A 288,358-nucleotide genomic window follows, 5' to 3' on the forward strand; every position below is an offset into this window, starting at 1 on the left:
TTCAACCAACAGAGGTAAAACCCTCTCAAAGCCGAACGGTAAAGCCCGTTCCCTAGGAAGCACTCCTAGGTCGAAGACCGAGCGGTAAATCCCCCTCGGGAGAGAGGTAAAGCCCTCTCAACGACGAACGGTAAATTCCGTTCACTAGGAAGCACTCCTAGCTCAAAGCAGAGGTAAAACCCTCTCCAAGCCGAACGGTAAAGCCCGTTCCCTAGGAAGCACTCCTAGGTCGAAGACCGAGCGGTAAATCCCCCTCGGGAGAGAGGTAAAACCCTCTCAACGACGAACGGTAAATCCCGTTCACTAGGAAACAATCCTAGCTCAAAACAGAGGTAAAACCCTCTCAAAGCCGAACGGTAAAGCCCGTTCCCTAGGAAGCACTCCTAGGTCGAAGACCGAGCGGTAAATCCCCCTCGGAAGAGAGGTAAAGTCCTCTCAAAGACGAACGGTAAATCCCGTTCACTAGGAAACAATCCTAGCTCAAAACAGAGGTAAAACCCTCTCAAAGCCGAACGGTAAAGCCCGTTCCCTAGGAAGCACTCCTAGGTCGAAGACCGAGCGGTAAATCCCCCTCGGAAGAGAGGTAAAGTCCTCTCAAAGACGAACGGTAAATCCCGTTCACTAGGAAACAATCCTAGCTCAAAACAGAGGTAAAACCCTCTCAAAGCCGAACGGTAAAGCCCGTTCCCTAGGAAGCACTCCTAGGTCGAAGACCGAGCGGTAAATCCCCCTCGGGAGAGAGGTAAAACCCTCTCAACGACGAACGGTAAATCCCGTTCACTAGGAAACAATCCTAGCTCAAAACAGAGGTAAAACCCTCTCAAAGCCGAACGGTAAAGCCCGTTCCCTAGGAAGCACTCCTAGGTCGAAGACCGAGCGGTAAATCCCCCTCGGAAGAGAGGTAAAGTCCTCTCAAAGACGAACGGTAAATCCCGTTCACTAGGAAACAATCCTAGCTCAAAACAGAGGTAAACCCCTCTCGGTTAAAGTCGAAGGTCGAGAGGTAAACCCCTCTCGGTTAAAGTGGAAGGTCGAGAGGTAAATCCCTCTCGGTGAATGTCGAAGGTCGAGAGGTAAACCCCTCTCGGTAAATGTGGAAGGTCGAGAGGTAAATCCCTCTCGGTTAATGTTGAAGGTCGAGAGGTAAACCCCTCTCGGTTAAAGTCGAAGGTCGAGAGGTAAACCCCTCTCGGTTAAAGTCGAAGGTCGAGAGGTAAACCCCTCTCGGTTCATGTTGAAGGTCGAGAGGTAAACCCCTCTCGGTAAATGTGGAAGGTCGAGAGGTAAATCCCTCTCGGTGAATGTCGAAGGTCGAGAGGTAAACCCCTCTCGGTAAATGTGGAAGGTCGAGAGGTAAATCCCTCTCGGTTAATGTCGAAGGTCGAGAGGTAAACCCCTCTCGGTTAAAGTCGAAGGTCGAGAGGTAAACCCCTCTCGGTTAAAGTGGAAGGTCGAGAGGTAAATCCCTCTCGGTGAATGTCGAAGGTCGAGAGGTAAACCCCTCTCGGTAAATGTGGAAGGTCGAGAGGTAAATCCCTCTCAGTTAATGTGGAAGGTCGAGAGGTAAATCCCTCTCGGTTAATGTCGAAGGTCGAGAGGTAAATCCCTCTCGGTTAAAGTAGAAGGTCGAGAGGTAAAGCCCTCTCGGTTAATGTCGAAGACCGAGAGGTAAACTCCTCTCGGTTCCTGTTGAAGGACGAGCTGTAAATCCAGCTCGGTTAATGTCGATCGTCGAGCGTCGATCGTCGAGCGGTAAAATCCGCTCGCTTATTGTCGAAGACCGAGAGGTAAAATTCCTCTCGATTCCTGTTGAAGGACGAGCGGTAAAACGCCATCGGTCTGTCTTTACATGGAAAAAGTTCTAAAAAGAACTCTCTTCAACCACCGACAAGAGCGGCAGAAGCTCACCAATACAACAAACACACCCTCCCTCAAACTCATAAGTCCTATAGTTAACCACGGCTAAAGCCAAACGCTTAACTCGGACTTGGGGGGCATAATGTATAGTATGAAATATTAACCGAGCGGTTACAAACAACCAACCGGATATTTAGGTAATCTGTTTATATCTTATTCTGTTTATATTTTATTGGGCTTATATCAGCTCAGGATCCATGAGGTAAATTATAAATACAAAGCCAGGGCCAAAAGCCAGGTACGTTTCACTTACGCATCATTCACTAAATATTCAACCAAGAGCCGAGGCTCTTCAAATCACACGCCTAACTTGAGCGTCGGAGTACCTTTTGCAGGTACATCCACCCCCGTCCAAAAGGAGACCGATCGGCTTGCGCCAACACCGATCGACCAGCAGCTGGAGTTTGGAGGCGAGCGAGCAGCCCCGACACATCAACAGGTTAGTTTCTTGGTGTTGTATTTTTTATTTTGATAGTAGTATATCAACATGTATATATTACTTGTGTTTATTTTTATACAGGTTGTTATTTGATCAAAATTATTATCTCCAACTATAACTTTTAATAGAGAGATTATATAATACATGTTTGACATTTTTAGTGTTAAACTAAATTTTTTATTTTATTTGTTTATTTTGAATTTTGTAACTTTCATATATCACGTAAACATCTTTTAACTGTTTTTTTTTTTTTACTATTAAAAGTAGTCGATTAGAGATAAGACCAAATTATAATATATAAATAGATACAGGATATAAAATGATTTTGTAAAATTGAATTAGATTTAAAATCCACTTCTTATGTTTTTCACCTTTTCTCTGTTCCAAAAAAATACTTATTTAATTATTTTTTTTTCCACTAATTCTAAACTTAAAAATATTTAAGTTTTAAAAATCATTTAAGACATAAAAGAAATTAATATAAACTAGAAAGACTATATTTATTAATTTTAAAAAATTTGAAATATAAAATCCATCAAAATTGATACGTGAACGGATTTTAATTTCCTGTGAAAATTTAAAAATTATAATCATATATTAATCCTTTTTAAAATAAAACACGTATGAGAGGAGCGGATCTACAAAACTTGGCTGAAACAAGGAACCCGATAGGGTCTGAAATTTGAAACAATATTTTGAACTGGACAATTTTAACAACTAATTAGTGATAATTGAACAGGTCCTAATAACAATCTTAACTGCTACTAATTATTAAAATTTTGTTATAATTAACTACTAATTAGTAATAAAGGATCAGTTTCGGGGTCTAACTTATCATCTGACACTACATTGACGTGGTCTGTTTTCAGTCCATCTTTACGCGCCACGTGTCCGTTAAACACGTAATTAGAAAACATATATATACATAATAAATTAAAACTATTCTTAATTTCTGGTTGCTTCGTCCGGGTTCAAAGAAAACTGCGCAAACCTTCTATTATTATTAAAATTCCTTATAGTATTATTTCAAGCATTATACAATTATTGTTGTTAAGTTATTAATTATTATTATTATTATTACCTAACAGAATAAAAACACACATCGTAAGAACTAAGAGGCTTCGGTACAATCTATGGTTCCTTCGTAACCAAACTATTTCCCCCTTCAAATTCTTCCAAAATCACATTATTCAGGTTCGTTCATTCCTGTACTACACTTTTCTCTATTTTTATCAATTTTTTTTTTACTGATTTGGGAGTTTTAGGGTTTTGGGTTTCGGTGTGTCTTCATGTTCTTCAGGTTGCTCCGATTTTTGTTTTGTTTAACTAATTCATTTGATCATGATTTTCTGATTTTGTTTTTGATCAATCGAACGAATCGTTATTTCAATTTCCAGCTTAAATTGTCGAATTTAACGCAATTGTTTTTGCTTTGTTATTTTATCTAATTTGCGTTGCATGGTTGATGATGATCCCAATAAAATAACTTTTGATCATATAGAATAGAAAATTAAGGATTTGAAGTTGCCTTATATTGGGAAATTTTATCACAGTTTTCTGTTGTGAATCCGTTTGTAATGATATTTTTTTCTCCCTCTGCGATTTGTGTTGTTACAGGGATAGTAAAATCATGGCAACTGCAACCATGGCTACTGCAGCTGGTGCAGCTGCCCTTCTGTATTACACATTGAATCGGAAATTGCAGACTCAGGATGCGATAGATGATGATGTTGAAGAAAATGGAAGTGAAACGACCACTGATACGCCATTAGGTAGTGCTCGTGTTTCTCATCCGTTAATCCAAGCCCCTGGAACATGGTTAGAGACAATTTCAACGTTATCTGAGACTCTCAGGTTCACGTATTCGGAGACGCTTGGGAAATGGCCAATTGGGGACTTGGCGTTTGGTATCAGCTTTCTGCTCAAGAGGCAGGTAATGGCAATGCGTACATTTTTTATTCTTTATTGGTGTCCTAATTTGAAGCAGCTGAAAAGGCAAAAATTGTGGCGTTTTCTTTATCTATATGTAACGTTGGATGCATTTAATCAGTAAGTGGAATATAGTATATAGTTTGAATTCCAGGTGCATATTATTTAGGTAAAACTATACTTGATCAGAAATGGTATTTGCAACCTGCACTTAACATGCGACAGACATATTTCTCTTAATGGATTGCAAATCACTGTAATTGATGAATGAAATGTGAACAGGGATAAAGGGAAAGAAAATGGCACCGGTGAAGAAAGTTATGTGATTTAGTTGAACTTTTTCATGTATAAATAAAGTTATTGATGATTGAATAGTTAATTCCTTTTTCATGTATAAAGAAAATCATTGATGATTGAATAGTTAATGCCTTTTTCATGTATAAATAAAGTTATTGATGATTGAATAGTTAATGCCTCCCATCTCAATAAAAAAAAATTATGGTCTCTAAGGAAGTAATCCTAAATTTTGATAACAGTTATAGTTTATATTATCTCTGAAGTGTTCCTTACACTTTTTATAAGTTTTGTTTTATTTTACTTTTTGACCCTTCTCAACGTCACAGCAGGGGATTGGTATCATGACTTGCAGCATTTGAACTTCTGTTACTTGTTAATCATTGCCCCTTTGAAATTGACAAATTAGATTATTCTTCAGTTTTATGATTTTCATATAATTTCTGTTTATACTTACTATGCAAGTAATATGGCTAAGGTAGCTTAGAGGTCAGACTATTTTCTGAAAAAATGAATCTTCAGAAGACCGTTCACGACCTCTTCTACCTTATATGACAATCCTTGGAAGACGTGATAATGATTGATTGAACAGAAGTCCTGGACTACTGAATTTCTTCATCTCACCTCTACATAAGCTGTAGTTTGTGTAATAATCACGCATTATTGTATTCCAATCCTTAAATTTGGACATAAAGGCCATGTTTATTTTGAGTTTTTGGCCCTTTAAAATCAATCTGGTTAGTATAAAATAAATGCTTACAGTATCTGTTGTTCGGCTAAGATGTTCTGAATTGATTCATATTAGGAATGAATTCTGTGGATGTACCCAGGAAGGAATAGATATTGTGTCCAAGAAAATCGATTTTTATCAAGAAGTAAGACCTACTAGTTTTCCAAACAAGGTCACCAAACCTCAAAAAAAAATTTGGCTGGTTGGACCCTGTAGTTTTCAAAAGTTGCTATACATTATAATATCTGGGCTAACTCATTTCTAAAAGTTAATTGTTTTATTGTCTAATCCAAATGGACCCCTAGATGCTAGACTGTTGATACTCAGAACATTATCTGTATTTTAACATGAAAAATATAGTTTCTGGTTTTGTTGCTTCCTTTTTATTTTCTTTTTATTTAAGTTTGATCCTTTGATTTAGTTTCTCAAATATATCTTGCAGGGGAACTATCAAGTTGACAGTGAATTCTGTGGTAAGGATAGTGTACAGCTGAAAGGATCTGAGATTACTGCCGAACTGAAGTATCTCTTGAACTTGTTGACCCTGTGCTGGCATTTTTCAAAGAAGCCCTTTCCCTTGTTTTTAGAAGAAACTGGCTACACTGAAGAAAATGTCCTCCTTCGGGAAGCCAAAGCAGGAGTAAGTCTTGTTTGAATTTTCAGAAAAAACTATAGCAGTTCAGTATCTGTACCCTATGTTGACTATGCTGTTGATAGTTGTTAATATACATTTTCTTTTGAGAAAGGATGGAAGGCTGCAGCAACAGAGGGTGTTGTTTTAGACCAGTCAAATGTGGAATGGGATACAAATTTGATAATAGATTTTTTTTTTTTTGTTTCATTTTGGAACTTTTTTTGACTTTTTTTTCTTATTTTGGGGTGAGGAGGCTTCGCACAATTGAATCTGATGAATAAGTAATACTTGCTACCATTTCAGTGATCTGTATTCATTTGGTAAAGACAACGTAAGTTTAAACCTGCTGTTGATTTGTCATGCAGATTTTGAAACCAGCTTTTACGATTATCGTTGATCATGACATGAGATGCCTTTTGCTGTTGATTCGTGGCACACATAGTATCAAAGATACTCTAACAGCTGTTACAGGAAATGTAGTACCATTCCATCACACTGTTGTTCACCAAGGGGGGGTTAGAGATTTGGTTTTAGGTTATGCCCACTGTGGAATGGTTGCTGCTGCTAGATGGATTTCAAAGCTTGCAACTCCTTGTCTCCTTGAAGCACTTGGCCACTACCCTCATTATAAAGTCAAGGTAAAGATATTAATTTTTTTTTGTAATATTCCCTGCTCTTTGACTAAATAATCCTTCTAACATGCTTCCCTGTTAGACCATAATATCATTTAAAATTTCAATATATCATTTTGTTAATAGTGTGTTCAAACATGCATGGCTAGCAGATTGTACTCATCACGTCATGGTTTTTCTTCCTTGTCTTCATTAATCTTGAATTTACAACAAATTTTTTTATTAAATCATGAAATCATTTAGGTAGCTTTAAATAGTTAGTAGACGTTTCTATTGTTTACTGTATAAGTTTTCAAATTCTTATTATGTAGATTGTTGGGCACTCTTTGGGTGGAGGTACTGCAGCAATTCTAACTTATGTGTTGAGAGAGAGAAAGGAACTGTCTGTCGCTACATGTGTTACATTTGCTCCAGGTCAGTGTATCACGTTCTGTGTCAATATGATTCTTCAATTTATTTTATAAGCTAAAGGGTAGTAGTATCCTAGAGCACTTTGGAACTGATATTGGTTTACGCAGCAAGTCTCTTGAACCTGACATCTTGTTACCCTTGCAGCTGCTTGTATGACATGGGAGTTGGCAGAGTCGGGTGATAGTTTTATCACTTCTATTATAAATGGAGCTGATTTGGTGCCTACATTCTCAGCTGCTTCTGTAGATGACTTGCGTTCTGAGGTTGTGATCATTAGCATCTTGTGTTGGAAAATGTTTTTGTCCTGATTTATTGACCAATATTTGATCATATCTGTGGGTTTAAGTAATTAGGACTTGTAGTTCAGGTGTTGATAAGACATGCATGGCCCTGGGAAAGTGTAGAGGACTTCATTTGGTGGGTTTAACTCTCATTTATGGTTATGAACTATTTTAGGTTCTCTCAAAACTGCATATCAAAAAAATTGTGGGATATTATAGAAAGCAGTGTTATAAATCTTCCCAGTCCCACAAGAAGTTATACAGATTCTAAGATGTTTTGCATTGGCTGTCCTGTTACTCCACATGAAGTTTAATTCCTTCTCTGAAATTCATAATGCTCCTGGTTTGGTTTGGTTGCCTTAATGGAACTTCGATAATTCGATGAACTTGCTACAATGTTGCATGATGAATGTTTGCAGTTCAAAAATTTCATTTTGCCATTCTACATCATTTGGGTATTAAAATTAATTTTCCCATTTTCAGGTGACAGCATCAGCATGGATAAATGACTTGAGGAATCAAATTGAACAAACAAGAATACTTAGTACTGTCTATCGCTCTGCTTCAGCATTAGGTTCTCGCCTCCCATCGATTGCCACTGCTAGAGCAAAAGTTGCTGGGGCTGGGGCCATTTTGCAGCCAGTTTCTAATGGTACCCAGGTACTTTTACCTTCTGTTATAAATCTATTCAATTTTCGTTCATCATGCAACTATGTATTGTCTATGAAAGCAGGATGGAATAAACTATCCATTGTTGGAAATTAAAACAAAAAGGTCTTTTTATTTGGTTGTCTTTCTTTCTTGTGTTGAATAAGATTTATTGGTGTTGCAATCCTGTTGTCAGAAGAGTACACAATTTTTATGCTTTGGATCATAAGCCTAACCAGGACGAGTTTCTACTTGTTAGTTGTCTTCTATATATGGTTGGGGGTTGACGTGTTCAATCTTATCATGCAAGAAGCGCCAGTGCTATTGCTTCTATTCCATGTCTGACTTTTGAAAAACTGCAGGTTGTGATGAAGAGAGCCAAGAGTATGGCAGCATGGGCACGTCCAAACCTTAATTTGTCCTCTTGGTCATGCATGGGACCCCGTCGCAGAGCCTTGAGTGCTTATTCAAACTCCAAAGACGGCGATAGTCCTCCTACATCTTCCTCTATCAACATTGACAGTTCCGATTCACTTCTTCGTTCTCCCAAGAAGGCGATTAATGCAAAGAATATGAACCTTCCTGTATCTTCATCTATAGAAGAGTGGTCTTCTGAGATTGAATGTGGAAATGAAAGTAGTTCTGATACTGAGGTGGATGTTGATCATGGTGACCGTCAGATGGACCATGACAGATATGATGATCAGATGAGTGAAGTGGAGTTGTGGCATCAACTGGAGAATGAGCTGTATGACGGTCCTGAAGTTGAGGAGACTGATGTTGTAAAGGAGATAAGGGAAGAGGAAGCAACCCACGAAGTAGAGGAAGCCCAGAGTTCAGTACCAGAAACGAAAGAAGTCTACAGATTTTTCCCTCCTGGAAAGATAATGCATATTGTTACACTCCAGTCTGACACGGACCATGAAAATGATGATAGCCCAACCTATGCAAGTTCAGACAGTAGCGAGCTAGATGAGACTAAGATTGGGATTTTTCTAACTTCCAGGTCTCTGTATAGTAAACTTAGACTCTCACAGAGAATGATCAGTGATCACTTCATGCCAGTTTATAGAAGGCAGATTGAAAGGCTAATAAAAGAACTTGAGCAGGAAGCTACTCAGGACCATGATACACAAGAGGTGGTGTTATAGTTAAAGACAGTTACAATTAGATTTATGTTTGTACCATATGACGTGTCATTGGGTGTTTTTCGTCCCATTGATTTCGGAACGAGTCTCATAGGAACTGCAGTTTTTGTGCTATACTGCAATAAGGAACCCCAACGAAGGTGATTACAACAGCCTAATATACTGATTCTCACTCTGATGATCAAATGGAACCGACTCATAACTGGATACCTTAACATTGATGCTGGCCGGGGAAAAGTAATTGTAAATGCTTCCCCAGATCCAAGTTATATGTACATAGTAATAACGTGGCAAACTGTCCAATAAAGGTTGAAATAATTCGTGGTAATTTGAATGAAGAAGTGTTTGCTGAGTCAATGTCTTTATGAATTGAATGTTTGGTGTGCTCTGTATCATACATTCAATTATTTTAATTTGTTAAACATGCTAGTTTCCCCATAATCATTATCAGTTTGGTGGGAATGGTTGGAGTATGTAACAAAAGTGGGAGTTGGACCAGGTGAGTGAACAAGAGCATTTTATTCAGTCTTGAAAGTTTATTTCCAACAAAGTGTCTTGAAAGATTTGGACAGATTACTTGCCAAGATTCCCAAAACCTGACCCCTAACAAAGCACATCATTCACTTTGGTACATTGAAACTAAAATGGGCGTTTAAGCAACGCAATTCATTGCTTGATAAAACGACAAAATGATGCATGCAACTCAACAAAGTAATGCTACAATGAGCTTCGTAATGGCTGCAGATGCAGTTCACACCTATCAATATTTGACCAAGTGGACCTCATAAATTAGTTGCAATTTCATGTCAGAAACTACGGAACTATTGATTTAGGTATCAGAAATTGCACCAGTCATTTATTTAAACAATAAATAAGGAAAATTATTGTGTTCAAAATATGTTTCTTTTTAAGAATTTTATCAAAACTAGAAAATCCAACGAGACTAAACATTTTTGTCAAGACAACAATAAAATATCAGTGGGTGTTTTGGTAAAAAAACATATAAATGGATAAAATATATATTCATACTTAAAAACTATAAAAATATGTTACTCATTTGATAAAATTTTCCATCTTGAACGTTAAAATACTCTCTTTATATATATATATATATATATATATATATATATATATATATATATATATATATATATTAGTAAAGAGGTGAATGACTTAGTTTTTTTTCTGCATATCTCGTCCTCATTTTTTAAGTAACCTTTTCCACTGTTTTTCTGATACAATTCTTAACTTTTTTTCAATATTTTGCATTTATATAACAAGGAAAATAATTGATTCTAATGTGAAACAACTTTAGGTTTATTGTTGAGATTGAAAATGTAAAAATATAAGGTTAGATTGATTTTGCTTTTGAGTTTGTGAAAATAATAAATTGAAAATTAAGTTGACTTTAACAACAGGGACATAGAGGATATGTTAACGTTAAAAGCAGAGGCACGTGTTAAAGGTTTTGTTAATAAGTCTTAGATAATTTCTTTATCTCCATAACCTGATCTAATGGTGTCAATTTAATCACTTTATTTACTAATCCATCCAGATAACAAATAATGTATGTGTTTAGAATCTTTATATGTCACTTCTGTATTTAAGCTAAGCACATTCATGTAGACTTTATTTGAAATGTTTGTGTGCATCGGAATAATTCAACAAAATGTCTTCCGACTTCAAAATTTTGCTTACTTTAAGTCAATTTTTCCATTTAATAATTTTTGCTTAGTTTAATGCAATTTTTTTGTTTAATATTTTTTTCTAAATTAAATCTAATTTTTTTGTTCTCTATAATAGACTCTCTATCTCTTCTACCACAGTTTAATCTTTATAAATTATTGACATGATTAGTTATTATTTGTTAAGATTTATATTATCATTTAATTTAATAATTAAGTAAACATGTACTATTTTGTTGCTTTAGGAAGCCGACTGAACAAATTTATACTCCCAAGGAAAATGAAGGAATAAGTGAAAAAATGTCTCAAATTGGTGAATTAAATATAGGAAAATCAAATAACATTTTTATGAATGTAGGTATTATTCAACCCAAGTAGAAACTTAAGCCTCACTCGCACATTTTATGGAAAATTTTCCAGGAGGTCACCCATCCTTAAATTACTCCAGGCTAAAGCACACTTAACCATGGAGTTCTTATAGGTTAGACTACCGAAAAGCAAATGCATTTGGTGATATGAGTAGTCAAATCAATCCCTTTAAGCTATTTTCAACTGTATAGTTCCATATCTATACAGTCTCTAGATCCCTCTCATTCCGGTGTATGTTCGATTCATCCATGTGTCCCTTCCACTGGAAGCCTGCCAGGAGCCGCTCCTTATTAATGTTCCTTGTACTTCGTGCCTCTTGCACCGACGATCACTCCCTTCCTTCGTCAGTGTCCGGATGTCACATTCGTGGATACATAAAATATCCGTAAATATTAAAGAAATATATAAATATTCATATGAAGATGGGTACAAGTAAGATATTTATCTAATGAGGAGTTACTATTCATGTCCGTCTCGTTTTATTGACATTCTAGTGTTAAGATGAGATAAATAAGAAACTTTGATTTAATAAATATTTTCAACATTTTCTCAATATTTTATACTTATAAAAAATATATCTATTAAGAGAAATCATATCAAATTTAACAAATTCTCAAAACTAATGATACTCTTAATATCGCATTTTCTCTATAACTATTTGTAGTTTTGTTAGTTCACTATTCTTTTAAAAAAAATTCTTAGAAATATTAAATGTAAACTATGCATATTTTTTAATTTTCTATAAATATTAAACTCTTGATCATAGTACTTCTATTAATACCATCCATCAAAAAATCATTCTTATGTGTTGAAACATAGATAAATCTAGTTGTAGTTTCTAAATTTGAAAAAAAAAATTGTTTTAATTTCTCAATTTGAAATACGGAAATTTGCAAAAAAAATAATAATAATTTAAGTATTGCAAACTATTTTTAAAAAATCACATTAACCTTTTAAATTTAATGTTTTGGAGAATAGTGTTTTTTTTTTCAAATTTAGAAAATCAAAATGATTTATTATCTAAATTTGAATGATAGGAATCATATTCATCGTAAATTTCAATAATTGAAAGCTAATTAAATATAAAATAAATCCTCAATATATAAAAAATTTAACTATAATTTTGATATAAAGGATTCGTATGACATTTTCAGAATATAAACAATCATTTTCCAATATAATTTATTTGAAGTCCAAATATCTAAAACCATTGATATATGAATGAACCATGTTCATGGTTTCAAATGGCACATATTAGAGGTAGAAGGTGTGGTTATCAAATCAAAGCAAAGTTTGTGGCATTAATTAAACGTGTCACATTCTCACATAAAAACTTTAAAGAATTTTCTAACTACTATCGTTTGATTAAACACACTGAGAAAAGGTCCACTTTGAGCCAAATTCCGACAAAATTTTCTGTATCTAAGTTTTGACATCAAGATTAAGAAAGCATGATAAACTTTTAACGAGTAATTAATTTTGATTGAGAGGCACTAATGAAAAATAATCAATGATGAAAAAAATAAAAATTAAGTAAAATGATGAATCATGGAAGTGACCACTAATGAAATACGAATTTTATTCATAAAAAGAATAATTTTCAACCTCAAAACCACTTATAAATCTTTCAAACCATAATCACAAATGAAAAAAATAATAATCCGAATATGGGATTGATATCATCTTAACACAATAAAACTTTCATGTAATAAATTTATGATATTTTATACTTATATAATTTTTATTTTTAGACTTAAATTTACACTTTCATTTATAATTATAAAAATATTGTTTTAGAACTGATATTAAAACCGTGAAAAAGAAATAGTGGAAAATTTTCATTTTTTTTTATCAAAGTAAACTCAACCCCTCTAATTTTTAAAGTGAATAATAAATAAGTTTAATTTGAGAGTTAGAATGGAAATGAGTCTATTTAGATAATTTTATGAAATAAAATTATTTTGAAAAAATAAAATAAAATAGGAGGAATGATGGGTGTATATAGTATTGCAGAAATTCAAAGGAAGTAGAAGATGTTAACATCGGATTCTTAAACTGATTTTACATATAGAAAACAATGTCTCAACTACGTAGTTTTTTGTATGTACGTACACATACTAAACTCTTTCATAATTAATGCGAAGTTATCATAGTATTTAAAAGAAAAGAAAAATGAAGTACGTTCCATATATTACTATAGATATGTATAGCATTAAGTAATGATGTACCGTCCATTTAATGCTTTCAAATTTTGGAAGGAGAAAATGAAAAAAGAAAATAAAAAGACAAAATCAAGAAATTGTTCTTATTATATATGTTTTGGTGAAGTGGAGATAATTTTATGAGAAACATGAAGGAAAGAGTAGCTTTCACTCGTACTGTCACCATTGTTAACATCTTCCATGTGATTCATTTCTTCTTCATCACAATTAATACAAAAATCACCCACTTGACAATCACTTAGGTCCCATTTTGCAATTCTTACGTCAAATCATTCATATAGATTAGATATTATCATTAAAATAATTTTAAACTTCATCCTCTTCCTTCTTATACTTCTTTCTTAAATCAAAATTTATACTAGGAGGGATAGATTTTCTCAGAATATTTTGAGAAGGTTAAAATAAGATGTAAAAAAAAATTTAGTTCAAAGAGTTAACTTTAGTGCAAAATTATTCTGTGTAGAGCGAGATTTTTGTAAATAATTGAAGTTTATTTATATTGGATTTTAAGCATCTAATGGAAAATTGTTTAAATTAGAATTCACAATTTCTTTTTTATTATTTAATTTCTTCTTTTTTTTTTTTTTTATTATCATGCATAACGTGTTTTAAAGAGTATTTTTGTGGTCTATATTAGTGACTGTGGATGTTTTATGATGTGAACTCTTTTTTTTATTATTAAAATTTTTGTCTGTCTATGTTCATTATTGATTTATGTATTCTATATCTTTGTTTCACTATTAAATTTCAAAATTATTTTTATGAATTTATTATCAAGATAAACAGAATCAATTGTGCAGAGAACATTCAATAGATTGATGATACAGACCATGAGGAGAAGAAGAAGGGTGAAGATCGTACCTTGTAGAGAAGTAGCAGTAAAACACACCACTCTTGAAGAGAGGAAGCAACCAAAGATCCTTCGAAGGGAAGACGCAGCGAGAGAAAAGCACAACACAGTGACAGAAATAACAAAGAAAAAGATAGAGAGAAGAGAGGTGCGTCCAGAGAGGAAGAATCTAGAAAAGAGTAAAGTATATTGAAAAGTTAGTTAATAGAGTTCCGATACAATCAATAAAAAGGAGAAGGAAAAATGGGCTGGGCTGCAAAGTGCAGGCCCAATATATTATCATCCCCCCTCAAGCTGAGAGTATATGTTAGTCATTCCCAGCTTGGAATACAAATACATAAAAATAGCATGAGCAAGAGGTTTAGGTAGTAGAAATGGGAAGCAGCTTGAGAAGACCCTTGTTGAGCTTGTCCCTGACAACATGGAAGTCTATTTCAATGTGTTTCGTGCGCTCATGGAAGACTTCCTTGAGAAAATCGGTTCTTTAGGTCATTCCAGATCTTCGAGGCTTTATTCATTTGTCTGATGGAGATGGAAACAGAATAAACGATCCATGAGACAACCATGTTGTTTTCGCGAGTCCAGGTGGCATGCTCCGGCTTGTCCTTTTCAGGTGGACGAACGTTGCCAAGAACGAATTCGATCTTGCTTTTTTGCGCTGAGTGCAGTTAACATGGAGCGGCTCCAAGAGTGATAATTGGTATCGTCGAGAACCGGTGAAACAAGGGTAGTGGCCGGATTCTCGCCGGGGTGAAGGTACAGATAACTGTGTGCGAAGCTGTCTTCGACCATGACTGAGGCAAGAACAAGAAAAGACGGGGAAAACAAGAAGGGGAGAAAAGAAGCAGAGTTACGCAGCAGAGCTCTTCAAAAGAAGAGCTTTGATACCATATCAAGATAATGAACAAAATCAATGGTGCAGAGAACATTCAATAGATTAATGATACAAACCATGAGGAGAAGAAGGGTGAAGATCTACCTTGTATAGAAGTAGCAGTAAAGCGCGCTACTCTTGAAGAGAGGAAGCAACCAAAGAACCTTCGAAGGGAAGACGCAGCGAGAGAAAAGCACAACACAGTGACAGAGATAACAAAGAAAAAGATAGAGAGAAGAGAGGTGCGTCCAGAGAGGAAGAATCCAAAAAAGAATAAAGTATATTGAAAAGTTAGTGAATAGAGTTACGATACAATCAATAAAAAGGAGAAGGAAAAATAGGTTGGGCTGCAAAGTGCAGGCCCAATATATTATCATTTATATTTTCACATAAAGTTTATGGATCAATTTATTTTAATAAGTTATTCCAAATAACTTGTTAAATTAAGTTATTTTAAGCTTTTTAAAATCAAAATAAATAAACATTAAAGTAATATAATAAGTGTATCATATGATCGTTTGGTCAATTTTGGATTGGAAAAGGCTAACCGTGTCAGAAATTTGACCAAACATTATTTCTAGAACGAATGCGATCAACTAATCAAACAATCAATTTATAGAGATATTACCATTAACACAGATCAATTTAAGACAAAGTATGATTACTATCAATTGGATCTTAATTAGATCGTCATTAATCCAAAAATCATGCTGAAATTTATAAATACATATTTGAGATAAAGAGATAGTGATGACATTTAATACACATTACTAACTTTGACATCATAATACTTTATGCAAGTAACATTCAAATAAAATGGAATGTCGTGAAAGTCAACATTTGAACCACCAATAACCATTGACCTCGATTCCTACACTCAAAAATGATAAATATATTTATGTTAAAAATGTACTTTTGTATATATATATATATATATATATATATATATATATATATATATATATATATATATATATATATATAAATAAAAGAAATTCAAACAAATGTGTCCAAAGTACAATTTTTTTAAAATAATAATAATTTAAGTATTTAGGTAATATATAGTTTTAAGCTTATAGTTTAAACTCTATCCATAATTGGAGTTTTTAGACATTATAGTTATACAAAGTCCCACATTTCTTATATTAAAAAGCTCAATCAACTTTATTAAAACACACGATACTAAAATGATACGATTATGATACATGAAAGATAAAAGTACAATAATGTCTCAAAAATCCAATAACTTTTAAGGGTACCCTTCTTTTTCATGCAATTATATGAATGTTTTTTGAGTTTATATATGAAATGAAATTGAAATTTATTTTTTTGTCTATGAATTATTTAATCAAAATAAACACAAATATTCGAATTTCATAAATTATTGTTGGATATGGCGGTATTTTATATTAATGAGAATGGAAAAGCAGAAATAATAAGTTTTGGCTTTTTTTGTCCAAATAGAGAAGAGATGGAAGACAAAAGTGAAAAGAACAAAGAAATATAGAGAGACAATTGCATTGCTTAAAGAATGAGTCTGTCAGTTTGTGTAACGCAACGCATACATAGCTTCCATAACAAGCTTTCTGGACCATACCATCTCACCATGTCACCAATCAATCACTAATATATATATTTATATATTTATGAAAACAAATATCATATTTATTATACACTGTATATAAATTATATATCACTTTAAATATTACTTTCAAAATAATAATTAAACATGTTTTTTAATCTAAATTATTATAAAAATTTATCTTTTATTTTTAATTAAATTATAAAATATTTAGTCATTGTAAAATATGATTTCATGTGGAGTGCATAATTAACTAAAATGTAATATTCATACGTAATTCATCCAAAAGATACTCCGCATTGATTTTGTGGTAGAAGATTCACAAGCTCAAATTAATAAAATAAAAATATAAAAAAAATAAATATTGAGTAAGTATTTCGTTTGATATTAATAAACTTTCTTAATAAATTCAAGTAAATAAAAATATGCAATTATAAATCAGAACTTGATTATTATTAGCTTTCACATTACGATATAATATATTATAGTTATATTCGATTTTGATATAATTAAGAAAAGTGGGTAGATCTAAGGGTAAAATAAGATTTGATTCGAATTAAATGGATACCAATCGTATTTATATATGGGAAAATAATCAATGTTATATTTTGGTCTGCCCTCATGTATTACTTTTCATTATTTTTACAAAGGGTTTTAATAATTTTGATAAAGAAAAACACTATTATTTAGTTACGAGTTGGATAGCGAAAAGAACCGATTCTCTTTCATCTCTTATCTTCTGTGACGTAACACCATTGTTCCTTCCTATCACTTACACCACTTGAATTATTATTATTACTACTATTACTATTATTATCTCAACAAAATCATTGTTATAAAAATGATTGACCAAAACCCTTTTCTACAATCTTCATATGTGTTGTTGATAAATGGCAAAAGAATAAAATATTGGATACTTTTGGTTTATTCACTTTCATTTTGATGCGATGAATAAACTAAGCATACTCATGATAAGTGTGTAGCGTAAGGCATGATGTTATCAATAATAAATTACTTTCCATTCCTCAATTTCACCATTAATTAACTACACATATTTCCCATTTGCCATGCTCATTCTCTGAGCAAAATCATCCCAGAAGGTCATACATTCCTAAATTACTTTAGGTTAAGCACACTTAACTATGGAGTTCTTATGGGTTAGGCTACCGAAAAACAAATGCATTTTGGTGATATGAGTAGCCAAATCAATCCCTTTAAGCTATCCTTCAACTGTATAGTCTCATACCTATACATTCTCTAGATCCCTCTCATTCCGGTGATGTTCGATTCATCCATGTGTCCCTTCCACTGGAAGCCTACCAGGAGTCGCTCCTTGTTTGTGTCCCTTGCACTTCGTGCCTTTTGCACCGGCGATCACTCCCTGCCTTGGTCAGTGCCCGGGACCAACTTCCGCATGGTTCGTCCTCGAACCACACCGTACTAGAAGAGGCTAGGCTCTGATACCACTTATTCTGAATGAAAAAGAACGATAACATCTACGACCTTACGTAGTATATAACACATTAACTAAATTGTTTAGGAAGTCTAAAGAAGAACTACACTTAGACCAAACACTCATTCATACATTTCTAATATTATAACACAATCATTATTACCGCAATTCCTTATATAAGAGAACCTAATATAGACGGACGCTCGACCATATTACCACCTTTACTCAGAATACTACAGTTGACGATCAATCCCTATCTCAACTCAATTCACCACATGCATCATTCATCCATCCACACGTCCAACACATATCTCATACTCATCAAATAATCAAACAACGTATCATGCAAACATACCAACGTTCAAACAAGACTTTAATCAAATTATATAAGCTTCCCTTACCTCTATACGTAACCAAACGCTCAATGAGGCAGAATGTAGCTCCCCACTACCAAAGACCTAACGTTCGACAATCCCGTTTTAGGAGTACTGGACCAAACAGAGAAATCAGGACACTCAGAATTATACTATCCCATCAGGCGACTATAAATAAAGAGTTGCATGTGAGAATGAACGAACGTGCTTAAAGAGAAAGAAACTCACCAGCTCATAATCACAAACCGATCGGTTTAAATGGAAGCTCTTGACGCCGGGAGTGTTCTAGCGGTGCCTGAGAGGTGATCGGAAGAAGAAATGGTGAGGTTTTCTTAGAGAGAAGGTGGAGATTTTAGAGAGAAGGAGGAGGAAATTGTTTCAGCAGTTTGGAGAAGAAGGAAGACATGCAGAGAAGTGGCACAACATTTGAAATTTGTCCTTAAATATTGTCGTCACCCAAAACGAACGATCACTCTCCTGCAACCACCTTTTTTCCACTAACTGAGACGCTCACTCCCTTCTTGGCACATGGATCCCGTTACTTGGGGTTTTTGGGTGCATTTTTAATGGGTTCTGACAAAAAAAGCTTTCACATTTAAGAATTAAGATCATATTCAATTCTTATTAATTTTATTATTTTTATTTAATATAAGAATTTTAATTGATCTATGAGTGTTTGTGAATGTGTATGAATCTAAGAGGTGTGAGTCTGAAAATTATGCAAAGAAGGACGCATGGGTTCACATGCCCTATAAGGGTATGAAATGGGATGTTGCCCTGAGCATGTGAAGTTGTGAAAAATGTTAAAAAATTGAATGCAATGTTGAGGAGAATGGGAAGTATATTTGGGGAAAGAGTGTAGTGGAAAAGGAGAGGTCCATAATAGGAAGATGGGTTTGTCCCTCAATAGGAACACAGTGTGGGAGAAGGGGCAAAGAGGGGTCACACTGTCCAAGTGCAAGGCATTGTCACAAGAGGTGTCAGTGCAATTCTAATTATATCTCACATTGCCATCTCAATCTTTGCTCCACTCATTTATTGCTCTTTCTCACCACGGATTTTCTACCTACCATTACAAACACATATGTTAACAAACTACAAAAACTTGACATTAAAAATAAGTTAAACAAACAAATTTTTTTACTATAATAAATTTTAACGTAAAAATGTGATAGTTTGTTAAGAAATTAATTTTAAATTTAATTTACAAAAATTACATTCAAATATATATTTTAGAAAAGTTTTATTTCTAATTCACCTAAAATTTTCAATATTTCTCATCAGAAGCACATTTTCTGTGAAATACAGAGTTTTGTTTCGTTTGTTTTTGTTAGGTTTTGATATCTTTAATAATGAGAAACGAAAGTGGGGTCGATGAAAGAAGTGGTTGCGTAGGAGGCACTGCGTTTGCAAACAAACCCAACCCAACGAATTATTAAAGGCATCGAAATTTGACCTCTCCAATATTGACCCCACTCTCATACCCCGTTATTACCATAATCATCTCAAACAACAACAAACCAAACTCTTCTGGGATTACAAAAAGCCAACATCACTTAGGGTTTTGTTCCGCATCAGTGTGCATGGATATGTTCTTATTGGACTTTATAGTTGTCACGCTTTGGAATCAGAATACCTCACTAGATACGCTATATATGGAGAACCTTGACATAATGAGCCACAAGAATAATTCCCCATCTCTTTCCCTTTTTTTCTTCTTTTTTTCTTCATCAAATTTAAATTCCTTTTCTCCTCTCCTTCACATTATTGTACCTTATATTTTGTTAAAGCAACATATTCATTTTATTTAATTTCTTAAAATATGTTAAATATTTTTTTAAAAATAACACATTAGAATTAATTTTTAATTTTTTTCATATAATCTTCTCCAATAATATTATCAAGATATGCCAACTCATCATTAAAGTAATTAGTATGAGAAACATAAATTGAGTAACTTGGGAAGATGAATGATGAAGGTTGAGAAAAATACAAAATGATACACTTCATGGTTGTGCCTATTATTGAATTAAAAATTAGTCGTATCGATTGCTATTATTATCTCCTAAAAAGGTCATAAAATAACGAAAAAGAATTCATATTATTTGATCCAATGAGGATTTGTTTTGGTGATCTCCAAGGTATTCGCTCACATCTACCCACCAATACAAAATAGACTTCACAAATAAAAAACATCAAAACACGACAATTAAATTATTTCTTTTCTTCTCTATGTGCCTTTAATTAATTGGATTAGAATATTTTCTTTACGTTTCAACGTAGATTATTAACCATTTATCTTTATTCATAAATTAATACATATATATATATATATATATATATATATATATATATATATATATATATATATATATATATATATATATTAATATGAAGTTTATATATTTATATAATGGAATTGTTAATATTATAGATTTAATATATGGTGTGTTGACCTAATCAGTACGAGTCGGCAGGTAATGGTACATATAATATAATACAAGCTGTAATTCAAATTAAGAAGCTACTTTATGAGGTAATCGTGCAAGCTGTACCTTCATAACATCATTTACATTTCACGTGTCACTTAGGTGTTGCTTCACAAATTAGGAAAAAAATATTATGACATACGAAAATTTTGCAATTCTATTATTTAATCCTTAAATAATTAAAATCGATTCAATAATATTATGTGTCTAAATTTATCTTTTATTTATTTTTAAATGGATTCGTATTAAAATAGTTTCTATTTTCTTAATAAATATAAGAAATGATAAATTATTAATATACCTTGAATTGCCACGGAACCTTTTGAGTTTGTCCAAATATGTAATTGAAGAACATTTCACCCATGAGAAAAACATGCCTTCAAAAAAAGAAATTTAATTCTCTTTGACTTTTTTTCTCTTTTGCATACAAACTTTTTTTTTCTATTATTTTTTCTCAAATTAAGATTGATATATAATATTCTTTAAATATAAATCGTATAATTAGTTTCATTTGGATTTGGCTTGAAGCTTTACCATTTTTTTTATAAATGTTTAATTTTGATTTTATTCCGTTGAATCTTTCATTTTAATCCATTTTGCAAACATTTTATTAGTGTTTTAAACCAAATTACCAATTAACCAGAATTATAACCATTTGTTTAGCTTTAATATCGGTTGCTTGTTATTTTATTTTTAAAATTTTCCTTTTCAGACTAAAATAAAACAATAAACAAATTTTATTTAGTTCTTAACAAAGAAATATGCCACATTTTTATACATTTAAAAAATGAATTATAGGAAAATTATTGATTGATTGAAATTTATAATAAATAAGTAGTTCAATTTTTTCCCAAATTAACTATCTAACCTGTTGTGATAAATAATAAGTAAAATATTTTTAAAGAAATTAATGAATTTCATTTTGTCATAAAAATTTATTGTTTCCTTTAACAAGATATTATTTGTATTCATGAAATCCAAATATTATAACAATAATATTTACATAAAATATTAATCAATTTTAAATAAAATGAATGGATATGGAAAATATTTGTTGAATATTAATCACGGTTTGTGCGTAAATAATTGGTTTTGTGAAAATAGAGAGCAACACAAATTGGGGAAGAAGAGAGCCACGATATCATAATGCTTAGCTGGCAATCCAATCATCAATGGCTAAACATTCACACATTCAATAAAAAATTTGTCGACGTGGATTAAACCATAGTCCACAACCTTAAAGCCTCAATCATTGATGTTTTTTCTCTCACCTCTTTTCTTTCTCTCTCTACAAAGTGCCTTTCTCTTTCTCTCTCTCCCAACTTCCCCACTATTCATATATAGTTTAGGACTGCAGATCCCGTGCAGAAGCCAAATATAATCCCTTTGTTTCCTCACATAAGATTTGGGTTTCTTCAAAGTTTTGTTTTTTTTTTTAAAAAAAAACTTTTTTTTTAATTTCTTGGAGGTAGAAGAAAGCAAAAGGGGTTTTAAAGTTTTCTCTGAAATGGTTTTCATGTCTGAGTTATTGTTCCCTGAAGAAAATATTGAGGAAGGTGAGTGGGAGAAAGAGAGATAAGAAGAGGAGGAGAAGAATACCTACCCAGCAAGCAGAAGTACAGAAAAGATATACAAAAAATTGATTGCATTCATTTTGATCTGCTTCTGCTGGTAATAATCCCTGTCAAATTGCTTCTTCGATTTGGTTGCTTATACAATTTTATCGTGTTTTTCTGTTTAGTTTCCCTTGTTTTGTTCTATAATTTTCCTTGATTTTTTTACATTCAGCACAATAGTAAACTCTGTCATAAGCCCAAAAGGGAAAAGAGTTTGGTTTGGTTGGATTTTTTTCTCTCTTCTTGATTTCTTCATTGGCTGAAAGCTCTTCGGTGTTTGTTGAACGAAAAACCAATAGATTTATTGGTCTTGTGAAATGTGAAAACCGTTTGTATTTATGGCTCTTGAAGCATGTCCTTGAATATTTTTTTATCTTGTGTCAAATATGATAAAAATGATGTTATATTAACCTGTTTGGTGCTGATTGTTTGTTCGCAGGGTGATTGGCAATGTCTGCATCGATGATCATTGACCCTGTGGTGATATCGGCACCAGAAACTCAATCAGCAGCTAGCATACTAGTTGCACAAAGTGAAGTTGAATTTGCTGTGTGTGACTGTTGTGGACTAACAGAAGAGTGCACCCCAGCCTATATAGAAAGAATCAGGGAGAGGTACCATGGAAAATGGGTCTGTGGGTTGTGTGCTGAGGCTGTTAAGGATGAAATTGTAAGGTCTGAGAGGCTTGTCTGCACAGAAGAAGCAATGGCAAAGCATATGAACTTCTGCAAAAAGTTCAAGGCATCAGGGCCTCCTCCAAATCCAACAGTGCATTTGATATCTGCTATGAGACAAATTCTTAGAAGGAGTTTGGATTCTCCTAGAGTAAGGTCCACACCTAATAGTCCAACTAAGACTATCACAGAAATCCATGGTTCTGTGCTTGCAAGGTCTGAGAGCTGCTTCCCTACCCTCACTGAAGGATTGGGATGAAGGAAATGCTGTGTGCTTTGTTGGATAAAAATGGAAGGAGACATCAGAAATAAGGGCAGAAAAATATAAGCTGAAAAATTAGAAGTTTAATTGTAGTTTTGTCCAGTACAGAACTTTCAATCTGTTTGTTAGAAATTTGAACATAATTTGGTCAAGAATTTTGCTTCACTAATACCAATTACCTTGTTTTCCATTCCTCTTAATTGTTTGAAATAACAAAATTATGTTCATAACTGAAGTCAAAATTTCAAATTTCGCAATTGCTGCAGCTGAAGAGAAAATGGGACAATGTTGTCTGTACTCAAATTGATGCTCTGCAAAATATCAAAATTTGATCCAGGAGTTCAACTAATCTTGTCTGTACTCAAATTGATTAAGCTAGGTTGATATCAGGACTGGTTATTTAAAGCGAAAACAAAAATAAGGACACCAATAATTGAGTTATACTTCTCCAAACCGGCTTAAAAACTAATCATTGGTGAAATATAAAATTGACTGGTCTACTTTTAGTGCTAGCACAAATGCACCTTCTGACATTCATTATAATTTCAAGTCAATTACACAGGAAAAACCTTGGGTGGTTGGAAGTTGAAACAGTCATGAATATCTGTAGTGTTTATAAACCTGAGGTTTGTGCTACGTCTTTTGCATAAAATAGTTACTCCTACAATGCTCTATGCATTCTTAAAATTCAAGAGCAAATCACGGGTATAAAAATTACTAATATACTTTCGTTTCATTGACCAAGTCCATGGTCCCTCCCTGCCTTATATGTCAAACTTAACCAAAATTTATTCTAGGCTTTATACCCTTTTATGGCACATCAGCATTGAATATACTATTCACTATAAAAAGATGGTAACAAGCTGCAAGGAAATACATCCATGACACTAGAACAAAAGTAGAAGGGTGGATAGTATCGTATAAAGAGGGACCAACAGCCGTGGAATGATTATGATTATGCCTTAGGAATGCAAAGTGGTTGGATGGTCTCATCTATTTGTGATTTTCTTTTCTGTGCACCTTTAGATCTTTCTGGTGGCAACGCATGACAACTAAGCTTTGTTTCTTGTATATTTGAGTCAAATTCGTTTTGAACTATAACTAGTGATTAAAAAAATAAAACATACATTTTCAAACAAAGTTTACTAGTAGATTTCATATTAAAATTACAGTATATATGAAACTGTTTGAGCATAATAAAATGGTAAACAGTAAGTTTGTCTATGGAATTGCTGTTCTATGATTATCCTAGATAAAACAGAACATTCTTGAACACAAGACTGACGTGTCAGGTGAAACTTGGTCTGTTTTGTTTCTATTATTATGATCTGCCACAGCCCCCACTTAGCTCCAAACGACTAAATTTTCAATGAACATATCATCATGTGAACAACGCTACTTCTGTGTCCTCTGCTAAACTTTATCATGCAAAGTAAATAGAAGCAGAAAGCAGTAATAATCTCTAGCTGTTTAACAGGTTTCTATGAATCATCAGATTACTCCTGGCACCTTGTTTGGCTCTACAAAGAATGAGTTTCTCTTTGTGGAGATATTTGTACTGACGACCATGCAAACTGAACTAAATAAAACTGTCTTCAGTTTTCCTTTCAAAAACCAAAGAATTAAACTTTTCTAATTTTGGACAAAAAGTGAAGCAAAATGGTTACTACCCAGTTGAGAAATGAGACCAAAGGTTGCATAACTCATGTCAATATTGGTGTACTTGAGGAAGATACGAATGGAAGTTCTTGCCAGTTAGGATGATAGTTAATATAATATCAAAAAATTGACTGTCTTATTCTTTGAAAAGGGTTGGTGGTTTCCTCCAACAAGCGTCCAAAATTTCCCATCAATTGTGTGTTTTTCCACCCTTTCCGGGAAAGTGGTTTATCTAATTCTTGAATAAGTTAAAAGGGTTCTTCTTCACTTTGCTCTAAGCTCACCAATCAGCTATGATTAGCTCAACAGATTAATTTAATGGTGTGATTAACATTATCAAAATAGCGTCATGAACCATCCATCATTTTAGTCATATTGTCAGAATTGTTTATGTGCTGTTCAAAAGCAATTGGGCAATTATTGGGTGGCAAAATTAGGTCATCATCATAATGGTTCCCGTGATTGTAGGTTGTCATCGAATGTGTTAGTTTCCAGAATTGTGCGGTAGATTCTACGGGAACAGTTACCACAAAGTGCATATAAAGAATCAATTTTGACTCCGTCTACTGTGGGATTCTAGAGAATTCTTGAGATAGAAACTAAGTCTTTGTTAACTTAATGAATTTGGCAGAAAGTGATGAACGAGATTTAAAGGAATTTGAAAGTAAATTTTTGTTGTTGTTGATTTGAGTGAATTTGGGAGTAATTGAGAGTGAATTTGGAAGTAAATTTTTTTATTCTGTCCTATCAGTAGAATTCTAAACTAATTCTTATAAACTTTACTTCCAAATTCACTCTCACTTACCTCTAAATTCATTCAAATAAACAAAAAAAAATTATCTTCAAATTCTCTTAATCATTTTTTTCAAATCTATTCAAGTTAACAAAGCCTAAAAAACATGAATGCACACAAAAATAGAGATACATTATAATATTAATGAATTTTGAGTCTAATGAAATTAACACTACTTTCTATTTAAAATTTTAAAAACAATAAATAAATCTTTCATTTTTATATTCCTATGTTCTTTTTCAATTTTATAATTTAGACTAGCGTAAATTTCCCATAACAAAACCAAAACAATATAATCTATTTGTTTTAACATGTAATGTCACAATCTTACTTTAATTTCTCGTGTCTATTACTTACAACCATCAATTCGGAAATTTATACAGCTAATAAAGCTACAAAAGTTGCGTACTCTTATTCGTGATGTGTCAACTTTATATGAGTATACTTATAAAACAGCTTTTCTTAATTATTTTGCTTATTTTTACTAAAAATATCTCAAGGAACAACAATAGTAAGATGAAAAATTATTGTTTTGGTATTTTCGTTGTCTTTTTCATAACTTATGATCAAGTTCCTTGTTTGACTTTTTTTATGAAGCGTGTTGTTTTTTCATTTGTAGTTGTCTTTTAACATAGTTGTTAATAGTATTTCAACCTTTGTACTATTATTTTGCTTATTTTAGGCTCTTGCTATTTACACGTTCTTTTATTCACAAAATACATTTCTCTTTGTTTCTTTTTTTAAATGACACGTTTAGGAAATTAAGTCTTACTTTATGGGATGTAAGTGTATTTAAAAAATAAATTTTAGAACGTAAAAAGATTAGACTTTGTTGTAAGGGGAATTTTTCAAAACACATGTTTATGTATAATATTATTTTAAAATAAAAAGGAAAAAAATGAGAGATAGAGTGGAAAGTTTGAGAAAGTAAAACTTGAAGATGAAGAACTTCTTGAAACTAATCATTGATGATTATTTTTTCTTTTATGTTGACAAGTGACTAAATCTTTCTTTGTTAAGATCAAATATAATAAAACTATAATTCCTATGCATTCTTATCGATGAATAAAGTTTATATGGCCTTTTTCAGTGATAATTATCTTTTATGATTAATAAGGAAGCGATAATTATTAAATAAAGTCGCATATATAATTATTCAGGAAGTGATAATTAGTGATATTAATCAATTTCAATAACATATAAAATGAGAGCAATATTGCGTATTATTAAAAAGATTATAGAAACTTTTTGGTTAAGTTTGATTCTAATAACATTCTGGTAAAAAAAAATTATATTATGCAATTTTACGTAATAATATCTCTTTTTGTTGATTTGCAACATTCATATAATTAATTAGGAATGTAAAAAAAAAGTTTGTATTTGCAGATAAAATATATATTATAAATAGATCCAGGCAAGTAACAAATACAAATATTTTTTATATCTGTATGTTAATGAGACATGTATAGAGTATTATAATCTTTCTATCCGTATATATCATATATGTTAATATTTAATTTACCAAAATACTTATATATATATATATATATATATGATGCTTTCTAATATTTCATATATACTTTTGGAAACACTTTTTATGAAGTACTTTACAAAATTATTTTTTTTAACATTTTAAAGAGTGATTTGCAAAATACATTTTATATTATCAACATTTAAATACAAAAAAAAATGTTATGAGACGTATTTTTTAAAATACTAAAATAATAATAAAATGTTTCTTAACCACACTTTTTAACATTATAAAATGTGCACTTTGAGATATATTTGTTTTTCTTACATATGTAAAAGTACTTTTAGAGCATGAAAATCAACCCTATTGCATAAAATAAATTTTCCACAAGTTAAATAAAAAAATATTTGTTGAAGAGATATATCCTATCAAAATTTTACTACAATATTTGAAAGTAATAACTATTTTTAATTTAATTGGATTTATGGTATTAAAATCATTTTCACAAAATTGAGTGACTCAAAACATGAAAGAACATATAGTAAGCAAAAGAATGGTGAGTGAAAAGGAAATAAGATTTTTTTTTAAAACAAAAAAGGAAACTAAAGTGTAAAGGGAACTACAAATAGCAGGAGACCAATTCTACGAATACTTTTGGGTTTAGTAGCATGACCCTTCACTCTGTTGGGAGTGACCCTCCACCACCCCCCATCTTCTCCCTCCACCTCCCCAATTTTTTCTTAAATTCTAAATTTATCCTTTTTATTTTTACTTTTATCAACTTTACTTTTTATTTTCTAAAATCCTAATTCTAATTCCCTCTCACTTTCATTTTCTCTTTAACTCTCAAGCAAGTCCCTACCCTCGTTGTCACTTTCTCTCTTTCTCTTAATTTCCATTCCCGTTAACACAAAATTTGACAAAAAAACAAATTCTGCATGATACAAATTTAAAACATTTATAACTTCTTATGAGTGATGAAGTATCATGATTCCATAATATAATCTGCTAAAAAATTATTCCCCATTTTCTTGTCTTTAAATAACCAAACTTGAAAATCTATGTTTAAAATTATATTTGTGCTTACAATGGTGCTATGAAAGAGAAGTATGTTTGTTGAGTATAAAATAAAAAGTGAATAAAAGAAAAAATAGTTAGTTCAATTTATCTTCTTCTCTTTTTTGTCAAATTTCGTGTTAACCGAAGTGGAAATTAAGAGAAAGTGAAAGTGACAGTGGGAGATGGGAGCTTGCTGCTGAGAGTGAAAGAAAAAATGAAAGTGATAAGGGATTGAAATTAGGGGTTTAGAAAATAAAAAGTAAAATTGGTAAAAGTAAAAAATAAAAAAGGTAAATTTAGAATTTAAAAACAATTGAGGAGGAGTAGGGAGAATATGGGGTGGTGGATGGGTCCGAGAAAAATTTGAGTCACCTTTTAACATTGGGTTTGAGTTTGTGCTAGTTTGGGTTAAAATGGAATTATCTTTTATTTTATTTAAAAATATGATTAGGCAACTTTGTAAAATTGAATTTTTGCTCATTTACATAATTAGGATGACTGGATGAATATAATTATTTAATATTCACGTATCTAATAGGCATATAGTTTTTGTGAAAGATATATTTTCACTAATTTTCTTCTTCTATGCTTTGATAAATTTATGTCTTATATTCATTTTCATATTTATGCAAGATATATGTTATATTTCTATTTACATATTCTTTTTAATATTTGCATATAGTTGCGAATATTTACAAAAGAAAAATTCTAAAAATATTAAACAAAATGTTTTAATAAAAATTAAAAAAGAAATTGTATAAAAATATACAAAAATTGTATAAAAGTTCCCACCACGATCATCTCATTGATCACAACCCAATACTTATCATATTTAGTTATTATGATTGCAATCATTGGATGAATAATAGAATTAGGATGAATAATAGAACTATGACAGAATTCACTAAATTAAAATTAATTTAATTTCACATGTTTTTGGGAAAACGACATTCAAGGTGGATACAAGTATCATAAATTAAGAGTGTCACATTATAAAACAATCAAATTTCTCACTTAAATTTGATTATGTTAGAACTTATTTTTTATTAATGTTATTCACATATTGAAAAATAACTTTGTCTCACCGAGAGATCGCCAAGCAACCTAATTTCAAAATAGTGAAAAATATTTAGTTGTGTACCTAATTATAGGACAAACAACCTAAATTTTCAAATAATGAAGAATACGTAGTTTTTTACCTAAATATATGATTTTGTATGTAACATATAATTTCATACATAATATATGAGTTTTTACGTAATATATGATTTTGTACAAGACCAATAATAAAATGGTTAGGAATTTTCATGTTAATTTCCCTTTCATCATTTTCACAAATACAAAAGCAAAATCAAGCTCAACAACTAACTCATATTTTGACATTTTCAATCTCAAAAATAAACCAAAAACTTATTTACTTCATAGCATAGAAGAATCAATTGTTTCCTAACACACACGTCTCTCTCTCTCTCTAGCTCTCTCTTCTCCCTCTCTCTCTCTCTCTCTCTCTCTATATATATATATATATATATATATATATATATATATATATATATATTATATACTAGTGGGTATGCATATACATAGGTACAAATATTATGATACATGTACCCGCTTCATTAGCATGAGGATATAAAATAATACTCCTACCTGTTACCCGTTAGTATTCATTTATAATATCAATTTCCTACCAATTGCATATTTTATATGCATATATGAGCTATTTTTTTACATCCCTCGTATATGAGTTTGATATTAATTCGTAAGTTGTCACCATTATGAACTTCAACAAAGTTTTGTCTTTTGCATGAGGATTCTCTTAAGTTAATGAGATCATAACATATGCTCCATATATGATTCGAAAAATTGTTTCTTTTATCAATAACTAAGGAGTGTAATGATGTCTCCATAATATGATTGGAATTTCATCAATCCAATGGACTTTGACTTGCTCAATTTTTTGTTCAACTTGTTTAATATAATTTTTCGTTGCTTTGGTTTGATTGTTGATCTTTGATGTTTTATGGAACTTTAGAATTTTTTCAAAGCCTTTGTTAATTAAATGTCAACCATTAAGGATGACAAAAGAGTGGAGTAAAGCAAGCTTGCATAAAACAGTCTCCCAAAAGGAATTTTACACTTGTTATGGAATGATACTTGAAAAAGGTTTTACCTTTATCTATTTAGTAAAATAATCAATTTCGTTATTAACCTTTAGTGAGTGGGAATGATTCGAGTATATCCATTCTTCATGTTGTAAAATGTCAAAGCATAATAATTATATGTAACTCCTCTCCTTTGTTGAATAGAACACCACTTTCAGAACATTTTTGAATGAATGCATGAACTTTTTTTCTTGTCATATATCATATTTATCATTTCTTACCAATGCGTTGTTGATGGTTTATTTTCAAATAATCTCATACTCAAACATTTTGTACATTATTGTTTCATTTTATTCCATTACTCAATTTTGAATGATTTTAGACTTGACATTTATAAGATAGTTTCAAAAACTTTTGGATAAAATAACACATAAAATAATAAAGTGACAGGGAGAACTAATATCAATTATTTTTCCAATATTTTTTATATCGGATTTTACCCTTAACTACAATTCATAACTATTACTCTTTGAAGAAGAGTGAGACAAATGTCACATGACAAGTCTTAGAAAGTTAGGCAAAAAGTTTAAAAACTCACTTTATTCTTTTCTCACAAAGAAACTAATAAGCTTTAATATAGTCTTTGGTACTTAGTATGTCTCGTTTTAGGTACTTTTTTAAGATTGGGTAATGTGTTTTTTTTAAGAGTGGTCAGATGATGATTGTAACCATTAACAATAACAATAAGGTATTAAACCCTAGTACACATTAAATCTATATAGCTATGAAATATGAAATGAAAGAGTTTTAATAGGGAAAAGGGCAAATAGAACAAATAAAATTTACAATATAACAATTAAATTAAATTAAACAGAATGTCTTATATTATAACAATTAAAATTTACAATTTTTTAAGAATAAAATAAAACATAATTAGGATTGTAATCCCAAGATAAAAAATTTACGTAAATCATAAAATAAAAAATCATCGAATCTGTGTGGGTAGCTAGCTAACAAGGTTTTCCTCTGGCGGAAGGCGAAGGAACATCGAAAACCCCAAAGCAGTACCTTTCTGAACCCTGACTACTCTGTTTCTTCAATTCATCGGGTAAGTCCCATTATTCTTTAATTCTCACTTCACTTCTCTGTAATGCCATCTTTTCCCTCTCCGTTTTCCCTTAAGTTCTCTCCTTTGCGTGTCGTTCCGCCTTTTCGAGATCGAAACCCTAGACTATTTTCCGTCTCTGGGATTTCATAATTAGAATTCCAAACTCCTTTCTTCGATATTAATATTGGAAATGAAAGCGCCAAATACCTTTTTTGGTGCACAACATAGAAGTTTTCGTGGGGTTTTCAACTTTTTGTGTGTCGGGGTTTTGTTTTTCTTCTTTTACAATCGCGACGATATCATTCGCAACCCGATTCTTAGGCAATCCTCGTATTTTGTTAGCCACAAGTTGCCTCAAAATGCGATTTTGGGAGATGGGTCTTCTGTGATTCATCGTCGAATGGTTGAAATCGGTGCCAATACTTCAAGTGTTGCCGGTGAGGATGATTTAGGTGTGAGAGATTCTGAATTCTGTTCTGGGTTGGTCCACCATGATGGTTATGCTAGTCCCTGTGAATTCTTAGAGGTTCATCCACAGTGCTCTTCTGATGGATATCTTGATTACTTGAAATTTTTCTATTGTACATGTCAGGGTTTTAGAGTTTTTGGTTATCTAGGGTTGGGTGTATGGATTGCTGCTTTGTTTTATCTCTTGGGGAACACTGCTGCAGACTACTTTTGCCCTTCACTTGAGAGATTGTCAAGGCTCTTGAAATTGCCTCCAACCGTAGCTGGGGTTGTGTTGCTTCCACTTGGGAATGGAGCACCTGACGTGTTTGCTAGTATAGCTGCCTTTGTGGGTGCTGAAAGTGGTGAGGTTGGTCTTAATAGTGTGTTGGGTGGTGCTCTTTTTGTTACCACTATTGTTGTTGGAACAGTGTCGCTATGCGTTGCGGAGAAGGAGGTTGGAATTGATCGAAGATGCTTTATAAGGGATGTGAGTTTCTTTCTTCTTACTCTGTTTTCGCTGCTTATGATTTTGGTTGTTGGTAAGGTGGGTGTTGGGGCGGCCATTGCTTTTGTATCCATTTATTTTGTGTATGCGTTCATTGTTGCTGCCAATGAGATATTGAGGAAACATGCACAGAGATTGAAATTAGATGTTGTCACACCAATGCTTCCTGTCCAGGGAAGTGTGTTCTCTCTAGGCGTGGAAGATGATATTCCGATGTATAGCTCTTTGCTTGAAGACACTGAAAGCGATCCTCCCCGCCTTCCTCCATCGTTGCCCCAGTGGATGTGGTCTTCAAATGTGGCAATATATTCAAATCAAACAAGCAAAATGAGCTTTTTGGATGATGAAAGTCCTCCCTGGGGATGGACTGATGATGGGTCTGGGGAGAACACCAGGGTGTCCTTCTCAGTTTCAAAACTTTTTCTGCTGATGGAGATTCCACTGGCTATTCCTAGGCGATTCACAATTCCAATGGTCAACGAAGAAGTATGGTCAAAACCTTATGCTGTCATCAGTGCTTCATTGTCTCCCATTCTCCTGGGCCTTTTGTTTAGCACCAGAGACAATGTGAGTAATCAGGGTGTTATTCTTTCTTATTGTGTCGGTGTTGCTCTTGGATGTGCATTTGGTGTTCTCGCTTATAAATACACTGTATCTGATCATCCACCACGTCAATTTTTGCTTGCTTGGGTACTTGGAGGATTCATCATGAGCATAGTTTGGTTCTACATAATAGCGAACGAGCTTGTGGCTCTATTGGTAGCATTTGGTGTAATTTTCGGAATTAACCCATCCATCTTGGGGTTAACTGTATTAGCATGGGGAAATTCAATGGGAGATTTGATGTCAAATATTGCATTGGCATTGGACGGAGAAGATGGAGTTCAGATTGCTTTATCTGGATGCTATGCAGGTCCTATGTTCAACACACTTGTTGGTTTGGGAATCTCGCTGCTGCTTGGGGCCTGGTCTAAGAAACCCTCTTTTTACGTGGTACCTAAAGATAGTAGCTTATTTTACACCATGGGATTTTTGATCGCAGGACTGCTATATGCACTTGTTTTGCTACCTACAAAGAACATGCATCCTAACAGAACATTAGGAATGGGTCTCATCACCCTTTATGTGATATTTCTTTCTTTCAGGATATGCACTGCAATGGGATTTCTAACAGTTGCTGGTTGAAGTTGATTTTATCGCAATGGATCTAAATGAGCATGCTTTCTACATCTCTCTTTGTATTTCTGCAATGGGATATCCAAATTACACGTCAATGGAATTGACACTTTCCTTATAGGGCCCTTGGTATTTCTGTAGTCTAACAGTCTGTTTGTGAATCAGATCATCTTCGTTTCTTGCACATATATATATACATTTTACAGGTCCCATATCTACGAACAATATCAATATAAATACTAAATAGGAATAACTCTATTATATATACATAATCATTTAACTGGAAGAAAATAAAATTAAGTACATAGATTGTGTAAAGAATACTGCAATCTTTATGCTCTTAATTTTTCATCAATATGAAGATAAACTCCAGAGCAATTATTACATCAACCTATAATCATATCTCAACATAGTTTTTTTCCTCCCAAAATAATCTGCCTTAAATAAAGTGATTAACGCATAATTTAGAATCTCTTTATTCTTGTTATCTCTCACTCTTCTCATTGGATTTCTTAGGGTGTGTTCTTTTGGGTGTATTTGGGGGAGATGATTTGAATGGATTTGAGTGGATTTGAGTGGATTTGAGTGGATTTAAGGGTAATTTTTTAGTTGTTTTTTTGAGTGGATTTGTGGTTAATTGAGTGTGGAATTGGAAGTAAAGTTTGTGAGAATTAGTGTAGGATTTGATTGATGTGATAGATTTTAAAAATTAGTTTAATTAATAGAAATGAAAGATTACCAAAATGTTTCTAGCTATATATTAATATAAAATGTTATTTTTTAATGTAAAAAAGTTTATAAAGAGACCAAAACTATTAATAATTATTAAAATTAATTTTTAAATATTATAAAAATTATAATGTGATAAAATGAATTTATTTTTAAATAGGGAGTATGAAAATGAAACAAGAGTTGCAAGGAGGTAATCAAAAAGAGAAAAAAAAAGAAAACAAGAAAAAAAACAAATAAAAAGACAAAAATGGCCCTTGACCTAGGCCAAACCCTTTTTTTTGCTTCCAATTCAGAAAACCCTAGGGTTAAGTTACATCCCCTCCATTTCACCCAAAGAGGCTACGAGACCCAGGGTCTCTTCTCTAATCTGAAGAGCCTTAGGAAGATCACACACATAACCGCCTCTGCCACTCATGCCCCACTCCGCCACTCACTTCTCCATGACAGACATCTTCCTGTTGTCCCTCCTCCCTTCCTCCACTGCACGTGTCTATGCTGTCATTCTCCTCAACCCGAACCCACCATTGCTTCCATGGGGATCTACGTTTGACAGTGAGGCGAGGAAGATGATGACCGCATCACCCATGCACTAAGGTTAAGACAGTTCTGGTAACCCATTTTTGTTGCGACGGAGCAAGGAATCAAGGTATGGCGTCCCTGCAACCGGAAAAAAGACACACCGGCCATCCAAAGAAAGCAAATACGTGTGGTGGATCCGGATACAAGAAGCCTGTATCCGAATACGCTTCCTTCGAAAAAAATGAAAAACGTGTATCCGGATACGCTGTTTATTGGAATCAGATACGTCTTCTGCTTTAATATTAACGTTAATATTATGATTTTTTAATATTATAAAGGGTTGCAGATGGAGTCGGAGTTTTTAACAATCGTATAGGGCATGTAAGTCTTTTACTTATAAATCAGCGCAAATCCTTCCAATTTGGCGAGATGGTGTAAACAGTGCAATCCACGCTAAATCTACGTAAATCATCGCTTTTCCATCGTCTCAAATCAGCAAATGAGAACATGATTTCGAAATCATTCTACGCTCACAAATTCGCTTGAACAGTACAATCTGTTCAAGCGAACACAGCCTTAATCTTTATATAATCCTTCATGTCATCATAAATAAATCAAATTTGTCAGTAAAAGGTTGTAATGTATAAAAATAAAAGGTTGTAATGTAAAAAAATTTATGTAATACAACTCTTTCACATTTTCCTATACCATTTCATTTTTTTTATTATAATTATTACACAACTCTTGCTTTATTCTTTTTTTGTTTTGTACTTTCCAAGTCACTAAACATGGATGAATCTTCAGCATCGTTCTAGTATATTAGTAAAACTTGCAACTACCATGGGTGGCAAAAAAATTCAGTGAATGACTCTTCCATAGAGAAATATCATTTATTCTGATAACTGAATAAAAAATGAAATATGTAGATCCTGAACATTGTTATCTGAGTTATTATGAGTGCAGATGAGTTGGCCATTCATAAGAAGGTGATGCTGCTTTCTGTACATTCATCTTAAATACCCAACAAAAATATCTCCAAAGAGATTTAATGCAACCTTGGGTTGTTTTTATCTTTTTATCAGGTTAGAACATGCTTTAAAAACATGTTAATAAAAAGTTTTGAAAAATGATAACCCTAAATCTCCTAAATTTCCAAGTAGAGTATATTTATTATATATTTTTATTTGATATTAATTTATTTATTAGACTATAACACTTTAGTTGAATTACTGTAATTTTTTTTATTATTAAATTGGTGTAGTTGTTGATTAAATTTATGTCTAAGTAAATATATCAATTATAATACATTTAAATATTATATAATTATTAAAAGACCTTTTGAAATTCTCATAATCGTAATTATTCTTGTTATAACATCAACAATCAATTATTAATATATTTATGATTATAGACTAAACTTGATTAGTAGTTAAACAAGTTGAAATAATTTTTTAAATAATTTAAATTTTTCCTTAAAGGTCTCAACTGAGTAATTGTATTAATTGATCACATGAAAGTAGTGTGTAAAAATTTGTAAGCCTGGGCTAACGTTGCATAAATATGATGGAGACAAATGATAAAACTGGTACGACATTTTGGTTAAATTCATACCATATTCTGGTAAAATTCACATAAATTAAATGTATGTCTATTTTTTTACCAACTACTATAAATTAAATGTTATAATTTTTAATTATTTCTTTTGGAGGAACTTCTTCCGTAGTCATTAATCTCACATATATCAAAAGCGTCATTGTACTTCAGTTTATAAGAAAGCAAAGCATTAGAAAGAGATTTTGGTCTACTTTAATAACAAGTTCCATTAAGACTATTTTAATGATTATATTTTTTAAAATTAACTCAATCATACATGTGGTTTTATTAAATTTAAAATATTATCTCTTTTTTAATAGATCTCTTTTCGAAGTTCGTGAAATGATTTTTGTGTTTTAATTTATTTGTCCACAGTACTGTTAGGTGGAGAGCATTTGACTATTTTCTTTTTTATTTGCATTTTCTCATTAATATTATAGTTAAAATATTTGCACATGCTTTGCTCACATGCTTCAACCGTGTATTATATTATAATATTTCGTAATAATTACCAATCTTGATACTTTATTTTATATCTTATAAGAGGATCTTAATATATTAAAAGAACATGTAATAAAAATTCTGCACGATCTGATGTAACATGTTTTAATATCTTCAAATAAAACTCGTGGTATTAAAAGAGGTGGATCAGAACGAATTATAAAACGCCAAATGGTCCACTAATGCAGCAGACAGTACATTATTGCATCATAGTATAAAACTAATAAAGAAACACTTAAAAAGAACTAATAAATGTTGAAGACTAAGGAACCAAGACATTGATATTTATTTTACACATCAACAACAAGGTAAAATAATTTTAAAAGAGATAATTTTTATAATTTAAAAAAAAAGTAAAAAGTAATAAAAAATAATATCAAATAAATATAAAAAAATTATGTGTATCAAAGTGTTGAAATTTCTGACTAAAGTTTAATAATTTATTAAAATTTTAAAGGATACCAAAGTTACTTTTTATGAAACTATTTCTATCAAATTTGTTTTGGGCGTGAGTCAAGTTAACGGTTCATCAAACTTTCATTTTTTATTATCATTTGTTTTTACATTTCGTATGATATATTATAAGCTTACGTATTTTATTAGAAAGTGAGTTTTATTAGTTTTTACTCTTGCATTTATATATTATAATTTATAATACATTTTTTTCACATCGAGATATAAATATCTCAGAGCGTGAAAGTAAAATTAATGGAAGATCTGATAGTGGTTACACAACGGATGGAACAGAAATGTCCACATAGATCTCGCTAGAGGGTGTTGCTTCCTCTACCACCGCACCTTTCTCCCTCCACCTCCCCTTTACTATTTTGGCCCTCAGTAAAATTTTAGTTTTAGGATTATTATTTTTTAATTTTACCCATTCACAACCTATTTCACTAATAACCTATTCTAGTCCCGTACATGAGTAAAATATTTTTCTTTCATTTTAACATTATATTTCTTCTTCTCTTTTTTTCGTCGTTGTGAGATACTACAAGTTGCACAGGTTGGTGGTGGTGGAAAGAATTATCAAGCAGTCTCCCTCTCGTGGTGCAGTATCGCTCTCGTGGTGCAGTGCGTGGAGTGGTGCAGTGCGTGGAGTGGTGCAGTGCGTGGAGTGCTTCCTGGTATTCGAATAAACCTTGAAATAAAACCCTAAAATAAAAAACGTAACCTTTAAATGGAGGTAACATCCTTCAACGGATGTCAACATCCGTTTAAAGGAAAAAAGATGTCGACATCCGTTTTACCTTAAACGGATGTTGACATCCGTTGAAGATGTGACCTCCGTTTAAAGATTACTTTTTTTATTTTAGAGTTTATTTTATTAGGGGACATCCGTTGAAGGATGTCACCTCCGTTAATGTATACTTCCTCACGCTGGTTGATGCTCTAGACGCTCCTCGATGTTCCTTCACACCACGGCGGCGACGCTCCTTCACACCATGGCGGCAATGGAAGCTTTCAAACCAAAAACAAAAACTATGGGTGATTAGCGTAATTTAAGATTGAATTGGAGGTAATTCGTAGTTATGTTTATGACGTATTTGACTGTTTAGATCAATCGCTCCATAGATAACATACACTATAATATTTAATCAACATTTAAAAGATTTAATTAAATCAAGATTTGTTTTTAAAAAAGAGCAACAAAATCAAGTAATGTGAATAGGTATGTATTTCTTGTTTTCACTTTTAGAAAATATTAACTTTAGTGATAAAAATTTGAGTTTGAGATTGATTTGATTTTGTTATTTATTCTAATATTTAAGAAATAACTACTTGATGATATCTTTCATGTCTATAAGAATAAAAAGTTACAATTTATGTTGAAAGTTACACTAAAAAATATTAAGTTAGTTTTCAAAATTGCTGAAAATGAAATATTATTAGGGTTTAGTAAATCAATTTTTAATTAAGTTTGTGGTATAAAAGATTATATTTTTAAAGTTAAAAAGTACAAAAGATTGATGCTCACTCTAATAGTATTGATTTAATCAACTTTATTAAATAGAAATATTTATGTTTGTGTCAGATTAATATCAACTCAACTGACATTGATAAATTTTGCTTGGTTAGTGTTAGTTTTTAATAAATTTGTTTACTTCGATACTGAGTAATTTTAACTTTTTTATATTTATTTCATAATGTTTTTCTTTATTTTTTATAGAGTGTAAACGTATGCCATCCTGTTATTTCTCTTATTCTTCCATTTCTAGAAAATATAGTTTGAAAATGCAGTGAAAACCACATACGATGCGTGAAAAAAGAAACAAAACTAAAAGGCCGTAAAATGTTACGAGACTGGTTATGTCCACGCAATGAATTGGTATCTACTTCCTTATTCGATGGGGCCTTTCTTGTCAATATTAGTTATCCAAATCATTTTTTTCTTATAATTTTTCATTATCTTTTATAATTTTAAATATATTCTAAAACCCATAAATTATTTTCATCTTATAACTCTATACAGCTTTTCAAAGTATTTTACATACTTATCACATAAATGTACTAAAATTCAAAATACAAAAAGCTTAATTGTAAAAAATAAAACTTTAAATTTCATAACGTTAAAATAATATTGTAAAATTAATCCAATATCGTATCCATTAAAAAAGTTTAATTTTTTTTTTAGAAAATAGAAAGAAATTAACATAATATCATATTAAGGGACAACGTTCTTGTCAACTACTACCAAATTGCTACGCAAGTCCAATCTTTAATATCTCTCACAAACACACAAGATGGAGATGGAACCCTAGCCAAAATAATTTGTGTGGAATCTTTTGGGGTAAAAAACAAAATAGCATTGTTTTACACAGACAGCAAAAAATCTAAATGAGCAAACCTTGAAGGGCCATGCGTCCTTCAATTATGGGGTATCTTCTTTGGTGGGCCCCACGTTCTCCCATACCTTTTAATTATCCAATTATTATTATTATTTCAGGAACGACTCTTCACCTTCCCCTGTTTTTAGTTTAAATACGTACCGTAGTGATCTATCTTCATCAACGGAAACCCAACCAATAAAACCGAACCCAAACCCATGCGACACAACAACCTTATTAAACCAAACTTGCTCCAATTCTGAAGGAACACTACACACTCTCACTGCTCATGGCTTCTTCTCATCTATCTTTCCTCTTTCTTATACTTCTCTCTGTTCTTCTTTCTGTCTCATCCTCATCGGACGCTCCACAAACCTACATAGTCCACGTGGCGCAATCGCAGAAGCCCACGCTTTTCTCCACACACCACCACTGGTACACTTCCATCGTCCGCTCCCTCCCTACCTCCCCCCACACAGCCACCCTCCTCTACACCTACTCCGCCGCCGCCGCCGGCTTCTCCGTCCGTATCACGCCCTCACAGCTCTCTCACCTCCGCAGCCACCCCGCCGTCCTCGCGGTCGAGCCTGACCAGGTCCGCCACCCCCACACCACCCACACCCCGCGGTTCCTCGGCCTCGCCGACTCCTTCGGCCTCTGGCCCAACTCTGACTACGCGGATGACGTCGTCATCGGCGTCCTGGACACCGGGATATGGCCGGAGCTGAGGAGCTTCAACGACGACAACCTCTCTCCTGTTCCCTCCACATGGAAAGGATCTTGCGAAGCCTCGCGCGACTTCCCCGCTTCCTCCTGCAATAGAAAAATAATCGGCGCCAAAGCCTTTTACAAAGGCTACGAAGCGTACCTCGATGGACCGATCGATGAAACCGAGGAATCGAAGTCTCCGCGAGACACCGAAGGCCACGGCACGCACACCTCTTCCACAGCAGCAGGCGCCGTCGTTTCCAACGCGAGTTTGTTTCATTACGCTCAAGGCGAAGCCAGAGGAATGGCCACAAAAGCCAGAATCGCCGCTTACAAGATCTGCTGGAAATACGGTTGCTTTGATTCCGATATCCTTGCCGCCATGGACGAGGCTGTCGCCGACGGAGTTCACGTGATTTCGCTCTCCGTCGGCGCGTCAGGTTACTCGCCGCAGTATTTCCGTGATTCGATCGCTTTGGGAGCTTTTGGCGCTGCTCGTCACAATGTTCTGGTTTCGTGTTCCGCCGGGAACTCAGGGCCTGGTCCCTCCACTGCTGTGAACATTGCACCGTGGATTTTAACCGTTGGAGCCTCCACAATAGATCGAGAATTTCCTGCTAATGTTGTCCTCGGAGATGGAAGGGTTTTCGGTGGGGTGTCTCTGTATTACGGTGAAAGTTTGCCTGATTTTAAGCTTCGATTAATATATGCTAAAGATGCTGGGAACAGGTACTGTTACCTGGGGTCTCTGATACCTTCTAAAGTGCAGGGGAAGATTGTTGTTTGCGACAGGGGTGGGAATGCTAGGGTTGAGAAGGGGAGTGCAGTGAAGCTTGCCGGTGGGTTGGGAATGATTTTGACTAACCCTGCCGAGAATGGTGAAGAGCTTCTTGCTGATGCACATCTTTTGCCAGCTACCATGGTGGGTCAAATTGCAGGGGATGAGATCAAGGAGTATGTAAGGTTGAGTCAGTACCCAACTGCGACTATTGAGTTTAAAGGAACTGTGATTGGGGATTCTCCTTCTGCTCCTCAGGTTGCTTCATTTTCTAGCCGTGGACCCAACCGTCTCACGCCGGAGATTCTCAAACCTGATGTCATTGCTCCTGGTGTTAACATTTTGGCAGGGTGGACTGGGAGAGTGGGGCCTACGGATTTGGACCTTGATCCTAGGAGGGTTGAGTTTAACATTATTTCGGGAACTTCTATGTCTTGTCCTCATGCCAGTGGCATCGCTGCATTGCTTAGGAAAGCCTATCCCGAGTGGTCACCTGCGGCTGTCAAGTCTGCTTTGATCACAACTGCTTATAATGTGGATAATTCTGGAGAGAATATTAAGGATCTTGGAACTGGGAAGGACTCAAATCCGTTTACACATGGAGCTGGTCATGTTGATCCCAACAGGGCTCTTAACCCCGGCTTGGTTTATGATTCTGATACTAATGACTATTTGGCGTTTTTGTGCTCAATTGGGTACGATGCTAATCAGATTGCGGTTTTCACTAGAGAGCCTGCTGCTGCAAACGTTTGTGAAGGGAAAGTGGGTAGGACTGGGAGGTTGGCTAGTCCCGGTGATTTGAATTACCCTTCTTTCTCTGTGCAGTTGGGTGGGGGAAATGATTTGGTCAAGTATAAAAGGGTTGTTACTAATGTGGGAAGTGTTGTTGATGCTGTTTACACCGTGAAAGTAAATGCTCCACCTGGTGTTGCTGTTACAGTGTCCCCCAGCACACTTGTTTTCAGTGATGAAAACAAGACACAGGCATTTGAGGTTGCTTTTGGCAGAGTCACGTCCGATAATTCTGACAGTTTTGGGTCAATTGAATGGACTGATGGAAGTCACGTTGTGAGGAGTCCAATTGCTGTTACATGGAGAAGGAGTGGTGATTACTCATCATCCCTTTGAATGGCTATGGAGACACATCATTCCCAGGTTAAGGATTTAGTATCGTTCTATTTTTTTCTCCTTTTTTAGTGTACAAGCTACAAATAACAACTTTGAAGTGGTTGGTGAAGGTATGTATTCCAATAATTTGCGGGGATGAAGTAAGAACTGGGGATGAAATGTGATTTGTAAGATGGTTTGTTCAGTTCAGAATGTTGTAAATGGCGTCATGCTGAAAGATATATATATATAATATATATGGAAGCACTGCATCTCTGGCTTTGCTGAAAAACCTAGGACAACATTTGAATTTTTCATGCCTTTTATGGCTTGTCTGAAGGAGCCATGGCCTCTCATTATCATTTATTTCAATTGCTGTATGGTGTTGCTGTGGAAACACATGATTCACAGGTTATGGATTTATTAGAAGTCCCAGGTTATTGTAATTTTCTGTAAGCTTACTATTGCCTTGTTGTAAAAAGTACAAAAACACTTCTACAGTATGCTGTTTCATGTGGTGGGGACAACATTGATGAATGGCTTCGAAAAACTATGGGACTAAATTATGATCTTTGCCATGAAATGTGATTTGGATGATTGTTGGTCAAATTGTTGTGCTTCTGTTATGATGATACCTTTGCGGCTTTGAGGACGCTGTGATTTGTGTTCTATGATATCCTTTCAAAATCAACAGAAACCTAGCTATATAAACTGAATCCAAAATCTGATTGTTTGTTCTCGATTTATCAATGTATAATGTACTGTTTTATGATTTTACAAATTGTATAGTGATCAGTGACACAGAGAACTTACAAAAGGAGGGCCTAATGAGTTCACAAGTTATGCTAAAACTCGTGAAAGAGACGTTAAGATGTTATCATCGCTGGGGAAGACATATCCAAGTATCCAGCGCAATGTGTAAAATTATTTTTAATGAGAAGTAAAAATATATGGATACAAACCAGTTAATTAAGGCTCACCAAAATCAAATACAAATATTAGTTAAATTCAATATATTAAAACAATGATGTTTTTAAATTTGAAAAATAAAGAAAAAAAAACTTAAAATAGAGTTAAATTGATTCTTTCAACAACATATTTATAATTGACTATACACATTTATGTAACAAATGGGTAAGAAAGAGAAAGAGAAAAAAAAAAGATGAAAATTGTGACACAACAAACAATGGTAAATGGGATAAATATTCTTCATATTTATCCTTAAGTTATTTATTTATAGAGATAGTTATGATGTGAGATAGTAAATGGATGTCTATAATTAAGCATATATGTACCATTTTCATATTCATACGCAGTTTTCATATATATATATATATATATCGGGTTTGCTAACGTGCTGTTTTTTCAGTTGGTACATTTTAGCAATGTATACCAAACACCCTTACATATCATGGATTCTAAGTTTTATGGTTAAGGGTATTTTAATAATTTTCATTATCAAAACTAAAAAAAAGAAAAAGAAACCCCTCAAACCCTTACTCATCTCTCTCATTCGTCTTAACTCTTTCTCTTTCATCTCTCTCACTCCAACATTTTCTCTGTCATCCTACCGTGACTTAATCTAAAAATGAAATTTAATAATAATAAGAAGGGAAAATATATAACACAATCCTCCAATCAAAAATCAACATCAACATCATCAATTATTTTGTTATTAAAGTGGAAAACAAATGAACGAACAGAGCAATAACAACAAATTGCGGTGTCGCGGGTTATTGTGTGTGGGTGAGGGAGAGTATGGAGATGAGAGAAAAAAATTGGATAATTGAGGAAGGTGAAATAGGGTTAGGCAAGCGTTTCTGATTTTTTCAATTAGGGCTACTGTAGGGATGACAGAGAAAAGGTTGGAGTAAGAGAGATGAAAGAGAAATGGTTGAGAGGAACGAGAGAGGTGAGTAAGGGTTTGAGGATTTTTTTTTTTAGTTTTGATAATGAAAATTATTAAAATACCCTTAACCTTAAAACTTAGAATCCATGATATATAAGGGTATTTTTGTCTACTAAAACCCGGTACACATTGTTAAAATGTACCAATTGAAAAACACGCGTACGCGCGTTAGCTCTTTTTTCAGTTGGTACGTTTTAGCAATGTGTATCGGGTTTTAGTAGACAAAAATACCCTCATATATTATGGATTCTAAGCTTTGGACAATGACTTACCTCTTCTAGAATTTCCTTTCCACATAACGGTTTTTCTCTTCTGAAAAATATTTCCACACAGCTTAATAGTCAAAATATCAAACCTCCCTGAACATAAACTATTAATTCTAAAATTTAAAAACGAAAATTTAATAACAATAAGAAGGACAGAGATATAACACAATCCTCCAATAAAAAATTAATATCAACATCATCAATTATTTTGTTATTAAAGTGGAAAACAAATGAACGAACAAATCAAAAGCAACAAATTGCGGTGTCGCGAGTTATTGTGTCTGGGTGAGAGAAAGGATGGAGATGAAGAGAAACAAATTGGATAAGTGAGGAAGGTGAATTAGGGTTAGGCGAGTGTTTCTGATTTTTTTAGTTAGGGCTACAATAGGGATGATAGAGAAAAGATTGGAGTGAGAGAGATGAAAGAAAAGTGTTGAGAAGAATGTGAGAGTTGGTAAGGGTTTGGGGTTTTTTGTTTTTTTTAGAATGAAAATTATTCAAATAGTCTTGACCTTAAAACTTATAATGCATAATATATGAGAGTATTTTTGTCTACTAAAACTCAGTACACATTTGAGCGTACACAAATTAGCAAACTCCGTATATATATATATATATATATATATATATATATATATATATATATATATATATATATATATATTGTAAAGTTAAATTAAGTTTAAAATTTATTTTTTAATATAATATTTGAATCATTCAAAATCTATTGTAATAAAATAAAAATTTATTGTTTGTTGGTATATGGTGTGATCACTAGCTATTCATCATTATTTCTAATCTCACTTGAAATAGATGCTTTTCTACGTGAGAAAAAATGTCTTAAAAATGAATATATAAAGATAAAATAAATTTATAACCAATTAATACATACCTCACCTTTAAAGTAATAAATATGGACAAGTTTTTGAAAAATATTTTATATAAATATAAATTGGTCTGTAATAAATATTTATTATTTGCAATTTAATTGGAAGGTTAGGGTTGAACCTAATTTGTTTAACTAAGTCTATCCAACCTATAAATGATTTGGTCTAATCAGATACTATTCGACTTGGATTTGATCTTGTCTCAACTAAAATTAACATGGACAAATTTAAATTTGGCTTGACACGTACCCAACTCGATTCAATTATGCAGTTATGACTCTATTTGAACTTGACATGAGTTTGATTTAACTTGGTTTGATGTGAATTTGACTCGACTCAACAACACAAAGACCTAATCCAACTTAGCTTAAGGTGGGTCCAATTCAAATAAGCCCAATGTAAGTTTGACTCGCTTTCACTCCACTCAAATTGACCTAAGGTGGAGTTGATTCTATTTGACACAAGTAGACTTCACTTTACTTAACTTGAGGTGAACTTGATTGGACTTTACCTGATATGAGTTTGACTCTATTTAGTCTAAAGTGAGACTACAAAATTTGAGCTAAATCTTATTAATAGTCAAGTATTTGAATCCATGCTTAATTTTTGGTAGTTGTTACATTTGTCTATTAGAGAAAAAATTAATGCTAATATGCAATTAATGTTAAATTATGTTATGTAAATTTAAATAGTTAATCACTTTTTATATTTTAATTATATCTTAAAGTTAATTATTTTTTTAATAACCACGCGTGACAATTAATAAAAACGAAATACGTATTTAATTGTTACAACCATTAACAGAAATTCAAAAAAACTAATAAAATTAAAATTATTAAAATAAAATTAAAATACTTATAAGAATCCACTATTTATCCAAATTTAATCAAGATATAAAACACTTTATAATATAATTATGAAAATTAATAAAAATAATTAATTGAGTTTATATTGGTGATATTAACTTAAAAAATCAGACTTTTAATATAAGAATGAACATAAATAAAAAATAAATCTTTTTTATATTTTTAATTTATTTTATATCTGAATGTTTGTGTGATCCACTTTTTATAAACTTATTTTCCCTTTTTATCCTTCTTTTTTTTATAATTTTGATTAAGGAGTTCAGCCTTCACAATTCACTAAGAACAGGAACAATAAGAGTTTTGCCATAAAGATTTATAAAAAAAAAAATTAAATTCATTTATAAGTTAAAAATATTTTATACTTAACTTAAAAATACACGATCTGAAATGTATTTGAAGGGAGAGGTGCGTCATCGAAGAGATATCTGGATGCAGGATAGAAAAGAGAAAGTAAAATTATCATTTGAGAGTTGTTCCTTCCACCACCACTAATCGCTCCCTGCACCACCCCATACTTAATTTGTCTTTGCTATAAAACGAATGTCAATATCTGTTTCACCTTCAACGGATGTTGTTATCCGTGAACGGAAGTTGACATCTGTTTACATATTATATATTTTAGTTTATTATTTTTATTTTAAAAAAAACTTCAACGGATGTGACGGATATGACCACATTCGTTTAATAGATTTTGAAAAAATATTTTATTTATTATTTAAATAATAATATATAAATTAAATTAATAATAATAATTTTATTGAATAAAATAAAATTAATTTATAAATAATTAAGTAATAATTTAAAAAATATTAAATAATATTTATATATTAATTCAAAATATAAAAAATTAAAAAACTAAAAACTAAAAAAAAAAACTAATTCAACGAATGTCGCCGGATATGACACATCCGTTTAGTAGATTATAACAAAAATTTTAATTATTATTTAAATAATAATACATAAATTAGAATTAATAATTATTATTTTATTAAATAAAATAAAATTAATTTATAAATAATTAAATAATAATTTTAAAATAATTAAATAATATTTAATATTAATTTAAAATACAAAAAATTAAAAAATTAAAAACTAAAAAAAAAAATTCAACAGATGTCGCCACATCCGTTTTAATATATTTAAAAAAATATTTTAATTATTATTTAAATAATAATACATAAATTAAATTAATAATAATTATTTTATGAAATAAAATTAATTTATAAATAATTAAGTAATAATTTTAAAACAATTAAATAATATTTATATATTAATTTAAAATACAATAAATTAAAAAACTCAAAAAAAAAACTCAACAAATGTGGCACATTCGTTGAAGAATTTTTTCTTCAACTGTTGACATCCGTTGAAGAATTTTTTCTTCAACGAATGTTGACATCCGTTGAAGAAAAAAAGTTTGTGGGAGTGTAGAATATTTTAAAATATATAGAATAGTTTTGAAATTTAAAAAAAAAATGTGATGGTGCAGGGAGCAAAGTGGAGTGGTGTAGGGAGTAACCCTATTACCATTTCATGATACATAACGGGGTGCAGGAAGAAACAACAATTGCAATTTGGCCCAACTCAACTGCCAGAAGATTATTTTTATTTCATGGTTCACTCTAATGTATTTAAAAAAAGAAAATAATATTTGGTATATAAATTAAAATAAAAAAATTGAAATTAGAAAGAAAATGTATGGATTTGTTTTTGGAAATCAAAATAATAATATAAATATATTTACATGAACCAATTATTTAAGTCTATGTTAGATACGACGAATTATAGTAAAGTTTGAGTTTAATTTCACGTAACCTCAATAATGAAAATTCATTAGCATCACAAACATCAAATTGAAAAAAAAATGAAAAATTTTTAAAGAGTGAGATACAAAATAATTATGGAGAATAGAAGCATGATATCTTTGAAAATATTTTTTTGACAATATTTTAATATCATTTACGTGTCATTATATAATTGATCCAAAATTACTTCACAATCAATAATAATAATCATAAACAAAAACATAAACCTATCATAGAATAACACATAAATAATGTTTAAATGTCATAAAAGAGATGTCAAAATATCATTATCTTTTATTTTATGAAGATCCGACAATCACTTAATTTTTGCTGTTATAAAAGAAGACAATCTATCTATAGTGCAGTTATAAAATAAGTTGTTCCAGTGAGAACCCTAGTAAAAGACAATCTCTAGTACAGTTATAAGCATTTCTTTTTTCTTATTATTTTGTATAGACCTGCAACAACTTTGTTCTGTTCTTTATAATAGACCATCTTTGATACATTAACCAAATAAGCAAGAGTTATTATATGTAGGAACAAAACAAAATACATGATGTTTTTTTTATCAATAAACATTTATATATACATAAACACTGTAGTTGTGTTAACCCTATTACAAAATTATTGTTTTTAATAAATATAACCATTATACTTAACAAAATTACATTTTTTTATCTTTGTTAAAAAACACAAACTATTCATAAAACAGGCAATTAAAGTTGAAATAAAAATATATTATGTAATTAAGCGCCAAATGCATTAAACATATTATAAATAATATAATTGAGTTAAGGACATAGTAATTTATGTTTTCCTTTTATATACTTATCTAAAAATTTTGTCTCTTATTTCTCTCACTCAATTTTCTATAATTTACAATTTTAGTCTAATTTATATATATATATATATATATATATATATATATATATATATATATATTATATATATTATATATATATATATATATATATATTATTATATATATATATATATATATATATATATTATTTTGATTTAACAGAATCTTACATCTAACATATTCATTTAGAGTATAAAGATGAAATAATGTAATTATTTAAGATGTAAATAAAATATTACATGATTTTGTTAAATAACGCTACAGGTTTAATTTTGTGCAAACTTCTTTTTATACATTAAAAGGAATTAAGGATTTTCTTTTGTTGAATTACATGAGGATTTATATTTAATACTTGAGAAAGTAAAACGAAAATCTTACTAACTACTTGAATTTCACTAATTATATGTTTCTGTTATCTCAAAAATGTAGTTGGATATATTTTTAAAATTTATTTGCTTGTTTTTGTTAAATGTATCACTTTCTTTAAAAAAATGTAAAACTCTTTTTATTTAGGTTAAGGAAAAATATTTTAAACAAAAATGAAGTCAAGTATCTTTTAAAAAATATTTATAAATATATTCAGAAAAGTTTATTCTTTACTTATTCTAAATTTTACCTCTTCAAGCTTATAAATGTGACATGTACTTAAGATTTTCTTTATGGTTTGATCATATATTTTTTTTCAATAGTATTTTTTTCTTCTTCTAAAGAGACAACCTAGATCAACTTATTAAATTAATTAGGATTTATCTTTTATTTTTTCTAAAAGTTCTCATTTATTTTTTTTTCTTTCTTTCAATATGAATATGGGAAAGCTTTATATTTGAGTCGTCTTCATCAATTGAAGAAGAGGAAAGTGTAGTAATAATAATGTAGATAAATAGAGAAGTTGATTCTGAAGGCTCAGACTTTCTAATTTTTAACAACTTCGAAGTTTTTTATTAATTCTTCTAATATTTCTTCAAAGTAATTATAATTCCACAACAACTTTTCTTTTTATTTAATTTCTTACCGATATCATTTTCACAAAAATCATTTTTCATATATCTAAAGAAAAACAATTAAATTATTTTTTTAACATGTTTAATGAAAATTTATCCCTCAAATGTTTAGGATACATTTTAAGAAATAAAATCCAATTGATCACATGACATAATATTAATAAATGAAGGGTTAAATATGTTTTTAGTCCCTAAACTATTGGTCGTTTCTCATTTTCGTCCCTTTCAAAATAAGGTACAATTTGGTCCTCATTCTTTTCAAAATTTTGGGTTTTAGTCCTCGAAAACTAACACTGTTAAAAATGTGGTAGTTTTCAAGGACTAAAACCAAAGTTTGGAGAATTAAAACTAGAGTTTCGAAAAGAATGAGAACCAAATTGTACCTTATTTTGAGAGAGGACGAAAACCAAAAAACGACCAATAGTTTAGGGACTAAAAATATATTTAAACCATAAATGAATAATAACTTTAATTATATTTTATTATAATAAAAATTAATATATTTTATTTTGATATTGATATTATTTAAAAAACCAGTTTTAGTTAAACTTCAAGAAGTATCTTTAATTAAGTGTTTATTCCAAAAAATTATTTTATTAAGTGTTAAAAAATATTTTCTATTTTATTCTAAACATTCTGTCTTTTAATTTTACTGCTAACACGTGATTGATATTCTTCTCTAAAAACAAGTTGATAAAAAAACAATAGTTAAAAAAAATTGGTAAGTTAGAGATAAAAAAAATGACATCATCTCATCAATAACAAAATATAAAATAAGAATAAACAGACAAAAAAAAAATGTTTTTAAGATTTAATAGAATAAATGTTTTCAACAGAATTAAGATGAAAAAAGAAAAAATGTTGTGCGTGGGAAGCCACATCCATTGATATGTGAGAAGGGCATGCACGCCACCTGCTTGTGTTTATGCAAACTGTTACACGCAAGAAAAACAGTGGCCATGTGGACTGTACTCCAAATTCCAAACCCAGAAGGCCAACACCTTTCTCTGCTGCTGCCATGCCTACCCTCCAAAATCAGTAATACTACCTTCACAAGCAAATCCCTTTTAAGATCATCTTCCTTCAAATCATACTCAAACATCACAGCCGATTGCTTAAACATGCACCTCTTTAATGCCTTTGGTTCCTCATTATCACTCATTTTTTCACCTTTGTTTTATTTCCAGTTAAGTTTTTAATAGCATTTGTTAAAAATAATAATCACTTCATAAAACATGCTCATCTTATATTTATTTTTAAACAGTTACGTAAGTAAAGCTGTGTTTGATGTAATTAATAATATCTATTGGCTTATGTATGATTAAAAAAAAATATCAATTATGGGATCTTTGAAAATGACTTCTACCAGCCCATGCAATACCAAGGTATATTTATAACTATATTATTATAAATTATCATCTTATGTCCTAATCTTAAAATACCACAAATTAATTAATTTTTGATCATTTTTTGTTTATAGCAACATGGCGATTCCTGCTGGCCATTATTATTCGCTGATGCCACACTTAATATTATAATTCCTTATATTAAAGACCTCCATTACTTTATTTCATTATTAAACTTACAATCAATCATCAACCTCGATCTTCTCCCAAAACGTACACTAAAATAACTAAACTAAGAAAATGTTACAACAGAAAATGATAATGCTGTTTTGAAGGAAAATGCATGCATACTGATTTAAAATTTTGTGATTAATATTCTTTTTACTGAGATATTTCCATTTTTCTTACAAGCAAAATGCGTTATTTTTATATATATTTTATTTATTTTTTAATTGTTTTCTTTATTTTACTCCAAAACCATAACCTATTGAACTAACAAAAGCAGCAGTTTGATGAAAAACTCGCGTTTCCCCAAATATGCGTTGCTATTATTTTAAGTCAACTCTCGTGTCTATCAATGTCACTCACATCACAACTTATTACAAATTTTATGCTTTCCATCCCATTCCATTTATAAGCAACAAACAAACACCATTCTAAAAAACTCAAACGTAGCCCTTTTGTGTTTTCTCAAGCTCTCTTCTTCATGCTGGCTCTTACCATTCCCATGGCCGTCGATCACCACCCTTCCTCGTTGCCGTGGCAGCCCCGCCGCAGGCTCTCCCGGCTCCGCCGGCGGAAGGTGCAGACGGTGCGGCTGGGCGCTAAGAAGCCGCGCCGCCGAATTTTCGGGCTCCTTAAGATGTTTCGAAAGATACGTTTAAGGTGGCTCAAGTTACAATACGTTCGCATGTTGAAGAGGCTGAAGGAACACTACCGAAACCTTGTTAAGGATCTTGTCGAAGCTGGGTCCACCATTGAAATCTTTCAGCAACGTCTTTTCATCGAAAGCACTTTTGCGATTCCCGTTGGGCTTAACTTGTCTACCTACCCTTCTCGTCTTGGACCAGATCGCTCTCGAATCTTCTTCATGTAAAGTTTTTTTCTTTTTTCTTTTTATTTTCCTTTTAAACTTTCTCTCTAATTTCTTTTATCATATGTGTATGTATATTGGAAGATAAACTATAAGGAAACCCAAGTTCCTTGTATTTGTATCCTTCCATTTGTATTATTCTTGAAAAAAAAAATTCTCCTTTCTTCTTCTTCTTCTTTCCCCTTTTCACCTTTTCAGTTATTGGTTTAATTTTTGAGAAATTGTGAAAAAAATTACATAAAGAGAATAAAAACAATTGGGTTCCCTCATGTGATCATGTTCACCTTCGTTTACATGATCTTGGTGTGGATATGTCTCTTTGGCTTGATATTTATCTCTCAGAGATGATTACGGAGTTCAGGTTTTGGAGCTTTATTCCTTACAGTTTCTAAGATCTGAAGAACACTAATGCTGATTGAAGAATGTTACTACCGTGAAAAAATGTAAGAAATGAAAAAGATGAGTTCCATTCCAATGAGTTATGTTGGTAATTAATAATAATAAATGCATCTGTTTCTGCAAGTAATACGTCTAAAATTTAATCTTATTTTCAGTTCTTATTTAATATTAAGGTTTTAATTCATTTGTTGCTTCCTCTACACGTATTGACATTTTACTTCCATTTGCTACAATTACGAAAAATCCATCACATATTTTTATATACATATATAATGGGATTTTAAGATATTCTTATTTACTTGCATGAACCAAGGGAAATATATGTATGAAATGTTTAAATAAAAAATGAAATGAAAAAACTGTTTTGTATTTAAATATTCAATTTTTGTTAGTATTGGTATGCAATGTGGTTAAAAACCTTATTTTGCACGGATTAAAGGAGATTGACTTCCACAACCTGGGATATTACCAAAACTAAACTATGATTGTTTTAAAACATTTTTGTAGCACCTTAATTATAATTACCACTTTAATTTCTCTGTGGTGTTTATTTTATATACACAAAATTACAAAAGACAATAACTGCATTCCAATTTTGGAAATTTTGATGTGAATGAATATTGCCTCCAGATCATCATTGTTGCAACAATCAATGTTTCACAACTGGTGTCGTTAAGGTGTATATTATTATTCTTCAAAAAATAAATAAATGGTGGAATGTGATATGTGATATGTGTTGTTCAAGTTATTATTCTCTTTGACCATGGAGAATAACATATTGGAAGAAACATGGCTCTTAATTTTAAAATTGCAATAAAGCCAAATGCTGTCTTCTTATGCCCTCTGTCACATTGAACACATAAGTAAAACAATAACCTATTTTTATTAATATTTTTAGTTAAAATCAACTCATGATTTTGATAATTACTGTCAGATATTAAAAGGAAATGCGGTGACTATGCTATAATAGACAAATGTCAGATATTAAAAAAAATGTGGTGACTATGCTATAATAGACAAATGGCAGATATTAAAAAGAAACGTGGTGACTATATGCTATAATAGACAAATAGTAAAAATACACAACATTTGATAAGAATCAAGGGTGATAAAAAGGCTAATCCGGTTGTTTAAGTCATGCTTAATATTGATCAGTTAAAAATAAGTTCCATGAGTTTGCGTTATTAGTTTAAAATGGATTTTCTGTTTGACCTATTGTAACACTTGCAAGTTGGTGGAATGATCTTTCTATTATTTTTTTTCTATTATCAAAAGTTTTAATATCACATTTTTTAATTTTTTATCTTTTACATTAAACGGATTGATGACGGACTTTCGAATTGATTCTAGACTAAAAGGTTGTCTTTCGAACAATTTTAAATATTGACCTTTCGAACAGTTTTAAATATTCACTGATTTTATTAAAGAAAAATAAAATACATATTTTTATTTTTATTGATAAAATTTGGAAAAAAAATCTTTTATACTCTGCATTGAATGATATTAAGTAAGCAAATATTAATAATTTGATATAAATATTATTTGTACAGTGCTTTTTAATCTTTATAACAGGAGTTTTCTTTTTTTTTTTGCTATTTTTTCGTATTTTTTCATGTTATTTATTTTAATTTCCTCGAGTTCAGTTTCGGTGACGACATTTGTTAGTTCAATTCAACCAATCAATGATCAATAATATTTATCTTATTTTATATTTTTGTAGGTTTCTTTTGTATCTTGCAATGGTAAATTATATAGGAATAACACAATTCTTTCATTTAGAAAAATAATACCAAGGTTATTCCATAATATCTATATAGATGAGATGATTCAAGTGAAAAATCAACATTCCATTAACTTATTTTCTCAGAGTAAATTTCTTGGAAAAATAGGAGATTTCAAATAATTGCATTAAATTCAATGAAATATTTGGTATATATCTTCTAAGAAAATATGTTTTATATGCATGTTTTGAATTTAAGCTATAAAATTAAGTCAAGTCAAATCTAATTAATGTTTTAAAAAATATTATAAATTTCAAGTTAACTAATAAAATTTAAAATAAATTTTATTAACTAAATTAATTCAGGCTAAGCACGTTTAACCATGGAGTTTTTATGGGTTAGACTACCGAAAAACAAATGCATTTTGGTGATATGAGTAGTCAAATCAATCCCTTTAAGTTATCCTTCAACTGTATAGTCTCATACCTATACCGTCTCTAGATCCTCTCATTCCGATGTATGTTCGATTCATTCATGTATTCCTTCTACTGAAAGCCTGCCAGAAATCGCTCTTTGTTTGTGCCCCTTGCACTTCGTGTCTCTTGTACCGGAGATCATTCTCCGCCCTTATCAGTGTCCATATGTCACAAAATAAAAAAAAATGAAACTTATTGAGAGGTAGTGTTCAATACACACTAAATATGAGTTTGTATGTTACAAACACAGCCTACCTCCATAATTATTTCTCAAAGACGCTGCCAGAAACGAATTTATTAATTTTTGTAATACAATCCAATGATCTGAGTATATTATTATTTACACAATACAATAGTACAATACTGTAAGCAGAGATTAAAAAATATGGAAAATGAAAAAAATTATCGTCAGCACATGCGTCACTGCTTTATGACTATTTTGCAACAATTAATCAGAATAATGTTTTCACCTCAAACCAACATTACTCCCTTTGTTCTTAATTATAAATTTTTTTCCTTATATTTAAAAATTTGATGCCAGTATAAGCATTTTTAGGTACGTGTTAAAATTTGTAGTTAGCGTGACTCTCTTCTTTTACATTAGGATGGAAAATATCCAGTGGTTTAATCATGCATTGATGATTTTAATTTTCATTTGCATATAATCAATGGTAACTTTTGACGATGGTATGATGCTATTTTTATGATTCATACAAAAGTGTTATGATTAACTCTACAGTGTTTATCATTTGTCATTACCATCGCGTGTGTTTAGAGAAAAAGAAAATTACCCATAATCTTAACAAATTGCGTGTTAGAATTAGTTTAAGAAGGGAAATAGTTTATGTGGATATGAGTGTTGAATTTTTGTGTCATTAATATTAATGTTCAAATAATAAATGTTTGAAGGTATTTTAGATTTTTCAATACTAAATATATCAATAAATTTTAGGATGACTAATATAAAAAATTGTTTATTAAATATAACTTTTATTGAGAAGAATGGTAAATTTGTGTTAATTCTCTCGTTAATTAGAAATATTGTAATTATACTTTTCACACTTGAAATAGACATGTCTCTTTAATATGACAATCTTTAGTATAATGTTTTTGTCTGTACTTAAAGCATATGATATGATTATTCACAGGTCTTCTAAATCTTAACGCGAGTTTGCTTGCTATTTATCCAATGGACTGATTCTTAATGATAAAACTTAGGCTCTTCACCTAAGGGATTAGAGTTTGAGTGTTTTAGTGGGTTGATTTTAGTATTAGATGGAGAAGAGATGTTTTAGTGAATATATGACAGTGAAGCCAGTGAATTTTGCCTTTAGCATGTCATTCCATTCCATTTTTTACCTTTCCCCTTTTCTAAGTGTCTCAAACTATCAAAGTCTGCCTTTAATTCTTTGTTCTTTTATTTTGTTGCACATAATTTTACATTCTTTAGTCTATATGAGTTACTAATTGTACAATTCTATAGTATTACACGACTTTCCTGAGAATCAATACTTGGTCTTACAATGTTTTATTACTTGAACATTTGGGTGCGCTTGCCCAGGAGTTAATAACCGACATGTATTTGGCCAAGCCATTATGATGTTGGATCAGACTATTCGTGCTAAGTATATTTATGTATGGGTGGTTGAGATGTGTTCGGACGTGTGAAGAAATATTTTTGGTTAGTCGATATGTAGTTGGCTAAGCTATTACATTTCATGTTCATATCATAAGGTTCAAGTACATATAGACCTAGGTAGTCGGGATGTCCTCATACATATATGGTACACTAGCCCCTTAGGCTCGATGTGTCTATACTCGAGTCTTCAAACTGCATCGATGGTATAGGTCTTTGTGTTGCGTAGTTATGGAAAAAAATTGTATTTCTTTGCTTACCTGACCCTATGGATATAATAGGCACCCTAGCCTTGAGAAATGTAGCGACAAAGAAGTTGTAATGACAAAGTGTCAACCTAATTTGATGTGGGCGATGAAGGGTCGTCAAGGTGCACATGAATTGAAGCGACATTGAAAAGGTGAAGAGTCATGATCCTTGGCCCATAGGTCTGAAGAGATCTAGGGGTTGAGATGAGGGGGTAGGAAAACAAAAGGGTGTGAAGCTTTGCTATAAAAAGGGGGCTCATTTGCCTTAGTTGAGCACTAAAATCTTTAGAGTTGACTTTATTGTCGATATCTTTGAGAGTAATTTAGCACTTAAAAGTCGACTAGTAACAAGTATTTCACATAGTGAGTCAAATACGAGTTTTGTGGAAGAGACGAGTAATGGTAGTAGTCAGGCTTGTAACCCTCTAGTGCATCATCGTTAAGCGCCCTCATGTGTGATTTAGGAAGTGACTATAAAGAATAGAAAGGATGATTCTGAGGAGCATGTCGAGGACAAGTTAAATCGGAGGGAAGGTTATGAATAGGTGGATCCATTATTGATGAAACATTTATCCAAATTCACATGGTCATGAATACTAAACTCATGGTTGAAATAGTATATATTTGTTCGTGAGAGAAAAGGTAGATAATATAATATCCTTCAAGAGGATAAATGCCATAAATAATGTTTGTCATTATCAAGACGGGTACGGGGAGGACTTCTTCTATATGTTCATAGCCTTTTTTATTCAGCTTCATGTCTGGTTACCTTTTGACGAGTTCACTATGGGTGTTCTGCATTCTCTTAACGCTACGCCAACAAAACTTCATCAAAATAGTTGAGGTTCTCTACATGCATTTAGGTTAATGTGTCGAACACTATACTTGTCACCTTCAAGTAAATGCTTTCTCTACTTTTACCTAACTTGGCCTACGTGTACATGTTTACTTAGTGCATACTTGTAATCGTTCAAAAAATTTAAGAATGGGTTTTTCAAGCTAATCTGAAGATTTTCTGGTGTTCGTTGGTTACTTTGGCAAATGCATTTTGTTTTTTATAATTTGTGGAAAGTAATCACTTTTTTCCATAAAAAACTTTGAATAAGCTATTGATTTAAGTTGTTCCAACTACAAAATAATCTAATTGAAATGTATACTACAATAAAATGATAACATTTCTTACCTTTAATGCCTTAAAGAATGCTCGAAATAGGAATAAGGCTCCAAAAACTCGTGGCACTGTGAGCACTGGTAGACGATGGACTACAAACACTAGCTGACGAGTATTAAGAGACAAGCAATGGTCGACTAGCGATAGGAGCACCTATAGCTCCAAGATTCATGACGATTATTGTTGGATCTTTGGAGCAATAGGAGCACCTACTGTGTGTAATGTTTGATTATCTGAGTGATAATATCACGCTTAGGCATCACACTTAGGTTTTTGAATTTGAGAAAAAAGTTATAGTAAGTGTATAATTTTGAGAGGGAACGATCGAAAAAAGTGAGAAAAAAAAAGGTAAATGTGAGAAATGTGTAAGATTCATGAAAAAAAAAAAAAAAATATATATATATATATATATATTTATAGTATAGTAGTAAATTTTAGTATTTTATTAGTAATAATAATTTTAATGGATAGAAAAATGTAAATTTTGGATATAAAATTATAGTAATTTTAGAAGGAGAGGTTCAGATTTTTGGTAACTTATTTAGTAAAATTTTTAAATTGAATAGTAAAAAGTAAATAGTAAATAGTAAAAAGTAAATAGTAAAAAAAATAAATTTTCAGCATTTAGATTCCTTAGCATGGAAGAAAGTAGTAGGTAGAAATTAGGATCAGATTTGGTGAGAAAATGATTGAAATATTATTTTTAAATAATATTAAAATAATAAATAATATTAAAATATTAATGAATAGTAATTTTTTTTTTACTATAAATAGCCATGGGAGGGAAGGGTATTCTGCACCAAGAGAAGAGAAATCAAGTGAGAGCTTGAGAAATAGAAAAAAAAAAGAGTTAGGGAGAAATTTTTTAGTTGCAAGAAGAGTAGAAGTTGTGAAGGGTTCCGGGGAAACAAATTCGGAGCAGGAGATTAAGTCTGGAATAGAGGTAGGGGAGCTAATCCTTCTTGCATATGATTTTTATTCATGTTATGATAATGAATATGAGTTATGAGTATGTTAAAATTTTGGTAATGGTAGTTATCTATTCACTTATATAAATTTAGTTTTCATTATTATAATTTTCTTATTTTCGAGTTAGTATGGTAAAACTTTTCTTTTAATTATTTTGACCGTTGGATTTAGCTAAAATTTTAATATATGAATCCTAAGACCTATTTCTTCACCTTGACCGTTTGGATTTGTAATTTGATGTCTGTACTTAGAGAAATAAATCCTGCATGTTTGAGTAAATTAATTACCCCTGTAGATCTGTTACTGAGTCATCTCGGTAAAATATATATTATGACTTATTTGACCGTTAGATCAAATTGAAAATTTTATACATGATTCCTAAGATATATTAATACACTTTGACCGATCGGATTTTTAATTGAAAGTCTATGTTTGGAGAAAATAATTTTTAAGTTTTGAAAAATCTGATGAACACTATATTTCTGTTCTTAAGTTATCATGGTAAATATTTCATATATATTTCATTTACCGTTAGATTGAGCCCAAAATTTAGTATGTAATTCATAAGACATATTAAGTCATTTTGACCGTTCAGATTTGTAATTAAATGTCTGTGATTAGGGAAATTAGTTCCGCATTTTGAGTATAACCGAAAACCACTTAAAATTCTGCACCTGAGTTACCTCGGTAAAAACCTCAATATCTATCTAGTTAACCGTTGGATCAACCTGAAATTTTAATATGTAGTTTATAACAAAAAGTGAATTTTTGTGACCATTCAGATTTGAAATCGGAGTTACCGATTTAGAGATATTAATTTCGTATCTTCTCAGGGATCTCAATATTGCTAAATTTCTATTTTTTTGATATCTATATTAAATTTCGGTGTTAATATTATATGCTGTTGTTTAAAATCTGTAAATAAGAAATTTGTTAAAAACTAGTTGAGGAACACTTTGGCTAAGGAAAGACTTGGTACTTAAGTTGTCCATTGTGACGCACCTCTCTTTCCTGGAAGTCTACTCGACAAGTTTTTGACTTAAATCCTATTGAACAGATTTTGTACTGTTAAATTATTATGCAATATATGTTGTTGGAATGGAAATGTATGATTAATTCATGTTATTGTGGTAGATATGAAATTATGAATTATAATTGTGATTATTGCATTTTATTATATTGCAATTGAGTTTATGCGTCTGAACATGATATGAGTATTATGGGGAGATTTTGTAAGGATATAATGTGAGTTGAGGAATATGAGTATGGTATGAGTCTTGTGGAGAGATTCAATAATGTTATGGTATTTGTGTATATGTTGATGTTGAGAGTCCCGTAGTTGGGGGTTATCCTGATACTCTAATAATTATCTAGTCTCAAGTAGAGAGGGATGAATTATGTGGTGAGAGGAGCAGGAGGTCCTGGTCTATGTGCCTGTTTTGGACATAGTGAGGGGACTATCCTTGTGGGTGGTATGGAGGGCAGGATGTCCTGGTCTATGTGCCGGTTTTGGACATAGTGAGGGGACTAACATTGTGGATGGTATGAAGGGCAGGATGTCCTGGTCTATGTGCCGGTTTTGGACATAGTGAGGGGACTAAGAATGGCATCACAAGTGGGGAAGCTTTCGTTGAATTACTCAACAACATATCGTCGGGGATAAGTGTATATTGGGTATTGTGAAATGAGTGTCTATTGGGTACTGTGGTGTTTATTGGGTATTATGGGACGAGTGTGCAATAGGAATTGTGGTACGATGGTATGAGGGTGTATGACATAATTATTATATGATACTTATATCAAAGTAATTATGCATGTTTTATAAATGATTTGTTGCATGTTAGCTCACCCTACTTGTTTGTGTTTTCTTTTGTGTTTGGGTATGTGCGATGATCGTATAATTCGTTATACGGGAGCAGATGAAGGAATGTCGTCTGAAACAATACCAAGGAAGAAAGAGATCGAAGAATAAGTTAGAAGAATTCAAGTTATATTTAGGAGTTTATAGTTGAAATCTGAGTTTAAAATATATCAACTGTGAATTTTTAAGTGTGAGATTACGGGATGTTACCGTAAATGTAATGTTACAATATATAAATTATGAATTATCCAATGTGGGATATTGGGATGTTACATTAATGGTATCAGAGCAGTTCGTCCTTAGGATGACCTCTGTGTTGTGGGTCTTCCGTGTCTTCTCTGTGAAGAATTGAGTCTAAATGGTATAATTTACCATTTCGTCCAAATCTAGATAGTAGAGTATTGTGTCTAACTACCATGACTTTTACCATAGATGATTTTCCTTTCTTAATTCTGAGGGTTTGAGGAAAGATATTAGAATTAGTTAAAGCCTTGATAGGGAGATATAATACCAGAGTTTAAGTTTCAAAGGATGAGTGAAGATGTTGGTGTTTAGAAGTAAAATTTTTTAGAAGTTTCTAGAACAAAATTAATAGATGAGATATCTTACGTTTCACAGAAAGGAGTTGAGTTCGAAGGCTAGATTAAGAGAAGCTTTGGATAAGCATGAATGTAGCAAGATTTGAGAAATCAGTTTGGTTTAGTATATCAGTAACGTTAGAAGTCAGAAGAAGGAAGTGTTGATAAGAAACAGAGTGGCATTGTATGAGATTGGTAACATGGATTGATGTATCGGTGATGATTGGAATCTGAAGAAAGAAAATGGTGGAAGATTTGAACATAAAGTTTAAAATAAAAAGGGATAGGAATACTGAAGTAGATTAAGAATAAATCAAATATTAGACGAAGAAGAGTATATGAGAAGTGGTATAAGGCATAAAGAGGATTGAGAGAAAGTTTAATAGGAGGAGAAATTTGTAAGTTAAGAGAACACGAGGTCTTTAGAGAAGAATGAAGTATTGAAAGGATTTTAAGCTAAATGGATGATTAAAAGAGATGGTTAGATTTTTTTTTTTAGTAAAATGTATTAGAGATAAGATTTGAGAGTATGTGATTTTGGTATGAGGAGTAGTGGAGAAAATCCAAGTACGAAAATTTTGGCTTTCGGCTTATGCAAATATTCGGTATTTTATGATAGGATTAAAATGTCATGATTTACGGTTGTAAATTTTATTGATTTTGGAATGTTAAAGTTAGTAGAGGTGTAGTGTGGTTGAATTGATATTATTATGAACATGGCAATATAAGGAAGAAGAAGAGTTTGGAAATAGATAAAAAGGAGGGTTGCAATACTAATGTGATTAGGGAATTAGGAATAATTAAGAAGTTGTAGGTTGTGATTGGAGCAATTTCATCAGGCATAGTTATATGGTAGTATTCAAACCTCAATGGTGATATAAAGGATGGGTAAAGATTTATATGTCGCACCTTGATCTCTATCCAGTGATGTGTGTGAGTGAACTTGTTGATACTTACTTTTAGTTCGCATAAGATAAAAATTTTAGATTTAGTTAACACTAAATATCCTGGGGATATGGTTTTGATCTAGGGAAGCACGTTATAATTGAGGTTGGTTGTGGTTGATTGCCTTGATAATCTCTCTAGATCATTTAACTTATGTGGCATAAGTGGTTTATTTAAATGAGGGTGCAGTACTGATAAGGAATCTAGTTAGTTTTAAATTCGGCCTTATTGAGATTAAAATAAGTGGTTTCGGAATTTATAACATTGTTGATTGAGTGATCTGTTGAGTCCTATCAGAGATACACAATTATTAGGTACTGGATTAGAGACAACATTAAGTTTGTGAATTCATATTAGCTTAGGATGTGGGAAGGTATTTTGAGGACAAGGTTTATATTCCTAAGATTTAGAGTTTATAAGTTAATTCTTGAAGAATGTTTTAACTTAGGCTAGTAATGTTTGCTAGGAAAATAATTACATGAAGGTTGAGGTAATTTGGAGTATAATCTTGAAAGAAGTTTGATTATTCTAGTTTTGTTAAATACTTCAGAAGTGTTTATCAGGGAAAGAAAATAGTGATTCAACATTTAGTATGGGTTAAATAAAAGATGAGGATCAATATTTTAGGGATATCTGACCAATGCAAGTGAAGGATAGACATTATAGTCTAGGGTATGATCGAAAGGATGGTTTGATTATGTTCAAATATGTTTTTAGAAGTTTATGGTCTTCAAGAATTGTGAGTTGACTGTTGTAGTTAAGGGTGAAGGCAGTATTACCGAGAATCAGATAAGTTCATCAAGGACGAGTGAAGGAAATGATGCATGATCTTAAGTGTGGAAGGGTTTCTATGGATGTTATAAAGCATACTCAATATAGGTATTACTTTTGGACAAGTTCTTGATAAATGGGTATAGAAAAGAAAACATAAGGATGAATTATTTAGTAATAGTGTTTTGGACTCCGTGTAATCATCAGAGAAATTAGAAATTTTACGGAAAATAGAAGTATAGGGTAAGGTGGAGCAATCTAGTATAAAATTTTGGTAAACATAAGTGGCTTTTGGAGGCGTACGATTTCTAGGAGTGGAAACTGTGTTGAGAAATTTCTAGGCGTGCAGATGAGTATTAAATTAAAATTTTTATGTCGAATTTTCGAGGACGAAAATTTTAGTTGTTGGGGAGAATGTAAGATTCATGAAAAAAATAAAAAAAATAATATATATATATATATATATATATTTATAGTAGTAAATTTTAGTATTTTATTAGTAATAATAATTTTAATGGATAGAAAAATGTAAATTTTGGATATAAAATTATAGTAATTTTAGAAGGAGAGGTTCAGATTTTTGGTAACTTATTTAGTAAAATTTTTAAATTGAATAGTAAAAAGTAAATAGTAAATAGTAAAAAGTAAATAGTAAAAAAATAAATTTTCAGCATTTAGATTCCTTAGCATGGAAGAAAGTAGTAGGTAGAAATTAGGATCAGATTTGGTGAGAAAATGATTGAAATATTATTTTTAAATAATATTAAAATAATAAATAATATTAAAATATTAATGAATAGTAATTTTTTTTTTACTATAAATAGCCATGGGAGGGAAGGGTATTCTGCACCAAGAGAAGAGAAATCAAGTGAGAGCTTGAGAAATAGAAAAAAAAAAGAGTTAGGGAGAAATTTTTTAGTTGCAAGAAGAGTAGAAGTTGTGAAGGGTTCCGGGGAAACAAATTCGGAGCAGGAGATTAAGTCTGGAATAGAGGTAGGGGAGCTAATCCTTCTTGCATATGATTTTTATTCATGTTATGATAATGAATATGAGTTATGAGTATGTTAAAATTTTGGTAATGGTAGTTATCTATTCACTTATATAAATTTAGTTTTCATTATTATAATTTTCTTATTTTCGAGTTAGTATGGTAAAACTTTTCTTTTAATTATTTTGACCGTTGGATTTAGCTAAAATTTTAATATATGAATCCTAAGACCTATTTCTTCACCTTGACCGTTTGGATTTGTAATTTGATGTCTGTACTTAGAGAAATAAATCCTGCATGTTTGAGTAAATTAATTACCCCTGTAGATCTGTTACTGAGTCATCTCGGTAAAATATATATTATGACTTATTTGACCGTTAGATCAAATTGAAAATTTTATACATGATTCCTAAGATATATTAATACACTTTGACCGATCGGATTTTTAATTGAAAGTCTATGTTTGGAGAAAATAATTTTTAAGTTTTGAAAAATCTGATGAACACTATATTTCTGTTCTTAAGTTATCATGGTAAATATTTCATATATATTTCATTTACCGTTAGATTGAGCCCAAAATTTAGTATGTAATTCATAAGACATATTAAGTCATTTTGACCGTTCAGATTTGTAATTAAATGTCTGTGATTAGGGAAATTAGTTCCGCATTTTGAGTATAACCGAAAACCACTTAAAATTCTGCACCTGAGTTACCTCGGTAAAAACCTCAATATCTATCTAGTTAACCGTTGGATCAACCTGAAATTTTAATATGTAGTTTATAACAAAAAGTGAATTTTTGTGACCATTCAGATTTGAAATCGGAGTTACCGATTTAGAGATATTAATTTCGTATCTTCTCAGGGATCTCAATATTGCTAAATTTCTATTTTTTTGATATCTATATTAAATTTCGGTGTTAATATTATATGCTGTTGTTTAAAATCTGTAAATAAGAAATTTGTTAAAAACTAGTTGAGGAACACTTTGGCTAAGGAAAGACTTGGTACTTAAGTTGTCCATTGTGACGCACCTCTCTTTCCTGGAAGTCTACTCGACAAGTTTTTGACTTAAATCCTATTGAACAGATTTTGTACTGTTAAATTATTATGCAATATATGTTGTTGGAATGGAAATGTATGATTAATTCATGTTATTGTGGTAGATATGAAATTATGAATTATAATTGTGATTATTGCATTTTATTATATTGCAATTGAGTTTATGCGTCTGAACATGATATGAGTATTATGGGGAGATTTTGTAAGGATATAATGTGAGTTGAGGAATATGAGTATGGTATGAGTCTTGTGGAGAGATTCAATAATGTTATGGTATTTGTGTATATGTTGATGTTGAGAGTCCCGTAGTTGGGGGTTATCCTGATACTCTAATAATTATCTAGTCTCAAGTAGAGAGGGATGAATTATGTGGTGAGAGGAGCAGGAGGTCCTGGTCTATGTGCCTGTTTTGGACATAGTGAGGGGACTATCCTTGTGGGTGGTATGGAGGGCAGGATGTCCTGGTCTATGTGCCGGTTTTGGACATAGTGAGGGGACTAACATTGTGGATGGTATGAAGGGCAGGATGTCCTGGTCTATGTGCCGGTTTTGGACATAGTGAGGGGACTAAGAATGGCATCACAAGTGGGGAAGCTTTCGTTGAATTACTCAACAACATATCGTCGGGGATAAGTGTATATTGGGTATTGTGAAATGAGTGTCTATTGGGTACTGTGGTGTTTATTGGGTATTATGGGACGAGTGTGCAATAGGAATTGTGGTACGATGGTATGAGGGTGTATGACATAATTATTATATGATACTTATATCAAAGTAATTATGCATGTTTTATAAATGATTTGTTGCATGTTAGCTCACCCTACTTGTTTGTGTTTTCTTTTGTGTTTGGGTATGTGCGATGATCGTATAATTCGTTATACGGGAGCAGATGAAGGAATGTCGTCTGAAACAATACCAAGGAAGAAAGAGATCGAAGAATAAGTTAGAAGAATTCAAGTTATATTTAGGAGTTTATAGTTGAAATCTGAGTTTAAAATATATCAACTGTGAATTTTTAAGTGTGAGATTACGGGATGTTACCGTAAATGTAATGTTACAATATATAAATTATGAATTATCCAATGTGGGATATTGGGATGTTACATTAATGGTATCAGAGCAGTTCGTCCTTAGGATGACCTCTGTGTTGTGGGTCTTCCGTGTCTTCTCTGTGAAGAATTGAGTCTAAATGGTATAATTTACCATTTCGTCCAAATCTAGATAGTAGAGTATTGTGTCTAACTACCATGACTTTTACCATAGATGATTTTCCTTTCTTAATTCTGAGGGTTTGAGGAAAGATATTAGAATTAGTTAAAGCCTTGATAGGGAGATATAATACCAGAGTTTAAGTTTCAAAGGATGAGTGAAGATGTTGGTGTTTAGAAGTAAAATTTTTTAGAAGTTTCTAGAACAAAATTAATAGATGAGATATCTTACGTTTCACAGAAAGGAGTTGAGTTCGAAGGCTAGATTAAGAGAAGCTTTGGATAAGCATGAATGTAGCAAGATTTGAGAAATCAGTTTGGTTTAGTATATCAGTAACGTTAGAAGTCAGAAGAAGGAAGTGTTGATAAGAAACAGATGAGATTGGTAACATGGATTGATGTATCGGTGATGATTGGAATCTGAAGAAAGAAAATGGTGGAAGATTTGAACATAAAGTTTAAAATAAAAAGGGATAGGAATACTGAAGTAGATTAAGAATAAATCAAATATTAGACGAAGAAGAGTATATGAGAAGTGGTATAAGGCATAAAGAGGATTGAGAGAAAGTTTAATAGGAGGAGAAATTTGTAAGTTAAGAGAACACGAGGTCTTTAGAGAAGAATGAAGTATTGAAAGGATTTTAAGCTAAATGGATGATTAAAAAGAGATGGTTAGATTTTTTTTTTTAGTAAAATGTATTAGAGATAAGATTTGAGAGTATGTGATTTTGGTATGAGGAGTAGTGGAGAAAATCCAAGTACGAAAATTTTGGCTTTCGGCTTATGCAAATATTCGGTATTTTATGATAGGATTAAAATGTCATGATTTACGGTTGTAAATTTTATTGATTTTGGAATGTTAAAGTTAGTAGAGGTAGTGTAGGTTGAATTGATATTATTATGAACATGGCAATATAAGGAAGAAGAAGAGTTTGGAAATAGATAAAAAGGAGGGTTGCAATACTAATGTGATTAGGGAATTAGGAATAATTAAGAAGTTGTAGGTTGTGATTGGAGCAATTTCATCAGGCATAGTTATATGGTAGTATTCAAACCTCAATGGTGATATAAAGGATGGGTAAAGATTTATATGTCGCACCTTGATCTCTATCCAGTGATGTGTGTGAGTGAACTTGTTGATACTTACTTTTAGTTCGCATAAGATAAAAATTTTAGATTTAGTTAACACTAAATATCCTGGGGATATGGTTTTGATCTAGGGAAGCACGTTATAATTGAGGTTGGTTGTGGTTGATTGCCTTGATAATCTCTCTAGATCATTTAACTTATGTGGCATAAGTGGTTTATTTAAATGAGTGGGTGCAGTACTGATAAGGAATCTAGTTAGTTTTAAATTCGGCCTTATTGAGATTAAAATAAGTGGTTTCGGAATTTATAACATTGTTGATTGAGTGATCTGTTGAGTCCTATCAGAGATACACAATTATTAGGTACTGGATTAGAGACAACATTAAGTTTGTGAATTCATATTAGCTTAGGATGTGGGAAGGTATTTTGAGGACAAGGTTTATATTCCTAAGATTTAGAGTTTATAAGTTAATTCTTGAAGAATGTTTTAACTTAGGCTAGTAATGTTTGCTAGGAAAATAATTACATGAAGGTTGAGGTAATTTGGAGTATAATCTTGAAAGAAGTTTGATTATTCTAGTTTTGTTAAATACTTCAGAAGTGTTTATCAGGGAAAGAAAATAGTGATTCAACATTTAGTATGGGTTAAATAAAAGATGAGGATCAATATTTTAGGGATATCTGACCAATGCAAGTGAAGGATAGACATTATAGTCTAGGGTATGATCGAAAGGATGGTTTGATTATGTTCAAATATGTTTTTAGAAGTTTATGGTCTTCAAGAATTGTGAGTTGACTGTTGTAGTTAAGGGTGAAGGCAGTATTACCGAGAATCAGATAAGTTCATCAAGGACGAGTGAAGGAAATGATGCATGATCTTAAGTGTGGAAGGGTTTCTATGGATGTTATAAAGCATACTCAATATAGGTATTACTTTTGGACAAGTTCTTGATAAATGGGTATAGAAAAGAAAACATAAGGATGAATTATTTAGTAATAGTGTTTTGGACTCCGTGTAATCATCAGAGAAATTAGAAATTTTACGGAAAATAGAAGTATAGGGTAAGGTGGAGCAATCTAGTATAAAATTTTGGTAAACATAAGTGGCTTTTGGAGGCGTACGATTTCTAGGAGTGGAAACTGTGTTGAGAAATTTCTAGGCGTGCAGATGAGTATTAAATTAAAATTTTTATGTCGAATTTTCGAGGACGAAAATTTTAGTTGTTGGGGAGAATGTAAGATTCATGAAAAAAATAAAAAAAAATATATATATATATATATATATATTTATAGTAGTAAATTTTAGTATTTTATTAGTAATAATAATTTTAATGGATAGAAAAATGTAAATTTTGGATATAAAATTATAGTAATTTTAGAAGGAGAGGTTCAGATTTTTGGTAACTTATTTAGTAAAATTTTTAAATTGAATAGTAAAAAGTAAATAGTAAATAGTAAAAAGTAAATAGTAAAAAAAATAAATTTTCAGCATTTAGATTCCTTAGCATGGAAGAAAGTAGTAGGTAGAAATTAGGATCAGATTTGGTGAGAAAATGATTGAAATATTATTTTTAAATAATATTAAAATAATAAATAATATTAAAATATTAATGAATAGTAAATTTTTTTTTACTATAAATAGCCATGGGAGGGAAGGGTATTCTGCACCAAGAGAAGAGAAATCAAGTGAGAGCTTGAGAAATAGAAAAAAAAAAGAGTTAGGGAGAAATTTTTTAGTTGCAAGAAGAGTAGAAGTTGTGAAGGGTTCCGGGGAAACAAATTCGGAGCAGGAGATTAAGTCTGGAATAGAGGTAGGGGAGCTAATCCTTCTTGCATATGATTTTTATTCATGTTATGATAATGAATATGAGTTATGAGTATGTTAAAATTTTGGTAATGGTAGTTATCTATTCACTTATATAAATTTAGTTTTCATTATTATAATTTTCTTATTTTCGAGTTAGTATGGTAAAACTTTTCTTTTAATTATTTTGACCGTTGGATTTAGCTAAAATTTTAATATATGAATCCTAAGACCTATTTCTTCACCTTGACCGTTTGGATTTGTAATTTGATGTCTGTACTTAGAGAAATAAATCCTGCATGTTTGAGTAAATTAATTACCCCTGTAGATCTGTTACTGAGTCATCTCGGTAAAATATATATTATGACTTATTTGACCGTTAGATCAAATTGAAAATTTTATACATGATTCCTAAGATATATTAATACACTTTGACCGATCGGATTTTTAATTGAAAGTCTATGTTTGGAGAAAATAATTTTTAAGTTTTGAAAAATCTGATGAACACTATATTTCTGTTCTTAAGTTATCATGGTAAATATTTCATATATATTTCATTTACCGTTAGATTGAGCCCAAAATTTAGTATGTAATTCATAAGACATATTAAGTCATTTTGACCGTTCAGATTTGTAATTAAATGTCTGTGATTAGGGAAATTAGTTCCGCATTTTGAGTATAACCGAAAACCACTTAAAATTCTGCACCTGAGTTACCTCGGTAAAAACCTCAATATCTATCTAGTTAACCGTTGGATCAACCTGAAATTTTAATATGTAGTTTATAACAAAAAGTGAATTTTTGTGACCATTCAGATTTGAAATCGGAGTTACCGATTTAGAGATATTAATTTCGTATCTTCTCAGGGATCTCAATATTGCTAAATTTCTATTTTTTTGATATCTATATTAAATTTCGGTGTTAATATTATATGCTGTTGTTTAAAATCTGTAAATAAGAAATTTGTTAAAAACTAGTTGAGGAACACTTTGGCTAAGGAAAGACTTGGTACTTAAGTTGTCCATTGTGACGCACCTCTCTTTCCTGGAAGTCTACTCGACAAGTTTTTGACTTAAATCCTATTGAACAGATTTTGTACTGTTAAATTATTATGCAATATATGTTGTTGGAATGGAAATGTATGATTAATTCATGTTATTGTGGTAGATATGAAATTATGAATTATAATTGTGATTATTGCATTTTATTATATTGCAATTGAGTTTATGCGTCTGAACATGATATGAGTATTATGGGGAGATTTTGTAAGGATATAATGTGAGTTGAGGAATATGAGTATGGTATGAGTCTTGTGGAGAGATTCAATAATGTTATGGTATTTGTGTATATGTTGATGTTGAGAGTCCCGTAGTTGGGGGTTATCCTGATACTCTAATAATTATCTAGTCTCAAGTAGAGAGGGATGAATTATGTGGTGAGAGGAGCAGGAGGTCCTGGTCTATGTGCCTGTTTTGGACATAGTGAGGGGACTATCCTTGTGGGTGGTATGGAGGGCAGGATGTCCTGGTCTATGTGCCGGTTTTGGACATAGTGAGGGGACTAACATTGTGGATGGTATGAAGGGCAGGATGTCCTGGTCTATGTGCCGGTTTTGGACATAGTGAGGGGACTAAGAATGGCATCACAAGTGGGGAAGCTTTCGTTGAATTACTCAACAACATATCGTCGGGGATAAGTGTATATTGGGTATTGTGAAATGAGTGTCTATTGGGTACTGTGGTGTTTATTGGGTATTATGGGACGAGTGTGCAATAGGAATTGTGGTACGATGGTATGAGGGTGTATGACATAATTATTATATGATACTTATATCAAAGTAATTATGCATGTTTTATAAATGATTTGTTGCATGTTAGCTCACCCTACTTGTTTGTGTTTTCTTTTGTGTTTGGGTATGTGCGATGATCGTATAATTCGTTATACGGGAGCAGATGAAGGAATGTCGTCTGAAACAATACCAAGGAAGAAAGAGATCGAAGAATAAGTTAGAAGAATTCAAGTTATATTTAGGAGTTTATAGTTGAAATCTGAGTTTAAAATATATCAACTGTGAATTTTTAAGTGTGAGATTACGGGATGTTACCGTAAATGTAATGTTACAATATATAAATTATGAATTATCCAATGTGGGATATTGGGATGTTACAAAATGTATTATAATTTGTGTAGGTCATAAACATCTTAATCAATTTTGATTTTGTTTATCACATCATTTAGGTTACATCATTCATAAATAATTAAGGTGTAAAATCTTTTTGATTTAAGTGAATAATTAAGTATCGCGATATAACTAATATGATCTTTATGATGAAACAATTGATACAATAAGAAACAAAGTAATGTTTGCTTGTGTTGGAGTTGTCCAACGCCCATTACCCCTTGTTATGATTGGTCTGAATAAAACGTGAAAAAGGTTGGTTCAACAATAATTGAATAATAAACCAAATACACCATTACCTCTTCCCTTTTAAGGGTTACCATGTCCCAAAAGCCGGTGCATGACTTTGGAGGTATGGCCAATGACACATAAATTGCGCATCATCTTTGGACCATTTAAGAACACTCAATTTTATTCTAAATATTTTAATTCTGTGGTGCATCTTCCTCATCTTTAATTTCAAAATTTAAGTACTACTCATATTTATATTCTTTATTTAATTAATTTTTTTTTCTGTGTAAAATTAGGACGAATTCAAATAATATTCATGACTAACATTCCTAATTACTGTCAAGCCAATATTGGATAAAAAAAACATTTGAGAAAAATCACTGATACGTAGATATCGCCATTTTCACTTTCGATGAACAATTAAATTTGATAAACAATCATCACTAACTATAGTGGGTGACTTAAGTATTAAATAATATGTAATTAGTGAAACCGCAACTATTGGATTTGATTTTTTAAATTAATACTGCTTATGTTCACTAATTTTCCATTAATAATATTGGAATGAAACTATCTATTTTTCTTTTGTGATTTTGTTTTGATATGAGTGAATAAGAAAATAAGATAGAAAGTGGTAGGGTAGGGTATTATAACCCTATCAACCCACTAAAATTTGTTTAATATTTGAGAGCATTTTTCACATGTGAAACTCTTGAGGGATTTTTCTGGTTATCATTCTCTCAAAGTGGCTTATAACTATGCCACATACTTAAGTGCCGTAGGAAATATATCCTATATACGACAATATCTTTGATATGTGATTTTATATTCACCTAACATTAATGCATTAATGTAGTTTCATATATCTTCCTTTTGGGGAAATTTTAGTTATCTGTTTCACACAACATATTATTTAGAACTATGAAAATTCTTAAATTTATATATAAAGGAAAAATATTATTACATTTAGTGTATTATATTTTTTCTATTAGACTAATTTCATTAAATGCCACAACATTTATTGCTATAAAAAAAGGTAATTAATTATCCTTTTTATTATATAAAAAGCAATATGCATTTTAATAATTCTTTTATAAAAGACTTAATTGATTAGGTCCTCTTAAAAAAAAATTTAAGTTAGTTCAATTTGATTTTTTTTATATTTTTTAGTTTAATTTGGTCATTGTATTTTTAAAAAGATTTAATTCGGTTCTCAATGTTTACGATGTTAAAATTATTAATATCAAAATTAGGTGGTTATGTGTCATATATATATATATATATATATATATATATATATAATATATATTATATATATATATATATATATATATATATGAAATATGACTTTGTACTGATTGTGTATTTATAGGTATCGTTTGACTTTGTACTGATTGTGTATTTATAGGTATCGTTTGACTTTGTACATATTGTGTATTTATAGATATCGTTTTGGGGTTTAATATTGTTTAATGTAGGTGAGAAAATAAATTGGTGTTATTGCGTTTGCATTTGATTTCGAAGGTGTGTTTTTTTATTACATTTGTTTAGTGGATAAGTTTGAATTTGTACTATGTTGATATTCTAAAGGTAGTGTGATGCTTGTGTATGTGGTGGGTGGATTATGGTCCCTTTAAAAGAGATTATGTTTTAGTGTTTGTTTTGGGTTTTGGAGTGTAATTTGTTTTCCTTGTGTGGACATTGCTATTTGACATGGTAAGTTGTTATATTATATAGGTTGGGATGTATCATGATTTTTTTGAAGTTATATTCCAACATGGTGGACACTTTCTAGACAATGAGACCTTCAAATATAGTAATGAGGAAAACAATAGATGGTTTTACGACCCAGATTGGTGAAGTTATTTTTAAAATATTGAGAAAAATTAAAGAGATGAATTATAATGTCGCAAAGGGTTATGGTATAATTTTGGTACTGATTTTGTGGTGGAGAAAAAGTTGCAGCTCTTGTGTGATGATTTTGGTATAATTTCTTCATCTTTCTTTAATAATCATCTCACTTAAACATTTCACACAAAGATCCGTTCGGGTACAATTTACCGAATGTTCAACCCTGACTCAGAACGAGACTGAACAATTGTAACGAGACTGAGAGGCCTCCAATTCCAGAATGAATTTGGACCCAGAGGTTTACTATCGGTTTGGAAAAGAAACCAAGTACAATCTAATATCACTAACAACGAATAGAACGAACGTAACTTACAAAATGAGTCAATTAGATGAACTGACTCTTAAGAGCTTTAACCGAACATCTAAAAGACCATACTCAGCACTAAAGCTCCAGGCCGAAGCCAATGGACACAGTCACTCCAAGAGATTCAAAGAATAATACGTAGAGGAATTCCCATGAATAAACCGAGCGTTTATGAGAACTTAGATTATTTAGATTTAGTATCAAGAAATACGAATGTCAATTAAAGACTGAACACTATAATGAGCGAACCCTAGTGACTTGAACGAACGCTCATATTAGAAAATTTAGTTTAAGGAGATAGAACGAGTGCCTGGTGTAAAACCAAACACTTGCTTAGGACGAACACTTGGTATAAGACCAGGTGCTACTAAACTTATATAAATGAGGCTTGATAAATATACTAAGATACTATTGGATTAGAATTTAGGAATAACTAAAATATACAATTTCACACACATATATATATATATATATATATATATATATATATATATATATATATATATACTTAAGTTCATAACAGGATATTAAGAAAGAACTATGCCTGACCGAACGCTCAAGCATAGTGTTTCAAAATGCAACGCTCGTACACTATTAGGATTCTTCCCAAATGAAAGAATCCAATTCTAACCAAGTTCACTCAGAAAATCGAACGGTCGAAGACTGTTCAGTAATGAACATACACTATCTTAGGGGAATTTCATATTCAGAATTCATATATATTCAAATTCATTTCTTAACGTGTAACTTCATAACTTTACACATTCATAGCATAACCAATTTTTCATACTTCATATAGTTCAAACATATCAACCATCATACAACATATTCATTCATTCATCCCAACGAACGCGCATACATCACATAATCATACAAATTAAATTAAATAAGCTTCCCTTACCTCTGAGCGTGAACGAACGTACAAGATATAGGATGCGGTTTGTCCAACTAAAATTCTTCTACCCTCAACGTTCGATCAACTCTTCAAACCAAAACAAACAGTAGATAAATTGGTTCAGAAAGATACTATGAACTCATGCAACCAGGAGTTGGTTTGCATGTGCCAAGGAACGAACGACTAAAGGAGAAAAAGACTTACCATATCAGAACTCGAAACTGTTCAGTTCAGAATGAAGATTAGGACGCCAGAAACGCTTCTACGGTGCCTGAACGGAGATCGGAGAAGAGAAAGGGTAAGATTTCTTAGAGAGAAGAGTGAGAAGGAGGAGAAAATGAGAAGTTCAGAGTTTTGAGGAAGAAGGGTGCATGCAGAGAGAGTGGAACGGGGTTTTCAGAAAAATCAGTTTTGCTTCCCACATTAAAACGAACGTCCTCTCATCTGATGACACTTGTCTTCCACTATCTGTTTTCCAAATCTTTGCTGCTTGACACCTAGCGTCCGTTCAGAGAAATCTTGAGTGCGTTTTTAATAGTTCTAACAATTATCAATCAAAAAAATTTATTATATATATATATATACATATACATATACATACATATACATATATATATATATAATACATATACATACACACATATATACATATATATATATATATATATATATATATATATATATACATATGTACATGTGTATACACATGTACATATGTATATGTGTATATATATATACATATACATATGTATATACATATATATACATATACATATGTATACATATATAATATATATATGTATATACATATGTATATATATATACATATGTATGTATATATATGTATATACATATGTATGTATGTATATATATATATATATATATATATATATAACAGGTTATGTTTGCGTATGATAATAAAAGATATTATATATTATATGTTGAAATAATAATAATAATAATAATATTATTATTTAAACATAAAAACACCAATGCAATAACATTTAATGTTTGCGTGAAAAAGAATAAAGCTGCATTGCAAATAAAGCTGCGAGAGGTCATTAAAATGACCTATAAAATAATAATAACAAAAATTGGGAATGATTTAATTCTCATGTGCGTGGTAGAGGCTTAATTCTCATGTGGATGGTTAGTGATGGCAACGAGTCGGGTCAGGTACGGGTAGTGCCTACCTGCAACTTGACTTACTGGATAAAATCGTACCCGTTATCCGACTCGCTATCCGTGGGGTACCCGTTTAGAAAACACCCACCCGTGGATATTTTAAAACAATAAAAAAAGAATATTTAATACATTTTAAAAATAAAATTTAAATAAAAATACAAATATATATATATATATATATAATATAAATTAAATTAAATGTAAATTAAAATTTAATTTTAATTAAATTTAAACTAATAAAATATAAGTTTATTTTAAATTAAATTTAACTGAAAAATATATAAATTATTTCTTTTTAATTTTTTGCGGGTAACGGCCGACCCGTTTAGAAACGGGTATTAAAATACCCGCTACCCGTTACCCGCGGGTAGTAAATATCCGCGGATAGTTACTATCCACCGTGGATTTTACCCGCAGATACCCGTGCCCGCGGGTAAAATTGCCATCCCTATGTGTGGCAGTGCAACACGCAAAAACGAGAGAAAAAGAAAATATAGGGTTCAAAGACAAAGTTGTAGTTACGACGCACATAAACCCTTTCTCTATCTTTAAAGACTCAATTCTCCACCACGAAAAATCAAAATACCCTTCTTAATTCCCTTCATCAAGCAACAACACAGTTCAAGAATGGCTAAAGCCGAAAGGATCCAAACAGAGGGACGAGTCGCTGCAGAAATTGGCGAAGAAGCACAGGCAGAAAAAGGTCGCTCACCAACATGTTAACAAAAGGGTTCATCATCAATCCGAGAATCCTAATGACGATTTGGCTAATTTTATTGGCTTTTAAAGATAAAAGCTCCGTTTAAGATTACAAGAAATTATTACAAGAAATTGTAATCAAATTTTACGTTAATTTGGGAATTTTGTTGGATTAAATGAATCAAAATAATAAAACCCGTAAATCTAAAAATCCAAATCAACAAAACCATGCAAGGCAGAGGAATAAACTTGCTCTTATACCAAATGATAAATAGCAGAGTATAAAATTGACCTAAACATGTTATATTAACATCACAGTAACACATTCATATCAAAAACAACGGAAGCAAAATGAAAGAATAATGTGCATACCTCCTGCCATTGCAATTTTGTAAATCCAAACACACACAGCTTTATTTTTTAAATCTTAACTCACTCAAACTCGATGGTGTTTTTCTGAATAAAGGAGTAGGCTTAGTGATCAAAACTGAGAGTAACACATTTTCTTATATAAAGTCTGGCCATCACAGTTTCAAAATAAATGGGCTTTACGTTTAAAAATTAGTAACTACTCCATAACCTTGCAGTTAAAAGATAAAATAATGGCTTAATGGACCACTTTATGTTCCTTAAGGAACTGAAAATGCTATAATATTTATTTTATATTTAAAATAATGCTAACAGTAAAAACAAGGAGCTTTATGCAATTTCTATACAAAGACATCACACAAAATCTAATAAATATATAAAAATAAAAGAGATGGGTGGATTAGAAAGAAATAAAGACGATTTTTTTTTACTCTTTATATAAGGATGTTTTTATATTTTATTTCTATCAATAGTTTTCGGGTTAAATATGTTTTTGATCCCTTAACTTTCAGTGAAAATTGGAATTAGTCCCTCTTCAAAACTTTGGACTAATTTAGTCTCCAAACTTTAGAAATGTATGAATTTAGTCCTTTTAACCAAATTTTGTTAACTTTATTTGATGTTTCGAACGCATTTCTCAGTTAACATTGAAGCAAAAATATGTCAAACGGTATAAACAACTCAAATACTATCATGAAACGCACTTGAAACATCAAATAAACCTAACAAAATTTAGTTAAAAGGACTAAATTCACACATTTCTAAAGTTTGGGGACTAAATTAGGCCAAAGTTTTGAAGAGGGACTAATTCCAATTTTCACTAAAAGTTAAGGGACCAAAAACATATTTAACCCATAGTTTTCTAGTAATGTACAACCAAAAACGAAATACAAGTGATAAAACATAACAAATTTTCATAGCTTGTAAGTTTTAAATATAAAGATAAAATAATTAATTAGATTTATAACGGGTATATATATTTTCTAGCCATTCCTCTTTTTTTCTCTTTATTTTGGAGATTCTGAGGAACAATGATACACAGCAAAAAAATGGTCTAAGATGGTGGCAAAAATTGATGAAATCATTTATACAGTTTAATGCTTTATGTTGTTCCTGTGAGCGGAAAAATGATTTCTTTATTATTTGTTGAACTATTTTGCTTTATTGATTGTACAAAATGCATATCAATATAGTTACTATTTGAGAGGGAAAATGAGTTCAGGACCCTGCCATAAGAAAAAAATGATTTTATTTTTAAAATATAAGATGACAATAAACTTTGAAAGGTTAAAGTGTATATAAACTATTTGATATCTAGAATAAAAATACAACAAAACAATAAAAAATAAAATTTTGTGCTTGTGAAAGCGACTGAAGAGAGTGTTAACTTTTCATATCTTTTAATAATAAAAGGAAAATATATCTTACTTATGAAATCCTATTCCACTGTCTCATACACTTCATTTACATTTTTTAAACATTCTAAAAAAATATCATTTTTCCTTTACACTTACACATCGACCTCAACTTTCCTTTCACCAACATATATTATTTACATTCTTGCTAGTAAAGAGTATAATAATATTTCACTTAAAAAAATCAACTAATCAATTTCCAAATTAAATTCTTTAATTTAATTAGTAAATATTAATTTTGTTAATATACACTAAAATTGTAAAAACTTGTTTTTACGAATATTAGAAGGTAATGTTAATGTTGATGAAAAATAATAATTATATTCTAAGTTAAAAAGATATTAGGTAAAAATTAAAACAATTGTATTGTTTATTTATGTTAAACCACCTCTCATTCAAAAGTTTAAATCGTCTAATTTCTATATATTTTCTTTTTAGAGTCTTGAAAATATTGTTTTCCTTTTTTTCTNTATAATAAATAAAACTTATAAATCAATTTTTATATTTATGTTGAATTCATATCTTATTATTAGTATTATTTTTTTTTTTAGAAAAAACATTTGATGATTGGTATTTAGATTGAATTCCCTATGTATATTTATTGTTTAATAAACTAAATAATTTATTATACCAGAGGGGCAATGTCTGATCTCTATTTGTAATTAAATCAGATCTGAGTCATGCAATATATATCTGTGCACCCACATACAGAAGTCAACTAAAGTTACACTGTCTTTATAATTGCAACCCAAAGATCACTATCTAACATATCAAGTTGGATTCATGTTTAAAGCCATAGGATCCGACACCAGTTAGTAAATAGACAAGAGCTTAAAACATACTAAGTTTACACTCTATTTTATTTCTAACATCATGGATTATACTTTTGTTATTTTATAGTATAAATGACAGTCTATGTTGTCATTTTACTATTAAAAATATATAACCTAAATTGTATTGAGTGTATGAAAATGAGTGAACCCAGATGGACCGCTCTAACCTAAATTGACAGGCCTAACTTATGTGACAGAGGTTTTGGTGGTGACATGTTACTATTTTGAATCCCATGTCCAAGATTGGTGAGAGAATGCGGCAATATGATAGGGACAATATTATTGGTAGGTTTTTGGCACCAATAAGCAAGAGTTATAGCTCAGTGCTGGTTGCTTGGAGGTAAAGAGAGGATAATTAGGCCATTTACTTTTTACTCTTACTCATCCATGCTTCGTGCTGTTGTTATTAGTTGAGTAACTGTGATTAATAATTGCTTATCATACTTGTAATGGTGTTTAGGAATTTTTAATGACAGTGGCCGACATTGGTGATCACAGAAACTTAGGTTTCTGTTTCTTCACTCCTATACTTATGAAGCTATAATGCATTAATTAGTATCTTAAACCATATTTCTAGTTGTATTAATCCCGTTTCTAATCAACTCAGTGCAACCATTGGTTATTATTGGATGCTGTCATGCAAGTATACCTCATTGATTTACATTATGTCAATTTTTTCATTGTTTGTCAGTTTGTTTTTCATTTAAAAAATTTAAGTACGAAGGTTAATAGAATTGAAAAAAAAATTAAATATTATATGTAAAATAAATTATAAATATATTACTTTGAAATTTTGAAACAAAAATAATAATTTCTTATATAAATTAAATTTATGTTTGATATATTTTACGAATATGTCCCAAATAACTTACACATTCACCAATATGTTTTAAATAACTCACATATTCATAAATATTTCTCAAATAATTAACGCGAATATTTATCAAATAACTCACCTATTCATAAATATTTCTTAAACAACTCACATATTCACGAATATTTCTCAAATAACTTACATACTCACGAATATTTCTCAAATAATTCACATACTCACGAGTATTTCTCAAATAACTCATTTATTTATGAATATTTTCTCAAATATTCATTAACACTTCTCAAATAACTTATATATTCACAAATATTTCTCAAATAATTGATATGTTATAAATAAAGAAATTTGAAACATAGTGTAAATTTGATAAAATATTTCAACCACTTTTCACCAAGCTATGACCAATTTCCAAACTTAAAAAAAAAGTGGGAAAGTAAAATGAGATTTGTGGATGGAAAAAAACAAAAAGAAAAGTGGAATATATGAATGAATATGTACTGGGGTGCTTTAGCTACACTCACGTTTTCATTATACCAAAATTGACTATTTCTTAATTAGCTCAAACATTAATGGATGTCCTCAAGATCTCAACATCTAATTGGATCAACCAAAAATAAGTGATGTTTGACTCTCTCTCTTTTTTTGTCATTGAGTGTATTTGACCATACATTAAGAATAAGATTGAAAGGGTTGAAAAAAGTCTTGGACATTGAGGACTTGTCTTGAATTCAATTACACATAATCAAAATCCAATACTATAAGAACATGGGGATCAGTAATGAACAGAAAAACTAACTATTACAGTAACACACGCAAACATAAGTGCTTTTGATGTTGTTACAAACAAAAAGTGTGTTAGAAGCGACACTAACTATGATCTCTACCGAAATTACAGGATCTAGTCTTCCTAGTTGGATAGGAATTGATGCTGGAATGAAAGTGTCTCTTTTACAAATCTTTTGCTTATGAAATACATATTTTATGTTTTATATATAGGCTTGCTTGGTTAAGACTCTAAATTTTTTGGTCCCATTTGATTCCTTATAAAGAGGGTAATAAGCAAGCTCAAAATTCTCACCCCTTTTAAATAAATGCTAATTTTCTTGAGTTTGGCTAAATTTTTTGCCCAAATCCATTAATCTAAATGGATGTTATAAAAAGTTGTGGAAAAAAAAATATCTAATTTATCTTTGATTATAATCATAGTTAAAATTAATTAATAAACAAGTACTCTTTTTTTCAGTATTTTTCTAGAATATTAAACATGACTCCAGTGTGTAACAATATCAAATCAGTCTCTCAATACTAATAAAATAAGATTTTCTTTTGAAAAATATTTATGTTTTTCTATATGCATACCTAATTTTATTTCATATATCAGAATTAAAATAAAATTTTATTTTCCTAATTCATTAAAATATGATTTAGTTTCTCAATGTTGTATACCCTTAAAATACAATCCAATTTTTATACGAAGAAACATAGTCATATATATATATATATATATTTTTAAAATATGCAGAGGCTTATCCCAAAAGAAAGAGAAATTTAAAAGATGAAAGTTATTTTCATGTTTTGTTTTTCAATTTATTAATATGTACAAATTAATTAGAAATGGTGTACATTTGATGCTAACTTAACTAATTTACTGAAAAATATTCTCTGAAATTCTAGCTGGAGTTGGTTGAATTTAATATTATAGTTTATTTTACTTTAGGTGTATGTATGATTCTGAACATCTATTGTTCTTCACTTGTGTGCTGCAGAATTCTGTTAACAACTGTAAATGCTGTCGTACTAGCCTGTCGTATTCATTGACAGATAAGGCTGTAACAGAGTTTCAATTTCCTTCTTATTTTATTTTTTTTACGTATTAATTGACAGATAAGGCTACGACAGAATTTTAATTTCCTTTTTATTTTATTTTTTTTACATCTCATCAATCGCCCACTGTTTTCACATATATAAAAGTTTATATTTATTCAAGCAGTATTGATATTTCTAAACCTAGATATGTTTAAAATTGTAATTTTTTTTTCAGAAAAATTCAACAACGAACAAATATTTCATTCAGCCGCACAGGAAGTGTAAAGTATATCACAATTTTATGAAACTAACTTTATATATTATAATTTTTATGTACTAAAAAGTAAGTTAATATTATTATAAGTATTGAATAATAAGGTTTAATATTGAATTTAATAGTTGAAATATCAGTTAATTAGGTTAAAAAAAGTATTTATAAATTATATTGTGTGGTGGGTTGAATGAGAGTTAAGGCCCACAGAAAGACATAGGTTGAGTGATACAAATTTTGGTGAGATTTAGTTTAATATTTGAAGTTTGTAGTGGTGAATGAATTGATATGTGTAGGGCATGTGCATCAAACTTGCACACCATCATTGTCACAAATTGATATGCCATAGATATGCATGGCTTGATTATGCAGCAAAAACAATGGGCATTGCATGGTTTAAAATGGTTTGTTTATGCACATCATGTGTTCAATCACGTAATCTTTTGTTTGTACATCACCTTAGAAGAATCATCAAGCATGAAGCATGACGAAATGCTTACAAGAACATGTTGAGTACCAATAATTTAAGTGGAATATGCAAGCTGTTTAAAGGTCCAGAAACCAATCATCATGCTCCAAAATAGCAACTATCACTTTCTTTTTAGGATAATATACTTTGACAACATTTTATTGACAATATTTTAACACCATCTTCGTGTAATTATGTAATTTATCCATGTTGGTGTTTATGTTTATTATTATTGATTGTAGAGTAATTTTGGACCAATCACAGAATGACACGTAGATGATGTTAAAATGTTGTTAAAAAAATGTTGTCAAAGTATCATTATCTTTCTTCTTATTATCTACATTTTTATTAATAATTTCATTTTTTCTTTTTTTTATTCTTTATGTAAAAGATGACGAGGCTTTTAATTGGATAAGTTTTTTGTCATATTAGTGTACATCAAATTGGAAGAGGCATATGAAAAAAGTAGTATGCACTTTCAATCCAATGATCTTATTTTCAGCTTCATTATCACATTTTTTTTATGGAGTGAGTTTGTATAACAATGAGGACCACAACAGATAAAGAAATTAAGTTGGGTTGGATATTTAAATTTTTCACCCCAACATTATATCGGATTAACAAGTAGTTATTATAAATTTAATATTTTCAATTACATGTGATAGATAACTATTAGATACTAGCAACAATATGTACACGGTTATGCATATTTTTTGTTATGATAGAAAAAAATAATAAAATTGTTGTTGTTGTTGTTGTTATTCTTGTTGTTGTTCTTGTTCTTGTTGTTTTTGTTGTTGTTGTTCTTGTTCTTGTTCTTGTTGTTCTTGTTCTTGTTGCTGCTGTTGTTGTTGTTCTTGTTCTTGTTGTTCTTGTTCTTGTTGTTCTTGTTCTTGTTCTTGTTGTTCTTGTTCTTGTTCTTGTTCTTGTTGTTGTTGCTCTTGTTGTTGTTGTTCTTGTTGTTGTTCTTCTTGTTGTTTTTGTTCTTGTTGTTCTTCTGTTGTTGTTTTCTTGTTCTTGTTGTTCTTGTTCTTGTTCTAGTTGTTCTGGTTGTTCTTGTTGTTATTGTTGTTCTTGTTGTTGTTCTTGTTCTTGTTGTTTTTGTTGTTCTTCTTCTTGTTGTTGTTTTTGTTGTTCTTCTTCTTGTTGTTGTTCTTGTTGTAAAACTAAATTAAATAAATTATATAACTTTATTATAATTTTTTTTATTTACTTTCTAAGTAGTTTTATAATTAAAAATCAATCAAAATAAGAAATGATTAAATTTAAAAAATAGTCAGATAAAATTGATAAACTAATTATTTTAATTTTAAAAAATTATATAAAATGTAAAATTGAAAAGCAAATATGCATATCCTTAAAAGATTTCCCATTATATATAGATAAATAGAGTAATAACGATATAGACGAGAGTGAAATTTTATTCTTATATTTAATATGTACACACATAAAAAAAACATGCTTTTCTATTTGTTCATGATTCAAATATTGACTAAAATAAATTACTAAAAAAACTACAACAAAAAAGTTTAAGCATTTAGTATTAAATATATATATATATATATATATATATATATATATATATATATTTCAATTTCAAATATTAAAAAAAATTAGATAAGTATCAAATAAAAGTTAGATAGATATCAAATAATAGTAAAAAAAAATTAAAATATTAAATATATGTTTTAAATATAAATTTAAGTATTTTAATAATATCAAATAAAAATAAATATAATGAGGAAAGATATTAAGACAAGTATGGAATAGAAGTACATGTATATGCGCATTTCCTTCCAATACTTAATTTAAAAAATCATATATAACACACATTTAATTATCTACATTTAATATATTATCGACGTGAAGAAGTAATTTATTATTAATTTTATATATTAATATAGAAAATATTTTTTGTAATATATATATATATATATATATATATTAATATATTTCTTTTTAATTTTAAAAAAAATTATAATGTATGGGTTATGTGTCAGTGTTAGTGTGTTTTGTATTTAATCGAATTTCAATTTTATTTTTTATTCAAGTTAGTTTCAAATTTTGTTTATTTTATTTTATTAGTCTCAATCTTCAATTTTAGAAAAGAAAATCTTTATAATTTTTAAAATTAGATGAAAAATTCTTCATTATTTTTAAAATTAATGTTTTTTTCATTATTTTAAAACTAAAAGATTTATTCTTCATTATATTTAAAATTTGAAGGAAAATTTTTTATTATTTTTAAAATTAGAAAAAAATTTCATCTATTATTTTTAAATTAGAATAAAAATTCTAATTTATTTATAAAATTAGAAGGTAAATTCTTATTTATTTTTAAAATTAGAATGAAATTTTTTTATTGTTTTTTGTTTATTATTTTTAAACCAATTCTAACCCTATTTTTCACATGTGAAAAAAATAAAACATAAATTTAATTATTTTATTCAAATAATATAGTTAGAGTTGGTTTTAAAAATAATAAAAGATATATTTAATAAAAATTTAATTTAATCTCAATTTAAAGAAAAACAAAATTGGAATTGAATTGAACAAAGTTAATAAAAATTAGAACTAAATTAATAAAGATTAACAAAATGAATACTTACTTGACCCGTGACTTGACACATGGTACTGATATTGTCATGTGATATAATATTAACTTGACACGTGAACAATTTTTTTAATTAAAAAAATTAAAAAAAATATTATAATTTTTTTTAAAAAAATATTATAATTCTTTTTAAAAAAATATTATAATTCTTTTTAAAAAAATAAAAATAATCACGAATTGACGTGTGATTTAGATAACGTTATAAAAAAAATGACCGAATTGAACATAAATTACAAAAATTAAGATTAAATTTAACACTCACATTACTATTTAAAAATAAAATTAAAAGATTTCTCCAAATATTAAAACTGAATGTCTTATCATTCATTATTATTTTTTATATAATAATAATAATTATTATTATTATTATTTTCCTTAAAATATATAGAACAGGATAGGTTACTCATAATTGTGTGTTGTACACAGAATATCATTTACATTTATAAAGTATTTTATTCTTTTATATATTAATAATAATATTATTATCAATTCATTTATTTATTCAAAGGCTAAAAATATGTGATGATAAGATTAATCACATATTAATTACCGCTGAAAACGTGTCTAACATCGTTTGTGTATGGTAACTTTCAAACCATGAGCCATTGATAATATTGTCATCATCCTATATTTCACTGTATGACCTGGCACCAACTTGAACTTGTAAAATCTGCACAAAATAGCTAGCACCATCCTCATCTGCAGATATGCAGAGTCCTTGCCAAGGCATATCCTAGGACCTGCCTATAATAGGTGCAAAGGAAAATAAGAAACACCAACTTTGGATTGTAATCACATCATATTACAGAGTTCTAAGGAGATCAAAGTACCTGAAAAGCAGTGAATTTGAATGGAGACTCGTTTTTTAGAACACCATCTTTGAACCATCTCTCAGGGACAAACGAAGCTGCATCAGAACCCCAATTATACTCCATCCTTCCCATAGAGTATGGAACATATGTTACCATTCCCCCTGCCTTTACTTTCGTTCCATCTGGCAATACATCATCCTCTAATATGCCCTTAGGATCCTACAATTCAACACTCATGTTCACAAAACTTGTTCATAAAACAAAAAGTAGTACATTAAAGCAACAACCTTAGTGAAGTGAACCTCTCTTTAAAAGTACATGAAAGTGCTTTGCTTATGATAAAACCAAGAAAATGTGTCTTGTTAATACATTTTCAGGAATTCAAATATAAGTATAAGTCTCACTTTAGATAGAAAATTCATAAACTTATTATCTTAATATTTTAGATCGAAAAGGGTGTCAATCACTTTTTGGGTTGGCTTCAGAAAATTGAGAAAAAACACATTTTAAGTGTGAGGTATTATCTTAAACCAACTAACATGCTTAAAACCAACTTGTTTTCTGAGCAATAGTTCAAAAGTTGCCTCACATTTTATGGAATTTTCATAACTAGAACTAAATCAATGTAGGAAAATGCACACCTGAGGAACTGCTGGATACAATCTTAAGGTCTCTGTTATCACAGCATGCAGATAGTGCAATCTCTCTAGTGAATCTTTATTCAAAAGCCTTGAAAATTGTTCTACTCTTTGATTGAATGATTCTGAGTCCTCTTTGTCAAATTGAGGCAAGGAAATGTTCTCTTCTTTTGCATGATTCTCCTCAAAAAGTTTCAGCTCAAGGTAAAGTTTGTCAGCAACATGAGCATGTGTCATTACCATGTATATGGCCCATGACAGGGTTGTTGCAGTTGTGTCTCGACCAGCAATGACAAAGTTCAACACAATATCTCTCAAACTCTTGTCCGTTGCATTGCTTTCTCCTAGTTCTATGAATCTTGACAATATATCATGCTTCATCTGTTTTTTTAACATAGGTCATGAATCAATGTATGTTTGATGTTTACTATGTGGTTAGGATATAAAGCTACCTGATTTTGTTGCCCGCTTTTTCTGACATCTTCTATCTCTGCCTTCCTTTTCCGAATTACTGAGTAGGTGAAATCATCAACAACTTTGATACTCTTCTCAAGTTGTGCTTCAGAGCCTATACTTAGAATTTTCTTAATCTTCCAAAGTGGATCAATGAAACGAAGTGTTACTATGATATTTGCAGTGTCAAATGCATCGGCAAAACTGTTCTTTGGTAAATTGGAAGACAGTGTTCCAATTTCCACTCCAAATCCAACCTTACATATGGAGTCCAAAGTCATTCTCATCAACAGTTCCTGGTAATTAACATTTCAACCATCATCAACTGCAAAATCTCCTACTTTGAAAACAAAATTAAGAACATGGAGAATGGTAGCAGAACCTGCATGTCTATTTCTTGGTTAAGAATAGATGCTTGACTGAGAATAGCAGAAAGTTTCAAGGCATATTCCCTGAAAACTTTTGTGCTAAATTCCCTTAAATTTCTGGATGCAAACTCTAAGCTTGCAGTTTTCCTTTGCTTCTTCCAAGTCTCACCATCAACATTAAATATCCCATCTCCAAGAAGCACTTCCATATATGAATGGTACACTTCACCCTGCAATCAAAACCACAAACTTTTCCATCAAAAACTTTCATTATGCAGATAAAGAGTAAAATCCTTTTATACAGTTGAACAATAAAAGAACATTCTTAATATGGTTTTTAAGACAATTATTGTAAGAGTTAAGAGATTTACCATGTATGCATGCATGCACTATTTAGTAAAAGTAGTATGACTGAAACATTTGATGTAGATTACCTTAGGATAATTATTGAAGTTGGTCTTGAGTACATGTTCTACATTATTAGGGTCAGCAATGTAAGTATAAGTTGTGAAAGGCATAGGAACAACAACAGTTTTTGATTTGGTCAAATAATTGACAAGCCAATCATGCATTCTGTCATAGTTCATCAATTGTTCAATAGCAGCTCCAAAAAAGGGCCAAGTTTTTGGACCTTTCTTGTTTCTTTGACTCCATCTATGTATGAACATCCATGAAACAACCATGCATATCAGTACTACTAACCCTCCCATGTTTCATAGGTCCCTAAAGGTAGCAACTAATGCCAGGTTCCTCTCAAAACCTTATTTTTAAGACATGAAAAATAACTGCATACGATAATATACATGTCACAAAAGATGCATGTTTTTTTGTTTTTGACAAGCACAAAAGGTGCATGCTTTGAGTGATTGGTTGATGTTTCTCTTTACAACAATTAAGAGGGAACAGAGGTAGTTAAAATGTAGGTATCTAACTGGTTTATTTATTTGTTTTTAGTTATGTGTTAGCATCTCTGTCACATTCTTTTAGTGCTTGTGGTTTTAGAACTGTAAAGATAAAGAAAATATTCATTTCTTTCGTGCCATTGACCTAAACAGAACATAACAACCGATATGGAGGTGATCTTCTTTAATTCTTCTCTTATATAATTTAATCATTTAATATTGATACTATTTTAATAAAAAAATTACTTATATAAATTAAGGCTGTTTCAATCATTTCCGTCTGCATCTCTAATTTTCGAAAATAACCTTAGAAATTAATTTTTCTTTGTTGAATAATTTTGAAATTTCTTTTTATTAGATTTTAAATTTTAATAAAGAAAAAATCATTTACCGAATCTTAAAATATGATGAAACTATGAAATTTAGAATTTTTTGAATTATAAATGACAGTTTTGAAATTTTAAAAAGTTTTGAAGATACAAAATGAAATGATAGGAGGTGTCGATTGAAACAATCATAAATTAAAGTGTGAGTTGTGCTTTTGAAATTTTAGCCACTTGACTGATAATTTTAACATTTCAGCTACTTAATTTCTTATTAGTTAAATTAACATAATTTCTTGTTATTAAATTAGCATAAGTTATCTATTGTCAATATAAATTTATTTCACGCCTTCATTCAATTAAAAATCATTACATAAATGTTAAATAAATATTTGACAATTTATGCTAATATTAACTTTTACACTTTCTTTGGTTGATGAAAATACCTTAAGAAAAAATAAAAGTAAAGTAAAGAACTTAATTTATAATTCTTCATTTTAGAAAGTAAAGAAATTAGGATATCGTTTTATATCAAACACAAAATTTTACATTTCTTAGGTAAGCAAAATAATAAAACATAATAACAATCTCGTCACATGTCAATGAAAAAAAATTAAATGATAAAGATTTAATTGTAAAATACAAAAATCTTGAATACTTAATATTCAAATTTTTTTTATATAAAGTCAATTAAAAATAATCAAATTTAACATGAACTTAAATTTAATTAAAATCAATTTCAAATAATCATGTTTATTTTATTTTTTTTCATCCATTTAAACTATATATCTAACTTTTTTTCATTTTGGGTACCATCAAGAAATTATTTAGTCAATCAAATATAAAATAAAAACACCTAACTAGAACGAAACTGAAATTACTTATTTTTTTACTATGTCTGAACTAAAATCTTAAGAAAAAGATAGAGACAAATGGAACAAAATTATAATCTGTCCTAAAACTACACTTACAGACACAATATTTTAGGCTGTAAAGTTGGGCCTAAAGATGAAGAAGCCCAAAAAAGAAGGCCCATTTACTGATAAGCCTGGTGGTTGGAGCTGTCGCCACTGTTGGTGGTGGCCGTAGTGACAAACAGAGGGAGAGATGTCGAGATTGCGAAGACTGATACAAGCTTCGGTTGATGCTACCAAGAGAGGTTCTTTTTCTTCTCAATCTTTAATTTGTTCTCTTTCATTCAAAATATTTTCTCTCTCTAACTCTTTTTCTGCATTGGAACAAAAGCTTTATCCGGTAATCTTGATGATTTGATGCCACCACCGGAGAGACCCATCTTCAGCTTCAATTCCAAGAAAGAGTTAAGCAAGTGGCATTTGTATTCTGATTCCGAATTTGGAGGTGGGGTGCCTCGTTTCGTGCCACTACTCAATTGATTATTGTGAAGTTTGCATTTTTTTTTATTCTTTCATCGTTTCAGTTTTTGGGGTTTTAAATGTTTTTGTTACCCAGGTTTGTCCTCTGCGTCTCTGCAGATAACTGAGTCGGAGAATGGAGTAACTTCTGGAATCTTCTCCGGGAACCTCTCTCTGGATGTCTCTGAGGGCTCTAAATGGAAAATTACTCGGGGTGGCTTCTGTGGAATGCGCTCTAAAAAGGTTAATTTCTTCAAAAACAACCATATTGGATTCTGTTAATGTGATTATTGGTGCTGATTTTTTTTTTCTGTACCAAAAAAATTAATTAGAATGCACTTGCAAAGTAACTTGTAAAGGGTTTTTGGCAACCATTATATCGTCGAGATTGTCATCTTTGAAGTGTAATAAGATTGTTCAGTTTTATACTATTTTAAAAATCGTATCCAAAGAGTATTTCTGATCAGTTGATTGTGGAAGAATCTTTACGCTGACAGTGTGTGGAAGAGAAATTCTATATTAAATGTTATTCTTACACAAGTCTTTGTGTCTGCAGTTTGATGGTTTTATTGATTTGGATTCATATGATACCATTGCGATGAAACTTAAAGGAGATGGAAGATGTTATATATCTACTGTGAGTGCACTTTTTCGTTGCCATTTATATTATGCAAGGAAATCTAGAGGTTGAGGGGCTTAAAAATTTCATTTCTCGGGTGATGTTATGAGTATTCTACCTTTGGTGATTTTTGTGCAGATCTACACGGAGAATTGGGTCAATTCACCTGGACAGATGGAAGATAACTCATGGCAAGCTTTTGTTTATGTGCCTGAAGGCAACTGGTACATTACAAAGGTAAGTTCTATTTGCTTCTCACTGCTTACAACATACTTATGATTGACCAGGTTTTCATTGTGTTGTTAAAGCCTTCGCTTTTGTAGGACGTCTGCTCAGATAACTTATCTTTGAGTGATGTGTATTCTGTTGCTTACAAGTTATGACCATTTTTCCTTCTATACATTATTTTACTAGTTGTGCCAAATTAAGTGGCGAAAATTATAGGTTTCTCTTTGGGAAAATAAGGACTTGAACTACTCAAATCAGATGCAACGAAAGATTTTGCACATCAGCACATTACCTTTGTAGCGTTCCATCTACTTCCTTAGAAGCCTTACTACTACAATGTTTATAAAAGGTCTAGGTGTAATTAGGAATACAATTCCTGGAATCAAAGCATAACAGTACACTAATTATTTTGCTTTGATTATAAATCTCTAGAGCATTAACACTGGATCATGGAATTTATAAGTTCGAAAGCTTCTTATATATTACTGGAGGCTGCCAAGGAAGTGTAAACACTTCAAAACAATAGTTGTTTGTGTCATAACTGCATCAGACTCGTGTAAATGTTGGAGAGTTCACAGGATTTCAACTTTTAACTAACACAAGTTATTTTTTCTTTTCTATTCTTTTTTAACTCAATACCAATAAAGATGTTAATATCACAATAATTAAATAAAGTATGGATTTTTTATTCATGTGTGATTTTCAAAATTTTCTATACAATTTTCTAGTGGTACCATATTTGTAGTTTTCAGGAAGGAACTTTTTTGCATAAGAAATGTTGATTGTTTCTATAGATCTTATGCTTAACATTATAATTTCTGTGCTGCTCATTTTTGGAACAACTCATGTCTTCAACTGTCATGGTTGCTATTCATATAAGTATCAAATATCAACATTGTTATTTGTTAGTGAGCAAAATAGGTCTTGTTGTGCACCGATCTTATTTTTGAAGTTGGGTGGACAATATGTCAACATATAATAGAATTTTGCTAGGTTTTGTACATGGTTAAGCTCTGTCTATGGCTTCATAATCAAGTCTCATGCCCCGATAAAGGAGGGTTGTGTAGATCCTCTGCATCCCACATAATTTGTCAATATACTAAACACGGATCACTCATGCTCTTTATCCAAGTGCAATGACATCGTGTAATCTACTTAGTGGGCATTGCCTATTGACATAAGAGTTTCTTTGTGTTGTTTGTACCTGGTTGATTTTCTAAATCAACACAAGTGATGGGTATCACATGCATGTTACATTCATTGATTGCCAGATTCCTCTAGCTCGGTATTTACCTACTTGGAGAGGGAATGTTATAGATGCAGATTTGGAAATGAATCCATCGCGTATTTTGGGCATGTCTTTGTCTGTCAATGCTGAGGGTGGTGTCCCAGGTGCTAGATCTGGACCAGGTGATTTCAGAGTTGATCTTGATTGGATCAAAGCCTTGAGGACAGAATGAAGTGAATAGTTTACACATAAAAATCAAGAATTTTCCTCTTCTTCTAGAGTGCCCTTTTTTGTAATAACAATGTATCATTTGATGGCTCCTAATGGAAAAATATATTTGGTAGTTATTAAAGTACCGATACAAAGACTGTATTATTGAGTGCTATAGTAGATCCAATAATGTAAGCACTTTCGAAGAACAAAATTCATTGTTTTCATCATGTTCACAGCAGAAGAATCAAGACTTATTGTCACCTTGACAATACTGCTGACATAATTGGATTGTCGGTCATCAATTAACTGTGGTGAATGAATTTGATAGAAATGTGCAATGCTACTAACCTAGTCATAGGGGGCAAATATCATTATCAGTTAGTCTTGTACCCATACACAAATTAAAGCTGATTCCTGCAATTATAATCTTCTCATGCTATAGAATATTAGTAGATTACTATAGTTTTCCCAACTAAATGATGCCTTCTGCTAAGAAAGGGTTACTAAATGTGAAATGCTGGCAATCTATATCCTAGGTTGTTGAAAATCAATTATCCCGCTTTTCAATCGAAAAGCAAATTTCAGCTGTTTATTAATTCAAAATCATTTCACTATTTTAAGTTATGCATAACTTTAAAACAAATTGGCCAAGTCTCAATTTTAATTTTGTGTTTTGTAATAAATTTAAGCTAAAAATAGATAATTGAGAATGTTTAGAAGAGAGGGATGTATTCGTGACATATTGCTTCGAATCAAACTTAATTGATTTATTTATCAATAACATGAATGGAACTGGATTATTTATTTTTTTCAAACGAAATCTCATTTTTTTAATTCCGCGGATGAAAGAATATGTTAAGTGGTCAACTTGGTATTTCAACAGAGATCAGTCGTTAGTAAAGATAATAGATCTTTTTGGACTAATGTCAAGATAAAGAAAATATCATAGTTTTATTTTGATTTATTATGGAATCTATAATTGGGCCAGAAGACTTCTATATTCCTTTTGAAGTATATGCCACTACCCACTCCTCGTTATCTTGACGAAACTTTAAGTTGAACAGTTGATAAACCAGTGGGATATAGATATCTTTTATGACTTTTCTGCTGCTTTTTTTCAGCAGAAGATATCTTATCTCATCAGTGCTATCAGTCATAATGACTGAAGATCCTAATAAGATAAACTTAGAAATTACAAGGTTGATACTGTTTGATCTTATTATGTTAAATGTACTCTTTGGATATAAATATTTTTAGTATACCTCACTTAACTTATTCACTTAATTATGTATATGAATGGATTAGAATGAATATCTTTCATGTAAGTACTTTCTGGTATTAGTTTTCTATGACAGGGCAGTGCCTGTGTAAATCGTTTTTGGTTGAATTGTAACTAGAACAAGAATACACATAGACGATCCACTTGAATTGGCTAGTTGTAGGGGGTTTAGATGCTTTGCATGCAGTCATGTATTCAAATATAGTTCTATCATAATACCAATAACACATGCATAGATTTCATCTCAATAAAAATTTGGCCCAATGCATGAAGGAAGAACTAATCTTGAATCTTTGAGGAGAGAAGTGCTGAAGTTTAGTGTTTGATCTTGACATGAAGAAGGATACCTGTGAAAAAAGAAAGAATAGTCAATACTGATGTGCCACTAACTTTTATACAAAATATAAGTTTTACTAATTTAATCCTTAAATTATAAATATTTATTTGTAAAAGTTCAAACAATAATAAGAAATGTTTGGTGTTTTGTATGTAATAAACCTTAATGTATATTAATAAAGTAATAAACAATTTCAAATTAATGTGTGATTTTATAGATAAACTTACTATATGACACTTTTCTTAATGCAGTGATGAATTTTCAAATAAAGTTATTCAGTGATGCAACAATATCTGCAACTTAGGATCAACCCTTCTCTCTTTGTACATAAGAGCAAAACTAGGAGCAAGTTGTGTTTAGCTTTGGACTTTGCAATTGAAAGGGACTTGGTGAATTGATTCTTATAATAATAAAATGTCCTTCTGTGTCACGGTAAAGCCACTTGACAGTTAATTACTATTCTTGCTGCAACAACTTGCTATATTCTGTCTTGTTCTCTTTTTTCCTTTTTTTGCATTATTGTTACTAAAATTGGAGTGTGATTAGAATCTATGGGGCCACATAAGTAACTAAACAAAAAGGGATGCATTTTGGCTGCATTGAACTGGAAATTGATGTCTCTCAATGTGCAAGTTGTGAAAACAAGTTGCAAATTGCCATAAGAAGTCAATGCCATGAGCCTTGTTTGTTGAGTATTTGGTCAAGTTTACCCAGCTGAAATAAAATAGTTTTTAAAAAGTATAGAACAAAATAGAGTGCCCCCACAAACTTTTTGGTGATTAAGACGATGAGATGGGAATTTTTTTGAACTTGTGGTTGCATTCCAACAACACAACCAAAGAAAGGATATGGTTTTCCTTTTCCTATGTCCTATTTTAGAAAAATATATATATATTAAATTGATGGATCTTCTTCTTTATATTTTATTGAACATTTTTTATCTTTACTTAATGAGAATTAAATTCATATTTAAATTTTTCAACATGAATGAACAGTTTAGTCTATAAAAAATGGTATTTTTATTCTAATATTAGTGTTTAAAGTTAAGAAAAACTAAATTAGGTTTCCAAAATTTATAAATATATTATTGAAATAAATGAAATTCACTTCTTTTTCCATTTTGTTTCTAAACATGTTATTATCACTCTAGTTCTAAAAGTTTGGACTAAAATGAAGATGAACAAAATGGTACTTTTAGGAAGTTCATAGGAAACCCTAGAAAAAGCCTAGGGACTCGCCTATTTTTCTTAGCTTGATGAACTAATATGACGGTGAGATAAAGCTTTAGAACTTAATGTCTTTTTCTTTAATAAAATATAAATTGTTAGTGCATTACCTTACAACTTATATAAGAGTTAAGAAAATAAATAAATTTACATTAAGAAAAAATAAACTTACATATTCTTATTAATAAGGGGTTGAGCCAATAATCTTGACTGAAATGATCGCCAAATACGCTCTGTTTTCATAAAGAATCATGTGGACAGAAATGTTTGTTGCCCACTTCAATCTTAATGCTATATTTTTTTTTTCAAATAGAAAATTCTGGTTTAGTCTACAAAGTGGTTTCATCTATGTACAATAACTTTCTGAAAATAATAATAATTGAATTGTATTTGATCTTAATACATTGAAATTGAAAAAAAAAAGTTTGTGATATGATGTGTACGGGCAAATACATCGCTTTTCCAAAAATTCTCAGAATCCTAACATTACAATCAATTCACTAGTTCGAGATAAGTGGATGCACTTTCATTTTAATATTTTTATTTAAACTTGAGATTAACACTAGAAAAATAATTAAACTTACATCTTTTTAAAAGTAAAAGTAAATAAAAACAAATTTAACTAAATTCATCTTATATAGTATGATTATTTAATCACTTTAAATTTGGACAGTTTAACTAGAGAATCCGTAAAGATGATTATGTTAAATCTAAATATTATTATAAAATTTATAAATATAAGATGAAAGTACTATGATAAGTTAGTTATATTTAATATAAAGTTATTATTATATTGTTGAATTTTTATTGACTTTGACATTAAATACTGCTAGTAACTCTTCAATTTTGATCAATATAGTAAATGTAAAATAAAAAGAAGAACTTTAACATAAGTTTAGAATTAGAAAAGAATTTATTTTTTTATTATTCATAGAATTAATAGAAGAAAAAAACATCCAAATACTAACAAAGAACAACAACAATGACACCCAATTAAAACCAGTCTAATCAAACTCAAACAACAGTGACATAATGGGGAATTTAGATATAAAAATAAAAGATTAACTAGTGATAAAAATGGTAAAAAAAAAAGGGTTATATATAGGTGGTAGAGTCTTGAAGCAAGCTAAGGCCAGGATTAGTCCACGATCTTCACATATGAACCTTTTCCTTCTACTTGCAAGACAATGTCTCCTATCACCTTTAAGTGCATGCTTGTGATGAAGAATTGAAGATGGTCGTATCTTGTACAGAATCATACATAGTGTGGTATTGTGTCACGTTCTGGCACGTGATTTCGAGGAACTTCTACTCCTACATGGCCATAGGGACCACCACCACCAAGAGACATATATATACACACACATATTTATATATATACACATATCAAAGGACTATTTGTCTTTGTCACTGCCATAACTCTTGTGGTTCAACACTTTCTGGGCCCACGGGATCATACATCATGTCTACTTCATTACATCACATGAGATGAAAGAATAGTTCCAAAACTTCAAAATATCACTCTTCTGGTTTGCTGCAAGAAATTATCTGATAAACTTACCAAAATGTATCTGTCAAAGTCTGTGTTTGAGCAATTCTTTTTACCGTAAAAATATTAAAATGGCATAATTTTCTTTTTTCAAAATCATTGAAATGGACAGTTTAAGAAAAAATTACAAATGGGCTAGTCGTGTTAAATATGATTTCATTTGTGAAGAAATCGTGTAAGGTGATACAACTTTAGTATATATTATTAAGCAGAAGTAATGTAAAGAATTATCACTTTGGGTGTAGGTTTTTCATACTTTATTTCAAGTCAGTTAAAGGTATTTTTAAATGTTTTCAGTTAAAGTTTTTTCGTTCCAAAATCGTTTGAGTGTACTCAAACAAAAATACTCTGATGTTCAAAGTAAGTGGTTAATTCGAGCGGAGGAGATTATAATAAAAATTTAAATTCGTAAAATTTTAATCATGATTTATTATCTAGTAAACAATTTTTACTAGTAATCTTGATTAGAAATAATTTTTAAAGATTTTTACTGTTAGAGGCAGTCCATTTGATCTGTTTGTCCGCATGATTGATTAATAAGTAATACTTATCTTGATTGGATAGTATGTGTCAGTGATAACGATCTACTAGAACCGATCGGAACTCGGTCAAAGGACCATTCACAACGGCTTAGAATGTGTAGAAATATTATATAACTTTTGTTCAATTTCAAAAATTTTGTTACTTTAACATTATTTAAATTTATAAAATTATATTGAAATCGTGACAGATTTGGAACATGGTGGGTTAGTTAAATAAACAGCATAAGTTTTGGTGAGAAAATTACACAGAAGAGGTAGTATTCTGTTCTTTTCACCTTGCATGCAAACATACAATGAATGCTGACGACATGCCATGATGTCCCAACTTTGGGTGCTTATTGGCCTCATCTTCCAAAGTTCCATAGTGTCACTTTATTTTTCTTTTTGTCAAAATTGAAATAGTATATTTCTGGATCGTGACCATTAAGGATCTGAACGTGGGAGACAATGCAAGAGTGAAACTATTCTTGATTTATAGTGTGAAGTTGATCTTTAAAATTATAGGTTCATAATAACATAGGTCTGTAATCAAAGTATCTATATTTTGCACAAACATAACCTGTTTTCGAAAAGTGAGTTCAGTTCTTAACCTTTTTCTCTTTCTGTGCTATAAGACAGTGACAATGCAATCAATTCTCCAAGCTGTTAAACAGCTTGATAAACCAGTGGGACCCACAATTAGATCCAACTTTCTTCTCTCTTTCCTCTTAAAACTCACAAACTCATTAAGAAAAGGACTTTCACATCCACAGAAAAAAAAAACACTTTCACATTCACAGAGAAAGAACCTTCTGGACACACTCTCCCATGAAATATCTAAGCTACCACAGAATCTCAGCCTTACGTTATTACCACCCTCAATCCTCATACATAGTCCAAACCAACTACCTTGCTTTTTATCAATTATTTGTTTATTTTTATCCATTTTATTAAAGAAAAGTTTTCATTTTTATACATCTTTCTAAAAAAAGTTGAATAATATATATATTACACACACACACGATCAAAGTTGTTGAATTTTGAAGATTTTTCTACAAAGAATAGGCGAAACTAGATATTACTAAAAGGGGATTTTATCATACTTTAAAATTTTCTTTAAAGAGTAAGAAAATCAAAAAAAAAAAAAAAAAACTATATAAGGTGCAAGGCAGGGTTAGAGGTTCTGGAGTGTTCATGAGATCCTCTTTTGCTCTTCACCTTTCACTCCACGGAATCAAAAGCAAGTGCTGAGTTCCGTGTTCCTATTCACAAAAACATGTAGAGCACCAAACCCAACTTGCCATCAAAGTTTAATAATATATTTTATATATATTATACCATTTGCTTGACAGTAGTATTAATATTGCTGTTGTGGTGTGATTTTGGTGTCTCTTTTTTAATGTTATGGTTGTACGGAGTTCGTGTGTTAGTTCAATTCGTCGACAAGAAACCTTGGTTTGATAATTGATTGGTTCTGTGGAGAGTTTTCCTTTGGTGTGGTTGGTTTGTAGGAAGTTTGGTTTGTTGGTGGCGGTGGGAATAGCAATGGCTAATGAAGGAAACAAAAGCAATGACTTCTATACGATCTTGGGGTTGAACAAGGAGTGCACTGAATTGGAGCTAAAGAAGGCATATAAGAAACTTGCAAAGGTTTGAATTGAACCCAAATGGTTCTTTTTCTGTTCTTCTTTCTCTTCTCTGAACCATGTTTCTTAAATATTAGCCGTTGTGAATGATGTTTTGTTTTTTTTATGGGATAGAAGTGGCACCCGGATCGTTGTGCTGCATCTGGGAATTCAGAGTTAGTGGAACAAGCTAAGAAGAAATTCCAGGAAATTGGGGAAGCCTATTCTGGTAATGCCCTTTAGATGTTTCCACGATTGAACATTGACCCATGATTGACTTGTTCATTTTCTCCTAAAAATTAAAGAAAAGTTTGAATTTTGCTCTTGTTTGAAATCTCATTCCTGTGCTGTTTATTTGGTGTAAATGGTGTTTTTCCTCTGTGACAGTTTTATCTGACGCCAACAAAAGGCTAATGTACGACGTTGGTGTCTACGATAGTGATGACGACGAAAACGTAAGTCATTCACCTCATCTCATGCCATCTTCTACAGTAACCATGCCCTGAGGTCCGCTCATCCCTATGTTTTATTGCCTCGAATAGAAGCAATTTCAGTTTGACCCTCTTTTTCTCGAAGTAACCAATTTGGTTCTATCTTTTTGCAATTTTGTTATTTTATGTGTTTAAGGGTAAATCTTGTTTTTCCATGCATTTATATTTTTTCAGTGGGGGTTCTAAATTGAAATAAGGAAGGAGAGCAAATAGTGTAGATTTGTGATTCAATCATCGTATACCGTTGAATTGTTAAGGTTGTTTTAACTTTTACAGAAATAGTATAGAAGTGACGTATTTTTTTATTAATTTGTATACTGTTCTGTTTTTCTAATCAGCATAAGTGAATGAAGATAATATGCATGAGATTTGAAGGGTCTGATTTTCACTCAACGGTGATGATTAGATTGTGTGAATGCATGAGTGTTATTGTTGTCCTGCAGTCTTGTCACGTTTCTGTTTTTTGCACCGTCCATGTTTTTATTTTCCTGTTAAAAGGGGCATCTTCTCGGGGAGTAATAAGAATCCGATAAGTCCTACAAAAACTTGGCTGTACTCATTGGGATTGTCACAAACAAAGGCACAAGCTTTGTTACAAGTCAATTTGTGTGTCACAGATCACATGGGCATGTTGCTTATAGAATTCAGTGAGAGGGGAATAATTCATCGAATCGAGTTTGGTTTTGGTGGAGGGGACTGAATCTTGTTCGTGATCCCATAATTTTGTTGATCTGATCAAACAATTAATTTCTTTTTTGCAGGGCATGGGGGACTTTTTGGACGAAATGTTAACAATGATGAGTCAGACCAAATCAAATGTGAGTCATCATCTACTTGGTGGGGTGTTGGGTCAGAAAGCTATGCAGTTTCAATGTTGTTTGTTTTATATGTACTTTTGGTTTGGTGGATAAAGCTAGACATACACATAGTGTTTGTTTTTGTCAAATACTATGTAGTTTATAGTTTTTCTATTGTCATGAATGGACCAATCCATTGTCACCAAGCCACCTTTTTCTTTTCCTTTTTGGACTGGCGACCTAACCAAATGCTATTGAAATCAGAAGGCTATTATTGAAGTTTCTTGTTGGACCTAAAAAACTTAATAATGAAGTTTCTTGCAGCATGCCAAAACAGCAAGTAGTTGAAGGCCAGTTAGCCAACACGCCTTTTATCATTCTTGGCTAAATTAGAATCATCAAAGTTTTCAATAACGTGTTTTCCATACATGTAAAACTAAATTAACTCTTGTTGTATATTTTAAACTGTGACTATCGGTCTGAGAACTCCATTGAGTTTTTGCTAGTTTTGAAAGAATGATCCTTGGTATGATAATCTAGTAGAAGTTTGAAAAAATTGAAAGCATCTAAAGGTTGGTGCTAGAAGCGTATTTGAGCATAGACTATTGATGAATTTATATGTGAAATAACAGGAAAATGGAGAGGAGAGCTTTGAGGAGTTGCAGCAGTTGTTTGAAGACATGTTTCAAGCTGATATTGGATTGGATGGAAGCCCCTCTCTTTCTTCTGCCGATTGCTCTAATTCATCTGCTTACATGACTTACAGTGAAAGTTCTAGTTCAAATAAACGCAATTCCACTGAGATGAAATTTGGGAAGGCAGAGGACTCCTCTGTCTTTGACACCAGTTACCAGAATTTCTGTTTTGGGGTTAGTATATACTGCATTTTGCTTATATTTCATTTGATACATCATATATCATCAATGGCATACACATGAAAAATGAAGTGTTAGACTCAAAGTATATGGAAATTAAACTCAACAAGAATCTGCATTATCTGTTTGGAGTATTGGTTAAGGGAAAAGATAGTTTATTCAAGCTGAATCTTTCATCGAGTCTTTTAATCAGAGGTGTCTTTTATGTTGTTCGTGTCCACAAGGTCGGTCATGTAAACTATCATTACCAATGAGTGAGGATACAAAACAATGAAGTATGTGAGGTATGTGAAGATGGTAAGTGATTCCCTTTAGTCTTCTGCTTAATTTATCTCAGATTTTTGGCTGGTATTTGTGAAAGTTCCAATTCATGTGCATCATACATTACATGGCATAATATCTCTCATGCATTATTATGAGACTTAATTGAGTTTGTATTTTCTTGAACATGGTGTGAAGACAGGTGAACCTACTCCAAGATATAGAGGAAGAAAAGGAGAGAATTCCAGAAGGAGGAGGTAGAAATGGCAGAAAGCAAAAAATATCCTATGAACATGATGTTTAATCTGATGATAGCTACCAATGAAGTTGTAGAATTCAAAATTTATGAGAGAAAAGGATTAAGGAAGAGCATAGTTTATACAGAATTAGTTCAAGTACTAGGCCATTGTGACTTCCTGCCATGCCATGCAAAGAGCATGGTAGTGGAATCTTCAATCTCTTGCAAGTGTTTGATTTTCAGATATTTAGTTCAAAAGTGCAGTAATAACCATTGTTGATGCTCACTTTGATCTGAAAGGAATATTCTTCTTGTGTAGCCTAAAGTAGACAGGGAAAAGAAAGGATAAGGAGAGTAACACTAACACAACAGAAACTTATTCACTGTGATATTTGACCAATTGTCCAATTCACAAATGTGGAATGCAACATTCTGCCTTAAAAGATATTTTCATCACATCACGAAAACATGTGGAACTAATGAAAGGATGAATTCAAGGAAAGAACAATGGCAGGTGGTGAACATTAATTCTATAAATGGATTGGTCCTACAGCACGTGGAGAGAGACCCCACATGCTATGGAAATTAAATTGAGTTAAAAAATAAAGCAGATATTCAGATAGACACTTCTAGTTCACTTTTGGGTTTGAAAGCATTCTGGGACCAAGAGCTTGCAAGTAGCCAAATATTTTAAGGAAAAAATTTTAAATAATTTTTTTTGATAATTTTTTATAATAATATTGTGATGGTTATGTTTTAAATATAAGTGTAATTTGTGGGTCCTTGAGGCACAATAATGGGATTTGTTGGTTTTTGTAGCACAAGTTGTGTAAGTTGTGCTTTTAACATTGAATATGGATGGGTGTGCATAGTTTCCAAATGTTTGAGCAAAAAGCGTAAACCATGGCGGCACCACAACTTGTAGTCTTGTCATTCTCGATCATTGCTATTCGGTAGTTGTTACTCGATGCAACGTTCTCGATGTGTCCAATCAGAGCTTTTATCTCAAGAATCACTTTCAAAAAGGAAAATTCAAGTTTCGGTGAAGTTTCAATTTAAGATAAAATGCTCTTTTATTTATTAGATTTAAACCCTCGCTTCATCTCAATTTTTTATGGTAATCTTAATCGGGTTTTCATTTTTACATCAGTCTCAATTGGATCATATTTTTTGTAAAAATGAGTTAATTTTATTCTAATCATTAAGTACTCTTAGATAACATTAAATTTAGCTGAGTTATATTTTATGTTTTGATGACGTGGCATTGTGCATTAAATTGAATATGTGATGTATTTTATAATCATCAAATCCATGTGTGGTGCTTCTTATTTTCTCCAATCACTTATTACCTTTCACCTCTTCCGCTCCTCCACCTAAACTACTTCCTTCCAACTTCAACCCTCAAACCCTCATTCTCCAGACACGCACCCTTTCTCCCTCAACTGAAGGTAAAATTCTTCAGATTAAAACATTTTTACTGAAATAAGATTAGAGAAAGAGAATTAATGATTTGGTTACTGGGAGAAGAGGAATTAATCCTAGAGAAGACGGGCATTCTACCAATCAGAAACCCATTAGGCTTTTCGCCTCTCCCACCAGACCAATTGGTCTCTACATCCTCCACTTTAAACCAAAAGGGAACCAAAGGAACCCCAGAAGCGCTCATCTCCTCCGCTCATGCGCGTCCGCCTCAGCCTCCACCCAATCGGTTGTCGCGAGTCGCGGTCCAAGGCATCGCCAGCACCGCTGTTCACCATCGGAGGCATCGCCGGCCATGGCGTTAGGTCCTCCCTTCTCTTTCTTCTCTTCGCGCGTGAGAGAGAAGCTCTCTTGTTCCTCCGTCAATCGCCTCTTGTGCGAGCTCGGCCGCCGGTCACCGCGTCAACGTCAACAACGCTAACTCCTCCTATTCACTCGCAAGCAGGGAAACCCTTTCCCTCTTCTTCGAGTTTGAGACTACCGTCACCAAGATTACGAGTTCGACACTTGGGTGATGCACAGTTTGTTGATTGGGGAAAGCCCTAATAAAGAAAGAGTTTGGCGTGGACAACAGAACTGTATCGTTTTGTAGCAATCTGAGAAGAGGTTCGAAAGGAGAGACAGAACGAGATTTTTGGGATTTTCCTTTCCTTTTTTTGTTTATGCCACCTCTAATGGTGTCTCAAATTAAAAGCAATTTGCTCTAAAGTACAAGATTGGCCTATGACTTCCATGGGATATGTTTTTTTCTAATGCAACTAGCCATATTTGATGTGGTGCCCGCGAAACCGAAAGAGATATTGTCATTCTTCTGATATGTCTACGATGAATGATATACCACTAACATTTGTTAGTTTGATTTTGTCTTACTTTCTTATATACTATTGCATCTGCTATATTTGAATTTGGGTTTTGGAAATCTTCAAAATAACTCATTGACTCCTTTCTTTTACCATTTTTGTGATAGTATTTTGGTTTGAGAATTATGTTTTACTCCAATATTTTAACTTGGTCAGTGATTGAAAGGTCAATTAATGACATTTTAAATACTAACAGAACAAAACTGCCTTTGAAAGAAATCTGCTCAACTTTAGACATGAAAGTATATCATTGATGTTATTTCGAATGAATTCCTTGGTTCATTAAAATCTGAAGTTAAGATTATTTGACTATGGCAAATTCTATTTGGTTTTAATGGATTATACATTATCATTTGACTGGTAATGATGATTTTGGTGATGTGTGAGGTGTGGGAACAGCGGTAGGGCATACCCATCACTCAAAATACCAACAACGATGGGAGAGACTCAATTCCAACCCAGAGCGAAAGAGAGAATCTGAACTTCAGAGAGAGAAAGAGAGAGATAGAGAGACAGAGAGAGATTGCCGCCGACGAAGCTCCGACCATGACCGGCGGCCGGCAGGGAGGCCCATGGCCTGACTTGATGAAGAACGTTCGGTGGTTAATGTCCAGATCTCTAATTCCCTTTTCAATTCACTCTTTCCTTTTCTTACCCTTTTCAATCCCTAACATATTATTCTAATATAAACCAATTCATTTTTGTCACGTCATAATTTTTTAATTTAAATAAAAATTTCATCTAATCAAACAATGCACATCAGCATAAACAATTTTTAAAGAAAATATGATCCAATTGAGACAGTTGCAAAAATAAAGACTCAACTATAAAAATGAGGACCAGTCGAGAGTTTAAACCTATTTCTTAATTAACCACTTTAAAATAAAATATCTATAAATTTATTATATTAAAGTTTTTATATTGATAATATGATTCGTCTTGATAATAAATCTAAACAAACAAGTATTTGTGTATTTATAAGGTCTTTATATTATTTAAATAATAAATATAATTGTTAGAAGTATGTTATTAAAAGATATTTAATAATTATTTAAATGATATAATAAAATTGTTGAAACTTTAGTAAAGAATTTTTGTTAGTCACGCTGTGACATATCTGTGTTGGGTATGTTAGTTATTATTAAAAAAAAATACTTTTTTATTTATTAATTGATCACTTTAAATTAGAAGATCTATAAATTTACTGTTTTCATAATTATATTATGTAATGTTTTTTTTCCTTAACTTTTAATAAAATTATAATTATTTTTTTTTAAATTTTGACCCAATTTAGTCAATCAATTTTAAAGATATGTAGATTTAGTCTTTTAAACCAAATTTTGTTAAGTTTATTTAATATTTTAAACACATCATAACAAAATTTGAGTTGTTTATATTTTTTGACACATTTTTTCTTCAATATTAGTTAAAAAACGCATTTGAAATCTTAAATAAACTTAACAAAATTTGGTAAAAAAAATTAAATTCACACATTTTAAAAATAGAAACTAAATTAATCCAAAATTTTAAAAATAAACTAATTTTAATTTTTAATGAAAGTTAAGAGAAAAAATATATCTAACCCTTATATTATTAAACAACTGATTTGTCTTAATAACCAACCCAAATAACAATATAAAAAGGTTATTGAGAAATTTGTGATTGAATGATGATATTAAGATAATAAATCTGTTTTTTTTTATAAGATGTTTAATTTTTTTTTATCTCTACCTGCATTGAAGTACTACAGAGTGTGTTTTCTTTTAGGCATCTATTAATATAAAAGAATTCGAATGTTGAATATATAATTGGGATACCCATATAGTGGTAGGTAGTTTTAGGGTTTCATCTGAAACAAGATTATTTCATAAAAAACAGCAAAAAAATGGCCAAAAGTTATGACAGTGAAACACAGATTTAAGACCAGTTGCATACAAAAGAAAAACATATGTACGGACAGAGACCCAGAAAGAGTGGTTGATATTGTCATGGTCCCTTTGTGCATTCAGAAATAGACCCTTCACAACACATTGCTCTAAATGTTTTTTTCTTTTCAATTACAACTTGTGTGCACTGCTCACTCACATTCAGACTAAGATATCATAATGAAGCATTTGATGATTCAGTTCTGATATAAAAATATTATTGTGTGATTAATTACTCACTTGTCTCATGTTTATCTATCATTAAGTAATCTCTTCAGATTTGATTAAAAAAAACAATAGTATGAAAATTATTTTTTTACATTAATTATTTTCGTTTCTTCAGGCTTTTGAATTGTATAATTATAGTTTTAGATATTGCATATTGTCATTTGATTAGAAAGTTTTCTGTCATTAAATATCTACTTTTGTTCATTTTTTGTTATCTTCAATCATAAATATTTTTTATAATTACACTTACATGTTACATCGACATATTAGCATGTTTATTAATTACTTGTTTTTTATTAGGGTTAAATATGTTTTTAGTCCCTAAACTATTGACCGTTTCTGGTTTTCGTCCCTCTTCCAAACTAAGGTACAATTTGGTCCTCAATCTTTAAAAAACGTTCGTTTTAGTCGAAAAAACGAACGTTTTGAGGACTAAAACAAGGACTAAAAGCAAAATTTTGAGGACTAAAACGAACGTTTTTCTAAAGAATGAGGACCAAATTGTACCTTAGTTTGGAAGAGGGACGAAAACCAGAAACGGCCAATAGTTTAGGGACTAAAAACATATTTAACTTTTTTTATTATTAAAATTAGGACCGTTGGTGTTTCTACTCTATAAGAAATTGTTTAATTACTTTTTTCATTGATTGAGTTTATTTTTGTACTTTTTTATAAAAGATAATAAATTATCAACAATATCATATTGAAATTAATTTCATCTGATCGTGATGAAATAAATATTGTCACTTTTCTCTTATCTTTTTTAGTTTAGCCCTCGGATTAGCATGTGTATCGTATCTAGTGGAGGTCGAACGGTTAACATTCAGCATCGTTTGATCCATCCATTCAGGTCAAAGATTGGGCTGCAATTGGACCAACGCTTAAGTTATTATTGGATCAATAATCCAGCAGATAATAAAATAATCAAAGAATATCTAATTAAAGATATTGATAGGGCAGATTATAAATAACCAACCGGATTTTCAGGTAATCTGTTTATACTTTATTCTATTTATATTTTATTGGACTTATATAAACTCAGGATCCATGAGGTAAATTATAAATAGAAAGCCAAGACTGAAAGCCAGGTACGTTCCACTTACACATTATTCACTCTACGCTACTCTCAAATACTCAATAGTGATAACAATTCACTAAATATTCAACCAAGAGCCGAGGCTCTTCAAATCACACGCCTAACTTGAGCGTCAGAGTGTCTTTTGCAGGTACATCCCCCTCGTCAAGAAAGAGACTGATCGATCAGCGGCAGGAGATTGAAGGTGACCGAGCGGTCCACACGAAAGGCAGGCGATCCAAGCGTTCGGAGGCAAGGAAGACACGTCGGAACAGGTTAGTCTCTCGGTCCCGTAAAAATCTACCGAAACATTTTGGCGCCCACCGTGGGACCGAGCGGCAAACCCAATGGTGACCACGAGGAGCATGGAGGAACAGCATAACACCAGAGATTTGATAGCGCAGATGCAAGCACAAATACAAGCATAGGCAAGAACCATACAGGCGCAAGTGCAAGCACAACAAGAGATGCAGCGAAAGCACCTAGAAGAGGCTATGGCGCTAAGGGCGGAACAGGTCCATACCGAGCGGTCTGACTCAAACCACGAGAATGGAAATGAGGGAAGTAGTAATCGGCAGCCATCCCAGCACACAACCCGAACGGTCGAAGAAGGAGAGGACCTCCGCCCATCAAAATGGTTCGGCCAACCAGCTTACTCCCTTTTACGGCGACCATCATGCAAACTCTAATGCCAGAGACAAATCCTCCGGTATTAGAGAGGTATGATGGCTCAACGGATCCCGACAATCATCTTAGGATCTTCACTAATGTAATGGCGTTCTACACGGACAGTGATCTGGTCATATACAGAGTCTTCTCCTTATCGCTCAAGGACGAAGCATTGGAATGGTATAACACTCTTCCTCCAAACACAGTGGATTGCTTCGCCACTTTAGAAACCCTCTTTAGAAGGCAATACGCCTCCAATCAGAAGCATGAGATAACACCAGTGAAATTTGTAAATACTAAACAGGAGAAAGGGGAAACTTTGAAAGCCTTTATGAAAAGGTATAATGAAATCGCACGGCGAGTTAAAGATGTTAACCACACTTTTACCATCAACAACCTGCCTTCATGTCTAAGGCCAGGATATATTGATGAAAAACTATATGCGCAACCACCAAAAACAATGGATGAACTTCAGGAAAGGATAGCTGAGTTTGTTCGTATGGAGGACATGAGGAGCTCAAGGAAGAAACAACATCAGGAAGCTTCTGCAGGCAGTAGCGAGAAGGGAAAGGTTCTTCATTCGAAGGATTTTTCCCGAACGCCCAAGTTTACTCACTATACAACGCTTAATGCGCCGAGAGCATAAATTCTGAATGAAGCCCTTAATTCTGACCTCCTCTCGGTCAAAAATGCTGGTACACCCAGAAACGTGGACGGAAGGAAGCACTTTAAATATCATCAGAACCAAGGACATACTACTCAAGAGTGTGTAACACTAAAAGATGACCTCGAGAAGCTCATCCGAGAGGGTCATCTTCATAAGTATGTAAAGACGGATCGATCGCGGATAAGAAGCTTATCAAGGTCTCCACAAAGAAATAGCGAACGACCACATAGGAAGGAGGCGTGGTCGCAGCCGCAGCCATAGCTCTGACCGCACAATCTTGAGGCGTATCGACTAGAAGATATGATGAAAAGTTCCTCCTAACACTAGGAATGTGACTCATCTCAAGTTTACATTAGTTGAATTTTGATGTCATGTTTTATTTCAATTAAACTATTTTGGCAAGACTTACTGTATGAATAAAGCCAGAAAATTCCTTTCAATCACATATGTTAAGTCGTTCGACTTCACAGTATAGGTGGCAGGACCATGCAGACCACTCGTCCAAGTGGAGGGCAAAACCCGAGCGGTGATACAAGTTCTAAACGAATTGTCACTCTCGTAAATAAAACCTAGGGACGTTATGTGAAGAACACGTGGTCCAAACCGAGCGGTGATAAAAGTTATAAACGAACTGTCACTCTCGTAAACAAAACCCAGGGGCGGTGTGTGAAAAACACATGGTCCAAATCGAGCGGTGATAAAAGTTCTAAACGAATTGTCACTCTCGTAAACAAAACTCAGGGGCGTTATGTGAAAAACACCTGGTCCAAACCGAGCGGTGATAAAAGTTCTAAATGAACTGTCACTCTCGTAAACAAAACCCAGTGGCATTATGTGAAAAACACCTGGTCCAAATCGAGCGGTGATAAAAGTTCTAAACGAACTGTCACTCTCGTAAACAAAACCCAGGGGCGTTATGTGAAAAACACCTGGTCCAAATCGAGCGGTGATAAAAGTTCTAAACGACTGTCACTCTCGTAAACAAAACCCAGGGGAGCGTTATGTGAAAAAGATCTGGTCCAAACCGAGCGGTGATAAAAGTTCTAAATGAACTATCACTCTCGTAAACAAAACCCAGGGGTGTTATGTGAAAAACACCTGGTCCAAACCGAGCGGTGATAAAAGTTCTAAACGAACAGTCACTCTCGTATACAAAACCCAGGGACGTTATCTGAAAAACACCTGGTCCAAACCGAGCAGTGGGGAACGTTCTAGGTGAACGCTCATTCACGTACGCAAAACCCAAGGACATTATCTGAAAAACACCTGGTCCAAATCGAGCAGTGGAGAACGTTCTAGGTGAACGCTCGCTCTTGTGCACAAAACCCAGGGACGTTATGTGAAAAATACCTAGTCCAAGCCGAACGGTAAAGCCCGTTCCCTAGGAAGAACTCTTAGGTCAAAGTCAAAGCAGGGAGGTAAAAGCCCTCTCAAAGCCGAACGATAAAACCCGTTCCCTAGGAATTCGTCCTCACATGCATTCGACCATTCGGCCTCATATACTTTCAATTCGGTCGTTCGGCCTTACAGATATTCGGCCTACACTTCTTGGCCTTCCATGGCCTCATGTACTAAGTTCATTTGACATCCACTACTTAAATTGTCCGGTCCAAAGAAGAAGCAACGATGTAAAGCACATGGAAAGTAAGCTCCTCACTACAGGAAAAACACTCTCCCTCAAACTCATAAGTCTTATAGTTAACCACGGCTAAAGCAGAACACTTAACTCGGACTTGGGGCGCATAATGTATCGTACCTAGTGGAGGCCGAACGATTAACATTCAGCACCGTTTGGTCCACCCATTCAGGTCAAAGATTGGGCCACAATTGGGTCAGCGCTTAAGCTATTGTTGGGCCAACAGTCCAGCAGATGATAAAATGATCAAAAATATCTAATTAAAGATATTGATAGAGCAAGTTATAAATAACCAACCGGATTTTCAAGTAATCTGTTTATATCTTATTCTGTTTATATTTTATTGGACTTATATCAGCTCAGGATCCATGAGGTAAATTATAAATACAAAGCCAAGACCGAAAGTCAGGTACGTTCCACTTACACATTATTCACTCTGCGCTACTCTCGAATACTCAATAGTTATAACCATTCACTAAATATTCAACCAAGAGCCGATGCTCTTCAAATCACACGCCTAACTTGAGCATCGGAGTGCCTTTTGCAGGTACATCCCCCTCGTCAAGAAAGAGACCGATCGATCAGTGACAGGAGATTGAAAGTGATCGAGCGATCCACATGAAAGGCAGGCGATCCAAGCGTTCCAAGGTAAGGAAGACACGTTGGAACAGGTTAGTCTCGCGGTTCCGTAAAAATCTACCGAAACAGCATGTAACATCACAAATTAACATGTTAAAAATAATTTGAAGTACAAATTGTACTATTGCTTTATTTTTCAAATGCAAGAAATCCAAAAGTTACCTTTGTTACATTTTATATGACAATTTTTTAGACAATTACATTTCTTTGAAAATTTTATAAGATATATTTTATTATTACCAAAATTTCTTAAAAATTATATATTTATAAAAGGTTGATACGAATCAGTTAATAGCATTATATTCTACTGCTATAAAAACAAAAATCGGAAATATTTTGTTTAATATATTCAATGTTTATTCAAGAATTGCGCTTCTAATCTTTAAGAAATCCAAAAACTTGGAGCTGTGATTCAATTGGGCCCAAAAGTTGAGCTTTTTTCCAGCACTCCCATTATTACTAATTGTATACTAACAGAAAGAAAAACTAAAATACCTTCTCGTACTGCTATCGTCGCCCCGCTGCAAAGAAGAAGAAAGAAATAATGCTTGGTGGAAAAAAAATCTTCTTCAGAAAATTTCATTTTAAAATGTCTTTTTTATGTATTCTAGAAAGGTTATGTACGTATTCCCATACGATCAACCAGGCGATCGTTGGGTTAGAGGAATAAGACGGCTGAACAATTTAAACAAACAACCTTAAACATAATTTCTAATCAAGTTTAAAAGTAAATTTTACTTGTATTAGATTGTGATTACAATTTTGTTAATTATAAGTTCATCTTGAAACTTATAAATTGAAGTAGATAAAAAGATAAATGTATCGTACCTAGTGGAGACCAAACAGTTAACATTTGACATCGTTCGGTCCATCCACTCAGGACCGTTCAGTTCATCCGCTACAATTAACTAGGTCAAAGATTGACCACAATTGGGTCAGTGTTTAAGTTATTGGGCCAATAGTCCAGCAGATGATAAAATAATCAAGAATATCTAATTAAAGATATTGATAAGTTGTTTATCAATAACCAACCGAATCTTGAGGTAAGTTTGGTTATTATTTCGTCTATGAAGCACTTATAAATATAATGACAGGACCAAGAGGCAGGTACGTTCCACTTACATTCCATTTAGGGTCTACTCACACTCAACTCATGTTCTCAAATATTCAAACAGTGATAATCATTCACTAAATACTCAACCAAGAGCCGATGCTCTTCAAATCACATGCATAACTTGAGCGTCCGAGTATCTTTTGCAGGTACCTCCCCCCGTCAAGAAGGAGACCAATCGGTTCACGCCAATACCGAACGGTCGACAACAGGATATTGCAGGAGTGCGAGCGACCAATCGGAGGACGAACGTTCGGTCTATAGTGCAGGAGAGCGAGTGTACGGTCTATAGTGCAGGAGAGCGAGCGGCAAAGTTATCCAGGAACGGTAAAGTCACGTGTCTCGGTCCCACAAAAAATATCTACCGAAAAATTTTGGCGCCCACCGTGGGGCCGAGGGGCGTCCCTTATAACCACAAGGAACCGGACAGGGATGCAGTCTCACCATTAACGTCAACAAGCTTCTACGGCTCTACAGATAATTATTTTGATATAAATTCATTTTATTATTTAATTTATATGATTTAATTTAAATATCATAATTCAATATTATAATATTGTTCAAGATTTATTAATGTACTCACCACTTAGCCAAAATTGGCATCAAGTGTTCAACCATGCAACAGCTCGGCCATTCGGCCTCACTAGTTTTCAGCCGTCCGGCTTCGCAGTGTAGGTGGTAAGACCATGCAAACCACTCGGGCAAGAAGAGTGCAACAACCGAGATGTAAATCCCTCTCGTCCATTAGGAAATTCTTCAGGAATTCCTAGGTTGAAGACCAAGAGGTAAATCCCTCTCTTTAGAAAGATGAAGTTGAAGATCGAGAGGTAAATCCCTCTCGTTGAAGAAAAGACCGAGAGGTAAATCCCTCTCAGCCGAGAGGTAAATCCCTCTCGCCAGAAAGATGAAGTCGAAGACCGAGAGGTAAATCCCTCTCAGCCGAGAGGTAAATCTCTCTCGCCAGAAAGATGAAGTCAAAGACCGAGAGGTAAATCCCTTTCGGTCGAGAGGTAAATCCCTCTTGTCAGAAAGTTGAAGTCAAAGACCGAGAGGTAAATCCCTCTCGCCAGAAAGTTGAAGTCAAAGACCGAGAGGTAAATCTCACTCGGTCGAGAGGTAAATCCCTCTCGCCAACAAACTGAAGTTAAAAACCGAACGGTAAAGCTCGTTCCCTAGGAAGAACTCCTAGGTCAAAGTCATAAAGCCAAGAGGTAAAGCCCTCTCGCTAGGAAGTTCTCCAGGAACTCCTAGTGCAAAGCCGAACGGTAAAGCTCGTTCCCTAGAAAGAACTCCTAGGTCAAAGTCAAAGCAAAGAGGTAAAACCCTCGCTAGGAAGTTCTCCAGGAACTCCTAGTGCAAAGTCAAACGGTAAAGCCCGTTTCCTAGGATGAAATCCTAGGTCAAAGTCAAAGCAAAGAGGTAAAACACTCTCACTAGGAAGTTCTCCAATAACTCCTAATGTAAAGCCGAACGGTAAAGTCTGTTCCCTAAGAAGAAATCCTACATCAAAGCCGAACGGTTACAAACGTTCTTTGTGGAATCTAATCCGGCCTTATAAAATGGTCGCTCAGCCTATTGAAATTCAAAAGAGAAGTTATAAAGTCCACCGTTTCGCCAGCAGCGAGCAATGACTAAAAACAGCCTCCTCAAACTCATAAGTCCTATAGTTATCCACGGCTAAAGTCAAACACTTAACTCAGACTTGGGGGGCATAATGTATCGTACCTAGTGGAGACCGAACGGTTAACATTCGACACCGTTCGGTCCATCCACTTAAGACCGTTCAGTTCATCCACTACAGTCAACCAGGTCAAAGATTGGGCCGCAATTGGGTCAGTGTTTAAGTTATTGGGCCAATAGTCCAGCAGATGATAAAATAATCAAGACTATCTAATTAAAGATATTGATAAGCTGTTTATCAATAACCAACCGAATCTTCAGGTAAGTTTGTTGTTATTTCGTCTATGAAGCACTTATAAAAACAATGACAAGGCCAAAAGTCAGGTATGTTCCACTTACGTTCCATTTAGGGTCTACTCACACTCAACTCATATTCTTAAATATTCAAATAGTGATAATCATTCACTAAATACTCAACCAAGAGCCGAGGCTCTTCAAATCACACGTCTAACTTGACCGTCAGAGTATCTTTTGCAGGTACTTCCCCCCCTCCCCCCGTCAAGAAGGAGACCGATCGGTTCACGCCAATACCGAACAATCGACAGCAAGATATTACAAGAGCGCGAGCGACCAATCGAAGGACGAGCGTTTGGTCTATAGTGCAGGAGCGGTAAAGTCACGTGTCTCGGTCCCACAAAAAATATCTACCGAAAGAGTAAATAATTACATTTATTGATCAATTGATTAAATTACTGATTTGAGCGCCGGAGTGTTTTTCACATATATCTGTGGTTAGAATTGAGACATATAACATAAAAAATTTTGACTAAGTATACCAAGATAAAATAAACTTATTTATTAAAAACCAATCCGAAAAGTACCACATGTTTTTGAAAGTTTGTTTTAAAATTTGTCACATAAAATTCATTTTGAAATACCCTTTATATGATCCCAAAAAATTGTTTAAGAAATTTCTACGAGAAATCCTATCCCAAAAATAATGTTTTACAAACTCTGGAAAACTGATTTTGGAAGATTTCCATAACAGATAATCCATAAGTCACCTCACAAAAGTAAAATGGTCATTTTAAATTATATGGAGTGCATATAGGATTTATGCGGGTGCAGTAGGAAAAGATGCACATTGAACGTCTAAAAGCCCACATTAACCTTACTATAACCCATTCAAAATGAAAAAGGGAATTCTTATTTGTACCCCTTTTTAATTTTTCACCATGATGTTTTTGAAAGTTCATATAATCCCATAAATTCATCTTAGCCTGACACCCCTCTCTCTTGACTGGACTTACTCTTTACCAAATAAAAAATATTGTTGGGCCTAAATAGAAAACACAATATGTTATAAGAAACGGTTTCTATCTGCACCCTGTGTTACTTTTACACTGCATGGTTTTTCCTTTTGACTTGTTACATATAAGATGTTTTTTACATCAATTAAAAGTTTAAAAAAATATTGAAATAAATTTTAGATAACTTTAAATAAATTGAAATAAAGTAAAATACACACACACATATATATATAACTTTATTATGTATATGTGTAATTAGTAAACGATGACTTCGGTTTCCATTGATGTCAATTTTATAATTAGAATTCAATAGAAAGTGTTTAGAGTTGAACTTTAGTTCCATTGATTTTATCTTAATCAACACCCACAATCAAAATGATTAATTATTAATGATTTTCAATGTACAAAATTAGGCAGAGCCAACATAGCAAGGGCTATGTAATTAGATGGCTGAAAACAAACCCTAATTAGCCGGAGCTAAGTTTACACACTAACGCACCTGTCAATGATTAATCAACTAATTAATTAATTAATTTAATTAATTAAACCCGTTAACCCCACCTTCCATTTCTCATTATAAGTACCTCTCATCCCTGCCAAATTCAAACAAAAAAGAAAAATTATATATAAAAAAAAATTCTTTGTTTCTCTTCTTTTTTGTATTTTCTCTCTGTCGTTTCGTTCCGTTCATCTTTGATCTCCGTGTTGAAGTTGTAACATCAATATTCGTGAGAAAAAGAAGAAGATATATAGTATATAAGATGGGTTTTCTTCACAAGCTTTGGGACGAAACGTTGGCGGGTCCCACACCCGAAACGGGTCTGGGCAAGCTCCGAAAGTTTAACAACTCATCCGCCGGCGGCCCAGCGGTGGCGGAGGATGTTCCGATCAGCCGCAGCATCACCATTATTCGGACTCACTCTGGTTTGGGAAGCACCTCAACCTCTGCTCCTGCCTCTCCTTCTTCTGTGCCGGACACCCCTTGCACCCCCTTCTCTCGTTCGTAACACCTCTCTCTATAAAGCACTGAACTTTGACGAACACAAGTTGTTGACTTTTTCTTTCGATTAAATCGACCAGTTTTTAAGAATGTTACGCTTAACAATTGCAGCGGAGGCGCCGGGCGGTGGTGTCAAGAAGTTCACGAGGAGAAAATCGTCAACGGTGGAGGGTGCTGCAAATAGAAGTCCGACGATTTACGATTGGTTCTCTGGTTTCTGTTTTGCCCTTAATATCTACGACATTTAACATGGCAGATATGCCGCTTGCACTTACGTGCATGTTTTGTTGTGTAAAACTTTTCTTATTGTTGTTTTTGTGCTTTGTTTGCACTGTGCAGGGTGATCATGAGCGCTTTGGATCGCTACTGAGAGTGGAAATGAGATGTTTTGCTTTTGAACTGACTTGAATATCATCCCGCAGAGGCAGAGAGGGATTACGTTTTCTGTACATACAGCAACACTGATTTCAATTTCCATAGGGAATCATGTTATTTTATTCATTGCACCTTACTATACTATGTACATATTATATGTTATAAAGTATACGAATACATCAGTACTACCTGCTTATAAAATGGCTCAGGTGATTTGCAGGGTGTATCCACCAGATTGAGTCAGTGCTTCATGGGATTCCAAGGTTGTGAAAGAGTAGAAAACCAGCTTTTGTATATATGTTTTTTTTTTCCTTTTGATTTCTTGGCTGTTGTAAATATGACTTTTGTACTCTCAGATCTCTATTGGTGAACTCAATGAAGCTTGAAAATAGTTATTGTATATAAATAAATATATGTTTCTGCTTTTTTATAGACCCTTGGTGCTTAGTGACATATCTTTATACATACATAATCAAAAGATTGAGCATCAGCTATTAACTCAAATAGATGATTAATAGTTACATGAAGATGTATGGCCTTAAGCAATCAATTTGTTCAATTCAAAGGACTAAAAGAGCGATTATTGTTTGAGGAAATTAAGAGGTAAATGCTAGGATGACACTTCCTTAGAAATTAAGCATTCTATAGCAATTTTCTGTCAAAATCTGAAAGGACAGTTATGGTTTGACCCCAGCTTCGTTTAGGTTGAACAAGTCTTCACCTTCTCAATCAGATCAGCGGCATCTTGGACGGTGGAGATGTTCTCAGCTCCACCTTCTCCAATAGAAATGTCAAACTTTTCTTCCAAAGCCATCATGATTTCAACCTGTTTAAATTTAGGCATATCAAAACATATGTAAGATTAATACTTATTTATCTTCTATCATGTAAGATAGAACTAAAAACAGTGCTAGAATTTGAGGCCTTACAGTGTCAAGAGAATCAGCACCCAAATCTGAAAATTTAGTTTGCGGAGTCACAGTGGTTTCATCAATAGAAAGTTGCTTTGCAATTGTGCATTGGACAATTTGCAGAGTTTCTGGATGAGCCTTTGCCCAGTAAAGGAAACACATAAGAGAAGCCAACAAAACAAAGAGACTTAAGAAAGAAGTATTTAACAGGAGAAAATGGGAGAAAGAAATTATTACAACAGAGCAAGAGATTGTAGTATTAAAGCCAGCAGAGCGTGTATAGGTCACTTTTGTTGCCTTCTTCAACTGGACTTTATGTTTTAGCCCAGTAAATACAGAACTTTCCTGCATAAGAAAACAAATTTACACATTTCATGAAAAGCAATCCTGTTTAAGTTGAAAAGAATCACTATAGACAACAAAATTCTCCCCTGATAGAATATAGCCTAATTAAGGACTTGAGTTTTAGATTTCTGGTTAAGTCAGAACAATTTTGACTTAGTTAATCCATGTCTCTACTACTTAAACAACTGGTAAAAGATACAAACTTAATTTGACGAAGAAAATGGTGTCTGTCATACCATTGTGGACAGTTTCTTCATTTGGTGAGTGGTTGTTGTTCTGACCCCAGAATTGAAGGAGAGGGTAGCCAATGAAGTTGATGAAGTGGATAGAATATAAGCCATGACTTATTTGGGGAAGTGCTCAACCAGAAAACTAAAATTCCTAAGAACTTTATTGACTATACTCTAATGCAGATTTTATATGGTTGATGCCATTGAGAATATAAACAGATATAAATAATATAATAATATATATATATATATATATATATATATATATATATATATATATATATATATATGTTATGTATGTGTGTGTAACTATTTAGATCAAACAGCTAATAGGTTATGAGTTGGAATCGATGATTCAGAAAAATCATTCTGAGGAGCCATAAATTGGACGGAGTGCACCAGAAAATGTGTCTTTTTTACATTTGAGGTATTGATTATTGAATGAGCCATTCCATGGCATGATGCAAAATATATTCCAAAAGGACAAAGACACTTCCTACATTGATGTTTTCATGGTGCATGTCGCTCATCCTTATTTTTGTCTGCATTACAACTGATCAACACAATGTCAATGAGACAAGACAGTACATACCTTTGTCATTGTGTTTTATTTTAGGTATTTATCATCCCAAAGTCGCAATAATCCAAATTAACGAGTCAAGTTTGATCAGGTTATTATTTAGGGGATAGAATACTGACATTTTCTTTTTTTTAGAAATGCTAATAAATTATTCCTTTAATAAATATTTTATTAACTAAAGTTTATTGAAAAATTAAAAAATTGTAAATTTACAAAGTTAAAACACTGTAACATTTATTTTTTCAATTTAAGATATCAAAAATGAATTCGTTTTACGTTTCAAAAATTAAAAATATAGCTAAATCTAAATTTTACCACGCGGAAAGGCTGATAAAGGGAATAACTTTACAAAAATTGCTCCAAATTCCCGAAGTAACCCTTTGTATTTCATCCTTTCCATAAATAACTTCTATTAATTTTTTTTTCAATGATGGCTAGTTGACATTTTGTTAAATGAAATTAATTTAATTTTAAAAAAAAATATTTTTCAAATATAAAGAAATAATTATCTACTATTATAATTTATGTGCAATTGTAATTACTAACCATTAAACTAAGTTATAACATTAATATGACATAGATTTTTAGTGATTGAGTATGCATTTTTCTAAATTGGTGATCGTAAATATCAAATATTAATGATTTTAGAAGGCTCATCAACCTAATAAACGATAGATAGAAATTACGCGTATATAAATATAATTTAAAAAGGGCTATATTAGGAATGATAATGTGAGATGCGTTAAGCGGATCAGCTTGCAGGTTTCCAATGTTTTTGAGTCTACTTATCTACATAAGTCTGACTTGCATATACTGACTGGTCCGCATTTTCTAGATTTAACATTTGTTTGAGTTGGTGATGTTATTGCAATGTGTTGATCATTGTGTTGTAGTTATATTCATGGGCTCTTATTATCATATATTGAATATATTTTATTTATTTTAATAATATAAAAATATTATGCAAAGTCATGATATTTGAATATATGATATGATCTTTATCAATTAAACTAAAAAGGCAACTATGACATAAAAGTAAAGACCATCATGCATTATACAACATGAAATAAGCTCTTCTTTTTTTTTATTAAAGTTAATTATGCACAATCTTGATTTTTAATTACAAAGTGTAGGTATACTTTCAAACTGTATGTAGTTCTAAATATATTTATATCAATAAAAAATATTCAAAATGTTAAATTAAGAGATATTTAAGTTATTTATGGATATTTGTACCATAAATGGAATAAGTTGTGTGATTCTTAACATGATCGTAATCATTAAGTTGAGTCAAAAAATTTCTTTAAAAAAAGTGATGCGATCAGCCTAGGGGCTCTCAGGTCAAAAAAAATCGAGACACGTCATAATATTCAGTCCATTTTGATAAGCGTAACAGGCTAGTCCAACCCGTATTTTACAAGTCAAGTGTGAGACGGGCCTAAACGAACCAAACCAACCCGCATTGTCACTCCTTAGTTATGTTGGTCTCGAAAAAAAATAATCAAGTCTTTATATTATCTCTTGTTTTTATCTCCATGCATAATTATTATTATCTAACGCATATATCGGATAAACTAATAATATAAAAGTTTTATCATAGCAATGAAAAACTAAGTAAAATAATGTTTCTTTTACTCTTTTCGTAAAGTTAAATATTAACTTTACTGTATGACTGTCTGGTTAGTCATAAACCAGATGGTCAACCTTGACTCGGACTATCCAATGAGTCATTTGGAAGACCAATCAGTCATGTCAGATCGATTAACCTTAATATTGACCAACTTAAAGGTAAAGTGTAATTACCTACAATTGGATCGTAATTATGTCAATGTTAATTAAAAAACTTACTCCAAAACTTATAAATACATGTTTGAGATAAGGAAGTAGTAATATGTATTTATTGTGCTATTAATTTTTGAACTGTAAATATTAAGTTGACTTTAACATTAGGGTGTCTTCAACATATACCATCTAAATGGTTAGACCCCATAAAACTTGACTTGAATCTTATACTCCTAAACACTAAGAATTAACCACAATAGTGTACATTTCTTTTCTATAAAATGTATAAATACATAAAATTTATTATGTTTACGATTATATGTGTAACGTCCCAGATTATATATATATATATATATATATATATATATATATATATATATATATATATATATATATATATATATATATATATATATATATATATAATATAGCAGTCCACATTTTTAATATAGGAGAACAGTTAGAAGAAGACTGTAAATAAAGTATTAAGATTACAGTCATCCAAAAGAAGTCATAATTTAAAACTTAAACACATTAGAGTATTTCAAAATGATAATACTTAATTTAGAAATTCCTAAACAAACTAAGCTGCATTATCATCACCATCGAGGGCCTGCTCCATGAGTACCTCATCTACCTCTGCTCACATCCAAGTGGATGATCATTGCAAAAGAAAAGCACACACAAGCAAAACACAAACACAGAAGCAAGGGTGAGCTAGATATACAAAAATCATGTTATAACAATCACATACAACATGCAAGTTTAATTCAAAGTTAATGAACCATACAACACCACTTGTTACACTTTACACTAGACTCGTCCAGACTTAGAATAATTGTCGAGCTATGGCGAGTCATGCACTCGTGGTGGCCTCTACTGCTTTGCAAAGTCATTGCCAATGAGTTTCACCCTACCACACTCACGGGGTTAGTCCATTATCACTCACCTTGGGCCATACTGGAAGCACCCAAGACTAGGACCTCCTACTACTCCTCACCACATGGATCAATCCTCTCTACTTGAGAATGAAAGACCATTGGAGTTTCAGGATAACCCCCAAGACTGAGCTGCCATGTAAATCATTGTAAAACACACCAAGGGCACCACCATGAACCCTCTCCTCGAAGATCATGGAGTTACGTCCAATAACCACACTTGTTACATTCAACCACCAAACATGTCTCATACATTCACATACTTTCAATATAATCACATTACCACCATCATATTATGCATTCCAATCATTCCACACACTTAATTCAACCAAAGAAATAGCAAAAGAAAAATCTGGACTCAGAGGATTCGCAGAGCGCATCCTATTCGCAAGGCGGGACAAGAGAGTCTCGCACAGCGCACCCCTTAATTCGCTATGCGAATTGACTCGCAGCATGCACCAAAATTCAAACCTCTCACATAGCGTACCCAGGTCGCTATGCGAGAGCCTAGACATGAGACTACCCCTTCCAAAGTCTCGCTATGCGCCCAAACTCGCCCTTCAAATTAAAATATTAGTAGTTCCAGACCATCACCAGTCGCATAGCGACAGGATTCGCTATGTGAATCACCAGACAGAGAGTAGCACCCTCCAGTCATTCGCACAGCGCACCACCTCACACAGCAAATGACTCAAACAGAGAGCACCCTCTACAGGGACTCACTATGCGAGATCATTCGCATAGCGAGTCTGCATAATCTGCAGAACGCAAATTCTACAGAATTATGCAACTCTCACACCCTTTACCATTTCTAGTCATTTTCCCCAACTTCTAACACCTCTAATTCATATTTTATACTTAATTAAACTTGTTTAGATGTTTATAAACGTTCCTACTACAATTCTAAAGTGGTTTAGGCTCAAATTCTACTCTAAAACACCAAAATCAACAACTTAGGGACCCAAATCCAATTCTACTACTTGTAACTCATTTTAGACCAGTTTGAGGTTCCTAACAAGTCAAAATTGACCTATCTGAGCTACCCAAACAACCCAATTCCACTCAAGATCTCCAATGCCCAAAATCACTACCTCACTTCCTCTCAAAGTGGCCTAAAACCCTAATAGAACACCAAGTTTCCTACCTATTCAATGTTACAACAGATATCTCACCTCAAACACTTCAACATAGTAATTACAGCAATTAGATACATCTAAAACAGTTTATAAACATTACACTTCAGCTCCACATTTATACAGTCTAGGACATGCAACTAAATCTTCCCAAATCAAAACACAATACCAACAACACAACAGTACAAAACTCAGCATACATACATCACATGCAACCAATTTAAAACGTATCCTAGCTCCCCTTACCTCAGAGATGTCACAGCACAACTCACAACACTGCTTCCACAGTACCCTACTCGGTGAAGAACCTCAACAAAACCCTATAGACCACCACATGGGTGATAGGAACAACTCTTAGAGCTAGGATGAAGTAGAAAAGGAAAAAGGAAAAAGTACAAGACACATGCAACCAGCAGAGATTGCATGTGCTAGGTTTAAGAACGAAGAAGAGGTTGCATGTAGGGACTTACCAGGCCTAGAACCCGAAATGAATTGGTCAGTTTCGAAGCCCTCTACGTTGCGGGCGTTTGGGCGCCACCTGATCGGAAGTCCATTGGCTCAGTGAAGAGGAATGGAAGAGAGAAAGAAGAGATGTGATACAGAGAAGACAAAGAAAAGAGGAATAACTGAGTTCTAGAGAGAGGTTGGGTGTTTATGCTAATGACCAGGATATATTTTAAAAATCTATTTATACTGAAAAAAATAAAAATCTGGTCCATTAGGATAATACACATAATCACTCTTTTAACCCATTTTCCAAGTTCTCACAATATGTTACACTTAAAATCACTCTTAAAATAAAAGAATTATAAGTTTTGAAATTATCTATATTAATATTTTATTTTCTAATAAAATTAAGTTATTAAATAGATTTTGAGAAAATAAAAATCATAATAGGTTATACTAGTTTCTCATATTGTACAGATTTTAAAAAATATATAATAGTAACATGCATTATATTATTAACAAGAAGCATGTGTGGAATTTTTATACGTAATTAATATTTGAACGAGTTATTTATAGTAAAATATATACTTTCAATAATACTTTTTCATCCACAACTATATTATTTTATATTTGTTACTGTTACATATCAAAATAATAATAATAATCTATGTGCATGTTCCAGTGTTAATATTAATACTAATAATATTATTAAAATAAAAAATAATACTATCTTATTAATAATAACACTTGAAGTTAATATTAATAATAATATTAGTACCAGCGTTAATGTTCTATCACAGGTAACGTGTTTAAAGTAGTTATAAATGTGTTAGGAAAACTTTTTTCTTTAATATGATTTTGCTTGTGTAATCTCATCTTCTATAAGTAAACTTAATCGCTTATAGAATGAATAGAAATTTAGGTTAAGTATGTTTTCTCTCATTAGTAAAAAGTTGGAATTAGTTTATTTTTAAAATTTTAAACTAATTTAATTATTTTTTAAATAAATTTATGTAATTTTATTTGAAATTTTAAATATGTTTCTTAATTAATATTAAAAAAATTGTGTTATACAGTGTAAATAATTCAAATATTTTAAAATATTTAATAAACTCAATAAAATTTGGTTAAAATGATTAAATTTACACATTTTTTTAAATTAATAAATTAAATTGGATTAAAATTAAAAAGAAACTAATTTTAATTTTAACTAAAATTAAGAAATAAAACATATATTTAACCCTATAAATTTAACACTAGTTATATGATAATGAGAAAGATATATGATATTTTTAGTTAAAAAGAAAAGTGATGTTTGTATGATGCAGACCTGGCATGCAGCTTAACCTAATGTACAATCCCTGTGAGATTCTGGTGTTGGAAAATAAGTAATGAACGGTGAAGCTTTGTCAAGTAGTGTCCTCAATTGTAGGTCACCACTGTACCTATTCACAGATCAGAGATCATCATCACCTCCTTATATATTTTTCCTTTAATTATTTATTCTTTTTAAAATGTAATACTGTCCTTTTTTTATTTGAGTAGGACAGTATTTTAATTTAAAAAAAAAACAGAATTTGGTTGAATAAAAATATACGTATAATATAGAATCCCGTGAAATTGGCGGTGTGCTTGAAAACAAATTCAGTGAAATTAGTCTGAAATTAAATTAAATGAGTTTAGGCGAGGTTCTTGAATGAATAAAAGTGAAAGCATGAGAGTGCAGGACAGTCTATACTTAGGCACACCAACAAATTACTTAACAAGAAACAACATGACGTCACGCCTATAAACAAGGGAAACAAAAGCAACATTAAAAGCTGTTACCACTTACCCTTGCCTCATCTTTGCTTCAAGCAGCTACAATTTTATTTCCCTTATTGTCCTCCTTTCTTCTCCGGTGCTAAAAAAATAACGTAAAGTAAGTTTAATTAAGCAGGAAATAAAAGATGAATTTGAGAGGGTAAAATGGGTATATCAGCGGAAGAGAGTTAGAGTTGTGTTTATCGTCAAACTCGTGAAGCAGTGACACCAGACAATAACAGAGAAGGTCCACCAACTCAGCCGGTGACGGAGTTTTTGCACACGTCCAATTCAATTCTGCCACGTCACCAACTCTTCCTCTGCTCTCTACCACGTGTCGACGGTCACCGTCAACTCACTCCCTTCCGTCAACGAAACCCCAAAAAAGGTTCCAAACCAATTTCACCCAAATTTCTTTTAAATAAATGAAAATAAAAACGAACAAGGCACGAAAAGGCGTCGATATATTATCGCCGGCCAAAATTCAATTAGATTAAAATAAATAAAAACCCTAGCTACGTTATTTTTCTCTTTCTCCGTCTCTTTCTAACTTCGGTTTCTCTATCTACGGTAGATCGGCGGCGAGAAGGATATGGACGATGAGGAAGAGATCCAGTCGCATCCGTCGCCGGCGAGCGGATCCCCGGTGTCTTCTCCGAGGGCGAACGGACGGATAACGGTGACTGTCGCGGCGCCGGCGCCGTCGAATAGTTTGGCATTAGCGCTTCCGATTCAGCAGCCGTCGAAGGGCAACGGTGGTGGAGGAGGCGGCGGAGGAAGGGAGGATTGCTGGAGCGAAGGTGCGACGGCGGTACTGATCGACGCGTGGGGAGAGAGGTATCTGGAACTGAGCAGAGGAAATCTGAAACAGAAGCACTGGAAGGAGGTGGCTGATATCGTGAGCGGCAGAGAAGATTACACGAAGGCGCCGAAGACAGATATTCAGTGCAAAAACCGGATCGACACCGTAAAGAAGAAGTACAAATCGGAGAAGGCTAAGATCGCCGCCGGCGCCACCAGCAAGTGGCCGTTCTTCGACCGTTTGGACAAATTAATCGGTCCAAGCGCCAAGATCCCCGGCGCCGGAGCCTCCTCCGGTACCGCCGGCACCAGCGCTGCCGGAAACAGTATTTTACAGTCGCACAAAGTGCCGTTAGGGATTCCGGTCGGCGTTCGCGACGGCGTGAATCAGTATCACCGTCCTCAAAGGCCGGCGCAGCAACAACAACCGCAGCCGGTTCCGTTGAAGAACCAGAAGATTCAGTTCCGGCGCCGCGGTCCACCGTTGGAATCAGATTCGGACGAGCGTGGCGCGTCATCGCCAGCTTCGAGCGACAGTTTTCCCCCGGAGAGTTTCGAGCGGAAGAGGCCGCGGGTGATGAGTTCGAACGCAGGGAAAGGAAGCGAAGGAAGACGGAGGGCGAAGGGTTGGGGAAGCGCGGTGAGGGAACTGACGCAGGCGATTCTGAAATTTGGCGAGGCGTATGAACACGCGGAGAGCTCGAAGCTGCAGCAGGTGGTGGAGATGGAGAAGCAGAGGATGAAGTTCGCGAAGGATTTGGAGTTGCAGAGGATGCAGTTTTTCATGAAGACACAACTGGAGATTTCGCAACTCAAGCTTGGAAGAAAAGGTGCTAATCCTGGCAACAATCACCATAGCACCACGAACAATAACAATAACAACAATCATAACAACAATAATAGCGACAGCGAGTGAATGTGAGAATGAGTGAGGGATAACTAGGTTAAGCTTAAAGTTAAGGTTAAGGTTAGGATTGAATTGCATTAGCATGTGGTGTATGAGTTTAGTTTTTATTATTATTTATCCCTTAATTGTTACAGTTAACTTAAGCGGATTGCTGCACCCTAAAACAGAGCAGGAAAACTTGCAGGAGTATGTGCTGAGTAGTGAATAATCTAATAATCTCTTTGCAGCAGATGTATCAGTTCTCATAATGTGTAACACCGTTCTGGGTTATATTAGTATCAGGCATCATATCATCATTCATTATTCGTAGCTCTAGCATAAACTATTGTTTGTACATACTTGAAATGCAACCTCATGATGCCAATTTAGTGCATTTTGAATTTCATGCAATAGCTTAAAGTTTATTATTAGATGAATTCCTGAGCTGTTTCTGTTCTTCCTGGAGACACACTCATGTCTATTAAGGTTGATCGATCACCATCTGAAGAGACGTTTCTTTAAAAAGTCTATATATCACAGACATTATCTGCCTTAGCAAATGAGTGCACAGCAGACATCTTTTGCTTTGGAGTTTGTCTGTTTTAAAGTGAGAGACGACTTTAAAATGCACTTTATAACAACATAAAGTTCCAATTATTAAGATATAGTAAATAAATGAAGTTGTTAAGATGTGAGTTATAAAACACTTTCTATTGATACTTTTTTATAAACAAAAGCTAGAAATTTGTTATACAAATGCTTTTTCTCGAGTTCTAAATCTAACAGGGGTATCTTGCGTCTGGGAAGTCAAATCCCGTTTCTTCAATTCATTTTGTTGTTGAAACTGTGTTGCTCCTATACACAGTGCATTGAAGTGATTTTGATCTCAGACAGGACCTTGAAATTCAACACAGCACTGACAGATTACCAAACACTAAGTTGGGCTAATCTTGGAGATATTTAATGACTACTATGAAAGTTTTAATGACGAATTCTTGTAAGGTGACACTCTGGTATTGGTTTTTGATGTCTTTCCTAATTTCAGCTTTGGATTCTTTGGATACAGCCTCTAAACCCTACACTAATGCTTACATCTTAACTCTTATACGGGTAAATATTGGTTTGACGTCTCTTGCACTCTGCCTAATTTCAAAGCTTAGACTCTTGTCCACGCTGCCAATCATATCATATCAGTTCCTCGAATTGCCCAGTATATTATATTTAATCATAAGTGCTTATATCTAGAGAAATGCTGAATGTTAGGTAGATCGAAATTGTACTATTGAATAGATCTGCAATCAATTGACTAGAAATAAGTAAAAAATGTTCAAATGCCTCGAGTTTAAATAATGATATCATTAAAGCTCATATTTAAAGCATTGGATTCTGGTGGGTTCATAAGACCAACAAACCAAAAAAGATAACATCTTTGGTGAAGTTTTAGTTGTTTCCCTCGTACATTAAAAATAGAGAGAGAGAGAGAGAGAGAGAGAGAGAGAGAGGTAATTGACAGTGTCTATGTTTAAGATTAATTTCCTCTCTGACAGCATTTCTCCATGCTGGTTTTTCATTACCTTGGCTGAGATTGAGTAGATGAAATCAAATAACTTGCCTTGGTGAAGTACTTTGTTGTATAAAATCCTTCAAGTCTCTATCAATGATGGAAGTCTCCAAATAAAGTACATCTTCATAGCTATCCGCATATAAGGAACACGTATAACTTAACAAGATCAAACTAAATTATGTACTTCTTTTATATTGTTCTGTGATCACTATTTGACCTTCAATATTGCTGTCTATTTTAAGTTTCAACTTTTTTTTACAACAGAAACTGTATTTGTAATTGAAAAATATATTTAGTCTTCTTGGCCAAAGTAAGCAACACCATATGCCACAATCGGACCCAATTAAACATTCTTACACCTACTTAATTATTATATTTAATACATTGTTCATTTGAAAATTGGGTTAAAAGTGTGGTGGAAATTAAGAGAAAAATGTACACTAAAATTATTTTTATTTTAGTTTGTAAGTTTTAAATTATGGAAGACTATCTACTGTTTGTTGGTTTTTATTTTTATCAAAAAATAAGATAAGAAGATAAAAGTTTAGTGTTCAAGATAAAACTTTCCATATTAATAACAAAATATAAAACCACCTAAGAAAAGATAATTAAAACTTTTCTAGTGTTTTATAGGAATAATAAAAAATAAAATCACCTAAAATGAAAGTAAGATAATTAAAACTTTACTAGTATTTTTTTTATCAAAACCAAAGTTTTATTTTGCTTCATTAAAAGCAATATTTAATATCAGGATGGCACAAGCATCTTATAGTACTTTGAGTGATTGATACAATTGACACAGATACTTTTCTTAGAATTTAACGTGATTGTATATCTTCTAATACTTTAATAGGATAAAATTAATATGATTTATTTATCACTTAATATAGTTATATAAAACTATATATATATATATATATATATATATATATATATATATATATATATATATATAATATATATATATATATATATAAAGAGATATATTTATTATTTCTATTTTTTTCTTTTTATCTCTACCACTTACACTTAATAATTAATTTAATAATTTTATTTTTTATTATTAATGTTAATAATATTATTTATGACAATATTAATATTGTTAATACTATTTAAAGTAATTTAAATAATGAGTGTCATAATTTCTAAATATATTTCTCACCATCATGAATTATTTTATTATGATTTTATATACAATTTTATTTAATAATTTCATTCTCTTAATAATAAATATTATTATACATGGATTAAAGTGAGATATTTATCACTTTTAATATATCTAACAAATACCAACAAGATATTTAATACACAAATTATATAAACTTACTATCCAATTACACTTTTAATTACTAAATTAGTAGTTAAGTCTAATAATAATAATATTATTATTATTATGTTTTCATTATATTTTGAAAGTTTACTATAATGTTAAAGAATAGAAGAGTAATCTTCAAGATACATGTAAAAAATAATAGTTCTAAAATATATTTTTTGAATTCCTTGAAAAAAGCATAACAAAATTAGAATAAAATTTTATTATTAAAATCTTTAAATATAATTTATTTTAATATAATAAAATCACTGGACATTTATATAAGATAGAGATTTAATATTGAGAAAATATAAAACATAGTGAAACTATAAAAACATGACACAAATTTAATATTAGTAAAGATTGATATTTTGTCACCATAATAATAAAATAAAATAGTTTAATATCTTTTTGTTGAATATATCTAAGGTATTATATTTATAATAAAATAAATATAGACTAAGTTTAAAATATAAATAAATAATAATAATAAACTAATTATAAATAAAAAATAAATATAAAATATTTAATAATCTAATATATTTATAAGTTTCTCTCAAATATCCATACAAACAATATATATTAAGCTTTTATATTACATTATAAATTTTTAAGAAAATTAATATTTCCTTATATATATATATATATATATATATATATATATATATATATATATATATATATATATATGAGTTTGGTAATTTGCGTACACTTTTTTTTCAGTTGGTATATTTTAGTTAGTAGACAAAAATATCTTCATATATTATGGATTTTAAGTTTTAAGATTAAGGATATTTGAATAATTTTCATTTTCAAAACTAAAAAAAAATAAGAAACTCCCAAACCCTTACTTACATCCCTCTCAATCCTTTCCCTTTCATGTTTCTCACTCCAACATTTTCTCTGTCATTCCCTCAAAACTAAAAACAAATAAGAAACATTCCCTGTAAAACAATTTCTTACAAAAATGATTTTATAATGAGTTTTCATTTTATAATTTTTGTCTTATCCAATTTTATATAATTTTCACAACCATAATGACATATGAAGGATGGTAATTGGTCTAGAAAAAATCAGAAATACTCGCTGTTAAGCAATTTCTTACAAAAAAATATTTTATAATGAGTTTTCATTTTATAATTTTTGTCTTATATAATTTTATCTAATTTTCACAAGCAGAATGAAATTAAAAGAATTGGTAATTGGCCTGGAAAAAATCAGAAACACTCACAATTTCTTACAAAAAATTGATTTTATAATGAGTTTTGATTTTCACAAACATGACATCCGAAGGAATTGGTAATTGGCAGAGGGTTTTTTGAGAGATGATAATTCAACGTCTGCAGATCATGAAATTAAAGAGGTTAGTAAAAATGATAAGATTGAAGAGATCTTGAATGAACCTTTGCTCGAAGGCGAATATGTCAATGACTCAACTCTTTACAAAGACAAATTGTTTAAAGGTGAGTGTTTCTTATTTTTTTACTTGGAACTACAATAGGATGACAATGTTAGAGTGAGAAAGATGAAAGAGAAAAAAGGTTGAGAGAAATGAGAAAGATGAGTAAGGGTTTTGGATTTTTTTTAGTTTTGAGAATAAAATTATTTAAATACCCCGTTAAAAATCCATAATATTTGAAGTATTTTTGTTACTAAAACCCGTTACACACTACTAAACTGTACCAACTGAAATTTAAAACTTTAAGATTTAAATTTCAAGGTTTAAAACGGTTTAAATTTTTTGAATTTAATGTTTAGACACTAATTTCTAAAAAAACATAAACTGAGAGATTAACAAAGTCTTTTCCAATTTTAGAGAAAAATAATAATTACCTTAAACTTCACAGATAAAAATATAATTAAATATTACTAAAAGAATACGCGATAGTAAAAAATAATAAAATTATTATTATTGTTGTTATATTTATAAGATTAAATTGTAAATAATTTTATAATTTCATGATGAATAATTTTTAATTCTTTTATACGTAATTTTCTAATTAAAGAAAATAGTTAAATTTTAAAAAATAGTCAAATTTAAAAAACAGTTATTTAAAGGATAAAATTAATAAAATAATTATTTTAATTTAAAAAAAATACTTAAAAAATAAATGTGAACATTAAAAAGGAAATTCTCTTTATATATATAGGAATCACATCACATGTAACATTAAATATACAAGTAAATATGAAGAGTTGAATTCTGAAATGACAGAGTTGTAGCAGTGGATTAAAAGGAACAGATTAATTAAACATGAGAGGTATATAAATTTATAATTATTGAAATGAGTGGTAGTGAGATGTGGAAATAAGTAATATATTTTGGAAAAATGTAATGAGTTTGAGTTTATTAGAGAAGAAAAATGGTGGTCCCAAATAGGAAAGTAGTTACTATCACACTCTTCTTTTCCTTTTATTCTACCCAATACTTCTGCTTAATTAATTTCTTCTTCTATTAAACCTACTTCCATACAATTATAAAAACTATTAATGAAGATTAATTAATAATATAATAAAAATAAGCTCTATTTATTTATACGTATATTATATTATATTATATATATATATATATATATATATATATATATATATATATATATATGATTAATGTATTTAAATTATCAAAAGGATCTAAAAGTTATATTGGGAGTCTTCTCATTGTTCGTCTAAGTTGTTAAGAAGATATTTGTAGAAAATATTCTAGTAACAAAGTCATATCGAAGTTTTTAATGTAAGAGATGTGAATCACACCTATATTTATAAATTTTAGAATAAATATTTAACAATAATTTAATTATGAATCAATTGTGAATAATTATACTTTACTTATAAATAAATTAGTTTTATGATTATCTTAATCATCCATCGATTCATCTTCTTCGTAATCATCTAGACTTACTAATAACTTATTCAAATTATACAAAAATGACTATCCTGACAAAACGATACATGCATAATTTTTCATAATCTTATATATAAATATTAATCTATAGTGTAATTATAATTAACATGAATACATTTTTTTTATTTATTAGCATATATGAGATTTAAGTAGGTAAAATAAAAAAAATTATGTAAAAGAATTGTGTATAGTAATAAAATACATACACTCGTAATGGATTATAAATATCTTATAATTAATTGTATTTGAAAAACATATTTTAAATTTCCTTATATATTAACAACATAATTAATTATTTGGCATTTCACACACTATTAATATATTCATTATTGTAACTATTATTTTTCACTTCAAAATATCCTAGAATTTTGTTGAGTAAATATTTTTCTTTTCATTTTTGCTGTGTTTCTTTTCTAATTAGAATACAATCGATCCAACCATTTTTTTTTAAATATAACGGATAAAATATTTTTTTCTCATATAAAGGGTTTTGATAACTTTTTCTTTTTACTGCCAATACCATAGGAAAATAAATAATAATAATAATAAATCACTTATCACCATTTTTTTTTCTTATGGGTTTTAACAATTTTTTGTTAATTGGGTTTGCAACATGGATTATTTGAAGTGGATAATGAAAATGTTTTCGTTTTTCGTATAATAGGGTTGAACTATTTTTCGTTTTTAAATACAAAAAACACTTTATTTTATTGTATTTTTTTAGTGCATTAATTAAAATTTTGATGTAGATGCATCACGGTTTAACTTGTACCCTTTAATGCATTATTTCAGTTATATGTCGCTAAAAATTTATGTGACGTTAAATTTAATGATACTTCATGTTTAATGACAATTTTTTTTTCTATATTTATCTCTTGAAATTGCTTAGTATAAATATTTATCAAAATGAAAACTATTTTTCTGACCGAAAATGGCTAGTAATTAATATATCTTATATATGAAATAATCTTTTTAATTTTTGTATACTGATGGGGAAATAAAAAGAGTAAAGGCATAATATAATAGATTTAGAATGAGTTTAGGACAGAGAAAGATGAAGTTCTCATTCCTTTTATTAGTTCTCATACCATTTATTATTATTATTATTATTATCATTATTATTATTATTATTATTACAATTATTCTTCTTCTTATTATATATATATATATATATATATATATATATATATATAGATACATATACATATATATATATACACATATATATATATATATATATATATATATATATATGTATATATGTATGTATATATGGTGACGATATCTTAAAATGGCGCGATAACTGAATTTGAGAAAGGGAAAAAAATTGAAGAGACGCGACAACTGAAGAAGTTCTTCGAGAAAGCGAAAGTTGGAGAACTTGAAGTTCGAGAAAGGAACCGAAGCAATATCACAAAGTAAGCTCTTCTTTCTTGTTTTCGTTTCCTGTAGTTCTTGCATATGTGTTTATTTTTTGATTCTTTGATATTTTTAAGTTAATATTGTTTTAGATTTTTTGTTTTAATTGAAATATTTTTTTGTTTTAGAAAGAACGAGTTCGACATTTTTTTTCCATTTTTCAGGTCATTTGTAGTTCTTGTATCTGTGTTTATTTTCTGTTGGTTTGATATGTTTTTTATTATTAATGTTTTAAATTTATTGTTTGTGCATTCGTAAATCCTAAAACGAATTCGACATTTCTTTTATTTATGGGTCATTTGTAATTATTGTATTTGTGTTTATTTTATTTTTTCTGAATTGATAGGTGTATTGTATGGTTCGGACAGACTTACAATCATTCCATAATCAAGCTAATCAAGCCAATCAGATGGTCCGGACGAACATACAATCGCCCCATAATCAAATCACTCGGATGGTCCTGGAAAGTAAGACACGTTTAAACATTGATTGAACATGACATATCCAGCAAACAAGACCAGACGATCATGAGCAGAACGGCCGACCACAATCAACAATCAAGTTTCATACAAAGATTAAGGTAAACGGTAATTAGAGGTATTAGGCTGAGATTGGGTCGTGATTAAGATTCCACTAATCTCAAACCTATACAAAAAGCTATAAATATAGGTCAAAGGTAAGAGGTAAATGATCGTATTTACTGTGTATTTATTACCATTACACTGAAATATCGTATGGACAATTAACTAACTTTGACAGGTACACATCCAGACGGTAGAGCAAGAAGGAGGACTAAAAGAGTAGATACCGAACAACATCCTAAGAGAAATTGTGCAGATGTTACTGACTCGACCTCGTTATGTTTTAAATTTCTTGTTTGTGCATTAACAGTGATGTTCAAACTTTTGTTACCTTTTTTAGGATGAAATTTTTAATTGTTGCTATTCCAATACTTTATCATGAAGAAAATGATGTTTATCTATCCTTTAATAACCTGAAGAAAAGTAACTCTAAGTTGTTAATCAATGTCCATGTCCTAAACATTCTTAAAATAAAATTAATATATTTGAGTCAAATTCATTTAAGCAAAGTTCATTAGAAAAGAGGAAAGATATATAAGAAATGTTATTTATTAAGGTAAGATTTTTTTTATAATGTAAATATAATATATCATATTAAACACGAAAGTCTTTACAAGCACCGTATTTCAAATCAGAAAAGAAAACATTTCGGACAAATAGGAAGAGAATATATAAAATTTCAAGAAAAAAGAGAGTCTGGTGGAACATCTTAATTTCAAGTAATAACATATTTTTTTGAAAAAGAAAAAGTAATAAAACATCTTTTCTTGTAAGTTTTATTTGAAGACAATTTTATGCATTAAACCAATTCAAAATAATATGACAGCGAAACTAAAAATTAAAATTAAAATGTGTATAGTGTAAAAGGTAAATTGTTTTAATTCAATTAAATATCAAAATATTTTACTACATTGGATTGAATTTTAAATTGAATTTTAAAAACCAATCAAATTCAAAATTTTATATGTAGATTCTTATTTAAAATTTTATATCTGATTGAAAATAATTTTAGTAATTATTTTATTAAAACAAATGCATATACAGTACAAATTTATTTTAATAGCCTATATTTAAAGATACATAATAATATTAATATTAAAGAACAACTTTTAATATATATATATATATATATATATATATATATATATATATATATATATATATATATATGGTCTTTTGAATTATTTTTATCATGTTACATATAATTTATTATTTATCATTATTTTATCAAAGAAATTAAAATAAAACGAATTAGTAATTTATGCATTATGTAAATTTTACATTATAAAAAGGAAATATGATATACATGAATGTATATAAATAAAAGTGCATTATCAATATAGTGTGATATACATGAATGAAGTGTATAAAAGTTGAGTTACAAGTTTGAAATAACATATAAAACATTATTGATGAGCTGTATTAACCAAATTTCTACATTGTATATTTAAATTTCATAAGTAAAATTATCAATTCATATTTATATATTACAGAATTATATTGGATAGAAAATAATTTTAATAATTATTTTATTAAAAATAAATAAATATGTTCTAAAATCTATTTTAATAGTGTATAAAGGTAAATAATAACTTGTAGATAAAATATTTATTTGTTTTTTTAATTACTTTTGTTACTATATAATCCCTTATTTATGAAATTATTCTTCAATATTTTTTATAAAGAAAATAAGTAATAATAATTTTTATTAAAATAATTTCATTAAATTAATAGGGGAAGATCTAAATTTTAATATGATAAAAAACCTATTATATATTAAATGATTTGTTTATATTAATTTTCTATAATGATTATTTAATTTAATATATGATATATCAATATTTATAAAAATAAGATTTTAATGATTTCTTAATATTTAAATTTTAAACTAATATATATATATATATATATATATATATATATATATATATATATATATATGGGTTTGCTAACGCGTACGCCTATTTTTCAGTTGGTATATTTTAGCAATGTGTACCGGGTTTTAGTAGACAAAAATACCCTTATATATCATAGATTCTAAGTTTTAAGATTAAGGGTATTTTAATAATTTTCATTCTCAAAACTAAAAAAAAAAAAAGAAACCCCCCAAACCCTTACTCACCTCTCTCATTCCTCCTCTCAACGTTTTCTCTTTCATCTCTCTCACTCCAACATTTTCTCTATCATCCCTATTGTAGTCCCAATTGAAAAAATCATAAACACTTGTGGTTAAACAATCTTACAAAAAATAATTTTATAATGAGTTTTCATTTTATAATTTTTGTCTTATCTAATTTAATCCAATTTTCACAAACATAAAAGAATTGATAATTGACCTGGAAAAAAATCAGAAGTACTCGCCATTAAACAATTTCTTACAAAAAAATGATTTTATAATGAGTTTTCATTTTATAATTTTTGTCTTATCTAATTTTATCTAATTTTTACAAGCATAATGACATCAAAGGAATTGATAATTGGCCTGGAAAAAATCAGAAACACTCGTTGTTAAACAATTTCTTACAAAAAATGATTTTATAATGAGTTTTCATGTTATAATTTTTGTCGTATATAATTTTATCTAATTTTCACAAGCATAATGACATCAGAAGGAAATGGTAATTGGCCTGGAGGGTTTTTTTTAGAGATGATGATTCAACATATGCAAATGATGAAATTAGAGAGGGTAGTGAAGATGGGGAAATTGAAGAGATCTTGAATGAACCTTTGCTTGAAGGTGAATATGTCAATGACTCAACTCTTTTCAAAATACAAATTGTTTAACGATGTAAGACCCATGAAAAATATTTACACAATTTTATTACTAGTAGTAATAAATTTCTTTGTGAATGGAAAATATAATAAGTTTATAAAATGTGGAAAGCTAAATAAGAAATTTTGGTAGCTTAAATGGTAGAAAATTGTGGGGATTTCAAGAACATGGGTTCAAACTCTTTTCTACCTTTTTCTTTAAAAAAAAGAATTAAAAAAGAATAAAAAAAAATAAAATATTGATAGTGGATAAAACACTCAGATTTAAATAGAGAAGAAAGAGTTAAGAAGAAAATTTTAGTTGCAAGAAGAGTAGAGGTTCTGGAGGGTTTTCGAGGAAACAAATTCTGAGCAAGAGATTAAGTCTAGAATAGAGGTAGGGGAGTTAACCTTTCTAAGCTTTTATATTATGATTTAGTATTGTTTTATTACTATTCATGTCTTGAAATTCTGTGTGAATACTGTTAATGAAAATTTCTGTGCTAATATTATATGTTGTTGTTTTGAATCTGTAAATAAGAAATTTGTTAAAACTAGTTGAGGAACACTTTGACTAAGGAAAGACTTGGTACTTGAGTTGTCCATTGTGACGCACCTCTCTTTCCTGGAAGTCTACTCAACAAGTTTTTAACTTAAATCTTGTTGAACAGATTGAGTACTGTTAAATTATTGTGCAATATATCTCGTTGGAATGAAAATGTCTGATGGATTCATGTTATTGTGGTAGATATGGAATTATGAATTATAATTGTGATGGTAGGATAGAGGAATCTTAAAAACCGGAGTTGGTACATCCCTGATCATAGAGCAGCCCTGGTCAAATCCAGTAAGTTGTGACTAGTCATATGTACTGGCGTTTATGGTGAATTTGATTCGTCAAACATTTGATTCTTCTCCAGTGACCATTTATGGTGATATTTTAGTATTGTTAATTTATTGTGATATATTCATTTTGTATGATTTTTGCGATGATTGAATTTTATTATATTGGATTTGAATTTATGCTTCTGAACATGATATGAGTATTATGGGGAGATTTTGTAAGGGTATAATGTGAATTGAGGAATATGAGTATGGTATGAGTCTGGCGGAGAGATTCAACAATGATATGGTATTTGTGTATATGTTGATGTTGAGGGTTGTGTAGTTGGAGGTTATCCTGATACTCTAATAATCATCCAGTCTCAAGTAGGGAATGATGAATTATTGGTGAGAGGGGTAGGAGGTCCTAGTCTATGTGCCGGTTTTGGACATAGTGTTGAGGACTAACATTGTGGATGATATGGAGTATTTTGGAAGTGTATTTGTAAGAGGAAGTAGAAGGCATCACAAGTGCATAAGCTCCCGTGACCGCTCATCAACATATCATCCGGATGAGTGTCTATTGGGTATTGTGGAATGAGTGTCTATTGAGTATTGTGGAATGAGTGTCTATTGGGTATTGTGGAATGAGTGTCCATTAGGTATTGTGGAATAAGTGTTTATTGAGTATTGTGGAACGAGTGTCTATTAAGTATTGTGGGATGAGTGTCTATTAGTAATTGTGGTATTGTGGGATGAGTATCTATGATGCAATTGTTGTATGATGGTATGAGTATCTATGATGTGATTGTTGTATGATAGTATGAGGGTGTCTGACATAATTATTATATGAGATTTGTTGAGTGTATAAAAGTAATAGATGAGTATCTATGATGCGATTGTTGTATGATGGTATGAGGGTGTCTGACATAATTATTATATGAGGTTTGTTGAGTGTATCAAAGTAATTATGCATGTTTTATAAATGGTTGGTTGCATGTTAGCTCACCCTATTTGTTTGTGTTTGTGTATGTGCGATGATCGTATAATTCGTTATACGGGAGCAGATGGAGGAATGTCATCTGATTCAGTGCCAATGAAGAAAGAGATAGAAGAATAAATTAGAAGAATTCGAGTTATATTTATGAGTTTATAGTTGAAATATGAGTTTAAAAACATATATATATATATATATATATATATATATATATATATATATATATATATATATATATATATATATATATAAACTATGAATTATCAAGTGTGAGATTAAATGATGTTACCTTAAATGTAATGCTACAATATATCAATTATGAATTATCAAGTGTGAGATTACGGGATGTTGCATTAACGGTGTGGTTCGAGGAAAAACCAAGCGAAAGTTGGTGGGCATGTGACACCCGGGCACTGACGAGGGCGGGGAGTGATCGGTCGGTGCAAGAGGCACGAAGTGCAAGGGGCACTGACAAGGAGCGGCTATTGGCAGGCTTCCAGTGGAAGAGACACATGGATGAATCGAACATACACCGGAATGAGAGGATCTAAAGACTGTATAGGTATGAGACTATACAGTTGAAGGATAGCTTAAAGGGATTATTTGACTACTCATATCACCAAAATGCATTTGCTTTTCGGTAACTTAATCCATAAGAACTTCATGGTTAAGCGTATGGAGAATTAATATTCCATTTTGTACTACTGATTGTTTTACTGCATGTTATTGAAGTTGAGATTTTATCTCAAATAAAACACAAACTTAGTCTTCCAGAAAGAGCTTTTCCTCATTCCAAGTAGTGCTTCCCTCTGGTTTCTGATTGTTCAGTTGATAAGGCACTCTCCCATCACTGCAAAGTTTCAACATTCAATCATTATTATTAACACAAAATCTTTCAAAAAAAATTAATAAATTTTCATGTTCTTATCAAAGAATTAGTAATATTTTATTATTATATCACGCCCAGAATTCACCAGTTTTATACTGATAGCTAATTTTCAACTCGTCACTTCCCCAGTTCTTTTGGTTCATACATTAAAAATGCCCATAAATTAAACAGATCTAGTACAGTTGGGATAAAGGCTTCAATTTTCAAATTCTAGTCACAAGCTAATGGTCCAAAAACTTCAAGCTGCTTATACTTGTTTTTCATCACCTAGAGATGATTTAGATCCTCACAAATGTTGGTTCATTTTTTCTTTGCATACCCTTATAAAAGGCCTCACCAAACCAAGCACATGATGTCTCCTGTTGGTTCAAAAGTTTTTCCTCTCAATTATTTTTGTAATTTGATTTATTTCATAATTAAATGATGTGACTTTTTTATATAATACTTCTCTAATAAAAATATGATTTCCTTTATATTTGTTTTTTTACAAAACTTAATGTATTATTTAAAAATTTGATAAAATTCATATTCAAACAAATAATTGTCTCCTAAAGAACCTTTGTTTATATGAGTCTTTAAAGGTGTCATTAAGTTATTTAAAGGTGTCATTAAGTTTATTTATGATCTTGATTTCATTAATAAAATTAGATATGCTATGAGTAACTAGAATTAAGTTTACATTAATAAAATTAGATATCAATAAGTTTACATTGTAACTAGAATTTGTTCCACGTCAAATATAGCATTTATAACTTAGTATTTGTTTCTAATATGGTGTAAGAAATTTTAGTTAACTCAGAGTGGAAAATGCTATTAGTGAGGAGATGAAATCGTTACAAAGATATAAAACATCATAATTGATAGAGTTGTAAAAAGAGAAGATGATTATTGTGAAATTTAATGTAATGCTATATTTAAAATTAATTAGCGTTAAAAGGATGAGTATTTTTAACTCTATACATATATAAAGCTTAATTAGTGCATACAACAGTTTGATATGAAAAATATTTTTTTTTTCATATTTTAATACACTTTCTTCTTTCAACCATTTAAATATATTTTACAAACAAAATTATGATAAAGTTTTAAATTTTAAAACAGACAATCGAATGTGATAATAATACATAAAGATCAACCACAACTCAATGCATAAACTTTTGTCATAAGAAAATAAAGATAAAAAGCAAATCAATTAGATTGAACACATTTCCAGATCTTATCATCAATTATAATTCAGCTCAAAACTTACAACCAAACTTTATTATGTTATTTAGAATATACTGTTTTAATCTTATAACATTTATTTTAATTTTATATGTAGATGAAAGCTCATCATAAATTAACTTTCAATCACAAGATGGTTATTTGAAGGTAATATTTCCTTTTCAACAATTGTTTTTATATTATTATTTTATAGTAATTTATATAATATTTTATGATTAATTACTACATTTGAAATACTGACGATTTTAAAATTTTAGATATAGAGTTTAAAAGATGTCTAAAGTAATTGAAAAAGAAAAATATATTTAAATTAGAGTTTATATCTACTCTTAAAAAATATAAAAATATTAAATGTATCATAACAAACTATCTAGTCAAGATTTAAGAAGATAGATAATTGGTCTTCAAAATCACTTTTTCATTCTCTTCAGCTGAAGGAGAATTTTAATTTCTTGGACAATGATAAATTATTTTTAAAACCTAATTTTTGTTCCCACAAATAACAATTATTAAAAACAAAATCATAAATTTGGAATTCAAGGAAACAAACAACAATTTAAAAGTAATATTTGACTTCTTAATATTTTCTTCACGGACTTAAGTTAGAAAAAAATTATAATTATATGATTGAAGAAAAGTTAGCTTAAAAGTTTATTTATTTTCAGAAAAAAAGAGAGTTAAGATAGCTTTAAATTATTGTCCGGAGTAATTTCCTTTATATATATATATATATATATATATATATATATATATATATATATATATATATATATATATATATATATATATATATATATATATATATGTGTGTGGGTTTGCGCATACGCCTGTTTTTCAGTTGGTAGGTTTTAGCAATGTGTACCAGGTTTTAGTAGATAAAAATATCTTTATATATTATGGATTCTAAGTTTTAAGGTTAAGGGTATTTTAATAATTTTCATTATCAAAACTAAAAAAAAGAAAGAAACCTCTCAAACCTTAGTCACATCTCTCATTCCTCTCAATCATTTCTCTTTCATCTCTCTCACTTCAACCTTTTCTCTGTCATTTCTACTGTAGTCTCAATTGAAAAAATCAGAAACCCTTGCCGTTAAATAATCTTACAAAAAATGATTTTATAATGAGTTTTCATTTTATAATTTTTGTTTTATCTAATTTTATCCAGTTTTCACAAGCATAAAGGAATTGATAATTGACCTGGAAAAAATCAGACATACTCGCTATTAAACAATTTCTTACAAAAAAATGATTTTATAATGACTTTTCATTTTATAATTTTTGTCTTATCTAATTTTATCTAATTTTCACAAGCATAATGACATCAAAGGAATTGGTAATTGACCTGGAAAAAACCAGAAACACTCGATGTTAGTGAAGATAGTGAAATTGAAGAGATCTTGAATGAACGTTTGCCTGAAGGTGAATATGTCAATGACTCAACTCTTTACAAAGGCAAATTGTTTAACGACAAATGTTTCTGATTTTTTCAATTGGGACTACAGTAGGGATGACAGAGAAAAGGTTGGAGTGAGAGAGATGAAAGAGAAAGGGTTTAGAGAATGAGAGAGGTGAGTAAGAGTTTGAGAGGTTTTTTTTTTCCCTTAACCTTAAAACTTAGAATACATTATATATAAAGATATTTTTGTCTACTAAAATCTGCTATACATTACTAAAAAACCCCATATATATATATATATATATATATATATATATATATATATATATATATATATATATATATATATATATATATGAGTTAAGTCCGTTGAATTATTAATAATCGTATTTGATATATTGTGCATTTTTGAAAGTAATGATTTTATTCTTAAAAAAAATTTCGGAACAATTAAATTTTAAGTAATATTATTCTTAAACAGAAAAGATTAAAAATAAAAAATTATTAATTTTTTGAAAATGGAATATTTTTTAAGGAAAAAATGTTAAACACCTTATGTACAAATAAACTTAAATAAGAAAAATATTAATATATATATATATATATATATATATATATATATATATATATATAATAGCATTTGATATGTGTTAATTAAGATTAATAATAGTATTTGATATATTATCCATTTTGAAAGTCATAATTTTATTCTTAAAAAAACATTTAAGAGAATTAAGTAAGAAAAATACATTTAAATTGTGACTGATTTCGACTCTTAAAATATATAAACTAAAATGTATACCAAAACAAAATATAAATAATAAATACATCTTTATATAATTTATATATTTACTTTGGCTCACTTTTATATTCATCTAAATCTTCATATAAATGTAATTTTTTTTTCAAATTTGTCCATTTCTTAATTTTCTTCCATTCACATTGATTGTTTGTATTGATCTTTCTCATTCTTGTTTTGTTTTATATAGTATTTTGTTCCCTTCTAAGTTCTATCTTGGAATAGTAACAAATGAATGACAAGTATGGGTGATGGTATCCCCACCTAGGGTTTCTGATTTGTGACTATTGGGTACCTTTCATTCAACTTCAACTTTCCTACGAGATTTATGATTTCAATTTGGTGACAAAAATTAAGATGAAACTCGTTGCCTTGTGATTGGGGACAAATTCGTTACAAAACCTAATCAATGAGACAAAACGACATGCCACTTATTTCCCAATCCACAATTTCGGTTTTCAATTTTCATTTTTTTTCAATTTTCTTTACATATAAGTGTTGCTTAAGAAATATCCCTTTCCAATTCAATCTTCAAATACAAGTAATTTTACTATAAGGTTTTTCTTTTTTTTTTTTATATATATTTTTTTTCACCATTCACTAACTTATACACACATCATTTCGAAATTATACAAATACACATACCATAAATGAAAGCTAAGAAATGATTAAGTCATGCTTAATGTTTTAACCGTGATTTACGTACACGATTCATTATAATGAATGTTAGACATAGTTTGAATTATTTGATAATTAATTAACTTGAAAAATGCGATGAGTTAACAAGTTTCAAATATGCAGCCTCACCAATAGTGGGTTCCAACAGAAATTATAATAAGTCATTAATAATACTATTAATAATATTATTAATAAATATATTTTTTTGTCATTTTTCTTTTCAACCACTTTTTTAGGCCCTCAAAATATATTATGATTTTTTTTTATTGTTTACAGGCTGGTTTGGTTATGTTATTTGACAAATCAATAAATCACTAATTGATCTTTAAATTTAAGTGAAAAATAAAAACAGCGGCAGTAATGCTAATCCGTTTGTCAATCAAGTTCTCGAATTATTTTACTACAGAATAATATGAGCGATGTTTTATTTAAATATTTAAATTATCTTAATTTAGAGAAGTTTACTCTCAAAATGTATATACAAAAGATAAAAATTTAAAAGTTATTTAATTCAAAGCTGATTTTAATTGCAAAGTATTTAAATTTAAATATTAAAATAAAATACTATTTTAATGTTCACATATACGGTTGGACCATAAGAGAACGAGAGACGGAAAATACAAGTAAATTTAGAAAACGACAAAATTATCAAATAGTTAGGAAACACACTTGATTTGATTGGTGAAATAAAAAAATGTTTTTCTCTGTTTGTTTCTGGGAGTTAATCAGAAATAAAAAGATTAATTACACGTATTAGAAAAAGACCCTGAAGATTATTTTACACTTCAATGAATATTATATATTATAAATATATATATTTTAATAAGCATAAGGTATCAATAGGATAATAAGATTTCTCCAAACTTAATATACTTCACTAAGAAACATTTAATCTGAATTTAAATATAACTGTACAATGAGTGTTCGTAATTATTATTATTATTATGGAAAGACTTTGAAGCAATACAATACAACAGTGTATGTACACTGGTGTTGACCACGGCTTCAAAAAATTACGAAAATGTCCCTTCTGTCCAATACAATAGGTGCGTCAGTTTCAAATACCCCAATCATAGACTACAATAAAGTAATCAAAGGGTGAAACGAAATTTGAAAAACCATTATTATTTATTTATTGGAAATTAGTAAATGACAAAAACATGGGAAATGCAACCTGGTTAATGTTTCTTGCCAATGATTCGGTTTTTAAATTTTAAATTTTAATTTTTAATTTTTGGTTATAGCACGTTTTGAAAGTTAATCACCATCAGTTGAAGAACAATTTATCTGAAAGTAAAAAGTTTCAGTCACGTTGGAGTCTGCCGCGGTCAATCATCACCGTTATTCACCAGAGCACAGTGTTTTTTTTTTTTTGAAATGGATTGAGTTGAATCAATGTCATCTGCTAATTAATTAGCGTTTTACGAAGTGCAAATGTGACAACGTTTTTGTTTTTTTGTTTTTGTCTGAACATTGTCATTCTCTGTTTCTACTGAGAGAGAGGGACGGTGTGGAGAGAGAAAGTAGAGGGGATTTGAAATGAAGGACGAGTAAAGCAAAAACCATCTTTTTCATTGTGGGGTTTCGTAAAACTTCAATTTAAAAAAAAAAAGGAGAAAGAAAATGAGAGAAGAGAAAGAAAAAGAAAGAGGCTCATTTCCTCCACAGTGAGACACAAAAAGGGAAGAACAAGAAGAAGAGAGAAAGAAGAACATAAAAGACAAAGGAGCCAAATGCTGGTACCCTTTTGAACTCTAAATTGGAGGATCGGGTCACGCAATCGAAGATCTCGGACCTCCGTATCTGCACTTCACATTCAATTCCACGCCACTTCCACATTTCACTCCAAATTTTCAATGCAAAAAAGTTATTAGGGTTTGTCCATTTTTGTTTCCTGTTTTGCAGCATGGGTGTTTGTTTGTGTGAAACCGTGATAATGCTTGCTTGACTCCCTGTTGTTTGTTTGATTATTGTGTTTTTTAGTAAGTTTTTTGGTTTAGCTTGGTTGGTATTGGATTTTGGGTTTATTTGGTATCGATGCAGCTTTAGTCAAGTTCAGTCTTTTGCTGAATCAGATCTACTTCTAATAGTTTCTGAGGCAAATTTGGGTTTCTGTTCTGTTGAAAAAGCTTGAACTTTGAGTCATGGGTTGGGATCTATGGCGTGGAATGGTTCTGTTGAGGGTTGCAACGAGTAGGATTTACCTTAAGTGCATCTGGGTTGTGACTTGATTTTGTTCAATTTCGAACTTGATAGAGAATGTAGATTTATAATGTAATGCAAATAGGGAAATGACTCACTCAACGTACTTGTTCGACGCTGAATTCTGCAAGAGTTTTCTCTTCCTTTTTCTTTTTTTAACCATGCTTCTGCAGAATCTACATTCTGATTTTGGGATTTCTCGTGTGTAGTGTTGTTGATTATGGTTGGTTCCAAATGGAAACGATGGTTAAGATTGCGTTTGCTTGCGTGAAATGATCCGAAGAGTGACAGAGAGTAGTGCTACCTTCAATATAGGAAAATGAAGTCTGATACGCTTCTTGATTATGCGGTATTCCAATTGTCTCCAAGGCGTTCAAGGTGCGGGCAACTTCATCCATGGAATTTTCATGTTGCTGGGGTGTGCTTTTCTGTTGATTATTAGAGTTTGTAATCGTGTTTTCTTGTTTTTTTCCCCTATCGTTGGGCAGATGTGAGTTGCTGGTTTCAAGTGATGGAAACACTGAGAAACTAGCATCAGGATTGGTGAAGCCATTCTTGACCAATTTAAAGGTTGCAGAAGAGCAGGTTGCTCTAGCTGCCTCATCAATCAAGCTAGAAATTGATAGACATAAAAATGCAGAGGCGTGGTTTACAAAAGGAACATTTGAGAGGTAACACTGCCCTTTGATTGAATGCACCGAGCATTTTGGTTTACCTTTTTGATTTGATTGGTTTTGGTGCTTACAGGTTTGTGCGGTTTGTTAGCACACCAGAAGTTTTGGAAATGGTCAATACCTATGATGCAGAAATGTCCCAATTAGAAGCAGCACGAAGAATATATTCTCAGGTAACAACACAGTTATGATCAAAGAGAGAAGATTGGTGCAGACAACTGAACTGAGCAATCACTTGTTTTTCTCTCTTTTGTTGATATTTGGAATGTCTTCTTTCAGGGGGCAGGGGATCAGCGTTCAGATCCACAAGGTATGTTTTCTTTGCTAATAGACACATAACCAAAATAACAGGTCTCTTTGCAATCAGACCTATAATCCAAGACAATTTGGAACTTCTTTTGATCGTGTCACTACTCATCAGTAACCACTCTGATGAATTTGTCTTATAAATTACAACTCTTAACTCTTAAGACATTTATGCTGCATTTCCCTGCTGAGTATCTTGTAGTCATGGAGAAAAAAGTTGTGTTTCTTCTTTTGTTGTACAAAATCGATTGAAAATTACTGCACATTTATGACTTTTAAGTTATATTGGCTGTCATCATGTTTCCATATATGGAACTTTGATTATTGTCAATGTTGATTACTTAATCTCACACTTCTTTCACTATTATTTCTCCCTGGAACACATTTTACTGTTACAGTAATGGGAGCTGACGTATTTTACACTCTACATTGTTTACCATTAAATGCAACTATTATTATAATACAATCTTGAGGAAATATTTATGAACTTGCTTCTAATTTTAGATATGTGCGCACTTCTAAAATGTTTTCTTGTCTGTAATAGTTTGTCTAATTATTGCTCAATTCGGTGATAGCCTATACTGTATGACATGTTGATGTAGGTTCTTCTAAATCAGAGAGTAGATAGAAAAACGAAATTAAATGTAGCCAGATAGGATATATAAAAAAGTAAAAAAGAAAACCATTCTCAGTTCTTAATTGCCACATGCTCCCATCATAATTGCCCCAACAGAATTGCCTTATCTTCTTTGATAAGAGCGTGGCAAAATGGGTTGAGGGTTCAATGCTGATGCCTACCATAGAAGTAGAAATGAAGAATGAAATTCATCTGAAGTGAACAAAACTGGGAAAGAGAAAACTAAAAAAGAACAAACTCCCATTATCTTTAAATTTTTGTTTTGAATTTCTGCATAAAGTATTATTTTTCATAACAAAATAAAAACCAGCATGCTGAAATGAAATAGGTAATAGTTTTGATCAGTATATTATTTGTTGAATGATTGATGAAAAATTTACGGTGAATTTGGGCAGGTGGGAATGGAGCAGGAGCAGTAACAGTGGCAGATGCTACAACGTAAGATTTCATCTACCTAGGCAACATTTTGCATGTTCATTTTACAGATGTAATTGATTGATTTGTTGGTACGAGTTACTTGCACAGGAAGGAACTCCTAAGGGCAATTGATGTACGATTGAGTGCAGTTAGGCAAGACCTAACCACAGCATGTGCTCGTGCATCAGCCTCCGGTTTCAATCCCCACACCATCACTCATCTCAAACATTTCGCTCATTCTTTCGGTGCTCATAGATTGAAGTAAGTCATTTTCTTAACTCTTCTAAAATAACCTTAATTAAGATAAAATGAAATAATAAAAGTAGTAATTATAATAGTAAGCAAATTTTATTTTCGTTCGTAATTAAAATATTGAATAAAATAATAATATTATTGATTATAATGTTTTTATTTTTGCGGTGCAGTGAAGCGTGTACTAAATACATGTCACTGTACGAAAGAAGACCGGACCTTATCAGTCACTGGCCAGGTGGCGATGACAGGGAACTCCGATCATCAATTAGTTCTGACATGTCCATCGACAATGACGATGGGCCCAACCAAGCTCAGGCCCAGGATCAACTCTCAGACCCACCAAAGCCCAAGACTTTTTCCAGCTTCGCTTCGCTGCGAAGAAGCAACACCAGCGTGAACTCGAGGGACGACACCAACGACGCCCCTGCCAAAGAGGAGACGGAGTCGCCGGCGTCGGCAACCACGGCGGCGACGGCTCCGGCGTCTCGGAGGCTTAGCGTGCAGGACCGGATCAACCTATTCGAGAATAAGCAGAAGGAGAATTCCTCCGGGAAGCCACCGGAGCTCCGGAGGTTTTCCTCCGATGTGCTGCGGCGGTGGAGCGGTGCGAGCGACATGAGCATCGACATCAGCGGGGAGAAGAAGGAATCGGATAGCCCCTTGTCGTCCTCTGTTTCTCAGACGAAGTCCCTTCTTTCGGAAGAGAAGGATCGAAACGACAACAAATCGGAGAAGTTTGGGAAAACTGATCAAGGGTCTTCTCAGGAGACAGGGAAAGTTTCCGTTTTTGACGAGGACATGAACGGGGGGTTTAAGGATCAGGTGGGTGGTGTTCCGGAGGCCGCAGCAGTGAAGAAGGGTTCATCCGAGGTTGTTGTTGGTGGTCCTATGCTGTCTTCTGGGGATGATGATGTGAAGGTTTATGGTGGGGTGAAAAATCATGTGGTTGCACCGTCACTTATTAGGGGACCCCGAAGTCATTCTCGATCCTTATCAGCACAGTTTGAAGGTGGCAATGGACTCAAATTGAGGGATGTTTCTGTACGTGTTGATCAATCTTCACAGATTGAGGTTGAAGACTCTTCTTCATTCACGAACAAGGATGAGGATTCCCAAATCCCAAAAATGAAGTTCCAGAAATCTCTACCTGGTAGAAGTGAACAACAGTTGAGCATGACACAGGGTAAAAGGGAGGAAACCAACAAAAGTGCTCATGAATTTAGCAAGATGAAACAAGTTTTAGAGACTAAGGACAATGCACGTCCATCCTCAACCCCACCTTTAGAGCAGCAACATCAGAGGGTGAGGCAAGCTAAAGGAAATCAAGGACTGCATGATGAGCTGAAAATGAAGGCTGATGAACTTGAAAAGCTTTTTGCTGAGCATAAACTGAGGGTTCCTGGGGACCAGTCTGGTTCTGCGAGGAGAGTTGAGCCGGCTGATGCACATATAGAACAGTCACAGTATAGGAAAGCTGGAGTAGGCGAGTCGACTCCTCAGTTACCTTCCAGAAGTAATGTGACTGAAGTGACTGCGAGTTCAAGCAGTCTGGCTAGCTTTGATGCTAAGTCGGTTGCAAAGACGGTGGACAGTCACAATTCTGGTGATGCTTTGGGGCAAAATTTTTCTGATCTTAACTTGAGTGAAGATTCTAGAGGAAAGTTTTATGAGAAGTATATGAAGAAGAGGAATGCCAAGCTTCGAGAAGATTGGAGTATGAACAGAGCTGAGAAGGAAGCTAGGATGAAGGCCATGCAAGATAGCCTTGAGATGAGTAGAGCTGAAATGAAGGCCAAGTTTTCGGGCTCTAGCAACAAACAAGATTTAGCATCAGGTGCTCATCGTGCCGAGAAACTTAGATATTTCAAATCAAATATTAAGAGGGAGCAGGTATTCATTGGCTTGTTTTATGATTTTCGTGATCACTGCAGAATTTTAATTTTTTGAATGCAAAGTTTGTGTTAAATTAAAAACATGAAATTTCATTTTCGGTTCTGATTTAAATCTCCCTTCTTTTTGGACAGCATCCGATAGATTCCCTTCAGAATGAAGATGATGAATATGTTTCTGAATTCTCAGAAGAGAAAACTTATGGCTCTTCTAGGCAAAGTAGGAAAAATTTTCCTAATAGACATACATCTTCAGTTACCCCTCGAACAACAGCTGTGTCGGTCTCACGTTCATCTGGAAGGAGAAGAGACAACCCACTTGCTCAGTCTGTTCCAAATTTTTCTGATTTAAGAAAAGAAAATACAAAGCCTTCTTCTGGAGTCGGTAAAACAACCCGTTCTCAGGTAAGGACGTATTCCCGTAGCAAAAGCACCACTGAGGAGATGCAAGGAGTCAAGGAAGAGAAGTCGAGGCAAGCTCAGTCTTTAAGGAAAAGTTCTGCTAATCCTGCAGAGTTTAAGGATTTGTCCCCTTTGAACCCAGATGGGATTGTTTTGTCTCCATTGAAATTTGATATGGACGAGACTGATCTAGGCCCTTATGATCAATCGCCTAGATCTTTTCTTAAAAAGGGTAATAACATAGGTTCTGGTTCTGTTGGCAATGCTATCCGGATGAAAGCTTCAATGGCAACTGATACTCAAAATAATAAAGAATTTGATGACCTTGAATTTGATGAGGATGATTCTTTGCAGATGGGCACAGAGGAACAGGATGACATTGAAACTATGGTTATCAAAGATGTTGCTTATAATAATAATGGAAAGGTGAGTCTGAGCCAGGAATCCGGGAAGTCTGGTAATTCTGGATCTGAAATTGGTGATTCTACGAGGTCTTTTGCCCAGGTTGACCCTATTTCAGGAGGTGAAATGGCTTCTGGGTTTCCATCCACATTCAACGGTGTAAGATCTGTGCAGGATTCTCCTATTGGAAGTCCCGTGTCATGGAATTCACGCGTGCCTCATCCTTTTTCATACCCGCATGAGTCATCTGACATTGATGCTTCCGTAGATTCTCCAATTGGAAGCCCCGCTTCTTGGAATTCTCATTCTCTTAACCAGGGTGACAATGATGCTGCCCGAATGAGGAAAAAGTGGGGAAGTGCTCAAAAACCGTTTCTTGTTGCTAATTCATCCCAAAATCAACCCCGCAAAGATGTCACTAAAGGTTTTAAGCGATTGCTAAAGTTTGGTAGAAAAACTCGAGGATCCGAAGGTTTGCCTGATTGGATCTCTGCAACAACATCTGAAGGAGATGATGATACTGAAGATGGAAGAGATTTGGCCAATCGGTCATCAGAAGACCTGAGGAAATCAAGAATGGGATTCTCTCATGGTCATCCTTCTGATGACAGCTTCAATGAAAATGAGCTGTTCAACGAACAGGGTAACCTATTATTTTCTCAGATTTATTGTTATTGATCAATACGCCTTGTCATTGCTTAAAATCTAGATATTTAAGTGGATATATTTTTTATTTTATTATTTGATCTTGCCAATATCTTGTGTTATTCCTGCTATTAGGAAGTGGATCCTTTAATTTATTCATTTGATGTCTTTCCACTGTTGGTTGCACATTTAAAAAAGTTATACCTGTCCATAGATATTGATGTGGAAGGACAAGGAAAATTTCAATTAATGTCTTTCTTAACTTTCGTTTTTTAGTAGACTCAACTTTTAATTGATAATTTTGTTCTTGATTCCTACAGTCCAATCCTTGCAAAGCTCTATCCCTGCACCTCCTGCTCATTTTAAACTGAGGGATGATCACATGTCTGGAAGTTCATTAAAAGGTGATGCCTGGGTAACATAGTATACTATAGGTCAATTTTTCATCCTTTTTTGGTGTAGTTTCATTTGTCAGGTTGGTGAAGTAGTTCTGTAAGTTGTCAGGAGTTCTCAAAATGTGTCCTCTTTGTTTGCATTTCATTGATTCTTGGATTAAGGGGCCAATCTTTGAAATTTTTTTGCTAAGAATGTAAAACCTTGACTCCCCAAAGTAGTATTATGCTTTTGTTAGTAAAAAGACTTGGGATTCACATATGCTTTGGATTTCTCTTCACTGATTTCAAGAATGATAACGTTTGATTTGCTACAGATTTAGTATCTTTTACACGATGTCATAGTTACATGTTAACTTCAATTTTTGCAGCTCCCAAATCATTTTTTTCACTATCGACTTTCCGAAGCAAGGGTAGTGACTCGAAAACCAGATGAAATTTCACTGATTGGGCCTGGCAAGTAATTCGGATCATCTCACTGGTAGTAGAGGTGTAAAGGACAATATTAAATATGATACAGAAAAGAGAGGTAGGCTCGATACATTGATCTATATGAAAGATATATGTGATTGGGGTTATGTATATTTTCTTGGACTCAGGTTTTCCCCTATGATTTAGTTAGTCATGGTTGTGTTGATATATGCTGCATTCTGTAGTCAATGAAGAGTCGCCTATTGGTGCAGTGTCATTGTAATTTTGGCAGGAGTGGCATTCTTTTGCTCGTTTATTTTGATTTACTTGTGTGATGTATATCAGAGTTGAACTCCTGTTAGAATGAATCAGTACAGTCAGAGTTAAGAAGAGTAATGTGATTGCGGAGCAAAATAGTAGCTTTCAAAAGATTATTTCCCTCTCCCCATGAAAAGAACGAATAAGAATGATTGGCTACTTATCCTATGCCATTTTATTGTTGCTTTTAGCTGTATGAATTTTCAGCTATTAATGCTCCTTTTCATGACAGCTACACGTTACTTAATGTAAATCATCACACAGTAAATAAACATGGTCGTCGATCCTTCTTACCTTATGATTTTGCATCCATTATTTATTGCTTTAGGCCCTGTGAACACGGAACCGTCCGATTACAGTAATGAATGAGAACGCTAATTGTATTCCATTTATTATATTGATTTTTGGATAAAACAAACTATACAATGCTTACGATTAAGAAGTTTATTTAATTTCTTTAAAAGCGATTTAAGTTGTTAATTAATGCTCTAATTAGTGACTACGAAGACGTTATTGGGAATTTATCAAATGCTTAACGGCAAAGAAAGGAAAATAAAGCGGGAATGATAATGGAAAATGCAAGGACAAGGCACCAGATAATCTTGACTAGCCACAAAAGAAACAGACAAACCAATATTAGCCGACACAATCTTGTATGATTTGATCACTTCTAGGAAGCAATTCGGCCAATCAACAATAAATAAAGGCACCAATGTTATTTGATTTTCTTGGATTAAACGTACTATTCTATTATTATTTATGCAGCAAAATAATGCACCTTGTACCCTACCTTGTTTTCCAGATTCCTTTCTGTACAGTACTTTCTTTTTTTCAAGTTGAGTTTCACCCATCAAATAAGCTGGCATCGTGTGAAACTTACAATAAAACTTACCGTCTTTTATGTACTCGTGTCCTTGCGGAGAACACTGCGCTTTGTAAATTCCACTGTAAAAAGAGTCTTTTATTGTCATTGTTTATTTCCTTTCTTTTTCTCCTGAAATATTCATTTCAAGCACTACTTGGTTAAGTCTTAATTACATGGCACGACACACCTATTACCTAGTCAAAGAGGTGATGCCACAAACATACTTTGTAGTCAGAATATCATCTCTACATGACAAATGTATATTCCTTGTTAGTTTTTGTTCTGATTACGGATAACTGAATTGATGTTAGAAAAAAACTCACACGAGTCAATTCAAAACCAACATGTCATCTAAACAACAACGGCTAAAATTGGAAAAACCCAGTCATAACTATGCTCAGCCGGCCACATAGCTTTACATGCCGTCCATTCACAACACATAAGGATCAATGTATAAAGCATTCCCAAACAAAAAGATAAACCAGACCACACCCTCTATATAGTCAAGGAGGCCAAAGATATGCCTATTTACCTGTTTGGTGTTTTGTTCAATTGTCTGACTATGCTAGAAAACATGGGTGGAACAATCTAAGTTGTCTGATACATTGTACCAATCTCCATGGACCTGTAATCAGAAAGTAGAACTCCTGTTTTTATTTCCCCCCATTTCATTCCTTTTTCCTTTCTTTCCACTACTTCTTCTCTTCAAACTAGTTGCTTGCAAGCCATGGATGGTTCTTTTTCCTTTGATGGAGACTCCTTCTCAAGCCACCAGAGACGCTACTATCCAACACCGGCGAGTTATCACAGTGTGTCTGGCTCTGGCTCTTTCATACCATCCAGCTTTCACAGCGATGCTACTTCCACAACCAGAACAGCTCGCCGCAACCGAGTTCCTACCACACCCTTCGCTTCAGACGATGACCATTCATGGCAAGAAGAGGTTTCATGGAAGTTTGAGGCCACAGGGTGGCACCATTACAGCACAAACTATGGTTCTCTTCTGACTCCATGGGCAGCCAGCCCCCCTTCTGATCACAGCCGAATATTTCGACGATCAGCCAATGACTTCTACCTTTCAAGAACAAGTGGGTTCAGAGGTATCGCAAGCTCTTCTTATGAACATTCTGGCGGTGGTAGAGTTGAACTTAAGAGCTATGTTGCGAGGGACAATGATCATAGTTACTTTGATCATGGATTATCTACATCGGGGTTCATCCACCAGCAGAGTAGTAGAAAAAGTAAGAGTAGTCCATTGGCCGAAGAAGATGAGCTAAGTATGATAGATTATAGCATAACAGAAGAACGTGTAATTTTACCTAATGGCAATGATCATGGTCTTGAATCCCCATATCTTAAACACGGTCATGGTGATTATGGTGGGAGTTGCTATGTCGGTCACGGACTACCATCATATGATGGTAGCCATCTAAGTGGAAGTGGTGGGGGCTATACTTATCGCCACCATGACATTGAGAAGCATTCAGGATATGATGAAGAAGGTGAGGAGGACATGGATGAGGAAGATGCAAGTCCTCCAAAGGCTGTTGGATTGTTCAGCTTGTTTAGGTACTCAACAAAGTGGGATTGGATGCTTGTGTTTGTGGGGTGTTTGGGGGCCCTCATAAATGGAGGATCACTTCCTTGGTACTCTTATCTTTTTGGAGACTTGATCAACAAGATTTCAGAAGCAGACAAGGACAAAAAACAGATGATGAAGGATGTGGAAAAGGTTAACAAAAAACCTTCCCTTGTTTATTTCTTTCTCCATTTATTGGTCAAATGTTTGTGTTTGCACAGTGCTGTGGAGTTGAAGTTTATTTTCTTTGACCTGTTGTGGTTTTCAGATATGCCTGTTTATGGCGGGGCTAGCTGCTGTTGTGGTGGTTGGAGCATATTTGCGTAAGGAGATTAAGACACGAGTGATGTTTAAGTTGTACTTTGTTATGATCTTGATGTGTTGCAATAACTTTTGTTAATGACTGAAATTGGCAGAGATCACATGTTGGAGGTTAGTGGGGGAGCGATCTGCACAGAGAATTAGAAGTGAGTATCTGAGAGCAGTTCTTAGACAGGACATAACTTTCTTTGATACAGATATCAACACAGGTGATATTATGCATGGAATTGCAAGTGATGTTGCACAGATTCAAGAAGTTATGGGAGAGAAGGTTGCTTCTTCTTTCTCCTATTCTACTCACAAACTACTTGCTAGCTAAACTGCACTAATATAATTTTAACTTCTGATACAAACTTTTCATACAAATAAACTATATATATATATATATTAGTATTTTAGTATGCATTGCATATACTAAGGATTTTTATGTAACTATAATTTATAATAAATATTTTAAACTTCTAAATCATAGTAAATAAATGTTTTTAAACATACAAGTTACATTTATATTATAAATCTAAAATATTTAAATTTTGATATAAAACTTTTTATTTTTAAATAGTAGACTTCGAATTAAAATCAGAATATACATATTCGGATAAAATGAGGATAATTAAAGATGTTAAGTGAGATATATTTTTTGGTTACATGATATGTGTGAAATGTTTTTTTTTTCAATATGAGAGGAGAGTGTTAAAAATCTCTATAGAGATTGAAAACAACAATAACTTTATTAGAGATTTTAATTTATAATATTGATTACATTACACTCTTTCCTTTAAAATAATTTACTTTAAGAATGACATATGGTATTTTTTAATTTTAAATTCACCTTTCTGGATTTAATTGTGCCTTTTTTTATTTAAACATTTTATATTGTTTATTTTTAATTTTGCTTATATTTAAAAATGTGTACACAATGTATAGGATATTCAATAATATTAATATAAATTGAATTTTTAAATGAAACTAATTTTAAATTGTATTATATAGGTTCCTAACATTGCCCTGATTTTTTTTTCTTTTTTACGAATTCATATAATTTAAAAGTTTACATCTGGAACAATATATAATTTCAAGGAAATAAGTTCCTTCTTACCAGTAGCATTAGAAATCCATTCATAATTTTCTAAATTTTTGAAAACTAAGTATAAAACTTTACAAATTGCATTTTCTAAACAGGTTCCTATAATTTGTAGGCTAAGGGGGGATTTTATTTTAACCAATTTTAAAAGTCTAGGCATTGATTTATATTCTTTTAAGCAATAAGAACGTATTTAAATAACGAATAAAACACTCTAAAAATAAAAATAAAAAAATGGTTAGGACTATAGTATTAATTTAAGGCAAATGCTAACATCATGGTATGAAATTGATTAAAAAATTATAAATGACTTTTCTTTATTGAAATGCATAAAAATACCGTTACTATGATTTTTTAGTATGTTCTTATATGATTTTCAATATAAAATAAAAACAGTTTTAATTCCTTAACTATTGTGCAACCTTAATTAGCAAAGAAATTATACATAATTTTTTATTACTTAACCTTGTTTAATTTACCTCTTAACTCATTTTTCCCTTATTTAAGGATGTCATTGAGTTACTATTTTAAGATTTAAAAGGTACAATTAGATCTTTTATATAAATTTCACTCATGACTTGATTGATAGTGTGGAATGTTGTTGTTATATCTTATTAATAATTGACTTTAATGTTTCAGTTAAAGTTGTTAATACAATATGTTTCATATATTCTGTGACACCAGAGAATGATAACAAGTTCTATGCTCCAAATTTGGTTGAGATTGATCCTTGTATTCATTTTCATTTAATTTTTGTTTCTGACATTGCAGATGGCACACTTCATTCATCATATATTTACATTCATATGTGGATACATAGTTGGGTTTAAAAGATCATGGAAAGTCTCTCTTGTGGTATTCTCAGTCACTCCATTGACAATGTTTTGTGGCATGGCTTACAAAGCACTTTATGGAGGCCTAACAGCAAAAGAGGAAGTAAGATAAAAAATAAATCAGAAACTTCAGTTTTTATTAAATTGGTTAAATACATTATTATTGAACCTAAAATTGAAATTCATCTGGATCGCCAATTTTTCTCTATACGTTTTTCTTTAGGTTCCAGAAATAAATGAATATAGTCCTTTTAATTCATTGATGTTGTGTTAAACATTCTAGACTGACATTTAAGCTGAAATGTGAGTAAATAACTCCAATCTGAAACACTATTTAACATGTAATTTTCTTTAATACAGATAAGTTAAGAAGACTATATCTATTTATTTGTTAAAATTTGAGAATCAAACTATATCAAAGTTTAGAATATCGATGAATTCAAATTTTATATGAAAGTTGAGAGATTAAAAATATATATATCCCTTATTACATTTGTTTTACATGTCTCAACATTTTGTTAATCCTTTTTATTAACTGTTTGTTCTGAAGGCTTCTTATAGGAAAGCTGGTAGCGTTGCGGAGCAAGCCATAAGCTCAATTAGGACAGTTTTTTCATTTGTTGCAGAAAGCCAATTAGCTGGAAAATATGATGAACTACTGCAGCAATCAGCTCCAATTGGGGCAAAAGTTGGTTTTGCTAAAGGTATAGGCATGGGTGTGATCTACTTAATAACCTATTCAACATGGGCACTGGCATTCTGGTATGGCTCTGTATTAATTGCCAAGAATGAACTTGATGGAGGTTCAGCTATTGCTTGTTTCTTTGGTGTCAATGTTGGGGGAAGGTGTGCCTTCTTCTCTCTTTAACTTATTACAACATACTTGATTTGGAAAACCATAATATTCAACCATGTTTTTCATACAAGGAAATTATTCTTCAAGCATTTTGTTAAGGACTACTTGTACTTTCTTTGTTTAGCGAGAGTTTATCAGCAAATTGTTTATACTATTATCCAATTACAAATCACAATGATAAGTTTATTGACTTATACTAATTATAGTTTCTGATTGATTGATGTTGTAAAAAGTTTTATATATAGAAGTGAAAGTTATTTCTTTCATTGACAGAGGATTGGCACTGGCACTTTCATATTTTGCACAGTTTGCTCAAGGGACTGTTGCAGCAAGCCGTGTATTCTATGTTATAGAGAGAATCCCTGAGATTGATCCCTATAGCCCTGAGGGTAGGAAGCTTTCTGGTGTTCGTGGAAGGGTTGAGTTAAAAAGTGTCAGTTTTGCATATCCATCACGTCCTGATTCTCTGATACTTCATTCCCTTAGTTTGATAATACCACCTTCAAAAACTGTGGCATTAGTTGGTGCCAGTGGTGGGGGAAAGTCCACTATCTTTGCTCTCATAGAGAGGTTTTATGACCCTACTGAAGGTAAAAGTAGCTATATGATTATTTGCAAAAGATCTTTTGAAAGCTAAGGAAGTTATTCCTACTCCTAACTTTGTTGAGTTTCAATATCTTTGTAGGGATTATTACCTTGGATGGTCATGATTTGAGGACATTGCAAGTAAAGTGGCTACGTGATCAGATTGGGATGGTTGGTCAGGAGCCAATCCTCTTTGCCACATCTATTCTGGAAAACGTGATGATGGGGAAAGATGATGCCACAAAGGAAGAGGCAATTGCTGCTTGCATTGCTGCTGATGCTCACAGCTTCATCTCTAGCCTACCACTAAGCTATGACACTCAGGTGTTGTAACTAATGACAATGATATTTCTCCTTTTCTGCAGTAATATGTATTCAACTAAACTAGGTTGCAAAGTAGTTGTTATGTAACCCTGTGTGTGTGTGGCATTCAAAATTGCATACACAAATTTCTAAAGAATTTATGGTATGATGTTTGGATCTTAAATAGGAAGTGCTATATTCTGCAGGTGGGAGATAGGGGGACAAAACTCTCCGGAGGTCAGAAGCAGAGAATAGCATTGGCTCGAGCAATGATGAAAGATCCTAAAATCCTTCTTCTAGATGAACCTACTAGTGCTCTTGATGCTGAGTCAGAGTCTGCGGTCCAACGGGCAATTGATAAGATTTCTGCCGGACGAACAACCATTGTGATTGCTCACAGGATAGCAACAGTGAAGAATGCTCATACTATTGTGGTTCTTGAGCATGGTTCTGTCATTGAGATTGGTGACCATCGACAGCTTATGTCAAAAGCAGGAGCATACCACAACCTTGTCAAGCTTGCTACCGAAGCCATTCCAAAACCTCTAGCTATAGAGAATGGCATACAAAAAGCCAATGATCTATCCATCTATGATAAATCTGTTGCTGCTTTATCACGATCAAGATACGTGGCTGATATCCCTATGCCTATAGACTTAATATCTATGCATGGGGTGGAGAAACAGAAAGACATGGAAGATGATGTACAAGACACAAAGGCAAAACAATACAGCCTTTCTCAAGTATGGAAACTGCAAAAGCCAGAGCTCGTGATGCTATTTTCAGGACTTATTATGGGAATGTTTGCTGGTGCTATTCTGTCCCTTTTCCCATTGATTTTAGGCATATCCTTGGAAGTATATTTTGGCCATGACACTCATAAGATGAAAAGAGATGTTGCACACCTTTGTTTAACACTTGTTGGCCTTGGAATTGGTTGCATACTTTCCATGACAGGACAACAAGGTCTGTGTGGTTGGGCTGGATCAAAGCTGACACAAAGAGTTAGATACATCTTGTTTGAATCCATACTGAAACAAGAACCTGGGTGGTTTGACTTTGAAGAAAACTCTACGGGAGTGTTGGTATCAAGGCTCTCCCTCGACTGTGTTAGTTTTCGATCAGTACTCGGTGACAGATTCTCAGTCCTTCTTATGGGGTTGAGTTCAGCTGCTGTTGGCCTTGGTGTGTCCTTTGCCTTCAATTGGAGACTAACGCTTGTGGCAGCTGCTGTAACTCCTTTTGCACTTGGTGCAAGCTACATAAACTTGATCATAAACGTTGGGCCGCGTGTGGACAACGACTCTTATGGCAAAGCCAGTAACATTGCTTCTGGTGCAGTGTCGAACATAAGGACAGTTACCACATTTTCTGCCCAGGAACAGATAGTTAAGTCCTTTGATAGAGCCCTATCAGAACCTAGAAGAAAATCATTACGAAGATCACAACTTCAAGGTTTTATGTTTGGGTTGTTTCAAGGTTCCATGTATGGAGCATACACCTTAACACTTTGGTTTGGCGCATACCTTGTACAACATGACAAGGCAAAACTTGGAGACGTGTTTAAGATCTTTCTCATTCTTGTTCTGAGCTCATTCTCTGTGGGACAACTAGCTGGCTTGGCACCAGATACTTCTACGGCGGCTACGGCAATTCCTGCAGTTCAAGATATCATAAAACGCAGGCCACTGATTGACAATGATAGAACAAAAGGTAGGAAAGTAGACAGATCAAAGCCATTCAACATAGAATTCAAGATGGTGACTTTTACATACCCATCTAGGCCAGAAGTGACTGTGTTGAGGGACTTCTGTTTAAAGGTCAAAGGTGGAAGCACAGTGGCCCTGGTGGGACCAAGTGGATCAGGGAAGTCAACGGTCATATGGTTGACTCAGAGGTTCTATGATCCTGACCAAGGAAAGGTGATGATGAGTGGGACAGATTTGAGAGAGATCGATGTAAAGTGGTTGAGGAGGCAAATGGCTTTGGTGGGTCAAGAACCTGCACTGTTTGCTGGGAGCATAAGGGAGAATATTGCATTTGGCGACCCAAATGCTTCATGGTCTGAAATTGAAGGGGCTGCAAAGGAGGCTTACATCCACAAGTTCATCAGTGGCCTTCCTCAGGGTTATGAGACGCAGGTAATAACTGTATAGCAATACTAAGAAAATGTGTTGCTAGTATTTCTCTTACTTTAGGTTATATCTCGTTATGCTAAACCACTTTTTACTCTAGTTTTTGTTCATCATATACTTATTGAATTGTATTTGTAGCTTGACTCTAAATCACAAGTTCATACTAATTTATGCTGCATCACTTTTTTACAGATTTTTTTCCTAGCACCCTTTTCTATAAGCAAAACATATGATTATTTTTTCATTTTCTCTGAACTAGGTTGGTGAAAGTGGGGTCCAGTTATCAGGTGGCCAGAAACAACGAATTGCTATAGCAAGAGCCATATTGAAGAGATCAAGGGTACTTTTGCTTGATGAAGCAAGCAGTGCCTTGGACTTGGAATCAGAGAAGCACATCCAAGAAGCCCTTAAAAATGTTGCCAAAGATGCAACAACCATAATAGTTGCTCACCGTCTTTCCACGATCAGAGAAGCTGATAAGATCGCAGTTATGAGAGACGGGGAAGTGGTGGAGTATGGGAGCCATGACACTCTCATGGCTTCAAATCAAAATGGCTTGTATGCTAGCCTAGTTCGAGCTGAGACAGAAGCCAATGCCTTTTCTTGATCATATCCATGAGCCTGTAACATTATTGTCAGCATATAGCAATTGTGACTAAAAAGAATGCCCCCATTGGCCTAAATAATTTGGTCAAAACTAGAAAAGAAAGGACCACTTTAACCGGTTTGGGCTGTTTTGAAGTGTGGGTCACACAACAAAAGTCATTTTATTCTATCTTTTAGGTCAGATTTCTTCTTTTTCAAATAAACAAAAAATACATATTATGTGCCACTTGATTATGTAAATTTGATAAGGAAATACTTAAACATTTTTGTTTACTTACTTCTATAGCACTTTTTCTTGATTATGGCAAAAGAATGATTATGCATATGCAAATGCAAATGCATGCTCAATATGGAGGAGGCTAATAATGATTCAAGTAAGACCAGCCACAATAAATGGGCACGAGGGTATCCTTAAATCTTTCAGTGGTTACATTGGCTCTAACTAAAAACGACATATGACCAGATTGAGCCCCACCAACATCATGTATTCTATAATATTCATTAAATTGCTAACAGGGTTAGCAGGCATAATTCTTTGGTAAAGGAACTGATTTATCATTTCATGTCTCACAAAAAGTGCTTCATATTTCCCACGCTCAAGGGTGTTGTTGTTCCATAGTTTTCAAACCAAGAGAATATGATGCTAACGTGCCTTCAATAAAAGATATTTATATAATCTTGGTTAATCCTCTGGAAAAGCAATCAGAAGCATTATTTTTTGGAAGCCTACTATTGCAGTTTGTCCTTTCTGGTCTGCAGAATTTCTTACAACCCTCTTTGATTCTTCTGTTGCACACTTCTCTTGTCACTTCATGCTTCAAATCTGAATTAGGTAACATGATATATATACATATGCAAACACATACATACAAATTCACATGCAAACACACTGCTGTATATGTTATCTATATGTTAAACTTTTTCCAATGTTTCTTGGCTTATTTTTTATCTATCAAGAAAGTTCAAGTCTTGCTGCTTAACTTCCTTTTTTGGATATCACATCAAACGATTAACTATTCCAGTTAGCTACATCTTTGCACAATATTTTGGCATGTCAGGGGATTAGAAAACTCAAAAATTGCTTGCATTTTACACCTTAAATAGGCTTAGGAGTTAGGACTCATAAAAAGTAAGTCCATTTGTACAGAATTACGGAAGGATCTACCAAAATGTATTAATTTTACTTGGTGTGCAGCTCCTTGCATTGAAAATAGCAGACGTGCAAATTTGTTGACCCCCTGAATAATATAATACATAAAACAGAAGAAAGTGAAGAGGCATGGCATCCCTCATTCCTGGGGTTCTGCTGAAGCTTCTCCAGAGTATGGATTCTAATGTGAAAGTTAATGGAGAATATAGATCAGTCCTTCTGCAAGTGGTCAGCATTGTGCCTGCAATAACTGGGTCTGAATTATGGCCTAACCAAGGTTTCTTCCTCAAAGTCTCTGACTCTTCTCATTCAACTTATGTTTCACTCTCAAAGGAAGATAACGAGCTTATCTTGAGCAACAAGTTGCAGCTTGGACAATTTTTTTATGCGGATAGGATAGAAGCTGGAACACCAGTTCCTATTCTTGTTGATGTTACAGCGGTTCCTGGCCGGCACCCTTTTATTGGAAATCCTAAGGATTTAATGCAAATGTTAGAGCCATCAGAGGGTCCTGTGCAATCTGATAATCATCATAGAATTATTCGTTCAAAATCCATGAACTCTGTCAAAGAAAGCAGAAGTCCATGGCAGAAAATTGTTATTAAAGAGGAAAAATCTGCTGTTGCATCCAGGTACATGCGGGGTGTTAGAAGTTCAACCTCAAACGTGAATGTTCATGATGCTACTGAAGAAAGAAAAGGAAATGATTTTCAGAATGATGTAGACAGTAGTAAGAAGGTGGGATCTGCAAAAGTAAAACTGCAAAAATTACAGGTCAGGTATGATTCTTGTCTTTGATAGGCACTTTTTAAGGCTCAAGAATATATGGATTAAGTATTTGGCCTTTCTATAGAGTTATAGTATGCCCAATATTTGAAAGCAGCATGGGAACAACTATAACTACCCCATACAATGAATAATTTATTTAACTTAGGATTAAATATATTTTTAGTTTTTAAATTTTGACACGAAATTAAAATTTGTCCTTCTCCCAAAGAATAAATATATTCTTATTAATCTAACTGCGTTAAATTTTGTTGATATGTCAAATGACGTTTCTGGCTTATGTTTTGAGTTGTTTACAACTTTCATATCAAATGTTAGCCTGAAACACCATTTAACAATTAAAAAATATTACCATCCTTGGATTAGGTAGCCTATATCCATTCATTTTAAAGTTTAAGAACTAAAATATATCAAAGTTTGGAACAGTGACAAATTCCAATTTTGTTAGAAAACAAGTTCCTTATCTTAACTACGTAACCACCAATACCTGGTAACAAGTTTAGTGTTGAATTGTATGCTGTGTTACATGCTAAATAGGTAATAATGAAAATTAAGAGATTGAGAATGATTAGTTTTAGCATCACAGACACTCTCAGTGAATACAACTCGTACTCTACTACTTGAAACATCTTCACCAAGGCAGAGGGTTGCTCAATCTAACATCCAGGAGACTGCCATGTCACCTTCTAAGCGCATATCTATCAAACATAATTCTGCTAAAGTGGAAACTACAAACTTGAATATTTTGCCAAGCAGTGAAGATAAAAGCTGGAGCACAGAGGCAATTCCATGGTCCTCTCTGCCAGACAAACTTTTGAGTCCTGGAAAGGTACATTGCAATTTAATCCCTCCTTTGAATGACAGATGTTACCATAAAACATAGATGCAATTTGTTGATCTTGTTCTGTAATCAAATTGGAGTTTCATCTCAGTAATCTATGTAATAAAGGATTCCACCAAATATTATTGAAGTGAAACTCCAAAACTATTTAGAGAACACTACCATAAGTATTTATAACACTGCATATTATTATTATTATTATTATTATTATTATTGTGTTTAACAGATTAGATCAAATTGCATCTCATGTGTCTTTTTTGAGTAAAGCAAAGTTATCTCAGCAATTTCATGAATTTTTGATGGCAATCATACAAATTTCCTCATTTTACTAGGAATTGCTCAGAAGGAAACATCTAGCCTCCATGGTTGCTGTAGAAGCTCAGAAAGAAGTTACAGCTACTGCAGTCCTTGCCAAGTTGTTAAGGTACGTTATTCATTTGTATTATATTGTCAAATTATTCAGTCAAAGTTTAGTTACTTGGGAAATTTTAAAATTTGTTTCTATATTACTAAATTTAAAGATGTTATTTTAGCAGACACTCAAACTGACTTGTAATAACTATTTTTATGTAGGGATTAAAGTGTAAAGCTTTTTCATTGGATTAACTTTTAAAAAATGGTGTCAAATACAAGGATAACATTTTTTCCATTTAGATTCTTCAATTATTTACTTCTCTTTCCTTTTCAGTATGTTTGCCAACATCTGCAGCTCAGCTGCCTCAGAGAATCCTCATGTCACACTGAACAAGTTTTTTTCCTTCCAAGAACTCATCAACCAGTCAAATGGTACAAGTACAGTTCCACACACAGATAAATTACATCATCTATATAAAACTTCTTCTCCTTCAGAAACAGACAAAAATGACAAGAAATCAGTTTTAATGCCTGGGAAAATTTCATCAAAGTCTCCAAAATACTCACCAGATTTATCCGACACTGAGAAACACGAATGGGCCACAGTAAATGGTCTAAAAGAGATAAACGAACTGAGAGAAGTCCTTTTGATTGAAACAAAATCATGGTTTTTGAAATACTTGGAAAAAACATTGGATGTCTGGTTTTCCATAAGCTCCCAAGAGAAGAGAGGAAAGACGAGTAAGGACCCTGCGGGGAAGAAAATGAATCATGCCAATCATATAGCTCTCACATTGTCACTCCTTAAGCAAGCAAATGAATGGTTGGAGAAACTGAGAAACACTTCAAACATGGAAAATGAAGAGCTGTTGGAAACTGTTGACAGATTGAAGCAAAAAGTGTATTCTTGTTTGCTCCTACATGTTGATTCTGCTGCATTTGCTTTGGAAAATCGAGCTTGATTATTGGATAATGATGCGTTTTAAAGCTTATATTCTATTTAAAGCTATTTATAAGTTAAATTATCTTGTGTGGTTGAGACAGACATGGTTAATGGAAGCTTGGCCAACAGATTTTTCAAAATGTAATGTTACATGATATGACAATAAAGACCACCCTTTGAACGGCGTTCAAATGAAATTCAGATTCTCTGTTGAGTTTTTCTGTGTTGTTCCTTTCTATTGTCTTTAAAATACACTGATACATACTGATTTTGATGTTTTAAAATACCAATATCAGTGTTTTTAATGTTTAGCAGAGGACAACATTAAAAAACACTCAAGAGAGAATTTGGACTTGTTCAAATGAAGTTTAGTTGTAACATGATTTCCTGAAAACTTTGTTTCCTTTTGGAATCTTAATACATGTACACATAGCAGGTGGAAAAGCTTACCTTGTGGCTTACAAATTGTTTTGTATAACAACGTTACCCAGAGAAAGAATTCATGCTGGAAAAGCAGGACACAAGCTCAACACTTCCACAAATCAAGCATGTGTCCTGCTTCTCCAGCATAATTCAATCTCTGTCTTCTTTCTTGTCACACATATGGGCTCAGAGAGTTGAATTGAGAATATGGAAACATGTTACTTACTTCTCTAGGAATAGGAGTTTGCTTAGTAATGTGATACACATGTTTAGGTTGCATTTTATAAGCAGAAACTTATATAACTTAGTGGAGTTAAGTTTGACATGACTCATATGCATTGGTTGTTAACCATTTTTGTTGGTGACCAGGGTTGTTCAACTTGTGTTTTCTTATGCTAATAAAAGAAGTTTATATTATCTCATCAAGCTAATCATCATAGTTTTGTTCATGTACTGTTGAAGTTTGGCAACCAAATAAGAGTTTTGTGAGTGCTTAGTTGAAAGGTAAAGTGAGATGTTACCAAATGCCAACAAAAATTAGCAGCCCTACAATGTGACAGACCCACCCACTTACACCTTGCTACACATGAATTCTTAAGTACAGAGTTCACTTTAGGATGAAATAATACGAGAAATGATTCTCTGACACATAAAATTTATCTTCATTTTACATTACTCTTTAATATTTTGTTGCTCTCTTCTTTTTTGAAAAAATATAAAAAATTACTTTTTTTTATAACCATTTTATTCTGTGTATCAAATCAATGTAAAAGTGTATCATCCAATTATTATTTAAATAATATACATGAGAGGTAAGAAATGGAAACCTTCAATTGAAAAAGATTCATAAATGTTTAAAATAAAAACATGACTTATATGTAATTTTTGTTCTTATTGTGTTGTGAATGTATAATTCTAATCCTATAAAGTTTAATTATATATTTGATCCTTTAATTTTCTAATGCTAAACAGTTTGGTCTATTGTTAAAACGTTTGTTGTCATTTTAAACCCATCGACATTTCTTTGTTAACGTGCTTTGAATAATAATAAAAAATGTAAAAGAGTTCATCAATAGTAATTGTTAATTAATACCAGAAGTGTTTAACAATAACCTTTATAAACACAGTTTTTTGTTGGATGATATATTAATGTTAGATTAAAACGGTTTATTTAAATCAATTGGAGGACTAAATTACAATAACTAAAATTTAATTTATTAAATCTAAAGTTTTTTTAACTAGGTTTTATTATGAAATAAAACTGAAAGAACAAAGTAAATTATTAATAGTATTTAAATAATTTGTATTAGCTTGTGTAATTATTTCTCTAAATGTTGTTTGGAAGGTCGGATGAAAAGTGAGAGAGTAGAAAAGAAAAGGAAAGAGTAAAAATTACTGGAAGTTTTGATACTTTATTCATTCTAGGCAGCTTCATTTTTATACTTACTATTTTTAATATTTTTTTTATAAATTTATTATTATAATAGAACAACAATTTTAATCTATTAAGAATGAGAATAATACAAAATCTATGAAAAAAGATCCTAGGTTCCTTAACAGAAAACCCTTATTGTGAAAATGAAAATTATAACTTGCTAAAATATTCCAAGAAAATATTTAGGTAAGGAAATTTATGAAATAAGAATACTTAAAAACATGAACAAATTTTATTCAAAATAAAAAGATTAAGAAAAAGAAAAAAAACATAGTGATGTCGGAGCTCCGACATAAACATTATTAGAATATTTGATAATTATAATTAATTAAATTGGACAAACTAATTATAAATATTATCACTGGTTAGTTTTTAATGACAATAATAAGAATAATAGTGATAATAATAATAATAACAATAATAATAATGATAATAATAATGACAAACTAATTAAATTGGACAAACTAATTATAAATATTATCACTGATTCATTAAATATGTTATTAATATATGCTATGCCAATTTACTAATAAAAGGGTGACATTTTTAAACTAGTTATTTTTTTTACTTAATTTGGATAATTATCTAATGCGTAATTGTTTTCTCTAATCTCTTCTTCTCACGATGCTCTCTCGTATATTTTACACAATAAATATATATTCTTAAATTTTTTATAAAATTAAAAATTTATTTGTAATATACTTCTAAAATTAAAATAATTAAAATATATTTCATTGGTTTATATATATATATATATATATATATATATATATATATATATATATATATATATATTCATTTATTTATCTATTTCAGTAGAAATAAAGATATAAGTTTTATAACTCTTTCAGTTACAGTCCTAAAATTATAAAATCTTTATAAGCATTAGATATAAATATTTAGAGCACATTATTCTGATCAAAATTTTAATATTCCATTTAAAAATATCATGCCTGTTAAAATATTAATAGAAAGGACATTAATTATTATAAAATTAAATTAAGATATTACAATTATAAAAACAAAATGTTATTCCATCCAAACCAAAAAATTAAATGTAAAATTCAACTTAATTTTATCGGAAATAATGGTATATTTTTAGTTTTAAAATATTTAAAGAAAAAAATTAAAAAGTCACTATAAAAAATTATCGACAGCTTCAATTATTTATTTTACTCAAAGTTAAAATTGAATTTAAACTGCTCATTACGGCCAACTGTGTTGTTGTCTTTTCCTTTTGATTTAAAACGACGTGGCATTTGCCGAAATTTCTAACACCATTTTCATTTCATTCCAATTTCAATCCTCTGTTCATCGATCGACTCGGCTGGACTATCCACGCCGCCGTTTTCCGCGGCAGCTCCGGCCACCCTCTCATCGCCATTCAGGTTTCTCTCCCATTGTCCCTTCCTTTTACTTCAATCAATGATTATTCGTTACTTTTCTTCTCCTTTCGGAAATTGAAATAAGAACAAAAAACCTAATGTCGTTGTTTTCTGCCTAAGAATAAATTAGATGATCTAAGCGTGCAAGATCTGTTTGACGTATATGAGGTTTACTTGCCGTTTGTTTATTGTTTTTCTATTGCGATTTGTCAGATCTAATTCGTAAATCCTAATTGCAATAACGAGGTATTAGCTGAATTGGTCATATGAGCTGCTACATCGTGTGCCATGCATGGGCTTTCCCATGAATTTTGTTTAGTTTAGACCGCAATCACTTCATTGTTGAACTATACGCGTTTTTTCATTTTTTTTAAAGACGTGTTAGTTATGCCATTTTTTGTTTAATGTTTTGCAATTTGAAGAGTATGTTTGGAACTGCGAGTTTCTATCGAGAGAAGAAAGAGCAAATTGTTGGATTGTAAAGTTGGGTTGATTTGGTTATTTGTGTTGACGGATCAAACTTTGTTTAATGCTGTAGTGTCAGCAGGCCTTTGTGGATGCTTGGTGGCAGTGTATGAATGAGGGTTTTACTCTTTAATTATTTAATAAATTTTTAGTGACATATATAGTATGGAATCATGGGAATGTAAATATTGTTTGTGTAATTTTCTTTTGTGATTTTTATTTTTATCTGCTTGAATCTGTTTAACTTCGATTTGTCTGTCTCTTTTTTTTTTGTTATTGCAGTGTATTTTGGGTTGGTTGCAAAGAAACATGGTGAAGTTGACTATGATTGCCCGTGTTACTGATGGTCTTCCGCTAGCTGAAGGACTGGATGATGGTCGTGATCTTAAAGATGCAGAATTTTACAAACAACAAGTCAAGGCTTTGTTTAAGAATCTCTCAAGAGGACATTATGAAGCATCAAGGATGTCAGTTGAAACTGGACCTTACGTTTTTCAGTATCCTTATGGAATCATAGTTATTGCATAATATATTCGTGGTAGTCAAATAAGAATTGCTTGATTATCCTACTTAGTGTATTGTACAATGCCTAATCTAAGTGGTCAATCTTGTGCTACAGAACCACTGTAGCAGTGCTACAGAGCATGTCGTTATAGGTTGCCTTGATGAACCCTGTTACGTCACAATTCTCCCACTTTCACTCCCTTCCAATGCTATTGGTCTTGCTCCCTTATCTCTTTGAAGCAAATCATCTGACCCACAGCTCCCAGTCGTGTTTCTAGCCCACCCATGGTGCTATAGTTGAGTTTCCAGCCATCTTGCTGTCCACTAAAGTATTTTGTGGGTCAGCCTCTTCAGGTCACTATTCAGGAATTACAACTGTGTGTAATAATCTGTTATTAAAAGTTTTAGTTAAATCAGAGGATTGTTACAATCCTATGAGTTTAGGGGGTCCTTTGCATGTGGAATCGTTCATGGGATCATCAGCATGCAGGTCGGGGTGGGATTGTGATCTTCATCATGAACGTGTGGGATTATCAATCCCTACCGAGGCAGAGTGAACCCAGATTTCCAAGTCAAATCCCTTTGACCCAGTTTTTAAAATCGCTAACTACCCTTTTCTCTTCATTTGTCATCTACCATTGGACTTTGACATTCTCACTTCATCTTTAAACTTCTCCTGCCACTTTCAACTGCAACTGTCTCACCAGAATGCTGCTGCCACCCCCCTTGGCTGTACATAGTGCAAACTTGTGAACATCCTGCTGGTTCAAACTCAGTCTCTTCTTTGCCTTCTCTCACTAATTCTATGATCTCTTCCTCATTGTCTTTATAATTTTAGACTACCTTATTATTTTTGGATCTTATGGTGTATTATTTATGTTTTTTTAATTTAAGTTTGTTTAATGTCACGATTTAGAGATTATTTTCAGTTAATGAGTGATGTTTAATTATTAAAATTGTTGAGCTGTCTATATTTTGATATTGTTTGTGTGCTGTTTTCTTCAAGTTAATGGAAGATATCTCATTGCTAGACACAAGATGCTTGTATATTACTTTAGTTGTTCATGTGCTTATTTTTATTGCTGTTTCAGTAAATCTATGGGTTTTGGACATTAGTAAGGTCTGTGTTTTTTTGTGTTTTGGCACATATTTCCCTTCTCTTGAATTATGATTCTGATGGTTCTTGTATATATTATATGCATGTGAAACTTGGGATGCTATCTTGTCAATCCACAACCATGCTTCCTTATCTAGATCATTAGTTATTTCCTTGACTTAAACTTTTCCTGAGATTTATCATATTTTATGTTAGTTTCACTTTTAAATAACATGCTTTAACTTTATTTGAAAGAGTTTCACAGCCTAAAATGACCTTGACAGAGAATTAGTTATATTATAGAAGGACGGGTCTGTTACTTGACAATGTGTGACCGTGCATACCCTAAGAAACTAGCCTTTCAGTATCTTGAAGAGCTCAGGAATGAGTTTGAGCGTGTTAATGGGTCACAAATTGAAACTGCTGCCCGACCTTATGCCTTCATTAAATTTGGTAGATATCACTTTCTATCCGTCATTATCATTTTTAGCATTTTTGTTCTTTTCTACTGGCTCTTAATCTACCTTTTTTTCTTTTCCTTTTAATTGTTTAAAAGATACATTTATGCAGAAGACAAAGAAACTTTACCAGGATACCCATACTCAGCGCAATATTGCTAAATTGAATGACGAACTATACGAAGTCCACCAGATAATGACTCGTAATGTGCAGGAAGTTCTTGGTGTTGGTGAACAGTTGGACCGTAAGATTTTTGGAATATCTGAATAATTTTAGTTTTATCATTTTTGTCTCCTGATTGCTTGGAATGCAACAGTAAATTTGCAGGAATGAGCTTCATTGATTTGAGTATAATATAGAAACTGAGGCGTCTATTATATATGCATCCATTGTAGTTGGCTTTTCCTGATTTTCTTTATAAATTCATTTATTTATTTAAAGAGATAAAACATGCTTTGGAGCACTAAAATGGTACCTTTTCCCCCTTGATATTAGAGTGATTGACAATGTTAAAGCTCTCACATCAACTAGAGATATGAATAAAATACAATCTATTAATGTGGTCAATTCTCACTTTATAAGTTGGTTTTTGTGAGCTTGGGTTCAATACAAACCCAAATTTTAAGATGGTGGAATTAGCACTTATTCTAAGACATACATTCATAAACGTCATCTTAGAAACAGATGTCATTAGTGTGCTTTGGCATAGTAGCAGAGTGGAATGGTGCTTGATTGTTATGGGATTCAAATAGCAAAAAAGCTTTCTGTAGTGCCATCTTGTGTGGTACTGAGCTATAGTGGTGCTACAATTGTATTGGGTTCCAAAACATTTTTTACTCCTGAAAAACAAATTGTGACTTCTCTCATTTTTTAATGCATTTGCTTCAGAAACATAATAGTGTCTGAAACTTTGCTAAAGTGCAAGTGTGAATGTGAAGTTTTGAATTGGGGTATAAAGGACCAGGTTGAGTAAAGACCCACACACTTATACTTTAAAGTTTTACATTGTGTAGTTTTCTTGTAGCCCTTGCTGCTATCCTACTTTAGGGTTTTCAGAATTTGCAGGCTATGTAAAAACTATCCGAGATTGATAACTATGGGTCTTAGGATTAGTAGTAAACTTGGTTAAGGTTTACATCAGATTGACGTGAAAAGAGATAAAGATGATGTACCAATGTTCACACTTCCATCTCTATTATTCTGATAGATGATCTTTATTTCCATTTTTAATACAGTTTCTTTTTTGTATTTATGATTTGGTTTATTTTATGGAATTTATGTTCTACATTTGATTTTAAATTCTAATTTGCAGAGGTCAGTCAAATGTCTAGTCGCTTATCATCAGAATCTCGCATATATGCTGATAAGGCTAGAGATTTAAATAGGCAGGTTAGTCATTTTCAGTTTTCCTTCATGATTATATTTTACCATGTGAATATGGTTTTGACCTCTGATATATATTACTGTAATTGAAAAATTGTTTTGTTCTAGGAACTGCTTCTATAATTTAGACAGAAGAAGCTTACAATATTAGAATTAAGACATTTTCTATTGGCTTTTACTAAAATACAATGGCGCAGATTGGAAACGTGATACACACTTCATTTACTTTTTTTGTATAAATATTTTCATTAACTGGAAAACAGAGTAACATTGTTCTATGTGCTGGGGCTGTACGCCGTTTTTGTGTGTTTTTTTTTTAAATGTTTCACTTGCATTAACTTTGAAATGTAAGTTTTTTAAGAGCTGGTTTTAATTTGTGTAACCTGTGGTTATTTTGTAGCATTTGGTTGTCAAACAGAAAATTATATTGGATCATTTGATGGTTTTATTTTTTTAACTTCATAAACAGCCGCAGAATCTGTATAGGTTAATATAATGAGTTTCTTGGGGTTTTGAAATGCAAGTTAGAGATATTCCTATATCACTGTATTTGGGTTATATTCCTATATCACTGTATTTGGGTTATGGTACGAATCAATATCAAATGTAGATGGACACCCTAGAACAGTTTTACCATTTCTATGAAATCCCCATGATGTTTTGCAATATTTGCATGCCTCCTTTAATGCAAAATGTTGGCCTTCTAGTATCTAGAATAAGTTGAGAATAAGTTGAGAATAAGTTGAGAATAAGTTGAGAATAAGTTGAGAATAAATTGAGAATAAGTTGAGAATAAGTTGAGAATAAGTTGATGGTTGAAGTAATGATTAGCTTTGAAGCTTCTTGCTTATGTTTGGATTCTAGTTATATTCTGTATCATGGATAAATAATTTAAAATAAAATATTTACTGTAGGCTCTGATTCGGAAGTGGGCCCCTGTTGCTATTGTTTTTGGAGTTGTCTTCGTACTTTTCTGGATCAAAAATAAAATATGGTGATCGAGCTCAGTGTCTGACATTTAAATCCTGGATTGCGTTACTGTGGCTTCTCCCTTGTTAATCCAGATTTTGAACAGATTGGTGGAAAACCTGGATGCATGAGATGATGTCTACTTTTTCTGGACAACTTTGGTTTAGAAAAAAAAAAAGACTATATCCTCTCTGACATCTAAGCATGACTGGATCAGTCTTTCTGAAACAGGAACCCTTAACTTTTTATAGTAAGGAGTCAGGATATGAGAAAACTATATCCCCTTGGGGATCCATATAGGAATTTCTTCTTTATACTTATCAATTATTTTCAGGATTATTGTGTTAATGGATTAAATATACTACCTCTTCGATGTATTGTTTCCATCTGAGCCACCGAATTAGATTTGCTTTTTATATACAGCTAGTACAATGATAATGAGTAGTATGTTACCAGTATATTTTTTTTAACTGTGTTACAGCACTGTTATTTCAATGAATTCTTGTAAGATTTTTGTTTAAAACAACAAATAATTATCATTAAAGATTTTGAAAGTGGGAAGGAAACAAACAAGAATGTATCCCACACTACATTCGATTGTTTAAAAACACCAAAGTGAACAATTGTTTTGAAACGGTTTTATTGTCTAGCTTTGAAACGGCAAATGTCTCCTCATAATCAATCCCATAAGTTTGGGTATATCCTTTTGCCACTAATCTAGCTTTATATCTTTCTATTGTCCCATCTATCTTATGTTTCACTGTGAATATTCATTTACATCCTACTATCTTCTTGTCTCTTGGCTTATCAATAATCTTCCAAGTTGAATTTCTTTCTAATGCATTCATCTCTTCTTTCATGAATGTTCAAGTTTCATGGCCTCCTGGATTGAGGTAGGCATTTTTGTGGCATCAATGGCAGCAATAGTGCTTTTATGCTTATCATAGATATTGTTGGTGAAAACATAATGAGAAATAGGATATTTAGCACATGGTCTTGTTTCCTTTCTCAATGCAACGAGTAAATCATCAATAATACTTACCTCCTCCTCACTAATATATTCAGGATCCTCACCTCCATATTAGACATTTTTTTCTCACTAGAGAGTCGAAGTGGATTGTTTTCTTCTTTCATATTTTTTGTCAAAAAAATTGTCTTCTTCCTCACTGTGGACTATGGTAGTTTTATTGCTTAGATCTTGGGCATCTTGCTAAGACAAACATGGTAATGACAAGAAGGAGAGTTCATCCACTTTAAGTGTTTTCTCTTCCTAAAGTGGCGGGCTGACATAAAAGGATTGTGTTTCATGAAAGGTGGCATCCATGGTGATAAAGACGCGACGACTCTAAGATGATAACATTTGTACCCTTTCTATTAGAAGGATACCCAATGAAGATATATTTAAGAGCTCTAAGATCTAATTTACTATGGTTAGGATGATGAGAGTAAACAAAAATAATTCATTCAAAGACTCGACTAGGTAGACTCGTTATTAGGGGAGAAGAAGGAACAAAAGACAATAGAGACTTTATAAGACTAATATCAGTTAAGATACGAGTGGGTAACCTATTGATGATATATGTGGCAATTAACACATCTTCTCCCTAGTAATTTTTTGAAACCGACATTTGAAAAAAAAAAGATCTCTAGTTACTTCAAGAAGATGACGATTCTTTCTTTCTACAATCCCATTTTATTGACGGGTGTTTACATATGTTAAATTATGAAGAATACCATTATGAGACAAAAAAAATTAGAAATTCATGATGAACATATTCAGTACTATTATCAAACCTTATTCTTTTGATATTTTTTCAAATTGATTTTGGACAAGATGGAAAAAATTAACAAAAATTTGAAAAACTTCTGATTTATTTTTCATAAGGTATGTCCACGTGACATGACTACAATCATTAATAAATGTAACAAATCATTTGCCTCAGGAAATAGATTCTATGACAGGACCCCAAACATCAAAGTGAATTAAATCAAATGGAAAAGTACTCTTTTTATTACTAATAAGATAAGATGCAACAATGTGTTTTGACAACTGATAAATATCACAATTAAAAGAGTCAACATACTCCTTGGTAAACAAATGGAGTAATAAGGACTTGATAAGATTAAATGAAAGGATGCTCAAGCCTTTAATGATGTAACCATATTTGGCAATTTGTCCACGTCTCAGATATAGATTGTTGACTTATGATTTTTGTGTTGCTTTAATCATCAAACTCCAAAAGATATAACCCACTTTGCTCCTTAGAAGTTAAAATCGTCTTTCCCGTGGCAAGGTCCTGAAAAACGCATAAGTTGAAAAAAATGTTACTAAAATATTGAAATCCTTTGTGAGTTTTTGCACATAGATAAGACTATTTGCTAATTTAAGAACATGTAAAACATCCTTTAATACAATAAATGAATCCAAAATTATATTCCCAGAGCCGCATATGGGTATACCCTGACCATTCACAACTGTAATAAAGTTTCATATGATCAGTTGCTCCTGAATAAAGGATTCAAATACCTTAAAACACATGACCAACAATATTGAGGCAAATCTTACCTTTCATGGAAGAATACATGATCGAGAGGGCTTACTCATTGATTCAACCATTGCTTTCAAGCGCTCGATTTCCTCCTTATAAGCTTTCATATCAAGATTCGGTGATGGTGAAGGACTAGATTGTGAAGGACTAGATAGATTGATGGTTTCGTGTTTTGAGGTAGTATGATTTACCCATCTTTGAGTAGACCTTTTGTTGTTTCCCATGCGTTCGAGAACATTCTTTCTTCCATGGAGTTTGAAACATGTTTCCTTGGTGTGTTCAAATCTTCTACAATATGAACAATAGATCCCATGAGTACCTTTTTCAAACGACTTTCCTCCAGCATTTGTTCCTTTATGGACTCCCTTTCCAGTTGTCATGGCAGAGCCTGTGTTGGAGGTCCCCCATCAAGCATGACAATTCTCCGAGTTTCTTCTCCTCTTACCATAAAAAAACTTCTGATAGGGATGGTAATTTTTCTCTTCCTAAGATTTGTACCCGGATTGGGTTGTACTCATGATTCAAGCCATGAAGAAATCTAAAGATTCTTCCTTTTTCCACAACTTCAACAAGTACGACAATGTCTGTTTTACATATCTTTATTGTTTGGTTTCATTTAATTTAATCCAAAGTCCATTCAAGATTTTGTCATATTCTAATATGGAAAGGGAGTCATGTTTTGTATTAAATATCATGCAGTAAAATCCTTTTTTAATTAAAAAGTAATCTATAAATCATCCCATATTTCTTTGGCAGAAGAATGTAACATATAATTTCTACTTATCTCAGGAATCATAGACAACCACATCCAAGTCATAATTAGTGAATCTTCATTATCCCAAATTGGAAAATGAGTGTCGTCTGGTCTTGGTCCTCCTCCATCTATGTGATCTAGTCTTGAACGTCCCTTGAGAATACTTCGAATATAGTGGCTCCATTGTAGGAAATTTTGATCATCCAACCGATAGACACCCACCATATTGGGTAGATCATTAGGACCCAAAGGAATAATTTTTACTTCAAACATCACGTAGAACGCAATCAGGTGTCTCCGGTGACCTTATCCGAGACGATGATGACATGTGGGTTACACCAGGAAAAGGAGTAGAACTTAAAACTCATATATACTCAAATCTTGGCCAAAGCCAAACGGGCGTCACCAGCCCATGGAAAGGTTAAGGAGGCTTTGACGACCTTGTCTGTGACGATGATGAGTGGGTCTCGCCGAAACTAGGCATGTGGGTTACATGCGCCGTCGACGGTGGCGACGCGTGACAGCTTCTATTCTGGAGCCATTTTCGGTGTTGTGATCGCTAAAGTTGGGTACATCTTTCTGCCTTATCAATGATCCCAATTGGCTACTGCAACAACTGCGATGGTCGAACAACGACAACAGTGGCTATTGTTGCAGCGGAAACGGATCTCCCAAGATCGGGAGTTCTAATACCAACTTAAAAAAGAGAATGATTTTATTGTTTTCATTCATGTTAATTAATTACATTCTCTTATCTCTATTTGTACCAGTCTAATCTTCTAAAAAAGAGAAATAAAGAAACAAAATAATCTAAAAAATCATATACATGTTTTCTCTAATTTTATAAATATTTTCTCTAATAGAATATTTTATAAATTTTTCTTCTAATTACAACATTTTTCAAATCACATTGTATCACGTATTTTAATTATATTTAGTTTTATTTATTTTCTAGTATTTCACAACAAATCAAATTTGAATTTCCTAGAGTTGAAAAACAAGCGTGGAAAGAATTTAAGACATATTCAGTTTTAGTTCTTTGTCTAAGTTCTTAGATAAGAACTCAATTCTTATTTAATTTTTGTCTTGGAGAAAATTAGATGATATCTGTTTGTAAAATTCATTATTTTACAATAATGTTGAGAAACTTGGTTTACAGTAGAAACAAATGACAAAGAATGAAAAGAAAACAGATTTTAAGAAAAAAAAATGAATGAGGATTATAAGGGAGAAGAGCAAAGAAGTGAAAATTGGGATGAGTGATACCAGTAAATTTTAATTTATTTCAGTTTATGTTAAAAAATAAAATTAAAATATAATATTATAAAAATTATTAAAAATGAAATGACAACTAAAATTACATTTAAATATTAGAAAAAACAATGTGGAAAATTTGTAAGCTATACATGACAACAATAGATAAAAAAAGTTAATGATTCAAAATTTTAATTAATATACTTTTATTATTTAATATATGACACTAACTTGTTTACTGTTTAACATTTGATGCAGTTTCTGTAAAGAGGATCAAATCAATCCTTACTTTACAAAAATATCAATGTAATAAATAATATGATAGATAAAAAAATTTGAAAATGTCAACCAAATATTTTTCTTAACGCATTGAACATACGGTCAAGAATTATTTATTTATATAATATATGGTTTTCCTGTTTTTTTCTCCACTTTTATTCTAACTTAATTAGTATGCATTGATAAAAAAAATATTCCATAGTCAAATTTTAAAATGTTATGTATTTTAAATATGAAAATAAAGTTATTTCACCCCATTACCATTATCTTTGACTATTTTTATAAAGATAAAATGATTTTGTCAAAAGTTAACTTTTGTATTTCCAAAACAAAGAGAGAGAATGGAAGAGAAATAGTAATGTCAAAAAATCATAAAAAAATGTGGTGTCAAAATGTCAGTATCTTAAAAGGAATTATCCTTTTTGTGTTTACCTTTTTTTCCATTTTTAATTACCATTTTATTTAAATTTGACTGATTTTTTAAATTTTATTTTTTTAAAATTTTAAATATTTTTTAAAATTAAATAAATAAAAATAATCTATAAAATAAATAAAACTATTTATAATTAAATTATCAAAAAATATTTATATTTTTTTTATGATTATAATTTTATTATTTTCTATAAAAAAAAGTGAATACATGTGTGTGTTTTGACTTGTATATATATACCCAATTCCTTCTTGTTTTTATAATTAAAAAATCAATTTAAGTAAAAAACGTAAATTGATGTGGTTATTTGTTTTTATGTAGAAGGGACCTAAAGAAAACCAAGTGAATAATTCTGAAGATAAAAGAAATAAACTATAAACTTCAATAGATACTTTTTTAAGGAAATGAAAGAGGTATTATATATTGTATTGTTTTCTTTTAATTATTCTTTATGATACTATTAATTATTAATAATAACAATTATTTATTTATTTGTTTTTGAATCCCACACATCGAAAACCTTGCTTTTGCAACGGTCAAGAGCTTCTTCAACTCCCTTTGAGTTGCTGAAACTCTCAACACTTTCATTCACCAATGGCGACCAAAGATTCTCCTATGGAACTGTACGAAATCTCTACGGAATCCGATGGATCCGACTCCGATTCCGACTGGGAGGACTCGGGAGAAGACCCCGACTACGACGCGCTTGAAGAAAGTCATAGCAAATTCTCAAACCTCTCACTTAAGCACAAGGCAAAAGCGCGGTAAAATCATGAACCGATTGCACTCCATTGTTTAAAATTGAACTTTTAAGCTTTATTTGGTCGTAGCTTGGTGTATCAGCTTTATCGAGGAGAAGGGTCGAGGTGAGGAAGTGTTGGTGGTCACTGCATCTGTAAATGATGGAGAGAATTTTGGGAAAGTTCAAAAGTTAATCGAAGGTTAATCCTTTTTTCTTTTCTTTTTTTTCATTTTGGGTTTTACTATGAAGATTTTAACAATCGTTAGCTACTCTTTTCAAATCTTTCTTTTAAACCCTTCGTGTTCTTATGTAGAAGTGGAAATGGAAATAAACATGATGCGTGTTTTTTGCAGTGTTTACGTTTTTCTATTGAACATTTTCATTTGTCATTTGTTTTGGCTGGCAGAGGGATTGTTGGAGAAATTGAAAGTGGATGAATGCAAGTTGTATTTGAGGAAGAATGGTCTGAGGCTAACTGGAAACAAGGACACACTTATAGAACGCATAAGGGAGCACTTGGAGTAATTGACGTTTTCTGTGAAACACTTCAACCAGCAGTTTTTCAAAAAAAAAAAGAAAAAAAGAAGTTGTATGAATTCTTTAATTGTATGATTTTCAGGATTTTAAATGGTGGGGAGAAGAAGTATCCGTCTTCTAGCTTTGTGTTTAATTGTAAAGGTGGGTTCTTGTGATTTTTTAAATATGCTGTTTTAATGAAGCATTTCCAAAAGCTATGAGATTACTTGTTCGGATCAACATAATATGTAAACTGATTCATCGTGTTCCTCATAAGTTTGAAAGGATTATTGTGATAATTCGAACCACAAGAATATTTGGAGTTCAGTTGTTTTTTTTTCCAACATTTTGTTTCTAAGACAAAGTTTTAATTAAGTACTCTGTTTTTGAAATCTAATAATATTAAGCATTCACCTGTATCCCTATTGCTAATATATTAAATATATTTCTTGTTTGTATCATTTACTTTCCTGATTTCTATATCTATTTAACAGTTTCTGCAGTTAGGTACATCCTCTAGATATGCGATCATCGTCTTTTAGTTTATGTGGCCTCAAACTCTGTTGGTCTAATTTTATTTTATCATCCATATGCTTCAGAACCTGAAAATACTTTGGCTTGTGCAGGTGATGCATGCACTGGTGATGTAGTTTTGTTTGAGCAAAATGTCTATGAAATGTAAGCTGCTTTTTTATATATTTTTTTCTATCTCAATTCATTTTAAATGGAAAAGACCTTACATGCTATATTTTATACACTGAATCATTTTGGAGGGCGTACATATATGCATAAAGATTGACAAACACAGTATTTTTATGCTTACTGCTACTAATATACATGTCATTGGATATACTGTTCAGAGATGACAGATTAATGATATTGGTGAAGTTCAATTCTAAATTACTGCCATCTTCCAGTTTCTTTATAAGATTTGGTTTTCTCAGGTTTAACATCGCATCCAGAAGTGCTAGTGGTCCACCTTGTGGCAAAAGGATTGTTGCAGGCCGCATAGTGAAAGAAAGCTATGGTGCTGCCAAACAACAGCATACATTTACGGTGAGAATAAATTTAGATAGTTTTCTTTGATGGATACTAACATTACGGCAAAGTATGTTTCTCTTACACAAGGGTACTGGTCACTGGTCTATCAGACTACAGAAAATCTTTAGAGCTATGGTTTCCTTTTCTTGGAGTATATTTTTAAATACCAATGAAGATGCATATTATCTCTCCTTGGATAGCAGGATAGTTTAAGCTGCTATCATTATGATTTTCCAGTAACAATATGCTTTGTACTTATCCTTTTCATAAATAGATTGAAGTGCTCTGGAGTAAAGGAGAAAAGCCTCTCCCTCCCCTTTACCCCCTACTGATTAAGGGTCGAAACCTTTACAGGCTGAAGACTTTGAGACAGGTTCCTCATTTGCTACCATCTCCTCATTTCCCTGAGAAAGGTTCCTTAAATGATTAATATGTTCTGTGTCCCTAATATTAGAAATGGGAAGATGAAGCAGAAAGGCAAAAAATATTGATGGAAAAACACTCAAGGGGATCTCTTGCTAGGGCAGATAGAGAAGAAAGGATTCAAGAAAAGGAGAAGAGGAAACATACCAAGGAAAATAGGTACTTCATTTCAGATTTAAAGTATTTTGTCTTCTACACTGCCACTGTTAAGTGTACTAACTACTTATGATTACAAAATAATTTCATGTACTTTCTGCGTTATATGTTTAGGGTCTCCAAAAAGGAAGCAAGGAACCAACGTCAATCAAATTCACACGTTACAAGGCCACAATATCAACCTCAAGGAACAAATGTAGTCATTAATCCAGAAAACCCTGAATTTCCATCTCGAAATTCAGTTTTATCTGTCAATATGATGAAAGAAAGATACTGTATTTTAAATAATTCAGCAGCAACTTTTGGAGGAACATCATTTGCTGTTCACAGTATGCATAGAAATCACACAAGTGACTTTAGGAATACTTTTGATATTGGTCGTGTGCGAGGAGCAGAAACTGGTGCAAACTATTATGCAGACCCCCATTTCAGAGAAAACCTCCCTAGATTTGTGAACTGCCACCCTAACATGGCTGAAATGGGCACTCATCATAGAATACCTTTGGCAAATGCAAACCATTCTCACCCATTTATGGCCCCCAATAGAGAAAGCTTTAAGATAAATCAAGTGTGCAGACATTATTCCCGTGGAAGGTGCTATTTTGGGGACAAATGCAAATTCTTACATGATCTTAGAGACAAAGGGAATGCATGAATTAAAGAAAAATTATGGGGGCATGATTTCATATATTGTGCCATTCAAATGTTTCTGGGTTTTTTAACTGGAAAATAGAACAAATTGTGTCTGTCGTTACAAGATTTTGTGGTGTGTTTCCCTCTTGTTTCTTTTCACTTCAGTCTTGTTAAATATTTTTCTAAGGCTTAAGCTTTTCCTCTTGTTTCTTTATTATCTATAGTCACATTCTACAAAATAAATATTAGGTACTCTGGTACGTAATAACGGTATAAATTTGATATTTTTTTACTATTCCCAATTTTTTATTTAATTTAATAATGTTAAACTTATTTTATTATATTTCAACAAAAATTCATATCAATTTCAATTTTCTAAAATTAAAATGGTTATTAAAGAGTTAAAACATTGATAAAAAAAACTTTCAGCACAGCTACTCCACATTAATAAATAAATTATATAATATATATATATATATATATATATATATATATATATATATATATATAATGTATAATATTTTTTTAAGTTCTGGATTACATGTAATTCTTATTTATGAAATGCATAATCTGAAAAACTTCCGAACAAGACAGAAAATTTCCACATCACGTTATATGAAAAAAAAGGGATAAAATGACTATTTAAAATTTATGGAACTCAAAAAGAATTTTTTTTCTAACACACGTAGTGATGAACTATATATAGGATTTGATTCAATTAATCCAGTAAAATAGTATTAGGTCAAAAGGTTCCAGATTCTAAAGTAAAATGAAAAGTTAAACTTTGGCTATCTACCTCCACAATTATTAACTGCACTCCTACAATACTATAAAAGAACTAAAACAACCTTCATACTTATACCACATCATGCCACCATTTTTGCTCCTTTCACCACATTACTGACGCAACAAAAGAATAAGAGGAAAACAAAAGAATTGATTCCGAATTATTTTTTTTCAGAACGTATTGCGAAAAACTTTTTTCAGAAACATATTTCATATATGAATATTCTCAAAAATTCATTCTAAAAGGTATTTTTTGAGTTTCGATTTTCTGAAGCACATTTCTTACATTCTAAAAATTCTGTTCCGAAAATTATATTCTAGAAATTTCGTTTGAAAAGTTCTATTTCGAAAATTGTTCCAAAATTATTGTTCTGAAATTTTTGAGAAGTCTGTTTCGAAAAACTTCCTAAATATGGAATCCGAAAGTAACTTTTCAAGATAGTAAAATGGACATTTCAAAAGTCTGAGGAGTGCGGAAAGAAATTATGAGGATGCATTAAAGCCTAAAATTTTACAAAAATCTAAGGGTACACTTGTATCCCCCAATATTAAAAATACAAAATTCATTACTATTTACTAGTTTTTGTTTCATATATTTGGAAATTTTAGTGTATATTTACATTAAGTTATTGTGATTGTGATTAATAATGATTACGTTAGCTTCGAATACAAGCTTTTGCTATTGATGTACTTTCAAAAAACATAACTTGTTACTATGCTTGATAAAATAGCTAAAGAATAATCCTACCAAAACTATAAAAATAGAATAAAATAGCTAATATAATACAAGCTAATATTGGCCTAAATATCGTTAAAACTTTAACTGATGTGTCCAATGGGTGCAAAAAAGAACAATAAACTATTTACAACAGACACAAGACATGTGATCCCCCTATAGTTACAAAGCATAAGCATATTTATTCAATATGCTTTATGTTTATTAATAAGTAAATAATTATCAATTTCCGGCATACTTTAATGCACAAATATTCAACATCATGTGCTTGGTTCCAAGGTTTCAACAACCTAGGTTGGAGGGGCAGTGTAACTTCATTGTGCATTACTGACAGAATTACTCTTGTTAACACCTTGCATATCCATGGGGGAGTTTGTTATACTACTAACAGAGCCGAGGGTCTGAGAGCTCAACTGTGGACTGGCAGGACAAGCTTCGGGATTACCGGCACTTATGGCATGAATTGCACCTGAGCTTATTTGGGGACTCATCGGAGTTCGTTGACTGATTTGCTGAGGGCTTGCTTGCTGATGTGTTTGTTGGTTCAACTGTGGAACTCCCATTGATGGAGATCCCACCTGTGGGGGAGAAACAACTGCCTGCAATTGTGAACTTGTTTCTTGCTGCTGCTGCTGCTGCAACTGTTGTTGTAGTTGTAACTGCTGTTGTTGGGGTTGTTGATGTTGCTGCTGCTGATTCATATAAAGATTCATCCCGGCCATCATCTTTGGTGGACCCATCGGCCGTTGCATTGCATTAGTCCTACCCATTATTGAAAGACCAGCAGGACCAGGGTGCATTTGTCTGGCACCAGAGATGCCAGCTAAGTTTGACTGAGGGGAACCCATCATACTTCGAGTCGGTACCAATCTAAGCTTGGATAAAATCTCAGCAGATGTGGAATTTAGCGATCCAGACCTGAATTGTTGGCTTATGGAATTAGTAATGTTTGAAGTCTGGCTAAGATTCATTGGGTTCTGACCCATATTTCCCATGCCCGCTATAGATGTCATTGGAGCTGAGATTCCACTTCCTCCTATTCCTCCCCTTGCACCTCCCATCCCCATAGGATTGCCCATGGGTGCAAGCCCAACTAGGTTGTTTCTCAAGTTACCCATTCCCACATTGGTTCCAAGTCCCACCATTTTCCTTTGCATTTGTGGCTGCTGCTGCTGCTGCTGTTGCTGCTGTTGTTGGTACATCTGAATCTGGAGAGCTGAAGACTTGTTGAGCATGTGATTACCTAACGGCATGTTGGAGTTCTGTCCGACTGGATTTAAGTGTGAAAGCTGATTTGTCCCAAGCATCATAGAAGATCTCTGGAACTGGGAATTCTGCTGTTGAATGAGTGTGTGTTGATTTTGTTGCATCTGCTGCTGCTGATGCTGTACAGTTTGTTGTGAGTCCAGTTGCTGCGGTCTTGAAGACATTGAAACACCAGAGAGAAGTCCTTGAGAAATCTGTAAGGCTTGGGGGTTTCCAGGTGGCAACATCCTTGAGTTTGTTACAAGATTCTGGGATAGGTTTATGGATGCATTATTTCCAGAAACTGGTTTGGCAATTTCATTAGATGACTGGCCAGGAACGGATTCTCCATATTGTTGCATTTCAACTACAACATTATTAGGAGCAGTAGATTGATTGCCCGATGGAAGGTTAACAAGGTTTGGTTTAAGTTGGATCCGGTCATCTTCCTTCACATATCCTTCACGTATCATCTACAATAGGAAGATTAAAATATTCAGAAAACCAATTGACGAATGTATGTTTTATATAGAGTGACATACCTGTGAACAGAACTGTTGAGCAAGCAAATCCGCAGAATGCTGATTCACAAAAAAGGTTACATAAATCAGAGGATAAACTTGTAGAAAACCCCTTATATAAATCAGAGGAATAAACTTGTAGAAAACCCCTTATATAAATCAGAGGAATAAACTTGTAGAAAACCCCTTATATAAATCAGAGGAATAAACTTACAGAAAATCCCATACATAAATCAAATGCTTGCTCTACTTTAACAGTTCTGTTAGAATCTTGTAAACATAGTAATGGTGGATACTTAAATTAATTTGATTGATTATATATTTAATTTATTAGCCTAAAATAAGATCACTAAATACTTTATAATTATATTTTTCACCTATAGATTGTGGTCTAAATACACGAAATTTATCCTGTGCTCTCATGTTTCTCTCTCTCTCTCTCTTAACAAGTTCATTAAGAAATTAACAAATTCATGTCAACGACCAATGAACTGTTAACTTAATGTTCAGAGTTAACACATTATCGGTAAAAACTATCCTCCCAAAATGACAATGGAGAAGTACAATCCAAGTTAATATATAATTTGGAAGCAAGATAAACCGTGCCAGTATGAAAGGAAGTAATATATGACAAAAAATTATGACAATATGCCCCTTTTGTACATGGAATAGAATGAAAGGAAATAGCAATGGGAAGAAATCAACAAAAAATTGGATTTCCCCAAAAGGTCTCAAATGCGTAAGGTTTGACTAGGTGAAGAAAGAGCATATAAGATAAAAAAAAATAGGTAGGAAATGAATATTTGGATTGAAAGGCTTCAAAAAGGTTAAAATGAACAATAGATTAAAATATGAAATAATTTAAGCAGAACATACACATCTAACTTCATCCTTAGTGTTTGTGTTAGGAAAAAGGATCGAGCTTAACTAAACCTCAAAACCCATCTTCAGGTAAGGGTTGTCCCTCAATTATATTTTCTTCACACAATCTATCATACTCAATTTGGCACTTAGATTTTTTTTTTCGATATACCCAACACTGTTGGACTTTTTGATGTTATAAAAAGATGGCAGGTCACCCCTTTTAATGAATCTAGGATAGGCTTTAACATAGTCTTGCAATGTAAATTTGACTTATCTCAATCTCATAAAACTACTTTTAAGGATTATATATATATATATATATATATATATATATGTGTGTGTGTGTGTGTGTGTGTGTGTGTGTGTGTGTGTGTGCCTACAGTGGAACTTACAGTATTTGGTAAAGTGAGGAGATAATCCTCTGCAGCTAGGTAATCAGCGTCTTCAACATCCCCGTAATACAGAGCCACAGTACCATCAGATTTCTCAAATATTATCATCCTAGTTCGCAACCTTGGAACTAGAGAAACATGATTTCCTGTATAAAAATGGAATGTCAAATAAGGAAGAAAAAATATATATTTCCAAGAAGGTAGATAAATTGATACAAACCTTGAACTACACGCTCAGGCACACATAAAGTTATTATTCTCATTTTACACGCATTCATACTCCCACCTATAAGTGACTTTGACAAAGAAATTGAATCATCTATCACTCCCTCATTATTAGTTGAATTGGCAATATGTGGTGCTATATGTGTTGTTACATATGCATTTTGCTTCTTCATCTGAAAATCCTCGACCCTGTTCTTCTTAAAGTTAAGTTGATGCCTGAAGAAGTCCGCACCATAATTGTAAGAACACAACACGAAACATGACATCAACATTTGTTTCAAATAAAGAGCAAAGGCTAATCCATTAAAATAAATCAGATTATTAGAGAAAATAAAAACTAAGATAACAGATTAAATATTGGTCGAAGCTACGCAATCACAGAATATTTGCATTATTTTTCTAAGAATAAATATGTGGAATATAAAAGACATCGGGATGCAGTTTAAAATTCAAAACAGAATACCTCATTGTCACCATTTCAATTTTAGAGAATCGTTCAAGCATATTTTGAAGGCCTTGATCAACCAAACTCGATGTCACAACTGAGGGGCTATTTGCATTCAGTGGGACACTGGTTGTACCAACACTAGCAGGAGAGCCAACTCCATTCATGGCTGGAGTCTTAGGAAGGGAATTAGATTTTCGTTTTGCAGCTAGTTGTGCCTGTTGCTGCTGTCTTTGTGTGGAATCACTAGATGGAGTTCCAACAGTAGTAGGAACAGAGACCATTGCAGTCTTGTCTTTCTGTACTGTTCCCACAGCAGCCATTGAAGATGGTCCAAAACTTGGTCCCATTGCACTATTGGAAAATTCACCTGATTTTGAAGATAATGGGGAGTGAGCTAACGCCCCAGTCGATAACCGAGGACTCTGAACTGATTTCCTTTTCTGATGCTGATCATCTTTTTTTGTGTCTTTCTCTATATGCTGACCCAGGTTCCAGGCTGCCTGCGGAAAATTGGGTCTCATGAATGCATGCTGTGGCAATCGTTGCTGAAGCCGTAACTGTTGTGGATCTAATATGTTTGTTTCTATTTCAATCTCACTCCTATTGCGGTTTGTCTCTGCACTATCTACTTTGTCAATTTCAAACTGTTCTTCCTTTGCAACCAATCTCATGCCCTGCTGACCAGAAGTAAAGGAAACTGGCCCCATCTCTTGGTTCATCCCCCCTTCAAAAACTTGCTGAGGAAACTTTTGAATGCCACCACTTCCATACTGAATACCTCTGGCCAAAGCTTGTTGTTGCAATGTATTCTGCCAATTCATATCTGTTCCTTGAAGAGATTCAACATGTGAACCTATTTGCTGATGCTGCATTGCTTCAACAACAGCAGCCGTAGGCCTCATTCTTTTTGCAATATTGGGTAAAGGTGACGCTTGTCCATCTTGATCCCTTTTTCCATGAAGAGAAGCACTTGAGTTTGCATGATCGGCATATGAAATCATGACATCTTGTGCAGAAGGAGAAGCCCCGGATGAATTAATAGAAGGAACTGGTCCCTGCTCCTGCAAACTTCTTGTAGTTCCAACTGCCATTGCATATCTTTGTTGATGGGACATCATCGGAAAGTTAGGGATGGAAGAATCAGGTATAAAATTCTTAGGTCTCAAGGCCATGGCAATATTCGGAGTAAGATTTTGCATGGATGGATTTTCATGGGTCTGCTGTACAATAGCATTGGAAGATGTGTTTCCCAAATCGCCTAACCTGCTAATTGAAGCTTCTTGCACTCTATCTATGCATACTTTCTTCCCATGAATTTTATTGGTAGAAGTAACAGCAAACTCTGGCATATTCCTTAATCGCTTTCTTGGCAAATTGAGCTGTAACATTAACTTCAGGACTATTAAGATGCCCATAACACTGAACTACATTCATAAAGGGGCAAAAATAACTTCAGCATACCTTTGCAGGAAGTGGACTTTCACACAGCCGATCTAACTTTGGAATAGGGTCTAGATGAAGTCTTGGTTGTAATGATTTCAGTATCTTTGATTCAACTTCCTATCATCAATGTGAACACAGCTAAGTGAGATCAATGAAAAAATTATAGGAATTGGTCATCATGAATGATGAATCATACTTACCATCAGATCACCATATGTCCAAGACTTGTCAGTAATTGATGGAATGTCCTTAACAATATTTTCTAGGGACATCTTGAGGCATACTTTGCTAACAGTAGGAGAACCTTCTGCAGACACACTACTCCCTTTTTCAAAAGAGCATCTTCGATAATCATGCACCTGGAGAGTGACAGGATAGATTTAAAGATCAATCTTATAAAAAAAATGAGCATCATCAAAATTTATATTATATAGCAATTGAAAAATGCGAAGAAACAACTAGTGAAGTGGGAAAAAATTGTAAAACTACATATTGGAACACATAAGAAGCTCTTTATATTGTCTATAATCAATATAAAGAAAAGTATAAGACATGATATCCATATGAACAACAGAACCAATTAACCAAACTAAAGTACAGAAGAAAACTCATGTCCCTTTAATAAATTTGCATAAGTAAAATAAACTCTAAATGTTAACTTTGAAAGCAAAGCATCTAAAAAATAAAAAGGCTTACCTCACATATTAGTGCTCCATCTAGATATTTGGCAGGTATATCATCAAGAATATCCCCAGGTAAGTGACCTGACTCGATGGCCTGCAAATACATCATTATATATATATAAATATAAAAAGGAATGTATGTACAAGAAATTCTCAACATAAACATACAACTGAAATTGATAACAAAATTACAAAAAACATAATCTGTTGGATAAGCCACAGAATGTGAAGCTACACAAGGAAAGGTCTCAGACAACAGCAAATGTCTGGTTCTACTTCTATTTCCAGTCAGAGTTATTAATATCACGTAAGCAGCACCAGGAAGTAACAAAGACTCCATCGTGTTTTTGCTGCTGGAGCTGAATAGAAGCCCAAATTGCAGGTTTGTAATGCATGATAGAGGTGTAAGGTTTATGGGTAACAAAACCCAATTTGGTCCCTGTTGCAGTATCTTCTTTGGGCTTTTTTAGAGTAAAAATGACATCGAGCCTTGGTTAGGCCCAAAAGAAAAATCCCGAATCCCCTATCATTTCCACAGAAAAAACAAAAATTCATCAGTTCTCCCTTTCTCTTCTCAACCAAACATGCCTTCTATCAGCTCAACCATGCTGGAGACCACCAAATCCCCGTGGCTTTTGCTCTTTGTAATTTACTTGGACGTTTTGCTTAATAAATGCAAGATTTTTTACCAATAATTATAAATGAGCTGATTTCAGAGTACTTTATCTGCATTATACATGTAATTATGTGTATAGTATATGTCAAACTCTAAGGAAGAGAGAAACATTGAACTGAAACCGTGTGTTTTGGACACAGCATGGGTGCTTTATTTATATTGAGAAAATGAATCAATCAATAAATAGAAGAGATTTTATATCCTCTAATAAGAAAGATGTAGTAAAGAAATAAATAAAAATGTTTCTAATAATACATATATAATATAGATATTCCTGATTACACAGGATCAGCTCCTAATTTTGTTTCTATAATGATAACAGTATAGATTATGTATAAGAAATATTTCAAATAGCAGTCATCTTTGTGCTATCCCATTATAGTGTTTTTGGGGTCAGCCAATATCAAGATTGATAATGATGCTTTCCATATTTAGGTGCCGAGTAAAGAAGGTGAAGACAGTCAAACAAATATCAAATCCGGTGCCACTAAACTCAAATTATGAAACTCAATTATGATGCCATTAAAAATTGATTGAATCAAGCCAAGAATCTTAAAGTCTAGCATGAGAATTTTGATACAAGCATACAGTGATGCATATTTTAAATAAATACAGAGTGGTGAATGCCCCACTCAGTGATTGGAAATGCTTACTATACATATGCTGAAAGTGTTGATTGTCACACTCAATGATTGTCAGCATTAGAATTTAAAATTTAAAACTGAAAGAATAAGAAATTACATGGTTCCGAGATAATTACCAAGAAAAGACTTTCAGATGACCTATCATAGGGATGTAACAACTTTGGAAAATCTTGATATTTTGTTTGATTTGCTGCATCATTCTGAAAATTCTCAAAGTAGTTAACATCATAAGAATGCATACAAGGTCAAATTCCACGATTCTATCACATTGTTGTCATTCCTTAAATTATAGCAAAATATTAATTGTTGTTTTAAACAAACCTCAGAAGGTTTCCCAATAGAATAACCATCTGCAAACAGGTTCAATGTGAAAGAAGCTTCCCTCTCTGTCAAAACAAGTAACTAAGTAAACACCACAACACTCAGGATTTATACAAAAGTGAGCTATATACTTGATGGCTGACCTGCTAATGAAAGAGTTTCAGATGAAGATGACTGTGGAATCTGAGCAATCTTTTCCCCAGCCTCAACAAGACCACTCTGTATAAATATAGTTAAGGAAATCAAGAAAACAAAGTTTTAACAAATTCCATTGTTTAAATTGATTTTTAAACTAAACTTATAAGTCAAACTACAGATTCTAGGTCAGGAAATTGCAACATAATCCAGGGTTATACATCCTTTAAAAGAATAGAAAAATCTACCAATTCAGTGAAAAAATTAAATCCAGAAAACTCAACATTTTCAAATTTCACATATTATTAGCCTAGCTCCCTTAGATGCAATCCCCAAAGCTGGAAATCAGAAGAATAGTCACGTATTAGTTGTATGGTTGTGTGGCATTAACCAATCCAATCAAATGATGCAACTTATTTACTTTTCTACATTGTATCCGTACAGTGGCGATAAAACAGAAGAATTTAGTTTGTTAGTAGACAATGATTTTCACATCTAACCTCCTCCCCATAAATTCCCTAGCGCAACTACATCTTCATTACTTTTGGGAGTAATAATATCAGTGAAACGAAAAATAACACTGGATGAAACTTCAATAAACTTTGATAATAAATAAATGTTGTTTTTCTATTTTCTTCCATAGGTATTATCATCCGGCCCAAATTTGTTTGAATTATTGGTTTGGAACCAAAAAAAATCAGTTGAGTTAGGCACATTTAATGTAGTTAAACACCTGCCGAAGGGGAATTCAAACCTCAGTTCCACAGTGTGGAACTACTCTTCAATTTTACTTGTAGATTACAACAACACCCAAAAAAGATTAAGAAAACATGTCGAACAGCAAACAAATTTGTGAATTAATCGAGAGACCCCGAACTCAATTTATGATTGTTTGAGGAATATCGAATCGAATTACGGTTGCGTATTGGTGATCTTACCTGGGACTTGGAATTGTCCGATGCGGCTTCGTGCGGTTGGGGAATTGACTTGGGGCGAAACCTAGTGCCGGTCTTGGAGACCTTGAAGGAGACCCCCATGCTGTGGGAGCACAATTTTGATGGGAATAGTAAAGACAGCAAAACCCTAGAAATTAGCCAAAAACAAAAACAACGAAGGAGAGAGAGAGAGTCGAAAGTGCTGTGTTGAGTTGAGTTAAAAGGCTTCAACTCAACACAACATATGTAGATATAGAAATAGAGAGAGAGAGACGAGCAGTGTCGCACACAACATCAAATGTTCCTTCGATTCCAATTGTGTTGAGTTTGTAAGTTTGTCCCTTCCGCCATAAACATTGGCCTAAAAAAATATATTACTATTTTTTCTAAAACAAATATTAATATTTTTTATGATTTTTTTTCTCTCAAAATAATCTCTTTTTTAAAAGAAAAAAATATTTGAATATATTTTTTAGAATATTATCTTATCAATTAGACCCATGGATATATTATTTTTCCAAATGAAGCTATCTTATTTTTTATATTTTTTTACTACTTTTTATTTTTCTAAATATAGAGAAAAAAAATTAAAATTAAAATAATGGAAAAGTAATTTAAAATAATTAATTAAAAACATTGAATTTAAATTCTCATTATTTTAAGAGAAAGAATAAAATAAAAATACTTTATAATTTTTTTAAATATAATTTGATATTAAATTTGGTATTATTATTTTTTCAAAAATTAAAAATATTATTATAAAAAATATTTATAATCAATAATAATAACAACAATTATAATAAAGTTATAAAATTTTAAAATTATATTTTATTTCGAATTTATTATCTTTTACGAATTATCATTTTGATAACAAATTTTATTCTAATTTATATTAAAAAAATAATATTACAACAATAAAAAAAATCATCGTTAAATCTTTTCTTTACATTTTTTTACATTTTTAAGTAATTAAAATGTAATCTCAAATTTTTTTTAATTAATTATTTTTGTCTTATTTTTGTCTTATTTTAATTTTCAATATTTAATTTTTCTTTTTTTTTCTGCTTTAAACAAAACTCTCCCACAATTCGTTCTCTAAAAAGTCCAAGGAACTTCTGATATCATAAAAAAATCAATTAAAAATTAAATTTTCATCCATTTGAAGAAATAATGTTCTATTAACTTTATTGAGTAACTCTTTTTTTTTAAATAGAGGTTATTACTTATGAAAAATTTTAAAGATATTAATTTTCTTTTATTTTAATTTTCAATATTTAATTTTTCTTTTCTTTTCTTCTTAAAAAAACTCCCACAATTCATTCTCTAAAAAGTCCAAGGAACTTCTGACATCAGACATAAAAAAATCAATTAAAAATTTAATTTTCATCCATTTGATATAATAATGTTCTATTAACTTTATTTGAGTAACTTTTAAAAAAAACAAAGGTTATTATTTGTGAAAATTTTTAAAGACATTAATTTTATAATCAATTTAAAATAAAATATGCGTGATTAAATTAAAGAATAGTTTTAATCTATGTAATTAATTTAAAATTACAAGTTTTCAAAAGATCAATTAAAATCTAAATAAATTGATTTAGAAGGCATGGAGAAGAATTATTTTTTGCATGTACATAATCTTCTTTTTTTTAATCTGTCACATCAATCATATTCTATATTAATTCTCAGAAACTTTATTTTCAAATTCACTCTCACTTACTCCAAAATTAACTCAAATAAACAACAAAAAATTTACATTCAAATCCTCTTAAATTCATTCAATCACTCTCCCTCAAATCCATTCAAGTGAACAGAGACTTAGTTCTGGTTATTGAATCATTCTAAGAGAGACACAACGCTCCACCATATACAGGAGAAGCCAATTTTAGACCATCTCCACAAATCAACTCTCATTTCTCAAAGATTAATAATTTCATAATACACTTTTACATTCATTTGACATAAATTATAAATAAAATGATCAAAAAAGTATAAACTTTTGTATTATTTAAAAAAAAAATATCAAATAAATGTAAAATATTTAAGTATGTCAAAAAATCGTTACTCTTTATCATCAATGGATACATACGAAACATTCACTCACCTCTCAATCACTGTGAATAATATAATAAACAACTTGAAACAAACACAGCTAAGTTTGCAAAAGGTTTCAGTATTGTATTAGATTTGTTACAGGCTGTTTATCATCTGATGCTTTATTTCTTTTCTTCCTCCATATAAAGAGAACCATTGTTATTTTGTAAGAAACTTAATATCAATTCAAATGACCTTTTCCCCTTCTTTTTTTTCTCTTTCATGATATTAAGCAAATAAAAGACAACCAAGCAATGCGGAAAGGAGAACAATGATGATATATATAAAAAAAAAAGCCTGATTTAAATAATACAAATTATATACAAGGATCTTTTTTAACAATTTAAGAACAGGGCTAAAAGCAAAATTCCCGATACACTTTATTCAACAATTTTGCATTTCGGGGAATACCCCGAGTCTCGAACCTGAGATACTGAATAATGGTAACAGGGAAGGCATACAATAGCAGCAGGTTCGAGTTCGGCCACTTTGTGCAATCAGCACCAGACACTTTCATCCTCGCTCTTTCTTCCAAAAGCAAATTAATAACTACATAAAGAAAGTGTAAGCGTTTATAGGGCAGTTCATCCTTTAAAAATTTGTAGCTCCAGAAAAAGTACCGAACAAAGCTCTCAGCTCAAGAGGACACAGAAATCATTCCTCTGTAATTTCCATTTTGCAGATTGAGTATTCCCTCTCGAACAATAAAAACTCCTACAAGTGAAAAGAATTAAACATCCATTCAGGCTTAAATTGACAAAATAAGAACTATTTTTAGTTGCAACTAACATACCAGCTCTAATATTTTTCATGTACATATAAACCAGTGGCTCAATGACTTACATATCTAGATAGAAATATACGGAATGGAAAACTAGGTGTATGTCGTTATTACTAAGCAACTTATGGCACTTTGCGATAATGAAATTGACGAAAAGTCATTAGGTCTTTTTGAAAGAACATCTTCATAACAAGTTCTATGAGCTAGAATTCAATTTCATTTTTTTTCATACTTTTAATATCAAAATGGGCGCGTCTCAGTAACATTAAAAAAATAGCAAAAAATGACTTGTCTGTCTCCCTCAGTTACTTCTGTGCGCTACAGTATAGCCAATAATGAAAACCATATAACTAGTCTCATGACTCCGCGCAAACATAAAATAGGCTAATAGACGAAGGATGAAGTTTAAAGCATAGAGCCTAATGTTTCTTTGAGAAACACGAAACTATAATCTTGCCTGTAATTGTTGTTGACTAAACAAGTGAAGAAAGTCAGTTTCCGGACTGCCAACCAGCTCTATCAAAGTATCATGACAGTCAGGTAAGACTCCCGACCCCATTAGAGAAACAGAGACCTGTTGGTAAGACAGAAGTTGAAAATAATAAAACTCTGAAAATTCCAAAAAAATTAAAAAAAAACAAATCATTGTGAACATATTTTATTTAGAAACAATTGACTACTCAACTAATTAATGATACCCATTTGATTAATTACTCCTGAGTGATTCAACGAACTCCCATTGGAAAAATTCTCAACAGTTTTGAGTTTTTAACAGGTTACATCCACAAAAAATGTAAATATGTCAGTACAATCTGTTGACTTACTTGCATGCAACGAAGAATGACTTCTGGAAGGCAGCACCTACGACAAAGTCCTTTCACTATGTAGGTTGCCGGACACTCTAAGGTGCCATCTTTGTCAGAATACCAAGCATCCAAACGGGATATTTCCATTGTAACTCCAGCTTGAAACCGAGGAAGCTCACCTATGACAAGGAAATAAGTTAGAGGATCTTCTACCCATTTGTCCCAGGTCTCTGATTGTAACTCAAGGTTAAAAATGGTATGATCCAGTATTATATTCCATGGAAGAAACAAATATAACAATAAATTTCAAATCATAAAACACTTATACTTGAAATTTCTCTGAATGACCGCCTAATCCTAAAAGCAAGCCTATAGGTGTTTAGGCAGTTTATCCCAAGAATGGATTTTATATTTCTTACAAAACCGTTCACGGAACAGCTTCTTAGGCTTGGAACATGGAAACAAAGACCCAGTGTACCATTCTTTGAGTTAAGTCAACAGTGTAGAATGGAAGTAACAGCGAAGCCATGCTACTGATATGGACTGGCTCTTGATATAAACAAGAATAGATCAGACCAAGACATGGTTTAATAATTCTTAACAATTCCAAATTCTAGGTGTGAACTGAATTACATAAAGTCAGTTTTATTAGGACAACAAAATTTAGAAGTCACAGGAAGGGGTTCCCAACCAAAACGCTACTGTTACTTTTCAATTAAGGTTTCGGAAGAAAAAAAATCATATTTCTATGTGGTTTTAAAGTCCTAGATAATATTAAACACTATTTTTTTTCAATTATATTTTTATTAGCTATTTTACACTCTGAAGAGTTTAGAGAAACTGAAAATTGAAAGAGAAGAAGGTTCTCTTATTTGATTTTATTTTCAGAACCACTCAAAATTTTCAAGTATTGATAGTAGAGACAAAGCAGTTTTCTGTAACCTCCTGTAACAGATAAGACAGCTAGAATAACTAACTACAGCTGGCAAACGCTAATCTATTGCTTCAAATAACCATCACCCACTTATCATAAAAAACAATAAATTATAGACAAATCCAAAATTAAAACCAGACCAAATATAAGCCACCATTGTACATGTTATTAACTATTTACCCACACGCTTTGAATATTTCAATTTCAATTTCAATGCACCAATAAAAGCTATGTTTAATAAGAGAAATGATATATGAATTTGTTGAAATGTATTAAGTTTATGTTGTTTTGTGTGTGTGTACCCAACTTAAGAAGTGAGTTGTATTCTGTCATGGTATTCTATATATATATAGAATACCATAACCTTGTAAGCATATGAATGAATAAAATGTCTCAATTAGTTCTCTAACAGAATTAAAATAGGCATATTAAGAAATTGAGTTGATAATATCATATAAATAAGGATATTAACTAAATTTCTAAATTTGAGAACAATAATTACACTTAAAAAGGAATGAAGTGAATAAAAATATGAGAAATCGCAAAGCGTTAACCCAACTTTAAGATAACAACTCCACAACTGAACATCAATAGATTAATATAACTTAAATGTCTTTGCATACTTATTTGAAAAACTCCCTTAATTTACTGTATGATATCAAGATATGGGAGGGATTTTGATATCAAGATATGGGAGGGATTTTAATGACAGGTAACACCTTGTACTTCATGAAAGCTAGCCATTATTTAATAAAATTTCTACCTTTGAAACCAGAAGCCAGGATGGTGCCAAGAATACCACCATCATTGAGCTCATGTGGTTCAAGTCCATCACCAGCAATAGCTATGCAGCGAAGAACAACATCAACGCAATAACTATCCCTTGAAGATATGGAAACATTCACCTGCAAAATTAATAGTGTTAGGATATTTATCCTATTTTATCATCATTATAGTGTGTCAAGGGTTACCCTATTTATCATGATTATATTGTGTCTAGGATTACCCTATTTATCATGTACTTGTGTATCAATTTATTCTTATAAATAGAAGATTGTGAGAGAGATCAATTAAACCCTTTAGAATTATTTTACAGTTTCAATCTTAAGTTGGTATCAGAGCGGGTCGATCCCACTCTGGTTTCTGTCTCGTAATATATATTTGTCCGGCGCCACAGTTCTTCGTCGCCCGCCACCGCCCGCCGCCGGCCACCGTCCACCGCCGGCCACCGTCGTCCGTCGTCGCCGGCCACGGCTCGCTGTTGCCGGCAACTGTCGCCCATCACTGTCACAGTTTCCTTCGTCTAAACCCTTAGGGTTTTCTTGTTCCTCGCTAGTAATATTCATCTTCTTCAGAAATGGCGTCTGGCAGTACTCTTTCCTTCTCCGGAAGTCCATCAATTACCTCCGAGAAGCTAAATGGAAAAAATTATCTATCATGGTCTGCTGCCGTTGAAATGTGGTTCCTTGGCCAAGGGCATTATGACCACCTTGAGCGAGATGGAAGCCATGTGCCTATTGAAAAAGCTGATTAGTGGAAACAAGCAGATTTCTAGTTGTGCGCCCTGTTATGGCAATCAGTGGAACCCAAACTTCTTATATCTTTGAGGGCTTTCAAAACTTGTCACTCCTTTTGGAAGAAAGCCCAAAGCATTTATGCCAACGATATTCAACGTCTCTATGACACTACGAACAAGCTTGCATCTCTTAAAATGGCAGACCATGATATGGTGTCCTTCCTGGCTGAAGCTCAATCTGCTGTCGAAGAACTTAGGATGCTTTTGGAAGTAGATCCATTAGAGATATCAAAAAGAAACTAGACAAATTTTACATGGTGTTGATCCTTCGTGCCCTACATCCCGATTTTTATCATCTCAGAGATCAACTTCTAACTAGTCATGAGGTCCCCTCTATGGAAACATTGACCACTCGCCTTCTGCGTCCCGGTACCTCAAACTAAAGAAACGCATGAACTAGTGGAACCATCTGTCATGGTTGCCACACGAGGAAGAGGAGGACGTGGCACTAGAGGAGGAGGACGAGAAGGTCGGGGACGTCGTCAATGCACATACTGTAAAAGGATGGGTCATACTCAAGAGAATTGCTACTCCTTACATGGCTTTCCTTCCAAAACCGCCAATATTTTGAAGACTGAAACTTCCACTTCTATGTTTTCTGAGGATGAATATCAAGAGTATTTAAGGTTAAAGTCTAACCGCTTGGCACAACCATCTCAATCTCCCAATACATCAACAACCTACGTTTCTCAATCTATGGAAGGTCAAAATTCATGGGTAATTGACTCAGGTGCTTCTGATCACATTTCTGGTAATACCTCTTTGTTCTCATCTATTTCCTTTTGAGAAAAACCTCATTTCATAACCCTTGCAAATGGATCTAAAACTTCTTCCAAAGGAGTCGGTCATGTTTCTTTGTCTCCCTCCCTCAATCTCAACTCAGTCCTTTTTGTCCCTAATTGTCCTTTTAATTTAATTTCCCTAAGCCAGTTGACTAAAATGTTAAATTGTTCAATAACCTTTGATCATAAATCTTTTGTTATACAGGAGCGTGGTTCGGGGAGACAGATTGGAGAAGGATATGAAGCTGGCGAATTATACCATTTTGGATCTCGTCCAAGGGTGTCCTGTGTTGTTGCTCCTAATCCTAAAGTGCTACATGATCGACTTGGCCATCCTCATTTGTCCAAATTAAAAAAGATGTGTCCTGAACTTAGTGGTCTCCAAACCTTAGAATGTGAGTCATGTCATTTAGGAAAACATGTTAGATCTTCCTTTCCTAAAAGGTCTTAATCAATATGTAATTCTAGTTTTTCCATCATCCATTCTGATATATGGGGACCTAGTCGTATCTCCTCCTTTGGTTTTAGATATTTTGTTACCTTTATTGATGAATATTCAAGATGGACTTGGGTTTATCTTATGAAAAATCGTTCTGAATTGTTAGCTATCTTTACATCCATTTTGAATGAAATCAAGAATCAATTTGGTCAAGTAATCAAAATATTAAGAAGTGATAATGCAAAAGAGTATTTCTCATCCTCCTTTTCTTCCATCTTGAGTTCTCATGGTATCTTACATCAGTCTAATTGTCCTCATACACCACAGCAAAATGGTATAGCAGAACGAAAAAATAGACACTTGGTTGAAACTACTCGTACCCTTTTGCTTGGTGCCCATATTCCTGTCCATCACGGGGGATGCCATCTTAACTGCATGTTATCTTATTAATAGGATGCCCTCCTCCTCTCTTGATAATAAAGTCCCTTTCTCCATTTTGTTTCCTAATGATCCTCTCTTTCATACATCTCCCCGAGTGTTTGGTTGTGTATGTTTTGTTTATGACATGTCTCCAGGTCTAGACAAACTCTCCGCTCGCGTTCTCAAATGTGTCTTCTTAGGCTATTCTCAACTTCAAAAAGGATATCGGTGTTACTCTCCTGAAACTAAGAAGTATTACATGTCTGCCATTGTCACATTCTTTGAACAGACTCCTTACTTCTCTCCATCTGTTCAGGATGTTTCTATCCTCCAGCAGGTCCTTCCTATTCCAATGGCTGAGTCAAATAGCTCCACTGTCTCTGTCATTCCAAGTCTTGATCACAATCCTTCTACACCTATTTCTCCACATACTGAGATCATCCCACACAGGGCCTCAATGGATAGTCCACCTCCCCAAGACAATGGTGAATCTCCTACTTCAGATTCTTCTCCCTCGTCACCTCCTCCCACGCCTCCTGGTGCAAATGATTCAGCATGGCCTATTGCCCTCAGAAAAGGTACTTGTTCCACTCGAAACCCTCATCCCATTTATAATTTTCTAAGCTATCATCGATTGTCGCCCTCCTATTTTTCTCTTTTATCCTCAGTGTCCTCTGTTGTTATACCCAAGAATGTGAAAGAAGCACTTGATCATCCTAGATGGCGACAAGCTATGATTGCAGAAATACAGGCTCTTGACCACAGTAATACTTGGGAGTTGGTGCCCCTTCCCCCAGGAAAAAAAGGCGGTTGGTTGCCGATGGGTGTATGCAGTTAAAGTTGGCCCTGATGGTGAAATTGATCGACTCAAAGCTCGACTTGTTGCAAAAGGTTACACTCAGGTTTAAGGTCTTGATTATTGTGACACTTTCTCTCCTGTAGCCAAGATGACTATTATTCGTCTCTTCTTTGCCATGGCAGCCATTCGTCACTTTGGATATCAAGAATGCCTTCCTACATGGTGATCTTGAGGAAGAAGTTTATATGGAGCAACCTCCTGGGTTTGTTGCTCAAGGGGAGTCTGGTATGGTATGCAAATTGATCGATCTCTATATGGCCTCAAGCAATCCCCACGTGCTTGGTTTGGAAAGTTTAGCTCCATTGTTCAAAAATTTGGGCTAAAACGCAGTGAAGCAAACCATTCAGTTTTTTGTTGTCATTCTTCTCTCGGGAAATGTGTTTATTTAATAGTATATGTTGATGATATTGTCATTACAGGAAATGATGTTGTTGGAATATCTCAACTAAAAGAGTACTTGTGTAGACATTTTCAAACCAAGGATCTTGGAAATCTCAAATACTTCTTAGGCATTGAAGTAGCGCAATCAAAAGATGGAGTTGTAATCTCCCAAAGGAAGTATGCTCTTGATATATTACAAGAAACAGGCATGATTGATTGTAGACCGGTAGACAGTCCCATGGACCCAAACCAGAAATTAAGGACAGAAGAAGGTGAATTATTCTCCGATCCAGAGAGGTATAGGAGGCTAGTTGGAAAACTGATTTATCTCACTATTACAAGGCCAGATCTATCCTTTGCAGTTGGAGTGGTTAGTCAGTTCATGCAGGCTCCATGTGTTGACCATTGGAATGCTCTCATTCGCATTCTAAGGTATGTAAAGAAGGCTCTCGGGCAAGGATTGTTATATGAAATAAAGGAAGCATTCAGGTCTCTGGGTATTGTGATGCAGATTGGGCAGGTTCACCTATTAATAGACGGTATACTACAGGATATTGTGTTTTTCTGGGAGGAAACATTATTTCATGGAAAAGTAAGAAACAGAATGTAGTAGCTCGATTAACCGCGGAAGCCGAGTATAGGGCAATGACATCACTAACATGTGAACTTATATGGGTGAAACAATTCCTTCAAGAGGTTAAATTTTGTGACATCCATACTATGAAGATGTATTGCGACAATCAAGCTGCTCTCCACATTGCATCAAATACAATGTTTCACGAGAGGACTAAACATATAGAAATTGATTGTCATTTTGTTCGTGAAAAGTTGTTGACCAAAGAAATATGTACTGAGTTTATTGGGTCAAACGATCAACTAGCAGATGTATTGACCAAGTCATTAAGGGGTCCTTGGATTGAGTTTATTTATTCCAAGCTTGGTACATACAATTTGTATGCTCCAGCTTGAGGGGGAGTGTTAGGATATTTATCCTATTTTATCATCATTAGTGTGTCAAGGGTTACCATATTTATCATGATTATATTGTGTCTAGGATTACCCTATTTATCATGATTATATTGTGTCTAGGGTTACCCTATTTATCATGTACTTGTGTATCAATTTATTCTTATAAATAGAAGATTGTGAGAGGGATCAATTAAGCCCTCTAGAATTATTTTACAGTTTCAATCTTAAGTAATAGATCGTAAACATAGAAAAGCCAGTCAATATAACAGTTATCCAAGAGAACAATGGAAGCTTGATAACGCCAGTCCATACAACAGTTATCATTGCAAGGTACACCATTCACCAATTAGACACATACTAAGCAAATTTAATTTTTGTATCCAAGAAAATCTTTGAATTAAATGATTTACTCTTAAGTATTTATTTTCTGCTCTTGAAACAAGCATTTACTTTTAAATTATAGGGCTCATTACACATCTTAAATCATATATGTACCTACTTAAAGATTCCCAGAAAATACAGGGGCAAAGCATGTAACTTGTCTTTTGAAATAAATGGTTCAAGAAACAACGGTATATTTGTTGACTTAAGCATTCAAACAGGAATAAATGGTTCAAGAAACAACAGTATATTTCCTGGCTTAAGCTGTCAATGGTTGAAAAAACATACCATTAATTGTCGATTTAAGACGACCTCATCACCAGCTGAAGAGTAGAGAGCACTCGTAAGTGTAGTACAAACAGTAGCATCTGGACACAAACACTCTCCAGATGGCAGGCAGAGCATTGCTGTTGCATGAAGTTCAAGGAAAACTGGTTCAACTGATTCATACATACGATCAGTTGAAACCAACCAAGGTGTTTCTTTTCCTACATAAAGGGCAATTACAAGTCTATTAAAATGTCAATGTACTAAATAATTTTAAAACAGGAACAGAACTTTCACAATCAATATATTGCTAAAATATCAGATTTTTTAACAAGGTTGTGAACTAACTCACTTTGAAGGAGTGAAAGGGATGCATTCAGTGTTTCCTTGGCAGCTGAAATGGACCTTTCCTTTTCCTCCAGTGATAGTTCAGTGACAGGAACCTCTGCATTCTCCACTTCAATTTTAAGCCAATTCCGGTAGGTTGCATCACAAGAGTAATACTCACGCTAGTTGAATGCAGGAAAAATTTAAATGTTAAGTGCTACAGTCAAGTCAGAAATTATGGGATTGACGTTCCAAAACTTAAACTATGAAAGCTTAGTTCAGCATACCCAGTCTTGGAACTCCCTCAGGTCCTCAAAAACATTATAATCCTCAGAGGTCTCAAGAGTTTCAGCAAGCTGTTTTAAGGGTTCAGCAAGAAAGCCAAGTACTGTGTGGGCACCTATCGGCATTGCTGGCACTCTCCACATAGAAATCAAAGCAAACTCCCTGAAGAGTATGTTGCTACAGAGGGACGAAAAGGGTTGCAAAATTCAGATGGAGGGGTAAAACTAAATTGCAGAGCAAATAATGCGGGAAAGGATTAAAAATGCTATGACATACAAGTTATATACAAAAACAGCCGACAGGAGGACAGGAAAGATCAGATTCTTTTAATAAATCTTGAAACTTAACATAATACAAAGGCATTATTCTCACTAGGTGGGTTCAAGTGTTAAGTACAAAATAAGAATTGGCACAAGATATTGCTAACATCTTTTTAGAAACTGGAGGTGAAAGATCAAACATCAATCACAAGTTTCACTAATTTCAATTGCTTAACTTTCACAAATGCAGTTTGTCAGAAAAATCTCATATGATGAGACATTTAGTAGATGCATTATTTACCTATGAACCAGTGCTCGAAGAAGAAGCTTTTTACTGACATCTTTGACATTTGTAATTGTTGATGGTGGTGTAAAGCAAAGCCATTTGATAACTTTAGCTTTCTGAAGACTCTGCAGTCTGTGTTGTTCTGCAACATCTGACAAGTTATCGTATTTGCCAACCTTGATCTCTCGGGATCTCAATAAAATTCTGTTCCAAATGAATATATTATGAAAAGGAATAGCTTCCTATGTACATAAAAGATTAGATTCTACACCAACAGCTTACATACCTCTCAATAATGTCTTCAAAATTTCCCTTGGAATCATCCAGAGAAGAAAATGGTAAATATTCCATAGCAGAAAGGAATATCTTGTATTTGACATGTACACTGTTTAATTAAAATATACATCGTAGTTGTTAGGAACCAACAAGGAAATAGTGGGGAAAAACAATTTTAATGCTTGACTGAAAATTAACTTAAAAAGGAGAAAGATCTTTGCTCTAATACAAAAGATTCCTCTAACACAATTGCTCGCTTGCTTAGTTCACTTAACACAATTCCCTGAATAACCTCCCTCCCAAATTTCCCCCTATTTGTTTATCTAGCTAACCAACTATTAGCCAAGACTAACTACTTCACCCCTACATTCTTCCAAGCATGTTAACTTTCTTCCTTCATAGAATATTAGGATTACAAACATTTTACAGGCACAATTGATTACTGGTGTTCGGTGTATTTGGATTGTGATGTACTTATTCAGCAATTTTTTTCCTCACCTCTTTTATGTTACAGGCTTGTTTCAATAGTCGTATCGAGGTTACAACTCACGGCTTTATTTAAGTGGTTTCATTTAAGTATGATGAAAAGGACAGGTTTGCGTTTTGACTAAATGTTCTTCACTGTTGCTTTTTTCTGCTTTAGAAAAATATCTTCAACCCTCTTTCTTTGTACTTCTTTTCCCTTCTAATGAACCCTTTGTCTACAATTACTTCAAAAAATAGATAAATATGATGTCTAAAATCATGAATGTCCATACTTGCCAGTTATCAACTTTCATGTTCAGTTGACAGAATCACCATGAAGCATATAAGAACATATATTATAATACAACCACATCAACAAAAAAAGAAGTTAGATTAACAACAGACATGGTGACATGATTAATGCAAAAAAGAAAAATAAAACACAGAATGGGTAACAAGGAATGAGTCCAAATTACCTGCTGTGCAGCCTAAGCTCCATCATGTGTACAAAGAGATCAATGCAACGGTGACATGCAAGCTGAGAAGCATATATTCCCACCAACTCTTCATGCTCCTTTGAAAAGAGAAATAGGGCATACCTAATGTTTTTCCATTCCAATAAATGAATATAGCAAAGCAAATTTTCACTCAACACAATGTTTTCCTGCTTCAATTATACTTAAAACTATGTTTAAAGTCACCGACCAGGAAGTCATGCAACAAGCAGGAACGCTAAGGTAATGTCTAAATATGGCCATCTTCCATCTAATATTATTTGAGAGAAAAAGGGCAGAAAGATTACACAAAATTACTTACAAGTGCAAAATATTATCACCAACACTTAGAATCTTGTCCTTGAAGGTGTCCTTCATTTCCTCAGCTAATAAATATCGAAGCACAAGAACCAGATGTGCACCAAATCGTATCATTTGAGGATCTCCACACGGCCTGTGAGAGTGCATAAAATCTTTTGGTCAACAGTATCCCCATTAACATATTTACAGTTTATAAAATAAACTACCCTTACGCAGGCCCATCCTGCTGGGGCCCAACTACTTCCTCCTAAAATACACTTGCTCAATCACAGGTCTGCCATCGGCAGTGTAATTTCATAGGCTCCTGTAAGATGGCAGTATGAATTGGGTTTTCCAAGGCAGCTCGTTGTGGTTGCTTTGGACACTGCGAAATGGCATTGTCCAACAGCAGACCCATGCTTTGTCGTGAGGAAGAAGCCTCAGGTCAGTGTGATCCAACCCAGGGGTAGTGTATCAAATGAAAAACAGATACTAAAACGACAATGTATATGGGTACAGAAGAATTCAAAGATGCAGATGGTAATCTATTAATGAGATAAACTGCAGTAATGAAAGCATGATCTCAATATTTCAGAGGTACGGAGGCTTGGCTGAGAAGAATGGCAAAGCGTAAGATTGTAGGGAAGTCTATTAGTTTTTCCCATACACCAAGCAGAACAAGATGGCATGAAGAGCAGTAATAACACTTACCTAAATACATTCTGATTATCTTCAGTAGGAGCTATCCATGACCATATAAGGTCTAGTACCCGTGGTATGTCCCCTAGCATTAAAGTCATCTGTGAAGCAATATACCCTCAGGACATCAGTAAAGAAAAATATACAGTAAGTTAAAGAGAATTAAAAAAGTAAAATTGTTCTGTCTGCACTATCGAGTTTCTTCAATGTAATTAAAATTAAAAAGAAAGCTAAAGATCATCCTTTGTGTAAAAGGCTCTATATCTTCTAATCAGCAGCCACAGATTTACATATAGTTGGAATTAGAAAACCAAAGTTTGCATTCCCCTTATTTCCTTTTCTTATGATAGTGGAAATGATATAAAATTATAAAATGTTTCAATATGAAAGTTTAAAAAATGGAAAAAATACCTGAATTTGACGCTGTTGCTCCTTGCATTGTCTAGTAACAGACTCATGGATCATTTCCCTAGAACGGAAAAAGAACCAATTGTAACATATAACCATAACAAAGATTACAAAGCAAAAGGAATTACACAACTACCCAGAATGAAGTTTTTGAAGAAGAGATGAGAGCTGTCGAGGTTGTTGATTCAAAACTTGAATTGGCCAATTTTCAGGTCCATTAGAAGGCTCAAAAGAACCATCGGCACGTCCAGGGCTTCCATCAATTACATCTCCAAATGTTCTAAGTTGATCAACTCCGCCTGGCTGTGAGCGAGTGATTTCCAAGTCCACTTGCACATCTAGCCAAGACTTTGCCATTGCCCAGCATGCTGACTGCAACGTTAGGTGCCACACTGTAAATAAGGCTTCCAACAATGATAGTACAATGGAAAAAACTAATAAACAAAACAGTTCTTCAGATTCAGATGGGAGTGAAACACATTAGAATTAGAATCTATAATTCAAGGATTAACTATGTCTACCATGTAGACATATTTCACTCAAACCGTTTTAAAGGTGAAGTTTACAATTACATACTATATATTCTGCACTTAGTCTTTTCTTGACAGGGTTTCAAAAGAGATCACATCCTCATGTGTGTTGCATATTATTTGTTGTTGAGTTCATGTAACTGTTGAATTTCAAGAATAATAAAACAATTCATCTCAAGTTGGTTGGATTGAACTAGATGTAGACCAATGAGAATCAAATCAGTCTAAATTTTGTGTTCCTGCTTGTCCCTCATCTTCCTCAAATTTTTATTGGAACATTATGACTATCAAGACTGCTCCTCAAAACAGTCATCAAGTGATTTAAGGAATATTTGTTAGAAGAGGCTCTTGTTAGAACACTTTTGTAAGAATTCACCACCTCTCATGATTATTGTCCAGTACCTCTTATTCTTTCAAACATGTCTTCAAATTTAGAATATACTGCTTGTTTAGCATTTATATGTGTTATATGTCTTTTCTCTATCGGATTTGCAACAGTAGCATCCCACTTTCTACTATCCTACTAAAGCATCTTAGGGTTCAATTACTACATACCACTATATGGGGTTGACAACTACGTTAAAGCACTAAACACCAGTTTAATGAACTGTTACAGCTAAGTAGCTCGTTTTCAGTCCCATGACGATGTCTTTGCATGCCAGTATGCTCCTAGAATGCATATTCTCCATATCTATGGATGAAAGAACAAAAAACTTCCAAAACAATTTTAAGAGAGAGAGAGAGAGAGAGAGAGAGAGAGAGAGAGAGAGAGAGAGAGAGAGACCTCCCAGTCATTGCAGAGTGGAAGCATCCGTTTAAGGTTGCTACACTGGGCTGCATATACAGCTGCTTCACATTTCCCTCCTTGCTCTGCTATTTTCTGGAAAACAAAAGTGCAATTAGGAGGTTTTCATTTTCAATGAACGAAAAATAGTTTGAAAATGTCTTAAAATCAAATAACTTCATGAACTGGTAAAAAGAACCTAAAATCTAAAAAGTTGACAGCACGGAAAAAAAGCGTGAAAAAAGGGAGGGAAGAAAGTTTATTTTGAAGATATTTTATACACTCGTATGCCATTCATTGCCAAAAAGTTATTGTACAACAAAGGATTGTTTGGCTACATATTCAGCGTGATTTAATAATATCCCCTAAAACCAGCCAGGCTGTCATTAACTACGGGATCTATATTTTTTTTTAATTTTGAAATCAGTATCCAAAGTATAATTTTTTATTATTATTGAATGTCCACGGTCTATTTCTAAGCAAAATTACAAAACTCAATTCATATACTTTAAGTAAAAAGTATTTTTGTTTTTTAATAAAAAAGGTAAAAGTAATTTTATAAAAAAAATAATTATTGTCCTGTCCAATGTTTCTATAATCATCATAATAAAATATCATCCTATTATCTCATACAATACATTACCTTCTAAAATGATGCATCAAATGCTATATAGAATTAAAGGATATCATACTCTATCAATAAGGCCTTATGATGTCATGAAATTCCAATCAGGTCCTACGAACTTTTTAGGAAAAGATATACAAGATTTACCTAAGAGAGCACATTAGGCATAACAAATTCTATTTTCAATAATCAAACTTTTAAGAGAAAATCTGGGGAGGAAAGTATCAAAACACAGGTAGCACAAACATCAATAAAAAAACAAAGAAGATTGTTTCATCAGTGCAAACACAGAACCCTACCTCTGATGCACAATATGAAGCCCATTTCCAAAGATGCCACTGATGACCAATACCACTTTCAAATTCAACAGCTTGCAAAGTTCTATTTTTACCATTCTTGACCAGAACTTCAACAGAAGGAAACTGGTTCAAGCCTCCAAATGGGTAAAGAGAAGAAGCTCTCCATGGCTGCCAAAATAACAAGATGCTAATATGTGAAGCATAGACTAACGAAGTCCATAAACTTATCAGGGTAAAAGTTATGGTTACCTGTCCAGCAGACCGGCAAAGTCCACAAGCCTCTTCTAGCCTTCCAGCCCTTAAAAGAGTCCACACATCTTCTAGAAGAGATTCATCTTGTTTCTATATCAAAACAAACAAAACATCATTGGCATACTACATTGTGAACTAACCAACTAGGAGAGTGCACACACCCTCACTATTCTATGTCATCATCAATAATTAGGAAATTACAACCTATAAAAGTATAAAACAGAATATTCTATCATAAGGAAATGGCATGTGCCACAAGCACCGAATGTCACATGCCACTATAATAACACCATCACCATAAATTTGACGGAAGGGTTTACTTTGACTCACCTTTTAAACTAGGAACTTTCAAAATATTGGGACGCATTGAAAAAATCAACATAACAAACCAAAAAAGCTATTAAACATATATATATATGTGTGTGTGTGTACACACACACATCTGCTAAGTACAACAACTCAGTGAATTTTATCATTCAAAATCAAGTTTGAATCAAGAGCATTGTTATCAGACCACCACTGTCTGTTCACCACAGCATAACTAAATGAACAAATTAAAAATCCATGTACTACCAATTATTGCAATATAACAGATACTACCCGAACCTAGCACTAGTTTGCTAAGTTTTAAGTACTCAGTACAGTTATCAAAAATATGGAATGCATATTGCTTAAGAAAGATAATTTGTTTATGAACCAACAATGAGCATAAGAGCAATTAAATTTCAGTAGGAACGGTCAAAAGCTAATAACATACAAGACAAATAAATTAGCATATCCATTAATATAGATCATAGACACAACCAAATTAAAGGTGCAAAAGAATTGCAAGCAGCGATTGTCCAATACCTTGTCATCAGGTAAAAGATTAGCATTTTCACGAGTTGGGGCATCAAAGTCCAAGTGATGAACAACATTCATGTCAAGAGTTCCTTTCTTCAGGTAACGCTGAGTATGATGCCAAACTCCACAGTTAGGGAGATAACTACCCACATGAGATCCACGCACCTGCATGAATATAGGAAGAATCCAAAACAGTTAATGTTTAATCAAACAATGATATTTATGCAAATAAAGTAAAACAATATAAACTATTAAATAGAGATAGTTGACTTTCACTTGAAAGGTGGACTTCCAACAAAGCTACAAACTAACAGTGTATCAAAAGGTGGTTTTTGTCATATACCTAATAAAAAAACAAAAATGATTTCCAATTCTATACTAACCATAAGTTGAGCCATGATTAATTTTTTTTTCTTTTTGACAATAAGTACTGTCTGCCATATCATTGAACATTTAGTTTAATTAACAATAGTGAGCCAATGATAACTCTTAGAAAGTGTGGATTTTAGACATAACTAAAACTCACGAAAGGTTTACCTACTTATGTACTATAATTTGGTCATATATCTAATCAATGTTGGATCTTCAACGCATTCTACCGTGTCAAGAACTGAACATCTCACATGAAAATAAATATTTATGGATTGTCTGGTAGCAACGTAATAACATCTAAACATTTATGGATTGTCCACACAATATGACTAACAAACCTTGCTAAAATAGGTCCTAATAACATCTAAGAAAGTGTAAGTTTTAGGCCTAACTCAACCTCACAAAATCAATTGATAAGTGAAATTTGAATCCACTTGTGTATTATAATCTAACTATATCCCAGAATCTCCAAAATTACTCTAACAATCATAGTTTATGAACAGTTGTATTTCTTCACAAATACAGGGAAGCAAAGTTTTATTTATGGGGACGTGTGTTATTTAACTAATAATTCTTTAGTGCATTTGCATGAAGTGGAATACTTGCATTTTCAAGGGTTTCACTATCCAATCAGGTGAACACATAGTTTCTTGACATAATAATATCGTCACCTCTCCCAAATTATCCTTCCTTGTTCACTACCTAACTTTTTTTTTTATCAAAAATAGCATCATACATTACTATGGATGATCACATTTTTATAAATAGGAATCATTTAAAAAAGTACAAGAGTTCAATTTTGATACAACATTATAGTAAAAATATCTGTTGACCAATAAGAAATTAACAATACATATGGTTTTTTAAAATAATCATCACAAAAGTCAAGAATTTCCAATTATATGATAGTCCATGATTACATGATAGTGTAAAAAAAATTTCGTTGTTAGTGTGTCCAACTAAATGGAAAATAAAAATATTAGTGAAAAATGCAAAATTCCATGCAGAAATATCCAAAAGCTACCTTCGCTTCCAAGTCAAGTGCTTTAGAAGCTAAACCTTCTAACCACTGGACTATGCGAAGGCATAATTGAGCTGTATGATCCTCCACAACAAACTCACAAGCCACCACATGTGAGGTTCCCGACACCTGTGATAAGTTAGCAGATTTCAATAAGCCCATTCCTAGATTGTTTCGTTTAGGCGGTTAAATAAAGTAGAATCACACAAGTATTACCAGTATTTGATCTTTAGATAGTTCTTCAGTCACTGAAATATAAACAAACTATAAGAAAAAAGAAAAAAAAACAAAGAAAAAAGGCCGCTATTAACATGTGGGAGAATGAACTATAGCGGTAGAGCCACTCAATTTCACGTCTCTCCTATAACAATATAGCAAGTATTTGAAGGAACTCACAGACTATTTATATATATATATATATATATATATATATATATATATATATATATATATATGGGTGGAATTATTTCCTTTGGAGAAAACTTTGGAATTCTTTATCTAGTTCATAGTGAGCTAGTGATAAATAGAATAGGCTCTCTCCCAAAATGCAAATTATATCACAGATTGAGATGAAGATATCATTAAATACCACATTGAGTTTTCCTTATATTTTAAATTCAAAATTATCATAATCAAATGCAAAGCCTAATCATTGAACGAGTTGATTCAGACAAAAAGAAGAACGTCAGTGAATGAACTAACTAATATAAGGAAATAGATTTGAATAACCAAAAGTGAAAACACAATATAAGTTAGAGACACAATAGATACTTAAAATCCCAAAAATATATGGGTTGAAATATATTTCCTTTCCCATAGAGGAACCACAAGAGAGACCATGTTGCCGCCTCGTCAAGTAAAAGTTGAGCCTTCTGCCTCATCAACTTGTCTTCAACAACACGATGCCTTACATTCAAACCATACCTACAATAAAAAGGCCACAATAATATTATAACCAAAGTTGTTTTGCAATTAACAAGTACTCGTACTATACTTCTCTGGTCTATACACTATTCAGTATAGTTTAAAAGTTCGATTTAATTCTCATTTTTCATTCATATTTCTTAATAATTGAACTTTAAGTTTAACTCACCCTTACAAAACCAGCTTATAAATCTGCTCATATTATAATTTAGTCATATATCTAGTCAAAATGGGATTTCCAACACTTTCTGCTACGAGAATCAACATTGTGAGCATGAGACTAAATATTTGTGGGTAATAAAATAGCATATAAAATGATAAATTTTGCCGAGATAGGTTTTGATATTATCTTAGAAAGTGAACTTTAAAACCTAGTCAAACCTCACAAAACTGGCTTGTAAGCTAAGGATAACACCTAATTATATACTATAATTTGATCATATCTCAAGTTGATATGGAATTTCCAACAATATTTGTATTTAAAAATTCATTGGGGAAAGAAAGAGAAACACATTCAGAGTGAAAATAAGAGTCCTTCTAAAACAGCCGAGACAGCTAACCAGAGAGGCATGCATCAATTACAACAAACCTCCTCATTAATAAGTAAATAATGAGTTTACACTTCAACTTAACAAAAACAAAAAAATCCAATATTACTGAATATCATCCATGTTTTCAAATACAGCTACAAAATAGAATCAACAATACCTCTAATACGCGAGTAATAACAGTTAATATCCTAGTTTCTGGAAGCAACATATTTCTATATCTATACCCTATGTTCATCTCAAATTTACAAACAGAAAAAATTCCAATCTTGCAAAGGAACAATGGTAACTTTATGCATAGAAAAATATTTTTCTTATTTAAACATCTCCCAAAAATATTCAGTTATATGACAGATTAAAATGTGATCTTTTAGGAAGAAAAATGTCCAATATGTGCACATTGTGCAAGGCTATCAATGGTGGAATATGGCAGAAGGACAAATTTTCAACTAATAAGCATGTCATTATGGCCTATGGCACAGCGGTACTGGGCCTCTCTTCACAAATTACCTATAGTAGAGGGGTTGAAAAACACTTTGTTATAGCACTATGGTCGCACCCCATAAAAGTTATTTAACAACATTAAGTTCATAGTATATTCATAGTTTTTTTATTATGTCTATATACTAAAAATGTCACAATTTACAGTAATAAGTTGGCAGCATCATAAAACAAAATACGTAAAGATAGATACCGCAAAACAGTTCCTAACCAGTCCAAGACATCATCAGGAAGTAAAAACTAACATAATTCCTAAATTATATATATATATATATATATATATATATATATATATATATATATATATATATATATATAAGCAAGCATGTAGAACACTACTAAAATAGAGGAAGATGGGCAAAGAGATGGAGGGCAGGAAATCTTAAAACCTTCAACTAAACAACAAAAACAACCAAATCCAACAATAGAATACCACCAAAAAGAGCTCTCTAGTTTCTCTACAAATTCAATTAAAAACAAATCTTGAACGAATATGCATAGATTCTCAAGAGAACCACAGTAAACAAACTAACCATAATAAATAAATAAATAAGAAAAAAAAAAGTATAGAACAATGTAAAATGAAAAAAGAATGACGTCCTTCCATCGATCCCCAAGATAACAAGAACACATGTCAGAGCCTTATATAAAAATTAAGTAAAAATATCTTGAGTGTTTGTGATATACAACTTCATATGCAAATATTTATGTTGTCTAGTAGCAAACAAACCTTATAGACTCTGAAACATTTCGACATGCATTCTCGACTCTCAGTATCAAATCAGCAATAGGCATCAGTCCTGTAAAAAAAATACAATAAAAATTACACGATTTCTTTCTACTTTTTTTGGTATAGAATGATGACAAAAAAATTGCATTTGCATCAACAAGATCCATTCTTCTCCTGAGAGAAATGGGAGCAACTAAAATGCCCAGGAAATAAACAGACAAGCTTACTTTTACTTTGTTAATAATACAGAGTTTAAATTATAACAGAGAAAGAAATAGTGTTCATCTTATAATATCAGCCATTATGCTCCAGCAGATTCCAAACAAATAAGAGCAAAAGATAAGAAAAAGGCTCCCTTATTTGCAATTTCAAGCTTCAAATCGATAATTTTGTATCCACATTTACAGAATGAGAAAATGAAGATGAATGAAATAACTTTTTCCGGGTACTAGGGTACATAAATAAAAACATACTTGCATTACCTTGTAACGAAGAATCAAGCAGAGATGCAAACAAAGTAAATATTGTGTCCGCACCATCTCCCAATGTGTCACCCTCTGTCTTACAAGCCTTTAATGAGTAGCGAACAGAATCAAAACCAGCATCCATACCAGGGACACCAGGAACGCCAGTGGACAACCTCCTCCTAGTGGAATATGGTGTCTTCTCTTCCAAGTATTCAGCATCATAACTCTCAACCTCTTGTTTAATATTTTCAAGAACAAGTGCTGCATTAGTAGGACTATGGATGCTTTTGCCATCATATAACAACCCAGTTTCACTCAACTTGGAAGCCGAGTTGTCCAGTGGGATTGAAGCACCTGAAGTTGAGTGCCTCTTCCTGCAAAATTGCATTATAAAAAATTGACACAAGTTTACAGAATACTATTAAAATCCAAGCAGGACAACATTTTGCAGCTACAGAAGACGTAAAGATGAAGCAATAGATCAAATCACGATGTTCTCTCAGTGTTTTAAAGGGTGGTCAGCCCCAAAGGAGCTGTAGTTGAATAGCCACTACTTTGAGAAAAAAAATCATATAGTTTATATAATGCATTCTATATTCCAAAAAACATTCGGTGGTTCCATATAACATCTAACACACCAACCCTCCACAATACACAAAATGCAGTTCGATAACTCAAAAGATGAAACCACGACAAATGTAGGCGAATTTAACAACTCAAGAAACTATTAGAGCGTCATTATAAGCTTTCCTCCAGTCAATCCTTCAACACTAACCTCACTGTTTGGCTTTCCCAATGTTTGGACAAACTTGTCTATAGGCTAAAATTAGTCTATCAACAAGTTTAAATGCAAAACTTTAGAAAAAGTTTGATGAGAGAGCTACATATTACTGTACGCATAACGAATTTTAACTTATGGAGAAGTACATTTCCTTTTTTTTCCCTTTCTCTCCTAGAAGTCGTTACAAAGAAACTTGCCCAGAAAAACCCAAAATAATTAAAATTATATCAAGTGTTCAGATTCGAAAAAACTTTCGACACGAACTGTTGCTTTGAACATTTTGCCCCTTTTTTTTCTAACTGAAAAACTCAACCTAAACCTGCTCGATTGGTGAGAGGCATAAACCCTAATTGCACAAAACCCCGGCGCCTCCGAAGTAAAAGTAAAACATACGGCAATTTGTTTAAATGTGATAAACGAAGATTGAAGTTAAGAATTCGTTAATCAGAGAGTGACACTGGTTTGAATCGAGAGAATGAAATACGATACCCATATCTGCGGAACTGTTGTCGCGAAGAGAGATTCTGAGGGTCGAAGAAACTATCACCGGGATTCGGAGAAGTGTCCATCGCCATTTCTTCTTCCATTGGAAATTAAGAATTTGAGGTGACTCAGTGAGTGAGTGAGTGAGCTTAAACCCTCACTCAGCGCGGGAAGGTAATGGTGAGGTTTGGCTAAAACCCTTCTTCGTTTACGTTGCGTCTCGTGGATTCAAGTCGCGTCAACTTCACCCTCACACTCTTCGTTCACATTCACGCGCCAATGTTTTTAAAGACTAAACCAAATTTAGCCCTCATTTCGCGAATGTAACATGTATAGGTTTTAAGATTAAATTTATTAATTATTGTTATTTACTTCGCTCTATGAAATTCTGTAAAACTCGTCCTTTGCATATAGTTCATAACTAGGTTTTTATAATTATTTCTTGCCTTGGCTTGATATTTCTTTATTTTATGTAGTTAATAAGAGTGATAAGAAATTGAAAAAATGTCCCTTTTATACATTTTTTCTATGATTAATTACCATTACTTGTAAGCTAGGAAAATTAATATTACGAAATATTAAACCGATTAAAATGGAAAATTAATATTACCGAAAATTAAACCAATTAAAATGGATATTTTAAGAATAAAATTGTAACCGAAGACAGATTCAAAAACAAATAATATTAAGGATAATTGATTATGAAAAGATGAACATTCACTGATGCCCAAATTAATAAAATAATTTGAGTCAACATAGCTTCTGTGTGGGAGTTTTTTTTTCCACACCTTCAAGTTTTCTTATTTTAAAATTTATCTTATTTTATACTTGATCTATATGTTTTATTTATTTTCATTTGATTAATAATTTTGTATATGAATTATAAATCTATTATTAAAAAAATTAAATAATTAAAAAAATAAAATTAATCTATTTCAAAATTCGATGAAGACAGAATCTGATTTTGAAATTTGATTTTATCAAAGTCGACTTCCAAAATAAAAAGTTTTACCATAGATAATTTTTACATTATGAAAAAATTGAAGGTGAAAAAATTGGAGGTATAGGAAGAAAGCTTGGGAGGTGCAGGCTCTCTTCTCTATTATATTTCATGTAATGAAATGTCATTGGCTCAAAAACTGAGATATACAGAATGGACAAGTAGGTATTATGTTTTATAATTCCTAAACAATCCTTGGCCTCCAAGAACCACCATGGAAACCACCCCAAGTCACCACCATAAATATTGCCACACTCTAACTAAGAAGCTACCATGGCCACCATAACTAAATACCAAGAAAACCTACTCTAATCCACCAAATACTCACTCCATAGCTCTCTCCCTATCCATATGAAGTCAAGGTACCAAAAACCAAGCCAAATGAGCTTCTACAACACAAACCTCAAAGTTGCCTCCTCTCCCAAGCCTCCACAAAACCTTCCATGATTCTTGACTTCAATACCTTCAAGTCACTAGTCCAAAGCTAGACCTAGTCAACACTACTGAGACTAAGATAGCCCACCCAAGCTGAAACCTCCTTGGTTCTACATGAAATCAAGATTTGCACAAGGTTTGAGTCCAAGAAAGTGTATCTTGAATCATGAGGCTTGAGTATATAGATACACACTCTCTTGAGCCCAACAAAGTCTCCATCTCCTTTACTCTAGAGTAATTGTTTTCCAGACTTCCACAGTATGTAGATATCCAAACTACTAGACGGTTTTGCAGCATTGATTCTTGAATTTGAAGAAGCATTGATATCCATCAACTACATATCCAAATGTTGAACAATTCCCCCTGGCTGTGAACGAGTGATTTCCAAGTCCACTTGCACATCTATCCAAGACTTTGCCATTGCCCAACATGCTGACTGCAAGGTTATGTGATACACTGTAAATAAGGCTTCCAACAATGATAGTACAATGGAAAAAACTAATAAACAAAACAGTTCTTCATATTCACATGGGAGTGAAACACATTAGAATTAGAATCTATCATTCAAGGATTAACTATGTCTACCATGTAAACATATTTCACTCAAACTCTAATCGTTTTAAATCCTGCCACTCAGACATGTTTAGTGGGGACCAAAATCCATATAAGCCAAGTTGATGCACCCACCCAGAGGTATTAACGTCCTATAAAGCCTTCAAATATTCCCCATGGTTTGTTTCTCAATTCTTTTATAGAAAGTAAAATAAGAAAATCCTTAATATGAACAGAAGAGAATGCAAGAGAAATTTGGAGGATATCGAGTCATTCATAGTGAATAAAAGGTAAATAAAACAACAGAAGTATTATGTATTTACACCAAATAACAGCAGGTCATGTAATGTTATCCCATTTCAAATGGTGGGCCAAAGAAACCTACTTAAAAATAATCGCATTGCAATCAACCCAAATGTAACAAATAGTAGCATAGAATACGCATTTAAACTATAAAATTAATCACCAAAAATTGGTCTAGTTTAAATACCTAGGTTACAGTCACACCCAACATTCAACAAAAAGACTAAAGAATGTATTCCTAAAAGATACAGTGACAAAGAAATGTCAGAAAAGGTGAGGAATCAATTCTGGAGAAGCTCCAATCAAAAAACACAGACAAGGAAAAAAGCCTTATGTGACCAGCAAACCTTCAACATGACATTATGATAAATTCAATAAAGCTCCATACTTGGCTAAGGAAACCAAAAACAGAGACTATGATTAAGAAATGACACATACTAAAACCATGATACATGAATCAAATGTGGAATTCTACGTAAAAATGGAATGTCAAACAATATAAAATTTTTCAACAGTAAAAGTCAAGAAAGACATAAAAAGATTAAATAGACATGGTAAAGCATCTTTAAAAGAGAAAAATTTTGGTCCATGAAAACCAATATTCAGTTTAAGTTGATTAATTAAGTTGCTTGGTCTAATTATATTTTCCAAGTTTTCCTTCAAGGTTAAGTAATAAGAAAGTACAACACTGAACAATAAGTAATTGAAATTCCACCACCAATCCTTGGAAGATAAAGTTAGGTAAGCAGTTAGTTATGTGAGTCTAAGAAATAGAATGTGATATGTAAATGTTCCGGTAGCTAATCAAACCCGTTGAGGGTGGGTTTTATGCTATAAGACTTGTAGCTGTATGCAAATAGAAGAGGGAGTGAGAGGAATTCCGTCTTGTCATTTTGAGATGATTGAGGGCTTTGGGCATTGAGAGATGCAGAGCCTCAAAGTTCTGCAATTATACAGTGGGAATTTTAACGTAAAGCTTTGTGAATGGCAGGCTAGTCGATAGCTCCCTAAAGAACAGGATGTAGCAGCTTGGGGGCTAAGACTATTGTATCACATCATTGCATACAGATGCTATAATGAATTTTCCAACCCTTTAAAATATTGTGATATCTCCCCCATTTTAGGAAGCTGAAACATTATAGGGTTTTAAACCTTTTTACTTCATCATTTGAGTTCTGTTTCAAAACAATCTGTTGTCTGTTACTTACAAAAGTCTCTACCTGGTGATTGTATGTTTTTAAATCTAACTTAACCTCATAACACTAATTTGTAAAATGAAGTTAGCATTCACTTATATACTATAATTTGATCATATTCTTACTCAGTGTGCAATCTCACATACCCCTCCCAGCGGAGGATTAGGCATCTCAAGCCATAGTACAAAACATCCAAATGGTATATTTCCAATTAAACTCCAGATTGAAACCGAGGAAACCCACCTGAGACAAGGAAATTAAGTTACAACATATCCTATTCAAGCTCAAAAAATGGTATGATAATACCGGTTGTGCAGCCTAAGTTTCAAAATTTTATTTATGCTGCCAAATAAGTCATACCATGGCATGAAAATAATGGAAAAGGTATGGTGCATTGTTGAAGTTTATAAATTCATAATAGATAATATATTAAAAATACTTTGTAACTATCTGGATCAGAAAACCTAGATGGTTAAACTGAACTCATAATTTGTTTGAAAGAATATATTATGTATGTCTATCAGTAGGCGTTTGAAAAAAAAATACTGAATGAAGATAGCATATATCTTCAATTTATCAAGCATACATGTTCAATTTATCAAGCATATGTCTCCAATTTATTGAACAAAACACAACAAAAGAACTTGACTTTAATGCAAAGGAAAATCAATTACTTTTGAAGCACCACATTGAGGAAAAAAAAATCAAAAAGATTGATTATATAGTAGACGAAACCCAAAAGTCAAAACTAAAAAGTGCCGTATAAAAAACCTAAAACTAAGAAAGAACTGGGGATAACACACAGTTAAAAGTCCAACCATTTCTGATAATACTGACAATTTGTTGGGGATATAATACCATTGGGTGTACAAAATTTAATCCTAGGACAAACCCCACAAGGAATAGAAGCCATGGCACCAACTTTAACATTGGTGCCTATCTTTTTCGCCAACCTAAAACAAACTTCACCAGCAGGAACAGATGAAAAATCCCCAAAGCCAGTGCTGTTCACCTCTTGTAACTTATTTTCCATAACCAAAACTTTCAAAATTTGTTCCACCTGTCCTGGACTGACTCCACCAGGAAAAACCTCATTTCCTAAGGTTCTAGTCCACTCAAGGATTGCATCGCGGGTAGCGATCTTTTTCCGAGAAATAAGCTTCAAGCAGACATCAGACAGAGCATCGATGAGCTGTGTGTCGAGCCTGCCTTCGGTATACCACTCTCCACCAGTGATCTCCTTAGAGGGCTCGAATTCCATGGCCATCAACACCTTCTTGGACTTGTTTTGGATGTTCACAACTTCCTTGATAAGAGTCTTGGAGATTAGCAACTTGATCGATTTCTTCAATATGCTGTCAGGGATGTTGGTTTCTCTTTTGATGTCCCCTTGCCAAATCCCCATCTCCTTCTTCCCGCGAATGATATTGTAAATCACCCGCTCCTCGTTCGTCATCGACGCAGAGAGTGCAGAAGCCAGGTCTTGGCGCTTCCGTTTCCCTTGCAAGATGCTCATCGTTCTTGATGACACTAAGTCTGGAAACTGTGTACACAAAACATTCAAACGCAAATATAAGATTGTAACTATGGAATGATTGTGTTTTGAGTAAAAAATCCCAAAGATCAAGGGAATATAACCTAAACATGGTCTAAACAGTAAGTCAAAATCACAAATGAAATAGATCTCTTATCTAGATGACCGGAGAAAAAATCCGTGACAGAACTCAACAAAAAAAACTCCAAAGATGTAACAATTTCCATTGTTCACATTGATTTTTCAACCGAAATTATTAATCAAACTAGAGTTACTATGCCAGACAATTGCAACATAAGACAGGGTTATACATCCTTAAAAGAATAGAATAATCTACGAATCACTGAGCCAACTAAATCCAGAAAACTCACGTATTATTATTAGATCCCATCCCCAAAGCTGGAAAATCAGAAGAACAGATACGTATCAGTTTTATGGTTGTGCGGCATTAGCCAATCCAACCAATTGATGCAACTTATTTACTTTTCTACATTGTAACCAAATAGTGGCAATAAAACAAAAGACTTTAAAGCTTTGTTAGTAGACAATGATTTTGACATCTAACCTCCTCCCCATAAATTCCTTAGCGCAACTACTTCTTCATTACTTTTGTGTGTAATAATCTCTACGAAACGAAAAATAACACTGGATGAAACATCAATCACCTTTGAAAATAAATAAATAAATAAATAAATGCAGCTTTTCTATTTTCTTCCATAGGTATAAAAAAAAATCAGTTGAGTTAGGCACATTTAATGTAGTTGAACACCTCTCCCAAAAATGGTTTAAGAAAAACACGTAGAACAGCAAAATCATGCACATGACAAGAAAAACAGAAAAGTGTGAATTAATCGAGAGACGCCGAACTCAAATTGCGATTGCTTATAGGAATATCAAATCGAATCGAAACGGTTGCGCATTGGTGACCTTACCTGAGACTTGGAATTGTGAGATGCGCCTTCGAGAGATTGGGGAATTGACTTGGGGCGAAATCTAGTGCCCGTCTTGGAAACCTTAAAGGAGGCCAATTATATGAGATTTAACGAAATAAAGAAGAAAACATAAATTAACAAACTGGAAAAAAAAAACCTGGATCAAGATGAATCCTTTGACGAGAGATAGCGTTCTCAGAGAGACAGTGAACAGAACGAGAGAATGAATGCTGAGAGAGATTTCTTCGAGCGGGCGCTATAGTTGTATGTGGCGGAGAGCATGGTTTCAATTTCCTTCTTTTCTACTGAATTCCCAAATACCTCTAAAAACTGTTTATTAAAGAATTCAAACCTTAAAATATATAATTTATTGTTGATGTTGGTAGATATACGGTTCTCTAATACTTTTCTTAAAACATTCATATTCCGGAATTATAATAATTAAGTCTCGATAATTTAGACAGAATTAATGTATTAATAATTTTGAATAGAAAAAATAAGAGTAAATTAGTTTATAAAAAGAGAAAATTGCATATTGTCTGAGCATGAATATTTTTAAACTTAATTAAACATATTTTTAAATTTGACTGATGATAAAAAGAACATTTTAAAAATTAATTAAGAATAGTTATAATTAATGGTTGAAAACTAAAACAATCAATTGAACTAACTGTTAAAACGAAAGCAAGACTTCTTTTTCTTTGTTTTTTGTTCTTTGAAAATTTTAAAAATACATTACTGGAATATGTTTTATGATGAAATAATTTTACCAAGATTTCTAATATAATTTTTTGTCTTCAATAAAAATTTCGGTATCTTAAAGAGTTCATTTAATTTTTATAACAGAATACAAATTTATTAACAATTTTATAAAAAAGTGTGCCATTAAATTTCAGAGAACTCTAATAATAACTAATGTAAGTTATAAAACTTTCTAGTACACGAGTTTTTAAAACTTTCTAAATTATATTTAACTTTACTTTATTGTACTATTTTTCATAAAGTTATTAATGAGTTTCCCGCTCTCCATACATTATCTAAACAAAAGACTAAAATTCTAGTACATGTAAAATTTTAATATATAAACTTAATTATAAAAATTAAGATTTTCTTCTAACTTTTACATTTAAAATAAAAATAATTGAATAGTTTAAAATCAAGTCATTACATTAAAATCATCGGGGGGAAAGAGAAACAATAGATACGTAAAGAAAAATCTGTGACATAAATATGATTTGGTAAAAACTTTAGAGAAAGTAAATTGTTGATTTGGGTTTAGTTATTAGTGGTAGAACGAAGAAGCCACAGCCACCTTACGACTAGCAGAGTGATTGTGCATTGAAATATTTAATAAATACATAACAGCATCTATAGACAGGATGATGATATTGATGACAAGCATCGCATAGTAACACCCAAATGGGTGTGAGAAGAAAAATGTCAGGGTAGACAATCCCTATTAAAATCATAAACACTCATCACTACTAAGTAGAAAACCGCATACATGATACAAACCCATACAAATGTTTGCTCATAATTATCTAATATGGCAGGTGTAACTACCAAACCACCGTGAAGTGAAAAAGGGTAAAATGTAAAAGCTCCCTAAAGTTTAACAGGAATCAATGTGCAGCAGGCAGGATATATAATAGTTGCATAAACCACATCAAGAGAAGCGCGGAGTGTTACTGGTAATACATCATTTGCTGTGCAGCTGCAACATTCTGGAACCCACCATCATATATTGCTTGGCTGGCTCCAATGGCCGCTGCTTGTTTAAGAGAATGTTGGCTTTGGGGATGCATCAAGGCAGCATGCACGCTCCCCATCTTACTCATGGCTAGTTGTCGCTCGTATGCCAAAAGATCGTTTGGAGACAGCCCAGGCAGAGATGCAGCAGCAGGTGGGGGAAGGGGATTTGAAGCAGTTCCAGGTGGAGTGGGCTTGCTCCCCCAAGAGCACTACATTTTTAACAAAATAATAATAGTCAGAATTGCAGTGTAATATGCAAACTGGGAGTGTTCGGAGGTGGAAAGTTGAGAATTTTGATAATTAATAATTACTCGTTTGACAAAAACCTCTGAAGAGTTCTTAAAATAACCGAAATTTTGCAGAAATCTTTTCATGCAAAATGCAAAATAACACTTACAGTGACAGAAATTAAACCACTTTATCAAATGAAAGAACTTCAATAGCTTTATCCAAACTAATATTTTATAAATGAAAGCAATTTACTTTAAGTAGTTAAATTCCTATGCATTTTAAATTCATTGAAAATTTGAAACCCGTTATTCAAAAACCACCTGATCAAAATAAAATGAAGTATAAAATAAACAACTAAAAGAAATGAATAGGAGAGGGGCCAAAAGGGTTCGTAGGAAATGAAGATATGGTAAAAAAAAGTAGCTTAAGCCTCAAAGGTCCAGACAATTAACAAAATAATATGCAAGAAACTACCATACACAACAGGGAAACACCAGAACAGAATGGTATAAATGTCAGCGGTTCAAATTCAATTGTAGATTTCAAACACACCACAGGATGGATTCTGACTCGGTGAGTTGGAGGTAACTCATGACAGACTAAAAGAGGAAATCAAGCTAAACAATTCCCCCGTCCCTGTCCCTCTCCCAGTGAAAAGAAAAGAATTAAAACAACAAAATATACAAAGCAAAGTTAGAGCCAGCAAAGTATGCCAACGATAAGAACCATGACCCACAACAAGGTACAGAAAAATTACAGAGCAAGTAGCAACAGCATCAAAAGTTCAATGAGATCCACACCTTAATTTGTTTTCCAAGAAGAAGAGATTGGGCATTCCCCATCTGAATAGCCAGAGCTGCTTCAGCATGATTACTGTACCTCACAAAACCAAACCCTTTATCACGCTGGACACGAACCTCCTCTATCACGCCAGCCCCAAGAGAATGGAAGTGGCGATGGAGATCGAGTTGAGTTACCTGTGAATCACCAAGGTCATAATGAATAAAATAGCACCAGATATTGCTATAGAAGTCAACATAACAGCACACAAGTACACATGAAAGTTGTGTTAAGGAAAGTATTTGGAAGCTTATATATTCTTACATTTATAACCGAATAGTCAAAAGTGATAAAAAAAGCTAATAGAGGTAATAAGTGATGTTTGGGCAATGCAAATATAGGCAATGACGTTCAAAATTATTGCTTTTGTTGTGCATAAATCATAATAAGCTCGCAAACTTTTCAAGCAATTGGTGTTTAACGAAATTTTACTGCTCTAATAAAAAAAGACAGATAAAGTTCTTTACCTCTGAAGCAAGGTTACCCACATAAACCGTTGTATACTGAAGATTGTTCTCAGGAGCATCACTATTAGAAACCTCTTTACCATCTTCTGGACAAATAGGATAAAACATGTTGGTTAAATCATGCCTATATAACATCAGTTCACTGGGAAAACAGACAACAACTTGTACAAGCTCAATCATTCATAAAATCATTCTGAGGCATGATAGTTGAATCAGGGTACACATTGTGAATTGGAAGACCTAGTTTTCGAATCATTCGAATTGTATTATGAATTGATTCAAATCATTAATAAAAGATAATATTTATATGCATAAAAGACATAAAAACACAAATTCATGTTCAATGACTAATCATTCGTATTTTAGTTTCTAAAACATCTTATTTCTAAAAGAGATAAGAAAGCCTTATACGAATAAGGGTCCAGATATTAAAATTAATGCTCGAAAAAAAAATGATAAAACTGACATGTACGAAGGTTGCAACAAAATGCTAGAAACCACCCACATCCACCCTCTAATCAAGAATTAGAGAAGCTAAAAATAAAATATTTTAATTCAATGATCTCTATCATTGTTTCGCAAACAATGTCATACTGACCAGATGAGCCATTTGTTAGTTCCACCACACTTTTTGCATCTGAGTTTTGCTTCTCTTCTATACCACCAGCACCTTTAGTTGCCCAGTTACAACGTATTTGTCTACTTCCAAGCCATTTACCTGAAGGACAACGTAAATTGTTTTTGGACCAAAACAAGAAATACATGTGCATAAGAAAGAACATGTGAGCCTGTGACTCGTGCAATTACAAAATGCATATACTCGTAAGAGGTAGTTCTAAAAATTCGACAATACAATTTTCCGTCTAGAATGTAAAATACAAAAAGAACACTACAAGTCAAGATATCAATTCCTATAGAAGAAACTCAATGCACAATTCCTTGCTGTAACATCAATTTTGCATCAAGTGGTTTTGAAAAATCATTGGAGATTAATCTGAATTTAAAGTGGTTCAAGTCTAAGATTGTCAAGTTAATAACAAATTTCTTACCAGTCAAATCATTTATAGCGTTTTGTGCATCCTACAAAAAATTAAGAAAAATACCAAGTCAAAATCATCATAGAGCCTTGTTCCTTAAAATATTCAAGAGTTTAAGAACCAAAGTTGGACCTGTTGACTGCGGAATGAAACAAATCCAAATCCTCTTGAACGCCCAGTCTTCTGATCCCACATAACCCTTGCATCTCTGGGCCACCAAAAATAAATAATTGATGAGCCAAGCTACATTACAATCGAACTTGAAAAAATATCATGACAGAAGTATAATTTTTCTCTATTTTGGATTGATATAGATTGATTCAAAATGAAATACACAGAGGATGACTATTTTACTAAGAAATCATGAGTGAAACTTACGAACAACTGGTGTAGACAGAAAAGCATGCAAACAGTGTAGCATCAGTGACCTCAGGACTTAGATCACCAACAAAAATATTGTAATGACCTGCAAATAAAAGAGCACGGTATATAAGAGTCAAAAGATCCCAAAGGATGGGACTTAGTTTAAACATTAATATCAATTTATTTAATTTAAAATCTGAACCAACCTGATGTGTCCTCTCGCTGGCCACTGGCATATGCCCAATTAACTTTGATAGGCTGGCCAAATCTGCAAAACATTGAATTAAATTTTGAATGGAAATTAAAATTGGTTTAACTTGTAAAGAAAAACACTTACAGATGCCTTCCATTAAGAGATAATATGGCAAGAGCAGCAGATCTGCGATCAAAGTAATGAATAAATCCATAGGATGACTGCAAAACAAAGGCACCAGATGATAGATATAAAGCTCCATTATCAGCAATTATAAAAATTCAAAATAACTAAGCTAAAAAGATATACCTTCTCCTTTCTGATAAGTTTACAACCTTCAACTGGGCCAGTACCAGCAAAAACTTCTTGCAAAAGAGGTTCAGTTACCTGTGTATGGATGTTCCCAACATACCTGCATTTTCTCAAAGATAAGGAAGCTATAAATTTAAAAAAAACAAAGCCAAGAAAAATTTACGGAACACAGTAATTAATTTTAGTAATAGAATAAAAAATTAAAAAATAACATACAGATAATTTTGGCACACTAAAATTGCTTTTAAGCATGGTCAAATGCATTTAACACCAATCGTTATTTGAAAAGAAGTAAATAGAAAATCAAAGTAGCCTAAGATTGTTTGAATCACAATCATGAAACAAACAAAAATGGGATATAAAATAAAAGAATAAAAGGAGAAAAAAAAAATTGTCTAGACAAACACTCACACACTGCGGCAAGTACTTGGATCAAAACCAGGAGGCAGATTTCCACTTGGAATTGGTTCAATCTGCAAAATGAAGAAGTGAAAAAGGAAAGAAAGGAAAAGGGGGGCAAATCAAGAGAGAAAATTTGTATTGCATCTACCAATACAAGTATGACAAAACATTACTGGGGTGAATGGGAATGAAGAAAGCATGTAGCCCAACTAGTACCAAAAAATTGCATGCATGAGTTAATTGCTAAGCCTGACAAAAGTTAACGAGAATGTTTCCATAGCTACCCAAACCACTCAGTACATAGTAAAATACAAATTAATACCAATGCAATAAGGGAAAAAACCCACAATAAAACAATACTAAATCTACTTTATATTTTAGAAACATCTAAATGAAATCAGACAATAACCCCCCCTCGACCACTCAGATTCATTTCCCAAATAAACTTTCAATAAAAACATACCTTCTCTAGTTAAGAAACATATAGATGCAATTGTTTGCCCAATATATAGGAAGCATAAACCCATTTCAAATGTATTAATTGTTAACTTTATTTTATACACTTGATTTATTGTGAAATCTGTAAACAATTTAGGTCAAGTCACATATATAGTTTGAAAAACTCACTCCTTGACTTACCAGTATATACAAGTATAGTCATTAAATATATGACCACTACTTCATTATGAGTATTTCTGAAATAAAATTTAAAATTGTAAATTCTTAAAATTAATAAACTTGACTATATTAATCAGTTTAATAAATTAATTATTAGTTTCTTACATGTAGAACTGTAGTTAATACTGTTTATAACATGGCAAGCTTGCCCACCTAAACTCTATTACTCGACTATGAGCATGTTTGGATAACCACTTCCCAAACAACTACAGTTCTAGGACACAAAATTGAGAAGTTGCAGTATTGATGGATTGAAATAAATTATTGGTTACATTTTGGATGTTATTTCAAACACAACCTAAGACCACAGAGACAAAAACAAAACCGCCAGAAAAGGAAGCAAAGAAGGACACTTCAAATCATTTTTTACTTGAAATTCCTCCAGAGAGTCTGAGATGACAAGTGGTTCATTAACCATTACTCATTGCCCAATGCTTGATTCTCAGTTACTTAAAAAGATGTTTCAGAAACAAAATGACTTCAACATAAGTTTATAGACATTGACCACCCCAAAAGAAAAAACACAACATCCTTTTATACTTCAGAATAACATTACTCAACCCAAAAGTTTCATTTCCCACCACACATGTTTCTGATGAGTTGGACCGACTAATGCAAAACCCTCCTCACACGGCAGGCAAACCAAATAACTCCACAATTAGGTTTATCCACAAGACCAACACATCACTGCTAGACATCAAGTAAAAAAAATGGAGAAAACTAAAAAAGAATGAAAAACCAGCTTCTTATATGGATAAGAGAAGTTAATGTCAGCAACAAAACCCTAGGCATTGCAATCAATCCCGTGAAGATAAAATGCAAAACTCGAAGATCGAGACAACATAATATGATCAAAAACAATGATCGGAAATAGAGATGTAGAAGGAGAAAGAAAGAGAGAGAGAGAGAGAGAGAGAGAGAGAGAGAGTAGGGTCCAACCTGAGGAGGAGCAAGGAGGCCAGGGTGGTAGAGAGACTGTTGTTGGAGAAGTGCTTGCTGCATCAGAGCCTGTTGTTGTTGCTGCTGCTGCTGCTTCAGCCTATGATTCTGCATTTTCCTCTTCTCTTTTTCTTGTCCGGAAAATTTTCCCAGAAAATGGGTTTCGGTGGAGATTAGGGTTCAAAGGGTCCCAAGCTATGGCCCTCAAAGAGCACAGGCCTCAGAAAAACCAGAGGACTCTACTCGATTCCCATCCACCACTATTTATATACCGTCATTCTCTTTTTTCTTTTTTTTTCTATTATCGGAAAAATATTAAAATTAAAATATATATAAGAAAAATAATAATAATATAAGAAAATTCACTTTTATTTTTATAAATTTGGTCATTAAAATTAAGATATTAAAATCTTAAATTTTTAAAGATGTAGTAAATTTTGGAATTGATGGAAAGTAATGTTTTTTCCTTCAAATTTACAATAGAACACTATAACATGCTTGAATTCAGAGGAACTTTTAACTTAACTGTTCTTATGTTTGTCTAATTAAATCATTATATTTTTTTAAGTTTGAAAATTAAAATTTGTTTATTAATATTAAATATAAAAATATTAAATTATTCGAAAAATATAGAATTTACAAACATATTTAAACAGTTACTATTTTGGTTGTAAAATGTGTAAATAGGAAATAATTTAGTCTTTAAAATAATAAATTTTTTATTTGATCACTAAATATTTAAAAACTGTGACATTTACTTTTTTCTATATTCAATTTTATATTTTTAGTTATGTTTTTAATTTTAACAATTAATAAGTTTTTTACTAAACTGTAGAAAACCCAGATGAAGCAAAGACGTGGGAAAAGTGAGTGTTAATTATTGTTTATTTGAGTTAATATGGAAATGAGTGAGAGTGAAATTGAAAGTAAAGTTTTTTACAACAAGTATAGTATTTGATTTACCTCACTGATAAAAAAATAATTTAATGGATAAAAATTGAAGATTATCAAAATAACTTTAATAATAAAAGTAATATAAAATGATAATTGTTAATATATGTAATTATAAAAATTATTATAAAGACAAAAATAAATAAAAATTAATTTTTAAAATTCCATTAAATTATAATAATTACTATTATTATTATTTTATTATATTATTATTAATAAAATTAATAAATGAATTTTTCAATTTAGTTGGGACATTTTTATTCTACCATGCAATATGCATTTTTCAATAAATATCAGAAAAATATATAGTTTTACAAAGATAAAATTGGTTTTTTTAGATAAATCCTCTCCAATCTTTGTTGGATACAAAAGATGGAATTAATAATGTGCAAATCTACTCCTTTTCCTTTTACATGTCTGAACACACATAAAATTAAAAATTGTGCAAACAATTGTGAATAATAAATTCTTTTAATGCGAACACAGCATTAGAACGAGAATAGTGATTGCAAAAAAATCCGCGTCCGTCGATAAAATCCGTAATGAATAGTTGATACTTACGGATATTTATTACTCGCAACCTGCGAGTAGTGAATATTTTAATACCCGCTTATAAATAGATCGGGTGTGGGTATTATTATACTATCCGTACCGCGGATATCCGCTATCCGCAAAAAATAAAAAATAAAAAATTAATTTATATTTTATTAAGTTAAATTTAATTAAAATTAACATTAATTTATATTTTACAAGATTAAATTTAATTAAAATTGAATTTAAATTTATATTTAATTTAATTTATATTATATTTTATATATTTTTTGTAATTCTATTTAAATTTTATTTTAATAATTTATTAAAATATATTTTTTAAAATATTTGCGAGTATCTGCGGATATCTATGGGTATTCGCGGATTTTAAAATATCCGCGGATATTATTTAAGCGGATATCCATACGGGTAACGAGTCGGATAGCGGATGAGTTTTTTTTTGTCGGATCGAGTTGTGCGTAGGCACTATCCGTGTCCGACCCGACCCATTGTCATCCCTGAATGGGAATGATTAAAAAAGAAGCCAGCTAGAAAATCTAAATCCTATTTTTGGATCATTGATATTTTAGTTCTGAATCAAAAATTTAGTTTATTGGTGTTAACTAGTGTAAAAATCTTTTAATACAAAGTTATAATGTATTTTATTTAATAAAACTAATTCAGTAAGAAAAAAAATAGCAGTTAATTCAGTAAATTAACTATTTCAAAGTTCGAAAGAAAGATCAATATTTTTTATTTCAAAATTTTAAATAATTTATCTTTACATTTCGTTCTAGTAATTATAATACAATAAAAAAAAAATTGTGATCTCATTTCAATCTTTTCCATCCTCTTGGATTAACATTTAAATAAGAATTTTTCCTGAATAAATTAAAAACAGAAAGAAAAAGTAATATTTTCAATTTTGATATTTTATTTACCGAAACAAACTCGTTTCCAGTTAAAAATAGGCTATTGTTTATGTTAGCTGACTTAAGTTTCTTTTTTCAATTTAAAAATAAAAATAAAATAAATACTTTAAAACTTATACTTATTGCCTCAAATAAATATCTTTTAAGATAATTATAAAAATATGTACAATTATTTAATTACGATTTCCATTTTAAACAGATATATAAAATATCAATTTTTTTAAAATAATTAATAAGCATGTTCTTAATTTCTTAAATACTGAATAAAGTTAACAAAATTTAAACAAAAAATAAATGGAATATATTATACAAATTCATATAAGTAAAATTAATTTGTTTGAAATATTATAAATAATATGTAAATGTTTAAGTTATAAAAATAACATATTTTAATAATGTTACTTTCAATAAATTTAATATAAAATAAATATTTAAGAAATTTATAAAAGCAAATATTTAGTAAAGTTGTAAAAAAATACTTAAGTATGAAACATTTAAATGTAATAAAATTTAAATATTTAAATAAATTTTTTTGAAGTTGTATTTATTTTTCAAATTATTTCTCCTCAAAATTATTTTTCAAATTTATCTTCAAATCCAAACATAACATTAAAGACTAAATCCTTAAACATTGGTGGCTAATATTAAAAACTAATTTAAAATCTAATTTATGAATTAATTATAATTTTTTATTGACAATAAAGATTATTATACATTTTTTTTGTTTCTGAAATATTATTTAATTTAATCTATAATGACTATGTTTCCTTCACCGTGAACTTTCAAGTGCCTTCAATATTTCACAAACATAGTATTTGTTTACATCAATAAGTGAATCACTATCAATATGGAAATCACTATCAACTTTGTCATCAATGCATTTTCATAACCTAAAATAATGGCTTATATAAACAATTTTCAACAAATTTAAAGTAATTTCATTTTTAAAAGGTTTTTTAACAAGTTGTACCCCAATTTTTTCTTCTTATATAGTTAACCTCTTTTTATTTTCTTTACCATAAATAAAGTTACCATTTATAAAAATATTAATCAATCACCAATATTTTTATATGCACTCATAATAATTGGATCATAAAGGTAGGTAGCCATTAATTTGAATATTAAAGCATACGAAGTAGATTTGATAACAATATTAAAATATCCATGTCTTTTTTTAAGTGTTTAATACTTAAAAAAATATATAAAAAAATATAAAGTTTAATACCGATTCTTTATTAATTTTTTTGTTAAAAAATGTTCATATATATTTTAGATATTTAAATCGATCATAACTTTTCTTTATATTCAAAATAGTTCATTCTTTTGGAAAAATAGTTTAAAATTTAGTCATTTTTACTAATAATATTAAAAGTCATTAACCTTATCTAAATTCTCTTTATTACAATTAAATTTCATTTACCTTAATTAAACTCTCAATTCACTATCATGAAACCTTAATTAGAAACTTTTTCCCTCTTTGTTTTTTGATTTTTAGATAGACCAACCTTGGTGTACCCATACGGATTTCATAGGATTTTTTTCTTCTCCTTTATCTTGGTTCGAACTCGCAAATCCTAGCGGTACAAGGAGGATGAGGACGTTGCATTGGGCGTTTCGGGTGAGACTCGTCATCATGCAAGGAACAGTGGCTAGGTAGGAGGTTTTGTCTTCTCCTTTTCTAATTAGGAGTTGTGTTTGGCTGAAAGAGCAAGCTCCCTTCTCCTTTTTTGTCATGGGTTTGTTTTTGCAGGGAATAAGAGGCGTTTTCCAATGGTTCAAGTGCAGCGCTTTCTTAGTGATAGTTGGTGCTTCAGTGTCTTCGATGCGAGTTTCCAGGGGTAGGCGCGGCGTTTCAAGATGTGAGGATCTCGTCTTTCAGCATCTTCGCGGCTGCAAGGGCTTGGATAGAATTAACGATTCGAATCAGGGTTGAACTATAGGGTTATGTTATTTGGTGTTTATGTTCTTTATTCTTCTCTACCTATTTTTATCTCGCGATTTGGAACTAGGGTTTTGATTTAGGATTGTAAAAAAATTTTGTTTAAAGGGTGATCATTGTGGTTTTCCTGTTATGATTTGGTTTGGAGTTTTCAGTAGTGGTTTGGGTGTGAGGATGTGTTTAACAAGAAGAACATGATAATCCATTAAAAATAAAATAAAAATAAAAATATAAAAAGTAAAATAAAAACTTTTAACATTGTCTCATCACAGTCACATATTTCAAAACTGAACAGTTGATTTAATATTGGCTGTGAACTTTATGTCGATATCATTTTAAACGCGGTAAGTAAAAGAGACCAAATTGAACAATTTTTACAAAAAAAGAAACCATTTGGAACATTAAAAAAAAGGATCATTTTGAACAAAACTAACTAATAAAGAGATCAAAATTGATATTAAGCAAAAATATAATAAATTCTTAATATTAGTAAGTAATGAGAGCTTTATCCATTTATTAACAATGTTTGAGGTTAAAAGTAATTCAAAATTTATAACACAGATGCAATTTAATATTACATAAAAGTTCATAGGATAAAAATATATATTTAATTTTATTTATATTTTATCCTTAATATTGTGTAGATTTATTTACTAAAATATTTTTATATTTATCTTTTGGTTCCATAACTTATATCATAATAATGAATATATTTTTTGCCATATGGTGAATGTTTTGTTAGTGTAGGAAACACTGAAATTGAATTACCCTATTTTTAAGTGTTAGGATTAAATATGATGGTAGTTTATAAATTTATTCACAAAATTAAAATTTGTTTTTATTTAAAATTTTGATATATTTTAGATTTTAAACTTTATAAATAAATGGATTAGATTTTTTAATATGACGATGTTATTATTTTTTTTTACATGGTAAATAATATTGCATATGAGTATTTGAGCTGAAAAATATAAAATATTATAAATAACTTAAAAGATGCATAAATAAATGTAATGTAGTTAAGTTAATATAATTATATTTATTAATTTTTAAAGTTTGAAAATTAAATTGTAGGAAAAATTTAAACAAAAATAAATTTTAATTTCACTTTAAAGTTAAAAAAAACATATTTAATTCTCTAAATTATATCATAATATTTCAACTTAAAAATACTTAAATATATAACATTAGATACATAAATCAATTTTCTTATTTTATTAAATGTTTAATTATGTTAGAACAACTACTCTTTATAATTATTAGTTTTTCTTTTCATATTTCTTATATATAATATATTTTTTTTATTTTAGTACTTTCTTTTTTATATGTGATATATACATTGCCTCAGACAAGGGTAAGGGTAACAGATTACCATGTCATAATTGCCACATCACTTCTCACACATATGTCTACATTATTTGGTTTCTTAAAACAAATAAAACAATGTTGCATTTCCATTAACGATTCACCTTGCAACTCAATTACGCCAATTTTACTATAAAGTCCATATTTGTGTACTGACTATGGAATAAGAAAATTACTAAAATTGAAAAATAAATAAAATATGAACAGAAAACACAAATAAAAGAAAATAAACCAAATATTTCACAAGAAGTTTTAACATAATTAAATATTTACAAAATATCTAATTTAAAGAGAAAAAAATAATACACACTCAAAATAAAAAACATATTAAAAATTCAGAAATGATTTAAACCAATATTCTAATATGATAATCTGTGGTTCAGAATGCTCTAACACAAGTGATTGCAGATTTTTTGAAGTAGATATCGATTGATGTTAACAATAAAGTAGAATGCATAGTGCTTATTTGTTCATAATTTTGTCAGTTTTTAATGGAACAATATCCATACTATCGTGGTAGGATTTTGCTTATCACTGGATTTGCAAAAGAGAATTGAAAGAAATGCCTAAAGAATCATTCCATATTCTTTCAATGGAACAAAAAGAAATGTTAGGAGAAGAAGATAGATAGCATTGAGTTATGATTTTTTTTTTTTCAAAATTTTATTTCACGTTATTTTTTAGACTTAATAAAGTTTAATTATAAACTTTATTTAATTAAATTTATATTATTTTTTATTGCCTAATTTTCTTTATAATTTGAATAACGTCACAACTATGTTATTTTATTGTCTTATTTACTTATTATTGTTTAATTATTAAATCTTATATTGCAAATGCAAATAATTTAAATAAAAATAAAATAGTAGTCATACTATTTAATAAGAAAAATTAAATAATGATAACTATATTAAAAATATATAATTTAGATATTTAATATATTAAAAATTAATAAAAAGTTCATTAAAAATATAGAAATTGATAAAAAGCTTAAATTTTAATTAAGTTTTTTTTAACTACCATGTAAAACTTACAAATTAAAAATAGCTATTTGATACCTTAAAACCTTTTCTTTTTCCCACCTAATGCATCACAAATTTAACAAAAGAGACTGAGACTAAGCAGCGAATACAGTACATTGTGATAAGTTTTTTTTTTTACATTATTATTTTTACAAAATTCAAACATTAGTTTTTTTTCTTAATTCCATGCCTGTGCATTCCAGCTGCTACATATATTCCTTCATTCCAAACATGAGTTTTGTTTCCAAATTTTAAAACAAATTTGAAACTTCAATCTTGTAAAAATTTGTGAAACGACATCTTTATTAACTTCAGTATTGATAGAATGTTATTAATATTTTCTTTCTTTCTATATTATACATATGAAATTTTGGTTATTTCGAATTTTTAAAAAGATAATAATACTTTCATAACATTTTTTTTATAACATTTTAATATCATTTACGTGTCATTTTCTGATTGGTTGGTATTTATGATTATTATTATTGATTGTGGAGTAATTTTGGACCAATCACAGAATGACACGTAGATAGTATTAAAATATTGTCAAAAAAATATTATCAAAGTATATTTTTTTTTAAAATATGGGAATTCTTTCTCCCCTCAGGCATCAAGAGTACTTATTCTTTTCATGGTAGAAATATTAGTAATTTTAAGATATGTGTGATTGATTTAGATGGTATTGGAGCGTAATAACATGGTCTTCGAAGGAAAAAACAAACAAACATTTGTCGCATTTGTCCTAACTAAAATATTAACCAAAAAGAATCATTAAATGTTTATATGACCATGATGTCATTTTACACCATCTACCATTAGCCACCTCCCTAAAGCCAAACTTCAAATATTCCTTCTTCTTCTTTTCAGTTATATTCAATGTTCAAATTCATGTCTGCTACTCGCAGCCAGACAAGTCTTTTTCCTCTTTTTCATTATTATATATCATTTTACAACACTTACTTAATACACTATAATAGACTATAATATGTTACCAACTTTTCCTAATAATTTTTTAACAATTAATTATGTGTCACTATTTCATTGGTCATTATATTTAAAACACATTAATCACGAGTTTTCCCATAGATTGTTGTAAAATATATATTAGAAACACATTTTCCTTACTTAATAGTCTTATATTTTGTAAGAACATAGAGTAAACACAGTTTAAATATTTTTTTCGTTTAAATATTTCTTCATTTAGGAAAGCATTTTTTAAAGTTTTTGTAAAAATTGATATCAATCCTTATGTGATTAAGTTAGACTCAAATGAGTACAATAATCTTTATATCGAAAGTTTTCCTAACAAAGGATATTCGCTAGAAATGGTGTGTATCAATGTGAAAAAAACTCAGTTTTAAGAAAGAGAATTAGTCAGAATTCAAATATAAATCTAAATCTCACAATAAAAAAAGTGGAACATCAGATGAAGACCTGTTAAGTCATCATATTTTTCACAGTAAAAATTTCCCCTTTTTCTTTGGAATAATCGAGTTAGGCAGCACCAGTTCTGCTTAACATTAGTGCTACAGCTGGCAACAGAGGACGACAAGTTCTAATGTTTTAAAACATTTAACTATGCTCGTAATCTATATATAACATGTTAATCGTATTAATTTTATTTTTAATTATTTTTCTATTTTGATTCTTTATATATCAAAATTTAATACTACCTAATCATCACAATATGTCTTTAAAGATTGTCATGGCAAAAGTGATCACCAAAATAAAATAAAATAAAAAGTAGGTTTGTACTATAGTGAAAAACATCTATTTAACTATTCCAAGACCGAATGACTCGATCTTATAGATTAAATGATCGTTTTTAATCAATAAATTAAGTTCGAAGGTGATTAGTTTACATCAAAATATAATTATTAATAATTAAACCGTCATTAAATTGTTGATATTATAAAATTTATTTTAAAATTTATAAATATAAATTTAAGATAATGAAGTAGGTGATTAAATTGATTGTGTATTTATTATTAAATTTATGAAATATTTGATCAGAACATCTTTTACCTATAATCTCACAACTTAACCTAAATAAAAGAGAAATAAAACAGGAATGACAATAGAAACAAATATTAAAACACTCAATACCTAATGAATTTATAACATCCATTCCATAACTAAAACAAGTTTTGAAACTAAAATTGAACCAAAATTTACAAAGCGAAAGATTGAAACTATGAGGTATAGCATAATACAAATCGTCCTCTCCTTGCTCTCTTTTTTTGGTTGTCTGTTTTACTAATCTAAATTTGAGTCTAAAAATTGAGAAAGTTAAACAGTAACTACAAATTCAACCTTAAAGATTTTAGTTTGAAAATATTATCTTATAAAATTAATTACTTATGTGATTTTAACTCAACTCCCATTAATATTTAGTATTTATATAGAATGGAAAGTACTACTATTTTCTCGTATTGTTTCCTTTATAGGTTTGTTGATGTAAATAAGACTACTAAATTGATTTTTCCATTACTTCGTTGATAAGTGTCTCCACAAATATATCGATAAAAAAAAGCCCTTATCCACTCTCCCATTTCCATTGAAACACCCACTCAAGAATATAGCCACACCACACATGTTATAGTGTACAGCCATGTGAACTTCTATTAGTCAAGACATAAAACCTAACAAGTTTTAAGCTAAAAACTGGAACAATAAAGCTTAATGTTCTTAATTTTTATACATATTTACAAATCAAAACGTAATAAATGAATACAATATTAGTTGATAGCAACTGGTACAAAAACAACTTATAATGTCACGCGTTAGTGAATTCAATAAAAATTTGAGCGGGAGATTAAAAATTCATTTACTTTATTTTAGCGCCCGAGACCCTGTTCTCTTCTCAAACTTTACTCGAATGAAGTTTGACGACCATCATATGTAATTTTTCTCTCATTTGATACAAATGCATGTTAATTAATTACTTTATGTATGATTTTCGTTTATTTTGATCGATTATTTTCATGTTATCTTTCTTCATAGGCACATTATGTTTTCTCTGTCACTAGTGACGACACTTTATTCCGACGAACCCACCTTTTGAATGTTAGTTTTCATTTTCGTTTTGAAGAACTTATTTGTTGAACTTGTTTATTGTTGTTGTTTGATTGAACTTGTTTGTTGTTGGTTATTGTTGTTTGTTGTTGATACTACACTACACGTTCATAGTTCTTGCTTTATAAAATACCAAAAACTGAATTTTTTAATGTTTTCAGGTCTCGTAGAGTTGTAAAAAAGATCACAATTAATTAAAAAAACAAAAAAATTGATTAACGTTGTATATTGACAAAATTCGACGTTAATTTAATGTCGAATTGTTCATAGTTCTTGCTTTATAAAATACCAAAAACTAAAAAAAAATTATGCTTTTCAGGTCTCGTAGAGTTGTAAAAAAGACCACAATTAATTAAAAAAAAAACAAAAAAAAAATTGATTAACATTGTATATTGACAAAATTCGATGTTAATTTAATGTCGAATTTTTTAAATTCGATGTCAATTTAACGTCTCTTGATATCACGTCGTTCGAGAATACATAGTTAAAAGTCCAAAATATCCGACGTTGTACGCGATTTTTGTATTAGTGAACATATACATGTTAAATGTTTTTTCGATTCCAATCATTGTAATAAACAGCTTGTATATATATATTTCAATTTTAAGACATACAAATGTAATGATTTACAATATAACGAAAGAGTAATTGAAATTTTCATATTATTTAATTAAAATTATTTTATTTATTTAATGTAATACAATACATTAAAATCTATTTTCTTTTATACAATTTGTATAAACTTAAAAAATGCTATTTTAAAATTAATAATAGTTTAAAAATAACAAAACTTTATTATTTTAATATTAGAAGATTAATTAGTATAAATAAATATTTTTATGAACTTCTTTCATTATTATAAAACATACAATTTTTATATAAATCATTTTTCTAAAATTTTTTGATTTCTTTATAGGAGTCCTCTTTGTTCATTTGTTTGAAAATAAAAGCCTTGACTTGTTCAAGAATGACGGATTAAAATCTCTAATAAAGTAAGTTGATATTTTACCGATTTCTCTAGGGTCAAATATTTTTTTGTTGTATGTGAGCCTTTTTTCACTTGCATATGTTCATTTGGTCTTTTATGAGAGTATATGTTGATCATTAGTCATGATGGTATGTCATAATCATTCTTGTAATGTTTTTATGTGTAGATAAAACATCATGTGAAGTTTGAGACATTTTGGTATTTTTAAAGTCGGGTAAGGGAAGATAATGAAACTGTTTTTAAGTTATATATATGTTGAAGTTACTAATTGTATCACTGTACTATGATTTTCCTAAATGGTTGAGTGTATGGTGAATTTTACTTGATAAATTGGGGTTAAATCCTCAAATTGCATGATTAGGTTGTATAATGAAATTTGATAATATTGTTTATATGGTATTGCAAATGTGATTATTTGAGCCTATGAATGTGGTATAATAATTTGTATTTGGTGTATTTTGAACTTTATACGTGGTATAGGTTGAATCGGTAGCATAAAATAGCATAAATCTACGGAACTATGTAGACTCTCTAGGCGCGAAACTGTGTCGTAGGGCAAAGCTAATGCCAGAGAGTCATTGACTTGGCAATTGTTGGGCGTGGATATTCTTGCTAAGCGACTCCAAAGTCACTGACTTGGTTGTCGTTGAACATGACAACTCTTCGTTGGAAAAATTATGAGTTATTTAATCTCTATGAGTTCTAATGCTTGTGTCACTAGGCAAGATGTCTAATCGCTAGACAATATATCCAGTCGTTGGGTGAGTATGCTTTCAAGCATTACTTGCTGAGCTAGTGGATAATCTCACTAAGGTGGATAATCTCACTAAGCTGGATTAATAGGGGGTTTAAATCTTCCATGTTTAATGATTTGTATGTTTAATATGATCTTATAAGTTATTAAGGATGATTGGTATTTATCTGAGGAGGATTAGGATTTGGTTTTGTTAATGTACGCATTGATGTGAGAGTTTAGATATTGGAGGTTATCTTGTCGCTCCAATAATCATTCAAGCTCGGGTATAGAAAAATGTGGTATGTGGTGAGAGTGCAAGAGGTTTAGGAGATTTATCTTGGCCAAATAGGTTAATGGACCAACCTTGTGTGGTAGAGCGAAATTTATTGACAATGATTGTGTAGAGCAATAGAAATTACCACAAGTGCACTTGATATTTCACATCAATGCTTGTATCGGATAATTGAGTCTTGCTTAAGTCATTGTATATGGTATGCTTGTCTTTACCAATGATTTGTATGATTGACTATGTATGTGAGATTAATTTTATTTTCATTGTATAAAAATTCTTGTGCACATTAGCTTATCATTCCTATATGTTTTTTTGTTTATTTTATTATTTTCTAATGATCATCTCATTCATGTTAGCATGTGAAAGTGCATGTATAGAGATACCTCTTTGTTGTTGAGATGTTACCTATATGGATGGTTGAACAATATTATATGATGTTAGGTATATTTTTATAATAAAATTATAATATAATAGCTTCATATATATTAAAGCTACTGTAGGGGATATAGAGAGAATATCAGAGTCAGAGAGATGAAAGAGAAATGATTAATAGGAATGAGGGATGAGAGAGAGGTGAGTAAGTGTTTGAGGATTTCTTAATTTTTTAATTATAAGAGTATTTTTGTTATCTAAAATTCGATACATCTTGCTAAAATGTACCAACTAAACAAAACTACATAGATATCTTGACAAACCCTATATATATATATATATATATATATAACGTCTCAATTTTTTTTAATTAAAACGGAATTAAATCTTTTACTCGTTACCCTTACAATTTCTGGAGTAATTCTGAAGTACGGTAAAAGATACCGTAATTTACGGATTAAAAATCTTAAGATTAATTAATAAGGAAAAAAAAAATCATGTGATGCTTGCTCTCAGTATTACTTTTATTTTCTTTCTCTGTATTTCTTTCTTTCACATCTAATGCTAAGGTGCCACCAAAAAGAAAAGTCCAATGCAAAAGATAACATTATTAAAATAAAAAAGACGTGAAATTGAATAATAAATTAGCATAACATAAGAGTGTTTAGCGTTTGAAAGCAGTATGAAAGAGTGTGAAATAAGATGCTATGTGGTCAAACGTGGACGCTTGTGAATGTTTCTTTCTCAAAAGCTAATAAAATATTCATTTTTAATAATTTCGTATTGTACGGAATTATTTCGATTTATTCCTGTGCCTACACACTGTATTTTTAGTTTGACTCTTAGGTCATAATTGTAGCAGTACCCAAGACAATTATAAAATCCTAGCATTAATAGCTAATTAATTAAAAGTACTGAAGTCTCTAATATATTAAAAATAAAGTTAATTTCCAGTATATAATAAATTAAAAGTTCATTTGCATCGTTCCTTCTGAATAATAAATTATGTCGAAGTGAATACAACCTAGAAATTCTTGTTAATTAAGTTTATTATTTCATTTATTCTGGTTAATATTTAGTCTCATATTTGAAAAAATCAATTTATAACATATAAATAAATATAAACCTTACATTACTTATAAGATTAAACTAAACCTAAAATTCCTTTAATAATAATACAATGCATAAAAACAATTCTATATATCATCTTAATGACTTTATAATTACCGGCTGATTTTTCTGACAAAAGCACAAAAGTAGTGTAATTTTCTTTTCAAATTTACCAAAACGATGAAGATTTAAAAAATATTTACCAAAATGATGAAGATTTAAAAAATATTTACAAGAAAAGACAATTTGGGTCAATTTTGTATAACTTCGTTCTGAAAAGTGATGGCAACTTGGTACAACCTCTATGTGTCGTAAAACTTGTTATAATTTGAAATTGTATCGACTTAATACAATTTCAGTATATTATAATATAAACTAAAATCATATAAATTTAGTATGAATTCAATGTAATTTTTTTAAAATTTTAATTAAAGTTATATCAATTTAATAATTCAAATTCGTCTTAACACGACTTTCTTAAAATGATACCAAAATTACACGAGTTTTTCATTCTTAAAATTGTACATTTTGATAATTTTAAGAACAAAATTGCATCATGCTTTTGTCCGATTTTTCCTTTACGGAGGAGAGAGACCAACAATGATATTTTACATTACATGGATCTAAAATATCTATTCACTGTGATGATAACAAATCTAAAATATCTATTGTAAATTATTTTACAAAACTTCAAAATAAGGTGTACTTAGAAAAAAAATTGAAAGAAAAAAAAGTAGAGATGTAAAATAGGAGAATAAACAACAATTTTTTGGGTGAGGTACCTAAAAATAGTATATATGATAGAAGCTTGGTCCCTAAGAGGATAGGCATATGGGGAAAAGGTTCGTGTGTTAGTGCTATTCCTCATTCCAACCATAATACCGACAAACACAACACAACCACTTGCATTTTTCTTAGTCGGTGTCTATCCGCATTTTTCACGTTGCATCATTGTCTCACGCAACTCGTTTTTTCTTATTATTACCATCCATCACTTCATACCAGAAATTGCTTTTGAACAGTGAAAACCATGTACACTAAAATAATAATAAAAATAAAAATGTTTTTTTTTCAAACTCCGACCATGGAGTTTATAAATTTGGCCCGTGAGTCACGATGAATTATGATAATAATAATCTTTTAAATAAATCAAAAAATAGAGACAGAATGAAAAAATCAAGATTTTTACCCGTAGGATACAACCACACATGAAATTATGCAGACAGGGTCAGGTGTAGAAGCGACTTTGTAATCATCGAAAGTTATCAAAATCATGCATTCAGTAGTAACTTTAAACATTCTTAAGCTAATCAATCTAAAATTTATCTCTGGTTTGGTCCACAGAAGAGGACCTAGGTGATTAAATAATATAATAATAATACATACAAATATATATAATATTATATGATAAATTCGTATGAAGGCCTCAGCAATCTTTGATGTAGTTAGGTGCTTTTGGTTGACCAGAGCCTGTATATCCTAAGTTCGTGATGAAGTAAACATCTACAAGTTAAGGTCAAACTGTTTAGAAGACTGATCTTCAGGATCACCACCTGAACTGCTTCCCTCTGGTTTCTGATTGTTCACTTGATAAGGCCCTCTCGCATTAACCCTGCAAAGTTTCAACATTCAATCATTATTATTAACACAAAAACCTTCAAAAAAAATTACCCAAATGAATAAAGGGCCATGCCCAGAATTCACCAGTTTTATACTAATTTTCAACTAATCACCTCCAAAATAAGTTCTTTTGGTTTTGAAATCATAACTTCATACTTTTTCACTTCTTTAACCAATATCATAAGGCACAGATCAGCATTTTCAATGATTAAAAGTAGGAAACAGAAAACAGCTAAATTACCTTTCTTTTCTTTTCTCAAGAAATTTTAGAAGTGAAGCTCTTCTTGGATACCTCATATCTGTTTAGACAAAAGAAGTTGAAGCTAGAATTAGTGTCTGAACTTTGAACATGCGTTAGAGGTTCCTTTGTTCACATGACAGATGGGGGACACTGACCTGAACCGACCCCTTGGCTTCCTGGCTTAGGGGCTTCTGAGGTGTTTGTCTGAGGCACTTTGGTCTCAGCCAATTCTTTGGTGGTAACCGGAGCACTCGGTGGAGTTTCTTCGCCGCCGGAACTGTCCAACGCCAGCTTGGTGGCCAACTCCATCACCTCTGTTGCCTTCTCCGGAGGAAAAGCATCGAATACCAACATTTTTCCAGCATAGAATATTGTCATTTGAGGAGATTCAGGAACCGCTGATCTACAGTACGAGAATCATAATAGGAACTTTATCAGTACATGAACCTGAACAAATTTAGCAGATGTGATGAAGTAATCATGATGTAACACACACATGCCCATAAATTAAACGGATCTAGTACAATTGGGGATAAAGACTTCAATTTTCAGCCGCATGATTCTAGTCACAAGCTAATGGTCCAAAAACTTCAAGCTGCATACACTTGTTTTTCATAAAAAGCACATATTCTGCATGACAGAGATCGTCATCACCTAGAGATGATTTAGATCCTCACAAATATTGGTTCATTTATTCTTGCATACCCTTCAAGATATAAAAGGCATCACCAAACCAAGCGCATGATGTCTCCTACAATTTTCTGTGTGAATACTTGGTGGAAGCATGGGTATACAGGTAATTTCACAAGGCTCAAACTCTTGGGGTCATTTTTTAATTTTTGAACATTCCCTAAACTATTTCCCAGAAAATAAAAACAAAAATAAACCCACTTTTTCATCCCAATCCATCCCTTATGGCGTAGAATTCCGAAAAAAAATGAACAGAACAAAAATTGCAGCACACACCTAAGATTAGGCTTCTTAATGCAGGGGTTTTCCACAAGCTGGGGAAGAAAATCCATGGCAGAAGCGCTTAGTTTCAAAGCCCCATCTGAGTTTTGCAGGCTGCCAAACAAATCCTTCGTACTAGCTGGAATTTCCAAATCCAAAAAACAACACCCCCATCAGCAATTCTCATCACAAGCAATTTCACACACTTTCTACCTATTTCCACGCAATTAAGCTAAATATTTTCCCAAACCAAACCATCAATTGTGACAGAGAAGCTACTCAACAAAAATTGGATGGGAAACACACCAGGTGATAAAATCTTACAGACCCAGGCTAAGAACAGTAGTAACAAAACAGGATTCCGTGAGGAAGAAAGATTATACCTTTAGGTTCCATTTTCCCACCCATTCCAAGGGTGGAATCACCAGAAGCTCGTTTCTCCTTCAAGAACTGGCTCAAGAGACTGCAAGTCTGAGAAAAAGAGGATTTTTCCGGCGCCTTGCCAAACCTCCGGCCTTCCGACACTGTGTTGGGGAAACTTGACATTTTGAAGAGATGACCAACAAGAAATTTTCACAAGAAAAGCTGTGAAAGTGGATGAATGTTTGTAAAGGTGATCTCTTTTGGGTGGTGGAGGATCCTTGTTCAGTTCGTAGTCGAAAGGAAGAGGTTTGAGAAGGGGAATATGGACGGGGTTGGCAGTTTTCCAAGCATGTTCCTTGAATCTGCTATGGTCTGAGAAAGAGGGTGAGACCATGTGGTCTTTATCTTCCTAATTATTTTTTTTAATTTTCAAAATTCATATTTATAATAATAATAATAATCGTCATGATAATTTAAATTTTTTTGTTTGAAGCACGTGTTTTTAGTGGGGGAAAAGCACGAATTTGTTCAGACTATTTAACTCTGTCTTTGCTTTAAACTAAGTGGTTTGTGAAAAGTCTATTCTAACCTAAGAGAGAGAAAAAAAAGTATTCTAGGGTCGTCTGTAGCACTTTTCCATCACATTCTCTGGTATAGTTTCTAGTATAATAATATGATTATTTATCTTTTTTAAATTAAAAGGATTTGGTTTTTATATTTAAGACTATCATTCATTTGAATTTTGCATAATTTTTTAATGAATTCGATCAATATTTTTTTAAATAAAATCAATTTAACTTTTATTAATGTAATTTTTTTAAATCCGCTACTTATCTATATATAACACAAATCGAAATATATATATATATATATATATATATATATATATATATGTATATATATATATATTATTGATTAAATCAGATTAAAAATAAATATTTTTTTAAAAGCGTGAAAATATTTCTTTATTAATATTTTTCAAAAAATAATATAAATAATATTAATGAGTTATATTTCCAAAGTTTTTATTCTCAATTATTTTTGCAATTTAATTTATTGGATAAATGATGTGATTTTTTTATCTAATACATTTATAATAAAAATATTACTTACTTTGTATTTATCTTTTACAAAATTCAAATTTGTTATTTAAAAATTTGATAAAATTTAAATAATTGTTCCCTAAAAAACCCAACCTAACAAAGTGTTGTCCATATGAGTCATTAAAAGTATCATTAAGTTTATTTATGATCTTGATTTCATTAGTACTGTTAGATCTGCTATGAGTAATTACATTATAACTAAAAAAATTTCAAGTCAAATATTGCATTTATAATTTAGTATTTGTTTCTAACAGTATGTACCAAGATTTAGTTAACTTAGAATGGAATAATGTTACTAATAAGAAAAATGAGAAAGTTGCAAAGATATGAAACATCATAATTGCTAAATTGTTTAGGTTGTAAAGAAGGTAATAGGTTATCCATGATGAATACTATGAAATTTAATGCAATGCTAAATTCAAAATTAATTAGTGTCGAAAAGATATACACTAATATATGGAATAGATTACATATTTTTTCCAATAGCAAAAATTAATATAGTTGAAGTATTTTTGATTTTATACGTGTACAAAAGCTTAATTATACAAGAATTTATATGAAAAATATATTTTTGCATATTTTAATACATCTTCACTCAATAACTTGAAACATATAAGACAAAATCATAATAAAGTTTTGTTTCGGTGGAGATTTTGTGGAACCGAGACATTAACTTTTTTAACGTGGTTTTCCTTCTTCTGAATCTATTGCTCCACTCAAGTAAGTTAAACGTGTCTTGGAAGATCTTCTACTCACAATAGAATATTCAGTAAATTGTTATAACTGTTGAGTATTTGGACGCAATGAAGAGTGCATATAATGTGAGTAGAATGTGAATGGAACCTACCTAACTGTTGGTCATGACCCTGTATTTATAAGTTATCTCATGGACCCTGAAATGACAAAAGTTCAATAAAATATAAACAGACTTCTCTTAAACTCTGGTTGGTTGCTCATAAACCGCCTATCAAGATCTTTAATCAGATATCTTTGATTATTTTGTCATTCGTTGGACATTGGACTCAATAATAATATAAGCATTGAGCCAATTGTGGCCCAACTTTAATGGAACAGTTTGTCCTGATCGGCCACAATGATGCCCGAACAGTGCTGAGTGTATACCGTTCGATCTCTATTAGGTATAACACATAGTTGACGAACGCTGCTATAATAGATAGATCAATGGTAGATGCTAACCATTCAGCCTAAATATCATATTATAAAGTTTTAAGTTTTAAAACGTACAATGCCATAATAATATATAAAACTCAATCACATATCAACACATAAAATCTCTGTAACAAAGGAATATAGATTAAAAACAAACTAATTAGACAGAACATATTTACAAATCTTATCATCAATTATACTTCAATTCAAAACATATAAGCAACATTTTATTATATTATTTTAATCTTATAGCATTTATTTTAATTTTATATGTAGTGGAAGCTCGTCATGAATTGACTTCCAATTAATTATCACGAATTAACTTCCAATTAGTTACTTGAAGATAGTATTTCATTTTCAATAATTTTTTTATATTATTATTTCAAAGTCATTTATATAATATTGTTATGATTAATTACTAAATTTGAAATATTGTCCATTTAAAAGCTTTCATCACGGTTTAGAATTTAAAAGATGACTAAAAGAATTGAAAAAGAAAAATATATTTGAATTAGACTTGATATCGACTCTCACAAGATATAAAAATATTATACGTGTCACAACAAGCTGTAGTCTAAGAAGAGCGATAATTCGTCTTCAAAACCACTTTTTCATTCTTTTCTTTTCGGTTTAGGAATAAAAGAAAGGATTTTAATTTCCCGGACAATGAGAATTTATTTTTTAAACCTAATTTTTGTCTCCACAAACAACATTTTTTAAAAATAAAATCATAAATTTGGAGTTAAAAAAAACAATAATTTAAGAGTAATATTTGACGTCTTAATGTAAATTTAAAAAGGTATGAATCGATTAAATGTATTATAAATAGATTATTTCTTGTCAGTTTCTTAAGTTCAACAAAATAAAATCAACTATTTAAGTTTTAAACGATTAAACCATATTAAACGGATATTTAAAAAATAAATTGTTTACTTAAGTATACGTTAAGTGTAACATAGTAGTAGCTCCTTCAATCAAACTTATAGCATTTGGAAATTTACTATTCTGTTATGCATTCTCTAAGATATTATTAGAATTGACACATTAGAGAATAATTATAAAATTGGTTCATATAGAAGAAGTAGTGATGAAATTGATTAAAAATGTCTCATTTTTTTTAATGAGACTTGTGATTTTATAATTTAATCTTGGTCTTTTAATAATTGATTTTCTCGATTAATAATTATTTATAAGTCTCGTAAAATGTGAATATATAAATGCATTGAAAAAAGATGGATAAAATTCAACTTACACGGAACGCCTCCCACTTCGTAATATCCTATTATCTAGAGACTTCGATCATCTGCGATTAAAACGTGACTAATATTTTAGGTTTAATAATGATTACTTTAGCATAATGGAAGAGGAATAGGAAATATTAGTTTGTTAAACTGAAGCATTTAATTATATTGATATATAATTATTTGTGCGACGAATAAGTTACGAGTCAATATCAAACGTAATTTAAATAATTTTTTTTAAAATTATTTGTTTTAAAGACGAAAGTTTTGTTATAATTTTATTTTTTACAATAATTTTGGTGGCTGAAATAAAGAAAGAGTATTTAAATTACACATAGTGAAACAGTTAAATATTGAGTATTGGGTATAATAGTAACAAAATCTATTATAAAAGAATAACTAATGCATGTGAACCATCATTTTAAATTAATAATTTGTGATAAGAACAGTAAAACTAAATTAAAAGAGTGATTAGACATTTTTTGTTTTTTGTTTGGTTTTTCACTCTCCTTCAATTTAAACAAAATAAAAGTAAGAACTAAAATTTAATTTCTACTTATAAAAAATATGAAATTACCAGTAAAATAAATGGATGAGATAAAAGAAAGATTAATGGAGCGTTCGTTATTTTGTTTTTTTTTTTCTCTGTTTAAAATTGTGAATGCTATTATTAAATTAAAATTTCAATGAATTTTTCAATTTACAGATATTAATATGCAGAAATACATTTTTTAAGTTCAATAATAGTTTTTATACTCTTGATTAGTTTAAAGTATAAATTTTTAAATAATTGTTGCAAATTCAATAAAATGTGTATATTTAAAGCATAATACACGATAATTTTAAATGTATATAGTATATTTTAATTGTGTTTGCATTTATATTATTTTATTGAAACGAAAAAAAATGGAAAGTAAAAATATAAACGAATATATATATATATATATATATATATATATATATATATATATATATATATATATATATATATATATATATATATATATATGGTTTCAAATAAAAGAAAGTGACAAGTTTAATAAATTACATTTATCTTTTTTTCTTCACATGAAAAAGGAGGGTAAGTAGGATATTTTTAAAGTATCAACCACTTGATATTATTTGGTAGTCCAAAAATAAAGAAAATATCTTCTTCTATAACGTAAGCCAAAACATGTTAACATCTGTAAATAGTATGTTAGTTGAATAAGTTTAAGTGTGAAAGAAATTAAAGATTTAAATTAATGTATTAATACTAAACAAAACGTTGTAAAATAACCTAAACTTTATCTGCAAATACTTTTGTGAAATTCTCAAACAGTTTTTCTTTTATAAAATTAAGCATCCGATACGAATTTGTTGAATCCTGAAAATCTAAATTCTTAAACTAAATGTATTATATAGAAACATAGTGATCCACATTTATATAAAAAAAGACACTTAGAGTCGACGGTAAATAAGGTAGTTAAGTTTACAGTCATCCTAAAATGAGACATGATTTAAAACTTAAATGCAAATAGAGTATTTCAGAAGGATAGGAATCACCGGGAAAATCCTCAACAACTAAATAGTAATTCAAAATACAAAAAATACAAAGAGAATCCTAAGGAGACTAAGCAGCAACATCGTCTCCCTCCAAAGCCTGCTCCAGAGGCACCTCATCCATCTCTGCTCACATCCAAGTGGATGATCATTGCAAAAGAAAGCATATCCAAGCAAACATAAACACACAAGCAAGGGTGAGCTAGATATAAAAATCATGTTATAGCAGTCACAGACAATATGCAATCAAAGACAGATACAGTACACACCCACATGACCTGATGCACTTAAACTTGACTCGTCCGGACTTAGAATGATTGTCGAGCTATGGCGGGTTATGCACTCGTGGTGACTTCTACTGCTTTGCAAAGCCATTGCCAATAGGTTTCACCCTACCACACTCACGAGGTTAGTTCGTTATCACTCACCTTGGGCCATACTGGAAGCACCCAAGACTAGGACCTCCTACTACTCCTCATCACATGGATCAATCCTCTCTACTTGAGAATGAAAGACCATTGGAGCGTCAGGAAAACCCCCAAGACTAAGCTACCATGCAAATCATTCTAAACACACTGAAAGGGCACCACCATGTATCCCCCTTGAGAATCATGGAATTACGTCCAATACTAATACTTTCAACTTTAACACCAACATGATAATGAACACATAAGCCCTTAAAGCAACTGGAACAATTAATTAAAACAACATACTGGAATAAATAGGAATATAGGCCGAACAAAAAACATCAACACATAATGAGCAAGACCGAACACCCTGTGAATGGTGGAGACCGAACGATATCTCTCTTCCTAAAAACAGGACCGAACGGTCCATAAAAGGTAAGACTGAAGAAGTGACCGAACACTATTCAGGATCGCTCACTAAGAGAGAGCGAACGCTACCTAAGATCGAACGCTACTTGAGAGACCGAACGTTACCTGAGACCGAACGCTACTTAAGACTACCCACTAAGACCGAACACTACTTGAGAGATCGAACGCTACCCAAGACCGAGCACTATCAAGACCGAACGCTACCTAAGAGACATAACGCTACCTAAGACCGAACACTATCAAGACCGAACGCTACCTAAGACTGAGCACTAAGACCGCACGCTACTTAAGACCACCCACTAAGACCGAACGCTACCAAGACCACCCACTAAGATCGAATGCTCAACAGCGCATGGCCAAACGGTTATCCGTTCACTCTCGGTGAAACTGCATAATTTTGCAGAGTTTATGCAGAATTATGAACAACACCTAACATAACCATTCCTAACCATTTTTACTAACTTCTAACACCCTTAATTCTTGCTTTATACTTAATTAAACTTATCTAAATTATTCTAAACATTTCTACTACCATTCTAAAGTGATTAAGACTCAATTTCAACTCTAAAACACCAATTTTCACAACTTAGGGATCCAAAACCCAATCCTACTGCTTTGCACCTATTTTGATCAATTTAGTGACTCAAACAAGTCACAGTACACTAGCTAAGGCTGCCCCAACAGCCCAGTTGTGCTTTAGTCCTCAAATGCCCAAAATCACTACCTCACTTCCTCTCAAAGTGAGCTAAAACCACAAAACTCCAAATTTCTATCCAAACAAAAATATACCAGATTTCACACTTAAATCACTTCCAATTGGTTAATTATAGCAATTCAAACCCATCCAAATCAATTCCAAACAGCTCAACACAGTTTCATGGATTTCACATATCAACACATACATTACAACATACTCAAAACGCAAAAATACAACTCCAAACAGTGCACCAATTCAGAATCCAATATACATACACTTCATGCAACCAATTCAAAGAAGTATTCTAGCTCCCCTTACCTTGGAGTTGAGCAGTACAACCCATTAGAATGCTCTAACAATGCCTCACACAACAAGGACCCGACCAAACCCCGCTGAAGAAGGAAAATCTAATCGGATGGTTGCGAAGCTCACTGCGCCGCGATCACTTGAGCACCACCTAATCCAACATGCAATGGCTGAATGTGAGGGAATGGTAGAGAGAAGGCAGAGCAAGGTTAGGAAAAATAAGAGTTCTAGAGAAAGAAGGGAAAGTCGACTAATCAACTCAGATTTTGAAAGGTCCTTTCTAAGGTCATGATGTCCTTAGTTTTACGGGTCTGACTACCTCAATATAAGACCCAACTGCTCTTGACCCATTTTTCAGGTCTTACAATCATCACTAAATAAGTATCTTTATTTCTAAAACTCCACATGAACAAATATCTCCAAGCATGCAAATTACTAACGTGTAAAAAGAAACTGATAAATAAAAACTTATTTTAAATAAAAAAATTGACCTAAAAGATACTTTTTCCTCTTTAATGGTTTCACTAACCATTTTAGAGCGAAAGTAGAGAAAATTTAATTGTAGAAAGAACCGTTTATGTGTAATGAAGTTTGAATGGTTGAGTTTTTCTATTTATAAACTTTTTAACAAAATTAATGAAATATTCATATTTTATTTTATTTAAAAATCTAAGAGTTTTAGACATTAGGTGACCGTTTTATTTTTTGGAAGAAATTCAATTAAGTGAAAAATATAGAATTTTATTTATTGGAGACTATAAATTATTGGGTGAAAAGCCCTTTGACTCAACTAGCATAACTGCGTTTGAGCAAATTTAAATATATATTTAAGAATGAGCAAAAGTAGTGGTTGAACGAAAACTTATAGATTTTAAGCAATATAATTTTAATTGTTTTTAAAAGTCAAACTAATTTATATTTCACTAAAAAAAATTATCTTTATCAAATAATGTCATGAATGGTGAATAAAATTTATTTTTATGTTAAGAATACAGTTATTGATCACAAATTTGATAAGCAAGTAGTGATAGTTTACATGGTTAATAACGATGTAAATAATGTTTGATGTAAATTTTGCATGATGAATGATGAAATATGATTTGAATTGGAATGTATATGAATAAGATTACAGTATTTATTGTAATATATATAAATGAAATGTATAACAATTGATTTAACAAATATAAGATGATATATGAATCATTATTAAAATTTATGTATTAAATAGTATAGTTTATATTAGACATATCTTGACTTAGCTAAGTACTTAAATGATGTAAATTAAAATCTTAAGTGATGAGAACTTAAATGAGAATTTATGGTGAATCTAAAACAACACAAGTTTCAAATTTTGAATGCCATAAACATAACTTAGACTAATGGAGCTTGACTATGCTCAAATAATAAATTATTAATCTCTAATAATACTTTAAGTCAATTTCTCCTATCACAAGTTTTGTGTTCATCTAAGAAATGATTTAAAAGTTAGACAAAATGATGAAAGTCCTAACTTACTCTTGAGGTGCCTAATTCACAAATCAAACAAATTATTATGAAATTATACTAAAATTTTTAATATATTCAATTCAAATATCATATATAAATACAAAACGTTTAGCGAACAAATCAAACCAGAATAGAAAATATTAATAATTATTGTTATGATTAATCACTCTCACTTTCTAAGTTTCTCACTAACACTTCTTTTATTAGTAAAATATTAAGAATTATCTTAATAACCTTAAAAAAAGGAAAAAAATAAATAAATACAAACTGTAGAAAGAAGAAAAGAATATAAATGGTATAAAAGAGGAATTTTGTAGATGAGATATTAAAATAATGAGAGTAAAGTTTTGTGGACATGCATTTATTTGTTTCCTAAATTTGAGTGGTGGGAAAGTGGGTGAAAAATGACTTGACATTGGAGAAATTACACATATTTATATTATGATATTATGCACATGTTGATAAGACTTTTCAATTACGTTTTTCCAAACCTTGCAAGTTGTTCAGAACCAAAACACATGAACCAGAAAGCGGTTGTTTCCAACAAAGAGACCCACATTAGAGTTAGGAGAAATTGTCGTTAGTTTAAAGGTTACTCACATTTTCTTGGTGTCTCTTTTTATTTTATTCAACATTATACATCTATTAAAAATATAATCAAATCCTAGTATATTAAATATAAATTTCACTTTATAAATAATTTAAAAAAGAAATAAGAAATCGGCTCTAAAAGTCTTAGATCATGAGTGTGATTTCAACTTGAAATTAAATTATGTTATTCTAATAATATAAGTTAAATTACTTTATTCTAGTAAATTAAAGAATAAAGTAGTTTAGAAGTTGGGTGAAGATGTAATTATTTGACAATGATCTAAAATAAGTCATTATTTAAATCGGTTTTTTGTTTGCACCTATATATCGTAAATTAAATATGTCACGTGTAAGACGAGTTTAAATTGAATAGTTGCTGAATGGTTTCCAGCCATTTAAAGCCAGGTCTAACACCGTACACACATAAATATATTTTGGAGTTAGACAAACAATGAGATTTAAGTTAGTTTACTCACTCATAATTTTTATTTTGATGAAAAAGTAAACAAATTAAACCGAAAAAAAAAGTAAAAGAAATTAAACAATTAATTATTTCATAAAATGGTTCGGTCAATATTTCCACAATGATTGAACGGTCGATATTTTTAGAAGAACTATTTTTTCTAAATCAAAAAGGAATGTTATTATAGTTGACCGATTAGTCAACTTGGATGAAAAAAAAAATGCGTGAATATTTGTAGATAAAATTCGTGACGGATAGTTAATATTTGTGAATATTTATTATTTGTAGGTTGTTGATAGTGGGTATTTTAGTACCTGCTTATAAACGGGTCAGATACATGTATTATATTTCCTACTCGCAGATATCCTATATATGCAAAAGTTTAAAATAAAAATTTAATTTATATTTTATTAAGTGAAATTTAATTAAAACTAATTTATATTATATAAAATTAAATTAAATTTATATTATATTTTATATATTTTTTAAATTTTGTTTTAAGAATTTATAAAAATATATTTTTTTGAATATTTGCAAGTATTCGCGGATATACATGGATATTCGCGAACTTTAAAATATCTACAGATATTTTTTAAGTAGGTATTTGTGCTAGGAAGGGATCAAATAGGAGGTGAATTTTCTTTTCCAGATTGGATTACGGATAAATAATATATGTGTTCGATCCAACCCATTATCATCTTTGAAAAAAATCATTATTTTATAAATATTGACCATTCAATCATTATGAAAACTTTGATAATATACTGTAAATAAACTAAAAATATTATAAAATTATGTAATATAATTGAATTCTTTTAACCTATTAAACGATATTTTATATTGTCATTTAAATTTTAATATTAATATAAAATATTGTTTAAAATATAAAAAATTTAAATTATTAAATTAAAATATTTATATATTTTTTTTTAAAATTTTGAAAATTAAAAATATTAAAATTTAAAATTGAAACGAAATTCAAGTTGAAGTTTAACAATTAAAAACATGTTTAAATTAAAATTAATTAATCTCTTGTCCCAAGATACTCTTTCTTTAGTAAGTAAAAGTAAAGTTTGACTAAGTGGGTTAGGTAACAACGTGAGGAGAGTGGTATTGCGTGCCGACAACCAGAAGCGCGTGTGTGGGGTCCACGTGAGCGGCTGAATCACGTTTCCTCGAGACTCGTGTCGTGACTCCTTCGCAAACAAGCACGTGATAAGCAATGCTTCAAATATTCCTTTCTTCTTACGCCATTTTCAATGTATGTACAATACAAACCATCTACGGTGTGTGCTTTTCTACGTTATTCACGTATGTTCTACGTATTTGTCGATAAATATTCTAATCATTGTATTTTCTACGACTTACATTAATTATTATTTTTTTTCAATAAATAAAATTTTTTTCACACTCAAGATGACATCATCAAAATTTGAATCATGAACCACTTTATTTAGATATAAAAAGACTATCACTAAGTTATACACAAGTCAATGTCGACTAAATAATGTATTTTAATTAATACTAGTATTTTATATTTATAATTATATCAATTAATATTAATAACATTAAACGTACAGTTCGCTAATATTATTACTGTCTCTATCCTAAATTATCTACCATTTTATTATTTCTAATTTGTCCCAAAATAATTAGTCCTTTCAATTTATAATGTATAATTAATATTTTCTTCTTAGTGTGAACTTATCTATAATGTATAAATAATAAATGTATGACGCATTTATAGTAAATATTTATTTACTGTTTAGAGATAAAGTGCACGAAATAAAATAAAATAGCTATGCAAATCAAAAAAAGGTTTTAGTTAACTTTCTCTTCAATAACGTCGAGATTTGAAAAAAAAAGTGTAACAGTTTTATTTTTAAATAAAGTTAATTTTTAATAAAATAATAAAATAACAATATAAATAATAATATATTTTTTTATTTTTATCAATTAAAATAATTTTTATTTATTAAATTCATCATATTATTTAATATTTTCATCTTAAAATCTTTCATTTTTATCATTTTTGTCTTAATCAAAACAATTTTACTTTTAGTTTTTTTCTCCTAAACCTCCTTAAATTTATTTCCCGAAATCCATTTTTAAAAAATAAACCCACCCTATGACTAAATCCATCTTTACAAAAGTTCTATTTCCTTAAATTAACATTAATATGTAATTAATTGTTAAAAATTTAATTTGTAAAATAGAAAATAAAGAATAAAAAATTTCTCTCAAAACTAATAATATGTCAATATACTTTTTTAATAAATATAGATAACAATTACTACTATTAAATTATGTGTTTAGAATTTAAATAAAATTAATCAAATTAAAATATGTATATATTTGTAAATAAAATTAATGAAATTAAAACATCCAAATCTCTCAAAAAAAAAATTCTCTAGATTTTCTTTCCTTTATCTCTAAACTTTTTAACTTCTGAGTTATCTTTTTGACAATTAAGAAGTATGTAGGTGATCACAACAATGAGATCTCAACTTTATCTGATAAGTTTTTTTATAGGATAAATTAATTTTTACTCCTTTTCCATTTGTTTAGCAGTTTTAAGACGTATGCAAGTTAGTCTTGCCGCATGTGCGATCTTCCCTTTTAGTTTATTGTCGACAGTAGTCCTAAAGACTTACCTTTATCATAATTTTGTACTCTATAGGTACAACTACAATTATCTTAACCGAGACAAGGATTGTTTGCGTTTTGGAGTTGTTTGAGCTTTCCATCCAGTAAGGGAAACTAATAATTGATTTAATTTTCATGCTAAGGAGTATGAATTTATGCTTGATAGATTGTGAGATTAACGATTGGTTGAATATCTAGGTTTGGGTGGTGATCTTTTAAATGGTGATTTTTTCTTTGGTAAGTCTGAATTCATGTTAAAATAAGCATAATAATGTCTAAGTTTAGTTATAACCATGCTGGTAGATTAAATATAGTGTCTAAGATATCAACTTTAGGTTGTGTGTACATTGAAGGTATGAGGAGTTAGGAATTCAAAGTTGGCTAAACCTAATTATGTAGAACTACTGTGTGTAGATTTGTGTAGACTTGCTCGCGAACAAAACCCACTATTTTTGCAAGAACTGGGCGAGCCTATGGTTGTTGGGTGAGTCAGTAATGAAGGTGGTTAGATGTTGTAAGGGTAGGTAAGAGCTCTCATTAGGCTTAGAGAACTCTCTATTTTCGTATTCATTGGATGAAAATTTCCCTCGTTGGTTGAGAAAGGTTTCTCGCACAATCCTAAGAGCCTGGTTTCAAATCATGAGTAAGGTTTTCTTTCAATTATTTTCTTGTGACTCTGAGTTGTCTTAGTAATTTTATGTTTGTCTATCTATTCCATTGTATATTGAGATATAAACGAGACTATGAATATGACGAACTTTGATGTGAAGAGAATTCCAAGAATAAATTCTTGCTGGTTGTTTCAAGTACTGTATGTATTATTGTAGGAGCTTAGCTTTGGGGTTATCCAGACAATTTAATGGCCATCAACACTCAAGTACAAAAGGGTGAGACATGTGGTGGCAGGAGGTCCTAGTATAGGGAGTTTACCTTGGCTTAAGGCATTAACAGAATAACTTTGTGTGTGGTAAGGTAAAACTCATTTGCAATGACTTTACAAAACAGTTGAGGCCACCACAAGTGTATAACCTGCCATATCTCGACAATAATACATGTATCCAGATGATCAAGTCCAAACTTTATCTATATATTTAGATTTGTTTTGGTTGTGTTTTATGATGATTTATAATTGCATGATTTGATATTTTTATAATATTAGCTTTACCTTTTATGTTTTGTTTGTTTCTGTTCTTTGAAATGATTACTTAAAGTGGAGCAGACTTTAGGCTACAAGAGTTCAAATCATATAAATATGATGAGAGTAATTAATTTCTTTTGATTGTTTTGAAAAAACATTTTATATATGCATACATATTTTTATATTAATGTTGTGTATATAAAAACTTGACTTATAATTATATTTTTTATATTAGTGTTGTGTATATAAAAATTTGACTTATAATTTCAAATATTTTTATATACTTTCTTTTGTTAACTGGTATAGTTTATTGAATATGTAATGATTCGTGTTTAAATTGTGTAAAATGTTACATTTGATACTAACTAATTTTCAATGACTGAGGAGAGATATATATTAAACAATCTATATTTAAGAAGAATCAATTAAATTTTCGGAAAATGCAAAATACGATTTATTTTTAAAAACTAAAGCATAAAAACAAATGGAAAATAAGGAATACATTCGTGAAAAATAAAACAGATATTAATTATTTTCAAATATGTATTTCCGCGTTTCTGCGGGTCTCGTTTTGCGCGTCTATGGTCTCAGTTGCATGAGCTGGAATAGACTCTAATAAAAATGCATTAAACGTGTATTTCTTTCATTATAAACTAATAACATTATTTTTAAGTTTAATTTTTTTTGCAAAATTTTGTTAAGGGTTAAATATGTTTTTAGTCCCTGAACTATCAGACGATTTTGTTTTTAGTCCCTGCTCAGAACTTTGATGGTTTTTAGTCCTTATAGTTTGAAACTCTGAGTATTAGTCCTTAAAAATGGACGGTGTTAAGTTTTTGTGGATGTGGCAAACAGCGATGCCACGTGATCACTGATCTCTGCCTTCACTCTCTGCCACGTGGGATGTTTAACTCTTGAACTGAGGTTATTTGCTGTAGTCAGAAACACTAAGGTTTTCAAGCTCTTGTTTGGGAGCTTGCGAGAGGTAACCATGGCCGCCACAACCAACGCCGCTGCCCCGCCGCGCCAGCTCTCTCAAAAGGAAGCCGACATCCAGATGATGTTGGCAGCCGACGTTCACCTCGGCACCAAAAATTGTGATTTTCAAATGGAGCGCTACATCTTCAAGCGCCGCAACGATGGTAACTAACATTTTTATATTATCTCTATCGTTATACAATAGACAACAACCTTGTGTTATACAATTTTGAATCTGCAATAGCTACAGGAGCGCAATGTGGTTTTGATTTGTTGTGGTGTGGATTTGGTATTAGGTATTTATATTATCAACCTTGGTAAGACATGGGAGAAGCTTCAACTTGCTGCTAGGGTTATCGTTGCAATTGAGAACCCTCAGGATATTATTGTGCAATCTGCTCGGCCTTATGGTCAGAGAGCGGTTCTCAAGTTTGCCCAGTACACTGGTGCTCATGCCATTGCTGGAAGGCACACTCCTGGTACCTTTACCAATACTCAGTTCAAGAGTTAAACATCCCACGTGGCAGAGAGTGAAGGCAGAGATCAGTGATCACGTGGCATCGCCGTTTGCCACATCCACAAAAATTAACACCGTCCATTTTTAAGGACTAATACTCAGAGTTTCAAAACTATAAGGACTAAAAACCATCAAAGTTCTGAGCAGGGACTAAAAACAAAATCGTCTGATAGTTGAGGGACTAAAAAACATATTTAACCCTTCTGTTAATTTGTTACATATAATATATTTAATTTGGTGAATCAGCTTCTTACATTAGTCTTATAAAGTTATTTCTGTTTAAATTGAGAAAATTATTTATTTATTTTTATTTTTAATGTAATTTTAAGAGACTTATCTATTATATTTTTTCAATTTTTTTATTTTGATAATATTTACCCGTCCTTATATTTTCAATAATAAACAAGTGAAAAGGGTTTACATAATAAAATTATTATTATTATAATTTTAAATTTAAATATAAATATATTTTTATAATTTTATTATAAATAGTTTTTATATATTTTGAAGATAATTTTATAATTAAAAAATAATAAAATTTTAAAAATATAGTTAAATTAAAAAAAACACAATGTAAAACTGATAAAATATATTTTTATATAAACAAATTATTTGAAAAGTAAAATTAAAAAATAAATATAGAGACGAATATATAATATTATAAAAAGCAATACAAGAAGCATATTACTTTCTTATATATTAGATTTTGATAATAGATGGTACATGAAAAAAAAAGAAAAAAAAGATAATGCATAAAAAACATAAAAACAGATAGGATAACATTATTATTAGTGGACCCAACAACTGGCTATTAAAAAAAACACGGGGTACCCGTGTTCTCTATCTCTACCTTCTTAAATTAAAGAACCGTACATAACGATGTTACACTTTTAGAAATTAAACATATTTAATATGTTTATTTTATTTTTTTATTTTATAGTTAAGAGGCATTTTGTAAAATGATATATTTATAACAGTGATAATGGAAGGAGCCCGATATTATGATAATAGTTGGACTGATTAGCTTGTAAGTAAAATTCCACTTACGTTTGAATTGTAAATAAAAGTTATGATGAATTTTATCCATGCATATAATGCAAAGTGCACCTCTTAGGAAACTTTCCAATTACATCAAAATTCAACCAACAACAAACTATTTCCACATTACACGTAAACCTCCTTTTCTCAGGTTTATGAAAGCTTAAAATGTTCAATTATATTGCTTTGTAAGGAAAAAAATATGTTAAAAATATTACTTGTTAGCCGTGACGAATCTTAAACCAATACAAAAAAATATTCAGTTATATGTGAATTATTACATATGAATTCAAATTCATATATAATAGACGTTACATACGAATATTGGAAATTAAGTTACTTTCGTATCTAATAGGAATGTATAACATCACAAAAATACAGTGTAAAATCATATAAGAGAATCATCACATATTAATAATGTTACAGATCAGTTCCACACAGAACGAGATACGATTATGGCCGAACGGCCTTACATAATAACATTGGATTTAAAAAGTACGCTAGCTACTACTAGACCGAACGTTTTACAAAATACACTAATACTGCACGGTCTTTACAAAAGATAAAGCCAACACCAGACCGAACGCTCTCAAGGTTCGGCCTTCACTTCCATTGCATCTTCCAATACTTCTTCCAGCAGCTCTTTTCCTTCTGCTCACATCCACACGGATGATCATTGCAACAGGACAACGACAGGACGCACAACATAGACAAAAATGATAAACAGGGTAAGCTTATGTAATTTAATTTATTCAATAACAACATACAACAATCATACTTAAACCAACAACACTCAAATCATCATTCATACATCAAAGCATGCAATTAACGACCACTTGACTCTGACTGTCCGGACTGTATGAATCCTGTGTAGCTACGACGTTCGTGCACCCGGGTGATGTAGTAACTGGGATACCCTCAACAGCTGCCACCCGAGGTTGATCCGTTCCATCCAAGTTAACCTTATGGACTAAGATCTCCTGCCATTCCCACACGTGACTTACTCCTCTCTACTTGAGAACGAGTAATCATGGAATATCAGGATGAACGCTCGCTAAGTTTTGTCCACATTCATACTTTACAAATCAATAACCACTTTATGATATATTCCTCCCTGGAATACTCGTTCATAATCAAACTATTTCATTCATACCTCATTTCAAATTCTCTCATAATTTATCATCCATATATTCGAATGAATTAAGATCATACGTGCTTATCATAGCCCAAATACGATTAGAATAACGCTTCTTAGAAACTAACATGACTGAGCACTACTCACCCACTTCAATAAACAGACCCCTAAGAGTTCAAACTGGATGCCACGAAGCCTAGGCCGAGTACTAAGACTCTAGGCCGAACACCTTTTTAAAGACCAATATTGTTTGACACTAAATACTAATACTGATAAGAAACTATGAATAACGAACGCTATCGAGTTTGAATGAAGACCCTTATTCTAAAAACGGTACTAATATATACATTATAGAAAACAAGACCCAACGCTTGGTTTAAGACCGAGCCCTGTAGAAATCGAACACCATTTAACGAGCGCTGGTCCAAGACCAAGTGCTTATCAGGAACGAACACTACTGAAACTGAAGGCTTGGTCCAAGACCGATCACTAATAAACTCACATAAAACGAGTGAATATATATATATATATATATATATATATATATATATATATATATATATACACACACACAATTTGAACCACCACTTATTCTGAATGAAAAAGAACGATAACATCTACGACCTTACGCAGTATATAACACATTAACTAAACTGTTTAGGAAGTCTAAAGAAGAACTACACCTAGACCGAACACTCATTCATACATTTCTAATATTATAACACAATCGTTATTACCACAATTTCTTGTATAAGAGAACCTAATATAGACGGACGCTCGATCAAATTACCACCTTTATTCAGAATACTACAGTTGACGATCAATCCCTATCTCAACTCAATTCACCACATGCATCATTCATCCATCCACACGTCCAAACAAGCAGTACACACATATCTCATACTCATCAAATAATCAAACAACATATCATGCAAACATACCAACGTTCAAACAAGACTTTAATCAAATTATATAAGCTTCCCTTACCTCTATACGTAACTGAACGCTCAACTATGCAGAATTAGAGCTCCCTATTACCAAAGACTTAACGTTCGCCGACCACGTTTTAGGAATACTGAACCACATAGAAAACCAGAAACGCTCAGAATAATACTACCCACTCAGGCGACCAGAAATAGAGGGTTGCATGCGAGTCTAAACGAACATGCTTAAAGAGAAGGAAACCCACCAGCTCAGAATCACAAACCGATCGGTTTAAACGGAAGCTCTTGACGCCGGGAGTGTTCCAGCGGTGCCTGAGAGGTGATCGGAAGAAGAAAAAGTGAGGTTTTCTTAAAGAGAAGATGGAGATTTTAGAGAGAAGGAGGAGGAAATGGTTTCAGCAGTTTGGAGAAGAAGAAAAGCATGCAAAGAAGTGGCACGACATTTGAAATTTGGCCTTAAATACTGCCGTCACCCAAAACGAACGGTCACCCTCCTGCAGTCACTTGTTTTTCACTAACTGAAATGCTTACTCTCTTCTTGGCGCATGGATCCCACTACTTGGGGTTTTGAGTGTGTTTTAATGGGGTTTGACATATGTAAGTGGATAAAATTTTACCTACTGATATTATATACAAGTTTTAAAAAGACTAATAATTAAAAATAAATTTTCCCTAATAACACTCTCTTGAAATGTCTCCCTCTCTCTCTCCCTCTCTCTCTCTAAAATACTTATTTTCTCCCTTGCTCATAGAACTCACTCACAGAAGCTCTTCCTTGGACTCTCCCGTGATCAAAATTGCATTTCTCTCTCTTGCTCAAACTCACTTCCACTCTCGCACCGACATTTGGTTTGTGGTACCATCAATGATTGTTCGTTGACGTTAGCATCACGAACAATCACATTTGATTTGTCGTTGAGGACTAAACACTATGAGTAATCGAAGCTTTGAGGTTGTTTTATTTTTTCATTTTCTGTAGTTGTTGTTACATTGACCTATCTTTGCTCTTTGAAGGTTTAAAATCGCAACTTAGGAAACTCTAGGTTGGTTTGTTCGAACTATAAGAGATAAGCTCGAGTTGCAATTGCCTTTTGCACTTGGTAAGTTTCAATTGCTTAGATTTGTGTTTGTTTTTATTGGTTGTTATTCAAAATGGGTGTTGAGGGAGGGGATGAGATGCTGATGGAGATGAGTTTTTTTGGTGAGAAGTCGAAAAATGTGGTAAGGTCCTCAACTAGTTTAGAAAAAAATTGTTTGTAAGAAAAGATAGAAAAGATACGAATGACTTTAAGTTAACTAGCCAAAGACAGTTTGTTTTTGCTTGACTGTAGTGACTTTGTTTCCATTTTTCAGCTCATAATTTTATGTTTATTATTGTATTATGTTATGATACCTTTTTGTTTTGTTGTTGAAATTTTATTGTCACTTCGAAACAAGTTCTGAAGTGGTTGAGAAGTATGAGATACCTCAAAAATATATATTTTGGGGTGTTAAGTATGGAGAGATAATGATAGTTTTGTTTTTGAAAATATGTATAAGATAATAAATTTGTTCCAGCTCAGTTTTGTTACCATCTCTAATTTTCAATGAAAACAACTTTTTAAAGTTAATTAATTTCAAATTCTTTTAATGCATTGAAAATAAAATGAAGGAATTGGTGAAACATATCTAAATAATTGGATAAAAGTGAATTTTTATTATCAGTTGAACCAAAATGCGTCGTTGTGTATAGATAAATTATATGAGGAAAAGATTCGAACATTTAAAAAGTCAATTTATATTAAAACTTAAAATAAATAGATAAAAAAGTTAACTAATTAAGAGACATGAAAATAAATTAATTAGAAAATACAGAAAATGAAAATGTAATAATATATATATATATATATATATATATGTATGTATGTATGAATGTATGCCTGAGTGTGAATAGAGAAAGATTACAATCCTCATAATATATGAAATATCAGATTGATTCATCTTGTGATATCTTTGAAGAGTTCAACCATAAACAACTATGTTAGTCAATCTCAAAAAAACTCACGACTTTGACTTTTTGGAAGATAAGTTTCAATGTTGAAAGAAGTTTCTATCACTTCAATAACCACCGACTACTTACGCTATTCAATGTTCTACAGTAAAATATATTATTTTGATTTTTTTTATATTAGAACAAATATAAATATAGTGATGATAACGAAAACAAAAAATAATGTTTCCACTAAAATTCATAACCTTTGTTGAAAGAATACTTTTAATGAATATATGTAAATAATTGACATGATTATTTATTAGGTTAACCTCTATATATATGATAGTTTGTAATTTGTGGATATTGAAGATTCGTATTTTGAAATTTCTTTGTTGTAAAACTTAAACTAAAAAATATATTTTTTACTGGTTGGTATTCTAGAATAATATTAATGGCGGTCAACATGTATCATGAGTTATCTCTGATATTAATGTCGATAAATACTTATAACAATTCTTTTGAAAAAATGCAGAAGAAAGATAAAGAGTTTAAAAGAAGCTGTCAATTTTTGTCTTCTTGTTGTTAACAAATTGACATTAGAGCGTGTGTGTAAGGTGAAAGTAAGAGACCTTACCAAACTCAAGAGAGAACGTCGCGGTGTGCACTGGCAGAGATAGAGGAGCGACTGAGAGTTTTGTGAGGTGTTTGAGTTGAGTGTAAACACTTAAGAGAAATGACAGGTCTAACCAATGACATCCCGCTACCCAAGTTGACGAAAGATGTTAACTATGACAACTAGAAGTGCAGATAAAGGCCCTTCTCGACTCCCCAGATAACTGGGATGTGGTCGAGACTGGGTATGAGGAACCGGCAAGCACAGATGGATATTCAAATGTCCAGTTGAACGCGTTGAAGGCCGTTCGAGCTAAAAACAAGGCGACCTTGTATCTGCTATATCGAGTTGTTGACGAATATGGCTTTGAGAAGATAACAAATGCAAAATCTTCCAAAGTAGCATGAGATATACTCGAAAAGGCAAACAAAGGAGACGAACGAGTGAAGCAGGTCTGACTGCAAACCCTTAAGGACGAGATGGAAAACATGAGGATGAAAGAGTCTGAAAGCGTATCCGAGTTCATTACTCGGGTGGAGACCATGGTGAACAAACTGAATCAGAATGGTGAGAGTCTTTCCTCAAACCGAGTTGTTGAAAAGATCCTGAGGTCATTGACAGATGATTTCGAGAACATCGTATGCGCAATAGAGGAGTCCAAGGACCTATCAACGCTTACCCTTGAAGAGCTTGCTGGGTCCCTGGAAGCACATGAGCAGATACGGAAAAACAAGAGGGGGAGTCCCTTGAACAGGCTCTCTAGGCGAAGGCGACAATAAAAAAGGATAATGTGTTTTATGCTCAAAGTACCAAAGGCAAAGGAAGAGGCAAAAACCAAGGTAGTAGAGGAAGACGAGAACGAAGAAATGAGCAAGTCGGCCAACAAAACTAGCGTGGCCGAGGTGAGACTCGGGGTGGTTGGACAAACACAAACAACATTGAATGCTATAACTGTTGGAGGTATGGGCATGTTGCCAAGGATTGCTACTCGGTAAAATGCTACAACTTTGGAAAGATGGGCCATATTTCCAAGGATTGTAGGTCCGAGAAGGAAAAGGAGGAGCCAACAAACTTCCTTGTCGAGAAAGAAGAAGAAGGATTGCTACTGGTAACAAACATTCCAGAAACCGAGGTCAAACCGAGCTGTTCTAATAACTCGGTTTGGTACTTGGACACCAGCGCAAGTAACCATATGTGTGGCGACGATAGTTTACTCAAAGTACTTTCAAAGGTGGAGTCCGGATCTGTTTCTTTCGGCAATGCTTCGAAAGTAACCTTTAAAGGTCGAGGAACGATCTGGTATCAACAGAAAAATGGACGAATTGGAGAGATCAGAGATGTATGCTACGTACCCGATCTCAAAAGCAATATACTGAGCATGGGACAGATAATGAAGAAGGGGGTACTCGGTTCTGATGAAGGACTGAGAATTACAACTGAGGGATAAACTCGGGAGGCTCATCGCTCAAGTAGAAATAAAGAAGTAGAAATGAAGAAAAATCGCATGTACAAACTTGACTTGAAAATAGTTCAAGATAAATGCCTGCAACTTGATATGGAGGATGAAGCTATGAAGTGGCATTTGCGGTTCAGACATCTTCACTTCGGAGAGTTGACTGAGGTGGTGAAAAAGGAGATGGTGCTCGGACTGCCTAAAATGGAATTCCAAAAGAGATTTTGTGAAGAATGTGTGATCGGAAAGCAAGCGATGACTTTTTCCCCACGGAGATCGAACTGATCCATATCGACTTGTGTGGGCCAATAACTCCAAAATCCTCTAGTGGTAGGAGATACTTCGTCTCTTTTATTGGTGATTTCTCAAGTAAGACGTGGGTTCACTTTCTGAAGGAGAACTTGTTTGAAACTTTCAAGAATTTCAAAGTGATGGTAGAGAAAGAAACAAACAAAGTCATCAAAACAGTCCGATCTGACAGAGGATGCGAGTTCACTTCTGCCGAATTCAACAAATACTGCAAGGAATATGGAATCAAGCGTTTCTTGATGGCTCCATATTTTCTGTAGCAAAACGGTGTAGCAGATCGAAAGAACCGAATTATTCTCGACATGGTTCGATCTATGTTGAAAGGGAAGAATATGTCGAAGAAGTTTTGGGCAGAGGCGGTGCAATGTGCAGTCTATGTGCAAAATAAATGTCCACATGCAAATTTGGGCGAAAAGACGCCTCAGGAGATTTGGAGTGGTGTGAAGCTGAGTGTCTCTCATCTAAAGGTGTTCGGTAGCGTGGCCTATGGGCAAGTACCAAGTCAGCACAGGACAAAATTAAAAGATCGGAGCAAGAAGTACATATTTATCGGGTATGATAAAAAATCTAAAGCATATAAACTGTTTGATCCTGTTAACAATAAAGTAGTGGTGAGCCGATATGTTTATGTGGAGAAAACAAAGGAGTGGTGTTGGAGTAACTCGGTCGAAAAAGAAACTAGCTCGAAGATTGTTGTACCTTCAGCAACAACAACCACCGGGTCCTCAGATGAAGAAACCCAGCCACAACAGCCTAGGATGAGAAGTCTACAGGAAATATATGACACTACAAATGAAGTTCATGTTGTATATCTTTTGGTCGACTCTGAAGACTTGAGTTTTGAGAAAGCTGTCCAAGATGAAAAGTGGAGAACAACCATGGATGAGGAGATCAGAGCGATTGAACGCAACAAAACTTGGTAATTCTCTAACCTTCTTGAAGGAGCTCGACCCATTGGAGTAAAATAGGTGTACAAAAAAAGATGAATGTTGAGGGAGAGGTTGAGCTTATAAAGCTCGACTTGTGGTAAAAAGCTATAGACAAAAGGAGGGGATAAACTATGACGAAGTATTTGCTCCTGTCACGAGAATGAAGTCAATCCGATTCTTGATCTCGTTAGCTGCTCAAAACCAATGGCCAATTCTACAGATGGATGTGAAGTCGGCCTTTCTAAATGGAGTGTTGAAAGAGGAGGGGTACGTCGAGCAACCACTCGGGTACATGAAGAGAGAGGATGAGAAGAAAGTATTGAGATTGAGAAAAGCCCCCTATGGACTGAAGTAGGCTCCTCGTGCCTGGAATGAGAGAATTGACGGTATTTCAAGAAAACCGGGTACGAGCAATGTCCGTACGAACATGCTTTGTACACAAAGAAATCAGAAAAGGATATGATGGTAGTTTCTCTCTATGTCGACGACCTCATATTCACCGGAAGCAACACGAAGCTGATTAAGGAGTTTAAGGAGGTAATGAAAAAAGAGTTTGAGATGACACACTTAGGCTTGATGAAATATTTTCTTGGCCTGGAAGTGAAGCAATCGGAGGAAGGGATTTTTATATCCCAAGAGAGGTACGCGCTTGAAATTTTAAAGAAGTTTAAAATGGAGAACTGCAACTCGGTTTCTACTCCAATGGAACCAGGCAATAAACTCTCGAAGTTTGATGGAGGAGAACGAGCTGATTCTGGGAGATATCAAAGTTTAATCGGAAGTCAGAGGTACCTTACAAGCATGAGACCCGACTTAATGTTGAGTGTTGGGATAACGAGCAGATTCATGGAGGATCCAAGATATACACATTGGAAGGCCTTGAAGAGAATTCTGAGATATATTCGAGGAACCCTATCACTTGGTCTTTTCTATTCAAAATCGGATGACTATCGACTAGTGGGTTACTCGGATAGTGATTGATGTGGTGATGTTGATGATCGGAAATACAACTTTTACTTGGCTGTCAAAGAAGCAACCCATTGTAACCCTGTCTACCTGCAAGGCAGAGTATGTGGCGGCCTCTTGGAGCGTGTGTCATGTAGTCTGGCTTTTAAATCTATTAAGGCATCTGGAGTGATTCGAGATGAAGGGATTGTGATCCGAGTTGATAACAAGTCGGCGATCGAGTTGGTAAAGAATCCAGTTAATCACGGAAGGAGCAAGCACATCGACGTCCGTTTTCATTTCATCTGAGATTAAGTCAAAGAAGGAAAGGTCAAGTTGGAGCATGTTGAAAGTCGAGCTCAAGCCGCGGACGTATTCACCAAACCACTGCCGACCACACTGAAGAATTGTAAAATGTTGATTGGAATGAGAAATGGGAAGAATATTTAAGTTTAAGGGGGAGATTTGTTGTAAAACTTAAATTAGAAAATTTATTTCTTGGTGGTTGGTATTCCTAGAATAGTATTAATGGCGTTAGGTGAACACACATCATGAGTTATCTTTGGCATTTGAAGAGGCAAACCTTTTGCCGATAAATACGTGTAACAATTCATTTGAAAAAATGCAAAAGAAAGATAAAGAGTTTAAAAAAGCTGTCAACTTTTGCCTTCTTATTGCCAACAAAACTAACTTATCAAAATAAAACTATTAATAATTATTTATCAATAATTAACAATAAATTAAATTCTAATTATATATGTTAATTTTAAAACGATAAAATAGAAAAAATAAAAAATTGATAGTTAATAATGTAATTTATTTAAATTTAATGTTTGAAAGGAATAAATTTATTTGTATTGATATTTTATTATATTTTTGGTGTTGTGAGCATAATATATCTAATAAATATAAATTTGGACACATAACATAACTATGAGTAAACACAAATTTTGCGTTATATAAATGGTTTACACATGTGAAAACACGTTATCTAACCATTACCGAGCAACTAAAAGTCATACCAACTAATTTTCACTAAAAAGCACTTTTAATTTATATATTTTTCTGATGGTTAAATATTCAACTTAGTTAAATTAGATTTCATTTCATTAATTATTATGAAAAATTCGACCTAAATTAAACTAACACACTTTTGTACAGGTTGGATAATGAGTTTAACATGGATGTTCAAATACCTACTCTTGTACTCATGGAATTAAGATTTTCTTATATTTTGAATTAGGTTATAGATTATCCGTGTGTTATGTTTATTTTTTTTTTACATTTTAAATTAATTTAGACAAACTTATTGATATATTAATTTTTTTAATATATTTTAAAACATTAAAATACATGAATGTATTTTAAAAATACAAAAAAAGCTCAACAAATAATTCAAATTTTAAAAAATTGTAAAAACTAAACTCTACCCTACCCAAGATTCTTTTAGTGAATTTAATAATATATTTACATTAGATATTTTAAGTAAACAATATTTATTAACAAGTAAGAGTATTAATAGCACGTGGTTTATTCTTTTTAAAATTTTGGGGGAACTTTTTTTTTGTTTGACTCTTTTGGGATTGAGGAAGATTTAGGAAGAAGATGGAACAATAATGTGGGATAGCAATGTCTTGAATTTCCACCAACTTTGAATAGTCTTAGGAAAAGGCCAAAAAATGCAACAAAATTGACTTTAATTTACACCAATCAGTGAGAGCCACCTGGCTAAATCTACCCGGTCAACTAAAAACGTGTCCATTTAATGAGATTTACTTTTCTTACCATAAACCTAAACCTAAATAGAAATCTTCATAAGGCTATTCCTTCTTCCAGTCTTAAATTCAAGTGTTATAAATAAAAAACTAAACTAAAATCAGAGACTCTATTTAAAATAACCAGTTAAGATTAGTGTTAATATTTTTTCCATCTCATCCGTGATTTTTTTTATAAAAAAAATAACTAATTTAAAAAAAATAAATAAATAAACATCATTTATAAAATAAATTAAAACTATTATTTATATTTATTTTATAATTAAAATGTTATTATTTTTTGAAATACACACGTGTGAGTTTTCACTATATTTTATACTTTTCCACTATTATATAAAGATAATTTTCTCTTTTGGTGTATATATATATATTCTCTTTTGGTGTGTATATATATATATATATATATATATATATATATATATATATATATATATATATATATATTTGATTTTCAATTTATCCTTTAAATATTTTTAAAAACTAAATAATTATTTTACAAAATTTATTCTTTAAATGATTTTTTTTAGTTTAACTATTTTTTTTTTCAATTTAAACCTTTTTTATTTTAAAATTTGACTATCTTTTTAACCTATACATAACTATCATAATAAAAAAAATTATCTAAAGAAATAAACATTACTTACAATAAAATTATTTAAATTTACTTTTATAGTTATAATAATAACAGTTTTATTTTTTTTATGATGAAAAAATAACACAACACGTGTCTTTTTACTTAAGTACAGTATCAATAACTTATTTATAAACTATTACATGAGATAAAAGTAAAGATTTTTTTTCTTAAATGTTTCCTTGTAGTGCTTGATACACTCGTAACATATAGTAAGAAGAGATAAAATCTAAAATTATTAGAAACTATTGTATAAAAATTATATGAAAGAACCAATAAAAGATTTTATATATATATATATATATATATATATATATATATATATATATATAATTACATTTAATAAAAAAACATATCTCAATACATGTTTTTAAAATTCAGCAAAAACTGACGAGAGATTATATAATAACTCTTTTGTACTTTCATCATAAACTCCATTTCATTTTATATAAACTGACGAGAGATTATATAATAATTCACAATTAAGATTATGCCACTTAATTGTGAATATAGTTCAACAACATCATACAAATTTTTATTTCAATCAACTCTCTCTTTCATTTAAATCCATACATATATAAATTATCATTACTCAACAAGTATTCTGTCCTGTAAGTTAGAATAAAACGAATTATAGATTGTTAAAATAGGGGATAGAAATTGAGATAAAAAGCTAATGTTAAAGCACTCAAAGAACAAATACCAGAATTTTCAATTATAGACTGCATTTTAAGCAGAACAGAAAGAGCAAGCCCATTCTGGAAACCAGAGATTGACATCGTCATAATAGCGGAACAAGGAGTTCATTGATAAAATAATGAAGTTGAAACAGCTTTTCCTATTTATCAGAACTTAATGAGCATTTAATTCACAGCACTCCAGTTTTATTTAAGCGAATAATTAATATTTATTTTATTAATTATTTCTTCTGCCACATCATGTATCATATATCACACATATACCTTTTTCTCATTAGGTATGAACTATGATTTTGGGTGTCCAAATATAGATTTTGCTTCCCACATGACGTGGACATTTTCATCTGGGTTCTTTGAAAAATACTTCCTCATCATGCAAAGATTTTGATCCTTGCAGAAGATATATGAATGATCAGTGTTCTCATTCAGGCAAAATATAAAACATGGAAGAGTTTGGTATTTCTATTTTTGGTAGTTCCGATAAAATAGCGAAATATGCTGATTTTCACCAATAGAAAGATGAATACTTTGAAACATGCAATTAATACTATAATTATCAGAGAAGGATATGATTATAATGGTTTTAATCAGTTATTGACTTGTTCAACAAACTCTGAAATTTTCCAAAGAGGGCCCTCTCATTGTGAGGTTCTCTTTGCACTCTTCCAAAGGAGACCCCCTCACCATGCATGCATGCAGGGGTCAGAAGAAAAAACAAGGGGAAAACGAAAAAATAGCAGAAGCAATGACCCGAAAGAAATCACAATCACATTCCTTGGTTTTGAATACGCCTTGAGCCAAATTTTGAGCAGAGTAATGGCCATAGCTCCGGCAACAATTCTCCGGCCAACTCTCATGATCATCGTCACTTTGCCTGTGATATATTCCATGACAGAAGCTGAAGCTTTGGTAAGTCTCAAAAGCACTTTCACCAATGCTCAACTTTTAAATGGTTGGGTGGCTGGTTCTGCACCTTGTAGTTTAGACGATCAATGGGAAGGTGTTGTTTGCAACAATGGCCTTGTCACGGGGCTTCGCCTTGGAGGAATAGGGTTAGTCGGGGAAATACACGTTGATCCATTGCTTGAACTCAAGGGTCTTCGAACTATTAGCCTTAACAACAACTCTTTCACAGGTTCCATGCCAGAGTTCAACCGAATAGGCTTTTTGAAAGCCTTGTATTTGCAAGGAAACAAGTTTTCTGGGGATATTCCTCAGGAATACTTCCAGAGAATGAGGTCTTTGAAGAAAGTGTGGCTTTCTGATAACCAATTCACGGGGAATATTCCACATTCATTGACTGAGATTTCTAGTCTTATGGAGTTGCACCTTGAAAATAACCAGTTTAGTGGAACCATTCCGGATTTCAAAAACCCAACATTGGAGGACATAAATCTTTCCAACAACAAATTGGAAGGTGAAGTTCCAGCTAGTTTGTTGAGATTCAGCGAGAACAGGTTTTCTGGGAATTCTGCTCTTTGTGGTGAGAAGATTGGCAAAACATGTGAAAAGCCAGCGGAGGTCCCAAGTCCTGCTCCCATTGATGCATCGGATGCTGCTGGTGATTCGCCTGTGCCACATAGTAGTACCCCATGGGAGGTTGCTGCCATTATAGTAGTGAGTGTAGTGCTTGTTTCAATAGTTGTATTTTTCATTGTGAGAACAAGAAAAAAGAAGGAGGAGGAGCGCTTTGATATCCTTGGAAATGATGCTAATGGTGGTGGTTCAGTGGAAGTTCAAGTGGCTACAACGGTGAAAAGGGATGTGGATGCAAATACATTGCCAGCAGTTAAAAAATCATCGTCCAGAAGAGGATCTGCAGCTTCTCAAAGTAAAGGCGTTGGAGAACTTGTGATAGTGAATGATGAGAAGGGCGTGTTTGGATTGCCAGATTTGATGAGGGCAGCAGCAGAAGTTCTGGGAAACGGTAGCTTTGGATCTTCTTACAAAGCCGTCATGGCTAATGGAGTGGCAGTGGTGGTGAAAAGGACCAGAGAGATGAATGTTTTGGAAAAAGATGGTTTTGATGCAGAGATGAGGAAGCTCACTTCGCTTAAACACTGGAATATATTGACCCCTTTAGCTTATCATTTCAGAAAGGATGAGAAACTAGTGATCTCTGAGTATGTTCCCAAAGGCAGTCTACTGTTTTCACTTCATGGTAAGGCTTCTTCTTCCAAAGTTCTTCAACTCAACATTTTCAAATGGGCAAACTTAGATATTGGTTTCTTACAAGGGTTTGCATTAACCAAGATTAGTCAAAGAAACTTTACCTAAGTTTTGTCCTATCAAATCTCTTAAGTCTTGAAAAGTATCATAGAGTTTGTGCAGATAGTAAGCGTTTATATATGTTGTGTTATTTGCAGGTGACAGAGGATCATCGCATACTGAGCTGGATTGGCCTGCACGTATGAAGGTTGTAGGTGGAATTGCGGAAGGGATGAATTATCTTCACAAAGAACTTGGTTCCTCAGATCTCCCACATGGGAATCTCAAGTCCAGCAACGTTCTACTGGGACCAGACAATGAACCACTGCTTGTAGATTACGGATTCAGCGGCATGGTTAACCCTTCAAGTGCTGCACAGACACTATTTGCTTACAAGGCACCAGAGGCAGCAGAAAACGGGGAAATTTCACATAGCTGTGATGTTTACTGTCTCGGGGTTGTGATACTTGAGATACTCACTGGGAAATTTCCTTCACAATATCTTAGCACTGGGAAAGGTGGAACTGATGTGGTGCAATGGGTTGAAACAGCAATCTCAGAGGGCAGGGTGGCTGAAGTGGTTGATCCAGAAATTGCAAACTCTAGAAAATCGGTAGGTGAGATGGAGCAACTCCTGCACATCGGTGCTGCTTGCACGAGAAGCAACCCTCTGCAACGGTTAGGCATGGAGGAAGCCTTTAGAAGGATAGATCAGGTAAGATCCGAGAGTGGCCTTGTCAAAGGATCAAGAACGACAGAGGTGTTGCCATCTTTGGTAGATGACTATGAAGATGCACAAGAATTTGAGAGCCAAGGGCATTTTGACAACTCACACAGAAGACATGGAACAGATAGCTTCGGAAGTGTGGATAATATTGAACTTGGCAGCTCCTAGGTAACAGATTTAGAATGTCTTCATGGTAAAAGGAATGTGTCATGTGTGCAATTGTGGAAGTGTGTTATTTGGTACATACCTTAGAATTTTTAAGTTATAGATCAGGGACGTGTATAAATTTTTATGATACTTAAACTTACTCATATTTCAGTTATAGGACTAAACTTTTTCTTCATTCTGGAAAAAAATTTCAGTAACTTATACGGAAACATCCACTCCCTCTCTCACAACGGTCGTTGCTTACATAGGTTGATTAAGGGCACTTACCATTTTACTTAAATTCATAGTTACAAGAATGGTGCAAATTAAACTTTTTTTTAGAATAGATTAGTTGTGCCAATTTATTAAAGTCGTGTCAAGTTAATACCACTTTTTGAAGTCGTGCTAAACTGAAACGCATCATTTCTGATATATTGAAGTCCTCTTAACATATGACGACTATCCATATAGGTCATAATAGAGACAACTATGCATAAAGCCAATAATTTTTTATCACTTGTAAAATGATTCAAGATCTTAAAATGCACTTTGTTTACTCCATTTTGATTACATTTAACTTTTTCTTATAAACTTCCAAAAGGTAATGTTTATTTCTTACTTCATTACCTCAATTCATTAAGTGAATTTAGTTATACAAAAAAAAATCTTATTTAACCAAAAAATAAGAAGTATAAAATGACATGGAACACAATGCAATGATTGATAAAAAAAATTGCAAGTTAACTAAAATCATCAAAATATAACACGACTTCAATTAATTTAAAACAAAATTGAAGTTGTCACAACATGACATGACTTTAGTTCATTTCAATACATAACTGAAATTGTTACAGAATGTCACAACTTTAGTTCACTTCAGTTCAAAATTGAAGTCATCACAACATGACATGATATTACTTTGGTTTGTGATCAATTCTAATCAAAGTCGTCTCAAACTGAAACGACTTCAACTTTTCACAAAAATAGTTACATGTTGACATGACTTTAGTTTATCAAGAGTGAAGTTGTTCCTCAGCTTGACATAACTTGTCAATTCTAAAAAAAATTTGAAATTTGCATCATTTGTAAAATTTCGAGATAAAATTACACTACAATGGTGAAAAAACCATAATTAGACTACTAATACCAATTTTATGTTAGTGTGTAAGCCGAGACAATTGTTGTTTAACTATCTTTGACACTTGTACTTTGCTATTATAAAAACCCAACACTTGTACCTATTTAGTTAGTGGAGTGAATAATACACACAGATTATTCAGCGTATATTGAGTTTTGTCTTCTTTCTCTGGTCACTTCACCTGGTCGTTCGGTACTTTAGTGCTTTGCTGTTCGGTGCAATAATACTCTACTGGTTCTTCCGGTGCAAGCATTCTCAGACCGTTCGGTTCAGTGCAATAGGTTCAAACTCTCTTTCTCTACCTTTCTAACAGTGGTATCCAGAGCTCAGGTTCGAGGCTTGGGAGCTTCAGAAATCATCAAGGCTTGGCGGAAGGGTGGTTGAAGCATGAAAAAGATCAAGATTGTGTTTCTTGGTAAAAGATTGAGGGTGTAAAGGATGGCCAACAGTGATATTTCATTCGCTAATCTACCAATTCCCACGAAGAAAAAATGGAGCAAATGGAGTACACAGATGCGAGTCCTATTCAGATACCAAGATGTGCATGAGGTGGTTGACGGTGATCATCAAGAATTTCCTGTGGGTGAAGTTGATGATCAGAAGGCCAAGGAGAGAAAGAAAGACAATAAAAAGTTGTTCATTATTCACCAATGTGTAGACGATGCTCACTTTGAAAAAATCCAGCATGCAAAGACTGCGAGAGAAGCTTGGAGTATCTTGATCAGGTGTCATACTAGAGGAGAAAAGATCAAGAAGGTCAAGTTGCAGACATTAAGGAGGCAGTATGAGTTGATGTAGATGATGGAGGGAGATAGAGTTAGAGAGTACTTTGATAAAGTGATTGCCATCACCAATCAAATGAAGGGATGTGGAGAAGTCATCACAGACTTAATGGTCATTAAAAAGATCATGAGGTCTTTGCCTCAGAAATTCAATTACATAGTTGTGGCTATAGAAGAATCAAGAGAGCTGGATAAGATGAAGATAGAAGAATTGTAAAGCTCCCTGGAAGCACATGAGATGAAGATGTTTGACAAAAATCCAATCAGGAGGGATGAGCATGCATTGAAGGTGGATCATTCTGAGAATGAAGAGAAGAAAACATTCAAGAAATGGAAAGGGAAACATGGAAAAGGGAAGTGGAGAAATTATACGAGCAAAGATGATCAAGATGAACTTCAATAGAGGAGGAGAATGGAAAATTAGATAAGAAGTTCCGCAAGAAAGACAAGAGGAATGTTGAATGTTTCAATTGTCATAAGTACGGGCACTACTCTTATGACTACTATGCTGAAAAGGAAGAGCAGAAGAAGGTTCAAGGAAAGGAGGCTTACATGGCTCAAGAAGAATCTGATTCAGATCCCCTCACATTGATGGTAACTACATCTGCAGAAAACTCACACTCTCAAGATCAAATATGGTATTTGGATTCGGGATGTTTGAATCATATGAATTTCCACAGAAAATGGTTGATGAATTTTGATGAAACCAAGAGTAGGGTGAAATGTGCTGATGATAGTACTTTGAAGGTAGAGGGAATTTGTGATGTTGTTATCAGAAGGAAGAATGACTCGCGTGCCATTATAACTAATGTGTTGTTTGTGCCTACAATGAGATGCAATCTTCTAAGTATTGGCCAGTTGATTCAAAAGGGTTTTACAGCAGTAATGGGAGGCTTCAATAAGGTTGAGTTGCTTGATAAAAACAAAAACCTAATCTTAAGAAGCAAGATCTCAAAGAATAGAACATTTCATATCAGCATGGAGGTAGTGGAGAATGTTCAGTGTATGACTGATGTGAATTGGAGGAGCCACGGCAACTAGAAATGAAGCAAAAACAAATCAGCTTAGTGAAGTCTACAATGTGTGGAGAATCTGGAAACACAACAGAGCAAGAAGCAAACTCTGGAAGCAGTGGAGGTGTGCAAAACAATGAGCATCACTCTAAAGCCGCTAGACCACGAAGGAGACACTTGCTGACATAGAGATTCAGTGAATGTGAGGTGTATACTGATACACAGATTGATGATGAAGGAGATCTGGTGCACATAACTACGTTTGCAGGTGCAAAATCGATCGATGAAGTAGAAGATTTGAAGAAATTTGTGTGGAGGGATGCAATGAAAGAAGAAATTAATTCCATTGAGAAGAATGGAACCTGGAAGTCGGTTGATCTTCCAGTTGGAAAGAAAAACATTGGAGTGAAGTGGGTGTTCAAGCAGAAGCTTAAGCTAGAGGGATTTATATCCAAGCACAAAGCAAGGCTGGTTGCAAAGGGTGTTCATGGACCCTTGGAGGAAGAGGTATATGTCTGGCAGCCTCATGGTTTGTTGAAAGAGGGAGAAAAGGAAAATGTGAAGGGAGTGTTGCCGAAGTGAATAATTCTGACGAGGCATGGGGAGTCGTAGGGGAATGGAGACATGACGGCGTACACCACAACTCTCAACCACAGCATTCATTTAACCGCACAGGAGCGTCAAACTAGCGTCTGCCTTTGCCGCGTGATTGGCGGGGACGACTGCTCTACGGACTGGCAAGTGCAATTCAACGTGTCGCTCTACGCACGCACGCAATCTACGCTGCACGAGGTAGGTTGGTGTTTCTTGAAGAAGAGGATGTGTGTTATCTCCCTAGGTGCTTGTCTTAGAGGGGAGTGTTAGTGTGTAAGCCAAGACAGTTGTTGTTTAAACATCTTTGACACTTGTACTTGGCTATTATAAAAACCCAACACTTGTACCTATTTCATAGTTAGTGGAGTGATTAATACACAGATTATTCAACGCATATTGAGTTTTGTCTTCTTTCTCTGGTCAGTTCACTTGGTTGTTCGGTACTTTAGTGCTTTGTCGTTCGGTGCAATAGTACCCTGTTAGTTCATCTAGTGCAGGCGTTCTCAGACTATTCGGTGCAATAGGTTCAAATCCTCTTTCTCTACCTTTCTAAAATTTTATATGTTTAATGTATTGGGATAAAAGAAATTAACAGAAACGATAAATAATAAATCTACCAAATTTAATAAATTTAATGATACTGCTGAATAATTGGCTTGTTATAAAATAATTTCATAAGAATTAGCATTAAATTTGATAATTTTGAAAAAAATTAAAAAATATATGTTAGTTTTAAAATATTTATTAAAGTACAAGAGGTTGTATTACGTTTTTGTTATTGGGCCGATTTATCTTTTGTTTGTTGTTTAGTTTCTCTATTTATAGCCCCTTTTATATTTGGGAGTTTTCTATTTCTTCAAACACACAGACTTTGTATTTCTTTTTCTCTGAAGGAACTATCCTTACTGTAGTATGGTATGGTAATCAGGTTTTTGTTTGCCCTATTTGTTCTTCTTTGTGTCGTCAGGTTCTTCATTTTCCCCTTTCTTCATCTCGTTCTAGCGTTCTTGTTCCTGTTTCTTCATGGCCTCCGTCACTACCACCCCACCATCTCTACCCACGACATTCTTCAAGATCCACAAAGACATGCACTATCAATATTGCTTCCAACCCTACACACCATGAAAACACTTGGAAATCGATCTCCATTTTGTTTGGGAACAAGTCGATATATTTTTAGAAGGTATAAGAATGTTTAGAAAGTTATTTTCGCCATTGCAGTAGTAGAGAAGTGCAATAAACGAACGGAACAAAGTTAACTGTTTCTTCTGCACCCTTATATTTTCTTTTTGCACCCCATAATAAAATGGAAATGACCCAACTAACCTTCATTTTTAAAATATTAAAAACCCTAATATTAGAAACATCTAATAGATATTGTCACCGCACCTCCATATACTTTCTGCACCTACGTTGCCAAAAGGTCATACTCCTTTTATATTACGGATTGTACAATTCAATAATATTCTAGATCCAAAAACAGTTTACAAACTACACGATGGTATGCTAATTAAACCAAAATACCGTTACGGATTTAACAGTCCATATTGCATTCAAATTCCGAAACACATTCGCCAGACATCTTTTCCTTCACAAACAGACAACCATCAATGAGAATGTAAACATTTCTTCTTCACAGGGTTTTTATTATTTTTTAAATCAAGTGTAATTTAGTCATTTTAATATGGGAATCAGGTGCCGTAAGAAATTACGGGGGTGCAGGAAGAAATATCCGATTAAGTAAATTTTTGGGTCCAAAAAAAAGCTAGCCTATTTAAAATGGTTCATAAAAAAGCGTCAACTGGCGTGTTAATTCATATTACTTGTTGTCACTCCATAATTGCTTCATGCACCTTTATATTACAATGGATTTTTAAAAAAATTACACTTTACCGAAGATGTTATTCGAAATGTATTAAAAGAAATATCGATGATGTATTTTGGCGATATGTCAAAAGAACTGCTGACTCTGAAATACTTGATGATAAAATTTCTCATTGTGAGATAATTTGTTTAAAATAATTTAATACATAAAAAACCAAATTTAAAAATCCATTTAACATGCAAGATAAAGAAAACTGAAATCCTAAAGATTTACCTAATCTTAAAATGCACAAATTACAAATCAAAACAAAAGAAATAACTTCTTTTTCTTTTGTTTTTGTTTTTGAAAGTTAGAAGAAAGATTAGAGATTTGTTTTGGTTTGGTGAAATGAACAAAACAGAGAAGAGGACAAAATTTGATATTTAATAATAATAATGTTGCTTAAGTCAACCATATGCTAATGTTCACAGCATACTACAGCTGGAAGTTCATTGAAATGCATAATTAAATTACATAACTGCTAATTAATTATTAATTAATTAATGACTTAATTATGAGTGTGAGCATGCATATCCTGGCATACAACAATAACCCACACTCACTCACTCCTCCATTCTGCAAATTTGGATATTCCTTATTATCTGTACTTCAAATCTGTCATAGAATTTTTAGGTTTCATAACCATAATCACTATTTCTTCATCTCATTATTTTTCAAATCTCCATACTTCAATTCTTTTTTTCTTTCTTTTTTCTAAAATTTGCACACTCCCCAAAATCATATCAAACTTCCAATTACTGTTTTTTACATTTGGGTATAAAATTATGCAATAGAAGAGAAATATTCGATAAATTTCACAACATTGAGAAACAAATCATATAAAAAAACTATAACGTTATTTTAAATTTAAAAGGATGCACCTTCAATTTCATATCTTATTTTACTTTTATTTTTAATTGAGATGTTAAATTTTTAAGAATTAAATATGTTTTTGCTTCATTAACTTTCATTAAAAATTGAAATTAATCTTTATAAACTTTGACTTAATTTAATCCTTTAATTTTAAAAATGTATAAATTTAATTCTTTTAACCAATTTTTGTTAAGTTTATTTAATGTTTTAAATATGTTTTTTAATTAATATTAAAAAAATGTGTATAAACAACTTAAATCTATCATAAAATCTATTTGAAATAAATAAACTTAATAAAAAAAACTAAATTTATGTAATTTTAAAAATAAGAAACTAAATTAGTTTAAATTTTTGAAAAAAAATTATTTTTAATTTTCACTTAAAATTAAAAGCCTAAAAATATAGTTAACTTAATTTTCAAATATTTATTATTATTAATGACATAATTTGTATTTTGAGTGTGTAGGATTACGGGGGCAAGGTGACATGTTGTGTTGTGGTTCTAGAAGTTTCGTCTAAATTAGTAAAATTTGATTGCAATATCTTGAAATGATTTGGTTGCACAAGCACTCGTGCAACTCTAAATTCTCAACCTTTTTGTCATTTTGTTAGTAAAAAAGAATTTGTTGGAGGATTAGAAAGATTCCTCAAATAATTATTTTAAGAAACAATAGTAATAATTTTTGTGTAAAATTGTAAGAAAATCTCTTTGCTCCCTCTCATGCCAAAAGTAGTGATTATTTAAATTTGTGAATATTCCTTTTACATGAAAATGCACATGTCCTTAAATTTTAATATAATGAAAAAATATTTTCTAACATGGGGACTAGGGACAACCCTATGCCCAAGACGTGCTTAGCTAGCTTCTAATCTGCATTATTACACATTATACAAAACATTACTAATTTATTCAACTCATCCTTAAAATTATCATTTTATAAAAAAATCTTACAATATATTAAAAATCTCATAAAATATATTAAAAATTTTACATCAATTAAAATTAAAATGATAAAATGAAGTTTCATCTACTAACGTAAAAAAAATTCACAAAAATATCTTTCTTATAAATATTTACACATGATCAGATGTTAGGTAGTTCAGTTTCTTTTTAATGCTATTAATTTTAGAGAATAAAAGATTATGATTTTCTTAAAAAGAATTATTAAAAAGTATATTAAAATTTAAAAAATAAACTAAAAACAAAATCGAAGAGACTAAAAATATATTTAATTTTGATAAGATGTTTCTTGGAAATATTTACATGTTTTTTCTATGAATAAAAACGATCTTTTAGAGTGTATGTATATGGCATGTATATATATGGTCAGGTCATGATGAGAAGACACATCCTTCAAAATACAACTTTTGACGTATATGACAAAAATAACCTCGTAATAAAACTTTATTTTATATGTATGGGATGTATGGCCAGATGTATGTATGTGTGTGTGATGGAGATAGAAGTTTTGTCGTTCTTGATAATCATGCAAACATATTTATTATTGTATACGCAGGCTGTGTTGTTATTAATTATTTAATTTTTCTGGTGTTTAAATTATAGAGAAAGAAGAAAAGGATAAGAAGGTAACGCCGTAACGGAGATTCGTGGGAACAGGACATGACTCAATTTAATTCCTCTTTCCACCCATTGGCTTGCAAATCAATGATTTTGATAAAGACCCTTTTCTATTCTATCATTCATAGATATTCCTAAAACTAACTAATTTCATAACAATTAACAATGCCATTTATCTTATCAAATTTACATTTAGCTTACTAGCTTTCGCAGAAAAATTTAAAGATTTTAATGATAGTTTGATTATATATATATATATATATATATATATATATATATATATATATATATATATATATATATATATATTCGTTTAGAAAGGTTTTCTTTATTTTTAGAAAATGCATTGATGTTTTAATCAGTAAAAAAATATATTTATATAAATCATGTGTATTTTTTTATGAATATTCTTTAAAAAATATTAATTATATTTATACTATTAATATGAACTATAAATCTATATTTTTGTTGAAACAATACTTATAAACATTATAATAAATAAATAATAATAGATAATTTAAATTAGTAACCACCAAATTATATATTTAGTTATAATAGGTAAATATAATTCAAATAAACATAATTTTAACTTCTTCGTAATAAAAAGATTTAAATAATCTTATTAAATCGTGTTGTTTAATGTAATTATTGGATTAAATAGAAATATCTTTCATTCTATTTTTTTCCTTTTTTGTTGAATATATTACCATAATGCATTAATGTGTAAATATAATTGTGAGAACCCAAAATTTGAGATTTAAAAGAATGGGTTAGTGTATTAGACTAATAGAACCAAAATTTTATTTTAGTATAAAATAGATTTCTGAACAACCTGATTCATTAGCTACTTTCACCATCTCTCTAAAATCTCAAGTTCTTCTAAGTTCTCCTCCTTCTCTCTACCATTTCTTCTCACTGAGTCGTTGGATTGTCAATCAGGAGGTGTCCAGGCGTCCACGGCGTAGAGAGCTTCGTCTTCGACCGATCAATTTCTTCATTCCGGTAAGTAGTTTTTCCCTTTCCTCCGTTGCTTTAGACCTAGCACATGCAATATTTGATGGTTGCACGTGTCTTGTGCTTTCCTCTTTATCATTTTCCACTCAATCCTAGCTCTAAGAGTTGTTTCCATCACCGTTTCGGTAGTTGTAGGGCACTGTTTAGGTTCTTCGCCGAGTAGGGTACTGTGGAAGCGGTGTTGTGAGCTGGGTTGTTCAACTTCAAGGTAAGGGGAGCTAGAATACTTTCTTATAATTTGTTGTATGTTAGGTGTATGGACTGATTTATGCATTATTCTGCTGTTTGGGTTACATTTTAAGTTTTGAGTGTATGGAATGGTTTGTACTGTAATGCTTATCTGTGAAATTGAGGCTGTGAACTGTTATTAATGTGATGTGCAACTGCATTTGAATATGGTTGATAACTATAATGGGTTGGGATAGTTGTCATGTGGAGAGTTAAGTGAGTTGGTAGTGTTTTAGGTCATTATGTGAAATAATGATTTTGAGCATTGGATGTCTAGGGTGCATTTGAGCTGTTGGGGCAGTCTTAGCAAGCGTATTGTGACTTGTTTGAGTCACCAAAGTGGTCCAAATAGGTGCAAAGTGTTAAAATTTGGTTTGGGTCCCTAAGTTGTAGAAATTGGTGTTTTAGAGTTGAATATGAATCTTAATCACTTTAGATTTATAGTAAAGAGGGCTGGGATCATCTAGATAATTTTAATTAAGCATAAAACATGAATTACAAGTGTTAGAAGTTGGAGCAAAGGCCTAGAAATGGTAAGGGTATGTGTGAGGGCATAATTCTGCATAATTTGCGTTCTGCAGATGATGCAGAGTCGTTATGCAAATTGTCTCGCATAGCGAGTCCTTGATGAGGGTGCTCTTTGGTTGAGTCATTTGTTGTGCGATCTGATGCGCTGTGCGAATGATTGAAGGGTGCTGCTCTCTGTCTTGAGATTCGCCTCGCGGATCCTGTCTCTATGCAACTGGTGATGGTCTGGAACTGATATTATTTTAATTCGAAAGGCGAGATTGGGCACATAGCGAGGCTTTGGGAGGGGTAGTCTCTGTCTAGGCTCTCGCATAGCGACAAGGGTGCGCTATGCGAGAGATTTGAGGCCTGGTACCTCTGTGAGTTAATTCGCCCTACGAGTAGTGTGCGCTATGCGAAAAGCTCTTAGTCTCGTTGTGCAAAGGGATGCGCTGTGCGAGACGTTCAGGGTTTTACTCTCTATCTTCTCTTTTGTATTGTTTCACATAGAGTTGAATGTTGTATGGTTTGTGAAGTATGTGTTGGAGCATATTGTATTGTATGATGGGATTCAAACATGTTGTATATTGTTAAAGCGAAAGTGTATGTGATTCAAAGGTATGATTGGTTATTCAAAGTGATTCAAAGTATGTGGTTTTAAAAGTATGGTTGATGAACGTAATTCCATGGATCTCAAAGGGAGGTTACATGGTGGTGCCCTATGTTATTGGACGTAATTCCATGATCTTCAAGGAGAAGACCCATGGTGGTGAGGTGCCCTTGATGTGTTTTAGAATGATTTGCATGGAAGCTCAGTCTTGGGGGTTATCCTGAAACTACAATGGTCAATCATTCTCAAGTAGAGAGGATTGAACCATGTCGTGAGTAGTAGTAGGAGGTCCTAGTCTTGGGTGCTTCCAGTATGGTCCAAGGTGAGTGATAACGGACTAACCTCGTGAGTGTGGTAGGGTGAAACCCATTGGCAATGAATTTGTAAAGCAATAGAGGCCACCACGAGTGCATGACCCGCCATAGCTCGATAATCATTCTAAGTCGGGACGAGTCAAGTGTAAAGTGTAACAAGTGGTGTTGTATGGTTCATTAACTTTAAATTAAACTTGCATGTTGTGTGTGATTGTTATAACATGATTTTTGTATATCTAGCTCACCCTTCTGCTTGTATTTGTCTGTTGTTAATGTCGTGTTTCTGTTGCAATGATCATCCACTTGGATGTGAGCAAAGGTAGATGAGTACCCCTGGAGCAGGTCCTGGATGGTGATGATGCTGCAACTTAGTTTCTTTAGGATTTCTTAGTTAAGTTATATTATTTTGAAGTACTCTTATGAGTGTTTAAAGTTTTAAATTATAGTCAAATTTGGGATGACTGTAACCTTAAGACTTTATCTGCAAGTCTTATTCTAACTGTTCTATTATATTAAAATGTGGACTACTATATTATATATTTTTATATAATCTGGGACGTTACAATAATTGTACAAAACAATATAAATTTAACTAACATCAAATTAGTAGTGTCAAATGGATTACTATTATTATTTTTTCCATAGTTTTATATTATAATTATTTATTATTTGTACTTATGTATATTGATAATATGATATGTTTAAATATTACAATATTGTTTAATAATATTTAAATAATTTTAATATTTAATTTAATTACTTGTTTTAATAAATCAATCCTTTAATTTTCAATTATTATATTTATAAGAATGATTAATTTAATTTTTGATTGAATTTTACTGCTATAAATGAATCAATCAAAGAAATCTACTTACACTATAATAAATATATAAAAAAAATCAAGAAAATAAACTTTAAGTGAATATTTTACATAACTACCAATTTTTAGTGAGTAAAACCATATTACAAAAAAAAATATAGTCAACCATGAACTGAGTCAGTTTTGATACTCTACATCAAACATTAAAGTTATATTTCCTTACCATTGATATTTTATTTCTCAAATTGAAATATTATTTCTAAAAAAATTAATGTATGACTTTATAATTATCTTATCTAAACGTATTTAATGATTCGCTTATATTAATTATTTTGTACTTTCATTTCAAAATTGGTTTCACAAATAATTTTGCCATGTATGATCCCCGGTAGTACTATTTAGACGTACTATAGTTCTTCTACTCTTCAATCAAGAGCGGTATGGTACTTTAGATTTAATATTAATTAATGCAAACTAATTTTATCTTAAATTAAGAGTTGCCTACATTTTAAAAAGCTAAGAAAAGGACAGTTAGTATAAATATTAAAAAAGAATCATAATGGGTTTTGAAACAAAATAAATGGATACAATATCCTATAACC

The 288,358-nt window shown here is 31.9% G+C and overlaps 23 protein-coding genes across 35 annotated transcripts; 16 read left to right on the plus strand and 7 right to left on the minus strand.

Moving 5' to 3' along the window:
- Positions 1-3,324: 3,324 nt before the first annotated feature.
- On the plus strand, positions 3,325-9,102 carry LOC124847218 (uncharacterized). Its single transcript, XM_088102295.1, has 8 exons — positions 3,325-3,550; positions 3,974-4,289; positions 5,752-5,949; positions 6,309-6,581; positions 6,887-6,989; positions 7,131-7,249; positions 7,751-7,927; positions 8,278-9,102. Exons 2-8 carry the CDS (start codon positions 3,987-3,989, stop codon positions 9,064-9,066), a joined length of 1,962 nt encoding a protein of 653 aa, XP_087958421.1. The 5' UTR covers positions 3,325-3,550; positions 3,974-3,986; the 3' UTR covers positions 9,067-9,102.
- Positions 9,103-22,229: 13,127 nt separating this feature from the next.
- On the plus strand, positions 22,230-23,706 carry LOC148191501 (uncharacterized). The gene is made up of 2 exons (XM_088101561.1): positions 22,230-22,632; positions 23,017-23,706. The coding sequence occupies exon 2, from the start codon at positions 23,028-23,030 to the stop codon at positions 23,508-23,510; it is 483 nt and encodes a 160-aa protein (XP_087957687.1). The 5' UTR covers positions 22,230-22,632; positions 23,017-23,027; the 3' UTR covers positions 23,511-23,706.
- Positions 23,707-31,597: 7,891 nt separating this feature from the next.
- On the plus strand, positions 31,598-34,023 carry LOC148191502 (cation/calcium exchanger 4-like). Its single transcript, XM_088102455.1, has one exon. The coding sequence runs from the start codon at positions 31,899-31,901 to the stop codon at positions 33,846-33,848; it is 1,950 nt and encodes a 649-aa protein (XP_087958581.1). The 5' UTR covers positions 31,598-31,898; the 3' UTR covers positions 33,849-34,023.
- Positions 34,024-40,192: 6,169 nt separating this feature from the next.
- On the plus strand, positions 40,193-43,347 carry LOC124847214 (subtilisin-like protease SBT1.4). The gene has a single exon (XM_047324653.2). It carries the CDS (start codon positions 40,302-40,304, stop codon positions 42,624-42,626), a length of 2,325 nt encoding a protein of 774 aa, XP_047180609.1. The 5' UTR covers positions 40,193-40,301; the 3' UTR covers positions 42,627-43,347.
- An 8,825-nt stretch (positions 43,348-52,172) lies between these two features.
- LOC148191503 (uncharacterized) lies at positions 52,173-52,804 on the plus strand. Its single transcript, XM_088101151.1, has one exon. The coding sequence runs from the start codon at positions 52,254-52,256 to the stop codon at positions 52,641-52,643; it is 390 nt and encodes a 129-aa protein (XP_087957277.1). The 5' UTR covers positions 52,173-52,253; the 3' UTR covers positions 52,644-52,804.
- Positions 52,805-86,057: 33,253 nt separating this feature from the next.
- On the minus strand, positions 86,058-88,740 carry LOC148191504 (cytochrome P450 704B1-like). The gene is made up of 6 exons (XM_088102495.1): positions 88,284-88,740; positions 87,864-88,079; positions 87,481-87,777; positions 87,032-87,409; positions 86,409-86,609; positions 86,058-86,322 (listed from the first exon to the last, which is right to left on the minus strand). Exons 1-6 carry the CDS (start codon positions 88,557-88,559, stop codon positions 86,143-86,145), a joined length of 1,548 nt encoding a protein of 515 aa, XP_087958621.1. The 5' UTR covers positions 88,560-88,740; the 3' UTR covers positions 86,058-86,142.
- Positions 88,741-90,074: 1,334 nt separating this feature from the next.
- On the plus strand, positions 90,075-93,037 carry LOC148191505 (putative complex I intermediate-associated protein 30). The gene is made up of 6 exons (XM_088101560.1): positions 90,075-90,233; positions 90,320-90,433; positions 90,545-90,690; positions 91,004-91,084; positions 91,205-91,303; positions 92,566-93,037. Exons 1-6 carry the CDS (start codon positions 90,182-90,184, stop codon positions 92,752-92,754), a joined length of 681 nt encoding a protein of 226 aa, XP_087957686.1. The 5' UTR covers positions 90,075-90,181; the 3' UTR covers positions 92,755-93,037.
- Positions 93,038-98,811: 5,774 nt separating this feature from the next.
- On the plus strand, positions 98,812-102,220 carry LOC124832561 (uncharacterized). Of its 5 annotated transcripts, none has more exons than XM_047306795.2 (7): positions 98,812-99,297; positions 99,408-99,501; positions 99,660-99,727; positions 100,525-100,581; positions 101,193-101,429; positions 101,660-101,732; positions 101,899-102,220. In XM_047306795.2, exons 1-6 carry the CDS (start codon positions 99,193-99,195, stop codon positions 101,687-101,689), a joined length of 591 nt encoding a protein of 196 aa, XP_047162751.2. In that variant the 5' UTR covers positions 98,812-99,192; the 3' UTR covers positions 101,690-101,732; positions 101,899-102,220. The 5 variants fall into 5 exon arrangements, with proteins under 5 accessions (XP_047162751.2, XP_047162752.2, XP_047162746.2 ...); XM_047306796.2 differs by having other exon boundaries at positions 101,660-101,719; XM_047306793.2 differs by having other exon boundaries at positions 98,813-99,297; positions 101,895-102,220.
- A 13,522-nt stretch (positions 102,221-115,742) lies between these two features.
- LOC124820592 (dormancy-associated protein homolog 4-like) lies at positions 115,743-116,960 on the plus strand. 3 transcript variants are annotated; one of them, XM_047292316.2, is made up of 3 exons: positions 115,743-116,152; positions 116,265-116,366; positions 116,493-116,960. In XM_047292316.2, exons 1-3 carry the CDS (start codon positions 115,915-115,917, stop codon positions 116,495-116,497), a joined length of 345 nt encoding a protein of 114 aa, XP_047148272.1. In that variant the 5' UTR covers positions 115,743-115,914; the 3' UTR covers positions 116,498-116,960. The 3 variants fall into 3 exon arrangements, with proteins under 3 accessions (XP_047148272.1, XP_087957704.1, XP_087957705.1); XM_088101579.1 differs by having other exon boundaries at positions 115,745-116,152; positions 116,265-116,358; XM_088101578.1 differs by having other exon boundaries at positions 116,265-116,960.
- Positions 116,961-116,999: 39 nt separating this feature from the next.
- On the minus strand, positions 117,000-118,208 carry LOC148191506 (acyl carrier protein 1, chloroplastic-like). Its single transcript, XM_088101577.1, has 4 exons — positions 118,021-118,208; positions 117,677-117,784; positions 117,458-117,577; positions 117,000-117,354 (listed from the first exon to the last, which is right to left on the minus strand). Exons 1-4 carry the CDS (start codon positions 118,123-118,125, stop codon positions 117,229-117,231), a joined length of 459 nt encoding a protein of 152 aa, XP_087957703.1. The 5' UTR covers positions 118,126-118,208; the 3' UTR covers positions 117,000-117,228.
- A 6,736-nt stretch (positions 118,209-124,944) lies between these two features.
- LOC124820594 (trihelix transcription factor ASIL2-like) lies at positions 124,945-126,821 on the plus strand. Its single transcript, XM_047292318.2, has 2 exons — positions 124,945-125,085; positions 125,272-126,821. The coding sequence occupies exon 2, from the start codon at positions 125,290-125,292 to the stop codon at positions 126,412-126,414; it is 1,125 nt and encodes a 374-aa protein (XP_047148274.1). The 5' UTR covers positions 124,945-125,085; positions 125,272-125,289; the 3' UTR covers positions 126,415-126,821.
- Positions 126,822-145,194: 18,373 nt separating this feature from the next.
- LOC124848876 (uncharacterized) lies at positions 145,195-152,847 on the plus strand. 3 transcript variants are annotated; one of them, XM_088101831.1, is made up of 11 exons: positions 145,195-145,584; positions 146,130-146,298; positions 146,409-146,591; positions 146,668-146,767; positions 146,874-146,904; positions 147,933-147,975; positions 148,063-148,215; positions 148,380-150,099; positions 150,234-151,545; positions 151,868-151,951; positions 152,311-152,847. In XM_088101831.1, the coding sequence occupies exons 2-11, from the start codon at positions 146,240-146,242 to the stop codon at positions 152,373-152,375; spliced, it is 3,750 nt and encodes a 1,249-aa protein (XP_087957957.1). In that variant the 5' UTR covers positions 145,195-145,584; positions 146,130-146,239; the 3' UTR covers positions 152,376-152,847. The 3 variants fall into 3 exon arrangements, with proteins under 3 accessions (XP_087957957.1, XP_087957958.1, XP_047182649.2); XM_088101832.1 differs by having other exon boundaries at positions 145,195-145,457; XM_047326693.2 differs by having other exon boundaries at positions 145,196-145,593.
- A 957-nt stretch (positions 152,848-153,804) lies between these two features.
- Positions 153,805-162,089, plus strand: LOC148191507 (ABC transporter B family member 19-like). The gene is made up of 9 exons (XM_088101534.1): positions 153,805-155,265; positions 155,381-155,435; positions 155,529-155,704; positions 157,289-157,453; positions 157,901-158,196; positions 158,480-158,796; positions 158,892-159,115; positions 159,301-161,235; positions 161,489-162,089. The coding sequence occupies exons 1-9, from the start codon at positions 154,261-154,263 to the stop codon at positions 161,834-161,836; spliced, it is 4,521 nt and encodes a 1,506-aa protein (XP_087957660.1). The 5' UTR covers positions 153,805-154,260; the 3' UTR covers positions 161,837-162,089.
- A 306-nt stretch (positions 162,090-162,395) lies between these two features.
- LOC148191508 (protein CORTICAL MICROTUBULE DISORDERING 1-like) lies at positions 162,396-166,360 on the plus strand. Its single transcript, XM_088102375.1, has 5 exons — positions 162,396-162,667; positions 163,031-163,759; positions 164,358-164,600; positions 164,945-165,036; positions 165,301-166,360. The coding sequence occupies exons 2-5, from the start codon at positions 163,115-163,117 to the stop codon at positions 165,926-165,928; spliced, it is 1,608 nt and encodes a 535-aa protein (XP_087958501.1). The 5' UTR covers positions 162,396-162,667; positions 163,031-163,114; the 3' UTR covers positions 165,929-166,360.
- Positions 166,361-168,995: 2,635 nt separating this feature from the next.
- Positions 168,996-174,486, plus strand: LOC148191509 (25.3 kDa vesicle transport protein SEC22-1). The gene is made up of 6 exons (XM_088102438.1): positions 168,996-169,155; positions 169,900-170,114; positions 171,510-171,670; positions 171,774-171,920; positions 172,989-173,065; positions 173,974-174,486. The coding sequence occupies exons 2-6, from the start codon at positions 169,927-169,929 to the stop codon at positions 174,055-174,057; spliced, it is 657 nt and encodes a 218-aa protein (XP_087958564.1). The 5' UTR covers positions 168,996-169,155; positions 169,900-169,926; the 3' UTR covers positions 174,058-174,486.
- A 5,340-nt stretch (positions 174,487-179,826) lies between these two features.
- LOC124831811 (uncharacterized) lies at positions 179,827-183,016 on the plus strand. Its single transcript, XM_088102377.1, has 9 exons — positions 179,827-180,058; positions 180,138-180,235; positions 180,443-180,557; positions 180,656-180,714; positions 181,179-181,230; positions 181,497-181,608; positions 181,868-181,966; positions 182,048-182,175; positions 182,287-183,016. The coding sequence occupies exons 1-9, from the start codon at positions 179,889-179,891 to the stop codon at positions 182,825-182,827; spliced, it is 1,374 nt and encodes a 457-aa protein (XP_087958503.1). The 5' UTR covers positions 179,827-179,888; the 3' UTR covers positions 182,828-183,016.
- A 1,371-nt stretch (positions 183,017-184,387) lies between these two features.
- On the minus strand, positions 184,388-193,160 carry LOC148191510 (protein PHYTOCHROME-DEPENDENT LATE-FLOWERING-like). The gene is made up of 12 exons (XM_088101927.1): positions 192,863-193,160; positions 191,933-192,008; positions 191,790-191,854; positions 191,585-191,668; positions 190,162-190,242; positions 189,666-189,824; positions 189,484-189,582; positions 188,038-189,401; positions 187,570-187,790; positions 187,350-187,495; positions 186,115-186,153; positions 184,388-186,045 (listed from the first exon to the last, which is right to left on the minus strand). Exons 1-12 carry the CDS (start codon positions 192,959-192,961, stop codon positions 184,642-184,644), a joined length of 3,837 nt encoding a protein of 1,278 aa, XP_087958053.1. The 5' UTR covers positions 192,962-193,160; the 3' UTR covers positions 184,388-184,641.
- Positions 193,161-195,212: 2,052 nt separating this feature from the next.
- LOC124831814 (nuclear pore complex protein NUP107) lies at positions 195,213-216,799 on the minus strand. 2 transcript variants are annotated; one of them, XM_088102105.1, is made up of 25 exons: positions 216,515-216,799; positions 215,260-215,618; positions 214,778-214,847; positions 212,883-212,998; positions 212,291-212,322; positions 212,078-212,203; positions 210,688-210,846; positions 209,836-209,928; positions 209,587-209,754; positions 208,663-208,758; positions 207,485-207,720; positions 207,352-207,409; positions 206,953-207,041; positions 206,264-206,395; positions 205,924-206,046; positions 204,993-205,091; positions 204,722-204,910; positions 204,163-204,337; positions 203,901-204,057; positions 203,570-203,769; positions 198,238-198,379; positions 196,559-196,719; positions 196,192-196,308; positions 195,574-195,667; positions 195,213-195,502 (listed from the first exon to the last, which is right to left on the minus strand). In XM_088102105.1, the coding sequence occupies exons 1-24, from the start codon at positions 216,610-216,612 to the stop codon at positions 195,608-195,610; spliced, it is 3,255 nt and encodes a 1,084-aa protein (XP_087958231.1). In that variant the 5' UTR covers positions 216,613-216,799; the 3' UTR covers positions 195,213-195,502; positions 195,574-195,607. The 2 variants fall into 2 exon arrangements, with proteins under 2 accessions (XP_087958231.1, XP_047161854.1); XM_047305898.2 differs by having other exon boundaries at positions 195,213-195,667; positions 216,515-216,798.
- A 771-nt stretch (positions 216,800-217,570) lies between these two features.
- On the minus strand, positions 217,571-222,786 carry LOC148191511 (uncharacterized). 3 transcript variants are annotated; one of them, XM_088102587.1, is made up of 4 exons: positions 222,461-222,759; positions 220,948-221,537; positions 220,141-220,237; positions 217,571-218,379 (listed from the first exon to the last, which is right to left on the minus strand). In XM_088102587.1, the coding sequence occupies exons 2-4, from the start codon at positions 221,508-221,510 to the stop codon at positions 218,278-218,280; spliced, it is 762 nt and encodes a 253-aa protein (XP_087958713.1). In that variant the 5' UTR covers positions 221,511-221,537; positions 222,461-222,759; the 3' UTR covers positions 217,571-218,277. The 3 variants fall into 3 exon arrangements, with proteins under 3 accessions (XP_087958713.1, XP_087958711.1, XP_087958712.1); XM_088102585.1 differs by lacking the exons at positions 217,571-218,379; positions 220,141-220,237 and having other exon boundaries at positions 220,684-221,537; positions 222,461-222,541; positions 222,618-222,786; XM_088102586.1 differs by lacking the exons at positions 217,571-218,379; positions 220,141-220,237; positions 222,461-222,759 and adding an exon at positions 221,900-222,392 and having other exon boundaries at positions 220,684-221,537.
- A 987-nt stretch (positions 222,787-223,773) lies between these two features.
- On the minus strand, positions 223,774-229,918 carry LOC124831816 (oligouridylate-binding protein 1C-like). Of its 2 annotated transcripts, none has more exons than XM_047305902.2 (12): positions 229,675-229,918; positions 228,067-228,128; positions 227,653-227,755; positions 227,488-227,564; positions 227,357-227,418; positions 227,166-227,253; positions 226,920-226,995; positions 226,800-226,830; positions 226,349-226,468; positions 225,751-225,833; positions 225,244-225,420; positions 223,774-224,421 (listed from the first exon to the last, which is right to left on the minus strand). In XM_047305902.2, exons 1-12 carry the CDS (start codon positions 229,786-229,788, stop codon positions 224,146-224,148), a joined length of 1,269 nt encoding a protein of 422 aa, XP_047161858.1. In that variant the 5' UTR covers positions 229,789-229,918; the 3' UTR covers positions 223,774-224,145. The 2 variants fall into 2 exon arrangements, with proteins under 2 accessions (XP_047161858.1, XP_047161856.1); XM_047305900.2 differs by having other exon boundaries at positions 225,751-225,836.
- A 14,302-nt stretch (positions 229,919-244,220) lies between these two features.
- On the minus strand, positions 244,221-246,556 carry LOC124831817 (jasmonate ZIM domain-containing protein 1-like). The gene is made up of 5 exons (XM_047305903.2): positions 246,183-246,556; positions 245,815-245,938; positions 245,004-245,251; positions 244,849-244,906; positions 244,221-244,599 (listed from the first exon to the last, which is right to left on the minus strand). The coding sequence occupies exons 1-5, from the start codon at positions 246,343-246,345 to the stop codon at positions 244,491-244,493; spliced, it is 702 nt and encodes a 233-aa protein (XP_047161859.1). The 5' UTR covers positions 246,346-246,556; the 3' UTR covers positions 244,221-244,490.
- A 13,770-nt stretch (positions 246,557-260,326) lies between these two features.
- Positions 260,327-260,890, plus strand: LOC124846318 (small ribosomal subunit protein uS2-like). The gene is made up of 2 exons (XM_047323554.2): positions 260,327-260,543; positions 260,676-260,890. The coding sequence occupies exons 1-2, from the start codon at positions 260,393-260,395 to the stop codon at positions 260,888-260,890; spliced, it is 366 nt and encodes a 121-aa protein (XP_047179510.1). The 5' UTR covers positions 260,327-260,392.
- A 13,141-nt stretch (positions 260,891-274,031) lies between these two features.
- On the plus strand, positions 274,032-276,441 carry LOC124836704 (pollen receptor-like kinase 3). Its single transcript, XM_047311880.2, has 2 exons — positions 274,032-275,499; positions 275,705-276,441. Exons 1-2 carry the CDS (start codon positions 274,032-274,034, stop codon positions 276,439-276,441), a joined length of 2,205 nt encoding a protein of 734 aa, XP_047167836.1.
- The last annotated feature ends 11,917 nt before the right edge of the window (positions 276,442-288,358 follow it).

Source organism: Vigna umbellata, chromosome 11 (assembly GCF_029865625.1).
Source record: "Vigna umbellata cultivar VRB3 chromosome 11, Vumbellata_1.0, whole genome shotgun sequence".
NCBI classification, from domain to species: domain Eukaryota; kingdom Viridiplantae; phylum Streptophyta; class Magnoliopsida; order Fabales; family Fabaceae; genus Vigna; species Vigna umbellata.

What these genes read in the sequence shown, in the direction of transcription:
- LOC124831811 (XM_088102377.1), top strand. Translation starts at nt 179,889, where the DNA reads ATGGCGACCAAAGATTCTCCTATGGAACTGTACGAAATCTCTACGGAA. An exon ending in CGCATAAGGGAGCACTTGGA is followed by an intron (nt 180,558 to 180,655) that starts GTAATTGACGTT and finishes TATGATTTTCAG; the next exon opens with GATTTTAAATGGTGGGGAGA. An exon ending in AAACATACCAAGGAAAATAG is followed by an intron (nt 182,176 to 182,286) that starts GTACTTCATTTC and finishes TTATATGTTTAG; the next exon opens with GGTCTCCAAAAAGGAAGCAA.
- LOC148191507 (XM_088101534.1), top strand. Translation starts at nt 154,261, where the DNA reads ATGGATGGTTCTTTTTCCTTTGATGGAGACTCCTTCTCAAGCCACCAG. An exon ending in TGATGAAGGATGTGGAAAAG is followed by an intron (nt 155,266 to 155,380) that starts GTTAACAAAAAA and finishes TGTGGTTTTCAG; the next exon opens with ATATGCCTGTTTATGGCGGG. An exon ending in GTTTTATGACCCTACTGAAG is followed by an intron (nt 158,797 to 158,891) that starts GTAAAAGTAGCT and finishes ATATCTTTGTAG; the next exon opens with GGATTATTACCTTGGATGGT.
- LOC124831814 (XM_088102105.1), bottom strand. Translation starts at nt 216,612, where the DNA reads ATGGAAGAAGAAATGGCGATGGACACTTCTCCGAATCCCGGTGATAGT. An exon ending in GTGGTTCCTCTATGGGAAAG is followed by an intron (nt 212,323 to 212,882) that starts GAAATATATTTC and finishes TTTATATTTCAG; the next exon opens with TGACTGAAGAACTATCTAAA. An exon ending in GATAATCAGAATGTATTTAG is followed by an intron (nt 206,396 to 206,952) that starts GTAAGTGTTATT and finishes GCACTCTCACAG; the next exon opens with GCCGTGTGGAGATCCTCAAA.
- LOC124847214 (XM_047324653.2), top strand. Translation starts at nt 40,302, where the DNA reads ATGGCTTCTTCTCATCTATCTTTCCTCTTTCTTATACTTCTCTCTGTT.
- LOC124836704 (XM_047311880.2), top strand. Translation starts at nt 274,032, where the DNA reads ATGCAGGGGTCAGAAGAAAAAACAAGGGGAAAACGAAAAAATAGCAGA. An exon ending in TCTACTGTTTTCACTTCATG is followed by an intron (nt 275,500 to 275,704) that starts GTAAGGCTTCTT and finishes TGTTATTTGCAG; the next exon opens with GTGACAGAGGATCATCGCAT.
- LOC148191504 (XM_088102495.1), bottom strand. Translation starts at nt 88,559, where the DNA reads ATGGGAGGGTTAGTAGTACTGATATGCATGGTTGTTTCATGGATGTTC. An exon ending in ACTTCAATAATTATCCTAAG is followed by an intron (nt 88,080 to 88,283) that starts GTAATCTACATC and finishes TTTTGATTGCAG; the next exon opens with GGTGAAGTGTACCATTCATA. An exon ending in AAAGCGGGCAACAAAATCAG is followed by an intron (nt 87,410 to 87,480) that starts GTAGCTTTATAT and finishes TTAAAAAAACAG; the next exon opens with ATGAAGCATGATATATTGTC.
- LOC124820594 (XM_047292318.2), top strand. Translation starts at nt 125,290, where the DNA reads ATGGACGATGAGGAAGAGATCCAGTCGCATCCGTCGCCGGCGAGCGGA.
- LOC148191505 (XM_088101560.1), top strand. Translation starts at nt 90,182, where the DNA reads ATGTCGAGATTGCGAAGACTGATACAAGCTTCGGTTGATGCTACCAAG. An exon ending in TTCTGATTCCGAATTTGGAG is followed by an intron (nt 90,434 to 90,544) that starts GTGGGGTGCCTC and finishes TTTGTTACCCAG; the next exon opens with GTTTGTCCTCTGCGTCTCTG. An exon ending in GTGGAATGCGCTCTAAAAAG is followed by an intron (nt 90,691 to 91,003) that starts GTTAATTTCTTC and finishes TTGTGTCTGCAG; the next exon opens with TTTGATGGTTTTATTGATTT.
- LOC148191510 (XM_088101927.1), bottom strand. Translation starts at nt 192,961, where the DNA reads ATGGGGGTCTCCTTCAAGGTCTCCAAGACCGGCACTAGGTTTCGCCCC. An exon ending in CTATTGGGAAACCTTCTGAG is followed by an intron (nt 191,669 to 191,789) that starts GTTTGTTTAAAA and finishes GAGAATTTTCAG; the next exon opens with AATGATGCAGCAAATCAAAC. An exon ending in TCCTCACTTTACCAAATACT is followed by an intron (nt 186,154 to 187,349) that starts GTAAGTTCCACT and finishes TTTGTGAATCAG; the next exon opens with CATTCTGCGGATTTGCTTGC.
- LOC124848876 (XM_088101831.1), top strand. Translation starts at nt 146,240, where the DNA reads ATGAAGTCTGATACGCTTCTTGATTATGCGGTATTCCAATTGTCTCCA. An exon ending in CAAATATTAAGAGGGAGCAG is followed by an intron (nt 150,100 to 150,233) that starts GTATTCATTGGC and finishes CTTTTTGGACAG; the next exon opens with CATCCGATAGATTCCCTTCA. An exon ending in TGAGCTGTTCAACGAACAGG is followed by an intron (nt 151,546 to 151,867) that starts GTAACCTATTAT and finishes TGATTCCTACAG; the next exon opens with TCCAATCCTTGCAAAGCTCT.
- LOC148191501 (XM_088101561.1), top strand. Translation starts at nt 23,028, where the DNA reads ATGTCTGCATCGATGATCATTGACCCTGTGGTGATATCGGCACCAGAA.
- LOC124847218 (XM_088102295.1), top strand. Translation starts at nt 3,987, where the DNA reads ATGGCAACTGCAACCATGGCTACTGCAGCTGGTGCAGCTGCCCTTCTG. An exon ending in GCTTTCTGCTCAAGAGGCAG is followed by an intron (nt 4,290 to 5,751) that starts GTAATGGCAATG and finishes TATATCTTGCAG; the next exon opens with GGGAACTATCAAGTTGACAG. An exon ending in ACCCTCATTATAAAGTCAAG is followed by an intron (nt 6,582 to 6,886) that starts GTAAAGATATTA and finishes CTTATTATGTAG; the next exon opens with ATTGTTGGGCACTCTTTGGG.
- LOC148191503 (XM_088101151.1), top strand. Translation starts at nt 52,254, where the DNA reads ATGCTGGCTCTTACCATTCCCATGGCCGTCGATCACCACCCTTCCTCG.
- LOC148191506 (XM_088101577.1), bottom strand. Translation starts at nt 118,125, where the DNA reads ATGGCTTATATTCTATCCACTTCATCAACTTCATTGGCTACCCTCTCC. An exon ending in TGAAGAAACTGTCCACAATG is followed by an intron (nt 117,785 to 118,020) that starts GTATGACAGACA and finishes TTTCTTATGCAG; the next exon opens with GAAAGTTCTGTATTTACTGG. An exon ending in CTACAATCTCTTGCTCTGTT is followed by an intron (nt 117,578 to 117,676) that starts GTAATAATTTCT and finishes TACTGGGCAAAG; the next exon opens with GCTCATCCAGAAACTCTGCA.
- LOC148191502 (XM_088102455.1), top strand. Translation starts at nt 31,899, where the DNA reads ATGAAAGCGCCAAATACCTTTTTTGGTGCACAACATAGAAGTTTTCGT.
- LOC124820592 (XM_088101578.1), top strand. Translation starts at nt 115,915, where the DNA reads ATGGGTTTTCTTCACAAGCTTTGGGACGAAACGTTGGCGGGTCCCACA. An exon ending in CCCTTGCACCCCCTTCTCTC is followed by an intron (nt 116,153 to 116,264) that starts GTTCGTAACACC and finishes TAACAATTGCAG; the next exon opens with CGGAGGCGCCGGGCGGTGGT.
- LOC148191511 (XM_088102587.1), bottom strand. Translation starts at nt 221,510, where the DNA reads ATGAGCATCTTGCAAGGGAAACGGAAGCGCCAAGACCTGGCTTCTGCA. An exon ending in GCTGGTGAAGTTTGTTTTAG is followed by an intron (nt 220,238 to 220,947) that starts GTTGGCGAAAAA and finishes TCCTTGTCTCAG; the next exon opens with GTGGGTTTCCTCGGTTTCAA. An exon ending in CTAATCCTCCGCTGGGAGGG is followed by an intron (nt 218,380 to 220,140) that starts GTATGTGAGATT and finishes ATAACCTTGCAG; the next exon opens with TCAGCATGTTGGGCAATGGC.
- LOC148191508 (XM_088102375.1), top strand. Translation starts at nt 163,115, where the DNA reads ATGGCATCCCTCATTCCTGGGGTTCTGCTGAAGCTTCTCCAGAGTATG. An exon ending in TAAAACTGCAAAAATTACAG is followed by an intron (nt 163,760 to 164,357) that starts GTCAGGTATGAT and finishes TTAGCATCACAG; the next exon opens with ACACTCTCAGTGAATACAAC. An exon ending in AACTTTTGAGTCCTGGAAAG is followed by an intron (nt 164,601 to 164,944) that starts GTACATTGCAAT and finishes TCATTTTACTAG; the next exon opens with GAATTGCTCAGAAGGAAACA.
- LOC124846318 (XM_047323554.2), top strand. Translation starts at nt 260,393, where the DNA reads ATGGCCGCCACAACCAACGCCGCTGCCCCGCCGCGCCAGCTCTCTCAA. An exon ending in CTTCAAGCGCCGCAACGATG is followed by an intron (nt 260,544 to 260,675) that starts GTAACTAACATT and finishes ATTTGGTATTAG; the next exon opens with GTATTTATATTATCAACCTT.
- LOC124831817 (XM_047305903.2), bottom strand. Translation starts at nt 246,345, where the DNA reads ATGTCAAGTTTCCCCAACACAGTGTCGGAAGGCCGGAGGTTTGGCAAG. An exon ending in ATTAAGAAGCCTAATCTTAG is followed by an intron (nt 245,252 to 245,814) that starts GTGTGTGCTGCA and finishes CTCGTACTGTAG; the next exon opens with ATCAGCGGTTCCTGAATCTC. An exon ending in AAGCCAAGGGGTCGGTTCAG is followed by an intron (nt 244,907 to 245,003) that starts GTCAGTGTCCCC and finishes TTGTCTAAACAG; the next exon opens with ATATGAGGTATCCAAGAAGA.
- LOC124831816 (XM_047305900.2), bottom strand. Translation starts at nt 229,788, where the DNA reads ATGCAGAATCATAGGCTGAAGCAGCAGCAGCAGCAACAACAACAGGCT. An exon ending in TCTCTTAATGGAAGGCATCT is followed by an intron (nt 227,419 to 227,487) that starts GTAAGTGTTTTT and finishes AATGTTTTGCAG; the next exon opens with ATTTGGCCAGCCTATCAAAG. An exon ending in CGCTATAAATGATTTGACTG is followed by an intron (nt 226,469 to 226,799) that starts GTAAGAAATTTG and finishes GTTGTCCTTCAG; the next exon opens with GTAAATGGCTTGGAAGTAGA.
- LOC124832561 (XM_047306790.2), top strand. Translation starts at nt 99,193, where the DNA reads ATGGCTAATGAAGGAAACAAAAGCAATGACTTCTATACGATCTTGGGG. An exon ending in CATATAAGAAACTTGCAAAG is followed by an intron (nt 99,298 to 99,407) that starts GTTTGAATTGAA and finishes TTTATGGGATAG; the next exon opens with AAGTGGCACCCGGATCGTTG. An exon ending in TGAGTCAGACCAAATCAAAT is followed by an intron (nt 100,582 to 101,192) that starts GTGAGTCATCAT and finishes GTGAAATAACAG; the next exon opens with GAAAATGGAGAGGAGAGCTT.
- LOC148191509 (XM_088102438.1), top strand. Translation starts at nt 169,927, where the DNA reads ATGGTGAAGTTGACTATGATTGCCCGTGTTACTGATGGTCTTCCGCTA. An exon ending in TGTTGGTGAACAGTTGGACC is followed by an intron (nt 171,921 to 172,988) that starts GTAAGATTTTTG and finishes TCTAATTTGCAG; the next exon opens with AGGTCAGTCAAATGTCTAGT. An exon ending in CTAGAGATTTAAATAGGCAG is followed by an intron (nt 173,066 to 173,973) that starts GTTAGTCATTTT and finishes TATTTACTGTAG; the next exon opens with GCTCTGATTCGGAAGTGGGC.